The sequence below is a fragment of the Crinia signifera genome, chromosome 2 (assembly GCF_055691185.1).
Source record: "Crinia signifera chromosome 2, ASM5569118v1, whole genome shotgun sequence".
Classification (NCBI taxonomy): domain Eukaryota; kingdom Metazoa; phylum Chordata; class Amphibia; order Anura; family Myobatrachidae; genus Crinia; species Crinia signifera.
Window position 1 is genome coordinate 281,142,727 of NC_139218.1, and position 288,358 is coordinate 281,431,084.

Below are 288,358 nucleotides of genomic sequence, written 5' to 3' on the forward strand. Positions count from 1 at the left end.
GCTACGCTCGCCACGCTTCGGGCTCGGTGGCTCGCTACGCTCGCCACAGGTTTATATCCAACTCCATGCCCACTTGGATAGTAGGGGTATGAAAAGGACCCCTTTTTCCCATTGAATTCCATGTTAAAATGGACTCAGTCCATTTTAACATTGATTCCTATGGAAAAATCGGGTCATCGCATCGCATCGCATCCGATGGTCGCATGCGATGCGATGCGATGTCCCGATCCGACCCGATTTTAAAATCGGACGCCCGGATAACTCACAAGTACCTTTATTTGTGCATAAAACAAGGTTTAAAAACATGAAACAAAGTTTGTGTACTATCTCAGTAACTGAATTTAAATGCCAAGAAATCATTTTCTTACACATATATATAGTGCCAGTTACATATCCTGTCCCTCAGTAGTGCTGTTACAGATGTCCCTCAGTAGTGCTTTTAGGGTACCACCGCCCAGCATTTTTTTGTCAACACCCATGTATACGCCCAGGTTAACACCCAGTTTGATCCAAATTTGTAACCGCACCCTTCACTACGCCCATATTGCCCAAGTGTGCTTGGAGACAGCTTTGTGCCTGTTGAGTCTCGTGCGAGCGCAGATGTCAGCCTTTGCACATGCGCATAGCGTACACTACGCAGGTGCAGTAGGCTAAGTTACGCACTTCAAGTGTATTTGTATCTAAGCGAGTCAACCAGAATAACCCCCTATAATCAGGAATGTTTTTTGTTTTTCCTGCGGTGGCCAATGTCTGGGCATGCAGGTTGAAAAACTGGGGTATACGGTAATCTGTTTCTGCAATGTGTTCCTTGCAGCGAGGCAACAAATGCTTTGTTCTTACAATATCTATAGGGGGTGGGGATGCATTCTTATCTGTTCACACATTTACTTCCAACACTTTATTAGGGGTTTAATTATTATAAGAAGTGAAATAATGAACAATATACTGGTAAAATCACACCCTGATTCAAGTACACTTGGAGAGTTTGGAGAATGATTGGCAGACAAACAGAATTCCAGCACCTGTACACACATTGTTTTTTCGCTTCGTACAAACATTTGAGGAGTTAGTGGTGATCCTCATTTCAATTGTGCCGCAGCAAGAATTAAGACTGCGCTATTTTCTATGTTTCGTTTTAAGCCCACGTTAGCAGGTCATCTTTCCAGTCTTCCAGAATTATTTCTCCGTAGAAATATAGTGCCAAATGTAACAGGATGTGAGACTCCTGAATCCACTTTAAAAAAAACTGGGAAAACTCTCCCAAAATCTCTCACTTTCTGATTTTCATAATCATTTCATTTGGCCCCTAAAGTTTGACGGCAGATATGAACTACTTGGGCAGTCTAGTATGCCCTAAACAAAATCACACTCTAGGGTGGTTGTTGTTTTTTTTGTCTGGAGCCAATTAAGGGGGGAGAAATTAAACAATGAAACAAAACAACCAATACATCTCCAAATTCCAGGTGACATCAGTAGCTTTCTCATCAGTTATTTCATTTTTCAAGGTAAGCTTTCACAACCAGTACAATGTTATAGCAACAAATTGGCAGCGGTATGTCCTGACACAGCAGTTAGCAAGTTCCCGGAAGGTACCGATGTTTGTGTAAGAGCCCTCACTTCACCACTAGAGAATATCTGCAATAAAACCTACTGACTACATTGTCTGCAGGAAACTGTAGCCCTGGCTTATCTTATTTCCTTGCACATCCTGAATGTAGGGTCCATACATTTCTGGGAAATAAACTGTGGAACAGATTTTTAAAGGGACTGTGCACTAATCAGTGTACATAATAATGTATTCTTGTCACGATTCTCTTACATGCAGCCAAGGGCGTAACTACCATAGGTACAGGGGATGCAGCTGCTATGGGGCCCAGAGCTGAAAGGGGCCCACTTTGCCTGTCAAAGTATCATGTGCTGTATACATTTTTCAGCATTAGGTGATAAACTTTGGCTATGGGGCCCACATGTATCTAGTTCATACTTGCCTACATTTGAAAACTAGTTTCAGGGAGATTATAGTTGGTAATAGAATTTTGCACAGTGCCCCATTGAGGGGGCGTGTCATGCTTCACCCAAAGGGCGTGTCTAGTTCCATATATGGAGAGATTGTGAAAAGATATTGTGAACGTGGCACCTAGAAGCGTGGGTGTGTACTGCTACATCTGAGAGGAATCTTGTAAAATTACTTCTATCCAAATGTAGATGAGCCCCAAAGCAGTTAGTAAAGTGGTGGGAAATGACGCTGATGATTCAATGTAAATGTATCTGTCTCTCATTCCTTGTTTCCCCAAAAATGTAACAGTGGAATGTGGGCTAGGTGAAATGAGGGAGATTGCTAGACAAATGAGGGATAGAGGGAGATTGCTGCTATTTCAGGGAGTCTCCTGCAGAATGCAGGAGGGTAGGCAACTATGATCTAGTTACGCCACTGCATGCAGCTAATCTTGGAAAGAGCAGCTTTGGTATTTCGCAATGACAAAACTTTCTATCTGTAAATAAAAATCAATTTATGAAATTAAACATTGAGGTTGGCTCATGCGCAGTGACATTAAACTCCTATGTTATTTAAACAATGCTTAATGGGGTCACCACTTAAGGTCAGTCTTAAATTACAGTATGTGATCATGAGGAACAGGTGATCAAATCTTGGAGAATATATATCAAAACTTTAGGGGTGAACACATGCGGCGATTACAGCCCTATTTCTAGGTGATTTGACTAGATTGCTTAGAAATGAACAAGGGATTGCTCTGTGTGTATGTCCCCCAGCGACGGCGATGCGCGTTCCCAAGCGTTGCTATCACCTGACTAGTTTTTATACTGCATGCAGTATACATCTAGTAGTAACCAGTGTTCTCTCTATTGCGAACACCGGCCATGACAGATCGCTCAGCACACAGCGCTAGTGTGTCTGGTTGGTGATTTCCTCTCTCCACTTTTATCTCTCTCCAAGATTTTAGAAATCTCCCCACCAAAAGCAGCATTGACTTAGGGTACAAAATGTTGTCTATCTTTAGTTAAACACATTTTTATATCTGAGTATCTGATGTCCATAATGATTTGTGGTGATAGACATGCTCTTTGGGCAGAGTGTGACACACACCCTCAATGTTGGGGCAGCACCCCCTCTTTATGTAGTGCATCCTACTGTAATAGTTTTGATTAAATTTTTTAAAAGTAGGCGAGTATGTAGTAATATGGCCAATATATTAAGTAATCAGTGGCATAGCTTGGTTTGGGGCGCCCCCCCCCCCCCCCCGCCGTTAATGGGCCCGCCCCCCCCCCCCCCCCCCCTCGCCACAGGCTTACCTGTCTGCGAGTCCCGGCTCCCCTCCTGGTTTCAATTCATTCTTTGCAGACGGACCATGATAAAATGGCCGCCCCAATACAGCAGACAGTTTCAGAGAACAGTCTGCTTTATGGGGCGGCCATTTTATCGTGGTCCGTCTCCATAGAGTTGATTGAAGCCAGTAGGGGAGCCGGGACGCGCAGACAGGTAAGCCTGCGGGGGATGGGGGGCGGGGGCATTACTATAGCACCGAAGCCCCCCGGCGCCCCCACATGCACAGCGCCCCCGCGACTGCGGTGCTATAGTTACGCCACTGTAAGTAATATTAATTTAGATTTGGCCAGCCATGCAAACATTGAGGTATTCCTACCTATCTGAGGGCTGCTGAGCTTCTCCACTGTGCATGCCTGATCCTGATGTGGTGTAATATTGGAGAATCATTCAAAGCTGTGAGGGGTTGGGATCATTGGGTTCACCACAGGAAGGTCGACACACTCAAAAGGTCAACATGGCTTTAGTTCGACAGGGTCATTAGGTCGACATTGAAAGGTCGAGAATCAAAGGTCCACGTGGGTTTTTCCACTTTTATTTATCCCGAATGTCAACACAGTCGGCATGGACACCGTATCAGTGTACCGCGGCCCCCTCGTATGGCTTGCTGATCAATTTGTAATAACAGAAATGTTAACAAATCATAAATGCGATTAGAATCTCTACGTGAACTAAGGAAATATATCTATCAAGACCCGCAATTGTTCTTCTGCAGGGGTGAATTTATGGGTCGGCCACCCTAGGCACATATTTAGCTGCCCCTGACCATCACATCACTTCCCTCTTCATTTTGGGCTCAATGCAGATGCCGCAACACCCCCTAGCAGCCGCAACCTCAACCCACTAACACCTCCAGGACCTCAATTTTCTGCAATTATACTACTCCTATCAGTTGCAGAATAAATATAAAAGCAATAAGTCATAATAACATAAAAAAGGAATCACCTGGCCTCAATAGCCTGGTGTGCCGCCCCCAGCAAGTGCCGCCCCTAGGCATGTGCCACATGTGGCTAGTGGGAAATCCACCACTGCTTATCTGTACAGCAGCCTTTCCAAGTGTCAGTACACAATGTGTACTCTGTCCTTCTCATATGTAAACAGAGCACACAGGAGGTATTAGAAATCAGAGGCACATATTGTATAACAGGCACAAACACAGAGCATTTACAAAGTCCAGTACCCACACAGCCATGTCTGTGTTAGTGGAACTCCTTTCTTCCTGGTCATGTATTTTGCTAAAGAACCACACTGATGAGATGTAGCTATAGCTAAGGGACTGCACAGGTTTCTTTCCAGTGTTTTGTTCTCTGGGCAGGAATTTCCTAATTTCCCTTGCAAGCTGGAGCTTGAACTCTTGACTCTTTTTGTCTCATTAGCCGCCCAAAGGGGAATAAGAACATTTTATTCCGTAACATATGATCATGGCTGGAATGCTGTACCTGGTACTTCTTATATCTCTACCTGTCGCGCTCCTGCAGCGGGCAGATGATGGTAAGAATTGTGCTGCTTATGTGTGTGTATGTGATAGTGCACTGGACAGCTATGGAGCAGTGTGATGCACGGAAAAGAGACGGGGTGGGGGTGACACTGATCAGAGATCTGGAGAACAATTTGCAGTGTGTTGCTGCTGCATGGACAGCAGTGTATCGGGCATAAAACAAAAACAGCCTCCTGTAGAGAGTTTCACTAAAAGAGAAGGGAAATCTGAATTGTTGTGTATTATTGTGTAGTGCATAATGACTATGTGTATGGTCAGTTGTCTAGTAAAACAAGAAGCTGTTTGTGGTTACATATGACTCTCAACAAGTTAATAATGAGATTGCACTCTATATATGATTATAATACTACAGTGTAAATTATTATGAATATATTTGTATGGGAATAAATGGGTTAATTTTACTATTATACATTTTTTTCTATATACAATGGTTTGCTAGGTACAACCTTTAAAGAGTGTTTCTAGTAGCGTCACTGGGGTTTATTTACTAAGATGGGAGTTATATTGCAGATGAGATATTGCCCATAGCAACCATTCAGAATTTCCGTCTTATTTATTTAGCACTTTCTAGCAGATAATAGATAGAATCTGATTGAGTGCCCATAGCAACATCCCATCTTCAATAGAACTCCCATCTTAATAATTAATCCCCCCCTATCTGCAGAGCGCTGGGTGGATGCAAAAATCATCAGTCTAATCAATGTATGGGGCTTCTCACAGCGCTGAGGTCATGGGTTTATATCCCACCACGGCCCTATCTGTGCGGAGTTTGTAAATTCTCCCTGTGCTTGTGTGGGTTTCCTCCGGGTAATCCGGTTTCCTCCCACAATCCAAAAATATACTGGTAGGCTAATTGTCTCCCAACTAAATTAACCCCAGAATGTCTGTGTGTGCGTGTACATGTGGTAGGGAATATAGATTGTAAGCTCCACTGGGGCAGGGACTGATGTGAATGTTCAAATATTATCAGTAAAGCGCTGCGGAATATGTGTGCGCTATATAAGAAACTGTTAATAAATAAATAAATAAATAAATCAATTGTGACACATCATTAAGGGCTGGATAAAGGCTGTCAGCCAAGATGTAAAATGCTGCAGGATTGTTCTAGATACCTTCTATTAGCCATGTTATCTAGCAAGCATTCATACAGAGGATACAGGTTAGATATACAGTATATTTGTACAATAGAACCGCCATAGTGGGCATTTCCTTTAAAAATATAAATTAATTAAATTTATTTTTTTCAAAAGGGATGTTAACAATGTCATAGTTGCCTCCCCTCCTGCATTCTGCAGGAGACTCCCTGAAATAACAGCAATCTCCTTCTCTCCCTCATTAGTCTAGCAATCTCCCTCATTTCACCTAGCCCACATTACACTGTTACATTTTTGGGGAAAAAAGGAATGAGAGACAGATACATTTACAATGAATCCTCAGCACCATTTCCCGGCACTTTAGCAAGTATAGTAGTTCTTACTAACTGCTTTGGGAATCATCTACATTTGATTATAAGTAATTTTACAAGATTCATCTCATATGTAGCAGTACACACCCACGCTTCTAGGTGCCACATTCACAATCTCTCCATATATGGAGTTAGATCAAAAACCATGTGTTAATGGCGCTCGCTTTTGTAGGAAAGCCCTTCATTCCAAATTCCCAAAAATTTAAACCTTATTGGGGGCATCTACTGCAAACTGCAGAAACATTGAAAATACAGTAATATTACAGGATAATTCCATATAATCCCAAAAAATGTCATGTGGACTAAATGAAATGTGAATTTCACCCAAATTGAAGCCTATGAAGTTAATTAGGGAGGGAGGGGCAGTAACCACTACTCTGTATGCTTTTTAACGGGATGCAGTTAATATCCCGGCGGTCGGGATCCCGGCGTTCAGAATACCGACGTTCAGAATCCCGACGCCGGAATCCCGACCGCCGAAATACCGACATATTCTCCCTCCGTGGGTGTCCACGACACCCCTGGAGGGAGAATAAATTAGTGTGCCGAGCGTAGCGAGGCACCGGGCCCGCTGCGTGGCGAGCGCAGCGAGCCTGCAAGGGGGGGCGATCCACGTCCCCCCCTTGTCGGCATTTCGGCTGTCGGGATTCCGGCGTCGGGATTCTGAACGCCGGGATCCCGACCGCCGGGATTCAGTACTGAATCCTTTTTAACAGTCTGAGTGATATGATAAGAACTGCATAAACCCTAATGTCATTGGCGATCCAGGTGGATGTGTCAAATGGCACATCCATTATGAATGCAATATAACTTATTGTCTGTTAGTCTTGGGTGAGTTCTCCCAAACTGCCTATGGAGAAAACATACAGAACCTTCAGATTTAACCCTTTGAGCATACCTCCCAACTTTATGGCAGCCAGAGTTGGGACACTGGCACGCGCGTCAAAAATGTGGGGCATGGCTTGTACTTGCCACGCTTCCAAGAGGCCAGGTACTAGCGACCTGCAAGTATCCGCGATGGAGAAATCTTTGTACAGTACATATTTCTAGATCATTTAACAATTGATATACTATTTCTGGACAGTTTCACGTATATGATATACAAATTCTTTTAGCAGTCCAATGTACTACAACCTATGTTTGCTTTCTGTCTCAAAATAATGGCAATACAATATTTAAAGAGCTTCTCAAACAAAGATGTGTTGCTGTATTTAATATGGGTGGGTGCCGTGTATACTGACACTGGCTGGCTGCACATGTGCTTAGGAACGGCCTCTCCCCTATCCTGTGCTAGTTTGGTCTTCGTTTTTGTGACTTTCATTCCTATTGGACAGATGTCTTTTCCTATGACTGAGTCACTCCCCATCAAATGAGCATAATTTTTGAAAATGTTCTACAGTAGAATCTCTCTTTTCAATTTAAATTTGGCATAATAGATACTGCCATGGGTGTAAAGAAACCCCCCAAAGCTTAAGCAGCTACGTATACCATTTGATGTAATAGACAGTAGTTACATGCCCTCTAATGTAAGCAAGGGGAGCAGTCGTCGCCCCCCCCCCCCCAAAAAAAAACAACAACAATTGTTATTGTGTTTTTGAAGCACTGATCCTTAAACATTGCTGTTTTATTGTGTTCCTCTTGTGTTGAGAAAGTAAAATGCATTCCTGTAGTGTGTGTGTGTGTGTGTGTGTATATATATATATATATATAGATATATATATATATATATATATATATATCTATATATATAGATATATATATATCTATATATATATCTATATATATATATATATATATATATATATGCAAAAATGGGGGGTTATCGGAGTGTGCTAATCAGGGTACCAACTAGCCAATTTCCACATTTAGTCCATTCCACTGATGCGTTTATCAGTAATCTTAAAAACACACACAGTTCTTCCGTCCACTTTTCAAACAAGAAGATGACTCCAAGTCAGACAATAGTCACAAGAGACTTCGTCAGGGGTATGGCAAAACAGTTGTTGACCTCACACCAAGATTGAGTGTGGGTGAGTGTCTTCACACAATTAGTAAAAATCTAAGTGATTCAAGGACTAGGATTTGGGTTTTAGATTGTTTAGCAGTCGGTATGGGTGATCTTAGAAGCTCTATAAAGCATGGTGATAATAGTGGTTTGTTCATCCCACTTGAACCGTCTAATATAAGATCCACTCGGATACAAATATCTTCAATCCGAAGCGGAGCAATTCCAGTGAATAAAACTTTTGTAGGCTTGAGAACTGCTAACAGATAAATACTGTGGAGTGTTTCCCCAGTCCAAGTATCCAATCTCCTCTGTTAGCAGACAGTCTGCAACTCGCTCGCAAACGGAGCCTGCACATGCGCAGAAAAGCTTATGCACATGCGCAAATCCAAAACATCGCTCAAGGGGGAGCAAACTAATTAGAATAACCTCCAATATCTTTAATATAGTAATGCATATCATATAAAAAAAATATTTGAAAGAATATCACATGAAAAAATTACAAAGAATTACGCACACGCTGCATCATGAATTGCATTGCAGGAGATCTACAGAAGGAAATTTGTAGAGGGAAACTGAATTCCAAACGCTCTTATTTGATCGAAAAACAGTCCCACAAAAAAACAGTCACAAAAACAGTGCAGTCCCAGGTTCTCAGTGAGCCCTCTAGGGGATATGGTACCCAACCTATATATCCACTGGAAAAAAAAAGGAGATCGAATAACAAAAACAATAATGAGCACTAAATTAACATAAAACATGTTATGTGTGCGGTTAGTACAATCAAATGTGCATCAAACAAATAAAACTGGATACTTTCCTTCTATGTATCCAAAGAAGAGAGAGTTCTTCATTCTTTTTTTTTTTTTTAGGTAGGTGGTTCTCAATGTAAATTAAAAAACACAATGTGTAATACAGTTTATAATAAAATTATTAAAAAAAGGTCTCTATTATTTTTTTGTCTATCTGTGAAGAAGAGGGTGTACCCCACTTACACAAAGGTTATAAATAAAACATTTTTTTATACTGTGATTTTCCTTCACCCAGGATGTATTTCAGAAAAGCTTACCCTCACTCACATGAACATTGAATTAAATGCACAAAAAGGTTTCTTTTAGGTCCCCTCAAGTGTCACAGAAAGGATAGCATACCCCACTCATTATTAGACAGGATGTTACACTCCCATAAAGGTATCTTTATTCTTGAAGCACCAGGAAATAGATATTCTCAAAGCACGTGATGTGTCTCTATTTCAAATCTCTTTTTCTGGCACGTGAATAAGGCCACAAATTGGCATACCCACACTCCCATCCAAAGGAAAGAGGAAAACGCCTCCAAAGGTATCTTTTATCTTTAAAGCCCGTGAAGGTCTCACAATGAGAAGCGTACCACACTCACGATGTAGAAACTGGATATATACACATCAAGGTATCTTTAAATCCGACTTAGTGGTCATTTGCTGCTTAGCGAGCCCATAACGGTCATTCGCTGCTTAGCGAGCCCATAAACTGCTTAGCATGCGTACACCTCTCCTCGCATGCGGCCGAAGGGGAGAGATTTCATTCGATGGTCACCGACCATCGAATGATTTATCTCCCCTTCGGAAATAAAAGTCAGTCTAAACTGACTTTTATTTCCATCATAGTGCGCCGAAGACGGGGCGGTGCTGACTTTGTGTGACGTCCGCTGCTCGCTCCGTGCAGGAACGCCATACCTGCGTACTCAGGGGAATGCCTAGCGTTTTCATGGGGATGCACATAAAATGCTGGCCATACCCCTGGCCGCTCCCCTCCCTGCCCTACCAATGCGAACCCTCAGCGAGTGTAAAACATAGGGGGTTTGCGCATGCACATACACCCCCCCCCATCAGAACGGGGCCAAATGTGGCCCCTTCTGGACCATTACTTGACAATAATAAGAATGAAAATTAAAAATTAGAATAAAGATGTGGTGAAGTAAATTATGGAATAGGTAAAAGGACATTTTGAAGTTTCATTAAGATAGATATATTGTAAAGATAAAAACGAAGTAATGGAGCAGGAAAGTTGCTGCCATCCATAGTATTCAAATCTTTTTTTTTTCATATGTACTAAAGAAAGACAATATTACAATTTCTTATAATTACATGTGGCACAATCCTCATAAATGTCCTCCATTGTGTAGACAAATGACTTGCCTTAACTTAGAGTAACATTTATATACGCTTTTTAATTTTGTGTGTACTTAATCATAGAATAATACAATTGAGGAATGAAACCCATCTGTAAATGTAGAAGATAAAGCCTATCACGTGTATTCATCAAATGAATCCAGTACAATAAATAGGCTAACACAGCCCTTGGCGATGTGACACTGTACCAGGTCACCATGTGCTGTATCTGACATTAGCTATACAGTGCACTGGTTTCACCAGAACAGTGATAATAACATTGTTTCTGATTTACTTCATTCCCCCCCCCCCCCACAAGTGTTTGTGACTGAAGACAAGGCGCACAGCATTTTACAGAGATGGAGGCGTGCAAACTCACCTTTTGAAGAATTCAAGAAAGGGAACCTTGAAAGAGAGTGTGTTGAGGAACACTGCAGCCACGAGGAGGCTCGGGAAGTATTTGAGGATGATGAAAAAACTGTAAGCATCACTTTTATAAATGTACATAAACAAACATTCTACACCGATGGTAATCGCGAGTTGTGCCACGTGCAGTACGACTCAGGCGCATGCACAAAACTGCCCAGATATCGGCAAAGCATCCACCTCTGTCTGAATGAGGGCCAAAATGTGGGCAGGCGACATTGGCTTCAAATTAGTACCTCTATTTATTCTCTCCCATACCCCTTGATTAGACTTTTCATTTGAGTACCCCCTCCTCTCAATTTGAAATATCCACAGTACTTAGTGGAGTGGAAGTGAGTGGTATGCATATCCTTATGCGTGTCCTTATAAGAACAAGTAGCGGAGGACAGTGTGTCAGGAATTGTGTCCCTCTGTGTCTGGCCAATGGCTGTGTACTGTATCCGGGGTTTCCTCTAATGCCTGTAGGATTAAAGCTGCTGCTTCCTCCACCCATATAATCGTGGGGTAGATGATCGCTGCTGTCTGAGGGTAGTGCGGGTAGCTCCCAGGGGATTGCTGGTCCGGAAAAAGCACAAAGAGACATTGATATCGCTACAGACGGAACCAGAAGTGATGCAAAGAGGTTCGTCTCCATGGCAATGGGAGACTTCTTCCGCCATTACCAATATTATTTTCAAGTACCTCCAACCAGTCTGCAGTGTACCACCAGGTTGAGAAATGATGGTCTATGGTATCTAAGCAATATTTTTTATTGGCCCCCAAACTATAGACCAGATTTGTCAAGCTTCAAAAAGTGATAAAATAGAGAATGATAAACAACCAGCCAATCGGCTCCTACCTGTCATGTTAAAGGCTGGGTTAAAAAAAATGTCAGGTAGGAGCTGGTTGTTTATCACTCTCCACTTTAGCACTTTTTGAAGCTTGATACATCTGGCCAATTGTCTGTAATTGTTCCGTTAGCAACTTCTGCAGTTTATAATTAAGATGGAACTCTACACAATCTCTATCAGCTCATCTCCCCAAAACTAGTAGAACTGCAGTGGATTGTTACAGCCTGCAGGCATCTCTCCCAATCCATAGAGTGCATACTAGGCACTGGCTGGGGTAAATGGCTTCAAACTCAATGGGGGGGGGGGGGATCCAGGCAAGGCTGCCCCACACACTGGGTCCATCTCCAAGATTGCTATTGTGCAATAGAGCATTTTTTGTGGGTGGCTATTATGCTTATGTTAAACATATAATTATAGGTATTTTTCAAAATTCAGAGTCCTTTTTTGGTAATTACCAAATATCCTGCTTGCAGATAAAACCTTACCAGTGTTTTAAGTCAGACGTGACCTTTCTGACTTGAGGCAATATATCATTTTTAACTATCTGTTATTACATTTTAACATTTTTAAGAATGTTCATCTGTTGTAGCTATATGTGGAGGTAACTGTAACAAATATACATATAAAAATATTTGAGGTGACTGGTAACTTTCTTAAGAAAAATTGCAGAATTATATTTAGTTATAGTAAATCTGTATTGTATTATGTATGAATGTCTTTATAAAGCTGTAAAAAACACACATATACAGTATATAAACTTTTTTAACTGTTTTATTTTATAATTGTTTCTTTGACAGAGCGAATTCTGGAACAAATATGTTGGTAAGACAATAATGTAATATTTAAATTTTGTACTGAAAATATATATTTGAGAAAGGACACTTTTCCGCTGAATACACACTATAAGATTATCTGTCCACTCTTTCTGTTTGGAGCGAATATCTGATACAGCATTATCCAAAATGCTCAGAATTTGAATAATGGATTATTCCGTACATTGTAAAATTTTTATAAACAGTATGAATATGGTATATTTAGGCATCTTGCATTTATGTTGTATAAACATATCAAACACATGAAATACACACACATATATTTTATTTGCATAAAACAAGGTTTTAAAACATGAAGCAAAGTTTGTATTCTATCTCAGGCACTGAATTTGAATGCAAAGCAATCATGCTCTTGCACATATTTAGTGCCAGTTACATATCATGTCCTCAGTAGTGCTAGTTACAGATGTACACAGTAGATTTTTAGCAAAAAAATAGATAAATAGAAGTACATTTTGGAAACTATGGTTTTCAGAATAGTTTGGATAATGGATATTTGGATAAGGGATACTCTTATATTAATTCAGCTTTGACAGGGGTACATATATTTATATTTTATATTTCAAACATTACTGAGCAATCCTAAATCCAATGTGCATTTCGCCGGTATACCGGCTTCTTCAGGGCAAAAGCCCTGAAGAAGCTGGTGTACCTGCGAAATGCGGATTGGCGCGTGATTTGGGATTGCTCAGTAATGTTTGAAATATAAAATATAAATATATGTACCCCTGTCATGGCCGTATCAATATACGACTGCACCACACGTCCCTAACAGCACTCAGCTGAGAAGCCGCATGCTGAAGTAAGGGAGAGTGGAGTCAGCTTGTCCAGGCTGCACAAGGCTGAATAGATGCTGGAGGCAGTGTAAAACAGCACGCTGTCTAAAAAGGCACGATCATACATGCTTGACCTTTTGATTTTCAAAACACAAAGAATAAATATATGTACTTTTGCTACGCCCACATTAACATAAAACAGCATCACATGTCATTAACCAGCACAAGGCAGTGACACCACATGATATAGGGGAGAGTGAATAGCGTGTCCAGGCTACACAAGGTGGAATATAGATGCCGGTGCTAGTGTGACATAGCTCGCTGTCTATAAAGGCACCATAAGACACATTTGACCTCAATGCATACAATATAAGGGACTTAGAAACTAAACGGAAACATTCACATGGAATATATGACATAGAATAAACATGGGACATAAATAAAGAATGCGACAAAGAATAAATGAGTATATGACATGCCTTATAAGTATATAAAAACAGCGTTGGAGTATAAAAATACAACTAATAAAGTTAACTAATAAGGAACCATACAATAGGTCCTAACTTTCATATGGACACCAATAGAAATGCTGGGCATGGTGGAAGTGCTGCATAAGAACCCAATATAAGGGACAATATAATCCAACCACTGTATAGCGCAGCACCAACGGGAGAAATAACTTTTTAGCGACTCAATTACATATAAAGTCTTATCTAGGTTTGACTCCGTGCCAAGTAACTATATATACAATAACAAACTGGAATATATATAACATACATAAAAGAATTACAAAATACAGTATGACGGACATACTGTAGAGAGAAACTCTCCAATCAAGGATTAATATGAGATAATTAGCATCATAATACAGGCGAATGACTCCTGGGGTCTACCTATAAAATAGCACAGCAATTGGAGGGAGGGGGGCATTCGGATGGGGTCTTGGGAACAAACCAGAATCAGGGCCTTACTGCTGCCCAATTTGCCACAAGTATACATATATGTGCCATTTATCATTCTGTTAATGTTATACTTGGTGTACTATTACATCCGTATTAATGTATGATTTGTGTGTTTGCAGATGGTGACCAGTGTACACCTAATCCTTGTCAGAATGCTGGCTCATGCAAGGACGGGATTGGTGAATACACGTGTCTCTGTGGTGCTGGCTATGAAGGCAAAAAATGTGAATCACGTGAGTAATTGATTACTATAAGTGCTGCATATTATTATTTTTAAGTCTTATGGAGGTCACTGTAACTCTCTTTTCTTTATGTGGAGGTCACTGTGATGATGTCTGTGTCATATGGTGGCTACTGTGATGTGATCTGTACTAAATGTTGTCACTGATTATCTCTGTATCATATGGCGGCCACTGTGATGCTCTCTATCATATGGCGGCACTGCAGTGCTCTGTATTATGTGATGGCCACAAACTTTTTCTTATTATTACTCCACTATTAAGTGGTTGAAGGTAGGCTAGCTATGATCTCCATGGAGATAACAACAATGACACAGACCACACCCTATATTTAGATCACACTCACACATCACTAGTCACACTTCATGCAGAAGCACACAATAGGCCAGTGTTTTTCAACCACTGTGCCGTGGCTCACTAGTGTGCCTTGAGCTGTTCTCAATTGTGCCCCCAGATCTATAGATGCCCAAACCAGTTTACAGCCACCTTTTATTGGTCTCTTCTTTTCTTGTAAAGGGCCAATTAATTTTATTTTTGTTACCTGTGGTGACCATTGTGATTGGTTTTTTATATGGGGGCCAATAGGTTTTTTTTTTTTTTTCCTGTGGGGGCCAATGTGTTTTGCCCTGTAGGGATCTCCTTGTGTGCCTTATTTAGTGTGCTGCAGGGAAAAAAGGTTGAAAATCACTGCAATAGGCCCTCATACATTTCTGCTACTGGCCCAGCTGCACATTAATCTAGTATTGACCAGTGGCGTAACTATAGAGGGTGCAGGGGATGCAATTGCTATGGGGCCCGGGGCCCCAGCAGGCTATCCCCTGCACCCCCTTGGATCTTCTTCTTTTCACCAGTTTTCTTTTTAATGTTGCCGCGCTGCCTTATTGCACACAATTCAGAGGGGATGGGCAGCAGTGGAGCACAGAGATAGCATTACCTCCTGGCTCCGTCCAGGGAGTAGTGGAGCCCGGCGCTGCCAGAGAAGTAGTGGAGCCCGGCGGCACCCGGCAGCAGTGGAGCACAGAGCCAGGTAGCATTACCTCCTGGCTCCTTCCAGGGAGAAGTGGAGCCCGGCGCCGCCAGAGAAGTAGTGGAGCCCGGCGCCGCCAGAGAAGTAGTGGAGCCTGGCGGCACCCGGGCAGCAGCGCCGCACGGGACTCGGGAGTAGTAAGGTCAGGATGGCATGGCACTGCTCATGGACCTGTGCGTGGAGCTGGCGCCGCCCGGGGAGCATTAAAGGCCACGCCTTCAAGGGAGCAGTAAATCCTGGCACCGCCGCCGCCCAGGAACTTGGAAAGCAGTAAAGCATGCCTCACCTCAGAGTCACGGAGGGGAGCAGGGGACCGCGGTGCTGGGCAGCCGTACAGCCCAGCACAGAAGAGCAGCTGGTGAGTGAGTGCATTCGCAGATCTGCCACTGCCAGGGGGAATCCAGTCAAACTTTTTCAAACTCTCTCTCTCTACCTGACAACCTGTCTCTCCCTGACACTCTCACACTCTTAATCCTTTCTTCCTTTCTCCTGCTCACACTCCTCCCTTTCTCTTTTTCTACTCTCTGTTTCCCGGCACCCTTTATCTCTCACTCTGCCCCCCCCCATGAGTGGCAGTGACAATCGAGGGGGGGGGGGGGGGGGGCTTTCAGGATTTTGCTATGGGGCCCAGGAAGTTGTAGTTACGCCTCTGGTATTGACTACACTAATATGTTGTTTTCCAGCTATACGGAAAATGTGCAGCCTGAACAATGGTGGCTGTGACCAGTACTGTAAGGCGGCAGAGAGGGAGGTGATTTGTTCTTGTGCCCCTGACTACCAACTAGGAGATGATTTGAAATCCTGCATTGCAACTGGTAAGAAAGGACAATCATATTCACATGTGATAGAGGTATAGAGATAAGTCTTCCACCTTTCCTGTCTATTAAATGTAATCCACTAATATAATATCTACAGTGGTAACAACATGTCCTATATATCTATTAACCTTTTCTGCTTATGATGTCACTGTATGGGCCTGATTCAGACCAGCTCGCCAGGTAGCGTATGTTTGATGAGTGTATGTAGTGAGCGGGTAAGCGCCGCCTCGACAAATGCCCGCCTCCCTGCCGCCAGGGCCATCCGCATCCCCTCGGTAACATGCGAGGGGATGTATCTGAGAACACATCACCTCGCATATGGATGAAGGGGGGCAGAAATTATTTGATGGATGATCACCAACCATTTATTTATTTCACTCCCCTTAAGAAAAAAAAGTCGGTGAAGAATGACTTTTATTTCAGCCGAATATGGGGCGGGCACTGATGTCATGTGACATCAGCCGCCTGCCCCGGGCATGCCCCAGGCATGCATCAGCCCTGCTCCGGCCTGGTGTACACCCCTGCACATGTGCAGACCCCATGTAATTCAGCCCCTTCTGACTGGGTCTAAATTAGGCCCTTTGTCCTAAATAAAGATTATTTTCTTGTGCTTGATAAGACAAATACTAATATATTCTCCTATGTTTGCTAGAAGCAGAAGCAGGATTTATGCGATCAGTGAATGTGATCTGTGCTGCTCAGTTTCTTTACCCACATGTAGTGCGATCTGACTAGATCTTGCCTACAGTTGCGGATTATTAGATAGACTGCCTAGATAGACAGTTAGTAGGTCTACCCCAAAAGGTCGACATGCAATAGGTCTACAGGGTCCAAAGGTCGACAAGGTCAAATGTCAACATGAAAAAGGTAGACACATGAAATGGTAGACATGAGTTTTTGTTTTTTGTTAATGTCGCCAACTTTTGACATAAACCCCCAATTATTGGCGGGGCTAAAGTCCAAAATTCAAATAAGGAAACCACATCCACTGCCAGTGAATCCCTTCCAGTGGTGTTTGCCAGTGGTTTGGGTGGCAGTTGCTGTTTCTCCACTATCTGAATTTTGAAGTGCACTGCAGCCCACCTCTGGAGCCACCACTGGTCCCTAGCCATTCTTTATTTTCTTTCTAGAATAGGACCATCTCCTCAGTGTTTTCTCAAGCCAGCACTCAGAAAGTCAAAAAGTCAACAGGGTTAAAAGTCGAAATGAAAAAGGTAGACATGAATTTTTCACATATTTTTTTACATTATGTTGGCGTCTGTCAAAATGGACCCCCCAATTATTGTAACATTTCGCTCCTGTGCTTGGGGCATGGTGACTCCCTTCGCTTAGCACACTTTACCTTTCAAATTGTTGCCCAAGTAGATGTCAAAGTATGAAAAAGTCCCCCAAAAATGTGAAAAACACATGCTGACCATTCACCACGTCGAACTTTTCATCTCAACTTTTCAACCATGTCGACCTATTGCATGTCAATATTTTGGTGTTGAGTTGACCTATTCACAGTCTATCTAGACACTGTGGATCTATCAACCAGAACCAGCTCTTAGGTAATCAATAGCCTATCAGTGAATGAACCTCAAGATTTTCCCTTATACAATTGTTGAAGAGCGAAGGTTGCCCATTTTGAGAACAAACTTGTCCTGCGATCAGGTCAAAATGAGGCCCCTTGTTACCAGGCTGCAATGTGGCGACACAAATTACTTGAATAGTATTACCAGTTATTTATATAGCGCATCGATTTAAAGACAATATTTGGTCATTCGCATCATTCCCTGTCCCAGTGGAGGTTACAGTCTATATTCCGTAACATATGCACACACAGTGATACTCGGGTCTATGTTCAGCCTCTCATTAAGCTGCTGTGGCAAATTAGAAGCCGACAGTATAACCACCTTTACTTTTCAATAATCCATCCTGACATGATGGGGAAATTTTCTAAGAAGGCCGATCGGTGTACGATTTGGCCAGAGATACAGCTAATTTACAAAGCTGCCATATTCTACGGATTCGTATTTTCCAATGGCGAAGTCATTTGTATTTGGCTGCCCCTGACTATCAACAATTTACTGGCAGCCAAATACATATGACCCGCCAGCATCGGTCAGATCCATGTAATTCTTCTTTGTGTAAAAAATGAGCAATCCCCCAGGGGAGCTCCGCATCTGATGAAGCTACATAGAAGCCCATATTATGAATTTAACATGGGTTTCTATGGTGGGAACCGGCAATTTAGGCTGGCGCTCGTGGTCAGCCTGAGTTGCTGTGAGAAGGTATGGTATGCTGGCCTCACAGTTGGGATTCTGGTAGACAGTACGACGACATCTGAACCATGACTGTAAAATGCCAACAGTCGGGATTCTGACTGACAGGGGCCATTCTTCCTTGTGGGGGTCCATAACCATTTAGAATAGAACCTGTGACGAGCGTACCAAGCCTGCAAGAGGCTTCTTGCGCTCGCACCTTTATCGGAGTACCATCAGTTGTTATTCCGATGTCTGTACACTGTCTGGTGGAATCCTGACTGTTGGGTCCAATATATGCTGATCTGCATACATTCACAATTGCATCTATTATAGAAAGCCTCTCCCTTCCCTGTTCAGGTGCAGGTAAGTCTACATACTGTAGGCTTATTTGGTGCATCTGTTCTCTGGGCATGTTCACATCAATTTAATTTACTATGCTACTTCATGTTGTTAATAATATTACGATTTTAAATTTTGCAAAGGTTTTCATATTTTGATTTCAAAGCGTATGTGCATTAGACTTAATGCTGAGGTTTAGGTTTCACAAATAGGAATTAGGTTGGATATTTCCATTATTTGCATGACTGTTATTATTGTGATTTGAAAGATTCATTTTGCATAACCAATACATTGTAAATGTTGATTGTCTGATGCAGGGAAATATCCCTGTGGGAAGCGAGTTGGGTTCAAATCCAAGAGATCAATACCCGATGAAGTGGAAAATCCAACCAATGGTTCCCAGAAAATAAATATTACTGCAAATACTACTAATACTGCAGCACCGAATAACACTGACCAAGCAGAACGTGTGTATCCGGAACCTTCTGACAACAAACCTGATAATGAATATAACCCTGATGCAAGAGTTGTCGGGGGACAGGACTGCAAACATGGTGAATGTCCATGGCAGGTAAATATAACAATTTATTACTTTAATTATGTCAAACAGACATAAAAATACAGTATACAAGGGTGGTTCAATATAAAAAGGTAGCAAGACCTCTCACGTGTGTAATGTTCTCAATTTCATTCTAATTTCTCACCAGGCCAGATCTGGTAGACCACTGACTCCCCTTGTGGCCATTACACTGCACATGATATCAGTCATACTATGCCAACATTAGTTGTAAGGTGAAGGGGCTGGTGGAAACATGGTCAAGCATTGAGATGCTTAATTTTCTGAATCTAAAGTGCACAACAGCAGCTGACGTTCATCGCCAACTTGTGTAGGCGGGCGGTGACAGCACCATGTCGCAGAAACAGGTTTGGGTCTTGGCCGGAGAATGTGAAGGAAATGAGCTTTCAAGAAGTTTTCTTCAGCAGCATGAAGATACTATTCCCTCTATTCCCAGCAGGTTTTAATCAGTCATATCAGAGAATTATTCCAGCATCTACAGTCAGCCCAAAGCCAATTTATAGTGGGTGCTCTGTCATTGTTGTTATTGGTTCTGGAAAAGTCGAGGCAAACAGTTCTTCAGGAAGCCCATAATTGGAAAACATTAGGCCATTTAGGGTTCCTTGTACTCTAAAGACCCTGTCACACTCACTGTGATGGCCAGCAGTTCCGGAGATACTAGGAACATTGTGTTTTCTTGTGAGACCTGTGCAAAGAACAAGTAACAGTGGGTCAGCATTTGAACAACTTAAAATGCAACCTATTTTCATCATGACAGATTTAGTAAAATGGCACTTTACTCTTTATCTGGTCTTCCCTTTGCCCAAGTTCTGGCCAGGTTGCTCACAAAACACATTTCATGGAATTCCAACCAATATTGCGTCTGAAAAAGGCGCTCGGTTTGTTGGCCCATTTCTGGAAGGTGTTCTGCTCTTTGCCTGGAGTTTGTTAAGCTTTTCCTCCGTGTATCACCCGTAGACTGGCAAAGTGAATGTGTTACAGTCTGGAGTAATGCCTGAGGTGTTAGGTATCTAATTTCCATCAAAACTGGAAGCACATTTAATATTTAATCTGGGACATCCCCCCCCCCCTCCCCTTTATTGCTTACATACAGTAGATACCAACCTGAAAGTATGGTTTGTGACAATATTCAACTAGACACCATAGATATGTGGAAGACTGTAGCTCATTTCAAGACTGTTTGATGAAAATTCCATATATACTTTACTTATCAGTGTGCTTAACAATTGTAGGTGACAGAGTCTGGCTGCATGCTCAGAACAAGAAGCCTTCTGTCAGATTTGGGCAGAAATACATTGGTCTTCTCAAGTTTATTTTTAAATGGTGTAGTCCTGAGAGCTTTCAATTAACCTGACAACTTCTCTCTGGAATCCAGAGTTCCAATTGTCCTCCACTTAAGCCAGTGTTCTACTGTAATAAGTTATCAGTAATACTAAATGTTGCCTTTTCTATAAATCCCCATAGGCTGTCTTACTGAGTGAAGAAAATGTGCCTTTCTGTGGAGGAACAATCCTGTCCAAACAATTTATCCTCACTGCAGCACACTGCATGAATCAGACCAAATACTTTAAAGTTGTTGTAGGTAAGTAGTTCTGTCACCAGATATATGTATTCCACCATCCAACGTGATCAGTGACTGCATCAGTGTCCCTCGCATTTACATTGTATGTTGAAAACTAACCCAGGCTGCACAGCATAATCTTTTTAAACCTTTATTCTATGTTAGAAAAAGGGAACGTACTTTGAACTAGTGGAAACAGCAGTATATACCTCACAGCATACTAATGCTGGCATCCTATTAGCCCATATCATTTATTTTGCTGAAAAAACTTGCTGCTATCAGGAATTTAGCCCAATGGGCTATCCTATTACAGACCTTTTTTTTTTAAACACATAAGTTCCTGAACCCATGTGTTATCAAGGTCCTGAAGGGCTGTGTATCAGGGATTATGCTGCACATGCATGAAGCATGTGAAGGAATAATACCCAGTAAGTGCCAGCAGTAGGGGATCAGGATTCCGCAAATAGGATAGCCCCCTGTAGAACCTATTAGCACAGTTAAATTACCATTGCTAATAGGATATTTATTTATTATTTATTACCAGTTTCTTATATAGCGCATATATATTCCGCAGCGCTTTACAGAGAATATTTGAACATGCATATCAGTCCCTGCCCCAGTGGAGCTTACGATCTATATTCCCTACCACATATACACGCACACACAGACATTCTAGGCGTACATTTTGTTGGGAGCCAATTGACCCAAGAGCATATTTTTGGATTATGGGAGGAAACCGAAGAACCAGAGGAAACCCACACAAGTACGGGGAGAATATACAAACTCCGCACAGTTAGAGCCATAGGATATCCCCCTTACGCTTTCTTTTATTGGAAGGGGTTGTCACCCATTAGCTACTTTTACTTCCTATATGACTTTATCTATCTGGATTACATTTGTGGGTACTTGTGTATTATAGCGGCGCCCCCAATGTTGGTCGTACGATGTTTTTATCGCATCGCATGCCATACACCTGATGGCATGCGATGCAACGCAATTTTTGCCCCCTATATGATGAAAAATTGTATAAGCACCCTAAAGGCTGCTTTTAAGCACCCAAATGGGTGCTTACAATGTTAAATGCACCCCCACGCCACCCCCCCACTATAAACGTGAACCCGAAGCGTGGTGAGCGGACACCTTTACAGGTATCCGCGTCCCCTCGCGGGCTTCACAGGTATCCGCGTTCCCTCACGGGGCTTCGCTGCGCTCGCCACGCTTCGGGCTCGGTGGCTCGCTGCGCTCGTCACACTTTATATTCTCAATTCCACGCCGACGTGGATAGTGGGGGTATGAAAAGATTATAGGACGCGTAACGCCGCCCCTCGCGGGCTCGCTGCGCTCGCCACGCTTCGGGTTCACGTTTATAGTGGGGGGGTGGCGTGGGGGTGCATTTAACATTGTAATCACCCATTAGGGTGCTTATACAATTTTTAATCGCATCGCATTGTATGCCATATACAATGTCATACAATTTTAAAATTGTACTACATCGTGCGATATCGCATCACATGCCTTTTGGTACCCATTTGTGTTTTTACTAAAGCATTTACACCATCAGAACATTGTTTTACTAACCTTTCCTTGGTGGCAAGATATCTTTAACAGCATGCAATTGAATCAACATCCTTAAGCTTCTGTGACCTGTGACCCCTGCATTCAGGTAATTGTTGCCCAGCCAGAGTAAAATCCCGCTCTGTGCAAGCCTGCAAATTGCTTATCCGGGCTGACGAATAGCTTGCGAAAATGACATAGATCGGCAATTAGCAGCAAATTTATGCGCAAGATTCTCACCATCAAATGAGTCTGTGCGTAGCCCAGGACTTACACAACAGGTGTGATAGATACAGGCTGGCCGAGGCCAGAGCTGATGTTACATGAGTTCCCTTCAAACGCCTAGGCACACCTGCATTTTCCTTAACACTCCAGAATGTTCTGAATGTTCTCTCCCTGTGCGGGTGCGCATTCACACCTGCACCAGCGCCCACCCCCACAAATTAGGTGGGTTTCCCACAGGTGCATGACCATGCCCCATTCGGGTAACCACGCCCCCTCTGGCCCCTGTATTTTACTGGGACCCGGACAACCTGTCTGCGCCCCTTGATTCTATGTTACTATGAATTTTTTCGGGGGTATAGGCTGATTTCCCTATTTTCACCTGCATTTTCATTTGTAAACACATCACTGTTCTCTCGGTTTAGAGATTTTTGATACAATGTATCAAAAAAAAATTACTGTCCACCAATAGTTGTCGACCTTTTAACTGTAGACCTAGGCACTAGATCTAATATACCATAACCGACAATAGGTGAAACGGTTGGCAGAGTCAAAAGGTTGACAGTGACTAAGGTCGACCAGTTGAAAAGGAAGACGTGAAAATGGTTGACAAAAGGTAGGCACGTGGTTCTAAATTATATTTGGGGTTATGCACTGGGGAGGGTTAGCATTATCATTGTTGACCATGTTAATGCCAACCTTTTGACCAATTAACTGATGACCTTTTGACCCTATTAACCTTTTGACAATGTTGACCATTGGTTGTTGACCAAGTGGTGTTGATCTGGTAATCCATACCAAGAAAGATCCCAGTAATGCTAGGTCCTGTGTAAATCTGTCAACATCAGCTGAGTTTTTTTGCATTGTTTTATTATTGACAAAAATGCTTCTTAGAGGTGCTTCTTAGGGGTGCAGGGGGGATCACAGAGCACATATATACATGCATTTTATGTTGCATGTAATATATGTGCTGGATCGATCCCCTGGGGATTGCCATCGCTGATTGAATTGCGGCACCCAGCAATCAGCATAAACCAGTGCAGTGTTAAGGCCGCCACCCAGATTCCTATTGTCCAGGGGGTGGGCTTAACACTGGAATAGCTCATGCTGATTCCCTGGTAGCACTTTCAATCCCCGGTGGGTCAATCCAGCATATATATTACATCAATAATACTGTAACATGCATGCATATTTGTGCTCTGTGATTCCCCCCTGAACTCCTTGGTTTACACTGCAGCCGCCTCTGGTCTTAGTTATGACAGGTAGGAGCTGATTGGGCTGGTTGTTATCCCTCTCAATGTTATCACTTTTTGAAGCTTGATACATCTGACCGTTAGTCACACAGAATACAATTGTTGCATATAAAATTAATCAGCACAGTCTCCTTGTGCACTCAACAAAAAAAAGTTGCACAAAATGTGGAGGCTCACTCTCCCTAGGCAGACAATAGTTTTGCACTATATGGTGCATCTGTAAAAAATAGGTTAGTTTTGCACTATATGGTGCATCTGTAAAATATAGGTTCAGGAACTCTCTAGGAAGGAGAAGTGTGGGTGGAGCTTTTGTGAGGGTGGGGCTTCAAATAGTGTGTATAGATTTTTTTTTGTAAATGTCAACATTTAATTTATAATTTTTGATAAGGAACAATAATCTATCTAGAAAACTGGTGTTCCTTAAATTAAAATCGAAACCTTGATAAATTCTTCATCGTAATCTTTATTGAGATGGCATTGTAGGACATGACATGGCAGACTGTAAGAATGGCAGAGGGGGATAGAGGAGGACTCGCAAACGGGGGCACAGGAGGACTGGCAGAGGGGGATAATGGAGGACTGGCAGAGGGGGCACAAGAGGACTGGCAGAGGGGTGTACAAGGGGACTAGTAGAGGGGGGTACACTGGGGAACTGGAAGAGGGGTAAATTCATACAAATGATAAAAAAAGTCTGCCTGATAAATTGTGTTATGGTGACTTGAGTGACTATTTGCAGGTTACTCACATTTTGTTCTGCCAGCCTCTGTGTCAATTACTTGAGGCTGGCTGCTTGAGCATACAAGCCAGGGTAGGGTCTCTCTCTATGGGAAAACAGCGGATGGGTCATTTGTAAGGAGGAGATCCACCTGAACGATTGACACTTGTGGGTGGGCAGAAGTGGGACTGTGGCCATCTTCTGGCATTTAGCTGGCTGCTCAAGGTCCTGAGAAGCTTGTGTCAGGACCCTGAGCAGCCTGACAGATTCCGCAAAATGACCACTATCGGCTGCTTTCTGCATCGCAGCGCCAGTGTATAGAAAGGGAACACGGACCATTTACTAAGCATTACTAGAGGTTCCGGAATGCGGTTCCTGATGATGTCATTTTTCATCTGAACTTCAGGAAAGGCGTTCCGGACTGTTCAGGCTGAAAATTAGCCCTGTGTGTAAGCAATATTAGGGAGAGCATATATAATCCAATTTAAAAAAATAAACTAGCATGGTAAGCAACTTTTTGTTAACTGTCTAATCTCTCTAGCAAATGATTCATCAACTTTTCTATGCTTATAGGGCCAATAACTTTACTAATCTTGTATATATTTTCAGGAGAGTTGAATACACTAAAGAAGGACGGCACTGAATCAACACACAAGGTGGAAAGGATCATTGTACATCCTAAATTTGTTAAGCTAACCTATGATTTTGATATTGCCGTAATAAAGCTGAAAGAAGCTATAAACTTCACTGATAACATAATTCCGGCATGTCTTCCTGACCCTGATTTTGCGGAGCAGGTCCTAATGAAAGGCAACGACCCAGCACTGGTAAGCGGCTTTGGCCGAATTCATGAACGAGGAGTTCAAGCCACAAAGCTGCAGAAGCTCCAGGTCCCCTACATTAGTAGACAGACCTGCAAGGAATCCAGTAAAGCTACAATCACTGAAAACATGTTCTGTGCTGGCTTTGACGTGGAACTGAAAGACGCCTGTCAGGGAGACAGTGGAGGCCCACATGTCACCGAATATAAAGATGTCTTTTTCGTAACTGGAATTGTTAGCTGGGGAGAAGGTTGTGCACAAAAAGGCAAATACGGTGTTTACACAAAAGTATCCAACTTGCATAAATGGTTGAAAGGGGTATTGAAAAAAAACCAATAAATCCAGGAGATGTCGCCTACCATGTTGAGGCTGAGATTTATTTACATGCTATACCTATATACTCCACTAAACTAACACTTTAAGCAAAGGTAATTGCTCAACAAAGGCTACGTGGAGGTACAAACTATATAAAGGCTTACAATGGAGTCAAAGGAAAATATGATTGTGCACAGTATAACTGTGAAAGGGGTATGGGTCATAGGGTTGACACAACTAAGGTTGACATTCATTGGGTTGACCACTGAAGGTCGACATGGACTTAGGTTGACACCAGAAAAGGTCGACATGGGCTTAGGTGGACAGGGTCAGGTCAACACAAGCATTAGGTCGATAGTCAAAAGGTTGAGATGTTTTTTTCACGGTTCTTATCTAGAATGTCAACACAGTGGACATGGACACCATATCAGTGCACCATGGCTCGCTGCTCTCGCCATGCTTTGGGCACACTTTTATTCTCCCCCCACATCCTAGTGGATGAAATATCGCCTGATGGCACATGTCGGCTAAAAAAATTAAAAGAAAAGAAAAATCCATGTCGATCTTTTGAATGTCGACCTTGTCCATGTCGATCTTTTCAGGCATCAACCTAAGCCCATTTCGGGGTTCAGTGGTCGACACAATGCATGTTGACCTTAGGTGTGTTGACAGAACGACCATATACCCTGTGAAAGTATCAGCACAACTCGTTTGTCGTCTATTTAGCAGTTGACACGATATAAAATTATTGAGTGATAATTTGTGCATATTGTTCACACGTGTGATTATTATCACACCTCTGAATTAAACTGATTTAGTAACTACTGGCTATTTCATCAGTTGGCAGCAGTTAGCTCTTTAGCAGTGCTTGTAATCACGTTTAACTAAGCTTTCTTTTCTCATTAATAATGATGTCTGCTTTACTTCGTTTATAAGAAGAAAACATTCATGTCACATACTAATAGTGGCATATGTAAAGCATCAATAAAATGAACTTAATAAACACTCTCAAGTGCATTATTGTAATATGAAAGTATCCTGCTAGATTGATACTGTGACAAGTATCACATAAACTTGATGAAATTCCAAATGAAAATGGTTTATTTCTACACAGGTTTCACAGACAGGCAGAATTTCAGCAGTTCACAAGCAAATTAAAGGACATGCCACATGTCACAACAAGTCTTTTACAAACAGGGTGTGAGTTCCTTCAGAGACCAGTAAGTTCCAGGACCCCTAACACTAACCACTTTCAGGCCTATCACCTGGGCAGTTTGTCCAGCATCAGGAGCCTTGTCTCTGAAAGCATTTTAATACCAACTGACTACAATCAGGCTTGCTTTAGACTTCACCACACCTAATACCTGGCGTGGATTGAATGCAACCATGTCCTGCTGTTCTATATACATCAAAAAAACACTAAATAATTGAGTGTTGATCTATAATCAGTCCAAGATGCAGCTGTTTCTAATGGTATACCCTACCCTTAAATAGAATAGATAACCAAGAAAAAACAATGAAACTGTGCTTATTGGATTGTAAAAAAAAAAGAAAAGAAAGAATTTCTATACTTTAATTATTCATAAGACAATACAATTACTATTGGCCAGTGTAATAAAATTATATATCAATATAAAATCAGAAGAATTACTCAATCACACGTTTCTCCACCTATATATAATCTGCATCTTCCGCGCCTTCTGAGGAAGCCCCAGATTATGTATAGTAACATAGTAACATGTGGGGCAGATGTAGGCAGATGCATAACGGAGGCGACTCTACACAATTTTTGGCCAGAATAACGCCCAATATCCAGAGAGGACATCCTTGAAGGGGTTGTATCTTCAGAAAAAAACTCAAGGAAGATTAAAAGGACACTGATCCTGACTCCCCACAAAAAGTAGAGCTCCATTAAACTCAGGGGAATAAGCATCACCTGCTTATTATGCTTTACTAACAATACACACTAACGTTTAATATATGCAAATATTGATAGTCTTCTGCTATTTACTAACAGCTTTGAAAAGCACTGCTGGCACAGTGCTGTACCTGGAGAACTAACAAATCACTGTTGACTCCACTTTCAATTAACTCTAAATGGTGACTGATAAATCCATTAGAAAGTATAGCCACGGTAATTCCAGCAGGATGACTCTGGTCATATTGGATTCTACAAACTCATCTCTCCTTCCCCTTCACTGTGTACCTGAGCCGTTATCCAATCATACCTCACGGGCTGGCTCCTGATTGGCTTCCGGCCCGCGAGCTCTGATCGGCTGAAAGCCCAGTGACATAGTGAGCGAGGGGAAGGAGAGACGCGCAATACGCTCCCCTCCCCTGGGAAAGCAGCTGTGCCCACTGCCTGGAGAGGAGGAGGAAGGGAGGTGGCGGCGGCGTTGGGGGGAGCTGCTGGGCGCCCCAACTGTTTAACCCTGTCACATTACTTATATATATATATATATGTATATACACACATACACAACTATCATTGTCTATGTGTCTATAAAACCTAGACTACATAGTCGTTAAGCTGCAGTGGTATGTAGCTGAAATTTATATTGTTGCTATAAATCATCTGAGTCTCTTTGCTAAGTCAATTAACAGCAATGACTGTAGGGTGCCAGCATTGTGATAGTTTCTTCGTAGGCACCAGCATTGCAGATTTTGCTATAACATAGTTCTTGGGGATTAGCACAACTTAACATCCTGATTGCCCATCATGGGAAATTGAATATTGGGCCTAACTACAGACACTGTGAGACATATAACCACTGTATCCACCGGATTTTAAGCCAGATGCACTGCTGGGTGTATGTCTAAGTCGCACTGTGAATACTTCCTGCATCAAAGTCACAGGAATACTTTTTTAAGACATTTTGTAGATTGTGCGTCTTAGCACAGTCTCCAAAATGTCTTGAAAAGTATTGGATGTTCCTGACAGGGAGGTGGCTTTGCAAACACAGGGAGATGGTCAGAGGTGGAACTACCATTGGCGCAGCAGATGCATTGCGCCGAGGAACCCGAGGACTAATGGGCCCACTGCTGCCAAATTCTGCTGTGTATCATATTATTTTTGCACCTGGATAACAAGTTCCACCACTGGAGATGGTCAGGGAGTGACACGTGCAAGTTGCTATAGTGGTAGTCACCCTGGAGGACATACTATCACAGAGAATCTGCACATAGCATGGGACTGTTGCAAGTTTTGATGACTACTGATAATTGCATCTAAAGTGGGCATCCCAGGCCTTGCACACTCAGATGTACGCTTGTACACTATGGGAGGAGCTTGTACTAACATATAGCCTCAGACATGACTATGCAGGGCCGGCGCCACCACTAGGCAAATCTAGGCATTTGCCTAGGGCGCCGGCCACTGGAGGGCGGCATTTTGCCCCCCGTGCCGCCCGGGTACCTGTCCTGCGGCGCTGTGTATTTAAATCTGGCGGCGGAGGCAGCGGGGGTCCCTGCAGTCCATTAGAAATAACGAGCGATATCCGCCGGGCTATGTGGAAGCGCTTCTGTTGTGAAAACACTGGCAGCACGGCGCACGCTGATCTCAGCCAATCAGCGTGCTGCCAGTGTTTTCACAACAGAAGCGCTTCCGCATAGCCCGGCGGATAGCGCTCGTTATTTCTAATGGACTGCAGGGACCCCCCGCTGCCTCCGCCGCCAGATTTAAATACACAGCGCCGCAGGACAGGTACCCCCCTCCCCCGGCACCGGACAGCGCCGCAGGACAGGTACCCCCCTCCCCCGGCACCAGACAGCGCCGCAGGACAGGTACCCCCCCCCTCCCCCGGCACCGGGGCGCCCCCACCCCGACTCGCCTGGGGCGCTCCGGTGCCTTGCACCGGCCCTGTGACTATGGCAAAAGACTCTACAGAGGTGCCCCTTGGCGTGTGATCCAGAGTCTGCCTAAATGTTGGTAAATATGTTTCCCATGGTAGTAAAGCTCAAACATGTTGCAAGTATTTCTTCATAGAGGAAGAGGAACATAAGGTCATGGACGCATTAGCTAATGGGGTAAGGACAGGTACACAGAGCTAGATCACTAGAGCAAACAGTGACACAGAGTCATAGGGACTTTTTAGTCCCATATTCACATAGTGCAGGACATGTAAAGCTTGTTCTATGTATCATGGTAACTTAAAGCTTTTATTTTTGCTTTTGGTAGCAACCAGTCTTTTGTCATTTGTTTGATCTTTCTATGAAATAGAAAAAAAAAGGCCCGGTAGAGAATGATTTCCGGCAGCTCTGATTTTGTGTAATTCCCAACCAAAACAGCTGGGCAGAAATCTCTTCTAGCCACACAAAAAACTCCAGAGGCACTAGCAAACCCCTGTTCGAAGGCTCCGAGATTTGTGGAGCCCTAGGGGAGCTGCCTAGTAAGCCCATGTGTTAAGATGGCCCTGTATTAAGTAACATCACTGTTCAAACATTGTGACAAAACCCTTCTTAAGGCCTCCATGCACTAGTGCAATTTGGCCCTTTTCTACACGATTTCGACACATCGGGCCGATAAATCAGGTGAAAAGTGTGATATGGTATGTCATTTACTTATAATTCCGATGCGTGGTCATATGCACATCGGAACGGATCTAGAGATATTCACTGCTGCATCAAGGATACATTGTATAGTATAATGTGTAGCCTGGCCCAACAAGGTTCCAACTATTTTGGTCAGGCATATAATTACATCTGTGCAAAAATACCCACAAGGCAATGGACCCAACATGCCAACAAGGGACAATCCAAGGTGGCAGTGACTTTGTTATGGAGTGCAGTGTGGTCAGCTGGCTTGATTAGGATTCCCTGATACATCTGCAGACATCAGTGACTAGAAGATCCTATGTATGCCGTGCAGTCACTAATGCGGGAGCGGGGTCTTTCAACATGTCAATTCGCCACTGCAAAATTTCTAGCCACCAGATTATGTCTGGTGGTATAAAGTGGTCTGCACATGCAAGATGGCAATCAGCGTGCCATCGGGCAGGATTCCACCATCGGCAAATATTAAGTAATTGTGGGCCATTATTCAGGATAGATGGTGTACACAATGATTCATAAAACACGTGGCATTCACACCCAATGATGTTGCTACTGTAATCCAATTAAAAGGACCTACATGTTAACAGGTTTCTGTGGGGGGGTTTTGGCACAAGTGCACGCAGTAGAGACACACTGGTTGGGAAAGGTGCACACAGATGGTGGAGTGCAGAAGCTCCCCTACCAAAGTGCACCTCTGCAATCCACCACCAGTGTGCACATGGATGGGAGAGCCAAAGGTGCATATGGGGAAGAGAGGGTAGAGGTGCACAATGGAAAATGAGACTCACATGACAATATGTGACCAGTAGCATAAATGAGGAGGGCCAGAGGCACACTTGAGAAGACAAGTTCACATAGAAAACTTTAGACAAACAAAAATGGAAATACATTCAGACCATATGGAAGGGAGTAAATAGGTCCAGACACAGATTTTCCGTTCCCCAAGCCTAAACCTACCCCTGAACTTTGCCGCTCTGCAGTCTAATCCTCTAAGTCACAGGTTCTCAAACTCGATCCTCAGGACCCCACACAGTGCATGTTTCGCAGGTCCTACAGAATTGTAAGTGAAATAATTAGCTCCACCGGTGGATCTTTTAAAATGTGTCAATGAGTAATGAATGCATCTGTGCACCTGCCGGGTGACCTGGAAAATGTGAACTGTGTGAGGTCCTGAGGATCGAGTTTGAGAATCCCTGCTCTAACTGAATAACACTACCTCCCCGCACCCTAGCCATACCTTTCCTCACCCCTCCTGCCTAACCCTAAGTCCCCAACTAGTGCCTAAACCTAACCCCTCCTTCCTTCACCTGCCCCCAACCTGGCCCGCATATCGACTGATCAGGATGCCAGCTGTCGGCATTCCGGCCTATCCTTTCATAGTACTGGTGTTTTGAAGACAGTTGTGAAGCCGGAATCGGTATACTGAGCACCGGTATCTTGCAATCAGCATCCCATTTAACTGGGCCAGGTAGCCCTCTGAAAGCCTGTGGCCAGACATGTCACCTATGCCTCGAATAAATCTATCGCTGCCCGACTCTGAACAGACTGACTGCAAATCAAAAGTAGTTTACAGCCAGACTCATTGGTGTCCTGGTCAACCTGGGCTTCTAGCAACTGCAGGTCCTTTATTACTGTTCAATCAACTCAGTCTAGATGTTTTGACCTGTATCGGGACATACAATATATAGATATGAGGGTGGAGCTTCAGCTGGATGAAATGAAGTTGGTAGATAATATTTAACCTTTTTAACAGAGTTACAATGTTTGGTCAGGGTTAACATTGCACAACTGTTCATAGTTCCTATCATCAAGTTAAAATGTTGGCCCATTAATTAAAAAGGTAAAAGTTAATCCTAATTCTAAATAGATTTAGCTTGTTTCTGCATAAATTGTATGGGAACACAATTTAACAAAAGTAATTGTGTTGCGTCCATTGCCCAAATCCTTTACATTCAAAATCAGATCTTTTTATGTGGATAAGACCCTGAACTTTGAGCTTTACAAAAAAAAAAGAAAAGAACATTTTATTTACCAGCTCTCAGTACAGCGCTGATTTCCAGTTGAACAAGAAAACACAATGGCAAATCCTATGCAGACAACCAGCATTTTCTTCTTAATATTCCTTGTTCATCACGCAGACCAAACAGGTATGATTTCTTTGTAAGAAAGTTACCTTTATTTTTTTCAACATTTATTTGTAATAATGATTAGAAAAAAACTGAAACAAATGACAAAACTGTAGACAACAAGAAAAAAAATGCATTATTGGTAATTTAATATGTTCAGTATTTAGATTATATATTAAACAAATCATATTTATTGTTCTAAAAATCGTATTTCATTTTATTTTTAAATATTGTAGTTATTTTGCATGGATTACCTTTAAACACATTACCTCTAATAATCACAATATTACTGCATGTGTGATGGTAACTGATTGAAGATAATATTATACTACCACATTTTAGTAGACAGATAAAACATCCTAGTGTAATAGGTTTGCAGGTAGATAATCAAAAAGTTCCTGGTAGCATCAAAGCATTCTCTCAGATGTGGTGTGAAATGATATATACTTGAACTAAATTTAAAAAAATCACTTTGAAAATATTGTTTTGCTCATCGTTATCCATGTAAAGTCCCATACACACGGGGCAATGGGGAGCCGATGCTGAGTGATGTACTTAAGCATGGATCGCTCAGCACACATCGCTATGCACCCGCGATGTACAAGCATTGTGTGCTGAGCGAACCGTGCGGAGCAGCATTTTACCTATGATATTAGGCAAAATGCTGCGATCTTAACAGGATAGACAGTGCAAGCACTGCCTACCCAGCAGGCGATCGCCATCACTACTGTACACATGGAGGGATACTTTCTAAGCAATCTAGTCAGATAGTTTAGGAATTAGCTCCAAATTATTTATTTATTCAAATTTAGTGCATCATACTTTGTTGCGCTTTACAATTGGAAACAACAGTGATAAAAGAAACTAGATAGTAACAGATCAATATAGATTAACAATTACCAAAGCAGTTGACAAATGGGATATGTGACAATATGAACTATTTTACTATTAATTAAGGCCCCCATACACTATGCAACTTCTCCGAGGGGAGAAGTCGCATTCAATTCCCCCGGCAGCTTCTCTGGAGGCACGTATTCGATATGGTACTTGATACCTTTTTTTTTTACATGCGATAAATCGTCCCAGGGAAGCTGCAGGGGAGCAGGATAATTTGAAAAAACCTTCACAAATGAATGGGTGGCTCTCTCAGCCAACCAGCGTCTGCACATTCTTTTGTATTTTTCAAATCTCTTGCCCACCGCTCAGACCTGCAGATAGGTGTGTGCTAGCGGTTCAGTACTGCTGGCACACACCTCTGGACGGAATGAGACACGATACATCGTTGGTCCTAAAAAGCCACTGATCTTATCTTAGTTTCTGCAGGTCCGAACTCCGAATCTGACCCAATGCGCATGGGAACACCCCTCAGATCGGATGTCATACACATGCGATTTAAGCCAATTTCATCCAATTTCTCGTCCCGATCTACAGGAATGGGGCGAAATTGGGCTCAAATCGCATAGCGTAGCTTCCCAATTAATATTAGTCATTGTAAATATATATACAGTATATATAAAAACCTCCAATATATAGAACTGATGCTTCAAAGATTATAAAATATATATATATATATATATACAGTTGCAAGGGCTGCGGCACTCCACGGTCTATCAAAAAAGGCACAGGGACACACATATATTTATATATATATATATATATATATATATATATATATATATATAACATTTCTATAATATATATATATATATATATATTATACTGTATATATATATATATATATATGGTGCGAAGGACGTGGCACTCGCGGCGGCTTGAAAAAACACTCTTGAAGCGATATATATTACCAATCAACCGCTTCAAGAGTCTTTTTTCAAGCCGCCGCGAGTGCCACGTCCTTCGCACCATACATCATCCCCTTTTTTGACAGGGGCACCGGGCGCAGATATATCTGTTATTGGGAGTGCCGGGCCATTGCAGCTTTATATATATATATATATATATATATATATACAAATACAGGGGGCCCAGCACTCACTACAACAAACTAACATTCACCTTAACATTCAAATAATCAATTAAATAAATAATGGTTACCAATAATGACAGTTATATATATGTATGTATATGACCTATTGTTTGTCGGCTATTTTCACAAAACTCATGACAAAAATGTCTAGTGTAGTCCTAGCTTAATGCTATTTTCCTGAACAGTCTTCTTATCTGCTGAAAATGCTAACAAAATAATGCAGAGATCCAGGAGAGCCAACTTCATACACATAGAGGAATTGCGCAAAGGCAATTTAGAAAGAGAATGCTATGAAGAAATATGCACATATGAAGAAGCGAGAGAAACATTTGAAGATGAAGAGAAAACTGTGAGTTAATACAATTCATTTTTTTTTTATTATCCCTTGTTTCATATGTCTTTGTTATTGTAGTGGTAAAGTACATCATTAAACAATAAATAGAAAGAAATAATAACCTCATACTATACAGGATTTGCACTTATTTCTGTTACTAATAAATTGCCTAAGTGGAAAAGAAACTTGTGAGTGCAAGGGACCATATCTGGGGTATATCGTCATTATGGAATTGCAAAGTTTAGACTCTGTATGGAAGTTACTATATTGAAAACATCTCTAGGATTTTTGGAAAGTGGAATACTGTCAGACATATTCTGGTCAGGAACCACGCTTACCATTGCGCTGGGGCGTCCTGTGTTTCCTTCAGCCACGATCCATTCTCTGGTCCCCATTCGGCGTCCCACCCCAATTCCACGCTGGCCCATCACACCTGCGCCCAGCTGACAGGCTCAACAAATTGCACTGCTCGCTGACCTGAACTCTGACCTGTACACCTGATCCCTGGACCAAGGTGTACACAGGTACTTCCTGGTTCTGATTGCTGCTGCGGCTTACAGCCAATCACATCTGAGCAAAGGGGCTCCCAGCATTCCAAATTGCCTTGAACAACTGTTCTGTTCCCTCTGTGCTTATCTCCAGTATCAGAGTTCCTAGGCTTTAGGCTATCCTGTGCTCCAGCGTTATAGCCACCTGTGACCTGCAGTATTGCTGCTTGTTAACCCACCACCTGCCAGTTTGCCTCCTCCTCCCTCTCTGACTCCCAGGCCGTCGACAAGCATCTCTGGCTCCCAGGCAGTCAACATCCCTCTCTGGTTCCCAGGCCATCAACAAGCATCTCCAGTTCCTTGGCCATTGACACCCCTCTCCTGCTCCCAGGCCGTCAACATCCCCCTCTGGCTCCCTGGCCATCAACATCCCTCTCCGGCTCCCTGGCTGATGCCTCCTGTATGTAACCGGCAAATGCACTAGGGGTCCTTTATTGTGCATGAGACGCACTTGCTTGCACCCCCTTTTTGTGCGAGAGACACACGTGCTGCTGAACCACTAACCCCATCTCCCTGAAGTGGACACGGGCAGGGTTGCCGTACCCTGCCCCAACAATTACTGAGATGCAGAAGCATCTGAGACGCTCATGCGTCTAAGGCAGATGGAGCGCCTCTCCGCCGGCATCTGCAAGCGCAGGAGATCTGGCGGTTACCGGCGCTGTGTGAGAGGCGCTCACTATTCTTGCCGGGGACAGAGCTGCAGCTCGTGGGGACAGTACAGTGACTACGCTGCCTGACGCGGACACAACGCTGACTACGCAGGGCTGCCGCGGGGACACTACGCTGTCTACGCTAGGCAGCCATTGGGCTACGCTGACAATGTAGCTTAGCCTACTCTGAAAACTTAGCGTAGCCTGCCGCCGTGAAACTACACAAGTACCGGGATTTGTAATGGAAAAGGCACTATTGTAAACTAGGCATTGTTTGCTGCTTTCTTCTCCATCACCTCATCCCTCCACCCTCTTGGCCTTCAGTTTAATGTAATAATCCATTAATAGACATCTGAATCAAACACTCAAAACAAAATTAAACAAAACTCTGCAAATAAAGGGTGACAATACAGTGTTACCCAGATGGATTAAAATAAATGGATTAAATGGTGAGTACTAAAAATCCTAAAAATTTCATCCATGCTGGTAGACACTGATATGCCCTGAGGACATTCCAAAGCTGCCCCTGAGGTGAGTGTATATTCAGAAAAAGCTGTGAGCATAATGTGAAAAACAAACTGGGTGTACTAGATACAAACATGGAAAAATGAAAAGTTTAGAAAGTATGAACACTGTACAATGTAACAACTTTGGCAACCTGTTCTGCTGTGTACAGTAAGTGCTCATTGATCACGTAGAGTGAACCGCAATAACATCAGCCATTGAAGCCTTATCGAATGCATGTGACAACTAGATGGGAACCTTAAATTATCTGGTCACCAATTGTTGTCCTCTTTTGTGTATCAAAGACATGTATCTGTCTTCTGAAAAGGGGCTGTGCTGACCACATAGATCCATAGAGACTCAGGGGCAGATGTATTAAGCCTGGTGAAGAGATAAACTGGAGATAAAGTGGAAGGAGATAACGCACCAGCCAATCAGATCCCAACTGTCATATTTCAAACACAGCTGATTGGCTGGTGCGTTAACTCTTCCAAGTTATCTCCACTTTATCTCCAATTTATCTCTTCTCCAGGCTTAATACATCTGCCCGAATATCTTTACTGTAGCAATGATCGAATCCCAGAATAGGGAAATATCCAAAGTAACACGGAATATTGAAACAACCTTCACTGAATAAAGACCATGCAGCAGAAAAATATTGTCATCAGAGCAACCAGTGAAGCATGGGATTGGAGAAACCATGATGGGAAATTCTGATCATCAGGAATGCCAGACAATCGCCAGTATTCAATGCCTCAGATTCGCTGTAGGTTACAGCGAATCTGGCATTTATCCGGGCTAAAGGCGAATTTTTCCTCTGAAAAAATGATTCTCCCTATTCAATGGAGACAATTCGCTGCAGGTGAACAGCGAATGTCTGCCAATTCGCCGTGTGCGATTCGCCACAATTCGCCGGTGGTTTTCAATGGGGTGCTTAGTCAAATTGCCGAGAGTGTATTCAATGCTCAAATGGAGAACTGCTTTCTCCAGTGATTTTCGCCATGATTCACTGTTTTGCATTCGTCATCTTTTGAACTGGAATGTGATCTTTTAAAATAAAGGGGTTATTTTTTTAGGGTGTCAAAAAAAATCAGATTTTTTTTCTGTGAAGGGCATGCTATTTTAATTTCTGTGTTTGATGCACATGAATATATATTTCATTTTTTTTTAAACATTCGCCAGCAGGGGGCCGGGAGCTGCTCATTAATATTCATATATTCACTGCGCACTGGTCCCGATCATTTAATATGTAGGATCGGGACCAGTAAGTGCAGCGGCTCCATATCCCAGTCCCCTGCCAGCTCTCGGGGGGCTCTCCCTGTGTCCCTGCCAGCCCTCCTTCACTCCCACAGTGTCCGTAGCAGGCAGGGAGGCTTCGATCTCCCTGCCTGCCGCTGTCCCCTGGCTCCCTGCGGCACTCGCCGGGGGGGGGGGGGGGGTTAAAATTCACGCCAGGGGCAGTGAGCCCCTGTGGCGTTGCATAGGGGGTGAGGGAGGGCTGGCAGCAAATGCCCCAGCCCTCCGGAACTGGCGATTGTGCAGCAAATCCAAAACAGAATTCGCTGCACAGGACGAATTAAGTAATTGAATATCTGCCAATGAAAGTGAAAGAAGGAGGGCCAATGTGTGTCCAATAAAAGAAGAAATGTGAACTAGTTTGTTTCACACCACCAATATTAGTTTCACACAGATATTTACAAAATCCGTTCATACTATGTTTTTTTTTCTTTCATGGGATTAGGTCTGCTAAGCTCATTGGCTCAAATAAATAGACCTCGGCCAGGCATATAACTAATCGGCACCTGGGGAATGAGTCCTGATGAGTAATAATCATGGTTATTACAGTGCATGTACTGGTCAGATAGGGAAGACCTTGATGTGGTTGGTCATCTATGCAATAGTTCGGAACTAACATTGACTGCATTTAAGTAAAATGCAATTTGTATTGTAATTGGTGAGTGCTAAGCATGTATGAAATTTTCATCAAAATAGTGTGGTGGCCACATATGTTGGATTGTCATGGATTAAAGCCTGTTGTGTACGTGTGTGTAATATGTATCTTATATATAATTAATATGTATCTTACCTAAGGCAGGATTTAATGTAAAGTATTATTGACTACTTGTGTCTTATTCTACACAGTTCATATATAAACCGAGATAAAATATATGACCAAATATAACTTTATTTTTCCAGGGTCAGTTTTGGAGCACATATTATGGTAAGCCTTTCTGGATAAATTTGTTGTGCACAAATTGCATTAATTTGATTTGAGTAGAGGTGTATGACATGCACATGCAGAATACCCATCACTAGTGTAACCTCCCATTCCTAATGTTTCATGTACACCCACATACACAACACTACACAGTTACATATTGCACAAACCAATGTAAAACTCACTGGGAAGAAATGTGGTAAAACCCAGTTTTCAGAGTTTATACCGCATTTCCGAAATGTACTAAACCCCAACTGCCAGGACTCCGATGTGGAGGGTAACACCAGCAGAAGCCTATGGACTTCTTTCCTCAGCACTGTGTGAGGGATCCGACACTATCCCTGCCAGCATGCCCCGCGGCCACCAGTGTCACCCTGTACATGTGTAGTGACTCCCAAGTCACAGATCCGAAAGCCCAGATTCCGGAGCGCATCGCAAAGGGAAGCTCTTATCAAGAGAGGAACTAATCGCATATGTTAGTACATGTGTAATTAGTATGGGTGGTGGGATATACCACAAAGGGTTGGTATATCCAGCCCTTTTTATTTTTGCATCACTGAACACAATAATTATTCTTTTAAATTAAAGGTAAAAACAGGGCTTTTAGGAATCACCATATAAAAGAGCCATGTTGGGATGATAACAGATTACAGAAAAAAGGAATCAACCAGACAATTGTATAGCACATATACAGATCTGGAATAAGATCAGTGGCGTAACTACCGTAAGGCAGCCCCAGCTGCCGCTTGGGGGAGCAAGCGGCAGCGGGGTCTGTGTGGGCGCCAGCACCCGCTCGACGCACTGCCATGCTGCTGCTGCCCACTGGCTGAGCATTGGAGGCGAGTTAGCCGCATTGCTGGTACGGCCATGGCATAGATGACAAATCCCCCCCACTGATTCAATTGACTGTACACAGAGCCAGCTATTGGCTACTGTGTACAGGATGGGCGGGGGATGGACGTGCTAGGGTGGCCTGGGATGCATCGGAGCCAAGGGAAACAGCAGAGGGGAAACACGCTGGAGAGGAGCCCGGGGGGAAGGGGGCACCACAAACTTTTTGGCTGGGGGGAGCAAAATTTATAGCTACGCCACTGACTAAGGGGGTTATGCTGGTTGGTTTCCAAAATAACATTCCTTCTTTAATGGACAACACCATGTACACTGCAGGTGAGGCAGATGTGCAGAGTGGGTGAGTTATTTTGTTTCTGTGCAGAGTAAATACTGGCTGCTTTATTATTACACTACAATATAGATTTCAGTTTGAACACACCCCACCCAAATGTAACTCTCTCTGTACAGGTTACCTGCCTCACCTGCATTGAAGAAGAAGAATATTGTATTTGTCATTAAAAATACAGCAATGCATTGTCAACAAAAAAACATACAAGCACTTGCACATTAATAAGACAAAATTTTCCCATTTCGGTGTTGGTCATTCAGCATACGAACAGCATGTTTAGCATGCGCTTAGTACGTGCACGGACACTTCTGAACCATTTTTTCAACGGCAATATGTCAAAAACTGCATAGTTTGGATGACTTGGATCTACTAAAATACAGTCTCATATGTACAAGAACTCGGAGCTCCTGCCTGTGCACGCGCCACCATCTTGCCCAGTGCACACAGTGTTGTCCATTAAAGAAGGAATTTGCTTTTGAAAACCAACCAGAAGAACCCCTAAGTATGCTTATTCAACTGCCAATAGCAACTAAGCCAAATCAGAATTCTTATTATTATTATTATTATTATAGGGAAATCGTTTTGTTTAACCCCTTCCCGACAATTGACGTACATTTACGTCATGGTCGGGAAGTACTTCCCGACACATGGCGTAAATGTACGTCATGGCTTGTAACTGTCACCGCGTCTATAGACGCGGTGACAGTTTCAACATGTCTGCTGTCCCTGACAGCAGACATGTCCGTGCATGCCCAGGGGGGGCTGCGATGCCGCCCCCCCGTCGGCGATCGCTGTGATTGGCTGTTCAGTGTGAACAGCCATTCACAGCGTTTTCCTGTGTCACCGGCGAATAACGTTCGCCGGTGACACGGGATCGGAGGTGATTGGTGCTGTAAAGTACAGCACCAATCACCGCGGGGTGTAAGGGTGACACTGGTGTCACCCCACCTCACCCCGCCCGCCCCCAAAGGCCGTGATTGGTTCGTCGGGCCGACGGACCAATCACAGCCAAGGAGGGGGATTTAAACTAATGGTGACTGCACTGCAGACGCCATTCCGGTCTGGAATTGCGTGCAGTGCGGTCACCGTGCCTAGCTGCCGCAGTATACTGACCTGAACCTTGCCAAATACTTACCTGATCCTTGCAAATACCTTGCCTGATCACTGCTTCATCACTTGCAGTGCGCTGGATGCTTCCTGGATCCTGCTTGTAGTGGATGCTGGATCCTGTTACTTGTGACGTCCTGTGAACTTGTGCTGCTGCAGTGTAATAGCGTTAGATAGAGAGAGATAGAGAGATAAAGATAGAGAGAGATAGTGTCAGAGAGTGCTATATTTTGTGCTGCTGCAGTGTGATATAGTTATAGAGAGAGAGATAGAGAGAGATATAGAGAGAGAGATAGAGAGAGATAGAGAGGCCTAGTGACAGAGAGTGCTATATTTTGTGCTGCTGCAGTGTGATAGTTATAGATAGAGAGATAGAGAGAGATAGAGAGAGAGAGATAGAGATAGTGACAGATTGTGCTATATATTTTTTATATAACTGACTGCTGCCCCCCCTTTTGTGCTGATCAGTATAAATTAACTGATCAGCAACTTTTTGGGGGTGCAGGTTTTTTTTTATATATATATATATACCTGTCACTGCTGCTGCTGCAGTGTCATAGAGTGATAGATAGTGAGAGATAGAGAGATAGAGAGAGATAGTGACAGAGAGTGATAGAGAGTGCTAAATTTTGTGTCTGCTGCCCCCGCCTTTTGTGCTGATCACTATATCTGAGGTGATCAGCAACTTTTTGGGGGTGCAGAGGTTTTTTTTTTTTATATATACCTGTCAGTTGCTGCCAGTTGCACTGTCAGTTGCACCAAAGGTTGTGCACCTGCTGCCCCTCACTGGTAATCAGTGTCGCATCACTGATCACCTTTTTTTTTTTTGTGGGTGCTGTGGGGTCTTTTTTTAATTTTTTTTTTACACACACTGTGATTTTGTGGGTGTCCTGTGGCCACTGTGCGCTGATCAGTGACGTACATCACTGATCAGCTTTTTCGGCACAGGGTTGATCTATTTTTTTTTGATCAAATTCCTGTTGCCTTTGAGCGCTGTTCAGTGACGGACGTTACTGACCAACATCTGTGCTCAATTTTTGGCGCAGGACCTTTTTTTTTTTTTTTTTTAACCCCTTCAATTTTTTTATTTTTTTTAACCCCTTCAATTTTTTTTTTTAACCCCCTTTTTTTTAACCCCCCCTACACTATACCCGTGTTGAAACATTTCACTACCAGTAACACAAAAATAAAAATGGCATCCCAAATGTCATCCCAAATGTCATCCCAGTCATCCAGAAGAATGTATTCAGTGGAGGAGGCATATGCCATGCTTGCCTCTGACTCTGACACAGCCAGTGAGGCAAGCGGGGAATTTGAAGGATTCGTCTTAAGCACCTCTTCCTCCTCTGGTGATGAGGGACCCCCTCAAAGACGCCCCCGTAGAGCAGCTGAGACCCCCCCCCAATAATTGATCTCGTATGGACCCCACCACCAGACAATTTTGAGCCCCAGGTTCCTGAGTTTTTGGCCATGCCAGGAATCCAATTTGATTCTACAGGTCTCAGAGAAATTGACTTTTTCAAATTATTTTTCTCTGATGATTTTATAAATTTAATGGTGGACCAAACTAATTTATATGCCCAGCAGTTTATTGCTCAAAACCCCACATCATCATTTGCTAGGTGGACCCCTGTAGATGCAGTAGAGATGATGACGTTTTGGGGTCTGGTGTTTCATATGGGCATAGTAAAAAAGCCAGAAATTAGGCAATATTGGAGTACAGATGTTCTGTACAGCACCCCATTTTACCGTATGGCCATGCCCCGGGCTCGATTTGAGACGATCCTTAAATTTTTGCATTACAACGATAATGCACAGTGCCCACCCAGAGATGATCCCACCTTTGACCGGCTATTCAAAGTCAGGCCGTTGATCATTGATCATTTCAGTGCCAAATTTGAAGACATGTACATCCCAGACATGTACACCCCTCCACCCCCCCTTCCTGACTGACTCTCCCCCGGCCTCACTGACTCTTTCTGCCCCCTCCCCCCGCCACCATCACCACCACCACCACCCCAGGAAGATACAAGTTGGCGCCGCAAATGGCTGCCTAGGATCTGTGCACTCAGCCATATGTAACCCTGTGTCCCCTATGTGATAACTGTACTGTCTCTGCTTAAATTGCAATGTTTGTGCTCATACTGTTACTGCTACCTTCCACAGCTACTTCAGCGACCAGTGGCGCCGCTGATGGCTGCCTAGGTGCTGTGCTGATCGGCGGGCTGCGTTCCCCACATGTAATGTCTCAATGTAATGTATGTAATGCCCCCACCCCCCCTTTTTCATCCCTGCTGATGCTGCACTGTATATCCACAAAAAATTCCTAGTGTGCGCAAGCACACATGGCCAATAAAGTTGATTCTGATTCTGATAAATTCATTTGCATAGACGAGTCCCTTATACATTTTAAAGGAAGGGTTAAATTCCGCCAGTACCTTCCCAGTAAGAGGGCAAGGTATGGCATAAAAATGTATAAGCTGTGTGAAAGCACCTCAGGGTACACTCACAGGTTTAGGGTATATGAAGGGAAGGATTCAAGAATTGAACCGCCAGAATGCCCCCCCTCCCTCGTAGGTGTTAGTGGAAAAATTGTCTGGGATTTAGTGCACCCCTTCCTGGATAAAGGTTATCACCTCTATGTGGATAACTTTTACACTAGCATCCCCCTGTTTAAGGCCCTTGGTTCAAGAGGTACAGCAGCTTGCGGTACTGTGCGCAAGAACCAAAGAGGCCTCCCAAAAACGCACATTGCCCAAGTAATGAGAAGGGGTGAAAGCAGGGGAATATGCACCGAAAATATGTTGTTGGTCAAATATAAGGACAAGAGGGATGTCCTTATACTGACAACAATTCACGGAGACAGTACCACCTCCGTCCCTGTACGAGGTACCAGTACCCACACCTCAAAACCTAATTGTATCCTGGATTACAATAGGTACATGGGCGGAGTGGATCTTTCAGATCAGGTACTGAAGCCGTACAGTGCCCTGCGGAAAACAAAAATCTGGTACAAGAAGCTGGCCGTGTATATCATCCAGATGGCACTGTATAACGCTTACGTGCTATTCCGTTCTACCGGCCAGAGGGGGACATTTATGCACTTTCAAGAGGAAGTCATAAAGGGCCTAATATTTGGGAACCAGCAGGCAGAGGGCCCCAGTACTTCTAGTACTGGCCCCCGTATTGTACCAGGGCAGCATTTTCCTGATGAAATCCCCTCCACTGGAAAAAAGGTCAGGACACAAAAAAGGTGCAAAGTTTGCTATAAAAAGGGAATAAGAAAGCAAACTATTTTCCAGTGTGACACTTGCCCTGACAAACCCGGCCTATGTATAAAGGAGTGTTTTAAAATATACCACACATCTATGGATTATTAGGTTCATCATTTCACCGTGCTTCGGGGGTCTTGCTAATGCCACATAGCACCCACCATTCATTCCACCAGAATCTGAGCCGCAAAATCAAAAAATCACTCCTTCCCTTCTGAGTCCTGCCATGCACCCAACTGGTATTTTTTGGTCACATGTGAGGCATTGCCGTACTCGGGAGAAATTGGGGCACAGATTTTGGGGTGCTTTTTCTCCTTCATACCTTCTGAAAATGAAAAATTTTGAGCCAGAACTGCATTTTTGTGTAAAAAAATGTAATTTTTCATTTTCACTGCCCACTTGTATCAAAATTGGTGAAACCCCTGGGGGTTTGAAATGTACACTATACCCCTAGATGAATTCCCTGAGGGGTGTAGTTTGCAAAATGGGGTCACTTGTGGGGGGGTTCCACTGTATTGGTGCTTTGGGGGTCTTGCTAATGCGACATAGCACCCACCATCATTCCACCAGAATTTGTGCTGCAAAATCCAAATATCACTCCTTCCCTTCTGAGTCCTGCCACTTTTTGGTCACACATGAGGCATTGCCGTACTCGGGAGAAATTGGGGCACAGATTTTGGGGTGCTTTGTCTCCTTCATACCTTCTGAAAATGAAAAATTTTGAGCCAGAACTGCATTTTTGTGTAAAAAAATGTAATTTTTCATTTTCACTGCCCACTTGTATCAAAATTGGTGAAACCCCTGGGGGTTTGAAATGTACACTATACCCCTAGATGAATTCCCTGAGGGGTGTAGTTTGCAAAATGGGGTCACTTGTGGGGGGGTTCCACTGTATTGGTGCTTTGGGGGTCTTGCTAATGCGACATAGCACCCACCAACATTCCACCACCAAAAATCACTCCTTCCCTTCTGAGTCCTGCCATGCACCCAACTGGTATTTTTTGGTCACACATGAGGCATTGCCGTACTCAGGAGAAATTGGGGCACAGATTTTGGGGTGCTTTGTCTCCTTCATACCTTCTGAAAATGAAAAATTTTGAGCCAGAACTGCATTTTTGTGTAAAAAAATGTAATTTTTCATTTTCACTGCCCACTTGTATCAAAATTGGTGAAACCCCTGGGGGTTTGAAATGTACACTATACCCCTAGATGAATTCCCTGAGGGGTGTAGTTTGCAAAATGGGGTCACTTGTGGGGGGGTTCCACTGTATTGGTGCTTGGGGGGTCTTGCTAATGCGACATAGCACCCACCAAAATTCCACCAGAATCTGAGCTGCAAAATCCAAAAATCACTCCTTCCCTTCTGAGTCCTGCCATGCACCCAAATGGTATTTTTTGGTCACATGTGAGGCATTGCCGTACTCGGGAGAAATTGGGGCACAGATTTTGGGGTGCTTTGTCTCCTTCATTCCTTGTGAAAATGAAAAATTTTGAGCCAGAACTGCATTTTTGTGTAAAAAATGTAATTTTTCATTTGCACAGCCCAGTTGTATCAAAATTGGTGAAACCCCTGGGGGTTTGAAATGTACACTATACCCCTAGATGAATTCCCTGAGGGGTGTAGTTTGCAAAATGGGGTCACTTGTGGGGGGGTTCCACTGTATTGGTGCTTGGGGGGTCTTGCTAATGCGACATAGCACCCACCAAAATTCCACCAGAATCTGAGCTGCAAAATCCAAAAATCACTCCTTCCCTTCTGAGTCCTGCCATGCACCCAAATGGTATTTTTTGGTCACACGTGAGGCATTGCCGTACTCGGGAGAAATTGGGGCACAGATTTTGGGGTGCTTTTTCTCCTTCATACCTTCTGAAAATGAAAAGTTTTGAGCCAGAACTGCATTTTTGTGTAAAAAAATGTAATTTTTCATTTTCACTGCCCAGTTGTATCAAAATTGGTGAAACCCCTGGGGGTTTGAAATGTACACTATACCCCTAGATGAATTCCCTGAGGGGTGTAGTTTGCAAAATGGGGTCACTTGTGGGGGGGTTCCACTGTATTGGTGCTTTGGGGGTCTTGCTAATGCGACATAGCACCCACCAACATTCCACCACCAAAAATCACTCCTTCCCTTCTGAGTCCTGCCATGCACCCAACTGGTATTTTTTGGTCACATATGAGGCATTGCCATACTCGGGAGAAATTGGGGCACAGATTTTGGGGTGCTTTTTCTCCTTCATACCTTCTGAAAATGAAAAATTTTGAGCCAGAACTGCATTTTTGTGTAAAAAAATGTAATTTTTCATTTCACTGCCCACTTGTATCAAAATTGGTGAAACCCCTGGGGGTTTTAAATGTACACTATACCCCTAGATGAATTCCCTGAGGGGTGTAGTTTGCAAAATGGGGTCACTTGTGGGGGGGTTCCACTGTATTGGTGCTTGGGGGGTCTTGCTAATGCGACATAGCACCCACCAAAATTTCACCAGAATCTGAGCTGCAAAATCCAAAAATCACTCCTTCCCTTCTGAGTCCTGCCATGCACCCAAATGGTATTTTTTGGTCACATGTGAGGCATTGCCGTACTCGGGAGAAATTGGGGCACAGATTTTGGGGTGCTTTTTCTCCTTCATTCCTTGTGAAAATGAAAAATTTGGAGCCAGACCTGCATTTTTGTGTAAAAAAATGAATTTTTCATTTTCACTGCCCAGTTGTACCTGTGGGGGGGTTCCTAAATTTTAGCATTTTATGGTGCCTAGAAACCTACATGGTGCCTAAAAAATAATCTCATAAAAAGGAGGCTCCAAAATCAAGTAGGTGCTCCTTCTATTATGAAGCCTGTGGTTTGGTCAACGTGCACACTAGGGCCACATATAGGATATTTATGAAAACAAAAGAATTGGGGGAATCAATTTTTAGTCACATTTCTCTAGTAAAATGTACTGTGTTCCTTAGAAAAATGTATTAAAATTGCAAATCTGCAAAAAAAATGAAATTTAGAAATTTCACCTACACTTTGTTTTAATTCCTGTGAAACACCTAAAGGGTTAACAAACTTCCAAAATGCTGTTTTGAATACTGTGAGGGGTGCAGTTTTTGAAATAGTATCATTTATGGGGGTGTCTCACATACAAGTCCCTCAAAGTCACATCAGAACTGAACTGGTCCCTAAAAAAATCAGTGTTTGAAATTTTCTTGAAAAATTGAGAATTTGCTATTCATATTGTAAGCCTCCTAGTGTCCAAAAAAATTAAAAGGAAGTTGAAATAATGATGGAAACATAAAGTAGACATATGGTCTATGTTAGTTATTAACTATTTTGAGTGGTATGATTATTTGTCTCACAAGCAGAAAATTTAACATTTTGCAAATTGCTAAATTTTCCATTTTTTTACGACATTTTGGTATTTTTCACAAAAAAACACAGACTGTATCGACCCAAATTTACCACTAATTTGAAGTACAATGTGTCACGAAAAAACAATCTCAAAATCACTGGGATAAGTAAAAGCAAAAAAAAGTTATCCCCACTTAAGTGATACATGTCAGATTTGAAAAAAAGGGCTCTGTCAGGAACGCAAAAACTGGCTCTGTCAGGAAGGGGTTAAAAAATATTTTTGTTTAAGGTATTTTTATCTATGTTCTGATCACCCTATCGTACAGAGCAGATTCTAGCCAATATGGCTCCCAGTGTCATCAAAGTGTATCATGCATAACACCTTTTATATAAAGCTGAGGGTGGAAACTTTGCAACAAAGGCACAAAAAAAGGCATGGTCTTATGGGGTGTGGCCTCACAGGAAAGACTACCCTACACCATAATTTTGCATCCTTCAGAGAGAAAATGCTCTGTTCCTGGACTTCCCTGGTAATGTATGATTACCACCACCTGTGGAGAGCTAGTTAATTTATATGAAAGGTGTTTCACCACAGGTGATGGCAATTAGGGCCGCCAATAGGGAGGTGCTGTGGGTACAGCTGTCCCCGGCCCCGGCCTCTGGAAGGGCCCGGGCAGCTAATTTTGCCCACTGCAAACGGTGATGATGTCAGGATGGAATGAATGAAGCAAGAATCTACAAACTTATGTGGAAACATTACAGTGTTAAACCCAGTTCTACACAAAACAATGTTCATACATTAGGATTTTCTCCATGTGCAGGTGGAAGACAGTGTATGTCCAACCCATGTACGAACACTGCTGTGTGCACAGACACTATTCGCAGTTACACCTGCAGTTGTCCTAAAGGATACAAAGGGAACAAATGTCAATTTGGTAAGAAAAACATTTTTCCTTTGACATTGTAATCAATTAGATCAATGGATTTACCTATACATAAAAAATCTAGGTACTCTTTACCTAGAACGGCGCCCGCGATTAGAATCGCGGGCGTCGGGGGTAAAAAATCGCGGTCATCGCGGGTAAATCGCGGGTACATCAAAATCGTGTACCCGCGATGACCGCGATTTTCCCATAGGGAACAATGTTAAAAAGCCTGATTGACCGCGATTTTACTTTAAAATGCCTCAATGCCCGCGATTTTCACATAGGAATCAATGTTAAATGGGCTACAGAGCCCAAATAGGCAGAATTAACCCTTAAATATCACCCCAATTTTTGTACGCCACCCCACGATCCACGCCAACCCGAAGCGTGGCGAGCGCAGCGGTACGCGTCCTCCGACCTTTTCATGCCCTACTATCCACGTCGGCGTGGAGTTGAGAATAGAATAGTGTGGCGAGCCACCGAGCCCGAAGCGTGGCGAGCGCAGCGAGCCCCGCGAGGGGACGCGGATACCTTCACAGTTATACGCGTCCCCTCGCGGGCTTCACAGGTATCCGTGGCGAAAAGCGGACACCTGTGAAGCCCGCGAGGGGACGCGTTTACCTGTGAAGGTATCCGCGTCCGCTCGCCACGCTTCGGGCTCGGTGGCTCGCTACGCTCGCCACACTATTCTATTCTCAACTCCACGCCGACGTGGATAGTAGGGCATGAAAAGGTCGGAGGACGCGTACCGCCGCCCCTCGCGGGCTCGCAGCGCTCGCCACGCTTCGGGTTGGCGTGGATCGTGGGGTGGCGTACAAAAATTGGGGGGACATTTAAGGGTTAATTGTGCCTATTTGGGCTCTGTAGCCCATTTAACATTGATTCCTATGGGAAAATCGCGGGCATTGAGGCATTGAATGCAAAATCGCGGTCAATCAGGCTTTTTAACATTGTTCCCTATGGGAAAATCGCGGTGATCGCGGGCATCGCGTCGCGCCCGTTTATGTACTGCCCGCGATGCCGCGATCACCGCGATGGGCGCCGTTCTAGGTAAAGAGTACCAAAATCTACTTTGTGAAAATGTAAAAAAAATTGGTACTCTTTACCTAGAACGGCGCCCATCGCGGTGATCGCGACATCGCGGGCAGCACATAAACGGCCGCGACGCGATGCCCGCGATCACCGCGATTTTCCCATAGGGAACAATGTTAAAAAGTCAGATTGATCGCGATTTTGCATTCAGTGCCTCAATGCCCGCGATTTTACCATAGGAATCAATGTTAAATGGGCTACAGAGCCCAAATAGGCTCAATTAACCCTTAAATGTCACCCCAATTTTTTTACGCCACCCCACGATCCACGCCAACCCGAAGCGTGGCGAGCGCAGCGAGCCCGCGAGGGGCGGCGGTACGCGTCCTCCGACCTTTTCATGCCCTACTATCCACGTCGGCGTGGAGTTGAGAATAGAATAGTGTGGCGAGCGCAGCGAGCCACCGAGCCCGAAGCGTGGCGAGCGAAGCGTGGCGAGCGAAGCGTGGCGAGCGCAGCGAGCCCCGCGAGGGGACGCGGATACCTTCACAGTTATACGCGTCCCCTCGCGGACTTCACAGGTGTCCGTGGCGACGCGGACACCTGTGAAGCCCGCGAAGGGACGCGTTTACCTGTGAAGGTATCCGCGTCCCCTCGCGGGGCTCGCTGCGCTCGCCACGCTTCGGGCTCGGTGGCTCGCTGCGCTCGCCACACTATTCTATTCTCAACTCCACGCCGACGTGGATAGTAGGGCATGAAAAGGTCGGAGGACGCGTACCGCCGCCCCTCGCGGGCTCGCTGCGCTCGCCACGCTTCGGGTTGCCGTGGATCGTGGGGTGGCGTACAAAAATTGGGGGGACATTTAAGGGTTAATTGGGGCTATTTGGGCTCTGTAGCCCATTTAACATTGATTCCTATGGGAAAATCGCGGGCATTGAGGCATTTTACAGTAAAATCGCGGTCAATCAGGCTTTTTAACATTGTTCCCTATGGGAAAATCGCGGTAATCGCGGGTACCCGATTTTGATGTACCCGCGATTTACCCGCGATGCCCGCGATTTTTTACCCCCGACGCCCGCGATTCTGATCGCGGGCGCCGTTCTAGGTAAAGAGTACCAAAAAATTAAAATAAAAATAAAATATATATATATATATATATATATATATAACGAAGTTTGTGGGGGGTCCGGCACTCCTCCTTACAGTCCACTGGCCTCGGTGCCTTCCATACAACAATACAGTAGACAGTGTACCAAGGTACTCAGGCGGCACTCACAGGACTTGCAAACGGTCACAAAAAACTGCAGACTACACCGGCAGTTGCCGGTGTAGTCTGCAGTTTTTTGTGACCGTTTGCAAGTCCTGTGAGTGCCGCCTGAGTACCTTGGTACACTGTCTACTATATATATATATATATATATATATATATATATATACACACACAATATTATTCATGAGCAAGACCATGTGTAGATTATATAGCGGTAATGACATAGATGAGGTAAGTGAGCATATACTGTATGTGTAAAACAGGGATAGCCAACTCCAGGCCTCGAGAGCTACCAACAGGTTATGTTATCCAGACCATCTAGTAGGTGCACAGGTGAATTCATTAGTCAGTGACACATTTTAAACAATCCAGAGGTGGAGCTGATTATGTGCCATTCTGTGAGGAGACCTGAAAAACATTACCTGTTGGTAGCTCTCGAGGACGTGGGTTGGCTACCTCTGGTGTAAAAAATGGGATGTTTACATTTGCAATGTCAACACTGAATGTCTGCATTTGCAGAATGTCAACACAATGGTGTTATGTGAAATGTCCACATTCTGCATGGACTGGCAGCAAAAGTTTATACACTAGGTCAGTGGTTCCCAACTCTGGTCCTCAAGTACCCCCAACAGTGCATGTTTTGCAGGTTTCCACACAGAATCACAGGTGAGATAATTAGCTCCACCTGTGATCTTTTAAAATGTGCCTGAATAATGAGTGCATCTGCCGGGTGACCTGGAAAACATGCACTGTTGGGGGTACTTGAGGACCAGGGTTGGGAACCACTGCACTAGGTCATCCCCTGACCGCTAGACTAAAGCAGATGTCGCTGTAGTTACTGGACACAACATACCAAAAACATGCCAACTCATGATATCAGGCTCCTGAATCTGTAAAGGCCCCATAAACTATGCGATTTGGGCACGATTTCAGCCAATTTGAATGAATCGGGCTGTGAAATCGGCCCAAATCACACATGTAGACAACCCGTCCGACCCGATGTGCAACGGATCTTATGTGCAGCCCGGAGCCGGGCGGAGGGAGCAGGGGAGGGGCGGGACAGAGAACCAGGCAGGAGAAGATGCTGTGTCCCCCCTCCCTGGTCCCCTCGTCAGCATTTGCCACCTGCAGCTCCCCGGGAGTTGCATGCGATTTATCACATGCAAAACTCGACCTAGTCGCATGTTAGGACAAGTCGGACTAATGTATGGGGGCCTTTAGGATCCTGAATCTTTCGAACAGTTGTTGATGCTAAAAGAAAATATAATTTTGTTTGCATAATGCTTTTTTTGTTGCCTTATTAAATAAACCTATGCAGAAATCAAGGGAACAAGCACAATTTGTTTTACGAATTAACAATTTTAATCTGGAAAAATGTTGCACCTGTTAGACTTGTGCCTTTTTCAAAACACTCACCTCCACTTTTATTTGTTTTATTATTTATTTTCCTAGCAATGGAGGAATGCCACCTTGATGCAGATGATGGATGCCAGCATTTCTGTGAGCCTAGATATGGGCTAAACTTTTACACTTGCTCTTGTGCTACTGGCTACAAGCTTGGTGAAGATGAAAAGTCATGTCACCCAACGGGCAAGTTAAAACCAGTGACTCTTTTAAAACTTGAAGTTAAATGCCTTAGTTTGTGGGACAGTTATTTGTATAGATCAGGGGTAGACAACTCCAGTCCTCGAGAGCTACCAACAGTTAACATTTTCCAGGTCTCCTCACAGAACCACAAGTTAAGTTATTATCTCTACCTGTGGATCTTTTGTAATTTGGCAGTGAGTAAAGAGCGCACCTGCTAGGTGATCTGGAAAACATGAACTGTTGGTAGCTCTAGAGGACTGGAATTGGCACCCCTGGTATAGATTATGTGAGATGCAGTATGGATGGTGTAATGCAGGCATTCCCAACCACGGTCCTCAAGGCACACCAACAGTGCAGGTTTTAGTGATATCCAGTCTTGAGCACAGGTGACTTAATTAGTACCTGAGTGATTCTGATTAAACCATCTGTGCTGAAGCCTGGATATCACTAAAACCTGCACTGTTGGTGTGCCTTGAGGACCGTGGTTGGGAAAGCCTGGTGTAATGCATACTTGCCTACCTGACCCTCTCCATGAGGGAGAAAATGCTCTGTTCCTGGACTTCCCTGGTAATGTATGATTGCCATCATCTGTGGTGAAACGCCTTTCTTATCAACTATCTAGCTCATTACAGGTGATGGCAATCATACATTACCAAGGAAGTTCAGGAACAGAGCATTCCTACCTATCTGTGTGGAGTGTTTATATTCCCTCCATGCTTGCTTTAGTCTTTTTGTTTTAACGTTGTCTTCAGCAAGTGAAATGCATGTTTGTTATGGTTAATATCAGGTGACTGACTCAGCCAATGCAAAATATACTACTTCATTGTCTTATAGCAATCCTGGGTTCCTTTCTCTGTACTTTTTTTTGGTCATTGTCCATCTGTATTACCAAGTGCCATCCAAGGAAGCAGCAGTGATAGCAACTCCAACCACATCTGAATTAGCCCTGTAAAGCGTAACTCCTGTGGAGCGTTCTCCACTTGCTTGGGTGTATTCAAGGAGGGGGCCCCACACTCTCGCCACTTGGAATTCTGTGACATCCAGGAGCTGAGAGTGAGGTGGCCCAATTTCCCTTAAGGCCCATACACACTAGAACAGGGGTTCCCAATCTTTTTTTAATCAAGGCACCCCTAGAGTATCAGAATTTGTTCACGGCACCCCTAGGCCAATTTTTTTTTAAATTAAATTGTGTTTATATGCGATTCTTCGTGTCAGTTATGTGGTAAATGGCAGGGTTTGCTTCTGTTTGTACACATGTTATGACTGGCAGCCACCAGCACTGTTTTTTCTCATAAATAATTAACAATTAATAGTTTTAGTTGGTCCTGGACCACCAACCCAGGGCACCCCTGCAAGTGTCCTGAGGCACCCCAGGGAGCCACGGCACACAGTTTGGGAACCACTGCACTAGAAGATTATCTTTCCAATGTGGCTGGTTGGATTGAAAATCTGGACATTTTCTGGGAGCAAATGACAACTGACCATTTGCTCCTAAACATGGAAAATAGATGAAAATGGTAATTCAGGCAAATTGGTTGAATCTATTTATGCAGATGACTGCTTTTGTCCATTTTTCAACTTTTGGGAGCAAATGGTTGATTGTACTTTGTTCAAAATATTTCCAGATCTCATTCCAACCAACCAGATTGGAAATAATCTTCTAGTGTGTATGGGCCTTTAGGCTGCAGGAGTAGGAGAGGTTAGGGTTAGACCGCAAGAGGGGTAAGGTAAAATACCATGATGAGTCGGGATTCCTCTGTCTGTATTCTAACTGTTGGTATTTTTTGCCCAACCCCAATCATTTGCTCCCAAAAGTTGGAAAATGGACAAAAGTAGTGATCTGCATAAATGTATTTAACCATTTTGGCTGAATGACCATTTTTGTCTGTTTTCAATGTTTAGGAGCAAATAGTCAACTGATTTTTATTCCAACCAGCTAGATTGGAAAGATAATATTTTATTGTATATGGGCCTTAACCCCAACCCCGAGGCCAAGTACTTACCTTTGGGATCTGTCAAGAGTCTGACCACGGGGTTAATCTGGTTCAATCTCAAAGGCAAATTCCTTTTCAAATTGACAAAACCATGTGCACTGCAGGTGGGGCAGATATAACTTGTGCAGAGAAAATTCGATTTGGGTGAGTTATTTTGTTTGTGCAGAGAAAATATTGGCTGCTTTATTTTATCACTGTAATATAGATCTCACTTGGAAGTAAAACCCCACCCAAATCTAATTCTCTCTGCACATGGTTTTGTCCATTTTGGAAATCATTTGCCTTTGCGAGTGAACAGAATAAGGGCCACAGACTGCCCTAATCCTGCCTGCGTCCTGTCTTGTGTGCTTGTATACACTCCAGAACCAAGCATACACAATGAAAGTTGATACAGGTTTTACACATTTCAATAACATGTGCTCTGCACTCCAGACAGACTATGTGTGTAAAGTGCAGGATAATTGGATGCTTGATGTAAAAGTACTTTTTCTGATTATATCATTGTGTCACCGGCAGCCCAACAGTTTATTATTCTGCTGTCATTAAGTGAGGTTTATCCTATGAAATAATTTAAAGTAAACTCTAGTATTTTGGTAAATGCAACTGCTGCTTTAATACATCATACATTGTTGTACTGCACACAATTTGTGGCGTCTAACAACATATAATAATCTTCCACCAATAGATCCTTATGCATGTGGGCAAATAATGAAAGATGACACTAGTACACTGTCAAGTCTCCATGATGACCACAATCATACTTTCCCTTGGCAGGTAACTTTAATTATATATTTTGCAGAAAGCAATACAATATTATGGTTCATTATTTGTATAAAAATGATTGATCATTTCCATAAAGATATATTTATTTTCTATATACCAGTGATCACTTCAATATCTACATCTGTGCTTAAGAAAAATAAATGACACAAAGCAATTAACACAACCGTTAAGTTATTATGTTTATTAGTATATAGCCACATTTTAAATACTTTTTTGTACTTATGAATATCATATTTTCTTTCCTTTTTTAATAGTTCCCTGCATTGTTGTTAACATAAAGCTTATTTAATATAGTGCATCACTCTGTTTTTCCGGTACTTGTGTATTAGCCGGGTGCCCAATTAGCATATGTATGCAGGCATAGGCCCAACGGCTGCCTAGCGTAGTGACTCCACAGCAGCCTGGCTCTGTCCCCAGCGTCCATGCCAAGCCTAGTGAGCGCCTCTCACACAGCGCCGGTAACTGGCAGATCCCCTGCGCTGGCGGACGCCGATGGAGAGGGGATCATGCGGGCACCGGCGGATAGGCGCTCCATCTGTCTGAGACGCAGGTGCGTCTCAGTAATTATAAGCACGTGCGCCTCATTCATAAAGTGCATCCTATGCACAATAAAAGGGGATTTTTGTCCTTACCTGGAAAATCCTTATTTCTGAATCCTTTGGTGGACACTGGGACAGTGGGAAGGGGGCGGAGCCATGGCGACAGGCACCAAGTAGCTAACACTTTAGTGGTGCAGCCCAGGCCCCTCCTTCCCCACACTCCATCCTAGGTCAGTTTAGACTACCACCGGACTTAGGAGCACAGGAAAGGAGAGAATGAAAAAAAGAGAGATCTTGTATTACCATGAACAAGAGCATTCCCTAAAACCAACCCATCAGCCGATCAGGGGCGTCTGGGCGGGCGCCCAGTGTCCACCAAAGGATTCAGAAATAAGGATTTTCCAGGTAAGGACAAAAATCCCCTTATTTCCTTCATGCCATTGGTGGCCACTGGGACAGTGGGACGTCCCACCGCTGTCCCCTCACGGGAGGGAACGCTCCTGAGCTGCAGAAAGAACGCCACGGCCGAACGCAGAGTCGACCTCGGTGAAAGTATCAAACCTGTAGTGGCGTATAAAAGTGTGCATGGAAGACCATGTGGCTGCGCGGCACAGCTGTTCTGCGGAGACTCCTGAAGCCGCAGCCCACGATGATCCTACCGAGCGAGTGGAATGGGCCGTGAGCCCTGCTGGCGCCGGCCTATTCGCCAGAAGGTATGCTTGCTGAACCGTAAGCCGCAACCACCTGGCAATGGACTGTTTAGATGCGGGCCAACCCCGCTTCTGATGATCATAAAGAACAAACAAAGCTTCTGTTCTTCTAATCTCCCTGGTCCTATCCACATAGATGCGAAGGGCCCGAACCACATCGAGAGCCCCTCCACTTCTTGAATCCTGGAAAGCAGGAACCACGATTTCTTGGTTTAGGTGAAACCTGGAGACCACCTTTTGCAGGTAACCCAACCTGGTACGGAGGACTGCCCGATCTTGGTGTAAAACCAAAAACGGTGGCTTGCAAGATAGAGCGGACAAATCCGAGACCCGCCTAGCTGACGCAATTGCCAGAAGGAAACACACCTTCCATGAAAGCCAACGCAACTCCACTGACTCCAGAGGCTCAAACGGAGCCACCTGAAGAGCTCTCAGAACCAAAGGCAGATCCCACGGGACTACAGGACTCCGAAAGGGAGGAGTCACGTGCATGACCCCTTGGAGGAAAGTGCGAACCTCCGGTCTTGTCGCAATGCGCCTCTGAAACAGAACCGAGAGCGCCGAGACCTGAACCTTCAAAGTGGAATGTTGAAGGCCCAAATCCACTCCCGACTGTAAGAAGGCCAAAACCTTGGGCAACGAGAACCTCCTTGGATTCTTCTCGTGCTCTTCACACCAGCGAAAGAAAGAACTCCAGATTCTGTAGTAGACTTTTGCTGAGGACGGCTTCCTGGCCGCTATCATGGTTCTTATCACCGAATCTGAGAACCCCCTGTCTCTTAAGATCTCCCTCTCAAGAGCCAGGCCGTCAAATCGAGACGAGCTAGGTTGGGATGTTGACAGGGTCCCTGAGACAGAAGGTCTGGCCGGAGAGGTAACCGCCACTGAGGTTCCTCCGCCATGAGCCGGAGATCGGCGTACCAGGCCCTGCGTGGCCAGTTTGGGGCCACCAGGATTACCCTTACCCGTTCCCGCTTGAGTCTTCTTAGGAACCGAGGAAGAAGAGCCACTGGCGGGAAGGCGTACACCAGATCGAACGGCCAAGGTGCCGACAGAGCGTCGACCAGAAATGCGCCTGGATCCCGAGTCCTGGACCCGTAGCAAGGCAACTTGTGATTCCACCGGGATGCCAGGAGATCTATCTGAGGCCTCCCCCAACGGAGGGTTAGAGAGTGAAACACCTCTGGATGAAGAGACCATTCTCCGGAGTGGATCTCTTGGCGGCTCAGAAAGTCTGCTTCCCAGTTTTCGACGCCGGGAATGTACACTGCCGACAATGCCAAGAGGTGACGTTCTGCCCAACGAAGAATTGGCTGTACCTCCAGAAAAGCTGCTCTGCTCCGAGTTCCCCCCTGGTGATTGATGTATGCCACCGCCGTGGCGTTGTCTGTCTGTACCTTGACTGCACGAGAGCAAATCAGGGGGGCCGCCTGGAGAAGGGCTAAGTAGATCGCCCTGAGCTCTAGAATATTGATCGGCAACCCCGACTCCTGGTGGGACCAAACTCCCTGGTAGGATCGGTCCTCCACCACCGCTCCCCAGCCCCTGAGGCTGGCATCTGTCGTCAAGAGTACCCAGTCGGAGACTAGGAAGGGCCGTCCCATGGACAGGTGGCGTGGCTTGAGCCACCAGAGCAACGATAGTCGAACCTCCTGAGAGAGTACTATCTCCTGCCTCTTCAGAGCCTGTGGTGAACGGTTCCAATACTTGAGGATCTGGTGTTGCAACGGACGAGAGTGAAATTGGGCAAATTCCACCATCTCGAAGCACGAGACCATCTTGCCCAAAATCTTCATACCTAGATGAAGAGAGACTCTCCTGTGCTTGAGAAACCCTCGTAAGAGGGCCTGCAAGGCCAGCCGCTTCTTGTCTGGAAGATAGACCCTCTGGGCCTGGGAATCCAGACGCGCTCCCAGATGTATCATCTCCTGGGAGGGTTCCAGGCTGGACTTGCGCCAGTTCACTAGCCAACCGTGAGCCTGGAGCAGGTCCAGCGTAATGCCTAGATGTTGTAGGAGTAGTTCTCTGGACTGTCCCAAAATCAGAAGGTCGTCCAGATAAGGCAGAATCCGCACTCCCTGGAGGTGAAGGAAGGCTGCCATAACTCCCATCACCTTCGTAAAGACTCTTGGTGCTGTAGAGATTCCGAAGGGTAGAGCCCGAAATTGGACATGAAGATCCTTGGTTGCAAACCGGAGGTACTTGCGGTGATCCGGATGTATCGGAACATGCAGGTATGCATCTCTGATGTCCAGAGATACCATGAAATCCCCCGGCTCCATTGCCTGTATAATGGACCGGAGGGACTCCATGCGAAACCGCGGAATGTTCAAGTAACAATTGAGATCCTTGAGATTCAGGATTGGTCGGAATGAACCATCCGGCTTCCCGATCAGGAATAAATTGGAGTAATAGCCGTGGCCCCTCTGCTGAGGAGGAACCACTTCTATCACCCGAGACTGGAGAAGAGTCTGAACCGAGGCGCTGAGAGCCTCCGCCTTCAGAGGACAGGCCGGGCGGCCCGTGATAAAGAATCGGGTCGGCGGACGCCTGTTGAAGGAGAGATAGTATCCTTCCGACACGATACTCAAAATCCAATTGTCCGATGTCGTCTCCCTCCATCTGTTGGCAAAATGGAGGAGGCGAGCCCCCACCGGCAGGGAGTCGACCTGAGGGGTCCCCGAGTCATTGGGAGGCCTTCTCCGGGGCCTTAGGAGGCTGACGTTTGCCAGACTGGGACTGTCTGCTCCTACCAAACGACTCCCTCCTGGGAGGACGGCTTCTCGTTGAAGATTGTCCCCTCGGCTTTCCCTGCGGCCGAAAGGAACGAAAGGACTGCTTCGGCTTAGAGGGTGCCGACGGGAGGAAGGCTGTCTTGGAAGTGGCTACCGTAGTCACAATTTTGTCCAGCTCCGGACCGAAAAGCATATCGCCCACAAAAGGAAGGGCCTCCAGGGCCTTTTTGGATTCTGCATCCGCATTCCAAGTGCGGAGCCACAAGGCTCTTCTGGCTGCAACCGAAGACGCCGAGATCCTAGAGGCTAACGTAGCCGTGTCCAGGGCCGCCTCGCCCAAATATGTGGAGGCTTCTCTGATATGGTCCACCAGAGAAAGCAGCTCCGACCTGCGTATGCCTGACGAAATGTTCTCCGTCAACATATCTGCCCATTTGCCTACCGCCCTAGCCACCCAGGCCGAGGCCAAAGCTGGCCTATTAAGCGTACCCGCATGAGTAAAGATAGATTTAAAGACATGTTCCATCTTTCTATCCGTGGGGTCCTTTAGAGCCGCCACAGTGGGAATAGGCAAGGTAGTAGCCTTTACCAGCCGGGCTATGTGGGAATCCACCTGAGGCGGGCGTTCCCATTTCGTGCGCCCGTCTGCCGGAAAGGGATAAGAAGAAACCATCCTTTTAGAAATTGTAAATTTCTTATTAGGAGCAGACCAGGCCTTTGCCAGATCTCCTTCCAGCTGCGTTGAAGATGGGAACACAGCCGGATCCTTCTTCTTGCGCTTAAACGAGGGTGCCTCCTCCGCAGGGGGTTGGTCTGGCTCCTGTATGTTTAAGCAAGAGCGGACCGCCTTCACCAGCGCATCTACCCTGGACTGGGTCATAACCTCGTCCTGGGAAGTAGCCTCCTCGTCAGGGTCGTCCGGGTCATCCAGGTCAACAGGGTCATCTGTGTCCGCCTGGTTGTCCTCTGAAGTATCCGTCCCCGTAGAGTCAGCTCTCTGGGTGCGGGTTCTGGGGTTCTTGCGCTTGCTAGCGGCACCCAGCAGGTTCTGTAGAGAGGAGGAAACCTGAACCAGTCCCTGCACTGAGGAAGAAAGGCCCTGTACCCAAACAGGCTCAGGCACCAGCAACTGAGGCTGGGACTGCGTGAGCGGGGCCGGTTGAGCTGGTGGAAGAGTCGCCTGTGAAGGCTGACTCAGCACTGGTGGGGGCTGAGGGTGTGAACGGGAAGCGGCTAGCTGTTCAGCAAGGTCCCTCATGGCCGTCGTCAGGGCCTGCGCCCAACCCGGTTCGCCGGAATGGGATGCCTGTAACGGGGCCGAATCCACAGAGTCCCCACCATTACAGCGTGTACACACACCCCCATGGTCTGTCGAGGTGGAAGAAAAATTCTCCTTGCACCTAACACACTTAAAGGCCCTCAGGGCAGGAGCGTCCCCTGACCGCGAGGGTCCTGTGGACTTTGGGCCTGACTTAGAAGTCATGGCTATGCTCTATTACACTTCAATACAAGACAGAGTGAATAGAGAGATTTGCACAGAAAAAACCCCTATAAAGAGAGGGGTGTGAAAACACAGCACTGAACACCTCAAGGGTGCAGTGTCAATGTAATACAACCTGACCCGTCTGAAGACTGGGGAAGGAAGGGTGCCACAGTGTCCACACAAAAGCTGCTGCTCCTCTGCACCGATGTGTGACAGAGTCAAGCCTCCATTAGGACAGGACGCTGGCAGTCCCCGGCGGGAACTCATATAGAGGCTCCCTGCCGGGGATTGGGCGGGGAGGAGGTGAGGGACCTCCCCCCCCTCCTGGAACCTTGCCAGGGCTGATAAAAATATGGCGGCCCCCACCGCTACAATAATAGCCCTGGTGGTCTAGTGGCCTCGGTTCCCCCTGTGAGGACCGAGTGTCACTGCCAGGAAACCGCCGGGAGCGCACCCACCCCCGGCGGCTACGTGCGCTGGGTTCCCTCCCTCCGGCGTCTCCAGACGCCGCTGCGAGACCGAGCGTCTCGCGGTCACCGTTGCGGGACAGAGTCAAGCTTCCATCGGGAAGCGTCTCTGTCTCGCGTCTCATTGCGGTCACCGTTGCGGGACAGAGTCAAGCTTCCATCGGGAAGCGTCTCTGTCTCGCGTCTCCCCCAGCCGCGATACCGCTGCGTGCTGTGGGGAGGGAGGGGGGGAAGTGCGGCTTACCTGCTCCGTGGCGCACGGTCCCTCTGTGCTGGGACCCAGCCTGCAGGTCCGTGGCAGTTCACGACGAGCTGGCTCCGGAGCAGGTGAGCAGCCTGGGTGGTCCACCCGGCTTGCTCACCGCAAGTGTAAAAAAAAAAAAAAACTTTTTTTAAAAAACGCTGCAGAAAACTGCAGCAGCTACTAAAAAACGTGCCTGTGCTCCTAGGCACCAAGAAAAAACTGACCTAGGATGGAGTGTGGGGAAGGAGGGGCCTGGGCTGCACCACTAAAGTGTTAGCTACTTGGTGCCTGTCGCCATGGCTCCGCCCCCTTCCCACTGTCCCAGTGGCCACCAATGGCATGAAGGAAATAGGAGGCATTTTCAAACCCCCAGCAACCACGCCAGCCCGAAGCGTGGCGAGCAGACGTGTTGCGCGTCCTCCCTACCTGTTCATACCCCCACTATCCACGTCGGCGTAGAGTTGCTTTTAAAAAGTGTGGCGAAGGGACGCGGAACACATGTTAAGTAATCCCTGTCCGCTCGCCACACTTTTTAAAATCAACTCCATGCCGACGTGGATAGTGGGCGTATGAACAGGTTGGGAGGACGTGGAACACGTCCCCTCGCTGTGCTCGCCATGCTTCGGGCTGGCGTGGATACTGGGGGTTTGAAAATGCCTCCTTTATTGTGCATAGGACGCACTTTATGCATGAGGCGCACGTGCTGATTCTGACAGGGACGCTCGTGGGAACACTACGCTACTTCTGACTGACTAGGCTAACTATGCTGAACGTGGGAACACTACACTGATTCTGACAGCGCCGCTACACTAACTACGTACCGGGCGCCCGGCTAATACACAAGTACCGTTTTTCCTTCCTATTGTATTTGCTGTGGCCAACACAACGGCTTTCACAATTGTTCCTACTGTGCTCTAACACAATGGAATTGTCTTAAAACATATTTTATTTAAAGGTGCTGCTCTTAAACTCAGAGGGGACACCGTACTGCAGTGGGGTTATACTCTCTCAGTCTATGGTACTGACCACTGCAATATGCAGCCACCGGCACAGTTCTTCTTTTATCCTCCTAGGTAAGTGCTATACAGATCTCGTAGGCTGCTAAAAGTTTGGAGAGATTACATTCCTCTTCTAAAATAGACGAGTGTGGCTTTCCAAACTGCCCCGTTCCCAAAATTACCTTTATGGGTTGAATAACTCCACTAAGCTGACAAGACTGATTTATATTTCATAGGAAACAATAATACGAACACCACCCAAAAGATCCAGGTGGAAAGTCATCACGTGCACCCAAAGTATTCTATAGACACCAAAGAAAACAATATTGCTCTGCTTAAGCTCCAAGACAACATCACGTTTCACAGACATTCTCTGCCCATCTGCATTCCCCAGAAAGACTTTGCAGAGAATGTGCTTATGCCACGTGTGCCTGGTACAGTCAGCAGCTGGCGGATGCCCTCACAGAACACTAGTCTGGGAATGACGCCTATTCAGTTTTCCGTTACAGAGGCTGATAAAGGAACTTGTGAATATGCTTTAAATGTAACGCAAACTAACCGAATGTTCTGTGGACTATCAAAAACAAACATTGACTCTGTACTGGCTGATGGGAGCCATCTTGCCACTAAACACAACGGCACCTGGTTTTTGACTGGGATCATGGGATTATTAAATCCGGAATCAAGAAATCAAAATGTATTTTTATTTACTAAAATATCCAGATACCTGATGTGGTTGGTTGAGAACACCACTTAATATACCATTGTAAATGCTAGTCAACTGTAAATTATCATTGGTCAGCTTTATTTACCAAATAGTATATGTCTCAGTATCAGTCTGTTATTCACAGAACACTACTGTATATCCCAAAGTGCAGATATGCTATGGATTTGTAATGATTATCTCCATATATATATAATCTTTCATAAGTCTGAGTTGTTAATAAAATTGAATCAAACCATGTTTAATTCTGTACAGCAAAATAAGTCAGTCAACATTAATGAGAACTATATTTGTTGAAGATCTATTTCAAGCATAATCTATATATGTATGGGGTTGGGATCATTTGGTCTACAGCATGATGGTCGAGTCATTAGGTCGACATGGGAAAATGTCGACATGGTTCTAGGTCGAAAGGTCATTAGTTCGACAATGTCTAGGTCGATAGTCAAAAGGTCGACATGGGGTTTTCACTGGTTTTTGACCTGAATGTCAACACAGTCGACAGACACAGTTTAAAGTGCACCGGATCCGCTCGCAATGCGTCGGGCACACTATTTTATTCTCCCACCACGCCATAGTGGATGATCGGGCATGAAATACCTCCTGTCGGCACATGTCAGCTCGACACTGTCGAACTAATGACCTGTTGACCTAGAACCATGTCGACCTTTTCCTATGGCACCCTAGACCTATGTCGACCTAATGACTGTCTACCATCATGCTGTAGGCCAAATGACCGCATCCCATATGTAGTGTTGACATTGTGATAGATTTATCAAATGGAAAGAAATGGAGTCTAAACAAGAACTAGATTTACAGCAGGTGCAGAAAAATAACTTTATTTTGATGCGAATATGATGTGTAGTAAAAAAAAAAGCTAAAATGTACAATTTTGTAACAAAGAACTTGTTTCTTGGCAAAGGTATTTGTTACTGTAGCACTGATTTCCGCCAAAGATATGTCATTATTGAACCCGAAATGCATCCCACTGGCAGGCCAGAGAATTCTTCATCTTAAACAAGTTCTTAGCAGACTGTTGACAGTGGTGGAAAAGGGTTTTGTTTGCTCACCACAAGCTTTTGATGCTGATGTGAAATGTAACCTTTAATATGTCCCTAAGAAAAGAAAATACTTTCAGTCACATATCACTGCAGAACAATTATATAACAATAGTAAAATGATCAACTTCAAAATTTTACAATTTAAAACAGAATTAATGGAAACCAGCATGTTTAACCCTTTGAGTGCCAAGTGAATTTGTCAATATAGGTATGACATTTGTATTCATCATAATGACCTATAATGTTTACCTTATATAGGAAATATAATCTTTTTTTTATTTTTACACAACATTTTTATTTAAAATTTATATAACAAATGTGAGCAGCGCTGGCATTTTTAGCGGATATTTTGCACTCAAATGGTTACTAAAGACAGAATGTGACAAAATATTAACTCTATAATTCATGAAGGTTATTAGGGGCAGATTCAAGTACCTGTGGGTTGTGTCACATGTTTTTTCTACTAGGGACAGTGTTGTCTCAGGATTATTTAATTAAAGACCCGCTATCAGCACATGAGCAGCGCACAGATGTTTCATAGAACCTGACAGCATTAGAAATCTAAATAAACTCACCTTAAAACTAAGTCAACAAGATTTTTTTCTTTTTTTTTTTAAACAATTGTAGATTTAACATGGAGCTGTTAAATTAAAGGCTTCACAGCTCAGGATTATAAACTACATTTAAAAATGCATGTTGAATTACTAATCCCATTCTGTAATACTGGAAATAAAAAAAAAGGCATGTGTACCATGTAAATGAGATTAGCTATAATACAATGAACTTCATCGATATCCACATCTTCCACTTTCAAGAATTTTAGGGCAACCAAAAACGCATCCATAGACAGCTGATGTGTCCTTAGTAACAGACACCTGGAAAACAGAGAAGATAAAATAACAGAGATCACATGTATTGTACACATGCACACACAAGGGTTCATTTTTTTGGCAGAATCTAACGCACCTACTGTATCACTATATTTTTGGAGTATGGGAGGAAACTGAAGAGCCCAGAGGAAAAATAAGCTTATGTGGGGAGAGCCCTGCTGTGAGTGAGTATATATATATATATATATATATAATTTTTATTTATTTTGGGGGGGGGGGGGACGCAACTCACTCTTCTTCCCTATAACCCCCTTTACCCAAGCTCCGCTTCACTTAACCATAACCTAAAACTGGCAGGCAAGAAAAGGAACAGAGCACAACAGACATGCATTCCTGGGTTGCAAACCTATTCTGTCTCAGTAGGATATAGCTCTCACTATTGTCAAAACGATAGTTACCCAATATTACTAAGGTTGATCAATATTACAAGGTTAAAAGGGTGACTTTTCTTTGTCTGTATTGTAGACCATAGGCTCAAACTCGGTCCTCAGGACCCCAAGAACTTATGATTTCCAGTTCTCTTAAAAAAATCGCAAGTGAAATAATTAGCTCCACCTGTCATCTTTTAAAATGTGTCAGTGAGTAATGAGTGCACCTGCTTTGTGACCTGGAAAACATTAACTATTTGGGCACCTGAGGACCAAGTTTGAGAACCTATATTTTACATATATGCCAAATGTTAAATTATTCATTTTAAATACATGATTCTTTTAATTACAAAACATTTTCACACAATTCCACCAGAGTCAAAGGAATGGGTGGACGAATTGTAATGGCCACAGAACTGAGAGCAAGGTTGATTAAACATGTTACTGGTTCTAAGACCAGTATTTAAGAGGATGTTTTTCTGCTTTGGTTGCAAAGATGACCGTTCACAACCAAGGGACCAGTCCAGGAAATCGGTCTTCCAGCTGTCCTCCTCTGGAATATTGGTCGCAGATATACAGCAGGGTGCTCCTGTCATGACTTGGGAGAGGCGAGTGAAACCTTAATGGTTCAGATAAGCCACCACTCAGACATTATCGGCCTGGTCCCTGACTTTAGAGAACAGTGTCCTGGTGGTCAGGGGTAGCTGCTTTTACATTGTACATCAGTTCATTTTTGCACACATTTTTATTTTTTTATGGAAACCTGCTTACCATATCCTAGATGGTCTCCTTCCAAACTTGGTGCAATTCTGATTGCTAGATGAAGCTACAGACAGCTTGGAATAGGGGAAGTTTAATTACGGCTACCCTGAACTCCATGAGAAGACTAACTGCTAGCAAAGCAAAGCACAAGACAGGCGCAAAGTGAAACAGCATGTACTTACACTTTCTTAAATAGGTTCCTGTAAGTGATTATTCTTAGCTTCTCCAGAATCAAAAAGATGCCGCAGCGGATGAAGAAGGACTCGTGTTTAGCTAAAGCCTCAGAAAGAAGGAGCAGGTTTCCTTCACTGGGAAAACACATAGGCTGGTTACAATGGGTCTTTCTTATGCAGCTGGTACAATCAGTTACATCAATACAAACTTCTATTGAATTTGTGTTCATGCAAAATACAAGAATGTATACTGACAGAAGCACACAGAATAAAATATTTTTAGTAACTTATTTGTATTAAGACAATAACATAGGATGTGAATACTAATAAAAGCTGCCCCAGTTCATTTTAGTGGTCCCATGTTCCATTACTTCAGTATGACCATCCAGCAATATAACCGAGAGAAGAGATTCCTAACCGGGACCAAAACAGTCTGAGAATCAGCTTCTGCAGGTGCTGCCTTTATTTTTTCATTACTAATTTTACAACCTGATCAGTAATAACAGACATATGATATGACAAGATCTGTCATAATAAATTATACTGAGCTTAGTGTATTTTATTTGTAAAGGCAAGAACCGATAATCGTATCATTGGATTGGGCCAGTGACTTCTATACCACAACAATCTGTAATGCACAGTACCTGACAGCCTTTGTAACTTCTGCAAATTGCATCAAGTCATATTGTTTCAGCAGCTGAATAGTCGGCATGTGACCCTAAGCAGAGAGAGGAAACATGTAAGTGACAAGAGAGCACAGAGAACACACACACTCTACTACAGATATATCCTCATATACATTTGTTGCAATCCTGCCAAATATCCCCTCTCAGCACGGCAGGTCGCACAAGGCTCTGCTAGTGTGGGGAGTCTTCTTCACTAAAAACAGGTTGGAGTAAAAAACAAAAACAACAGAAACAACCCTTTCCTATTTATTTACAGTTTCTTATATAGCGCAGCATATTCCGTTGCGCTTTCCAATTTCTTTCTCTAGGTCATTGGTACATCACCTTAATATTCATTAACTTGGTCACAATTTCTTTCTATATCTCTTCCTCGCAGTCTTGAATCCAAAAACCTGTTCCCTTTGGATACTGTAGAAATTGTTTGCTGTAGTTTTGTTAAATTACTCTGATGACCTATATGATGTCATGAACATCAATTTTGCAATATTCTACAAAGGTCAGAATCCTATTAGAATAGAGATGCCTTTGTCATTATCTGGATTCTTCCTATATGACTGACGAAAGGAATGTTGTGATGTTCCAAAAGAACCTCTTCTGCTATCTTGTCAGCTTGGTTTATAGCTCTTGACATCCTTAAAGCTTGGTGCCTAGTAGCAGAGGGTAACGTAGCCAGTTTGCTTTTTAGAATGTGCATCCACAAACCACAACAGCAACCACAATGCTTTGTGTTCACTCTAGGATTTTTTTAGGGCAGGGTGCTGACCACTGGACAGGAATCTTATCCTCTAAATCAGTATGCATATTAGAGCTCCAAAGTCTGAGAGCCCTAGATGCTGAAAATATAGAAATACCCAATTTAAGGGCCACAGCAGAAGGAAAATGCAATTTCTTAAAGCAGTGGTTCCCAACCCTGGTCCTCAAGTACCCCCAACAGTGCACGTTTTCCAGGTCTCCACACATAATCACAAGTGACATAATTAGCTCCACCTGTGGATCTTTTAAAATGTGTCTGAATAATGAGTGCACCTGCTGGGTGACCTGGAAAACATGCACTTTTGGGGGTACTTGAGGACCAGGGTTGGGAACCACTGTCTTAAAGGAATTCTCCATTCTCAACATACTTTCTACCATAACTGGAAACTTCTATCTCATCTTCTAATAATTCACCAGAACAACACAGCACCTTTATAGTTAAAACCAGCCTGAGAAAAGAGGGAGGAGTGAGGTTATATCCCACCAGGTGGGCGGTCCCTAGTAAAACCAGACAAGGGAGGATATGGCTCCATGGGAATCGAAGAAAAACCTTCAAATTATACATGTACTCATTGTAGGGTACTTGGACGATAGGTCGATCCCATATGGTTGACATGATTTGAAAGGTCGAGATGTAAAAGGTCGACAGGTACACAAGGTTGACAGACTCAAATGGTCGGCAAATTTTTTTAAAAAAAAAGTAGTGTTCACCATTTCTTTGTGTCAACCTTTTCACATGTCGACTTTTTAAACCAGTCTACCTCTTCCACATCAACTATATGGGTCGACTTACTGACTGCCAACCTCATAAGGCTCGTCCCAGTGATCTATACCCTCACTGTAGACAATTAAACATACATCAGTGTAAATGCTGGCCCACTCACCAACAGCATCTTTACAGGCAGCAAGTATATGAGAATCATTCTTTTATTTTTCTGACAGGAATTGGGACAGTTCTTAAAAGCAAATGATAGGTATTCCTCAGCTGGGAAAAGAAAAACACAAGCACATTTACATGGACAAAGCTTTATACAATAATCCATTACAACTAGTAAACATTATCTAAAACTAGGAATACGATATGAATATATGCAGGTTAGCCAGAGTCTGTATCACCTCTAGAGGCCTGGTGTTCCGTGGCCGATGCTCACTAGTGACCATCACTGCTGTGCATGAGAAATCTATCTAGATAGGAATGCTGAATCCAAACATTTATTCCAAATGCAGTCAGTGTTTGCAGAACCCCACAGGGGCGAACCCTAGGGATGGATATCAACCCAACAGATGTCCCTAAAACATCATTACCTAGAGCTGGATGATTTTACCATTGATGGGGAAAGTGCAAATGCTTTTCAGCCACTGATGGTGGGTGTGGGGGGTAAAGGTGATGTGCTTTTATTTTCATACCAATGGCACTGCACTGAAGCTTACATACTTACTCCAAGCAAATTACTTACTTAATAAACTAATCAGTACATTCTGTGTGCTGTATTGAGTAACTGCAGCTGCAGACTGCAGACATACAAGCTGTTAGTCTGTTAAAATTGATGTTAGCAGCTGGTTTATAAGGACCGTCTTTGCTTGCAACAGCCATCCACCGCAAACTGACTCCAGATTAGTTGCTGCTGAGTTCAACACGCATTGCATAGCACCTGACGCTAGAAGATTTTTAGACAACCTGGAGTGACAAGAGGGGCTGTTTGGCATAACTCTACAAACAACATCTTGGGGCATCAATGGGAGACTTTGGGGGGTATTCAATCTCCGGCGAGCACCTCCCATCGGGGAGATGCCCGCCGGGCCCTATTCAATGCTGTCTTCCCCGACAGCATTGAGCAGGGTATCTCGGCAGAACGAGCCCGACATTACTAGCTGTCGGGCTCGTTCTGCCGAGAACAGCCGGCAAGTGACGAGCTGCCGGCTGCAGCTCTCCTCTTCCCGGCCGCAACTCGCGGCCACGCCCCCTTTTCGCTCCCCGGCAGGCGGGACATTGAATCCCGTCTGCGTTTTCTCGGTCGAGCTGACCGAGAACGGGACTGGGTCACGGCGGTCGAGCTGACATTGAATACCCCCCTTTATGTTCGCTCCTGCACTGATGATTGGTACCCAAGGAAGAGCAAAGCTATTGTAACAGTTTCTTAGGCCGGGGATTGAGGTGATTGTGACAGAAATGGTACAGAATAATCCAAATGCACCAGAGCCAGTAATAATCATACAGTTTGCCATGACAGGACAACATTATGCATGCACATATTTTACAATGTATTATATGTGTTTGGATATATGTTTTTAATTCAACGGATTTGTAGTTAGCTGCATTTTGTGTTTTTCTCTTGGCTTCTTGGTGCCACTTTATATAGGAGCAAACTAGTACCATCCAATACACTGTACGAAAAAGGCCACAGTTGCGTGAAATAGATGCAGACATCTTAAAACTACACATTTCAATAAAATATTTCTATATTATATACCTTTCTTGAAATCACTGTCAAACATGGCTTTGCGTCCCACATAGTATTTGTAAGTGACCCTTTGGGACATTGCGTAGTCATCTTTAAAATTGGAGCTATCGATAGCTCGGATTAAAGGTTTGCATAAGTGAAGTTTGCTGATCTGTAAGTGAGAAGCAGAGGAACGGGTTTATGAAGTGGACTGTAAAGGAGGAAGGAATTTCACTCAACCATAGAATCAGGACAGAAACTTGTACAAACTTAGAAAATAGAATAGACATGCAATAGCATAGGATCTGCATGCAATAAAAAAATATATATATTCATAATATGGTGAAAGCTAATATTGTATTATTTTAACATTATGCATTAAAAATGTGTTGTAATGAAAAAGGGGTATTACATTGTCAAAGCTTAAAAATGATACCAGAATTTTTAAAAAGTGTCAAAACAATATGAAAGCATACCTTAAAATAAATCTTAAAAAGCTGATTGACGAGAAACAGCATCCCCCACTTTTTGGAGTCATCGAAGGCAGCACGGCTGTTATTAAAAAGCAAAAAGTTATAAAGTATCCAATCCAAACCTAAATAGCTAACAGAACATGTTGTGCTACTAATTTCTACATTTGTAGAATTTGTTAAAAAATGGAATTGTAAAAGTATTCCACAGAAGAGAGGAAATGGTTTATTGATTTGTTTCAGTAAATCCCTCTCCAGCTACTGTATATTGCAGAATGTGGCACTTAATCAGCCGTCTCGTCCTTACATTTAAAATGCTGAGATCCTCTGGTGCATGGTGGGACTTTGGCTCAGATAAGGGTATATAACTCCCTAACAAGGGGCCTTATTCAGCATGGATCACTAATGGGAGTATTTGCAGTGGACTGTGCAGATGGGGGAAAAAAAATACAGCTTGCTAATTTGCGAGAGAGTTGCTAATCGCAATCCACTCACAAATCCATATGCAATTTCCTGAAGATTCAAAGAGACTTTGACGCCTATGAAAATGTGAGTAGGTCTAAGGCCTCCACTAATCTGTGATGGACAGTAAATGGTCAGCGCTGACATTACAGACCCTCCTCAGAAAGGCCTGGACACGCCTGCACCTTTCCCGTCAAATGCCGGCTTCTTGCACAATCGCAGTCGATTGATAATCACTGGATTCATAAATTTTCTAATTAGCAATCCAGGCAGATTAAGGCCCAAAGAATTTATCAAGACACAGATATACTCACGTATCACTTGCACACACTCTGAAGCAGCTCATTAGTAGCTCAGCAGCTTTCTCTAACATATCTCCAATTTTCCCTTTTCCTTTTTTAACCAGCTGAAGATCTGCCTAAATAAATGAAAACGTATAAGATTTAAAACAACTCTATCCTACTGTTTTATCAGCTGACTTCTTTTCAGATTCTGTCCTAAGCTTCTAGGAGGATCTTTAATCAGCCACGGTAATTTACCATGGCTAACAGACTCCCCTGGGGAAAGTCCATAGTTCCTGATGCCGTTAGACATTGGCGATTTTCTTTTCACTTGCCTGAGGCAGGTGGGGCGGCATATGGGAAAATGTCTGTTCAAAAAAAGGCGGTATAATTAAAAAGCGCAATGCAAAACATTGGGCAAAAATCACAATACCACCCTGTTTTTGTCACAGTGCTTATGGATCTAAATAAACTACACCATGAAATGGAGTATAGCAGTAGTATTTTAACATCTATAACAAAGCTACATACTGTATATTATATAATACAAAATTTGGGCCCTAGAACTAAAAGAGTTGTCTATAACATTTCTCTCTGTGTGGAAAATATGTCTGTTCTAATTTCCAAAGTAGTACAACTAATATGGGACACCCATTAAACTAAAAACAATACCCTGCAGGCTTCTTTATAGACAGATTGATCCAATATGGTTTTCATAAAAGATCTGTACAGACAGGATAGACAGAATAAGCCTCAAGGTCAGAGTCAAGTGTGTGACTGTCTGAATGAATGTATTACTACGTTTACACCACATAGGTTTTTCTCATTTACTTTTGAATTTTTTTTTTATATCCATTCCGTGTCAAATCAACAGGGAGCACAACCATATAATGGGGGTTATACAGACCTGATCGCTGCTGTGCAAATCCATACAGCGACCGATTATTGAAAGACTATGGATCATAGCATGCATGTGTGAGGTTAAACAGCGACAAAGTTCACTGATTACTCTATTCGCAAGTTGATAGAACGGAAAGTCAAAAATGTAGTCTGGCGACGAATGGGACCGCTCATGACCGTCGCTATGGGCTGTACATACAGATCGCTTAGAAATAAGGATAAACAGTACTAAAGGCCCCATGTGTATGGGCCTTTAGCGCTGTCCCAGCATATTGATGCACCTGTCACAACATAGAGGAAACACCCATCTTGGCAACTGAACCAATATCAAGGATATTGCAGGAAACAGGATATCACTGATGCTGAAGTGCTCAATGGTGCCTAGTGATCGTCTGCATTCTACTAAATATTGGTACCGCCAATCACACATTTACCACCACAGGATGCAGATGATGGGTAAACTATGGCAATGTCAAAATATGCAAACTTTACTTACACTATTGGCAAAGTTCCGCAAATCCAGAGTAATTGTATACATAACTGGCAAGGCCCTGCAATAGGAGACAGAATTATTTTAATAATATTAATATACTAGTGATCAGCCTGTCAACAGAAAAAAACATATCAGTACTTCGGCATCTGTACGTGCCCGAACGGAGCAACAATTAACTTGCATCACCAGTGTGCACAACGTTTGCATTCTCCCCACATAGGTGAGGAGCAGTGTTAGCCTAGATTATATAGGATCGACATTACTGTACATGGAAAACTATAGCGCATTACTGCCGCTGCTGATGTCAATTTTCACAAGATCATTAAAAAATAAACGCAGTAGAATTTTGGCCAAGGCAATGGGGTTAATGATTGACAAAGAATTACCTAAATTGAAAATCTCTAGTGTAGTTTTCTACTTACATGACAAATGTCAATAATGTGCTAAAGTGTGTTTCTAAAAAATCCGTTACATAAACCAAAAAAATAAAACTACTTCTGCCCTTATTCCAAAGTTCATGAGATACTAACCCCCAGTGGATTCAGTAAGGCATGTGCTTTGTAATGAAAAAAAGTTCAGTTTAATGTCCGCATATTTAGAGAAGGGTCAGTGTATATTTACATGGCATGTATTATACTTTATATTAACTGTAGGTAAGATAACAGTAAAGACGCTTTTCAACATTAATAATTATTAAAAGGCTGTATTGTGGTGTAAAATAATGCTTCTGAAATAACACACAAACAACACACTTCACTAAAAAAAAGCAAAGCATAATGTCTTTACACCTGTAGCAGCATGTGGCCACATTATGAGAGACAGATGTGTCCTTTCTCATTTTGCCTCCATATGTAATGAGTCGCAGCACATAGGGCGCATGACAGACGCCTGCTCCCATGTGACTCTGCCAGACTCAAGTGCATTTCCCCTGACAATGTGCTTCATACGCACTGCTAAAACATTGTTATGTAGCATTTTGCATGCAGATACAGTTGCAGCCACACACAGAATATAGCTGGTGCATCTTAAATCACACAAAGATGCGAATGAGATGCATTCTCAGAGAAAAAATGCAGGAAAAGAAAAGATTACGAGGAGGGGTGAATAGGAAGGCTGATTAATGTGACTGAAGCAATTAGAACACATCTGTACATGCTTCCCTAGAGAACACCATTCTCTGGCTCTGCAGAAACATACTGTGCTGTGCACAGCCACAAGGCCGATTACAGCATATTGACGGATTAAAAGGTTTGTTTGTTTGACCTTCCATTAGGACAGTGACAAACATCAGCTGGCTGTAGGAGAGTGACAAGGTGATACTCTAACAGAACTGCAGTGAAATGTTAAGGAAACATCTAAACTAAAGGGCTTAAAGCAGTTGCTTATAAACAGACAAAACAGCTTGTTGAAGAATAGTACGGCCGTGGATGACAATAAGAGCACTACAATGTTGTCCATGGGACCAAACCTAATATCTGCACACGGAACGAAAGACATCTCATAATGCATGTCTTAACTCTCATTGCTTTGTCACAGCCATCTGTAACAGTAAAAAATACACTGCAGATGAATCTTAACATCCAGATCTTTTAAAAGAAAGGAATGACATTACGGGGTAAATTTACAAAGATGGGAGTTTTATTGGTTGGTGCCCATAGGAACCAATCAGACCTATTTATTACTTCTAGAATGTGCTAAATAAATGTAATTAAAAGTAGTAGAATCTGATTGTTTGGCTCAGTTTCAATAGAACTCCCATCTTAGTCACCCCAACTCTATATATTAGGAGGTAGCATGGCAAGATCTAGCCTGTAGTTCAATGGCTGGCAAGCAGCACACTGCTGATAACAGCACTCTGATATAATAACACAGATCTACATGAATTACTAGTGAACAGTAAATCAACCTGATTATTTGTAGGCTATTTATATCCGGTGTGACCATAATCATACATACCAGTTTTCTTCTTTATGGGCCTGGAAAGTTTTCAGAAAAGATGTAAGACATGTCAAGGAGAACATACTATTTGGCGTAACAATGTAAATACAACATAGCACAAAATGCAAAAAATAAAGCTGGTCTATTTCATTCCAAACAAATTCTCTATAGAGCAGCCTGCGAGAACGGCAGGACACCTCTTCCAGTCTTTACCTAATGAACTTGCTATCTGTGCACAAATGTATAGTACTTGGAGATTAAATTATTACAAATCACTTAACTTGGTGCCATGGAAGGCAATTCCATTTAGCAGAAAGTTCTTTCAGCCGTAGTACCTTTGGGTGTACCAGCTACACACACCCACAGGTTATCTGAACTATCACTGCCGCAAGCACCCACCCCATATCCCCCAAACCCCCACCACACTGTATCAATCTTTATATATATATATATATATATATATATATATATATATATATATATTGTATGTACCTGTAAAACGTTACACTGCGTTTGTTTTAGGTGTATGTATTGTATATGCTTTAAGCACTTTGTATCAAATCTGTCAGTCATCATTACCGCACACATCATGGAGCGGAGCACAGCACTACCAACCAAATACAAATAAATCCATGTTCAGCATTGCCACATAAACACAGAAGCAGAGCACATCACTACCAATCGCTACAATCACTTTTGAAAAATACCCATAAGTACCCATCCTATGCTCATGGTAACCACTTCATTTACGTTTTCAAATATTTTACCCAAAACCACATTTAGCAGAACACTGACATCTTGGGAGAACACGGATTAAGCTAGCCTGTTACTAGTGCAGCAGTGGACACTTCTTACAAGCTAACTGCTAGGAGAAATATTTATGAACATAAATCATGGTCATTGTAGCTGGCTGGACGAACATGGCTTCAGCTTCATCAACATGCAATTCAGATCAATTTATTTAAAAACTCCCCTAGTGATTGGTAATCATTCGCAGCAGTGAGTTTCTGTAGCTCTGAACTTCCACAAGTCTACTTTTTGGTACAAGATTGTTATGGAGAAAATAACCTGCGCAGATATTGTTCTATTTAGCAGAATTGCCTTGCGCTGGGTTTTGAGATAATGGGTTAGAATAAATTCTTTAAACAAAATATTTTATTATAAACAAAATAGTATATCGTTTAATCTGCCTAATTTAACACACATAAAAATATTACACATTAACAGAGTGCCACCTAGTGGTAAACATATGAAAGCAGATAAAAAAAAATTATATATATATATATATATATATATATATATATATTAACTGATATTAATAAATAGTGGAGATTTAGTTCATGAATTGATCAATGCATTTAAGCCTGCAGCCCCCGGTACTTGTGAGTTATCCGGGCGCCCGATTTTAGATCGGGTACCATCGGATCGGATCGGATCGCGTCGCATCGCGTGTTAACCAAATGGCATGCGATGCGACGCAACGAGATCAGCACCCGATTTTAGCAGTGTACCCGATTTTAACATTGGAATCAATGTAAAATGGTCCCTGAGACCCGATTTTACATTAATTTCAATGTAAAAATGGCCAAAACCCACAAAAAGTGACAAAACTTAAATCCCATCCCCATTGTTAACGCCACTCCACTATTGACGCCAACCCGAAGCGTGGCGAGCGCAGCGAGCCCGCGAGGGGCGGCGGTACGCGTCCTCCGACCTTTTCATGCCCTACTATCCACTAGGGCGTGGAGTGAGAATAGAATAGTGTGGCGAGCGCAGCGAGCCACCGAGGACGCGGATACCTGTGAAGCCCGCGAAGGGACGCGCTTACCTGTGAAGGTATCCGCGGGGCTCGCTGCGGTCACCACGCTTCGGGCCTCGGTGGCTCGCAGCGCTCGCCACACTATTCTATTCTCACTCCACGCCCTAGTGGATAGTAGGGCATGAAAACGTCGGAGGATGCGGGCTCGCTGCGCTCGCCACGCTTCGGGTTCACGTTGATAGTGGCCTGGTTGTGAACATCCAATATCATTCATCAATATCATTCATATCTGACACATTAAGGACAACAGAATTTAAGGAATAACTGTAATTAGCATATATCAGAAATAAATTATAACAACAACACATAGCATACAATAATTAATAGGCGTAATTATTTTGCCAACAAACTTAGTGCATGTAGAATGCGGTTAAATGGGCTGTCACCCACCAGGCACTTTCGCCACACAAACTCTTGCATATAAGAGTCCAGGTGATGGCGGGCTGTGCCCCGCTGGCGTTTGTTCCGCCACTTTGCCCATCCCCATAGTCTTTCTATATTTTGGGTGTGTGCTCCAGTGTCCGGGTCCACAAAATTATATCTGTGATTGACTCTCAAGTGACTGTATCCAGCCCGCTCCAGTTCTGCGGTGTTGTATGCACGCCAGCAATCGCTTACAATTGTACTTCCAGCCTCAATCTGCTCCGCAATTGCAGTCATCAGGGTCGTCGCATCTCGCTTTTCCACTGGCAACATATAACAGTCCCCTGTTTCACGACACACTCCTCCAAAGACCCACTGCTGTGGGAGAACTCTGCCGACATTGGCTTGTCTCTTTGCGAAGAGCGACTCATCAATTTCAACAATTTTGCCTGGTCCACCAATCCGGCGTTGAGGCTGGGACATGAGGTCGCATTGACATGCCTCCCGCATCAATGCATTGTAAAAGATAGCGGTTTTATTACATATGTTCAAATGCTTGTAGCAAAAGTCTATAGATGTCAGTTCCTCACACCAGCAGAAAATAAAGCGGAGTATGGTCATAAATGGAAGCCTGCATCCGGGATAAAATAGTGAGGCCCACAGCTTTTGTTATAGCAGCGCCATTTCCGCTCTTTCACGGACAGGCGCATTGGGTGTCCATTTGGACAGGTAGCTGTGGATGGAAGCAGCCCATTGTCCTGCAATAATTTAACTGTATCCTCTTCAGTTTTGGGGAGGCTGAAGATACTGGCCGGCAAAGCCATACTGTGAAATAGGGTGTAAGGGGCAAAATGGGGCAATATCCAAATAAATTGAAAGCAAATTTTACAAATTTCACCTCACAAAAACTCTCAGACACACCAACACAGCAAATCACTTCTTTTCTCCTGTCAAAACTCCCTCAGAGTGAAATTGTGCCAGATGTGGCAGAGGGCGGGATTACAATTGGGCGGGAAGTGTTAAAATCGCGTCGCATCGCGTGGCATTGTATACCATACAATGCGACGCGATTACGACGCGATTTTGGATACAAGGAAATTTCAAGGGAAATCGCGTCGCATCGTACTCTTATTGTACTGACATTCAATTTCAACATCGGGCGCCCGGATAACTCACAAGTACCCAGCCCCCTTCACGGGAGTGAGTGCAGAGCCCCTACAATTTCTGTTTAAACAATGTGGTCACAAGCCATAGGGCACCCATATCCCCTCTCATTGTTGCCCGGAACCCGCCAGACGTCCCCTCCGGCACGCGCCTGCGGAGAGGGACTTCATTAAAATGAGATGTGCGTGCTGGGCAGCGGGTCCCTGCCAATCTGCACTTCAGGGAGACGGACCCATCTCTGCTTCAGGGAGACGGGCAGGGGTTAAGATGGGGGTCGGGCCAGCGGGGGTGACCGGCTCTGGCGGCGGAGAGATCCTTTGCCACGGGGCGCGCAAATTTCTTGTGTGCGCACGCCCCCCTGGCGGGAGCTGGTGGCTGGCGATAGTTTCGCCAGTCCCTGCAAAGATAAAGCACAGTCCATCTGTATATATGCACATACACACACACACACAATAGAAAATAGCACAGTTAACGGCCCAATAGAGCAGAGTGGTTTGAAGCAAGTAACATATGAACAGTAGTAGACACATGTATGATCACGCGTCCAGAATATGAAGAATTATTAATTTGTTTTAAATAAGGGTGCCCTGTAGTGTATAATCCATTTTAAATTAGTGTTGTCGCAGTTTAAGCAGTGTTGTGAAAGTTTTCACCATGTGCGAACAATTGTACAAAGTAATTATCAACTTTAAGGTGCCCACACATGGTACGTTTTGGGCTTGTGATGTGATGCACGCTCCCACGCACATCACAATCCAAAGTACAAAATGTATGTGTAGTATAAAATGCACGCTGTTGTAGTGTGTCGCATGCGCTTTGAACTAGATGCGATGCGATATAGTTTAAAACACATGGAGCAAATCGCACTGTGTCACACCTTAACACTTACACCAGGGCACAGGCAACACAGACATCTCAATGGTGGCCATTTTTAAGACTAAAGGACCATACATACTGGGCAATTTTGAGCTGAAAGCTGCTCAAACTTCGTGTTTTGAGTGGCTTTCAATTCAAAGCCGCCCAGTGTGCATGGCCCGGCGATGAGCGGTGATGCGCGCTCACATTTTATTCGCCAGGAAAGACGCTCATCTGCTGGTATTACCAGCAGATGAGCGGCTTTGAGGACAGCTTTGCATAGCGCTGCACTATGCAAAGCCGTCCTCTCCCCACTGACTGCGCCGGGCAGGGAGAAAGTCGCCCAGGGTGTATGCACTGAGCGGTCATCACTGTCCATACATGCTGGGCATAAATCGCCCAGTGTGTATTGACCTTATGCATTACCTTTTTTAAGACTAAGGGGTCAATCCTATTATTTGTGAAGGGTGCGATGTTCCATTCGGATGCCATTCCAATGCATTAAACCACCGGCAACAGCACCTGATTTAACCCAATTTTGCACCCTCTGCAGGCCCGAATTTGCTTAAAATTACTTGCAACCCTATGGAGCAGCAACCGCTTTTAGGCAAATTCCATCTGCAACAAAGTGCATCTGGTGCTGTGATGATTCGCAATCGCGAATCATCCGTGGCTAATAGGATTGACCCCTAAATGTAACGTCATATTTAATGTACTGCGACTGTATGCCCACTACCGATGACTGCACGCCTATGCCATCCATGGTTTTCCGGTCCTTGTCACACATTTACAAGCTTTGTTAGCAACTTGGATTGAGGGAGAAAAATTGTTTGGTACTTGTTTCCTAGCACGGCGCCACCGATTCCAATTGTATGCCATCCGGTCTGAAAAATCGGTCGGATCGCATGCGATTTTTACATTGGAACCAATGTTAAATGGTCCCTGAGACCCAATTTTACATTGGACCCAATGTTAAATGCCCCCAGACCCCATTTTTAATTGTATACCCACCCTGATGGGTAATGTGAAATGCCCACCCCCCCAATGTTAACGCCAAAATCAACGTAAACCCGAAGCGTGGGGAGCCCACGAGGGGCGGCGGTACGCGTCCTCCGACCTTTTCATACCCCCACTATCCACGTCGGCGTGGAGTTGATTTTAGATAGTGTGGCGAGCGCAGCGAGCCCGAAGCGTGGCGAGCCCCGCGAGGGGCCGTGCATTACTTCACACGTATTACGCGTCCGCTCGCCACGCTTCGGGCTCGGTGGCTCGCCACACTATATAAAATCAACTCCACGCCGACGTGGATAGTGGGAGTATGAAAAGGTCGGAGGACGCGTTCCGCCGCCCCTCGCGAGCTCGCCATGCTTCGGGTTGACGTTGATAGTGGCGTTACGTTAACAATGGGGGGCATTTGACATAATAATTAACCATTAGGGTGGATTTACAATTAAAAATCCGGTCTGGGGTGCATTTAACATTGGGTCCAATGTAAAATCGGGTCTCAGGGACCATTTTTACATTGGGTCCAATGTAAAAATCGGGTCGGTCCCGTCTCATTCCATTATAATGGCATGCGATGCGACCGATTTTTTAATTGTATTAAAAACGTCTTTAAAGCCCGAAAATCGGGTCGTTCGGGTCTGATCGGATCCCATCGCATACCTTAAGTTAAGATATGCAATGGGACCCGACGGGCGCCGTGCTAGAAAACAAGTACCATTTATTTAAAGAGGCATGTAGTTTTAATTATATTTCACATTTTTTTTTGGAGGCTTAATTTCCATACACACTGGGCGATTTTGCTTAGCGTGTATGGACAGCGATGATCGCATTCATCACTGGGGGGAAAGCCGCTCAATGCATACACACTGAGCGGCTTTCCCCCTGCCAGGCACCAACAGCAGGGGGAGGACGGCTTTGCATAGGGCAGAGCTATGCAAACGCGCCCTCAAAGACACTCATCTTTTGGTAATACCAGCAGATGAATTTTTTTCCTGGCAATGTTGCGGGAGCGCACGGCAGCGCTCATCGCTGGGGCATACACACTGGGCGACTTTGAGCCGAAAGCCGCTCAAACAGGCTGTTTTAAGTGAGTTTCAGCTCAAAGTCGCCCAGTGTGGATGGGCCTTAAATCTTTTGAATGTTGCTAATTAAACCCCAAATACTAAGTAAAAATTTAGCACATTTGAAAATACTAGAGAAGCAACATAACAAACCAGTTACTATTTAGCAAAAATATACATAGTTTACTCACATTTATATCTGCAGTAAAAATTGAAATGTAAAAAATAAAATGTTAAAGTTTAATAGTATTGTCCACGACAGGTTTACCAACAAGCTACTAAATAGGAATGGAACTTGAATTGCTTTCTATATATTACACCCTTCTAAGATTCCTTTGTTCGCTGTTAAATGTAATATACTTAGTACGTGTCTACGATATAAAAGGATATTGAACAAGAACAGTCTGACATTTGTATGCCTCCACAAAATCATGGTTGGAGACAGCATATGTGCACCTAGAAATAGAGGAAGTTTACAAAGATGTTATTGCAATCATAATGTACCATATTTATAAAGCTAAAGGTCATTGTGACAGTATTGTCACTGTCATTACTATTTAAGGAGACGTTCTCATGCCAGGCGCAGACTCTAAAGGCCCATACACACTAGGAGATTTTCATTTCAAAAGATTTAGCCAAAATCTCTGATAGATCTACCTTTTCCCAAAGCAGTGCATACACACAGCTATTTTCAGAAAGAGCAAGAGATTTTCAGGAGGCGAAAGACTTTGTTATAATGAAAGATTTTTAGCAGACTACTTACATAATGGACTATATCAACAGTCATGCTAGCAGCATGGGACGGGTGACAATATCGCTCAGTGTGTATGTGCTGTATGGGTCACCCTAGAGCTCCGACCATATCATTATTGATATAACTCCTGGAGGAAATTGTCTAGTGTGTATGTGGCTTTGGTGGTTAGCACTTTCACAACCTGCATTTCCTGGTTTCAAAAACTAAGGGGCAGATTTATTAAGTTCGGTGAAGTGATAAAGTGTCTGATTTTTATCACCGGCCAATCAGCTCATACCTGTGAAGTTACAGGCTTGGTTTGAAAAATGACAGGTAGAAGCTGATTGGCCGGAGATAAAAACCAGACACTTTATCACTTCACCGAGCTTAATAAATCTGCCCCATAATTCTTAAAAATTGCTGATCAACATTTGTACATTTACCATAAAAGTCCACCAAACTAACATTCCTGTCTTATTACAGTGCGAAGCTCATTTAGTAACCGGTGTCCATTGTAAATGAAGTTAACATTGGCTACCTGAGCTTTGAGGACATAACAAGTACACTAAGGTAATATAAATAGAATGATCTAATAACAAGCTGAGCTTAGCGCGCTACCTTAGGTGAGCTGCAAAGATCTCATCATATGGAGGCTCCAGCATCTGCTGACACTTTTCTTCTGGAGCAGATAGCTACAGCAAACAAGAAAATAAATGAATTTTCAGAGACCAGAAGTACATTTAGAATTACTATGTTTTACGTAATTTGTTACTAAATATGAAATAAAGATGGATTTAAAGGTGAGAACTAGAAATAACCATTCTTTCAACCATTTACTTTGATGCATCTAAAATGGTATAAACTTCCACAGGAAAGCAAGGCTTATGTATTGGCCTAGGTCGACATTGACAAAAGGTCAACATGAGTTTCATTTTTTGGGGAGTATATGTCGAAATCTGATGGCGTGGACAAATATTAGTGTACCACGTACGCTCGCCATGTTTTGGGCACACTATTATATTCTCCCTCTATGCCCACTTGGATCATGAAGTAAGAACAAGTCAGTTGAAAAAAAATAAAACCATAATACCGAAATTTTCTTGTGCCAACCATTAGCATGTTGACCTGTTGTTTGTGTCAACGTTTGCCAATGTCAACAAATAGTGATCGACCTATTGACTGTGACCTAGACACTGTTGGTTTATGTTACTGTGTATAGTCGTATGTTCCACAACTTGAACATAACTGTTCGTACAATTGATCCTAGTCCTAAACATTACAGAACCAAAGAAAAAGTGATGAGACCAGTGCCATACGAAACAGTACATAGAATGCCTAATGCAGGCATGTCCAAACTGTGGCCCTTCAGCTGTTGTGAAACTACAAGTCCCATCATGCCTTGCCACAGTTTTGCTATTAGGAAAAGCTAAAACTATGGCAAGACATGCTGGGATGTGTAGTTTCACAACAACTGGAGGGCCACAGTTTGGACATGCCTGGCCTAATGTAAGAAATACATTTTAACAAAAATCAAATAAGCACTTATACATTTGTATCTATATACACACACACACACACAGTGATGTACTGTACTGTAGTGTGTGTGTGTGTGTGTGTGTGTGTGTGTAGACTGTAATTTGTTGGTGCACTTAAGACCCCCATCCACTAGTGCGATATGGCCACTTTTTATACATAAATAGTGGCACATCGCATGGCATTTACCTGTGATTACGATGTGAGATGCGTTCTCATGCGCCTCGCTCCGCAGTCGCAGATCTCACTGGCTGCCAGAAATATTTGCTGAGAGACATCTCACTAGTGGATGGGGACCTTTACAGCTTATTGACATAAAGCTTCATTCCACCAGAAAAGTGATGAAATGAAAAGCTTTGGTACTTGTGTAGTTTCATGGCGCCGTGCGTCTGAGTCCGCTCACTACGCTCGCCACGCTATCTAAAATCAACTCCATGCCAACGTGGATAGTGGGGGTATGAACTATCCACGTTGGCATGGAGTTAAGTTACTTTATTTTAGATAGGTTGGCCAGCGTACCCAACCCGGAAGTAGCACGGCGCCCCGTGAAACTACACAAGAACCAAAGCTTTTGTCTCATGTATATTTGCATGCCTTAGCTATATCATAGAATAAAGCAAAGAAACTGAAAACAGAAACATAGAAACAGTACTATTTATTCTCCAAAGATATTCTAAAATGGCCTGGACAGATATGTTCGTACCCCTAAGAAAAGATCAGAAACAGATGGACTGATTATAGTGACATTTCAAACTTTCTTAAATTAACATCACACATCTTAAATATAACGGGTGCAGAGTTTGTATATTCTCCTCATGCTTGCATGGGTTTCCTTTGGGTATTCTGTGTTCCCTGAAAGAAAAAAGTACCGATACAGTCCTTTGGGCGCTCTCTGGGAGCGGTTCTTTTTCAAATTTTTCTGGACGATAAAACCCAAAAAATAAAAGACAAAGCACCACAATAGTGTAATACAATTTTTGAAAGATGAATATGGACAGAAATTCAATAAAAGTTGATTCTTGATAGGTGGACTCGTACCCTTCGCGTTGGTCTACTGTTTTAAGGTAGACATAAATCGCTTGTGAAGGAGCGTCCTGATTGCAGTACGATTTCACCCCTTTAAGACGATACTCCACTTGACTCCGTAATGCTCAAGGGAAAGGGAATAAACCACAATAGTGTAACACTGTTATGGTAAAGTAATCAAGATTCAGTACATATTCATCCTTACTGAGGAGACCCGTACCGTTTAAGTTGGTCTACTTTCTGAGGGTAGACATGAATCATTTATAGGGGAGCGGTCAGATCACCATTGGAACACTCCACTTGTTCACTCTGCTAGTAGCTCATGAAAGTAAAAGAAAGCTGGTATGGTGTAATACCGCTTTATTCACAAACATTTAAAAAAACATATACAACAGGGTATTAAACTCCAGACTCTCACCGAGTAGTATTGTCCACAATGAAAATGCAGACAATAAGGCAATAGATGTAAACCAGGCGTCCCTTTAGCTTTGGATAAAATATAATAATATTATTGAGGACACAGACAAACAGGAATCTCCTGTTTAATACCCTGTTGTATATGTTTTTTTAAATGTTTGTGAATAAAGCGGTATTACACCATACCAGCTTTCTTTTACTTTCATGAGCTACTAGCAGAGTGAACAAGTGGAGTGTTCCAATGGTGATCTGACCGCTCCCCTATAAATGATTCATGTCTACCCTCAGAAAGTAGACAAACTTAAACGGTACGGGTCTCCTCAGTAAGGATGAATATGTACTGAATCTTGATTACTTTACCATAACAGTGTTACACTATTGTGGTTTATTCCCTTTCCCTTGAGCATTACGGAGTCAAGTGGAGTATCGTCTTAAAGGGGTGAAATCGTACTGCAATCAGGACGCTCCTTCACAAGCGATTTATGTCTACCTTAAAACAGTAGACCAACGCGAAGGGTACGAGTCCACCTATCAAGAATCAACTTTTATTTAATTTCTGTCCATATTCATCTTTCAAAAATTGTATTACACTATTGTGGTGCTTTGTCTTTTATTTTTTGGGTTTTATCGTCCAGAAAAATTTGAAAAAGAACCGCTCCCAGAGAGCGCCCAAAGGACTGTATCGGTACTTTTTTCGGTACTTCTTTACTTCTACGGCACCAGCATGGCGCCGTGCTACTTCCGGCTTCTACGCTCGCCACAAACTATGTAAAATAAAGGAACTTCACGCCATGCCAACATGGATAGTTCATACCTCCACTATCCATGTTGGCATGGAGTTGATTTTAAATAGCGTGGCGAGCGTAGCGAGCGAAGCGAGCCCCGCAAGGGGACTCAGACGCACGGCGCCATGCTGGCGCCGTAAAAGTAAAGAAGTACCCTTTTTTCTTTCTGTGTATATATGTGGTGTGTTAGGTGAATCACACTATACGGTACAACCTAGGGCAGCTTACAAGCGCAGAGATTAGTCCAGAAAAAACCCTGTTTGCAATTCTGTGTTCCCTGCCTGGGGTGTCGCTGTCTGCTGTGGTGTTTACAACTGATGTGTCAGTGCTGATATACAAACCACGCTGTGCTAGAAGCACTACAGAAGACAGCGACACCCCTGGCAGGGAAGAGGAACTGCATGAGTTTTCAAAGATGGCGAGTGCTAGAATAAACACTAAATAACTGGTAACAAATAATAACTCTTCTAATCAGTCATTATTTAAATGGAATGTGTGTCATATTTTGAAGCGGTCATCAATGTTTTGACTCCTTTATTGTCCATTATCAAGGTCCTGACTTTTGCTGTTTTCAAGACAGGGATTGAGTGTCTGTGTCCGATAGAAGTCAATGTTATAAAAGTAACAGTGATATCTATGATGGGAACTGGCACTTCAGCCTGTCTGCAAACTTCCATAAAGCAAAGCACAAAGGTGACCTCTATTAACCTTGTGATTTCTTTCAATTACAGTAAGTTTGCGGTCAAACTGAAGTGCCGGTTCCCACTAAAGGAGTCAATGTTATTTTCAGAACATTGACTTCTATGGGATGCGGCTAACCAATTCCTGACAGGGCTCCTTTGGAGGAGATTCACAATGGAATGCCAGTCATTTATGCAGAGGCGCATATAGATTTTTTGCTAAATAGTGATACTTTATTGGAGGTCTTTCTTGTCTGTATATACATTGAGGAAAAAGCGAATGTGTCTGCATTAACACCTGCAAAGCCAGAGGGCTAAACTCTCTTATACCTGTAGTCTGGGGTTTGCAACATGAGGGTGTCGAAATGAAACCAGGTCCGAGAAACTGAAACCATTTTTTGATTCAATAGCCTCTGCCACCTGCAATACATAATACCAAGCAAGTCATTGCCAGCTTATAGCCAATTTTATGCTCATAAAGTACATTGCACAAAATAAATATTACAAGAATGATTAAGGCATGACAGATGCCCCAAGCTTCAAAAAGTGATAAAGTGGGGAGTGATTAACAACCAGCCAATCGACTCCTAACTGTCAAGTTACAGACTGGAATTGAAAAATGGCAGTTATGAGCCAATAGACTTGTTGTTTATCACTCTTCACTTTATCACTTTTTGAAGCTTGGTGCGTCTGGCCCTATATGAGGACTAAAAATTAATCACTATATTCAAGCAGGGATCTGTATTCAAATTGATTTGCATTTCTATGTAATAAGATTAAATAATAGATCAAGGTGTCTTCAATTTTCAGTCACATATGTTTATCCCTAATTATGTCAGCGAAAGGCAAAACCACCAATATTAGTTGACATGCTTGTGAAAAAGGCTTAATGTTTGGTCCTTGATCCCTTTTTTCCCTAACTTTTTTTCCCCTTTTTTCCCTAACTACGCTACTCATTCTCTCCCCCTACGGATGTCTCAGAATGCTGCCCAGGGAGAAAACAATTCTCAGTTGAACACTGTTGTTGAATCTTTGGGGAGGTCGGAAGGACTGTTTTGTGGGTGTCCAAACTTAATGGGTCCCTATTGGAGCAATTCAATTGCTCCCCAGCAAGCCCGCCCCCTGTAAGAGCGGCATGTGGTGTGCCCATTAGTTCTGGGTTTAGCCATTCGAAGTGACTAAGCCTGACCAATGTACTACTTTGCAATCAAACTTCCATTTGGGCACCCAAAGTGCCGATTTATCGCACATTACAGCTTGCCACCTCAGGAGGTTGCAAAATGAATTGTATCACAGTATATTGCCAGGTCGCTGACATCAGATGGGGGTGGGCGGAGAGGCAGCGCATCATCAGGGGTGGGGAGCTGACGCTGTCTCCAAGTGCTGCCTCCTCCATAGTTTGAACGGGATCCGGGTTGCTTGACCTGGGTTACCCATTCATACTGCACAGCAACCTGAGTCAGAAACGCTGCGTTGCTCGACCTGAAAATTTTGCTAGTGGCGCGTTCACACCACAGCTCAATCCTGGACGACACAGCAATAACTCTGATCCCGAGGTGTGGTCTGAAAGGGGTATAACTTTGCACCATGATAAATCCAATGTTACACTGCAGGTGCGTCAGATATAAAATCTGCAGAGAATTATATATGGGAGTGGCATTGTCCAAACTCATATATAATTTGTTTTGTAAAAATAAAGCGGCCCAGTAATTGTGGACAACATGCAGTGTGTTACAGATGTGTGTTAGAGCTTGTCTATGCGTGTGTTGCAGCTTGCATAGTTTGCAGGAGCAGTCTCATATTCTACTATGAAACTTTCAGTACGTAAATACATACTTGCTCCACTGGGACAAAGCAAGTAATTGACTTATTACATTTCCAGTGCCATAACACATAAATTACATACATATCTTTAATTCATAAAATTGGATTTATACATAAAGAAATTTAATTTATTGAAAACTATATTAACTTAAGTTTCCAGATAAACATCACAATACCTGTTGTAAATATTGATTGATGGTAATGTGTGCCATCTCTGCTCCTTATAGTAAGATCATGCAGATCCTAACATGGAAAAAAAATACAGATAACCCAGCATATTGATAAAATAGGAAAATGACAAGGAAAAACAACTGGACGAATATACCACTATAAGGGAATATAAAAAAGTGTTAAAAAACCTGGAATTTCCACCTGCATTGTTAAAAACATCTGTCCTAACCACACAGCATCTGCATATACTGGTCTCACATTTTTTGACCCATTATTATGCACTTACCCCTAAAATGACGTGTCGTTATTGGCCAAATTTAGCAATATTAAAACTAGTAAGTGTCTATTTTTTTTATTAGGTGGGCATCATAGGGGTTCTGAAGCAAGTGCTGATTATTTACCTTAAACAGCTATTTGCCCAAAGCTTTCACCTATTTAGAAGCAAGGTGAAAGAGGCCTGATTAAGGCCATTATTCAGGTTCACTCGCAAAGGCAAATTCCTTCTCAAATGGAAAAAAAACCATATGCACTGCAGGTGGGGCAGATGTTTCATGTGCAGAAATAATTAGATTTGGGTTGGGTTTTACTTCAAAGTGAGATCCATATTACTGTGTAAAAATAAAGCAGTCTGTATTTTCCCTGCACAGAAACAAAATAACTCACACAAATCTAATTCTCTCTGCACAAGTTACACCTGTCCCACCTGCAGTGCACATGGTTTTGTCCATTTGAGAAGGAATTTGCCTTTGCAAGTGATACCAGAATAAGGGCCTAAATCCTATTGAAAACTACCATGGTTTTTGAATAGGAATAAACCTATGGCCAGACGCATTACAGTTCACATTTTATGTCTATGGAGCTAACAGAATGTGTCCTAAAGCTTTAAATCAAATATTTTATAGCCATTGTTATTTAGTTTTAGATTATGTGCGGTTTATTTTCCCCTATTGAAAGATCGGTACTTGTTTCCTAGCACGGCCACAACGATCATGATCGTGGGCATCGTGAGGAAAAATCGGGGGCATCGCGGCCATCGCATGCACTAAAAAATCGGGTGCGATGGTACCGACGCGATGCCCGCGATTTCCCTATAGGGAACAATGGTAAATGCCTCAATTTACCCGCGATGCCCCCGATTTCCCATAGGAATCAATGTTAAATGGCTCAATTTACCCAAATCATCATAGGGAACAATGGTAAATGGGCCAGAAAACCCAAAAAACACAGCTGAACAGTGAAATTTCCCCCCAAAAGTAGTTTACGCCACCCCACGATCAACGCGAACCCGAAGCGTGGCGAGCGCAGCGAGCTCGCGAGGGGCGGCGGTACGCGTCCTCCGACCTTTTCATACCCCCACTATCCACGTCGGCGTGGAGTTGAGAATAGAATAGTGTGGCGAGCGCAGCGAGCCCCGCAAGGGGATGCGGATACCTGTGAAGCCCGCGAAGGGACGCGTTTACCTGTGAAGGTATCCGCGTCCCCTCGCTGCGCTCGCCACACTATTCTATTCTCAACTCCACGCCGACGTGGATAGTGGGGGTATGAAAAGGACGGAGGACGCGTACCGCTGCGCTCGCCACGCTTCGGGTTCGCGTTGATCGTGGGGTGGCGTCAACAACTTTTGTGGGGACATTTCACTGTTCAGGGGTGTTTTTTTGGGTTTTCTGGCCCATTTACCATTGTTCCCTATGATGATTTGGGTAAATTGAGCCATTTAACATTGATTCCTATGGGAAATCGGGGGCATCGCGGGTAAATTGAGGCATTTAACATTGTTCCCTATGGGGAAATCGGGGGCATCGCGTCTGGACCATTTAAGCCTTTTTTAGCCGCATACGACGCAATATTGACTTTTTTCAATGCATTTCAATGGGAAAATCGGGGGCATCGCGTCGGTCGCGTCGCAGACCACTAAAAATGACACCCGATGGCCGCGATTGTGGCCGTGCTAGGAAACAAGTACCGAAAGATCTTCACTTTTTACTGGGACACACTCCATTTTATTTTAAAATATAGAGTTATAATAACAAATTAACATTTTTATTCAAGTTGGAATGAACACCCTGATGTTTTGCAAAAGTAGGCACAATATCAATTTTCTTGTCAAACATTTCAGCTTCACATCCCCTCTCATATCTCTATTTTTTAATTCTTCTGGTAGTTTATTGTCTTGGCTGATTCATTTAATATGACACTTGTATATGGTGTGCAACAGAGTCTGCATACCAAAAAACAACATTGTAGAACTCAGTGTACAGCATTAGAGAATCAGTCGCACACAGATATACAAGTGTCATGTATAAAATAATCAGAGTCCGCTTCATTGGCCAGGTAGTAGTAGTAGTACGTTTATTTATAAGGCGCCACAAGGTGTCCGCACAGCCGTACATAGAAAAAAATAATAATTACAAGGTAACGTACAGGGTGTGTTGATAAAATACAGCATAAATAGGGGTATAGCTGGTAGAACTAAAATCAGCATCAGTTCTGAAGTAGGTGTCGAAATTGTTGAGGAGACTGAAGATGAAGTAGAGGAAGGGAAGAACAGGGCAGGAGCACTGGTGAGGTAAAGAGGTAGGGTGAGTACGTGAGGAAGGAGGGCCCTACTCATAAGAGTTAATAGACTAAATGGAGGTGGATGGACGAACGAAAAACAATAGGATAAGTAGGAACGGATGAGAACGGATGGAGGGGTAGGGTAGGCAGGATAGAAGGAGCAAAAGAGGTTAGGAGGAGGAAGGATAAGAATTAGATAGCTATGCAACATGCAGGGTAGGAACAAGTGAACAGTGATAGTACAGATGTCAGCACAGTCTGCCTGTGCATCCTAGTCACATTGCATTGCAACTAAAGCTGGGTACACCTTCATACAATCGTCAGGCCATTCTTCCGTTCTGGGTCGGACGGCCGTTCAATTGTATAGGTGTGTACGCTGTCCCGTACGAGCAATAAACTGCAAAAACGGTCATGTCCGTCCATACTCGGTCGGTCGAAGGTTCATTGCTGTTTAATTTTCATCCGACCGGCCAGGTCCATATCGCCCTGCCGGCTGACTACATCTAGACGCGCACCCCAGCTATTTGCCGGCTGACTACATCTTTTAACGTGGCACTACAAGTACCTGTGCAACAGGGGTGCACCATCATGCAATGACAATCGAGAGAGTGTGTACAGTGGTACAATCTTTTTCTTGCGACTGTTTGGATGGGAGTACATCGGACGTCGCAAGTAAAATTGTACAGGTGTGTACGCACGTATCGGCTGTTGTTTGACGACGGTCCAACGCCTCTACGGTCGGTCAAACGGTCGCAAGAAAACAGGGATTGTATAGATGTGTACCCAGCTTTAGACACACATTGCATTGGCAAAAGCGCAAAAAAAGAAATGCTAAAAGATTCTCATGCAGCATGGCACACCAAGAGGGTCTGTTTGGCATGACTGCAGCAATTTGCACTAACTTCCTACATAGTCAAAATCGATAACCGTATGTACACAGAAATTTTCAGCATAAAAACCTTGATGCTAGAAGAGTCTGACATGCTATGAAGGGCTGTGCACTGACTTAGCTGCCCAGTTCCCGATACCCAGCAGTGATCTAGCTACCTTTGATCAGTTTCCTATTTGTGACCAAGGCACTCGGTAGACCCTTTTCCCAGCACTGATCTAGCCACCCTGCTCCTAAATGCCACATTAGCAGCCAACAATGATTTACAATACGGCAGGGGAAATTAATCATGATAAAAATGTCTGATTTACCAATTCAGACCGCTTTGGACATAATCAGGGAATCTTGAATATTAAATATTTACTATTCCGGATTCCCTGGTCTGGTTGACAGGTGTCTGCAACATTGCAACAATAGATCTGTAATGTATGGGACCTTAACATGCCACAAAATTATGATTATGGGGGAGATATATCAAAGCTTAGAGATACAGTACCAATCAGGTTCTGTCATTTTTTTAAAACAACGGGGCAGATGTATTAAGCCTAGAGAATAGATAAAGTGGAAGGTGATACTGCAATACAGTTGGGAGTTGATTGGCTGGTGTGTTATCACCTTCCACTTTATCTCTTCACCAGGTTTAATATATCTGCCTCAAATGCCTCATACACCCGGATTGTACACCCGCGTCGTGTCGTAGGATAGAACCGGGGGGAAAGTTGCAGCCGGGTTATGCACTACGCCCGTGTACTCGGTGGCCACACTGTAAGTAGCAGCAGAATAACGCGCACTTACGCCGGCATTCACCTATTAGACATCAGGGCAGATCGGGCACCTCACCGTTTTCCTCCAAGACTCGTCGCACTGCACTGCGCATGCGCTAACATATCGCCGGCGACTACTGATGACGTAGAAGCAGCGGAGCCCGTGGTCACCCGCAGACGCATGCGCCAAACGCGCATCACGTCACTGGTAATGATTGCCTTGCGACGCGAGACTTCCTGGCGCATGCGCGGTCCCTGCATGGTGAGTTTCCGAGAGGTGCCAATACCAGGTCCCGGTGTTACCGGAAGAGACCTCCGTTGTCTGTAGTCATAACTGTCTGAGATAGCGGGACAGCTCCCCTCCGGCCTGCTCTGCTTATTAGTGCGCTCAGTTTCTACAGAGTGAGGCCTGCGGCGCAGCAGCCCCCGGCAGTGTGTCTCCCTAGCCTGCCACCGTGTTTACTATCCTGTACCCAGCAACACACCGGTGCTGATGTCATGATGTGGCCTGCCAGTGACACGGTTATGTAACATTGCTGCCAGGTACACGTTATGTAACCCTAGGGGGGGGCAGACTCGGGGATCCCTCTGTTGGAAGCAGGTGGCCCTTGTTATTGTATTGCCAGCACTCTCAGTAACCAGCTAACTTCAACTTCCACTATATATTACACACTGTATGTGCTGCTTCTGCCCTTCAGAGTAATGTAACTGTGTGGTTTAATGATAATAATTAGTCTTATCTTTATTTTCCAGGACAAGTGTTCTAGTTTCTTATATGATCTTTCTCCTCACTGTTTAATGCCTGAATGTAGGAAGGAGGCATAACAGTCATTTATGTACCTGTAATACATTTTGACAGACAAAAGTATTAAACTGTTTAGCACCGGTTTCCCAACACTGTTTCATTCCCCACGTTATGTCAGTCTACCCTGTAGTTGATACTTTCCCAGGGTGCCTTTTGTGCAGTATACTGGCAGTACTTTATGCCGTGACCGCCAGTGCTCAGTTTTTCATGCTCAAGTGATCAGAGACCTGTGTTATTCTGTACTTGTTATAGTCGTACTTTGACCAGGATTTAATATTAACTTTGTTAACACGTGTTCACCTTGCTGTGGCATAAATAGTTTTATGCACTCTAAAGTAAAGATTATACAGAGAGCCACAATGTGCTCCTCTTTGCATTTACCTGATGCCTTAGAACAATCTGCATAAATGATGGCACATTATTTGCTAGGTGCGTATCTTATGGTTTACAGTAGAGTACCTTTGGGATAATGTTCCATAGGTTTTCACTGTACAGCTATCAAAGTTTTGACTTTTTTTTTTTTCACACGGCATATTCGATTATGCACTTTTATTTGTATGCAAGCTGTTAATATGGAATGTTAATGTGTCCTGAATAATACCCGGGCGTGTTGGTGGTGTTATATGATTTAAATAAAATAGTTTTTGCAAAGAGCTTAAACATGAGTATGTGGTCCTGTGGTGGACAGCTGGCAGCCAGGCAGGTGCATTTGACAGATGGATACCATGCATGTATTTCCTCACTCTGTGTAGAAGTTTTTTCTATCGTTGTATGGCGCTGTCTTGCTGTCCATGTCACACTGTCCATGTGGACATTTAATTTTGGTGTTGTGATCATATAATGTGGTTATCTTATTGCATAAAGGGCATAATATGTATTCTGGTCTTGCTGACTGTTCTGTTATTTTTATGTGCTTTTAACTGGAAAAAAGTGCAGTGTACAATGTTATTGAGGCATAGACAGTGGTCGAAGTGGGGCGGTATACGGGGGTATGCCATACCGCCACTTTAATCTGAAGATAAAATCACTCAGCAGCGCATATTGTGCTTTTGTAATACCCCTGTACAACGGGGCAGTCTGGCAGGGGACGTTGATGGACAGGTGGGTGTCCGAAGGTGCGCACTATATTCACTCTTTACTTTTCCATACCCCCACTTCAAAATTTCCATACCCCCACTTCAAAATTTCCACTTCGACCACTGGGCATAGACATAAACACAACATGGCATATTCCTAGCAAAACACTTGATCTTAAGAATGATGAATAGATAGATACATGTTAAGACTTCATACACCAGTACTGTGGTTAAGAGCTACCAAAATACTGTAAGTGAGCTTCAGGGGCCTACACTAGATAAAGTAATTCTTCCTCCTACAACTCCACTTTCTCTAAATACATTTTCATGAAGTTCTTTATATGATCTAATTTCCTGTGTGTCTTCTCCACCTACAACTCTCATCCTCATTCTCCTTCAATCCCTTTCTTCCTCTATTTACTGCATTTTTATTTAGACACTGTCATCTCCAAAACTGAAACTGTCAGACTGGAAATAGATTCCTATTTGGCTCCTCCCTCCTCACCACACCCTTTCTCAGCCTTTATTTTTTTTTTTGTGCTTCCTTGTCTCAACCCCAGGGCATGAAGTCCAAGCTCACCCTCAAACCCATAGCTTCCCCTCTGCATCTGCCCTAATACTTGCTTCTATCTCACATAAATCTAAAACCTTTGCTTCTCTAATTGCTAAAATTATTTTGTCGTCAATGCTCAGTTTCTGGACTTTCCTTTCAATTTGAGATTGCTGTCATCTGTGGTGAAGCACCTTTCTTATCAATTAACCTGTTTAAAACAGGTGATGGTAATCATACATTAAGGGGGATGTCCAGAAACAGAGCATTGTGTCCCTCCTGGAGAGGGTCATGTTGGGAGGTATGCATTACCAAGCATGCCGGTGTACCACCCTACCCTCATTGCATCCCCGTCACCCCCTTTAATTTTCACTGCATTTGTTTGGCCCATGTGGTCACTCTGTGGGAAAGGGCTCCATGATGGCAATCATTATGAATAATAGTTATCTTATGACTGAATTACTATTATTAATATATTTATAGAAAATTGTTTAATTGTCTTGAGAGCAATATGTTAAGTATATTAAAGATGTAATATCAACTGTAAACTTCAGTTGAACATTTTTTTTCCCCGTAAATGATGGAAGGAGCATTAGCCGATTTTTCGCATTTCTGCACATGGAAAGATGCGATCACAGTTTGCTTGACCATGGGGTGTTAAGGGGCATGGTCCAGACCAGTGGTGTCAAACTTATGGCCCTCCAGCTGTTGTGGAACTACACCTCCCAGTATGCCATGCCACAGGTTTTATATAATGGATTTCTAAAACTGTGGCAGGGCATGCTGGGACATGTAGTTCCACAACAGCTGGAGGGCCACCACTGGTTTAGACAATTCAATGGCAACCATGAGCCTGCCTTATCTTTATTGCTTGTACTTTTTCCATGTTTTCAAACGATGCTGCCCGCATTCGGCTATCCTTGAAATGCTTTTTTTATTAGCATAACCTTTTTTGTATTATGTTACCCTTGTATTTTATGTGTTACTCATTAGACTGTTGTATTAGTACTCTCTCTGCATGATTTTGCAGTGCCCTATACATAAACGCTAATAATATGAGGGTGCAGTTATTTAATTTATGAATTGTTTTTTTCTTTTCAGACACCAAATGAGTGGTTAATGGTAATTACCTACTTGAAATTCTTCTCTTGCTGCTGCGTTGCACAGCCCTGCCATGGAGCAAGATGCTCAAAGGAAAGCAAACTTTTCAACCCTGGTTGGTCATACCAATGGACTAACTAAAACTTCAGCCCTGGCCTCTAAACCTGCGGCTTCAAGAAAACTGATCATCAAAAATTTTAAAGGTTGGTTTCTGCAACATTAAGGTGTTAAAAGTGCTTTAAAGTAACAATGGTCATATACACTGTGTCTTTATTGAGATGTGTTTTGAAAAAAATAAAATACAACATTTTATTGCATGTCACATCCTGCCGTTTGAAAGCCTGTATTCCCTGCTTACCCCTGTGATGGTTGAAGCACTTTGTAGGTAACTCCTGCTTGGCAGCATCAGACATCTTTTCCGAGGTGTGGGTCTGGAAGGATACAGCGCCTAATTTTTAGCTATGAAGAAGGTTTTCCCATTCATCTCCATGGGGTTTATTTTAATGTGTGTATGCATATTATGATACCGTGGCAGTTTTATGCAATGTAGATATATTGCAGATAATGCTGACATAGGATGACTGACCCTTTACATGAAATAAATGGTGAAGGTATGAAGAGACTAATGAAGTGCAATAATGGGTAAATGGCGCAGTCTGATGGACTTTGAACATGGAATGATTATAGGTGCTCGGAGCAGCGATGCTCGCCTTAGCAAAATGGTGGTACTGGTAAATTATCAACTGCCACCATTGAACAAAGTGTACACAGAGGCCCTTATTCAGATCTGATTGCAGTACAAATTTGTTTGGAAAATGGGCAAAACCATGTGCACTGCAGGTGGGGCAGATGTAACATGTGCAAAGAGAGTTACATCTGCCCCACCTGCAGTGCACATGGTTTTGCCCATTTTGAAAACAAATTTGTACTGCGATCAGATCACGTGGAGCGGAATAGAAAGTGGGAAGCGTGCTACACTCATTGCATCATGTAAAGTTTATCTTCCACAGAGATACAGATCAGTTACTTTATTAATTAAGAAACTGTTCCTGTTTCTAGCTGCAAATATCATATTGAAAAAATATGCACTCAAAATTATTTTTGAACTGGTTGGAAAAAGCTGGTTGGAAATTCTTTTAATGGTATACTTGCCTTTTTTTATTTGGGTATTAGGAAAAATACTTGGTGCTAAATTTACTTAGTGGCAGCTGTGTTTTGCATTGAATAGCATTTGTTTTATTATTTCCTGCTTAAACAATCCAAAAGTAGCAGCATTTGCCCTTAAACGACCACTGTACTCCTATAATAATGGGAAAAGGTATTAAGTATTTATCCTTAGTGTGTTTGTTCTGAGAAGGTAGAAAGGGCATAGTATTCATCAAGGTTAGAAGTATCAGGATATTTATTATAGTAGACTACAATAGACAGCTTGGTGTTTAATTAATGGGAAAAAAAAAGTATCGACCACCTGGAAAGATGCCTTTAATACTTTGCATTAGTAATAATGTATAACATATTCAGAAATACAGTCAGGTCCATAAATATTGGGACATCAACACAATTCTCATATTTTGGGCTCTATACTAGGGGCTCTATACTACACCACCACAATGACATTTGAAATGAACTGAGCAAGATGCGCTTTAACTGCAGACTTTCAGCTTCAATTCGGGGGTATTTACATCCAAATCAGGTGAACGGTGTAGGAATTACAACGGTTTCTATATGTGCTTGAAGCTGAACGTCTGCAGATAAAGCACATCTTCTTTGGTTCATTTCAAATACATTGTGGTGGTGGTGGTGGTGGTGTATAGAGCCCAAAATATGAGAATTGTCGATGTTTCAATATTTACAGAACTGACTGTATGTCAAATATCCACCCGGCAGCGGTTCTGGTAACTTCTGATTTAAAGATTCAAAGGGTGTTGATTTAATTGTTTGTTTGTTATTTAAGCCCAACGGAGCAATAATTGTTTTGCCGATCGGGCACGAGTACAGACAGACATTTTGATAGGAAATATCTGTCATTTAGCTCTTATATGGCCATGCTTGTTTTCTTGAAGAAGTAACCATTATCCTTTGCTCACTGACCCTTTAGCACTGGTCATTGATCTTGAAATAAAGGGCCTGATTCAGGTCTGAATGCTGGGCTGTGAATCTTCAGAGCCCAGTGATCAGGTAAACACTGCTGCCCCGCACACACTAATTCCCACCCCTGTGCATGGCTGCGAATTCGTGCAGCTGTGCACACAGGGAGAAATCCATTCACCATCGATTGACTTTCCCCCAGTTCACAGTGCCGAGCAAATCAGGACTGTGATGGCCGTGGAGGCCACTGATGATGTCAGTGGCCCTCCCTCCAAACGGCCCGGGAACTCCTGCGTTTTCTGGGGAAAACACAAAAACCACCGGTGGCACGCCCCCAACCAAATGCCCGCTGTCAATCATGAAGCCAGTGGTTACAGGCGTTTAGTGCTTACGATCGCCAAGAATTATCAGCCCTGTGATCAAGGCTGAATTGTTCCCAAGGTCTTAATATGGAGCAGAATGGGTCAGGTTCAGTTGGTCGTGGTTTGTATCGCATGGCCTTTTTTGGGGGGTAAAGTTCCTGGAGCTATTTAAAAGCCGATCTGTGAGCAGCCCCTGGATTTTTTTTATATTATTTTTGAAATGTGTTAATTACTTATATAACTTGATGCGCTGGTCAATTAACTTTTTAAAAATGCTCCAAATCCAAATGTGCCATTATTTAAAATCTAGCCAATTTATTACAAGTTAATTCTACATATAATGCTGTATGGGGTGTGGTATAGCTCTCAGACCACGTCTAGGTCATCAGTCATTACATACACACGGAAAAGGTTGACACGTGAAATGTCTACATGAGTTTTTGAAGATGTGTCAACAACTTATAAAGTGGACCCCCAATTAGTGTACCTCATAGCCTGACATGACTCGCCATGTAACGGACTAGTTCCCAATAAAAGTCCTCATTTATGGTAAAGTGATAACAAAAAAGTAAAACATTCCCAGAGAAATTCCATGTCGACCTATTGACGGTCCATCTAGACCTGGGGTAGCCAACCCTAGTCCTCGAGAGCTACCAACAGTGCATGTTTTGCAGGTCTCCTCACAGAATCACAAGTGAGCTAATTAGCTCCATCTGTGGATCTTTTAAGATGTGTCAGTGATTAATGAGTGCAGCAGCTAGGTTGTCAGGAAAATGTGAACTGTTGGTAGCTCTCGGGGGCTAGGGTTGGCTACCACTGATCTAGACATTGTCAGTCATCCAGATATGTATGTGACTGTGTATTTCCTTTTAGTCATGCTTTCTGCCTGTTTGACTGCAATATAGATTTTTCACATTACTAGAATTCTCAATACACAATAAATCCAAATAGATTAACTTGTCCTAAAATGTGCACATGTGTGGTGCCTTATAAATATTGGAGATAGCTGGTTGGGGCTCATGGGGCATACACACTGGGAGCTTTGAGCAAGAGATGTGCTCTGAGCGATGCAGTGTGGGAGATTTCCCACAGGCTTGATCTTTTTGCTTTGCATATGTGAGACGTTGTAATGACTGAATGCTGGTGGTTGCAGATAAACCGAAGCTGCCTGACAATTACACTCAGGATACGTGGCAGAAGCTCCATGAAGCTGTGAATGCAATAGAAAGCAGCACTTCCATAAAGTACAACTTGGAGGAACTCTACCAGGTATGAGAATTCACTTTATAGTATGATTAATGGACAAGAACCTGGCAAGTTGTCAGCATTCGCCAGCTGCTTTCTTTCATTGTTAGTATATGCTTTATTTTAGAATAGCCAGACCGTTCTGTGTGGGCTATATACGTACATAGTATGTGTGCTTACTATAGTCTAGTATCATTTCTACTTTTGGAGTCCGGTTTAAGTGCCCAGACTGCAATTTGTACAAAATAGTCCCATAAGGAATTTTTCATCTTTTTAGTTTACGGTTCATTTGTTGCACTGCTGTTATTTATATAGGCTATTTCATTAAAGCAAGTTCCGTTCTAATTTTTTGTTTTTTTCTAGGCTGTGGAAAACCTATGTTCTTATAAAGTCTCACATACACTGTATAAACAACTTCGCCAAGTATGTGAGGAGCATATGAAGGCTCAGATCCATCAGTTCAGAGAATATCCTTTACTTCATGGATGCATACCTATCTGTATGTAGCATGGTGTTGTGGGGATCTATGTTGCGTTAAGTTTCCATTGCACAGATTCAGATGTTTAACCCTTTCAGGTCCAACATCTGGTCAGGCTCAACAGCTCTAGTGCTAGTAGCAGATCCAACGGTGAGCCACTTTAAAATAAGAATATTAACATTGTTCAACATTCAGTGTAGACTATTAAAATAAAAAATAAAGTTACAATTAATTTAAACTTTTAAACCAGACTGTTTGAATTGCAAAATAATTTTGTAAATGCAAAGTGTAGAGCCCGATTTTGCTTATTATGAATTCTGTTTTGTGTGCCTCAGGCAAATTCACAGAATGCTGCAAATCACAGGCTATTACATTTACTACTTTGAGTTTATATCAGGGATAGCCAACTCCAGTCCTCGAGAGCTACCAACAGTTAACGTTTTGCAGGTCTCCTCACAGAATCACAAGTGAAGTAATTAGCTCCACCTGTGGATCTTTTAAAATGTGTCAGTCAGTAATTAGTGCACCTGTGTACCTGCTAGGTGATCTAGAAAACGTGAACTGTTGGTAGCTCTCAGGGACTGGAGTTGGCTACCACTGGTTTAAATGATTCGGTATGATCCTGCCCATCCTTTGAATTGGATGGGCAAGTTATTGGGTATTTTGATTCACTTCCCTTAGGCACTGACAGCATAATCCCCGATAAATAGCCACGGGACCCGTGAAAACCAATGGAATCGGCGTCTTCTTCCTGATCTCTTGTGTTATCACATAATCGCGGGTACATTTTCGGCCAATAGAAACATCCGAATAGGCCACAGGGCTAGTAGGATATCGCCCCAAGTATGATTGCTCGTTTGTACTTCACTGTATTTTTTCAAGACCCAAACATCTAACTCCGAACTCAGGACCAATATTAGAAATATTTGTTACCTTTATACTGTCCATTCACTTCGCATATGTAGGGTGACCATAGAAACACAGAATTTGACGGCAGATAAGAACCACTTGGCCCATCTAGTCTGACCACGTAAATATAACCCCAAAATACAACAATGTCTCCTGTATGTATGTTTCTACTCCTCATGTTGCATTTCCTTAACTTCTCTAATTTTGCACAGAATCTCTTGATAGTTTTTTGTTTTTAAAAAAGGTGAATTTGTGTTGGAAGGATCATTGTAGACAAATGGTAAGTTTATTAAGTCTATAATCAAACCTTTTTTTTTTTTTTTTTTAATAATACGTTATATGTTATTTTTCATCTCTTGTAATCACTATTTATTATAAGGGCTTTTTATTTTACATAATGTTATTACATATCTTAACACATTTAGGTTGTAAAATACTTTACCTTTATTTTGTATATGTACAGTGCAGGCATTGTAGTCCCAGTCATAAGGGCTCTGATTTCACAGCCCTCTCTATTATTGGTAGACCAAGTATGCTGTGTGAATGCGCGAGGTCCCCCTGCGATTGCTGGCTATTCACAAGATGATTTAAAGCCTGCCGGTGTTTGTAGGCGGCACTCCAGCATTTTCTGGAAGTGCCGCCAAAAACTGCTTGATATTTGCCATATAGCTGTGGGATGTTATAATTTCTGATACTCAGGAACCTTCTTAAATGTTAAAACCAGCAGAGTGAATAGGGGGCATGTGTTTAGCCCCTATGCTTTTTTTCCCCACAAAAAAGAGCTGATAGTTTAATATATAAATGATGGTCATTATCGGGATATCCTATTGGATCCTATTTTTAGGGGGTGATAACACATGGATTTAGGAAGGGTAACTTCATAGACCCATGTGTTCTCCTAGATCAGGGCTTGACAAATTTCTGTAAAATCTAGGTGCCAGGATGAAAATGTAGGAGCCAGATAAACCAATAACAGGGACAGTGCGCGCCAAAGGCGCGCCCCCCAAAAACAGCCATTACATATACCACGGGCCGTTATGACCATTACACCATACATCGTAATGCTCATTAGATATAATATCACATACCGTAATTACATATTATGCCACATAAGTTCTGCTTATAATTACATGCTCGTTGCTATGGGTTTCATGCTTGATGACAGGGGTTAACCTTCTCATTGCCAATGGGGTTAACATGCTGGGCCAGGGGTTAATATGCTTGTTGCTATGGGGTCATCATGGTCTACCAGGGGTTAACCTTGTCATTGCCAAGGGTAACCTGCTCATTGCCAATGGGGTAAACATGCTGTTGCTATGGGGTTACCATGTATTGCCAGGGGTTATCCAGCTTGTTGCCATGTCATAGTCTGACAGCAGCTGGGGGTTAGTCTGACAGCAGCTGTATAGGGCAGCACCTGCTGGGGACATGACAGGACTCTTACATACATGTAATACAGACACACATGCGGTGTACTTCCTGTGCCCCCCTGTGTATAGGACAACACCTGTTGGGAGACATGACAGGACACTTACATACATGTAATACAATCACACATGCAGTGTACATCCCATGCCCCCTGTGTGTAGGGCAGTACCAGCTGGACCTCCAGTCCATAGCTGTATGTCAGACGCTTGGGCCACAGACACGGGGCTGGCAGCACTTCCCTACAGCCTCTGCCTCAGTAAGGGGCCTGGCAGCCAGAGCCAGAATGTGGGGAGGGGGCGCGGACAGCCAGAGGCCTACACGTGAGCTGGGCATGGGGCACGGAGGAAGTGCCGGGCTCTGACTGCGGCAGCCGGGTACATATTGTGCATATCCACCCGGAGGAAGAGCTGCTGTTGCTTCTGTGTGTGGAGAGGCCGGGCTCTGACCGCGCCGGCAGCTGGGTACATGCCGGGTGAACCAGCCGGAGCCTGCAGCAGAACACAGTCTCTGCAATGGGAAACTGCCAACCTGTCAGAAGGGGAGAGAGCAGATGCCCCCCCCCCCCCCCCCACAAGAGTTGCTCCGCCGTAGGGCAGCTATTGCAAAACTCGCAACAGATCGCGAGCCCGGTCCGACAGCCAATCAGGGGTCAAGCTACCACTGCTGCTCCTAATTGGCTCCTACAGCAAACTCTGTTGGCTCGCGTTGCCGGCTGCTTGAATAGTTTTGAAATAGCTGCTGTTCTTGTCTAGTGTGCTCTTGTACAGCGAGGAGGGGGTTGACAACCACTCAGCCTGGCTCTCCCTGCAAGCGCCCCCGGCCATGACCACGACCAGATTCTGCTTCCCCCCCCCCGAAAAAATATCTGGTCGAAAGGAGGCAGAATCTGGTCCCGGGGTTTGTCGAGCCATGTCCTCGATCCATGAGCTGCTTCCATGTAGATAAAGGTTCACAACATCCTTATTACCAATATATACTGCATATATACCCTTACTTACACTATTCAGATTTCCTACCACACTTCAAAAATATATTGGTAGGTTAATTAAAATTGTATATTTCTAATTGTCGCCAGTATGTTAGGTTATATTATGGTACTTGCTGTATGAAGATCCTTTCTATTTGTGATTTCATTATTAACCTCAGTTTGATCCCAGACTATACTGTGTTGTGGAGGGAACTTATTTCTTTCCACCAAGAGAAACTGTTTGGATGAAACCTGCAAAATCAGTGGCGGTGGCTGTGGTTGGGGGCAGTATTGAATGAGGTGGTTCAACACCTTGACTAGGCTTGCTTAGTAGGTCTGCACTTAAGAACTTTTGACTGAACTTCTCTCTTAATTTCTTTAGATTATGATCCGAAGCATATTCTTATTTTTGGATAGAACCTATGTTCTACAGAACTCCATGCTTCCTTCCATATGGTAAGTGGCGGCATAACTTGTTTTAAATCACATATTAGTCTGTTTATTGCTGTACTTACAGTGAAACGGTGCATACTAGAACTCATGCCTGTCCTGAATCCCACAAGTTATTAGTTTTAGTTATTAGGTTTCCTCTTCCTACTTTTCATTGTCTTTATAAAGAGAGAGAGACTTTCACATAAAGCATTAAATAAAAGAAAAGTTAGATACTGGTGTACTATAGTTGGAAGTATATTTGTGATTTATTAATGCCAGTCCTTGGATGGAGAAAAAGTGGGCGGAGATTAAGTACCTGTTAATGAGCTCACAGCCTATGATCTGCCACATCACAGGCACGGTTAGAAAAATTAGCTGATTGGCTGGTATTAAATCTCTGCCCACTTTTTCACAACTTTGTGCTTATTTAAGGAGTGTGCCTGGAGAACTTGTAGTTTGTGAGGGTCTGCTCAGATCCATGGATATGCGTGGATGCTGGTTCTGTTTGTTACTTTTTGCCATTTGGTAAAATATGTATACAACCTCTCTTATTAGATGGATGCAGTTCATAATTAATATACCACAGCTTCACAAAATTGCAAGGTTCTTGAGAATAAAAACAACCGCATAGTGATTGCAACTACTAATTTTGTTGAATCTACATATTGTATACATCATGGATAACATCAGAACAAGTATAATGCACTACAGGAGCAACATAAACTAGTGAACTTTACAGTTGTAATCTTTAAAATTGGATTCTTTTTTTTTTTGGGGGGGGGGGGGGGGGGCTTATTTTGTTTCCTTTTACCTTTATCCTCTTATAACATTTTTTCATTAAACTGAGCAGTTGTTGAATATAGAGTGCCTTTTATTTATTTAGTGTAACCGTTCTGTAACGCTTTTGTGTTTATTCAGGGATATGGGCTTGGAGCTCTTTTGCAGTCATGTTATAAGTGACAGATTGGTTCAGATGAAGACAATTGATGGCATCCTCCTCCTTATTGAGAAAGAACGATCCGGAGAGGCTGTGGACAGAAGTCTTTTACGTAGTTTACTCGGCATGTTGTCTGATTTACAAGTAAGTGACATTTGCTGACAGTCTATCGTATCATAGCTTTTATTATCATTTTACTTACAAGAATTAGGGTTATACCTGGCCTTTTTTTGGCTCCCAGCAGAATGAAGGTTCTTATGCTGCTTTCACACCGCAAAACCTGCTTAGACCAGGTATTTAAAATGTTTTTTAAAACGGGTCAGAGCAAGTGTAACCCCTTTCACACCCCATCTAAATACCTGGTCTAAAGCAGGTTTGCGGTGTGAAAGCAGCACATGGAAGTGGTTAGTAAATGAAGGTTACTACAGAAGTCAGGCATGCGTTATATAATACATGTCACACCTGGGTATATATAATCTGGCTCCCCTGCTACAGGAATGGCTCCATTGGTCTGAGTGTCAGCTCTGCGGGTCAGCAAACAGTGACACCCGTAGTCCCGATCCTGGTCTCTCTAGTCCAGGTGGAAGCGAGGAGCACAGTAATCCCGTCTGTCCTCCTATTCCCATCCCCGCTGTCAGCAGCACATGTTTCCTCTGCTGTCTGTCCCCCAGCACTAACCACACGAACCGCGGCAGCCTCTCCTCATGTTTCCCAGGTTGGAAGCGCAGCCTGCGAACATCGTGTGCTCTGAGAATGCAGGTTCCGGAGCAGGCAGGAGGGAGGCGTATGGGCTGCTGTAAGGAGGTAATGTTACTCACTGCATACCTCGCTGCTTCTGGGCACACATCCCAGGAACCCATCCCCCGGTACCTGAGGCAGGGGCAGGGTACACTGAGCATTAGCTGGTGCCCTCTGAGCCAGCGCCGTGCATATTTAATGAGCCAGCCGCTCATTACATATGCGCATATGTAATGATTGGTCGGCTCATTAATATGCATGGCGCTGGGGACCAATAGTGCTCACTGCTGCCTAAGTAACGCTTCAGACCGCAAAAAAAAACGGGTCTGAAACGTGTAGGACCCTGCTATTATACCGTTTCCAAAAACCATTTTTTTGGAAACGGTATAATCACTCTGCACCTTTCAGACCGCACAGATTACTGTTTTAAAACGGTTTAAAATCGGCAAAATACCGCTTTTTTTGTGCGGTCTGAAAGGGTCATTATTAATCATTATTCCTTTCACCACCCCATACCTCCTTTCCCTGCCCTCAGTATTGCACATTATACCAGCCTCGTTCGTAACTCCCCCCCCCCCCCCCCCCCCGCATTGCACATACCTAGCTCCATACATACCCATCAGACAACAGTAATCAGTTGCTGAACAATCCAAAGCAGCAGTGGGGAAGCCACCGCAGCACACATTACTAACCTACCCCCAACAGCTCTATCTCCGCCTTAAGGCTGGTCAGGCAGCACTTTCCTCGCAACGCTTCAGTCTGGCCCACCCGGCAATGCATGTAACGTGGCCGAGAGTCACACTCCTCAGTGGCATCAACAGCCACATCACCACTGAGGCAGCCAGTGGTGATCCCTCCACTGTATAATACAAATGGTGGGCTAGTTGGTCCAGGGGACGCACCCCTCCTAGAAAATGGGGTCCCTGGTTTTGAATGTCAGGTAAAATACATACCATAGCGCATATTTGTGAATAAAGAATAGTACTTGGTTTAAAAGCAAGTTTGATTGAATAACTCCATTATATTCTGTAATATACAATCAGTCCCGTTATACAGCTAAGTGAAAAAAACTAAACTATTTTAACCTTATTGTATGAAATGACTAAAAAAATAACCCCCCCCCCAAATATCTGTTTTTGGTTGAGTGTAGATAATGAAATGTATTGTTAGACATAGAAGTTTGTAATACAAATTTGAGTTACTCTTTTCCGGCTTAATGTTACTGCTAATCTGAAGAATTCAGCTAAGAGAAAAATTATTTCACATTACACATTATTTCAAGGCTCTTCATTTTATTTGTCTTTAGTTTTTATTGTTGGACACACTGTTTGATATATGTTTCTGTATATTAAATGTACAATTTATTTTATATTTTTTGTTCAGGTTTACAAAGATTCATTTGAAGTGAGATTTTTGGAAGAAACAAATTGCTTGTATGCATCTGAAGGTCAGAGGCTAATGCAAGAGAGAGAGGTGAGCAGCGGTAATTCATTAATGGATAGCGTATTACACCGTTGCCTTTATGTAGTGACATATACTGGAAAATGATTTAGTAAACAACATGGAACTTATTTTGATAATATCAGAAGTGCATGTATGTAGGAAAGCTATTGTTTAAAAAAAAAAAAAAAACTGAATGCATGTTACTTTAAGGGTATTCGCAACTAGACTTATATTTGCCTTTGTTTCATTTCATTCCCGGCCATCACTCACATGACATCAGAAGTATTGTTGATATTGTTCCCCACATCAACTCCACTAGATCCCTTGCTTTCCTCATGGCTTTAGATAGGGAGAAAGTGTTTGCTCACTTTGGCTGTCCTTTCATGATGATTGGTCTTGGATGCATGTGATCTGGACGGGAATTTTCTCACTAGGATCATGGTGCTAGACCACAATCCCTTGGGCCTTCGTTAATGGGACCCTCTCCCATTGAGATCCCCAATGACACACTAGTCAAGGCTACCTGCTGCTTCTCTCACCCCCCTCATAGCTCTCACTATTGACCCACTGTAAGTTTTGACAAAATCCATATATCTACAGTGTAAACTCACCTTTTGCCTTTACCCATCATTTTATAATCGTCTTGAAATATAAATTGAATCGGGATAAGAGACCCTATGCTACTTTCATCTGGAAATAAAAGACAATTAGGCGCTGAGTGATTTTCTACAAACTATGATACCGTGAAGCCAATTCTGTATATAAAATAAATAATATATAAACATATTGCAGCAGATGTCTAGGCATGTCTGTGTTCAAATGCCTCTATTACTAAGCTTGTCTGGCCAGCAGCAGATTCCTTTGTACTACAATACACAAATGAAAAAAACTATATATACTGCGCTATATCTAATACATAGTGGCTTTTTTTACTTAATTGAAGCTATGCAAAACTGCTCCATGGACCATTAACAGTAAATATAAATTATTGGAATAAATTTGGTAGATTATTCATGGTATAGCCTTTTTGGGATCAAAGCCGATTGCTATATTAAAATAAGTGGAATCCAGTTTTACCTTCATAGTACATTTCCTTTCTCCATGTCTATCACATGCATTATTTTATATTCCATGAAACAAGGTTCAAATAAACTTAAGTTTTGTAAACATTTTTATATTTTATCTATCTACAGTTGTGCTCATAAGTTTACATACTGTAGCAGAATTTGTGCTTTTCTGGCCATTTGTCAGAGAATATGAATGATAGCTCACAAACTTTTCTTTCACTCATGGTTAGTGGTTGGGTGAAGCCATTTATTGTCAAACAACTCTTTTTTTAAATCATAATGATAACAGAAATTACCCAAATGACCCTGATCAAAAGATTACATACCCTGGAGATTTTGGCCTCATAACATGAACACAAGTTGACACAAGTGGGTTTGAATAACTCCCGTGTCCAAGACTTCTCTCGCGCTGCCCCCCTGCACTGGAACAACCTCCTGCCACCCATCAGGCTATCTGATTCCCTTACCTCCTTCAAGCGCTCCCTCAAAACCCACTTTTTTCGACTAGCCTATCCCTCCTCCTAACCTCTTTTGATCCTCCTATCCTGCCTCCGTTCCTACTTATCCTATTGTATTTCGTTCGTCCACCCACCTATTTTTAGTATGTTAACTCTTATGAGTAGGGTCCTCCTTCCTCACGTACTCACCCTACCTCATTACCTCACCTGTGCTCCTGTCCTGTTCTTCACTTCCTCTACTTCATCTTCAGTCTCCTCGACAATTTTGACACCTACTTCTGAACTGATGCTGATTTTAGTTCTACCAGCTATACCCCTATTTATACTGTATTTTTCAACACACCCAGTACGTTACCTTGTAATTTGTTTTTTTGTTTGCTATGTACGGCGCTGCGGACACTTTGCGGCGCCTTATAAATAAACGTACTACTACTGATTGGCATTCTGAATTGCTTGGATATCTTTTTATATCCCTTTCCTGTTTTATACAGTTACCTTTTCCCGCAGATTCTATGACAATTCTTTTGCTTTCCCCATGACTCAGAATCCAGACATGTCAGTGCAGCACTGGATGAAAGATGCAAGGGTCTTTCAGGAGACCATAAACTCACTGAACTTTTATACATACACCCACACACACCCACACACACACATTACAAGCAAACAGATCACAGGTGAGGATGGTTACCTTTAGTAGGCATTCAAACCTGTTTGTGTCAACTGGTGTGCATGTTATGAGGCCAAAATCTCCAGGGTATGTAAACTTTTGATCAGGCTCATTTGGGTAGTTTCTGTTGACATTATGATTTAAAAAGAGTAAACACAGTTGTTTGACAATAAATGGCTTCGCCCAACCGCTAATCATGAGTGAAAGAAACGTTTGTGAGTTATCATTCATTGTCTCTGACAAATGGCCAGAATATTGCAAATTCTGCTAGGGTATGTAAATTTATGAGCATAACTGTACATGTTTTTCAGGTGGCTACCTGTCTATACAAATGTGATTCTATTAAATTGATTTGAATTTATAAAATAATAATGTGTTGCAGCATTTTATTTAGACATGTATGCACCATAATATGCAGAGCAGTATCTATAGTTATTTTTTTGTATGTACTTTCTCTCAACTGCCATCAAACTACTCCTTTGGCAAATTTTCATTTTTCTAAGGTCAGCGGTGGATACTGGGATAGTCTGGTATTCCAGGGCTGGAGGACCAGGCACTAAGGAGATAAAATTTCTTTGGGACAGTGCAGCCCGTAACTCCACCCCCCCTAATACCTCTTCCTGTCCTCAGAGACCAGTTTTTTTCTTGGTGCTTTGAGGAACAGGGTGCCTTTTCTAAGAGTAGGGTTATTTAGCCCTAAGTTTTTATTTATTCCATTTTTCTTTCAGGCTGTCAGCGCAGTTACCTCAGTACTGCAGCTGACAGCCTCCACTTCTCCCGGGCCACTGGTGGACAGACCTCATGGCCGCTCACACCAGTCACCTTCCCGCACTTGAAGGGAGCCGCGGCTGGGGAGCAGGTTTAGGTAAGACGATTCCCCACCTGCAAGGGACTCATTACACGTGGTGGGGGGATGCCACCAGAGGCCTGGCAGCAGTACTCAGCTCATGCTGAGAAACCACTAGACTACCAGGGACATTGCATGCTCATTATACAAGGCTAAACAGCAGCTCTCTGTGGTTCCAGGAGAGGAGTGGGTTGGTGCCTTGTAACTCCGCCCCTCTTCCCTCGGCAATGGCTTGTCCGGAGTTCCCGCCGAGGGTGCTCCTCTCCTCCCCCCTCATCGTTGGTGGGGGCCATTTTACCTCACTCAGTTTCTGGCTATAACTAGGAGCAGAGCTCAGAAATCACCCTTCTTGTCCTTCACTGTCATCTCACTGGCCAGGTTTTAGTTCCTCACAGCACTTCTTGTGCCAGTGCAGGAAACAAAAGTTCTCTTTTCTGTGTGAAAGTTCTCTACTATATACTGTACTGTATTTCATTTGTTTATTATTTTCTTTTACTGTATTATTTTTATTGATGTGAGCATTCATATACCACATCCTCTGGTAAGGCTGACAGGGTAACAGTATTATCACTGGTTTGATTATTGTGCTGTGCTTTACTTGTTTTTTTTCTCACATACTAGTTAGTATTGAGAAATTATTGCAGACATTATTCAGCCACATAGGGTTATCAAACACTATGTCTGCAAAAGGTTCAGGGAAGGGAGCACGTAGACAGGTTAACGCTGCAGCACTGCATGCTTATATGTGCACAACATGCAATGAAAACTTTGCTAGTGCTGAGCAGGACCACACTGGCCTTTGTGAACGCTGCTCTGTACCAGGCCCTATTCCGCAGCACGCTGCAGATGTTCCCTGCAAACCGAACTGGGCTACTGCCTCAGCTTGCACTTCACACACTCCTGTTGCTCCCTCTGCTCCCCGGGTTCCCGCTCAATCAGCTCAACCTCCTTTGATACAGGGTTTGTCACATTCTGTCCAAGGCTTGATACAGGTCTCATCCTCTCTTCAAAACACTTAATCTGGCCCTAGCTCTCGCAGGCCAGTATGGTGTGAAGTACTACATCCCCTTCTAGGTGGCTCTACTTCTGAGGATTCCTCAGGTGGGGACCCAGATACTGCTGCCCCAGCCGAGGAGGAACCCACAGCTAATGAGGAACACATTTCTGAGGCCAGAGTGGGTAGTTTAATCAAAACTATCCAGCTCACTTTAAATATAAAGGAGCCAGACTCACAACCTCCTCCTGAGGCCCCAGTCTTTAAGCGCAAAAAGAAGGATCCAGCTGTTTTCCCAGATGTCTATTTCAGGAAGCATGGAAACATCTGAATAAAGAATTCCTGCTTTCAAAATGCATTCCCACTCTTTATCCTTTTTCAGAGGATCATAAAAAATGTGAAGATCCTCCTCAGGTGAATTCCCATGTGAGTAGATTAGTCTAGGCTACTGCCCTACCAATACCGGACGTCACGTCACTTAAAGATCCAGTGGATACAAAAATTAGATCCATTTACACTAACGCACGAGCAGCCATCTGCCCAGCTTATGCTATCAGTCACTAGGCTAGGCTGACACTATATCGGAGGGTCTGCAGTCTAGTACGTGTAGGGCAGATTTATTGTCCTTAGTGGACAATATAAAGAAAGCAGGTACTTCCCTTAATGAAGAGGTCCTATATGTAGGTATTTTTGCATCTAAGTTATCAGCTGTTGCAGTGGCAGCAAGGCGAGCCATGTGGTAGAAATCCTGGAAAGCAGATAATGACTCCAAGAAGTCTTTAGAAGCCCTATCCTTTTCTGGATCCGTACTTTTCGTTCCAGAATTGGACCAGATTTTTGCTTAAATTGCGGCTTCAAAATCAGCTTGCCTTCCTACAGTTGTTTCAAAGGCCAGGCAACAAGCCTTTCGGTTTTTTCGCCCCCCAACCCAAAGCAAGAACTGCAACCCCTTTGACAATTCATCATTCCTTTTAAAAACCTCAGAAATCCATGCCCAGGCAGAACTGGGTCGGCCGTCGTCAAGCTCCAAAAGCAGGTGGATAAACCTGCAACCTGATGCCATGACACAAATAATGGCTGTCTCGTGGGTAGGGTGCTGTCGTCTTCAATTTACAGAAGCTTGGCCAAACTCCACATTGGACTCATGGGTGTTTGATGTGATATCATATGGTTATTCCCTCACCTTTTGGTCCAGGTCCCCAACATGGTTCTTCAGAATGGGTCTCCCAGCAGACCCTTTCCGTGGCCCTTGAGACGGCCATCTCAACACTGTTGACATCTCGAGTGATAGTTCATGTTCCTCCAGCCCAGAGAGGAACAGGTTTCTACTCAAACCTATTTTTGGTCAGCTTATCATTCTGTCCAATTCTCAACATAGTGACAATCTATTCCTCCGGGTGCCGAAATTCAGGATGGAATCCCTCCGTACGATTTTGCAGTACCTTGAACCAGGAAATCTAATTGTGTCATTGGATATCCAATACTCATATCTCTACATACCCATAAAGACTTAACACCAACACTTCCTTTGGTTCGCGGTTGGGATTACAGTTGTTACACTGTTTGTAAGGTCTTCTCTCCTATCCCTATTCCTTGGCTTGTTAAGTTAAAAACTGGTCTCTGAGGACAAGATAGGGGTATTAGGGGGGCAGAGCTATGTGCTGCACTGTCCCAAAGATATTTAATCTCCTTAGTGCCTTTGAATAACCCAATATCCCAGCATCCACCTTGGCCTACGAAAAAAGGATTTTACAGGTAAGGTCCAAATATCCACTTTTTCAGTGGCATTGCGATAGAGTCCAAGTATCTTGGTGTATTCCAATACAGCGCTAACTATACTTCCCTTCTCTGCACTGTCAATTCTGACCTCCTTAGTTGGGACAATTTAATGCTACTTTGGCTAGGTAGAATTACCTCCATTAAAATGTATATTCTTTGAGATTTTTTTCATTTATTCCTATTTTTTCCTATATTTTCCCCCAAGACTTTAACACACTAAATAACCAACTCGCTGCTTTTATTTGGGCACACAAGGGACCAAGAGTTAAGCTGGGTACACTTTGAGTGAAATATTGGGTGTTCGATTTGAACGGCTAATATAATAACGAACCCTTCGGTGGGTGTGTATTACGAGCTGCAAACACGATGGGCGATATACCTTTAGATATATCTGTGCATCTGGCTGTTGATACATTTGCGGTGGTGAGCGGATGTCGCATTTGGGTATCAAATTATTTTTCACGCTAAGCTGGGTGTCCTGACTGACACATTGGGTGGCTGATCGGTAAGTGTGTTTACTTTGCTGCATCATTCGGAGGAAGTCTGGTCTGCTGACTTGTCAGTCAGATGTGTACCCATCGTCAGATTTGCACCCCTTCAACGCCCCAGCTGGGCTGGAGGCTAGGCAATGTATGCAATGGAGCTGGGAACCTGGGCATAGAGTTGAGCAGGACTAGCCTGTTCTTTACACAGCAGCTTAGGCTCCATCTCCCTGGTAAATCATCCCTTCAGCCATGGAGCCAGTTATAGTTTGGTGACCAAGGAGTGAGCATGCTGTTTTTTGCGCTGCTGAAGCAGTCTCAACTAGTTAATTTATTTTTACCCTGAGCATGCAGTGGAACAGCCCACTGACACTCACCCTGTTAAGGCTCCATTTTAGGAGGATGAGAGCCTAGCCATGGTTGGAATGCCGGGGAAAAGGTAGATCATCTTTGAGGCTCAGGGAGGCAGCCAGCAGTGGGAGCTAGGTCTTCTCTGCACTCCCTCAGGGTCATTTTTGTAATAGGGGGAACACATATTGCTTTAGTTAAGCCCACTACTCTTCCTATCCTAAATGCAGCCCTATATATAAGAAAATCAAATCTATTCTTAAATCCATTTTTGCCAATGCAGGTATGGCGCTCTGTTTAGCTTTGGCCTTTGCTTGAGTGGCTAAAGGTGCCCATACAGTGCTGCGACGTCACGCAGCAGTGTTCGGACATCCGATACCCTGCAAGCCACCGAGACCTTCCCGGCGGCAGGGTCGCATGCGATCCGTTGTGATGGATCGCATGCGTCCCTGCTTCCCGCCCACCTCACCGCCTGGATGGAGGTCCCAGAATGGGTGGTCGGACAGCCAGCAAGTCGGGTCCTATGCGCTCGGGACCACGCATTGGACCCGACTGCATATCAGGGAGAGGCGATTTGGTCCGTTTTAACGGGCCGATTGGTCACAATCGGCCGACATCGGACCAAATCGCCTCAGTGTATAGGCACCTTAAGCCTTAAGGGTGCTTGGTTAATTAACCTATCAGTATATTTTTGGATTGTGTGAGGAAACCGCAGTACCCAGAGTAAACCCACACAAGCACATAGTGAATATACAAACTCCGCACAGTTAGGGCCATGGTGGGAATCCAACCCATGACCTCAGCTTTGAGGCAGCAATGCTAACCATTAACACAGTCTGTGCTACCCTGCCAACTTTTGAGTCTAGCTTTGTTGAATCACTGTTGAAATTTGACTTTAACGATTTCATATGTGTGCTTTACTCTCACACAGTGCTGTCCTTTTCCAATTTCAAAACCCTTCACTTCTATCAGTCCTCCAACTCCAGTCACCTATTTGTTGCTTACAACACCCGCCTCTGCACTCTCTTACCATACATACCCTCCTTATTTGTTAACTATGACTTTGACTACCTCATATCCAAAATTGATTCCATTTGTCAGGACATAACCTCCTACCAGGTCCTCCTTGCCATACCTACAATTCCTTCCTATCGAACAACCTGCCCTCATGCCGTTCCCCATCTTTTCACATTATCTTGCTGACTTTGACTTTCTTCTCCCCAGTTTGTGACATGAAGTTATGGCCTTTAACCAATCTTACCCACCTTCCACTTTCTGCCTAGATCCTACTACCCCCCCCCCCCTTTATACTCCTTGTCTCCTTTTGCTTGCTATTACCTTACCTATATCTTCAACCTTTCTACATTCAAGCCCTTGGCTCTCCCGTTCCGAAGAAAATTTGCCCTTTACACTGATGCTCTCACAATTTAATGATTCTTCACTACTCCCATTTGTCTCCAAGCTCCTCATGCAGCTTGTCTTCAACCACTTTATTACCTTGCTTGCCTTTACTCCATACTGCACCAATTTCAGTCTGGCTTTCGTCCTTTCCACTGTACAGAGTCTGCTATTTCTAAAGTCAGTAATTACCTACTTAATGCTAAATCAAAGACCTATTACTCTTTGCTCATTCTCCTTGACCTGTTTCGACACTGGCCAAACTTCTCCTTCTGCAAATCCTTCATTTCCTTTATCTGTGTGACACAGCCTCCTCCTGACCATTTTTTCTCTGTCTCTGCTTATGGCTCAACATCTCAACCTCTTCCACTACCAGTTGGTGTTCCTGAAGGTTCTGTTCTTGGTCTCACTCTACTCACCTTCTCTACTTGCTCTATCTTTTAGCCGTTTTCTCCTGGCAGTCCCAGCACTTTTCTTAAACTTAACATGTCACAGCGTGAGCTGACTGTCTAGATTTATTCCCTATACATAGACATCCTGACCCTTTCTTCTGTCTCGGAGGTAACATTTTTTTCATGGTTTGTTTTTGTTTTGCTACTGTTAATGTGCAGTGTAATGCGTTGCTGACCCCATGAGGTACTATACAAGTATAAGTTACTAATGATATTGTAATTAATGTCTGCTGCAGCTTCACACAGAGGGGTTATCACCATGTGGCATGTGTGCAGTATCATTGTTATGTGTTTGTTTTTCATTTTAATTGCATTTGCATAATGTACTAAATCAAAAAATATACAATAGGTTCATGATGGTAAGTACATGAGATATTTGATTCCAGATGAGCTTTTGGTGAGTGGAAAGTTATTTTTAATGAGCTGTAGATGAATAATTATCTCTGTCCTCTAGCTCTAATATTAGTGGCTCGTTTAATACAATGTGCTTCTTAGATTCCAGAATACCTTCATCATGTCAACAGGCGCTTAGAAGAGGAAGCAGACAGAGTGATTACATATTTGGACAATGGGACACAGTAAGATATCACAAGTACCATCTCCATAATACATCCTTAGGTTAACATTGTGACAATAATGCGGAATTAGTTACGCATTTACTCAGATGTCCGTACGCCATTGCTTTGGGAACGCTAGTGCTATGCCATTATTCTCGGACTAGTGTTAATCCACCATTATAGAGATGACAAGATCCAGGGCGCTAGTTTTAGAAGGTTACATGTGGTTAACAGTCAATATATCCAGTATGGATAGATAAACCAAATGCTACTTAAACAGTAGAAAGACAATTACTTCCCTTCACAGACTGCATCTCTTTTTCACCAAGTCATGCAGGGTCAAAGATTGGGTGATACAGTTTATGGCATTGTTCTGGGAACCCATTATTTACTATTTATTTATACCATTATATACCAGCTATTTATATAGCCGCACACATTTTCCGCAGTGCTTTACAGAGAATAATTTTGACATTCACATCAGTCCCTGCCCCAGTGGTGCTTACAATCTATATTCACTACCTCATGTACACACACACCCACACACATTCTAGGGTTAATTTTGGTGGGAGCCAATTAACCTATCATTATGTTTTTGGATTGTGGGAGGAAACTGGAGTACCCAGAGGAAACCCATGCAAGCATAGTTAGGGTCATGATGGGAATCAAACCAATAACTTAAGTACTGTCAGGCAGTAATGCTAACATTACACTGCCCGTGCTGCCCCATGTGTCCGTACGTGATTATCCTGGGAACCACAGTGTCAGTACTGTAGTAGTAGTAGTAGTGAACTTGGGAGCCCAAGCATTGGTGTATTTTGATTTTGGGACTCCTAAATAGGGGGTTCCCAATAGAATATGTGTATATGATTATATTCAGAAAAAGATTCTTGGACCCCTGTTGTGCTCTCAACTCGCAGTTTGTATGCCTCTAATTAAAACAGTTTGGTACATACATTTTTTATGAAAGCATGCTATTTTTGTGAAGAACTTTTTTTAATAAAAAAGTTATTAACTGTAGTTAAACAAGTATTCTGTAAAATTTTAGGCTTCAGTTTATTATTATTATTTATAGTCTAAGCTAAAATGATCATAATTATTTGTAAGAAGTACTTCCGCCTCTTTCCTTATGTAAATACTTGGAGTGGTGAGCACCGAAGGTGGCTGCTTCTTTTGGGTTCTGAGCAACTTTATTACACTTTTTTTTACAAAACAAGTTCTCCTCCCCTCCCCTTTTTAGAACAGTTTAATACATAAACAGTGTAATAAGGAGTTCATAAGCAATAACCATATATTAGGATGTCAAAGATACAGGTCTCCGATGCAGCATGTTAGGTTTTATTCCTAATCTAGGTGCACTGTGTGGGACTGACCTACCAGATCCTCATGCAGAGACTATGGGGACCGCTGTTTCCTGCAGTCTTTGTGCAAAGTAGTAGATGCTGGGTGTCCTTGGTGGATGGGGAAGGTGCTTGCTATTTACATGTAAGCCGTGTGTGTCTGCCATTGCATTGAGAATTTACATAGAATTTGATGGCCAATAAGAAACACTTGGCCCATCTAGTCTTCCCATATACACGCAAACTTACACACTAGGGTTCATTTTTGTAAGGAGCCAATTAACCTACCAGTATATTTTTAATTATGGGAAAATGACAGAGAACCTGGACTAAACCCACGCTAGCAAAGGAAGAATATACAAACTTCACACAATTAGGGGCAGAGTGGGTAATAAACCCATGATCTCCGTGCTGAGGCAGTAATTACTGTTAGACCAATTACTGCCAATTACGTGGGAGCAAATGTCCTATGATGCATGTGATCGACAGTTATCTAACAGTTGTGTCATTCTCAGTGAGAAGGTGAATTCCAGCTGTTTGCCATTAATGGCTGATGATCATTTCAGTAATTCTGTGATGGGCTTCTGTGGTTTCTTGTGCTAGGAGCAGGTTTTCTTGGCACAGTGGGATGTGCCTGCTGCTCAGCCTGATGACTTCACTGCCGGGTTGGCCCCACACACATCTAGCTTTTCCCAAGGCACACAGGGCCAGGTTCAGAGATAACCACAGTGCTGACACGTACATAGCAATTGTTTGCAACTGTGCATAAATATCCAAATACTTGCACAGCTCATCCGTTACTGAGTGTGCCCACAGAAATGCTGCTCTGGCCGAGATCCACTGTATCAGATGTTGTAGAAAAGTTATGGCAGTTCCCCGGTGATTGGGCGATGGCTATTTATGCAAGCAAAAATGATTACTTTACTTGGTGTATTATGTGTGCGTCACGAGCATGTCACTGAAAGCTGTTGCGTACACAGAGGTACATAGGAGGCCATAGTCAGACATAGAAACTGTAACCCATTGGACTGGTGACTGTTTTGATGGTGCTACCAATGGTGGCATCTCACCAGTTAAAATTTGCCTGACCTTTTAGGTGGCAGTTAGTCACTAACTACATAGAACATGGTGCCTCATCCCAAGTGATAGCAGCAGTGGGACATATTGCCAGTCATTTCTGCTACAAGTTGTTCACCAAGTAGTAATAGATGGGTGGATTCAGCCAGCAGTAGTAGTACAGATGGCTCATCTTCTGTGCTATAGAGCATAATCCATACTAAACCCACCCAGCAAGGTGACAGATGAAACTGAAAACAGACTTCATTCATTGGATGTTGAGGTGCAGGGATTAATGCAGCTTTTAAGACGCAGTATAGTGGTGGAGTGAATCGGCATCTTTGGATGTCTTCCTTTCCTCACAGCCTAAAAATGAAATGTTTGATTTGGTTTCTTATTAAACACATTGCTTAATTGTAGCTTATTTTGTTCATGTACGTAATATTACATTGTTTATAAAAGTCTGGCTTCATACCGACCTATAGGACTTTTTACAAAAATCCATGAGTCAATGCACATAGGGCAGTATTCAATGGTAATATTCTCCGTGCACGGCGAGCATTTTTTTTTGCTCGCCGTGCACTCTCCGTGTTCCGGAGGGCTCGTTGCCTCTCCTGCTGCCACTATTCAATGTTTATAAGACTCGCCGCCACTCGCGGCGAGTCTTAACCCCTGCAGCGGACGAGCGTCCGCAGCAGGGAGCTGACAGGGACGTGGCATCCAGGGAGATTAAAGTCTCCCTGGATGCCACAGAACATATGTGAGGGTAGGGGGCCCCCCTGGGACCCAGGCAGCACAGGCTGCCCCCCTCTATAGCCAGCGGGGGACCCAGTATTCACTGTACCCGAACGTGCTTCGGGTGCAGTGAATATATGAATATCTAATGAGCGGCTCGAGCGCTCCGGCCCCCTGCTGGCTGCACTGTGTAAAAAAAAGAAAAAAAAAAAAATGTAAAAAAATATTTTTTTAAAAATTAAATATATATTCATGTGCTATAGGCACATGAATAAAAATAACATGGCCCTCCACAGAAAAAAAAACCTGATTTTTTTACACCAAAATTAAAAAAAACACCCTTTTAGTTTAAAAGTTCACATTCCTGCTCTCCATCAAAAGATGGAGAATTTCTTCACGGAGAGAGACGGCGAGAATCACTAAGAAAGACGGAGAATATTTCACATTGAATAGGGTGGCTCGCCTTTGGAGAAAAAAAACCTCTCTCCACGGCGAAAAAAGCACAAGTTCTCCACAAAAGACGGAGAACTTTTCTCATTGAATACTGCCCATAATAGGGTTGACCTCTTTGTTCCTAACATCAACAAGGGGAAATTGTTTGGTCATGAACTGCTGAAATCAATGTGGTCTTTAAGCGTTTTTAAATTTCAGAAGTGTTCCTTTGCCATACTCTGTGACAAGATAGTAATGTGCTCTGTCTTCTCACACAGTAAACCTCTGATAGCTTGTGTGGAAAAACAGCTACTGGGAGAGCACTTGGTGGCCATCTTGCAAAAAGGTAAATGCTGTTATGTCAATTTGAGTTCTTAATAATTATCTTCTAATTACAGTAATTCATGTATGAATTGTCATTTTTGAAGTATTTTTTATATCCTGTGACACTGGTGCCATGATTTATTATATGGAATGGCAGTTGTAGGCTAAGACATTACCCAAAAACTTTTAAGTTTTTGACCCCACTCTCCTTGACCTTACCCCAAACTGCCCCGTCATGTCACCCTGCGAATAAATCCTTTGCTAAGGTACCTGGGCATGTATAGTGTGCAACTGACACATGTGCAGTTTACCAGTAATCGTTTATCTCCGTAAACATTTCCATTATGTACAAATCAATCAGGCTGTTTATTCTTTGTAAAAGTTGTATATGGTTTTGTACACACAGGTCTAAAGAGTATGCTGAATGAGAACAGAATTCAAGACCTGACGCTTATGTATCAACTTTACAGTCGGGTCAGAGGTGGTCAGTCAATACTGCTACAGCATTGGGGCGAGTATATTAAAGTATGCTATGATTTCCTCATCATATCTGTACAGTTCCAATACCAGAGTGTATTCTCTCAATGGGGCAGAGAGAAAAAGTGATAAAGAGAGATACACCTCCAGCCCATCAGCTCCTTACTGACTTTTTTCAAACACAGCCTGTAACATGGCAGTTAGCAGGTGATTGGCTGGACATTTATCTCTCTTTATCACCTTTGCATTCATCTCAGGTTAAGGCTTAATACATTTGCCCCATTATTTCGCAATTTTGTTGGCAATGCTAGTTTCCAGCAGCTTACAAAGATGATTGTTGGTTCGGGTGATAAGCTGTAAATATGGTTACTGCTGCTTTGTAATAATAATAATAATAATATTATTATTTTACTTAAATAGCATCAGCATATAGGAAGAACTGTGCCTATTAATGGAATAAAACTGACATTGCAGATTACACCAATATATGCAGATTTTTATTACATTTCATGTCCTGCACTGATTTATGCAGATAAATGGAAGACCTATGTTTTAAGTAAAGTTTGGAAGAGATCCACCTTTTCAATTCAATATTTTTAATATTTTATTATTGTAATGTTGATATAATTTTTTATTGTACAGATTGAGTATTCTTATCCAAAATGCTCAGGACCACGAGCATTCCGGATAGGGGATTTTTACGGTTTTTGGATTATATATTTTTTAACATACTTACCTTGTCCCACGGCATCCCCCAATGTCCACAGCAGCCTTCAGGATCTTCTTTAGTGGTCCCAGGAGTGCATTGTGTGAGTTTGCACATGCGCCGGTGACTTCACCGGCGCGCCCACACACCTGCGTAATGCACTCCTGGGACCACTGAAGAAGCTTCTGAAGGTCGCCGTGGACATCGGGGACTAGGTAAGTATGATAAAAGGGGGGGGGGGGGTGTGAATCTGAAATATTCCGTCACTGTTGGATAAAGAATCCATTTTGTTCATATTAAATTGGTGTTTTGAGTTTTCTTCGTGTCAGTCAGCAATTTTATCATTTCACTTTTCGCACATTGCAGCTCGTGCTGAACGGAGCTACAGTTACTGTAGATCGCTCCATTCGGCCCCATCTGCTGGCTGCTTGTGTGCACTGACCTCTTCTTCCCGAGGGATTGTAGGCAAATGGCACAGGGGTGCTAGCAGGAAGCTTTAGAATACATCTGTCCCCAGAAGTTCCTTTTTAGAGGATTACGCAATGTGCTTTTGAGCTTTAGGATTTCATTTGTGTAGTTATCATATTAGTTCACTATTAGTATCTGTTTATGTCTCACCTTTTTTTACAGAGCTTTGGGAGTTCCATAGTGGTGAATCCAGAAAAGGACAAAGACATGGTACAGGAGTTGTTAGATTTCAAGGATAAAGTCGATCATATAATCTGTGTTTGCTTCCAAAAGAATGAAAAGTTTGTCAACACGATGAAGGAATCATTTGAAACCTTTATCAACAAGAGAACAAATAAGCCAGCAGAACTTATAGGTATCCAAGTTATTTTCTGGTATAGGGTCCATTACACTACACTATATAATATGCACATTACTGTGGAACCCATACATGCATATATTTCTTTGTGGTATAATGGTAGTTATGCATCTGGATTTGAAGGTTAATGACTTAACTATGTGTGTTTGGGGTTTGTCGGTTTTTTTCAAGTATTCTGGTTTCCTACCAAATGCTATAAAACATATTGATAGGTTAACTGGATTCTGGAAAAATACATACAATTGTGTGTGTATTCTTTAATTTGTTAGCTTCAACAGTGATTGATAACAAGTGGTGGCTGTAATAGATAAACAATAATGTAGCTGTATGCTTGCAAATCAAAGTTACACAAGTTCCCCTGTGATATACAAGGAATACACACTGATTATCTGGCCGATCTGACCAATATCAGCAAATTGTTTCCATAATTGTAGCAAGTATGCGCATGGCTGATCCAAAAATATTGGTGGGCATGCTGGATCGTCCAGCATGGATCCTGACACAATATTTTGTAAGCTGAATGTTGGACGCAATGGGCATATATGCCCTACCTCAGCCAACTGACTGACCTTTTTCCTGTTCGTTCACATGGGAAGGAACAGGGAAATGTCTCCTCCCCCGGGGTGAATGTGCTCAGAGTATGGCCATAATATCTGCAGTGTCCAATGCTGCCAGATAAAATGCCTGTTGATCAGACATACATTTTATGTGTATTTGTGTTCCCAGCGTTATAATAATAGCTGTACCCCTTGATTTACAATACTCATGTTCCACATGTTAATTGGTAACTATATAACTGATATAATGGTGAAATAATTAGCTCCACCTGTGATCTTTTTAAATGTGTCAGTGAATAATGAGTGCACCTGTGCACCTGCCGGGTGACCTGGAAACCGTCCTGAGGACAGAGGTTGAGAAACCACTGCTCTTGGCTAATACATTTTTACAGTTTAATGACCACTCTAAGGTGCAGATTTACATCTGACTCGGACAAACATTTAGCAGAATGAAGACTCACTTGATGGTGAATTTATTATAAAACTACATTTAGTTTGCCTCACAAAATATTTAACAATGTGTTCATATGTTTGGTTTATTTTTTCATTTATTTTCCTTTACAGCCAAATATGTTGATTCAAAGTTACGCTCTGGCAACAAAGAAGCCACTGATGAAGAGCTGGAGAGGTTCCTTGATAAAATTATGATCATTTTTAGATTCATCCATGGTATGTGGATTATGTCAAATAGAATAATAGTACAAGTACTACAAAGCAGTATTGATTTAATGAACTCCTAGTTTCTGCATGATCTTTATTTTGCTAAAATAATTTAAAACTTTGTATAGTATAATAGAGAAATAATAATAATTCCAGAGGAAATGATTCAACTGTGCACTCTCTAGTGGTGGTGTTGCAGCTAGCACAGTGGGTGTCAGTTCTGGCATGCATTAGACTGTTACGGAAGATTGTGCCTTCTTAAGAAGCCATTTTATGTGCAAGAAGGCACTACAGAGTATAGCAGATATACACTCTGAGGAGATATAAGCATCACAGAGCATGTGCAACTTTCTATTGCCACAGCCTTCCCATCTTTCAGCAGAAGAATGCTGCAAGTCACAAAGCATTCATCTCATTCCTCTAGCTTACAGCAATTACCCAGTACAGTAGCAGAAGAAAGGTGAAATAAATCTGGTTACAAGGAAATGCAAAATAATACTGCACTCCTGCAAATACTACTGAAGAATTCGCTTATTTAGCATGTCTTTATAGCAGCGTTTCTGTCATGGACTTGTATTCCTTGATTTAGGATTTCAGACTCCCAAGGACAGATATTTAGGGGCAGAGTCTAAAGGTGCCCATGCACGGTACAATATTTCCGTGCGTTTTGAACTAGATCGCAACACATGCGATTTGTGTGCGATGCCATACGAAGCTACTTCAAAAAGCACGTGGGAGCGCGCATGGCACCCTCGCACCACGTATGGGCACTATAAGCTAGCTGCATTTAGCAGAAAGATGTGGAAGTAGTCATTTAAATAATCCACCTTTAGCAAAAAGATGTGGAAGTAGTCATTTAAATAATCCACCTTTAGCAAACCTATCTACTGTACCACAGAAGGCTGCACCCTACTCATTCCCAACATAAGCTTTTATGGTTGTAGCCTGTTACTGAAATTTTTGAGGGTGGAATGTTTCTGCTTGATTGTCGGTGGTTGGCACTATGTGTCAGATTTGCTGTCTCTGTAGATTGAAGGAAAGTTATTGTCCAGGTGAGCAACAAAATGCAGTCTGCACAAATACAATTTACTACAGTCGTTGCTTGTTAGGCCATACAATGGTCACCATCCTTATCTACTTATCCACAGCTGCTCTGTTCTTAATAGACCAGGCAGCATCCAGCAGATGCCGTCTCGCTTTTTGTGTTCAGTTATAAAGAATCTCATACAGGGATGTCCGGTAATCCATGAGCAGTTGGTATTTAAAGGTGTCACCTGGGACTTTGAATGACTGGTAACAAAGACTAATAGCTTCCACTTGGCTGCATAGTAAGTGTACAGTACATACATGCGAGATACATTGTGAATTAGACTAGGGTCCATTATAGAAAATGTCTTCTGTTATTGAATTAAGTGACTTGTAGTCACATGTTCCTTTTACCCCAATAAATCCATGAATGACGTTGAATTGTTTAGTGCAAGTTATAGTAAAATAAAGTACATACTGTATATGGTAGTTACATCATATTTTTCTGTTTTATATGTTCAGGTTATTAGTAAAATATTATTAGTAAAATATTGCTTTTTTTTGCTTTCTTAATCTTTTACCTTTCTGTTTTATTATCCTTTTTAATTTATCCAATTATTATTTTATCCTACAGGCAAAGATGTGTTTGAGGCATTTTACAAGAAAGACCTTGCTAAAAGACTGCTGGTGGGGAAAAGTGCATCTGTGGATTCAGAGAAATCAATGTTGTCTAAACTTAAACATGGTATGAAGTGTTCCTTTCACCATTCTTTGATGTTATAAGAGAGATTATTTTGTATGTACTGTTATACATGTTTATATTGTTATATGAAAAGTTAGTAACTTCATTCATTGCTTTATCCAGTATTTATTTATCTGTTTATACCTTACTGTTTGTACTTTAAAGCAACATTTTAAATAAAAAAAAAAAAAAAAAAAACGGTTTCCAGGGGTGGCAGGGAACTGTAATTAAGCTTGCTTACCAGGCTCGGCTCTTCTCCCACATTTCCTCCACCTACTTCCCCACCTGGACCACCCCTTAGGGCAGTATTAAATACAACTTAAAAATACTCTTCAGACATGTCCCCCCCCCCCCCCCCCCCCCCCACAAAAAAAAAAAAAATTCCTTCTACACATCTGGGGTGAGATTTAATAGGATGAGAGATTTGGGAAGAAATCTCCAGTTTTTTTTAAGTGGCTATCCTTTACATGGCAAAACCAGTTTGATTTTGCAGTGTAAATGATTGCCGCTTTAAAAAAACTGGAGATTTCTTCCCAAATCTCTCACTTTCTGAATCTCTCATCCTATTAAATCTCACCCCTGAACTCTATACTACCCCCCACCTAACCTCACCTCACTCCTATATGGAACAATCCTGATTTTCCACCAGGTTTATATTCTACATGAAGTGATGGACAGCCATGTCCCTTAAATTCCATGCTGAATCTAGTTCACATGGATTCTGCTTTACCCTTTCAGCTTTCAAGTAAGACACTTTCTGAAACTGGGTACACACTGGACGAAGTGTACTTGTAAAATGGGCGTACACACCAAGCGATATGCACCAGGGACCGTGCGGTGAGGTAAATGGATGAGGTGTCCCTGGCAAGTACCAGAGTCAGATTTAAACACCATATATTAGCCATGGGGTACATGCCAGCATTAGACACATGTGCAGCAGTATATACTGCTGGAGATTCACTGAGTTTTAATAAGAGATGTGCAGAAAAGGTAGCCAGGCGAGGCACAGGCTCACCTGCCATAGACTTTTTACTTGAGCGTTTCGACTATAAAAATAATTCGAATTTTTTTTTTTTTTTTATAGATTCTTTGGTACTTATGTAGTATCTGGGCTGCCGATTTTTTGATTGTATGCCTTAAGTTAAGGCATACAATCAGATGCGATGCGATGCGATATCGCATCGCATCGCATCGCATCCGATATCGGATGCGATGACCCGATTTTTCCATAGGAATCAATGTTAAAATGATTCCTATGGAAAAATGGGTCCTTTTCATACCCCTACTATCCAAGTGGGCATGGAGTTGGATATAAACCTGTGGCGAGCGTAGCGAGCCACCGAGCCCGAAGCGTGGCGAGCGAAGCGAGCCCCGCGAGGGGACGGTATTCGTCCCCTCGCGGGGCTCGCTTCGCTCGCCACGCTTCGGGCTCGGTGGCTCGCTACGCTCGCCACAGGTTTATATCCAACTCCATGCCCACTTGGATAGTAGGGGTATGAAAAGGACCCATTTTTCCCATTGAATTCCATGTTAAAATGGACTCAGTCCATTTTAACATTGATTCCTATGGAAAAATCGGGTCATCGCATCGCATCGAATCGCATGGTCGCATGCGATGCGATGCGATCTCCCGATCCGACCCGATTTAGAAATCGGCAGCCCAGATACTACATAAGTACCGATTCTTTTTATAGATTCTTTGTATTGTTGACATACTTTCTCAAATCAAAACTCCGGCGTATATGCTAGTATGACAGAAAAGACCCCACCGCACGCCACGGATGTGCACGATGTGTCATTCTGATTCAGCTGGGAATGACATATTGGAAATTATTTGCAGGCTGCACTCCTTTTGTGAACTCTGGTACTATAGCTCTCCAAAATGTTTCTCACTGCATTGCCCACCTTGCTGGATACTCTATGGTCTCTGAGGGACTCTCGCTCATGTCTGATGGGCGTTATGCACAATGAATAACTGTAACAGATTCTATGAAGTCTTCATAATGCTATTTTATTTTTTTATAATTTTGCAGTGAAGTAGTATATACAACTACACTGCATTGGTTAGACCACACCTAGAATATGGAGTACAATTCTGGGCCCCACACTATAAAAAAGGACATCATAGAACTGGAAAAAATCCAAAGACGAGCAACAAAGCTAATTAAGGGAATGGAGAATTTAAGCTATGAGGACAGATTGAGCAAATATGGACTGTTTACGCTAGAGAAGAGACGTTTAAAGGGGGGACATGCTTAACATGTACAAATATATCAGGGGCTAATATAAGGAACTGTCAAGCACCCTTTTTTACTGCAAGGAAGGACTCTAGGACACGTGGGCACGAGTTTAGATTAGAAGAAAGAAGATTTTGTTCCCTCGGAAGGAAACACAATTTCACGGTCAGGGCAGCCAAACTATGGAACTCTCTTTCTGGTGAGGTGGTGTCAGCTGACACAATAAATACATTTAAAGTAAGGTTAAACAAACATTTATTTGTTAAAAACTTCCAGGGGTACAAATAACAATCATAATCTGTCTTTAAAAATATCAGAATACACTACATATAACAAGGGATAAGATAATAAAACCTAGGTTGAACTCGATGGATGCAAGTCTTTATTCAGTCTTATCTACTATGTAACTATGCAACAATGGTAAAACTTGTCACATGACACGTAGTGGGCAGGCAGGTTTGGAATTCCCCCCTGAGTTTTGCTTTGTATATTTTCGTAAACACCCCATTCCTACACCACCACCTTTGTGACTTGCTAAAGGTGCCTATACACGGTGTGATGGGATGTGCGCTCCCGCAGGCATCCCATCGCACAGCACATAAAGTCTGTGCAGCCCTTGCTTTTTGAACTAGGTCCCGATTGCATTGTATGTCGTATGCAAATCGCATGCAATGTGATCTAGTTCAAAACGGAGGGGTATATTGTATGGTGTATGGGCACCTTAAGAGCTGTTAATGTGTTTATATCAGCCATGTTTTATAATCACCAATTATGTTTATTTCACTTTGTTGAACAGACTGTAACAGACAACAATCCAATGTCATTTACGTTTCAAATTGTTTATGCTGTATTCTTAATATCGTAACGTTTTGGGCTATTACACAGCCCGTATACCTATATAATGTTATTTCATTTTTTTCTCTGTAGAGTGTGGTGCAGCATTTACCAGTAAATTGGAGGGCATGTTTAAAGATATGGAACTCTCTAAAGATGTGATGGTACAATTCAAGCAGGTATAGTTATATTTCCAATACAGTCATTTTATGTGAATATTAATGGATTTAGACATAAACCGCAACTACTCAAAATGACTAATTATTGCCTTGATTTTAGTGGTAAGGCAATTTATCATTCCCTGTGCACCCTATTGGGTTCTCTGGTACTTTTATGACAAATCTTTAATGCACAATTCAGACCAAATCTAAGACATTCTAGATATATTAAAGTAAAAAAATTATTGAACATATAGGTACCTTTTTAGTTTGCCATTCTTGCTTTTTGGATTTTTTTTTTTTTATGTTTGGAAGCTTTTAGATCTTAACAATAGCCCTATATTTGTGTATTTTGTGAATTCATAGACTTCATCTGGAAATTACTGATATTAACGGCGGGGGTGGACCGGCATCGGCATACACACCGATACCGCACACGAGGGGGGGGGGTGACTGTGGCAGAGGAGTGCCGGCCTTGCTGTCACTGTAGCATGTCTGTCATTAGCGATGACCTCCCTTATCCGGATATGCTGGATGAGGGAGGGGGTCATTAACGATGCACAGCATACACGCTGGACGATATTGTTCACAATATTGTTCAGGAAGCCCTTTCTGAAGGATATTGTGACTAATATTGTCTAGTGTGTATGGGCCTTTGGGGCAGATGTATCATAGCGGCGCGATAAGCGCCGCTATAATACTTCCTGCTTCGCCTCAATAGCGAGATGTATTAACATCTTGTCTGCCGAAGCGGGGGAGCGTTAACTCCCCCCTCCGGCGATGTCCCTTTCTGGAGATAGCATCCCGGCTCTATCATACATGGGGGAGAAGCATCTGCCCCAATAATCTTTTAGAGTGTGATATAAAGGCCCTTATTCTGATCGGTGCGGATATATCCGCGTGCGTTCGGCCCGCCAATGTTTTGTGTCTGCGCATGTGCAGAGGCGTCTCTGCGCATGTGCGAGCGGGGCGTACGGCCAAATCCCGCATGATATGTGAACACTCCGAACAGGGGGTGGAGAGGGGCGTGAAGGGCTATTTGGGCTCATTACCATATGCATACGCCCCGCGTTTCATGGGCGTTCCCATGCAAACGCTGGGCGTACGTATGGTAATGCGGCCGTGACGCACGTGTAGGGGGCGGACATATGACATCGCCGACCATCGAATGATGGGGGAGGTTCCCTTAGATGGAGGAGGCGTATTCCGAGAAAAATACACTTGCGGTCCGTTCGGCCAGCTTCTTACCGCGTACGGACGGAGTTGGCGATCCGTATGGAAGGCGGGGTTTCGCACGCACGGTCCTGGCCGCATAATCTGATCCGGCCACACCGAACAGAATAAGGGCCAAAGTTAGGTCCATATATACAGTATGTGGACACTGACATGATATTTGTCACTTTAACAATTTACCAAAACATATTTAAGTTAGTCTGTACTTTAAAAACATATTCATTGTCTATCTATCAGCTTTAATGTGAGGGTCCTCACATGTAATTTGGAGGAAGGGTTTAGGAATTACAGTTTAATATGTGGTCCCCTCTTTTTCAAGGGACCAAAAGTAATTGGATAATTGAGTCAAAAGCCACCTCATGGACAGATCCCTGCTATTCTTTTATATCTTTATATTAAGCAGGCAAGAGGTCTGTAATACCCCTTTCACACTTGCAAAAATATCCCGAGTTTTTGCACATGAGCGCGCATCAACCCGGGATTTAGTGCAGTGTGAAAGGGTCTTGGACGAATATCCTGTGTTCAGCATTCCGGGATCTCTACCCAGGTCCTGACCTGGGTAGAACCCGGAATCGAAATTGGATGCGATCAGTGTGAACGGGTATTCCGGGTCAGTGTGACCCAGATCCCGTTCACTGCAGTGAAAATGCCTCCCAGCGCTGCCTCGGCCAAGCGTCCACATGACGCCACCCACCCAACTTCATTCCAGGTCGGTTGGCCAGTGTGAAAGGGTACATTCCTGGGTAGTGTCCCGGGAAGCATCCAGGAACACATTCCTGGTGTGTGAATGTGAAAGGGGTATAATTGATTCCAGGTGTGGCATTTTTACATATAAAAGCTGTTGCTACAGTGTGTTACATCTTAAGAAACAAAGAAAGCACTGGTGACCCTGGCAATACAAAAACACCTGGACTCCTTCACCAAAGACAACAGTTGTGGGTGATCGCATGATTCCTTTTATTGTAAAGAAAAACCCTTCACAACATCCAGCCAAGTGAAGAACCCTCTCTAGGAGGTAGTGATATTATTATGCAATTCTATCATGAACTTCACGAGAGCAAAGACAAAGGGTTCACCATAAGGTGCAAACCGGTCATATTTCTCAAAAATAGAAAGGCCAAATTAGACTTTACCAAAGACATCTTAAAGAAAAAATTAATCTATCCCAGTTCTGGAACAGTATGCTTTGGGCAAATGGTGCTTAGGTCATCCTGTACCAGATTGATGGATAAAAAGTATGTAGAAGGCTAATGGTGTGTACACACGGTACAATCCAGCATACAATTTTGACTATATAGTCAAAATCGCATCGGGATCACATAGGTTTTTTACCTTGCGATCCAGATGCGCGGTACAGCACAAATAGAAACCCAGATAGACAGGGCAGCTATATAGTGCAGATCTGCACTATATAGTCAAAATCGCATGCATGTCGGGTGGCTTGCCGTGCAATTTGCATCCGGATCGAATAGCAAGCTTAATCGACCTTGTATACACACCATTAGAATGGCTCATGATCCGAAGCATACAATACCATCTCCTAAAACACGGGGGAAGGCAGTATGGTGGCATGTTACTGCATGGCCCCAATGACACTGGGTCATTATTGTGTGTTGATGATGTGACAAAAGCAGCAACATGAATTCTGTGTATAAAAATGTTTGCAATTCCCAAACACTTCATACAAAGTTTTTTGTTTAGCTGCTTGAATTAAAGCTGGAAATCTGCGCTTTAATTGTGTTTCCATTGTTTAATTTCAAATTGTTTGTGGTGTCTTAAAGAGCCAAAATTAGGAAAATTGTGTAAGTGTCCAAATATATATGGACCTAACTGTATATACATTTTTTCGTTTGTCTTCTCTCCTGTAAGCTATACATGTTGTTTTTACACTTAAAATTTTTATTACAAGGTTGTTGTTTTTTTGCGTTTCTTTAAAGATTTCAAGTAGTTTTCTGTTTTGAGATGGATATTATTTCCATCTTCTGTAACTTCTATTTGTATATGCTACTAATCTAGTGTGTCTCTGTAATTTACACAATGCTAAGATATATCTAATAACATTTTCTCTCGTTCTATAGTATATGCAAAATCACAGTGACCCAGGTAACATAGATCTGACAGTCAATATACTTACTATGGGATACTGGCCATCTTATACGCCCATGGAGGTCCACTTACCAGCAGAGGTAGGCAAATCAAATGTTTTTTTTTATTTTAAAGGATACAAAGTTTAAGTAAACACTGCATTCAAAATTTAGAGTTGAATTTCTCAAAGTTCTGGTAATATAGTTAATGTTATTTGTTTGTCAAATGTGGTTGAAAACCAATTTGGTGGTAGGATGGGACTTTTTCTATGGTATCCAGTCAGAATATCGATATCCGATATATGTCAGCTGATTCAGAATGTCAACATGGGTGTAAGGTCAATGGTTCAAAAAAATAAAACATTCAAATATTCTTTCTTCACGATTTGTATTCCTTAGGACATGGACTGGTGTACACCATTGCACCAAAACATTTTCCAAACAAACCAAATGTAAGGGGCACCGTTTGCTGAACTTTACGGTACTACTACTGCTAGTTCTTTCCCTGTTAGTTTATCTATCTATCTATCTATCTATCTACCCTTTTTCTATTCCAAAAGTTTTCTATTCCTGGCCATTATCAGTGATAATATATAAATACAGTCGATTTTCACCATGTATTTGTCAATATCAGGTAAAAGTTTGCTATCCCAGTTCAGTAAAATATCAGGCTATCCCAGTTCAGTTGCTGCAGCTTTTTGCCTTTCTAACTTTCTAGAGCGTCTAATCGAGCTTCTGCAGAGAGTCATTTCTGAAAGATTGTGTCCAATTGCATTTGTAATGGCTCCAGCAACAAATATTCTTCTGTCTGGAAGACTGACTCCATCCAAGGCTCTGACAACTTCTGGCGACGTGAATATATTTTTGCATTGTTTTGGTAGTAATGGAGAAGATCCAGCCCGTGTTGTCACTACAGATTGATAGAGCTAGCTACAACGTTTCAGCTGAATAAACATCTCTTTCTTCCTTATTTCACAGAGATATTAAGCTATTCTTCAAATTCATCTTTTAACATATTCTCTTGCAACTTGTCGTCATCTCCTTGATGAGTACTGTGCTTCTTAAGAATCAAATACTGTTTGTAAAGTTTTGAAAGTTTTCTAACACATGAATTATTCCACTGCATACAAATTCTCGCACAAAGCCAAATAGCCTCAACTGCTTCACACGTTCATCTGTAACTCACTGACATGCTTTTTCCCTCTTCTAAATGGTAAAACTGGGCCATTTGCAACATATTTGATCCTCAAGGAAGTATTTCTGTTGAGGAGATGGGCTTCCCAAGAAGCCAGGGTTTGGGGCCAGATCTGAAGCTTGATTTCGACTTAGTGGTTTATACATGTAAATAAGAAAAAATTGGGTAATGGGTCAACCATTTACCTACAAAGCTTGTTGCACATTAGACTGGACAAAAATCATCTATGTGGAGGATGATTTAAGCATTTTGTCAATGTTAAAGTGGAGCACTCAAATGGGTATAGAGTCTGAATGTTGACCATTACATGAGGTAGACAAGCAAAATGTCAGCCTTCACAAATATCATGATTAAAAATGACAATATATTCTTAATGTAGACATTTAAAATTAAAATTTGTTAATTTCAATGACCCTAACATTGACACCAGAATGATGACCTTTTTCTGTAATTATTTTTAGTGTTGGTCTAAAATATTAAAATAGTTACTGTATGTCGACATTCCATTGTCAACATTATGGACATTTCAACATACTCCTTGCAACCTGATGTCGTCCATGTTGACATTCTGAATGTCAACCATCTCGATGCTCACAGGTCTAGCACTCCCTCCAAGTGATGGCAGTCCAACTGTACAGAAGGGGTATTCCTGTAGAGCAGTGGTCTCCAACCTGTAGCTCGCGAGCTACCAGTAGCTCACGGTCATAGTTTGGGTAGCTCGCCTAGCTACAGTACTGCTGTCAGCTGGGATTAAGTGCCTGAAATCAGGACCTGAATCCAGGAGCCACCACAAGGCAGGAAGAGAGAACCCGGAAGCCACCGGCAGCTGCAGAGGGATCCAGTGTCATTGTCCCATAGCAGACTGGAGCCTGCTCCTGAGACCCACGAAGATGCACACCACCGGTAGCCACTGGTGGGAGACAGCAGAACAGCTGACACTCAGAGATAAGTGGGAAGTTAGTTGGGAGTCACTGCGAGATGGAGAGCGGATCGGTTGGAAGTTGGGACCACATGAGAAATCAGCAGATTTTTCTAAAAACATTTTTAGTAGCTCTTCAAGCGGTTTCATTTTTCTTGAGTAGCTCACTCCTCAAATAAGGTTGGCGACCACTGCTGTAGAGCTTTTAGTATACAGCTGTAGAGATTTGTTAATTAAGGTCCCAATAGGAAGGATCTAGCTGGCTCTACAGAAAAATCAATGTGTGGGGAACTATACATTTCCAGTGGCCGAGAATTGACCGGTGCATTTTCTGACTTGCTACTGCTTGGATTTAGGCAAGTGTCTCCTCCAGGATCTAACAAATAACAAAACCATTTCTTGTGATAGATCTGCGGACATCATTCTTCGTAGACAGGTGCCACTTTAAGGTGCAAGATCTCAGGACCCAGGTGCTTGTCATCAATCGTCCTTTTACTATATCTTTAGGCCGTGTCCTCCATTTATATGATCCCACATTTTTTATGCAAGGCCAAACTAGAAGGCCTTCTGGCTCAGGAACTCTTTGTATACTGTACCAATATGATTAACCAATCTGTTTATTTGCCTCAATATTTTCCCATCTTAAACCTGATTCAACTAATTCAGTTTGTGTATAGTTTATCTTGAGCTTAGAGATGGATGCCTCCAGTAAGGAAAATAGGTGGTGCATGCAGTTTTGAGGAAGCTAAACACAAATGCAGGGGGAAGTACCATGAGATCAAAAATAATTGACTATATCTAATTTTTCTTTGTTGATAATTAATTGCTCATCCTGTATAAAGGCCTCTTTATATGTAGAAAGAATCAATGAAAAATGTCATTTGGAAAATATAATGTTTGTGATCTATAAAAGGACAGACTTTACAGTTTTAAAGCAAAATAAGCAATAAGGTGGTGTTTAAAATATATTCCTACATTTTAATATAATTATCTTCTTCATTGGAAGACCATAGGTAGTACCTTTTTATAACCAGTTATACCATGTGCAAGTGACCTGATATATGTTTATAAAAATATACATAAATTCATATAAAATAGCTGTGTGCCCAACAGTCTCAGGTTCAATTCCTTACAAGCTGTAGTGGTGTGAAAATGCTTGCATTGGAACCCATCTCTCCCTGATCTGAGCCTGGACACTTGGAAACCAATATCTGCATGTGGGCAAGCTGCCTTACACCTAATTGCATCTACCCCTAAATGTATTGTTTGCATATTCCTTTCCAGAGAAGCCCATTATCCAGAGACCGGTTTAAGGGACATTGCATTTCATTGTTTTTATTGCATCTCTCTTTCCAGATGGTGAAGCTTCAGGAAATATTCAAGACTTTTTATTTAGGAAAACACAGCGGCAGAAGACTGCAGTGGCAATCCACACTGGGGCATTCTGTTTTGAAAGCTGAGTTTAAACAAGTAGGTTCTCTGTGCTACATTTTATTTATTGCCAATTATTTTATTATGACCGTATTTTATACATTTAGAACATTATACCCTGTTCTGTGACCCCCCTGCCACCTGTTGGACTGTTCTTCTTCATGCGGCTGATGTATTTTTAGCAGCTTCAGTTCCATATCTCTTTCCTGCCATTATATCACCTCTTTTTTTTTAAATGCAATGATTTTTATTGTTTTTTGGTATGTTATAATAAGAAAAAAATAAAACAAATAGCGAGCATAATGGTAGTGAATCGGCTGGGGTACATGAATAAGCATCAGTAGGAGATAACAATGCAGACAATAGAGAAGGGTGAATTCAAAACATATAAAGGTAAATATACTAAGAAGTGCTAACGGTATTAGGATTACCTAGAATAGTGCCACCTTAGCCACCCGAAGGCGCCATTCGGGCATAACCAAAGCGCCCAGGAGCATAGCACACAGTATTACATGTCATATTTATGGATATAGCCCTATGTTTCATATATCAGAGCTTAACTGGATATGCAAACAAGTGATACTCATGTAACCATCCATCAAGAGGTTAAATAAAACATACAGTAAGTAAGGAAAAATAAACTAAAACACCCCCAAAGTAAACCTTCCCTAAACCCCCCACCCTGTATAACCTATCCCCAACTCAGGTATACCTGGATCCCAAAACATCTACCCCTACACCACTATCTATACTAGTGGTATTTGTGTATTATCACAGCGCCCACGATATTAGGGTGCACAACATATTATCTCATGCCATACACCCGGTGCACTGCGATGCGATTTTAAATTGTATAAGCCCATTGTATAAGCCCCCTAATGGGGGTTTACAATGTTAAATGCACCCCCACGTCACCCCCACTATGAACGCCAACCCGAAGCGTGGCGAGCGGCTGCGGTACGCGTCCACCAACCTTTTCATACCCCCACTATCCACGTCGGCATGGAGTTGATTTTATATAGTGTGGCGAGCCACCGAGACCGAAGCGTGGCGAGCGCACGCAAATTACTTTACATGTATTCCACTTCCCCTCGCGGGGCTCGCTGCGCTCGCCACGGTTCGAGCTCGGTGGCTCGCTGCGCTCGCCACACTATGTAAAGTCAACTCCACGCCGAGGACGGAGGACGCGTACCACCGCCCCTCGCGGGCTCGCTGCGCTCGCCACGCTTCGGTTTGGCATTGATAATGGGGGTGCCGTACCACCGCCCCTCGCGGGCTCGCTGCGCTCGCCACGCTTCGGTTTGGCATTGATAGTGGGGGTGCCGTTGGGAGTGCTTTTAACATACTAAGCACCCATAACGTTTAATTATCTTATAGGGGGCACTTTTAACATTGAAAAACCCATTAGGGTGCTTATACAATTTTAAATCGCATTTAAAATTGTATAACATCGCCTGCCATCGCGTAACACAGCATCGCATACCATCGTATGCCTTATGCTCTGCGATGGGCGCCATGCTAGTACACAAGTACCATACTAGTTAACGTAACCCCTCCCACCCATAAGAAATGGGGGCAAAAGACTAATGGCCTAAGCTGGGTGGACCCCAGCTCTCCCACAATAGACAAATGAATAGAACCCTCAGTATTAAATAGTAGGTTTCATGTATATAAGAGTATATTTCCGTCTAGAATATTATATAACATATGTAAAGTATTATACAAGGATGGGAGCAAAACAATCATGATACAGAAATAGACTCGATATCATTCATCCTACCCTTACTCCTTCCCCTCTAATAAGATTAACATAATATGTGGCTGGCAAAATTCTTAACTAAGATCCCTTAGCTAAACAAGGCCCTATTCCCCCACAGTAGTCATATTTAAAGAAGCTTTATATATAAACATAAGAGACTTAATTATATAGTGAAAATACACTGTACATCACACTATAAAAATAAAAATAAGGTAAAAGAATAATAAAATACAAAGCAGGGTATGAGAGGCATTTTAAACTATAATTTATACCCCTTTCAGACATACGCGAAAATCCCGGGGTTTTTCACATAAACGCGCCCAAACCCGGGACTAGCGTATGTCTGAAAGGGTATACCCGGGATTTCACTCCCGGATACTGAGCACCTGCAATTGACCAGGGTTTTTCAGTTTTAAACATGTGATGTTGCTTTTTTTTGCTGCCAGGGCGTGTCCCATTTTAATGATGAATCATTTGAAATGCTTTAAAAGCCTGGCTTATGTGTGAAAGGGGTATACCCGGGTTTTTTCCAGATTTGAGGTGTAGTGTGAAAGGGGGTCTGTTACTAAAATCCCAGGAGTGACCTGGGTTGAAAATCCCGGGTAAACCTGGACAAAATCCTGGGTAGTAGGTCTAAAAGGGGTATTAATTAGGATCATTAATCCGGCCAAAACTCAAGTTCCTGAAATGCCAGAAGTGAACAATTGGCAGCCTAGTTCATTTGGAGAGAACCAGGAGAGTGTCCAGGATATAATCCAATATTTAAGGCACCACATAGCCAGCCTCAGAGGCCAGTAAGGGACATATGGCTGTACCGTAGCAGGAGTGAGGTATTCTGATAAGGAAAAATAAGGAGCCGCGTGTTTGGTTGAGATCCCAGGAAAGTATACATCCGGAGTGCGAGCATATGATGGAGCCGCAGGCATTGCAGAATCATCAAGTATAGGCAGGTGTAATTGACAAAAAAGGATATCCCCCTGGGGATCAGCAGTAGTATCATGGAGCCCATCTGTAGGAGCATTGGCCGAATGACTAGAAAGAGGCACGGCATCCATTGGTTTATCAGACATTTTGTCTATAAGCCTCTGCGCTGAGGCATATATAGCTTGGAGAAGCTCAATGACATTCATAGTTCCAGGGAAATGCACAGGGTGATAACGAAAACAAGCCCGTTGTTGTAAAGCGGCACAAAGATGAATGGCAGTGGCTAGCACACCACCAATCACTCAACAAACAGCAGCACAGAGACAGCGGATACAGGAGACAGCAGCAGATACACAGTTCCAGAGCTGCCGCACATCTAGCACGAAGACTCCAAACCACGGAGACTCAAAATGGCCGCCGCCACATCCCACGCACCAAGGCTCACCAGCCAGGGACGGAGCAGTAGAGTAGTCAGAGGGGAGCAGCGCAGCAGAGGTCAGAGCAGGCACCAGGGGAAGCCACCAGAGGAGCCTCGGGCGATCAGCAGGGTAAAGCACCCGACTAGAGACCAGAGACTGACTCCAGCACACCGCATTGAAGGATCCCGCCACAGAGCACACTGGGCAAGCGGTAAGAATAGACAGCAGACCAGGACTGGCAGACCAGTACAGGATATGCCAGGAAAGCTGTCCCACTTGTAGAACCAACTTAGCGAGGGTTCTATGTCCAAAAAACGGATAACAGGATATGTAGTGGGAGAGCATGCAGGCACGTCTCACTCCCAGCCGCTCAGGCCACGCCCCCCCCCCCCCTTATATCACCTTTTTTCTGATTTTAGTTTTTCAAATTTCTGCCATTTGTATGTTTTCATTCACCTTTAGTAATATGTGAAGCATAAATCACCAAAGTTAGGCTTCATCCTTTGCACTTATCCTGCAGTAATACAACTGTAACCAATAGCTATAGATTTCTGTGGGGCAGATATATAGGACTTGGAGATATGGGATGGGGTGGGGGTGTAGTGCTGTTAGCGCATGTTATGAGTACTGATAGTGCGTCCCCCCATATATTAATGTTGCGGTGTGTATATCCCTGTCACATGCTCAGTTTATAGATCTCGGGGCTCCTGCTTTGCCTAAGTAAATAGGCAAAGCAGAAAGCGCTATACCCGCACGATGTATGGTGTAATATATTACCCCTATGTCTTTTGTACAAACCATCTATATAGTATTTGCTTCCTGCCCTAATTTTACTGTTCTGGTGCTTCAGTCCCCAAGTCTGTATTTAGTCCATATAAAAAGAATAATGTTGTCCGTGCTTGGTAAGGTGTCTGAAATACACTTTCCAGATGTAAGGCGACAGCTATTGTTCTCCAAAAAAACTTGTAGTGTAGTCTTTGATGGCTATATCTATAACGGTGATAAACAGCTCTCTCTAGTGCAGGGCTGGGCAACAGCGGCCCTCCAGATGTTGATGAACTACACATCCCAACATGCCTTGCATCAGTTTCAGCATGGCCACATAGCAAAACTAATGCAAAGCATCCTGGGATGTGTAGTTCACTAACATCTGGAGGGCCGGTGTTGCCCAGCCCTGCTCTAGTGTATTACTTCATAGTCCATAAAATAAAAAATTTAGATATTCATATGTCTGTAGCAGGGTCTTTGTTACACTGTGGGTCTTATGTGGCCTTCCAAGGCATAGGACACCCGCAAACGTAAATCAAGTATGTGGGTATATATTAATGCATATACGTTCCCATAAGCATTAAATTCAGGAGTTTATTTAACATAAATACCACACATAAAATAAATAGAATAAAAATATAGCTTATATATAGCAGCAAATGTATTGGAGTAAAGTGCTGGTAGTGCACTAAATCAGAGATGTTAAGTGCTGTGAGTAAATCACTGTGTGCATCCTAATAAGGCATCTTTCTGCTGCCTGCCCGCTCTTGCCAACTTCTCCCTTGTTTCGCAATAAATGGTCATGTGATGCTGCATCTTGTTACTCAGAATTAGGCACTGCTTAATAAATGCCGGAGTGCTCACACAAGTTTCTCAAGTTGTGATGTCTAAAAATAAATAAATGCTAGAAGAGACCTTGAAGCCAGATACTGAATGCAGATACAGATATAACTGAATTGTTTTTGAAAACTTACCCCTATCTTACCACTTGTTACTGCTTTGTTATACTACACACTGTAATGGTAACAACTGTGGGAATAAGGAAAAAATGCAGTCCGGCTGCTGAGTACATTGATGAGGGACAGGTGGACCTGGGGCCACATGTGGCCCTTATGCTTCCACTTGCAGGGCCCAGCTTTATACTGCTTTTTTGCCATGGCTTATAATTCTTGTTTACAAGGCCAACATTGTGTAGTGTGTATGGGGGCTTAAGGGTTGTACCTGGAATATGTTATTATTTAGTATAATTGTGTCCTGCCAAGTCACCTTTGTGAATATAGTAGTTTTCCTCTGCATAAGCCTCATAAAGTGGGTATTTCATGTGACTGGAAGACCGACAACCTGTTTTGCCAACACATTACGAACATGTTATGTGTGGACAGCAATGATCCCCATAATCCTACAGATTTAGCCATTTTTCACATTGTCACAATGTGTGTTCCTGTGCTAAGCTGCGACTATTTTCACCAGAGCCGCAGACAGGGGGTGCTGTAGGTACAGCTGTCCCAGGCCCCAGCATCTGGAAGGGCCCGGGCACCTCATTTTACCCACAGCAACCCTCCGCTGTATGCTGCTTATGCTGCACTCAGTCCTCACTCAGGAGGTCCCGAAGCATAGGCTTCTTCAATGCAGGATGCCGGCAGCCAATTAAAAAGCTGCACCAGCTTTTGGGCCAATCAGAGCGGTACACAATCTCTCATTGGCTCATCAGCCGGAGCTGCATTTTAATTGGCTGCCGGCATCCTGCATTGAAGAAGCATGTGCTTCGGGACCTGCTGAGTGAGGACCGAGTCTGGCGGTAAGTTAAGAGGGGGGGGATATGGGAGCACACTGACAGCTCCCGTTGGGGGGAGAGGGGAGGGGGGCCCAGACTGGAAATCAGTCCCGGGCCCCAAAATTCCTAGTGGCAGCCCTGATTTTCACCCATTCATCACTCCATTCATTGCTATGGCCATGTGTGTGCATACAAACGTGCAACCATTCACTTCACTGAATTTAAAATTGTTCTATGCTATTACTTGGTATAATTAGCCTTGTGGGAGGCACTGGGGAGTATGATGGATGCCGTGTGTTGCAGCCTGCTATTATTTTCTTAGAGCATGGAGGATTAATACAATAAAATACTTTTGGGTGGACATCTCCAGTAACCATTCATACAGGATAGCCTAGTTCATCATCTTTTGTTTCCTAACTGATATACAGTTGATGGCGCTAGCAAGTGTTAATGTGTAAGCCTATCAAGAACGTGCTAGCAAGACATCTCTATGAAACTTTCTAAAGAAATAAACTTTCTAAAGGGTTATAGTATTAGAAGGAGCTACTTTAAAATACAATTTTAAGAAAGGTATCCATCTCTTCCGCACTTTACGACTGGCGCTCCCTCCTCAATGTTTAGCTGTACTCTCTACACATACATATTCATTGCTTATGTTACATTGTTTCGTTTATAGAAATTTTATTAATGAGAAGTCATGAATACAGAGAAAAAGCATTACAAGAAAACCTGCGAAGGTTTCATAATAAATAGAAAATTATATATATATATATGTGTGTGTGTGTGTGTGTGTGTGTGTGTATATATATATATATATATATATATATATATATATATATATATATATATATATGTGTGTGTGTGTGTGTGTGTACAATCAACAGCGAGATGTCATGAATACAGAGAAAAATCACAAGAAAACTTAAGTGGATTCAAAATAAAATTTACATTGTTTCATCTTTAAGCTTAAATACTCTACGTATTAATGTGCCTGTCACCATAACTATCAGCTTTTACCACAATGGCATTGTTCGATTCTGAATGTATCAAAGTATCTGATGTACCATATATTGTGCAGTGAATTTGGCGGCATATTATATCTGTACATCACATTATATATTATTTACCCAGCTAAAGTCTTGTGTGTTTGGTTTGTAAAGGTCCATACACACTGGGCAATTATGCCCAGCGTATATGGACAGCGATGACCGCTGTCATCGCTAGGGGGAAAGCTGCTCAGTGCATGCACACTGAGCGGCTTTGCCCCTGCCCAGTACCATCAGCAGGGGGCAGGCGGCTTTGCATAGCGCAGCGCTATGCAAAATTGTCCTCAGAGCCGGTAATACAAGCAGATGAACGGCTTTCTCAGCGATGATGATTGATGGGCCCATCACCGCTCATTGCCATTCCGTACACACTGGGCGGCTTTGAGCTGAAAGACGCTCAAAACACCAAGTTTGAGCAGCCCAAAGTGTATGGACCTTAACATTCAACGGAAGTTTGTATTTAGTTTTATTTTACACATAAAAAAAATCCTAGGGGTAGTTCACAGTTATCTACTGGCTGGGCAAATTTGTTTATTATGGCAATTTTCTGCAACCTCTTATCTGTATCACTCTGCTTTGTGCTCTCATCACTGATCCAGATGCACATAGATGGTAAATATGAAAAAGGGACATATTTCCTCTAAGCAAACACTATAGTACATTAATATACTGGCACCTTCCTGTTGTGCTGAAAAATACAGAATTACATTTTTGTACTTAATTAATAAGTTGGAAAATATCTAGCATTTTAGGGCTAGAATTGATTATAATTTTTCACCTCTATTATTAACTTTGGAATTTGGCATATGTTTTCTTTATGAACTCGATATAGGAGAAGAAGGAGCTTCAGGTATCATTGTTTCAAACACTGGTGCTACTTATGTTCAATGAGGGAGAAGAATTCAGTTTTGAAGAAATTAAAATGGCTACCGGAATAGGTGAGATCACTTTGCCTCATTGTGTTCTGACTGCATCTGTGTTCATTATGTGACTGTTCTGTGAAAGAGGTTTAACTTGAAGCAGACATCAGTATAAAAACTATTCTCTTACAAAGTTTTTTTTCCCCACGTATTTGCACTGTTGTTTTCAGTATAGATAACACGCTAAAGCTGGTTACACTTTTGTCTAATCTGATTTTGGTCACCTGTTGAGTCTCCTTCGTTTTTAAAACATGCTTAAAATCCAAGAGACCCAATAACCCTGCTTAGACCAGAGCTGACAACTGAACTCCAGTCCCGGCAGCTCACCGCACAATTTGCAGCAGCTAGCAGCCAGAGGGGTAACACCTGCAGTTGGGCGTGGTGGGGCAAGATCCAGGGACCAACCGTCAATTAGTAACTGACAGAGGGCGCAAGCATGACGGCAGGCTCTCTACAGCAGAGAGCGAATGTTGGTAGTGATGTCCATGGCCGTCTATACATGCAGGACAATGGAGGATATCGCGACGGAGAGCTATGTTGCAGAATGCAGCAGGGCCTCTTCAAATAAACACCCCCGTCGCTGTTGCCATCATCCCCAGCATTGACAAGTGTGTATTCACTTTTCAATGCAGACATCCTGCTGGTCCTCGAGTATGTTACGTGCTGGATGGTGGCCCTGCACCTGCGATCATGGGTCACTGCTTCCCACCTTAACGGTACTGTTACTTGACTCAGTAGATGGCAGCAGCCCAGAGACGATGGAAAAGGTGCTCCCTCCATGCCAGGAGTCGGGGGGAAGCTGACTCCATTGTCTCAAGCACTTCTGACCCTGCTTTTGGCCAATAAGAAATACACACTACTGCATAGTTCAGCAGTGGATGGAGGGTGTGGTGGGTCTCTATGCTGAAATGGCTGGGTCCCCGCAATTCATAAAAAATGAGTCCCTGGTGCTCCAAAGTGGGTTAAATACTCGCTATAGCGAGTATTTGCGAACCCTGAGGTCTGCACTAATATTGTATAAACAGTCTGGCCCAGTTGTCTGATCACCTTGGAATTGGATAAATGTATACCCAGCTTAATACTTCACCCCCTTTATACCGTCCCACCCCACCAGGAGCTCTTTTTAATGGCCTTAAGAGTAGATTTTTAGTTTTTTGTTTTTTCCTTATCCCTCACCTAATCAACCATATCAGCAGAACTGCGTGCTGATGGAGTGGGAAATTGGCCACATATATCAATATCCATTGAATAGGCAAACTTTTCCTTCAGCATGGCCACCTAAATCTGTTATACCATATTCCATTTCAAGGGTTAGGTGGCTACTAATAGAGTGAACATTTGGCCTCAACCTCCAAGATTTTGCAATGCAGGTGAGAATGTTGTGGATCAGGGAAGAGGCCTTTATCAAGGTCCAGGCTTTAAGCAAGAGGACAAGTAGACTGGTTTTGGGCGCCGTCCAGGTCCATCTAAATTAGGGGACTTGTCTTTGAAGAAGTGTGGCTTTAGTCTATCTTGAGTCATGGGATCTGGGGTATCGTTTTAAGAGGGTACGTCCTGGATTTGGTAGGTATCCCACCAATGCACTTATTTGGCACTTCTTTCCTAAGTGACAGGGTCAGGAGGGTTGTGTTAAAACCACATAGGTAGAAAAGTTCAAAATGTAGTCTATCCAGTCAGTCATAGGCACCATGGAGCGGGAAGAGTTTCCCACCTCTGTATATGCCCATCTGCGGGTCATATCACACACTCCTAAAATTTGCTTTAGGGATTTATTACAACCCAGATTTGGATCCTTCCATCTTGTCTTGACACAGCTCTGCAGGTGTCACAAAGTATGTATCACTCAAAGGCCTTTATTGTAAACAGGGATTATCACAGTCATTCCATATTTGGACAATAAGCTTATCAAGGCCAACTCTGAGTCGCATCTCAGGCAACACCTGCTCGTGTTGGTTTTATCCTAAATAGTCATGGATGAGTAATAATTTACCCAAAATCCATTCTGATTCCACCCAGAGAATTATATTTTCTCTTATTCAACAGTGGAGGCTTGTGGTTCGCCAAGTCCCAGCATGCGGGTGAGGCCTGCTGGGACTTGTAGTTCACCTATATAAAGCAATGTTTTTTATGGCTGATTTAACCCTATCAGGCCGGCGCCCACAGCCCTGGACAGGTGAAGCCTGGATGGGAGGGTGGGGGGGCTTTTTTAGGTGGTCCACACTCCCCCAGGTACCCTGTCCAAGGCTGACCAGTCACGATGAGCATGATACGGTTGATACACACTGTGCAATTTTGCCCAGCATCTATGGACAGTGATCACGGGGAAAATCACTGGGCTGAAAATCGTTCGCCCGTTTTTGTGATTTTCCCGGGGGTGGACGACTTTCCATAGCAGGACACTATGGAAAGCCGTCCACCCCATCGCTCCTCTGCTTGTAATACCAACCAGTGAATGGCTGGGCCAGCAATGATGCAGGAGCGGGTCATTAGTGCTCATCAATGCCCAGTACACACTGGGCGGCGTTTGAGCTAAAACAGCTCAAAAGACAAAACGGCTGCTTTCAGCTCAAAGTCCCCCAGTATGTATGGGCCTTTAGTCTGATTTTTGCTTCTGAATCTCCCTAGTTAGAGACCGTTTGACCAACACACTTTATTCTTGTGGTTTTACAGTATTGTGTGTTTCTTTTCCCTTTTCATGGTTTCTGATGTTAACGTTTTGAGACCGTAGTTTTACTTAAGGGAAGTGGTTTTTGTTATCTTATCACTTTTGTACAGAGCCAAGTATTTTAACCATCACTTTATTTAGGTTCTAAGGAGAGAACCACATTTTTTTGGCCATTTGCTCCTTTAATCTATAATGTAAGTTAGTCCTCTTATCTTTTTTTTACTGTACTCTGTCGATGACACTGGCCCTGTTATTAATCTTATGCCAAAAGAAAGAAGTACTGTATGTTATAAAATATGGTACAATATACCATTGCTGTGCTTATTACTGTATTACGGAGTGTGAATGTTATGCATTATCTTGTTGTGCAGAGGAGAACGAGCTGAAAAGGACTCTGCAGTCACTTGCCTGTGGGAAAGCCAGAGTGCTAAACAAATCCCCGAAGAGTAAGGATGTAGAGGATGGAGACAAGTTCAACTTTAACGCAGATTTTAAGCACAAGTTATATAGAATTAAAATCAACCAAATCCAGATGAAGGAAACGGTGAGGATTTTAAATTCCATTAATTTTAGTTTTTTATATTTTTTCTTTTTTATGTCCCTGATTTTTTGTGGGGAGAGTACAATGTATACTTTTTCATATACTGTATGACTGGATGTCTTTTTCTCAGGTGGAAGAGCAGGTCAATACAACAGAAAGGGTTTTCCAGGATAGACAGTACCAGATTGATGCAGCAATTGTTCGCATTATGAAAATGAGGAAAACTCTTACACACAACCTCCTGGTCTCAGAGCTTTACAATCAGCTGAAGTTCCCTGTGAAGGTAAGTAGAACTCTGTGCTCCTCCTATGCACCTGCTTCCACCGGTTCATATTATGTACACTGTGGGTTTGCTGATGCTACTTTCCCTAAGAAAACACAGAATCTCTGCTCAGCTCTCTTTTCATCTGTAGAAGAAAGCTCCTTGAAAATGTAGGTTTTTCAACACATACTGTAGTGTCATTCAATTTAGTTCATGCCATAACCAATGGCAGCTGCTTTAAGATCACTTTTGGAAAGTGTAAAATGTATTTATTGTCCTTGTCATAGCTCCCGTTCTCCTTTTCTTACTGATTTGCCCCTTCACTTGTTTAGAAGCCTTGCTTCAGTCTCATCTTTATCTTGGTTCCATCCAACACAAGATCTACTCCTTCTAGACTCCCAGCTCCCCAGAACTAAAATCGGTACTTGTGAGTTATCCGGGCGTCCGATTTTTAAATCGGGTCGGATCGGGAAAACATCGCATCGCATCGCATGCGACCATCGGATGCGATACGATGACCCGATTTTTCCATAGGAATCAATGTTAAAATGGACTGAGTCCATTTTAACATGGAATTCAATGGGAAAAAGGGTCCTTTTCATACCCCTACTATCCAAGTGGGCATGGAGTTGGATATAAACCTGTGGCGAGCGTAGCGAGCCACCGAGCCCGAAGCGTGGCGAGCGGACACGGAATACCGTCCCCTCGCGGGGCTCGCTTCGCTCGCCACGCTTCGGGCTCGGTGGCTCGCTACGCTCGCCACAGGTTTATATCCAACTCCATGCCCACTTGGATAGTAGGGGTATGAAAAGGACCCCTTTTTCCATAGGAATCATTTTAACATTGATTCCTATGGAAAAATCGGGTCATCGCATCCGATGGTCGCATGCGATGCGATTCGATGCGATGCGATATCGCATCGCATCGCATCTGATTGTATGCCTTAACTTAAGGCATACAATCAAAAAATCGGACGCCCGGATAACTCACAAGTACCCTAAAATCCTTTCTTCTACACTGTGTAAAGTGTAGAAACGCATGCTCTCCCTAACGTTCAAATCTTACCCTCCGCCAAGACCCCTTCTTGAAAATACCTTCCTTTCCACTGTTCCCCAATTCAGATGTTTAGTTGTCATTTTTTCTCCATCCAATATCTGTGCCATTGTCTTCTCTCTGTGATTGCTTTATTTTGTGTTTCCCTGATTTACCAGTCTCACTTATGAGTATCCTTAACACCACTGCCCCCCCTCCCAATAGCTCCTGTCTCAATCAAGTTTAACCTCCTCTCACTGACTTACAATGCCTTTTACTATTCCTCTCCTCCCTGCATCCCCTCTAGCCTCATTCCCACATACACACATGTATGTGTGCCAGCTCTGCCAGTGACTGCCTCACATATCCTCCCACACACTATACAGCTCTTACTTCACTCTCCCAGCCTTCAATCGTAGAATTAGAGCATATTTTATTTATTTATTTACAGTTTCTTATATAGCGCAGCAGATTCCGTTGCGCTTTACAATAGTAGACAGTGATAAAACAAACTGGGTAACCACAGACAGATTTGGGGGTTAGAGGGCCCTGCTGCAAGCTTACAATCTATCTTGACTTAAGCCTTCTTCCCCCTCCTCCTATTGCACATTGGTTGTTTGGAAAGTATGCTCTTGCACTCAAAACCCCCTCTCACTTTTGTGATAGTAACTATGTAATCTGCAGATTGTGTATATTTTCATATTTTTCTGGACTGGTGTAATAAATGTCCTGGCTGATCACCCATGTATTATGTAATTTTACTACATATGGCGCTATGCAACCCTTGTTGCACCTTTTATAAAGGATGATTACATGCACATTTGACTCACTTGGTATGTTTCATGTATGTCATTTGTCTTTTCCTTTCCAGCCTGGAGACCTGAAGAAAAGGATTGAATCTTTAATAGATAGAGACTACATGGAAAGGGACAAAGAAAACTCCAAGCAGTACCATTATCTGGCATGAGGAGCACGCCGGGGCTGTTGTAGTGCAATGAATGAATAGATAAAACATCCAGTGCTCATCTTATGTTTAATGTTACAGACCTGAGTAACACAGCAGTTGTACAACATCGTCGCATCATTGATAAACATTAGTAACATCAAAGTAGCTTTTTATGTAATTTTTTTTTCTTTTTTTTTTTTTGTTTGTATGTGTGAATGTTTAAAGTATGTTTTACTAGTTTTGGCATAAACATTTACATTTCCGATTCTCCTGTCTGCAGTGACATTTCTCCTTACTCTTATTTCCTTATTCTCCCGCATTCTTTTGGCTTATCTTGCACATAATCCCGCATCAACTAATACGCCCTTAATGCTGCAATATTTATTACTGGCTCAGAGGAGGATGGCAGTGCAGGAGATCTGTATTATGTCCTCTCAGAATTATAAACCAATGACTAAAATAAAAGCATACTCTTATCTGATGACTATATAATGTACAACAGTATAAACTGCATCTTGCTTGGTCTACACATTTAAGTTTAGAGGATTGCCAGCATAAGTACAGGGGAGTGCTGTTGGTGTTTGTTCCACATCCAATATTATTTGAAAACTATTTGTGCATTCAATGTCATTTACTCTTTAAAGTTTTAGTGGAATTGGCATGCTAGTTATTAACTAGCTAATGATTAGCTAGCTACTTTTCAGTTGCGTGATGGGTGGTATGTAAAGATGTGGTATCTGTTTTGTAACTGAAGCAGAACCTCCTGCACTGGTACAGTGACCGAATTACCGATGTTTGTTTCATACTGATGTCAAAACACTGCAAAATGAATCACCGGTGACTATTACAATGATACAGCTCTGCGGATACTTATGATTAAACAGGGTCACTTCAACTGCGCTGGGGCATTCTGGCTGCTCAATAAACAGGTCTCTTAACATTGCACATACAATGTAGTGAGCGTTGTTGCTGCCTTGAGGTGTTATTGACCTTAATTAATCATTCTTGTTGGAGCACTTTGTAGGGCTGTGGAAAGGAAAGCTTCATAACTAACAAGTTATTGCTGCCATTTTCAGAAAAGCTTTCAATATGCAATTTCTAACCGTAAATGACATTTGAATGAGGACATTTGTACACTGTAAACAATGTAAAAACGTATGGGTATTTGCATTTGCTAGTAAAACAATTTAAAGCACAAGTGCCCATTTGTGTTTTTTTTTGTTTGTGTTTTTATTTTTTTTAAATAGTAGGTAATTTAGGCTGTGTGCACACTTACCTGAACCATCTGCAGTATTTGCCAATCGGGTGTCCAAATCTGGTAAGCATACACACTTACCGTTCTACGCTGACATCACAACTGGGCACATGTTTGAATTTGCCCACTCGGTCACCGTAGGCCCTGCAGCAGGAGTACAGGTGGTCAGTGGACAGACCATACATATACAGCAGGGATAGGGAACCTTCGGCCCCTCCAGCTGTTGCTGAACGACACATCCTAGCATGCACTGCTACAGTTTTACTATTTGGCTGTGCTAAAACTGTAGCAAAGCATTCTGGGATGTGTAATTCAACTACAGCTGGAGGGCCAAAGGTTCCCCATCCCTGTTATACAGCCAGATGCACGGATATATCTGCAGATATGTTGGGCATTGGCTGTGCTGCTGGGCCAACGCAAATTGTAAATGATCTGTTGTTGCTTTGATAGAACTAATATATTGTCCAATGTGTGCCCAGCAATATACAAGTAGATTAAATCAATTGTTTAAGATACAAAATATCACAGTAGTGCAAATTTTGTTTTGCTTTGATATCCGTTATCCAGGTATGAAAGAAATGTCTTAATTTAGGCAATCATGCTAAAGCTTAAGACTGTTATGCCTAATAAAAGAGTCTAAATGAGCCTTCCACTGCCTGTTGGGTATCACAGGAAAGATTCAAGCCTTTTCCCCAGAGTGTCTGTATCTTGCAGCTGCCTTGCTCTTTAGGGGGTAGAGGTATGAAGCAGTGATAAGGGTGGAGAAATGATAGAGCCTGGTACTTTATCACCGGCCAATCCGCTTCTTACTGTCCTTTTTTAAATCCAGCCTGTAACTTAAGTCAGGAGCTGATTGGCAGGTGATAAAGTACACTTTATCACTTCTCCTCCCAGATCATTGCTTCATACTGTACATTTACCCCTAGGTTTCATGTGGTGCCTGTATAAGATAGGGGTGACCATTGCCAGTGATGTTGAATATACAGTTTTACAGTTTGAAAATAATACAAGTTCAACCTTTTCAACTGTTTTGATCAAGAGGGGTGGCAAGTCTTGTTAATCCTAAAAAATACAATTTTTTTTTTTCTATTTTAATTCAATTGTGTAATTTACTGTCTGTAGCTATATCGATCTGTTCAGATAAGAACGATATTCAAACATTTTTTAAACCTTAAGGAGGTGGCTATCATCACATTAGTAGAGAATAACCCTATCCTCTGCTTAAACAGTAGAAGTCATTTTTGACACCTGCACATTTCTGGGTCTAAAAATTTAATCAGACAAGACTTTGTATTGACCTTATAAATATAATTGTACAAAATGATGTCTTTATGACTTTTTAGGCTTGTCATAACTTATGATTTGTATGAGTCATGTGCCGATATGCTATTGAAAATCTTATGATTCCGTTTAGTAACACCCATGTGTTTAGCGAGGACAGGGGAAATATGCAGCTGCAGCAATGGTGTAATTCTTGTCCTATCTGCCATACCATAGAACAGACATTCCCAACCACGGTCCTCAAGGCACACCAACAGTGCAGGTTTTGTAGATATCCAGGCTTGAGCATAGGTGACTTAATTAGTACCTGAGTGATTCTGATTAAACCATCTGTGCTGAAGGCTGGATATCATAAAACCTGCACTGTTGATGTGCCTTGAGCACCGTGGTTGGGAATGCCTGCCATAGAACATTGGGTTTTTAACAGTGCTGTGTTGTTTTAACAGCTGGTTTCACAGAGTAGTAGTGGTCAGGTTACTAATGGTAACTGAAACCCAAAATGATTGAAAAAACTCGGAGAGCTTAGCAAAGTAAGTTTATCCTATCCCAGAAATCTAAGTCTCATATGCTACCATTTCAGGCATAAAAGATTTGTAAAACAGGTAAAAGTCTGTTTCCCGTGCCAGAACCACTAGTTTCATTGTCTTAAGGTACAGATGGAGCCCTCCTCATTTAGCCCTTTAATAGGATTAAGTGAGTAATGGGATTACTCTGCTAATCCCCTACTGTATTGTTCTATGTATTGTATTGCTGCTGAGAACAGTAGGATAGCCATGGTGTGAGCCAAGACCTAAGGAAGATAGTTGAGAGGGGCTCCATCTGTAGGGCTGGATATTTAAGCCCCCTCCCTATAATAATTTTCTTTTTTAGTTTTTGTGCTGACCTAAGATATATTTATCTATAGATTACTTTCTATGTGTTGCTGCCTATACATACTCTACATTGTCATCCTTTTCATAGTTGTTCTGCTGCAGGATTTTACATTACAATTTTCCCACACTGATGTCCCTGACATTTCTGGATATGCTGTAACTGTCCTAATATGTATACACGCTGGCCATTTCGATTGAACTGCTCATATATTGATGTACTATCGGCCAGTTTTACAAGCCATATATCTGAACGGCGTCATTCACATATCTAAATAATAATCATTGTTCTGCCGACCGCCCGTACACCCGCTGCTGGTGATTGACATAGCCATTATCTGTCAGTTGTCTTTATGGCTCAGTTTCCTTCCTTATTTCATTAACTGGTGCAAAACGTTTTTCATCTAGTACAGATTTAACTTTAGAGAACATTATGGTGCTAGGTCTGGTGAGTATGAAGGGTGTTTTAGCACTGCAATCAGTTTCTCAGCCAGAAAACTGCTTCAGAGAGAGTGGGCTGGTGCATTTTCTTGATGGAAGCTCTTTTTGTTTTTCTTTTCCATAATGTTTTTAGAATATTTATTGTAGTACTATTGATTCCCTGTTGTGCCTTCTGCAGAATAACACCCTTGATAAAAAAAGATGGCTTTGAGGTTTTATTGTCTTTGATGTGCTTTTGTTCATTCTTGGTGTTGATGGTGGTTTCCAGCGAATGGGCTGGCATTTTGTCTCAGGATTGTACTGTTACTGCTACAGTGATACATGTTTCATCAGATGTGAAATGTGAATGCACTTGTGTATGTTATAACATTTGATTTCACCGGTGATTGCAATTTCAGAGTCAGCAGGGGTGACCACAGATTGTTTTGTGTGAGCAGTCCCAACAGCGCAGGCCTATGAGGTCACACGCAACCACTCCAATTCACTGTGCGGCAAGGGGGCAGCCGGTACTGTGAGAGCATTTTGATGAAGCAGGCCCTATATCACTAGCGATCGTTCAGTCCTTCCTTAAAGTCAGTCCTGTGTGCACACATATCTGGGCTGACCGGCCTTCGTTCCATAAAGAAGTTTTGTGGAAATGTGTTGGGTGTTCCTGGGAGGTGCCTAGAAGTGAACACAAAAATGGTCTATTTCTTGGGCCTGTTAAAGGGATTGTCATATGTGTATCAATGCAACCAGCTACTTTTACAAACGTACAGCCACAGGAATGTGAGGTTATGAACAGACTCAGAAGCTGCACTTGCCATAGGGCTAGTGTAAGTGTTGATGGAGCGCAGCATATTTTGTTGTATTTTACAATTGGAAACAAGAGTGATAAAACAAACTGGTTAGTAACCGAGGTAAGAGGCCCCTTCTCGCAAGCTTACAATCTATAGGGATAATAGGAGCGATACATAAGGATAGTAATCTATAGCATAGCAGTCACACTAGATTGCAAGACCGTTCTGGAACATGATAATCTTGCCTTAAGAGGTGCATGGAAGGGCATTCCATAGGGCGGGTACTGCCTGACAAGTCCTGCAATTGTGAATGGGATCTAGTAATGAGTGTGGATGAGAGATGCAGAGCGGAGAGGTTGGATAGGGATATATTTTTAGATAATCAGAGATGTATGTTGGAGTAGTCAGGTTAATGCAGAGGTTCCCAAACTTTGTTTATTCACGGCATCCTATAGTATCAGAATTTTATCCAAGGCACACCTAGGCCAAAAGTTTCTTATTGAGATATTAAGAAAAAGAATCTAAATTAAATAAATTGTGTTTTAAATGTCATATTTAGGATTAATTATGAAGTGAGGGACAAGATCAGCTTCCACATATTTTTTTAACTGGAAGCCGCAAGTTTTTACTGCTTTTGCCTATTACATTGACCATAATTTATTTTGATTTGATCCTGGATCACCAACCTAAGGCACCCCTGCAAGGCTTCCAAGGCACCCCTGGGTGCCACGGCACACAGTTTGGGAACTACTGGGTTAATGTATGTGAGCAGTAGTATTTTATAATAAATGCGGTAGGAGAGATTGACAGAGCGGATCAGCAGACATACATCCAGCCAGGGAAATTAACTGCATTCAAAATGGATTGTAGTGATGAGTCTTTTGCAATAATGCGCATGATAATGGATTAGAGATTTTGCAGTGTCTTGTGTAAGATACGGTCGAATTTTGGATGTTTTTTAGATGCATGTAGCACGATTCAGAGACAGTTTGAATGTGAGAAATAAAGGACAGTTCAAATATGACATCTAGGCAGCGAGCTTGTGGAGTAGGATTTATTGTAGTGTTCTTAGCAGCAATACCGTTATCATGTTGGTAACTACTCTTGGCTGGTGGGAATATAATTATTCTGTTTTTTTTAACCCTTTCAGCTTCAACGCCTAGTCAGGCTCAACAGCCCTAGCGCTAGTAGCAGATCCAATGGCGAGCCACTTTAAAAATAACATAAGGATTGTTCAACATTCAATGTAGACCATTTTTTGAATAAAAAAAAAACTATTTAAATATTTAAACTAGACTGCGGGGGGAAAAAATTCGGACGGCAAAGGGTTAAATGTTTGAGGTGGCGAGTCAAGTTGTAGGAGTTAAGAAAGTGTGAGTTGAGTTTAGGCAAGTAGTTTGGAGAGGCATGGGAGCTGAGAGATGGGATGGTAGTTAGAGAGTTATTAAGTTTAGAATTCTTGGGGAGGAGGTTTAGAATTGGAGTAACAACTGCAGGTTTAAACAGTTTTTAGTTATGTTTGTGATAAGCACAGGAGACAGATTTACTGATTTGTGAGGGTGTAGTATCAGGAGTAGAGAGGTAGTAGACTAGGAGAATGAGAAGAGTGTTGATACTGATACCTTTGGGGTCAAATGAGAATGTGCCAAAGGGCTCTGGAAAGGAGATGAGCAAGTCTCTGGCTGAGGAAGAGCATACACTTCCTTCTTGGATTTTATAAATCTTGTCCTTAGCGAAGGAAGCAAATTCTTGTGCACTAATAGTAGCTATTGGGGAGGGTAAGGAAGGGTAAAAGTGCTCAATAATGGTCATTAAATTAGCTCACACGGGTAGATTTATTACACTTTGATCAGGGGAATATGCGCTATCCCCATGCGTTATGGCAGGGGATAGCGCTACCCCTGATCTATGACACCCGCGATGCAGGTGTTAAACAGGCTGCGGTGCGGGGCAGGATGGAGAGTGCAGCGACGTTAATTTAAAAAGAGCGCCTTACCTTATGTATGATCCGGCGATGTGGGGCTTCGTTCTTTATGGAGCCCCATCCCGGATCGTCATCTTCTGCTGGCGATGTTGATCTCCTGCTTTATAGTCTGTGCCGCTTGCTGGTCTCCGGCATCTTTAAATTCAAACTGCGCATACGCCGGGTACACAGCATCCCCGGCGAACATTAATCTGAAACCACCGGAGACCAACAAGCAACGCCTAACATGGAAAACTGTGCATGCGCCGGTTACATATTGTGAGAAAAAGTAACTGGCGCATTCCGGACGGGAGTGCAGGATATGTTATGGGAGGCAGCGTATCCCCGGCAGCAGGGGATAACGAAGGCCACTCTGTTTATACATTTGGGCAAATTTCAGGAGAGCTTCACCACGATAAAGTGGTGAAGCGAACCTGCGCCCATAAAGAATCTTATGGCCACATAATTCTACCCTCAATCAGGTATTCATTTGTTTTCCCAAAATGGTAAAAAAAAAGAAGATAAAGCAGCGCTGGTACTACAATGAAGGAATACACAAATTCATTTGTTTTCCACTAACAGGTTATACAAATTGCCAAACTTATTTAATTGCAATGCAATAAAAAAAATGCTTGTGTGTGATTTTGAGTAGAGCGACCTAGCCCTCATAGGCTGTCACTCAGACTGCAGCATTGGGGAACCTAAAGTGATCTTGCAATAAAATACCATATTACTCAGTGGCGCCCCTACGGGCTGTGAGGGATGGGGTGTTACTCCTTTGAGGGGTGAAACCAAAGTGCTGGCTCCTGCTTAGGGTGCTGCAGTGTAACATTATGTGCAGCTCCTGGCACTGCAGTTTGGCTTGTCCCCAGATGCAGCTCAGACGTCCGGACCTCCACAGTGGCAAAAACAGGTTTGGGCCGCTTACCCACACCCCCTATCCTGCACTCCTTTTGGCTATCATGAAGTTTATGCATCTCAGCATCGGGTGTACTTAAAGGTAGGGACACCCCTGGTACTACAAACAGCAGAGTAGTATCCAAGTGATAAGGTTTGTGTACTACTCACAATCAGGGCCTTAGAGTATTTTCTGCTAAACTATTGTGTGTGCATAGAATATAGAAATTTAAATGTGCCCCTCACAGTGTATTCCTCATAAGCAGTACTGATGCATAGATAAGGTAATGTCACCTCATGCATGTATTTGTCATCCATTGCTATGACCTGGGACCCAGCATCAGATCACCTGAGTCTACATTACAAAAAATCTATAATGACAATAACATCTAACCCATAAGCCATGGCAAGATCTGTATACAAGCACTTACTCATAGTCATATACAAGGGTGTAGTATAGCTCACAGACAATGTGTGGTCAACATGTACAAGGCCAACATGAGTTCACCTTTTTATGGTGTCCAAGTCAAACCCTGAGCATGTAAACCCCAATAAGTGTGCCAATTCGCTCGCCATTCTTCAGGCCGGGTGCCTCGCTCAATACACTTTAACGTTCTCATGTGGATGATAAACTGAGAAAAAGGTTTTCAGAATCTTTAATTTTTTTCATTCTTCAAATTCAATGTATTAATATACAGGCGCATATGGTGTATACAGAACAGTGGGGAACAAAAGGTATGGGGCAATACAAAATTCCAACCATGATATCATTTCTAATAAAAAATGGTCGTATACACTGAATAAAACTCTGATACTCATTTAGAAATACTATTATGTAAGTACCATAACTGTCTAAGGATAGGATTCAGTGCTACTTATGTACTGTAGGGGCCCATTTTTCATTAAATAAAAGCTATCTCCTGTATCTGATGCAATCCTTATATTCCCACATGCAGCCACAAATCCCATAGGTTTCTATGGGGCATACAATGCTGACAGATTTTCCAACCTCCAGAATGCGAGGCATTCTGCAAATTTGACACTGCAGCCACCTCCATCTGAAGATCCTGGTTTACCACTGTAGCCTATCAGCTACACATTGCAGATTGAGATGGCAGAGGGTACTCAGAAAACCCATTATTGTAATGGTCACCATGCATGTGATCCTTGGGATCACACACATGGTAGCCTGACAATTATGCAATTTGCATCATTTTAGACCCTCCCCCTCCCAAAGAGCCGCAAATTGCAGTGGGGTTTGGTGTGTGGTAGGCTTGCCCACCTTTTTGGGAGGCCAAGCGGATTTTTGGGAGACTCCCGGTTGTTTGAGGAAGGAAGACAAGTATATGTACAGTGTACTGCTGAGATGGAATAACAATAAATGGGGACAAGTGTGTGTGTGTGGTGGGCTTTCTGTTATGCAGGGGGGGGGGGGGTTTACATAGCAGCAAACAAAACAGACCTTTTATATACCAACTGTGAAGACCTATGGACAACCCAACCCTGATTTTCAATGAAATGACAATTATTTTTTGCCATCAATTCTATATTTATTAGACATGTAACTTCCCAAACTACTATGAGAAGGTTATTCTGATTGACTTACAAGGCTGCAAATTTCGTAGCCTTGCCAGTCCACCAGACACCGCACGAACAGCCGCCCACCCCCCCTTGCACTCTGCCATCCCCTGCATGGCTGCAAATGGATGTTTAGCGTATCAATCCGAATAGGGGCCTGAGTGCCAGCTGCGTATCGCTATAGATTGTGATAAACAGGTAAATCATTGTTTGATGTTTGCTTATGGTGGCATGAGCATAGGCTGAACTTTGCTCTGATGTAATGTACCATGACAACAAAACACAATGTGAATTCTACTCCATGCGCTTTAAGCAGCCACAGTTTATTATGTATTTGAGTCACAGGGCCTAATTCAGATCTGATTGCAGGGCAAATGTGTTCTCAAAACAGGCAAAACCATGTGCACTGCAGGTGGGGCAGATGTTAACACATGCAGAGATGTATATTTGGGTGGGATGTGTTCAAACTGAAATCTTTATTGCAGTGTAAAAATAAAGCAGCCAGTATTTACTCTGCACAGAAACAAAATAATTCAGACAAATCAAACTCTCTCTGCACATGTTACATCTGCCCCACCTGCAGTGCACATGATTTTTCGCATTTTTAGAACAAATTTGGGTACTTATGTAGTATCTGGGCTGCCGATTTTTTGATTGTATGCCTTAAGTTAAGGCATACAATCAGATGCGATGCGATGCGATATCGCATCGCATCGCATGCGACCATCGGATGCGATGACCCGATTTTTCCATAGGAATCAATGTTAAAATGGACTGAGTCCATTTTAACATGGAATTCAATGGGAAAAAGGGGTCCTTTTCATACCCCTACTATCCAAGTGGGCATGGAGTTGGATATAAACCTGTGGCGAGCGCAGCGAGCCACCGAGCCCGAAGCGTGGCGAGCGAAGCGAGCCCCGCGAGGGGACGGTATTCTGTGTCCCCTCGCGGGGCTCGCCACGCTTCGGGCTCGGTGGCTCGCTACGCTCGCCACAGGTTTATATCCAACTCCATGCCCACTTGGATAGTAGGGGTATGAAAAGGACCCCTTTTTCCCATTGAATTCCATGTTAAAATGGACTCAGTCCATTTTAACATTGATTCCTATGGAAAAATCGGGTCATCGCATCGCATCGCATCGCATCCGATGGTCGCATGCGATGCGATGCGATGTACCCGATTTAGAAATCGGCAGCCCAGATACTACATAAGTACCCAAATTTGTCCTGAGATCAGGTCTGAATTAGGCTCACAGAGTACAGCAGTGAAAGCAAAGTGACTAGTTTTAGAGAACAAAATGATGGGACAAACAGAATTGAAATCAACCAAGCTTTTCTTTCAAAATACATCTTTAAAAAATTAATCGCTTATGGACATACTGTATAAACAAAGACATTATACAGACTTTATGCATTGCTGCCATGTCCCTGCCACGCATACTTGCCTACTTTTGAAAAGAAAAAGTTTCAGGGAGGGGGTACTGCATGCAGTTGAGCTGGGGTGTCTAGCTCCGCCCAAAGGGGCGTGCCTAGCTCCACCTTCTTATTGCCACTCAGGGGTGTGTCCTGCAATTGTCCAAGACAAATAGAAAATCTATATAAACTGGTGTGGGATTGTGTGTCTGTATGTCCCCTGACGAAGGGGAGCACATTCTTGAAACATTTAATAAATTGGAGTATTTTTTCCCCCCGCCGTTTTACAAGTACCTTAGTGCCGCCTTTTTCTGTTGGCTACATGTCAGAGTTTCCCTATGAGGGCACTGGAGCAGGTTCATTAGGCTTTAAACCCTGATTACCAGACACAGCCCCCTTTCCACATATCACACCCAGTATACATGACCAGCGGACGGGTTGCGGATGGTCAGAAGACTGACCGTGTCATCCTGCTGAACAGAACACTGTCAGAGGCTGGGTAAGTATACTTACCATTTCCTCCTACCCCCCTAACTCTCCATTACTGCAGTTTCCCCCAAAGCCCTAAGTCACACCTAGTGCATAACCCTCCCCTTCTCCCCCACCCCCTGACCTCATGCTACAGCACCCACAGCATACTTACCATCAGGATACTGGATGTTGATATTCCGGCCGGGTTTCTTTGCTGGTGTCTGGATTCCGGCCCTGGTGTACAGGCTGACAGTCAGGATTCCCCACACAGCCTCATATAACATTATGCACAGACCCATATTACACACCAGAGCCCCCCTATTACACACCAGTAAACACAGCTCCATATACTGTACACAGTAACATCCATTCGCAGGGCAGGGGGAACCTCCCACATCTTTCAATGGTCGCCGACCATCAAAAGATGTGGAAGGTGCACGCATATAAAAATGACTTTCAAATCACTGAAATATTTGTGCACGCTGGGAAGGAAATGGGCGGGCAGCTGACATCCAGTGATGTCAGCTGCCCGCCTACCGCATCTGCGTCATGGCCTCATTAACATGAGAACACCCAGTGTTCTCATGGGAACCCCCATAAAATGCTGGGCATTCCCATATGCTAATCGGGCTGCCCGCCATCCCTCTCCGCCCTGCATCCAGTGATGTCAGCTGCCCGCCACCCGCAACTGCATCATGGCCTTATTAGCATGAGAGCACCCAGAGCTCTCAAGGGAACGCCCATGAAATGCTGGTCATTCCCATATGCTAATAGAGCCGCTCACCGCCCCTCTCCGCCCACTGTCCTGGGTGTGTACACCTGGCGAACAGTCTGTTTGCCATGGGTGCACGCACCCTGCGTATGCACATGCACAGAAATGCGCATGAACACAGCACTACCATCAGTCCCCATGCAAACACAGTGCGGTTGCAAAGTAACCAGAATAAGGCCCCAAATCCGGAAAATAGGGTGGATGGGGAACCAGTTCAAACCCCGATTTGTGTGCTTCTGCACAGAATGAGTTTTTATACATTTTTGTGGCAACTGCTAAACCGCTCACTTCCAACTGCTTCTACAAGTGGACAACCCTTCACTTTTGGCAGTAATTTGCCCTGGGGATGGGATTAGAAGTGTGGAACTTTCCAAGCGTCACATCACCAAAGGAGTTGTGTTGCCATCTCATAGAGATGTACCACACTTATCACATTAACCATGCATGCATTATTCTATTTGTGCAGTATTTTTCCTTGCATTATTGATGATTTAGAATTACAATTTATTGTCATATTATAGAAAATGTCAATAGTGATAAGACTCTATGCCTAAATAGAACACAGTACACCCGAGGGCAGGAAAATGACACATGTTCTATGAGAACTTAATAGGATGAATCAGTAGTTTCAACTAAACTGAGTTAAACTATGACATACTGTACGTAAAAAAAATTGAGAAATTAATTAGGATAGAATTGTCTAAAAAAATATGCAAATTGAATACAGTAAATATGTGAAAAAGTAAAATTAAAATTCAAATCCAATAACATTCCATACTGCCCCCAACAAATTTTTATTATTATTATTTTTTTTTCAAATACAGGTCGGGTCTCCCTTATCCGTGTATTCCGAAAACCGTGTTTTTTTCCAGGCTTTTTTTCATAATTACCTCATCCCCGATGTCCACGGCATCCCTTCAGGATCCTCTTCAGCAGCTTCTCCGGTCCCAGGTATGCATTATGTGAGTGTGCGGCCTGTGACGGCACCCCTGGGACCGGAGATGCCACTGAAGAGGATCCTGAAGGCCATCGGGCACCACCAGGGGACCAACTAAGTATGGGAAAAAAATTCCAAAATCCGGAAAAATCCCATATCCAAAATTCTCGGGGTCTCGATAAAAATGACATTTGAAAAAGAAAAAGCGACAATTGGTAAGAATTCAAACAGAGTCATACATATCATATAGATGAATGGTATAGAAAGTAGTTAGAATACATCTTCATCATCTATGCAGAAATGAGATACTTATATGAATGCTAAGGGGTAACCAACTAAGGATGAGATGGGAAAGGATATGAAGGGAAGGGGGTGTGGGTGTGTGTGTGTGGGGGGGGGGGGGCGGGTATAATCTCCTCTGGTATTAAGTATAGGAGTCTGTATAAAGTATTGGTATAAAAATGATACCTCATGTATATATGGTGAAAGCATATAAGATAATTATAATAAAAAAGTATATTAATCCAAGGTAGCATACAGGAGGTAACATGTTTTAAAATGATTGAATTGCATCAAAAGGGCCCCATCTCCTTTGGAAGGTAGCTTTATTAAGAGAAGAGTAATAGATATCATACCTATCAAATGCCATAGTATGTACTTATGTTTGGAAGTCCATAAATTGAGGATTCATTTTTTTTTTTTTTATATATGTTTATTAAGGATAATCAATGGAGTTACAGTCAGAGGTATACAGTTGTAACTGAACAGTTTGAGAAACATAGCTAATGCCTTATCTCAGATGAGACCACAATATAGAAATAGTAAAACAGACCTGTCAGGTATAGGACCCTGGTAATACCTCGGTATCCCCGTTGCAATGAGGTCTCGAGGCTTGGGTCATGCAAACTTCAGTTGAACAACTAATGGCTATTCAGCAAAACATTTCTTATCCTTTTTTTTCTAATTTTATTAGGTAAATGGTGGGGTAGAGAGATAGGGCGGAGGGGGGGGGGGGGGGCATATGTAGTTACTACCATCTAAACATTTCTAGGGTAAACAATTTTTAGGCTAACAATGCATTGTCTAAGTGATTAAATCGGGGTCTCAGGAATTTCCAGTAGCTTGTATCTTAGCTCTGTGGAGAGGGTGTTTAGGAATGGACCCCAAGTCGACAGGAATTTTGAGGTGGAAATGGGGGTGGAGTGTCTCTGGAGATCATATTTGTCGTAGTATAAATATTTCAGTAGCAATGACTCCACCTCCGACACCTTGGGAAAATGAGGTTTTATCCAAGCATTGAGAATAATCTTCTTGGCTACTGTGACAATAAGAGTAAGGATAGAAATAAGTCTGATGGAAGGGGAGGTATAGGCCATGGATCAAAATTGGCAAACAATAAAGGTAGGGGATCAAGGGTAGCGTTAAAATGAAAGTGGTGTCTAATATATGTTACTATCTTATTCCAGAACCTAGCCATGTGCCTGCAGGACCAAAAGTTATGAACCAGAGAGGCCTTTGGAGAGCGGCATTTCAGGCAGGAGCCATCTTCGTCTAGGACAAAGAAGCTGCGTTGGTGTTGTGACACATATGCCCTGTGAATGAATTTCATATGGACCTCTTGCAAAACAGAAGACTTTAATATTTTTAGAGTTTTATGGTGATATGTGAATATTTTGCTAGGATACGATAATAAAGTGATATCCTTTGCCCATGAGTCCGCCACTTGTTTCTGGTATTTGGCTCCTGGCTGGGCCACTATAGGATCATAAAACAATTTGGATTTGAACTTACCCTTTTGAAATTTGACCGCAGCTCCGGATATCAGCAGCATGGCAGGTTCATTGGGATTAAGTGGGGGAAGGGAACGGGTGAAGTGGCTGAGCTGGAGGAGTGGGAAGGAGGAAGATTGTGGTAAATTAAATTTCTGTTGTAGTTCGGGGATGGTGTATAGTCGTCCTCCTGGGTCAAACACCTGGGATATGCTTTTTAGTCCCTTGTGGAACAGTCTTCTGAAGCCTGTGCAGTCTAGGCCAGGGGGTAGCATGGGGTTGCCCCATAGGGGCATCCAAGGGGAGATCATGTGGGAGTAACCCAACGCTTTTGAGACAGACCACCACGCCGTGTGTATATCTATGAAAAGTTTATTTTGGGATATTTGCTTGGGTAGTTTTGTTTTCGGGGTATGCAGTAGGGCACTGGGGGAAAAGGGCGCGAGGAGTGCACAGTCGAGGGCATAGTCAGAGTAAGTCCCTAGTTCCGTCAGTCAGCCCAATGCAAATCTGCATAATAGGGTTTTAGAATAAAGTTTAAGATCGGGAATATTAAGACCGCCCAGAGCTTTAGGGAGGTGAAGTTTTTGAAGGGCTATTTTGGCGTTTTTCCCACTCCATAAGAATTTGGAGATTCTGGAGTTAATCTTTTTGACGTCAGAGTTTGATATTTTCATGGGGAGCATCTGAAGAACGTAAAGTAGTCTTGGGATTATGACTGACTTGATTACCTCCGCTCTTCCCAGCAGGGACTGTGGTAGACTCGCCCAGGCCTCCATGGAATTAGCCATGGATGTCGTCAAGGGGTCAAAGTTACTATAATATAGTCGTTCTAGTCGGTTCGGAATTTGTATTTGGTAATGTTTATTTTGTATCCTGAAAATTAGTTGAAGCGCTGAATAATTTCCAGGGCCTCGGGTAGGGAGTGTTCTGAGGAGGTAAGGAATAAAAGCATTTCGTCGGCAAAGAGCGAGACACGTAGGTCAACACTCCCGATCCGAATGCCACTGAACATGGGGGTTTGGCGTAAGGCGGTAGCCAAGGGCTCAAGAGCTAGGGCAAAGAGGAGGGGTGATAATGGACAGCCCCGTCTGGTACCCCTGGATATGGGAAATGGGTCTGAGAGTGTTCCATTACACATGATCCGGGAGGAGGAGTCACTATAAAGAGAATGTATCAGATTGATAAAAGTGTCAGGAATGTAGAATCTGTGTAGTGCAGGGGTGGGCAACCGGTCAGAGGTAAAGAGCCGAAAAATATCTGTAGTCAAGCTAAAGAGCCAACAACATGCGCGCGCCTTCGACGCGCGTGCCAAAAAAAGGGCATGGTCTATTTGGACCCCTTGGGTGGGTGTGATACACATATGCCTCCAATAGTGCAGTGCCATATATACATATGCCCCCAATAGTGCCAGATACACATATGCCCCCACGGTGCCAGGTATGCCTCCCACGGTGCTGGGTATGCCCCACGGTGCCATAAACTGCTATGCCCCCACAGTGCCAAAAAGCTGGTATGCCCCCACAGTGCCAAAAAGCTGGTATGCCCCCACAGTGCCACAAACTGCTATGCCCCCACAGTGCCACAACTGCTATGCCCCCAAAGTGCTACAAACTGCTATGCCCCCACAGTGCTAATTTCCCAGCAGCAGCACTCCCCGTTGTTGCTGCTGCTGCCGGGTGTGGAGAGGACAGTCTGGCGTCCCCCTGCAGTCCTGTCATGTCACTGAGGGGAGGAGAGCACAGCACACCGCGTGTCTCCTTCCCCCCCTCACTTCCCTGTGACTGGGCCGTTCACCAATCAAAGCTCGCGGGCCGGCTCCTGACTGGCTGCCATCCCGCGAGCTCTGATTGGCGGATGACCCAGTCACAAGGATGCACAGTGAGGGGTAGGAGAGATAAGCGATGCACGCTCTCCTCCCCTCAGAAGGAGAAGGGATTCGAGGAACCGGCAGCGGGTGATGGGGACAGACGGTGGGCGTCGGGCAGCAGTGGGAGCAGGAGCCGCACTTTAACAGGGGGAGAGCCACATACGGCTCTAGAGCCACAAGTTGGCCACCCCTGGTGTAGTGTGTCAAATAGGTGGTCCCAGAGAACCATGTCGAACGCCTTCTCCGCATCCAAAGAGAGAATCGCCAAAGAGGCGTCCGACATGGAGTGCTGAGAGTACTTTTCTAATATTTGTTACTGGGTTTCTTCCTGATATAAAACCAGTTTGGTCTGGGTGGATTAATGAGGGCATTAGTAATTTTAATCTTTCGGCTAGGATTTTGGTTAGGATTTTGTAGTCGATATCCAATAGGGATATGGGCCGATACGACCCAGGGTCTGTTAGGTCTCTACCCGCTTTTGGGAGGACCTTGATAGTGGCTAAATTGAAAGGGGGGGGGGGGGAAACAATTGAGAGCATGATTTGATTATACACATCTACTAGTATAGGGGAAATTTTGGGGGAGAGTAGCTTATAGTAGTCTGGAGTGAAGCCATCTGGTCCAGGGGCTTTTCCAGAATGTAGGCCTGTTATGGCTTTTTGAACTTCTTCTAAGGTGATTGGGCAAGAAAGAGTATCTGCCTCAGTGTGAGAAATTTGGGGGATGGGCAGACCTTCCCAGAATTGTCTGGCTTGGTCCTTGTCTGGTTGTGGGGCTGCATAAAGTGTGGAGTAAAAAGAGCATAGTGTTTTAGCAATTTGCGTATTTGAAGTGGTTATGGTGCCGTTAGGGCATTTTAGAGGGTGTACCGCCGAGGGGGCCTGATGTCCTTTGAGTAAATTAGTAAGTAGCTTACTGGATTTATTTCCGAACTTGTAGAAATGGGCATTCAAGGCAAATGTGTGGAAGGCTTCCGATTTAATAAATAGGCCCTCGAAAACTGATCGGGCTTGCTGGTACTCTAACTTGGAATTAGTGGAGGGTCCATTTTTGTACGATATATATTTGGCTGAGAGGTCAGCTTGGACAAAGTCCCGGGCGATGGATTTTTTTTGGAAGGAGGTGTGTGAGATTATTGCTCCTCTTACCGTGGCTTTAGAAGCCTGCCAGTAGAGGGATGGGTTCGTCGACGCAGTAGAGTGGTTATGGGAGTCATAGTCGTCCCAAGAGTCTTGTATAACTTTCTTTAGAGAGGGGGAAACCGGAAGGTGGGATGGGCATCTCCAGGATACAATTTTGAGCCATGTAACCGCATGGTCTGACAGGGCTATGGGTTCAATGAATGATGTCACCGCAAAGGATAATTGGAAGGTGGAGGTAAGGGGAGAGGATATGGATAATGTCTTGGGGGTATTGGGGGCGTATACATTAAATATAATGTATTGAGTTTGGGCCATGGTAATTTTACAAAGGGTGTATCTACCTTTTGGGTCTGGAAGCAAAGGTTCGTCTGATAGTGGGATCTGTCTCTTCGCGAGGATCACGACGCCCCTGGATTTGGAATTGAAGGAGGCTGATGAGAGAACCTGCCAGTTGAGCATCCGGAGCTTGGCCGTCTCGGGTTGTGTGAGATGGGTTTCCTGCAGGCACATAACATCGACATGCAATTTATTAATGTACCTGAGAATACGTTTCCTCTTCTGAGGCGAGTTTATACCGCCAACATTCCAACTAAGCACTGTCAAAGTAGACATGGATGAGGAGCTGGGGTGGGCGGGAGCAGACATTGTATAATAATTACATTCCTAGAAAATTGAATGGTTATCTTATCAACTTCATAACTGCATAGTAGTGGGGTTGTGGGGGGGGGGAGAAGGAGTGGGAAAGGGAATAACACAGTGTCAGTTAGACTTCCAGATAAGGGGACCGAGCAACCCTATCAAACATCGGGAAGCTCTGGTCAATAACAGGGGAAGCTGGAGAGGTGTGTGGAAGTCTAGTTGCACACACGCCATTTTAGGATAGTATGGCCGCCATTTTGGTTCGCAGAGTTGCGTAAATAAAGTTTCCATACCCGAGAATGCGTGACGATGTGGACCAGAAGAGTAGCCATACTATCACACATAAATTCATAAATACATACTGACACTAAGTAAAATGTAGTTAAAGGTTTAGAACGCCACACATAGCTTAGTTAGCCCTGCATACATCTGTCTGTATCATGTTTAGTATCGTTCCGTTCCGTTCATTATGCGCAGTATTCCGGTCATTGCGAAGATTTCGCAATATACACGGCCCGATAGTTATGGACATAATCCATATTCCAGAGACAGTTTCTGTTGAAAGTATGTAACAAAGGAATCTGGATGAAACTGGTTCTTATCACTGCTGACGCCGAAACCATCAAACAAAGGACTCTTAAAGTTCACTCCCCTGCACCTAGTCAAACCAGTTGTATCATCTTACCCCCAATCACAGTGGACCTGACATACGATCTCTGACCAATGGGAATGGCCTTTGACCTCCCCCTTCTGACCCTATAAGATAGGTGACCCAGGGCTGCCCGGTCACTTCGGCACATCTACCTTTCCCTGACTTTCCACCGGGCTATAGTTCATCCCTGAACGATAGCGAGCTCTGACCGGACTGCGCTTCGCATATTTGATGAGACGGTAACGGTTGCATTAACGGTATTTATCCTTAGTGTATTGTTGGCTGATTGTGTCTTGTATCTGTTTTTCTTCCCTTAGTAGAGCCTGTATAGTATATACATTGTTAGACTATTGTATAACTTGTTATACCTGTATTTTCTATTTCTGTAACCCCCTTTTGTCCATTAGGGACTTAAATACATCTTTTTGTGGAGTTCCTATCTCCTTACTTCTATACCGTGGTTGTGTCTGTTATTCGCATTTAGCGATAAAGGTTTATTACGGACTCTGTCCTTAAAAGGTATATTCGCAGATCAAAGTCAAAGTACTGCGAAAGAATCTCTTATTAAGGTATTGGTTCTTTGGTGTATAATACACGATAAAGGTACGCTACGCTGCGCTACGTTTTGTTCGCACGTAGCTAGGCATAAAGGGTACGCTGGTTACGGACTTAATACGTAACTAGTGCTTTTCACTTATTGTTTCTTTGGTCATATTAAATCGCCATTAACAGGTGCCTCCACCAGGGCGCTGGCTCCACAAACGTAACAAGCGGATAATAACAGCAGCTAACTATTGGCATAATTGGTAAACAGTAATAAGTACCACGCCCACCATAGGCATAAAGGGGTTTCGGTAAGGGGGGAGGAGGGGGGGGGAGGGTATATGATAGGGGAATGTAGGAGATAGCCTCTTATAGTGAGAATATCAGGTGACAACATAGAATTCCACTCTTGGGGTGTATTAGTTCGACTTGGGGGATCTTTCTGTGTCAGGTAATGAGTGTCCGTAGAGACGGGGGGGAGGCGAAGGAGTTGCAGAGAGTGGAGGTGGGGTGAGGGGGAATTGCAATGGGTGAACATGACTGAGGGCTCTTCGTTCTCGGGATATCGAGGAGGGGGGAGAAGGGGGTTGATCACACTGGGATCATGATGGGGGAAGAGGGTTGAACACTGGAACAGTCAGGGGTCGATCATATCACCCTTCAGAGTAGCTTGTATTAGGAGGGTTATCCAGCTGGATTCAGGAGGCTTCATCAGCCCAGGTGTGGGCCGGTCTGGATTCTTCTTCTACGTCTGTAAGGTAGGCTTCAGCATCTAAGTGGGAAGTGAAGTCTTTGAAGAAGTTGCCTTGTAAAATGCGTAACCTGGCCGGGTATAACATAGCAAATTTTACTCCATCTCTTATCAGCTTCGCACAGGTAGGGGCAAAGTCTCTCCGGGCTTTAGAAAGCTCCGCAGAGAAGTCCTGGAAGATTAGAATTTTGTGGTCTCGCCACGCGATGTACCTCTGTTTTCTGGATGCTGACCATATCAATTCCTTATGGAGAAAATGTAAGGGTTTGAAGATCACTGCACGTGGTTTAGCCCCATCTTGTGGCTTAGTGGAGCCCAGCCTGTGAGCCCTTTCTATGACTAGATCATCACATCTGTCTGTAATCTGAAGTAATTCAGGGAGTGTCACTCTAATAAAGTCAAATAGCTCTTGGCCCTGAACTTTCTCAGAGAGACCTATAATGCGCAGGTTACATCTGCGGGAGCGATTCTCCAAGTCTTGGACTTTATTGTGCAGATAGTTGAATGGCAGTTGCTGGAGAGTGGACCGGCGACAATGGAGAACCATTCACAGAGGTAGCAGAAAAGTAAACCCCCAGGGCCTACTTATGGGGGCCCAAAAAGGAAGTGGTGTGACTCAGTGCCCACCTGAGAAGATAGCCAGAACTGAGCCCCTGACAATGAGGGCAATCCCTGCCAGGCCGCTGGGTCCCTCCAGTAGGAACAGACATGCCCCTACCACTGCCAAGTGGCCTGGAGGGGCCCCCCACCTAACAGCTAGGCTGACAGAAAGATATGTGAGGCTCAGGACTCGCAAGAGGGGCCGCCGTGCTGGGGCCCTAGTTAAGTGGAGACGCAGAGGTCACAGATCTGCACTCCCAGCTATCCTACTCTCGAACACCCGATCCCTTGTAAACAAGATGGATGAGCTGTCCCTGCTCATAAATTATGCAAGATCAGGCACTGCTGGCTCATCTATCCTATGCTTTACTGAGACATGGCTAGATGAACTCATTGCCGACTCCTCGGTGATGCTGCCGGGCTACAGTCTCCTCAGGGCTGACCGCGACAAGGAGCTCACCGGAAAAACCAAGGGAGGAGGTATCTGCTTCTTCATAAATGAAGGGTGGTGCACCAATGTAAAAACTCTGAGTAAATCAAGCAGCCCTCAACTGGAGACACTCATCATTAAATGCAACCCATTCTACTCCCCCTGGGAATTTGCCTCAATAGTCCTGGTGGGGGTGTATATACCTCCCCAAGGAAATGCGAAAGAAGCCCAACTCCAACTGGCCACCAGGATAACAGACACAGAACTCAAACATCCGGAAGCACTGCTTATAGTGATGGGCGACTTCAACAGTGCCAACCTGTCCCAAGAGCTACCGAAGTACAGACAGCAAGTCAGATGCCACACCAGGGAAGGACGTACCTTAGACCACTGCTACACCACTATAAAGTCTACTTACTGGGCTATCCCCCGGGCAGCTCTGGGTCTCTCTGACCATTGCATAGTCCACCTTCTACCAACTTACACCCAGAAGCTAAGGTCAGCTAAACCAGTGGTCAGATCAGTCAAAAGCTGGACAAACGAGGCAAAAATGAAGCTTCAGGCCTGTCTCGAATGCACAGACTGGGGAGTCTTTGAATCCTCCGCTACAAACCTAGACGATCTGACCGACACAGTGACAGCTTACATCAGCTTCTGCGAGGACCTGTGCATGCCAATCAAAACAGCACGCACCTTCAACAACAACAAGCCATGGTTCAGCGGTCAACTCAGGAAGCTCCGTCGGGCAAAGGAAGAAGCCTATCGTAGTGGTGATATTGTCCTGTACAAACAGGCCAGGAACTCCCTAATCAAGCTGGCAAAAAAAAAGATTCTCAGACAAGCTGGCGAACAACCTGTCAACCAACGACCCCGCGACAGCTTGGAGAGGCATGCAAGCTATAACCAACTACAAGATCTCTCGAACCCCCTCCACCATGCACCAGAAACTAGTGAACGAGCTGAACGATTTCTACTGCAGGTTCGAGAAGGAAGCTACCTGCATCAGTCCTACCCCTGACCGGGGCAAAACGGCTTGCCCATCCTCCTTCCAAAACTGCCACCCACAGACTCTCCAGGTGGACCAAACAGAGGTAGAAGGAATGTTCAAGAGGGTCAACCCTTGGAAAGCTGGAGGCCCAGACAGAGTGTCTCCATCTGCCCTCAAGACCTGTGCAACACAGCTCGCCCCTATCTTTACCAGGATTTTCAACACTTCACTAGAAATGTGCAAGGTCCCCACCTGCTTCAAAGGCTCAATTATCGTCCCGGGTCCCAAGAGCTCAACTGCGAAAGACCTCAATGACTACAGGCCGATTGCACTAACATCGGTGGTCATGAAAGTGCTTGAACGTATGGTGCTGAACCACCTGAGAGTTTTTACAAATGCTCACCTCGACCCCCTGCAGTTTGCCTACCGAGCAAACAGAAGTGTCGAGGATGCAGTCAACCTAGGGCTGCACCACATTCTACAGCACCTGGACAGTCCAGGCACCTATGCAAGGATACTATTTGTTGATTTCAGCTCGGCATTCAACACTATCATCCCTCACATCCTGGAGCCAAAACTCTGTTCACTCGGAGTCCCAGAACCTACATGCTCCTGGATCACTGACTTCCTGACTGAAAGGAAACAGGCGGTAAAAGCAGGCGCATTCATTTCAAACACATGCACAATTAGCACCGGTGCCCCTCAAGGATGTGTCCTCTTCCCCCTGCTCTTCTCTCTCTACACAAACGACTGCACCTCAGCAGAACAGTCAGTAAAAATTATAAAATTTGCAGACGACACAACGGTTATCTGCCTAATCATGGATGGAAACGAGTCGGCATACAGACGGGAGGTGGATCGGCTAACTAAATGGTGTAGCGGAAACAACCTTGACCTCAACCCCCTCAAAACGGTGGAGATGGTGGTGGACTTCAGAAGGAAACCAAATGCCATGCACCCACTCATAATATCTGACAGAGTAGTGTTGAGGGTCGACTCCTTCAAATTCCTAGGAACAAAGATTTCCTGCGACCTCAAATGGGGTCCCAACATCATTACAACTGTCAAGAAGGCTCAGCAGCGGTTGTTCTTCCTGAGGCAACTCAAGAAATTCAACATCCCGCAGGAGCTGCTGCTCATCTTCTACACTGCCATAGTAGAGTCTGTCCTTTGCTTCTCGATCACAATCTGGTTCGGAGGAGCAAACGAGAATGACAGACGAAGGTTGCAAAGAGTGGTGAGGATGGCAGAAAAGATCATTGGGGCGGAGCTCCCCACTGTCCAAGAACTATACCTAGCCAGGGTCAATAAGCGTGCAGGAAAGATCTTGGCGGACAAGCTACACCCTGGCCACAACCTGTTCGAACCCCTTCCGTCAGGCAGATGTTTTAGGTCCATCCCAGCAAAGACGACAAGAACTACAAAAGGCTTCTTCCCAATAGCTGTCCACCAACTAAACCGTATTGAACATACCAAATACTAACTCGAACTTTTCTAGATACATGTGAAATGTATGTGATGTATGTTTATGCCTCTCTTCCTACGCCCTTTGTGTTCCCTGATTGATGCTGCACTGTTACCACAAAAAATTCTAAGCATACGCAAGTATACCTGGCCAATAAAGATGATTCTGATTCTGAGATATGAAATTTCCTTTTGGGCGTTTTGCACTGTGTCCTTCAACTCAGGAATGTCAGCAAAATTTGCTCCAACAGTCTGCTCTGTGGTCTGTACCCTCTGCTGCAGCTGGGAGATCTGCCTGTTGATGTCAGCTGTCTGCTCCTTCAGCAGGGGGCCTATAGCTGCTCCTATGGCAGTCACCATGTCCCCATAAGTGACTGGGGCTGTCAGCGGTGGCAGTGGGCCATCAGGGGATGGGTACTCACTGTTCTGGCTGTGCTGGTTGTCTGTGTCAGCCAAAGGGGAGCCGGGATTGCTATTGGTAGAGGAGTTTTTTGAAGCTGAGGAGGGTGAAGCAGGGAGAGCCTTCCGGGGTCTGGTGTCCGGCGCCATCTTGGATCCCGGAGTTAGCCGCTCCCTCTCTCTTTTCTGCAGGCTGGAGGTGCTTGGCATGGCATTTAAATAGCGCTTCATGCAGCGCGATGCTTGGGGTGAAGGTAGGAGGTGGTGGGCGGGCTTTGTGGGTCTTTGTAGCCGCGTTTATGACAGTGTGGGGCGCCCTGGCAGCGGAGCTCTCCTCTCCCACTACCGCTGCATTCGGGGGCGGAGCCGGAAGTCTCGAGGATTCATTTCTTAGCTGTGATAACTAATACCGCTTTCAGACTGCAAATGCCGGGTTGCACCCTGGAGTAAGACATCCCCAGAACGACACGGCATTTGCGGTCTGAAATCTCTGCGTCTGACTCGGCTTATTGCTGGGTTGGTGACTTCATGCGGGGTGGAGCTGAGTGGCGGCACGTCATCTGGGGGCTGGTGAGGAAGCAGTGCTTGGAGCTGACAGTGCTGCCTCCTCCATACTGTGAACGGGACCTGGGTCGCTTGACCCAGGCTACCTGTTCACACTGCACTTGACACGGGTCAGAGCCGTGTTCAACCCTGGTCATTACCAGGGTCGAACTCCCGTGTTGCTCGAACCGAGGTGGCCATTTCAGAGCTCACCTCGACCTGTGTTGGGGCCGCAAGGACGTGGCAATAACCCGGATCTAGAGTGCGGTCTGAAAACGGTATAATATGGTAAGGAAGGAATTATAAGTTTCTTTGCGCCAGTGAGATTTCAGACATCAAAAGTTTCAAATAAAAAGTAAGGGAAAGGGGTGTAGTAACACATTAGTTAAAAAAGTAGTGGTCACATAATGAATTATTTCATGCCAATATTTTCTGTGTTCACAGGTCCATAAGTTATAAAGAAGGGTGGCAGAGTAATATCTACATAAAGGGCATTTGCCTGAATCTTCTGAAATAAAATAGTGTCTCTTTCTTTGGGAAACATAGGCCCTATACAACAACTTTATATGAGTTTTCTGTAAAGAAGCTGAGTGGAGACATTTTTTTCTTGCTGTTTGAATAAAGTGTCATGTGTAAATAATAAAGGATATCTATTTCCCATCTTGCAGTCGATTGTGTCCATGTTTTTGGTAATGAGTTCTCTGTATAATATTCTTGTTTTAAATTTCTTTAAGATACATTTTTGAATAATATTGTGTAGAGCAGTGATGTCTAACCTTGACAATGCAGCTGTTGTTGAACTACACATCCCAGCATGCCCTGCTACAGATTTACTATTTGGCCATGCTAAAACTGATGCATGTGTAGTTCAAGAACAGCTAGAGTGTCAAGGTTAGCCATCACTGGTGTAGAGGATCTAGATGAGATTGAATAAGGGAAGTTTTTGGGATATATTAGATATAGTGATATAGTTGCATTATTGGGCAAATACTCAAGTTGGGTGTTTCAAATTTAAATTGTTGAAAAGATAATAATTTGCCTCCTGGGTCAAAAACTTGTGTGATAGCCTTGAGGCCTTTTGAGTAAAGGTGTCGGAAAGCCGGGTTGTCTACTCCTGGTGTAAACCTCGGGTTACCCCAAATAGAAATCCAATCTGATTTTATTGGGTTTCTATTTAGAGATTTACATATTGACGACCAGGCATCCTAATTATTTTTAAAGAATAAGTGGTTGAGAATATTTTTAGGGATATGTGATTTTGGGGAGTGTAGAAGAGCACCAGGAGAGTACGGATAAAACAAGGCACAATCTAGTTTGTATAATGAAAAGGAATTTAATTCTAGATGCCAGTCTAAAGCATACCTGGTCAGAAGGGTCCAAAAGTACAGACAGATTTGTCGCTTCTAGGCATTTGTAGTTTGGACATTGAAACCTGCGGTTTCTTGTATTTCCAAATTAATTTACTCCATACTTTGGTTACTATAGCAATATCAGTAGATGACCATTTAATAGGCAATAATTGCATAACATACATTAGCTTAGGAAATAAAATTGATCTCCTTACCTTAACTGTAAATAATAAAGACAGGGGCAAATCATACAACAGTTCAATTTATTTTTTGATAGAGGAAATAGTTGGGGAAAATTTTATTTCATCTAAATTTAAACTTTTATTGGGGATGTAAAGGTATTTGATATGCATAGCCTTAAGTTTTATGGATTTTCAATCATCATTGGAGGGGAATGTCGGGGGGTCACCTCGTAGATCCAATATATCAGATTTGTTCATTTTACATACTGAGAAACTGCTAAACTGTTTAATGATGTTAAAGGGATATTTGTATGGAGTGTTCAGGATAAGCTAAAAACAACAGCAAATCATCAGCATAGAGCGATAGACACATATTGTTATACCCAACTCAAATACCCTGATATAAAGGAGATATAACTATACTGTAGGTATAGGTTCCAGAGCAAGGGCGAATCAAAGTGGGGAAATGGGGCAACCCTGTCTTGTTCATCGTAGAATAGGGAAGGGTTCAGACATCAGTCCATTACAAATGATAGAGGATGAGGAATTGTAGAGAGTTTTCAACCAAGAAATAAATATGTCAGGAAAACCAAGGTGTAGCATGGTATCGTATAATGATCCTAATGTACCATGTCGAAGGCCTTTTCGTCATCTAAAGATAATAGTGCTCTTGTTGAGTTTGACATGGCACATTGGAAGTCGCAAACTACTGATAAAACTCTTCTAAAATATGTCACTGGGTTACTACCCATGTTAAAACCGGTTTGGTCTTGATGTACTATCGTAGGGACAGCTTGTTTGAGCCTGAGAGTATCTTCGTTAACATTTTATAATCAATGTTGAGAAGAAAAATTGGACGATAAGAGGCATGATCGGATACATTTCTACCTATTTTTGGGACTACTGGTATGTTTGCCGAGTTAAAATATGAAGGGATAAAACCTGTTTAAAGGATGGTATTGTAGACAGCTACCAGATTTGGGGCTATCTTTGTTGCTATCAACTTATAGTATTTATAGGTAAGACCGTCTGGGCTTGGGGATTTTCCTATTTTAAGGCTAGAAATAGTCTCTAGTAGTTATTTTATTGTTAAGATTATAATTAAAGACTCTCTGAATGATTCAGAGAGCCTTGGAAGTGGCAGATTGTCCCAAAAAGCAGTAGCCTGATGAGTAGCAAAAACAGGAGTGGAGTATAAAATTGTATAGAAGTTATGCAATACTCGAGCAATCTGCGGCATTGGAGGAAGTATGCTTATGATCATCTAATTTCAAAGGCTGAATTAAAGATGGAGTCATTTGTCCATTAAGTAGGTTTGATAACAGATTACTAGATTTGTTTCTAAATTATGGAACTTGAATTTTTTATTAAATGTATACCAGGATTCCATCTTCAAAAGTTGATTTTGCTTTAAAGTAAGAGATTTTAGAGGTAGTAAAAGGGTTTGTTTTATATCTTTGAAAAGTATCTGTTAAGACTGCAAGAAATTCCTGAGACAACTTCTTTTTGGGGGGAGGAGTGTGAGAGGATTTCACCTTGTATGGTGGCTTTCAAAGCCTGCCAATATAGTAATGGGTCAGAAAGTAATGTGTCAAGAGTTATTTTGATAGAAGGAGTCCCAGGCTTTCAGTATAGTGTCTTTAAGCATAGGCGAGGTAGCCAATGATGCTGGGCTTAACTCATGTGGTAAGAGAAAGTAATCTGTTCTATGTTTACTTTGTCTATCTTAGGAATAGAGTACTTGATAACATTATAAAATCTATTTTAGACAACGTGCCTTTAGAGGCAGATAAATATGTTGATAAGTCTATTAGGGGATGATTTTGGAAATTGTCTATCTAGCTGATGAAACTATTACATTTAAATAACAACTCAATAATATCGATATATGTCATGAGCCAGCAGTGGCTCATTCCTGTTACGTTATTCTGTCGGTTTGAATACCATGTTTGCTTGTGTGTGTTTTTAGCACTATGGAGCTGCAGCCTGACTCCTGAGTCCTCAAGGTGCAGTGCAGCTGTTGTTTAATTAAACCATTAGCTCTGGGCCTTGTGTGTCAGGCTGTTCACCTGTAGTAAATCTCCATGTTAAGGGAGCTTGTCAGCCTTGGCTATTCTGATTGAGAGTGTTTTCTTTATCTCCCATGCTGCCTTTCACCAATGTGCCGGTGATTCTCCTAGTGCAGCCTGTCCTAGTCTGTTTCCCCGTATTGGTGCAGTCTGTCTGAATCTGTTCTCTGACCATCAGCCATATTCCTCAGCCCTCCTGACCCTGCCTTGGTCCGGTGTTTCTTGTGCTTTCCATTCTTCAGAGGATTACATGTGCTGTTTTTTCCATCTACAGTATTTCTGCTTATCCCTGTTAAGAGTTTACCTGTGTGGAGTTATGTTCTCTCTTATTAGGGGTTTTGCCATCCAGCTCCACATGGGTTATATTGTGTATAATTAACATCTTCATGCATTGTTGCATTTATGCCATTAGCCAGGAGATACTGTGTTTACATTATGCTGTGTTTCTGTAGTTACAAGTGTGGGTGTGAGGAATTACTTATTTGCATAACATCTTCTTGCATGGTTGCCTTCCTGGGAGTTCAGAGGAGGATTGCTCCCATATTCTTCCACTCAACGCCATGGTGTTTCTAACCTATGTAGGGGTAACTTATTATAAAATTGTACGTTGGTCTGCAGGAGGATCCCTTCCCATGGATGACAGCTGTGCCACATTTTGTTGTGTTTCCCATTTCTATGGGTTTTAGTTAGTTTCCCTCTTGTCTGCTCTGGAGGTGTTGGGCACCTTGTTTCCTTGCAAAGTCCTGGTGGCACCGGGGTTGGGGTGAACCGAATTTACCCCTTTGAACGTGGCTATTATAGGTGAAGTCTTAGCTCTGCAGGTGCCTAGAACCTCTGGAGGGATTAACAGAGTTAGGGTTGGGATCGTGGCCTGTCCTACCCAGTAACCTCTTGTCTGGAATACCCTCAGAGATATAACAGTATATGCATCTAAGGAGACAATATAGAGATACGTTTACGGAAAAAGAGTTTGAAGTATACATAAGTATTGTTGAGATTTGTAAGATATTTGAAACAACAAGTATCATCATTGAGAGTCTGAAACAACGTTCAAGATCTCAAAAGGTAAATGGGATTTAACTAATATAGATAAACTTTGCGCTTTTGAGTTGTATGAAGCTGATGCCACAAATAACCATTTCAAAGCATTGAATTTAAGCGTTTCAGAAATGATGAAGTGTGTTTCTTGAAGGAGAATCATATTAACATGCAGTTTGTTAAGATACATAAGTATTTGTTTTCTCTTTTGGGGGGAGTTTATGCCGCCTATATTCCAACTACCAACCTTAAGTGATTGTGTGAAAGCTGTGTGTTGAAGCTTTAAATAATTCCTAGGATCACAGAGTTTATACAGTATATGCTAGAATAGCATATTTAATAGGATGAGAGATTCAGAAAGTGAGATATTTGGTAAGAAATCTCCAGTTTTTAGAGCGGCAATCATTTACACTGCAAAATCAAAACCTGGAGATTTCTTACAAAATCTCTCATCCTATTAAATTTCCCCCTAAGTACCTTTAGGTAGGAAACATATCGATAGCAAGGAGAAGATCAGGGAGAGGTATGCATAAAACAGTGGAGTAGTAAAGAGAGAAATGAAAACAGAACATAAACGAATATTACATTACTTCCGTTAGAAAACTCATAACCATCACAACTGGTAGTTGTGAAACCGAATCTAACTCCTGGGCCCTCCTGCCCAGCGATGATAGGTAAAAAATACACCTGTATAAACTCTGTTACAGTCATCAAAAGCATATATAACAAGGAAATAGTTTAAATGGAAGATAATAACATCACAAGGAATAGGAGTAATCTGGCCGTAAAAGGAGTCAAATTACATTGTTAGATAGTAGCAGTAAAACGCTTGAAGACTGCACCGAATCACTTAATCACAGTCGGCCATGTTATTATTAGACCAGGTGTCAGAGTCGGCTTCCAGTAGGTATGCGTCAGCATCTTAAGGGGAGAGTAAATCTTTAAAGGAAGATCTATTAAAAAATCCTGAGTCTATCCGGGTAACGCTAGGAAAACTTGTGATTAATATGTATCAGACATGTGCATATGGGTGAGAACACTTTACGAGCCTTAGATAAATCAGCCAGGACTTTATGGCCTTCCCAGGTGATATTTTTCAGCTTGCGGGAGGCCTCCCTAAATAACTCCTTATGCAGGTATTTAATATGATTTGATTTTTTTAAATCACAGCTCAGGGATTGGCTCCCTCCTGTGGCCTTTGTGGACCAAGCCTATGTGCACATTCAAGCACACATACCATTGCATCTGTCCTGGATATGTAGCAGGGCCGTCAAAGTGGATTTTATGAAATCATAAAGTTCCTGTCTGGCAGTACGTAGTTTGAGTCGGTGGAGGTCGGTGATAAAGGCTGCTGGTCAGGTACAGATGCCTGTTGCAGATCACAATCAGTGTGCAGAGCGTCCCGCTGTTGAGGAGAAGAGGCAGGGGTGAAGCTGCTCGCTCCAGCGTCCAGCACCATCTTGGAGTCCCTGTCCTGCTTCTTTCTTTCTCTCTTTTTGAGTGCAGCTCTTCAATCCTAGCATGGCGATGCAATATATGTCCATGCAACGGACAGTGTCAGCAGGGCTTTGGCGGCACAGGGAGTGGTGCATGGGTTATATTGTGTATAAAGCCAAGAAAGTCGGCTCCTGATTGGCCGCTAGGCGGCCAATAGAATTCAGTCTGAGGAGAGGCGCCGAATATGAAACATCTCAGCATCTCTCCTCAGCGCGATGCAGAGACAGCGGAGACAGCGGGGACCGGCGACAGCTTCAACATTACCTGGATTACGTCGGATCAAGAGAAGACTTCTTCAGCGCAGGACCAGGTGAGTAGGATTTCCTTCCACAGCTCCAACATGGATTTCTTCGGACCCGGACACCGCCATGGACCTGGAGGACGACACGGACCGTCGACATGGACCAGGAGGACGACGCAGACAGCCGACATGGACCTGGAGGACGACACAGGACATCAGGACCAGGGCTACCTACGGGATCAAGAAAGGTAAGTATCAGTATGTATGTAATGTGTGTATTAAACTTTTATTTTCATTGTGTGAGTGTGTTTATTGTACTATTTTTTTAACTGTGGAACTACAAGTGCCAGCGGGCCCTTTAATGCCCAGCTGGCTGGGACTAGTGGTTCTCCAAGTCCCAGCTTGCTGGGGAGGCTTGCTGGCACTTGTAGTGCCACAGTAAAAAACAATAGTTTCATCTTTTTTTTTACACCATAATCAGCTCGATGCCCACCGCCCAGGGGCATCGAGGACAGCACCAGGCTTCAGCCTGGTCAGGTAAGTCCTGGAGGGGGGGGGACCCCTTTATTGGGGGGGTCCCCACTCCCCCAGGGCCCCTGGCCAGGCTGACTGGTTGGTAGGGTTAATGCTTTGGCCGGGGGGACTTGCATAAAAAGTCTCCCCCCGGCTGTGGCATTACCCTGCTGGCTGGTTTTGCCTGGGGCTGGTTCTTAAAATACGGGGGACCCCTACTCATTTTGTCCCCCGTATTTTGGGAACCAGCCCCAGAGCAGGAGCCTGGGGCTGGTTGTTAAAAATCGGGGAACCCCTATTTGTCGGGTTCCCTGATTTTTAATTACCGGCTCCAGGCTCCGTCAGCCTGGTGCTGGTTTCGGCTGTGGGGGGGACCCCACGCCGTTTTTTTTTTCCATTTATTTTTATTTTTTTATTTTTTTTACACCTTGCAGCCTGCACGGATCTGACTGATCCGTGCAGACTGCTACAAATAATTTGTATTAGCGGCCGTATATACGGCCGCTAATACGAATTCCTACGACATCGGTGGGTTAAAAAGCAGTCGTATCTGACTGATTTGTAAATGACCCTCCGGAACACGACTTTGCATACGACTGAAACAGTCGTATGCAGTCGTGGGGAAAATACTAATACGAAAAACTCGGTTTTTCATATTAGTAAATTTCCCCCACTGTGTTTACATCATGCTGTGTTTCTGTAGTTACAAGTGTGGGTGTGAGGAATTACTTATTTGCATAACATCTTCTTGCATGGTTGCATTCCTGGGAGTTCAGAGGAGGATTGCTTCCATATTCTTCCACTCAACGCCATGGTGTTTCTAACCTATGTAGGGGTAACTTATTATAGCTTATAGTCTGTGGAGGTCGGTGATAAAGGCTGCTGGTCAGGTACAGATGCCTGTTGCAGATCACAATCAGTGTGCAGAGCGTCCCGCTGTTGAGGAGAAGAGGCAGGGGTGAAGCTGCTCGCTCCAGCGTCCAGCACCATCTTGGAGTCCCTGTCCTGCTTCTTTCTTTCTCTCTTTTTGAGTGCAGCTCTTCAATCCTAGCATGGCGATGCAATATATGTCCATGCAACGGACAGTGCCAGCAGGGCTTTGGCGGCACAGGGAGTGGTGCAGAGAGGTTTTTTAGCCTTATAAAAAGGTAGATGGGTGGCACGGGCAGCGAACGAGTCGTTCAGCAGCCGCTAATTATATTAAAGTAACAAACTGGCTGTAAATTCATTACTTATCTACAAATGCAGACCATTTCTTCTGAATGTCCTAAGTGTCAAACTCTGGCAAATGTGAATATGTGGAAGTTAATTAGCAGTTATTTATTTTAAATTAATATTGGTAAAAAGCCCCATACACATGGGGCAATGCTGCACACCTGTAGTAAAAAAAAGTTAAACTTTTATTATGTAAAAATAAAAAATAAAATATTATTTTCATTAGAAAAAAAAGGGCAGCTCCCCTGGTCTGATACGGCACACATGAGGGCACCAATGGAATTATATGGCACACTTGTGGGCGCCCCTGGACTGATACGGGACACATGGGGGCACCCCTGGAATTATACGGCACTCATTCGGGCACCCCAGGACTGATACAGGACACATGGGGGCACCAATGGAATTATAACCACACTTGTGGGCACCCCTGGACTGATACGGGACACATGGGGGCACCCATGGAATTATACGGCACACATGCGGGCACCACTGGAATTATATGCCATACATGCAGGCACCCCTGGAATTATATGCCACACATGTGGGCACCCTTGGAATTATATGGCATTATGTGGCACACTTACTGGCACCCCTGGTACGGGACACATGGGGGCACCCCTGGAATTATACAGCACACTTGCGGGCACCCCTGGACTGATACGGGACACATGGGGGCACCCCTGGAATTATACGGCACATATGCAGGCACCCCTGGAATTATATGGCACACATTGGTGCACCCCTGGACTGATACGGGACACAAAAAGGATCTAGGAGTCCAAATAGACAGCAAACTGGGATGTAGTGCCCATTGTAATGTAGCTACAAAAAAAGGGCCAACAAAATTCTGGCATGTATTAAGAGGGGAATGGAAACTAGGGACTCAAGGGTAATTATGCCACTGTATAAAGCATTGGTTAGACCTCACCTCGAGTATGGAGTGCAGTTCTGGGCCCCACACTATAAAAAGGACATCATAGAATTAGAAAAAATCCAAAGGCGAGCAACAAAGCTTATTAGGGGAATGGAGAATTTAAGCTACGGGGAGAAATTAAGCAATTTGGGACTATTTACATTGGAAAAGAGACGTTTAAGGGGGGACATGCTCAACATGTACAAGTATATCAAGGGCCAATATAAGGAACTGTCACACACCCTCTTTTCTACTAGAAAGGAATCTAGGACACAAGGGCATGAGTACAGATTATTAGAAGAAAAAAAGATTTCATTCAGCTAGTAGAAAGAATTTCTTTACGGTCAGAACAGTCAAACTCTGGAACTCTCTTCCCAGAGAGGTGGTAAAGGCTGGCTCATTAAATGCGTTCAAGGCAAAGTTGGACAAACATTTACTGGATAAAAACATCCATGGGTACAAATAAGAAATATAATCTGTCTGTAAAATATCAGAACCTACCAAATCAGCAATGGATATCTATACCAGGTTGAACTAGATGGACGCAAGTCTTTTTTCAGCCTTACCTACTGTGTAACTATGTAACATGGGGGCATCCATTGGATTTGTACGGCACACATGCAGGCACCCATTAGATGTCCCCCACAGCAGTCCCATATAGCAGCCCCCCTTAGTAGTGCCCCCATAATAGCACCCTTAGTGATGCCCCCTTAGTAGTAGTGGTACCTTCAGTCATCCCCCCTTAGTAAAGTTTCACAGTACATTAGTTCCCCCTTAGTAGATGTACCCTGCTGCTCAGCAGTTCCCCCTTGTTTGTCCCCCTCCTGCAGCCCCATAGCGTTCCACTCCGGTGTTTGTCCCCCTGCAGCCCCCATAGCCTCGGTGTTTGTCCCCCCAATGCAACCCCCATAGCAATAGTCCCCCTCCTGCTGCAGACAGCATGGACACACAACCGTGCTGTCTGACTATTACAAACTGAGTGAAGATGGTGCCGGAGCAGGGACTTAAATAGAGATCTGGTCTCGCGAGAATCCGACGCGGGATGATATTTTGAACTTGGAAAAATGGCGGGGACCCTCAAACTCCTTGGATCGGGCCTCGGATTAGGAAAATTCGGGGGGGGGGGGGGGGAGGTTCCGATCTCTAGGATCTGAACCAGCTCATTTCTAGTTTAAACCACAGTTTTTACTCTTTATTTAACCCTCCGTTGGGCTCACCTCTGGGACTCCCGGGTTCAGGCACAGTGCATCTGACAGGCACCTGTTATAAAATTATTATTAGCACCTAATTAACTCAATACTAATGCTTCTAAAGTGATCAGTGACCATTAGGATGTACAAAGAGAGAATATTCGTAATCTGATTAATAAAACCTCAATTTATTAAAGGGTGTACACATGGAGCGATCCTTCAAACCAATTTTGAGTACATAGTCAAAATTGCTTAGAAGCTTAGTAAAGATCGCTGTGAAGGTTAGACAAATCTCCCTATAATATCACTTAGGTAAAATAGAGTTGCCAGGCAAGGATATTTTGACTAGAACGCTGGCTGTCTACTCAAAATGGCTTGTATTAACTGCTGAGGGAGATATTCACTAGGCCTGGGGTAGCCAACCCTAGTCCTCGAGAGCTACCAACAATGCATCCATCTGTGGATCTTTTAAAATGTGTCAGTGATTAATGAGTGCAGCTGTGCAGCAGCTAGGTTGTCTGGAAAATGTGAACTGTTGGTAGCTCTCGAGGGCTAGGGTTGGCTACCACTGCACTAGGCGATCCGCAATTAAATAGCAACCCAGTATGTTAATTTAGTAGAGTCAAAATTGCCAATATACAAAATCACTTAGACAAAATATCTGGTGTATCTAGTCAAATCGTTTAGCCAAAGTCGCTCACTAGCAAAAATCGCTCCGTGTACCACCCTTTAGCTCAATACAAAAAACATGAAATACTGAAATTTAAGACCCACCACCACATAGGCACAGTAGTCAATCTCATTTGGAATCACTGTTGGAAAATTCAGCAGTAGAGATGCATTGGCACAGTGACATGCAAGGTTGGCAGACCATATTTGCATTAGGCAGGCAGATCGCATTTATAAATCGACATCCTTCTGTGACCCATTTCTGCAGTACAGATGATGCATTTACATCTTTTAGGAGGTGGAAGTGGGGGGGGGGGGGGGGGTTCTCTCGATCATCATTTGGGCGCAGTGTGCCACCCTACATATTTCCGCAAACTATAAACAACCTTTGTAATTTTTATCCATAAAATGAGCAATTGTGATGAAAATTAAAGGGAAATACAAAGCATCAAAAGTCAGATGAGATCATGAGCAATGGGCCTGAGAAGCCAGAAGGGTCACTACTGCACTCCACACAGGCGGTGGGAAAATTGACTAGGGGGATTTCGAACAGCACCTAGAGATATAGTAGGAAGGTACTACAAGGTTGCCTACCCTCCCGGATTGGCTGGGAGGATCAGGAAAATTGGGTCCCCCTCCCAGCCCCCCGAAAAGGTGGGCAATCCTTCCGGATCCTCCCACACCCTCCGCATCTCCCCGGCAGCTGGTCGGCGGCCTCGGTGAATTACCGTGATTCGCTGTGCGGGTTTTTTTTGCGGGGAGGGTGCGGGGCTAAATATGCAAATATCGCCATGTAGCCCCGCCTTTGAGGCCCCGCAAATCGGAGGATTTAAAGAGTAGGGGGCTGACGTCTCCATCAGGCCCCCGCCCCCTGAAGTGATGCTGTCAGTCTCCTCTCCGGGCTTCTCCCGGAGAGGAGAGTTTAAAAGTAAGCAAGTATGAGGTACTAGCAAGGATAGGCAACTGCGCCCGCTTGGGGCAGAGTGGGGAGCGAGAACAGCTTTGTGGCACCTGTCAGGCCATCTGCGCCTGACTGAGGGTTAAGCAGGCCAGCATAAACAACCAGACGGTGTAGAAATGTGAAATGACAGAATGGATAATGGGCCTTATTCTAGTTCACTCTTTTTGACATAATCCTTCTTAGATGAACAAAACCATGTGCACTGCAGGTGGGGCAGATGTTACTTGTGCAGAGAGAGTTAGATTTGGGTGGGGTTTTACTTCAAAGTGAGATCTACAATATATTGCAGTGTAAAAATAAAGCAGCCAGTATTTACCCTGCACAGAAACAAAATAACTCACCCAAATCGAATTCTACCTGCACCTGTTACATCCCCCCCCCCTGCAGTGCACATGGTTTTGTCCATCTAAGAAGGATTTTGTCAGAAAGAGTGAACTAGAATCAGTGCCAATGTTTTATAGAGTTAAGGTGCCCACACACTAGAACGATTTTTGGGCCGATATATCGTCCGATGTTTACCGATAATCGGCCGATTCTGGTCCGATGCGCGCTCCCGTGGATCTTTAGCTGAATCTTCTGATCTTACGTGCTGCACAAAAGATCAGAAGATTTAACATAAGATCCATAGGAACGCACACGGGATCTTAAGAAAAATCTTTGGTAAAGATGTGCGCTTGCCTGAAATCTTTTGTCCAGGACGGAAAAAAGATTTCAAGGCTAATGTAGGGTACACACCAGGACGACCCGCTCACGATGCACATCGTGAGCGGGTCGTCAGTGTCTCGTCCTACCCGCTCACGGTGACGCGGGGGGGCACGACCCGCTCACGATGTGCACCATGAGCGGGTCCGATCCGATGGCGACCCGCACCCGGCTGTATGGTCGTCATTCAGATTCTACCTGCAGCAGGTAGGATCTCAATAACGACCGACCGACCCTCGGGACCGGTCGGATCGGTATCGGTCCACACCAGGACAGAAAAGGGCCCAATCACCACACAATCTACATCCAATTGGTCGGAATTGGATCTAGATTGAGGGGATCGGGCCCTAGTCGTCCTGGTGTGTACCCAGCATAATTTATGCGCACATCTTACGATCGCAGATCTTTCTAGTGTGTGGGCACCTTTAGTTTCAGTTCAGTTAGAGCTAGTTTGGGGGTAGGGGCGGGGGATGACGATGACTGTGGAGGACACTAACTCAGACCTAAAGTGAGGCTTGGAGAGATGAGGAATTAAGCCTGGCTGTGGCCAGTCTAAAGCCCTGTACACACGGGGCGATTTAAGCCATTATCTCTGGCTAAATGGTTGATGAGTGACCATATGGCCAGTGTTTTTTTTGTGTTGTAGGAGATAAATTGCTAGAAGCGCGCTCCCACAGCCAGTGGTCCTGCAGCCAATGGTGGCTAAATTGTGATTAAGGCTAAAAATTGCTGGTCGCTGGTGCACAACGCACTGTGCACCAGCAACCTGCGATTTCTAGTCAAAATGAGGTAGAGACAGAATGAAGGTGCCCACACATGGTGTAATAATTGCATGCGTTTTGGTCTAGATCGCTTCACATGCAAATCTCATGCAATTTGCATGTGATTTGCGTGCAATGCGATCGGGACCTAATCCAAAAAGTAGGTGCAGCACATACTTTTTGTTCTGATGTGATGGGATGTGCGCGGGAGCGCCTTGAGACAGAATTGCTTGCAATTTTCAGCCAAAACCACTGGTCGCTGATGAAAACGATACACTAAGCAATATATTGCTGAGAGGTATTAAGCCAGTACACTGAACAATATTTTGTTGAGAGGTATTAAGTCAAAATTGCTCAGTGACCATATTGCAACATTTGTAAGTAATAGGGGATTGTGCCAAAACAACACATATAGGGCGGTATTCAATAAACCTGATTCGCCATGTTTTTATGGCGAATTTGTGCTGTTTGGTGAATTTTTGACTAAAACGGTGAATCACCCTATTCAATGACCAGATGGCGAATACATTTCAAGGTTTTTTTCGCCATGATTCACCGAGTAGCAATCGCTATCTTTTTATGGAGAAGTGGAATGTGAACTTTTAAAATAAAGTGTTTTGTTTTTTACATTTGGTGTCAAAAAATCAGGAATTTTATTCTGAGGAGGGGCATACTATTTTTATTCATGTGCTGTAAGCACATGAATATATATTTAATTTAAAAAAATATATATATATTTTTTTTTTTTTACACAGCAGCCAGCAGGGGGCGCCGGAGCCGAGCCGCTCATTAGATATTCATATATTCACTGCACCCGATCGTTACGATCGGGTGTAGTGAATATAGCGGTCCCCTGCTGGCACCCCCGGGGGGGCAGCCTGTGCTGCCTGGCACCCGGGGAGCCCACCTCCCCCCCACAAACGTTCTGGGGCAGGCAGAGAGACTTCCATCTCTCTGCCTGCCACCGTCCTCAGGCTCCCTGCGGCGTTCGCCACAGGAGCTCATATTCGCCAGTCAGGGGCAGCGAGCCCCTGACTCGTTGAATACCGGAGCCGGCGAGGCTCCGGAATGTGGCGAATGTGCAGCGAATCCTAAAAAGGATTTGCTGCACCTCGCAGGTATTCTCATTGAATACCGCCCATAATGTATTTATAATACAGCAACAAATACTTCCTTCTACAAAACAATAAATTAGTTAAGGGGCATACACACGGAGCGATTTTATGCTCTTTTCTAAGCGATCTGACTAGATTGCTTAGAAATTAAGCACAGATTGCTTCATGTTTATGCTCCTGAACAATGGTGATGCGTGGTCCTGCATGTCTCTATCGCCTGCTAAATCAATGCATGCAGTTAACATCTAGTAAATTGTTTAGCAAGTGACTGCAAATCTCTCTGTGTGTACAGAATGAGTGATAATGATCGAGATCTACATAATCCTGAACCACTATCCTTTTTTTGCTTAAGTAAAATCTCTTAGAAAAATCGCTTAGCATACTTCCCTGCATGTGTATGGACTTTCTATGGGTGATCTAGACACTGGGAAATAGACTACCCTTAAATAGTTTTGCAAAAACGCTTAGCACACATCTCAACATGTAATTAGCATTAGTGCAAGGCTAAGCGCTTCTGTAAGGAATGCTATAGACAATCATATAGTCCAGCTGCTAAAAATACAAGTTAAATGTGAAATATCACAAGTTGTTCAGTACACAGTTTAATTAAAGCAAGCACATAAGTAGTTTTTTTTTTAATAAATGCAAAAATTATTTTCCAATGTAATCTAGTGAAAACAACTCTTCTCTTACTGACATGTCATGTACATTAATATTATCATTCTACAGCAAGTTATATCAGTACCTTTGAGCAGTGGCTCCCAATGCTGATCCTCAAATACCCCAAACAGTGCATGTATTCCAGGTCTCTATACAGAATCACAAGTGACAAGGTTGGGTATTCTGGTCCACACGCAACGCTGCGAATTTCGTAGCGTTGCGTGTAGATTAAATGCTGCTCGCCGCTCGTAGGTCCGCCTGCCCCCCCCCGCATGCCGGGCTGCCTACATGGCCGCGAATGGATGTTCTGGAAAAACATGCATTCGCAGGCTGTGGGGCGACCCCCACATCATTCAATGGTCCCCAACCATCGAATGATGTGGAAGGTGCACGCATATCTCAGGTCGCTTAGATATGTGTGCACACTCGCAGGAACAGGGTGGACAGCTGACATCCGGTGATGTCAGCTGCCCGACCCCCGCGCCCACATCACGATTTGCGTGGGAACGCCCAGCATTTTCATGGACGAATCCCCCACCCGCCGCCCCACGCCCGCAGTCTTGGGGGTCTTTGCCCAGTGAACACTCTGTTCACCGTGGCCGCACGCACCAAGCGCATGCACATGCGCCGAAATGTGCGCATGGAGGACTGAATGCAATAGAATACCCCCATAATTAGCTCCACCTGTGGATCTTTTAAATTGAGTGCCCCTGTGCATCTGTCGGTTGACCTGGAAAACATGCACTGCTGGGGCTACTTGAGGACAAGGGTTGGGAACCACTGCCTAAAGGGGTGTACACATGGTGCGATTGCCTTGCTATTCAATTCCTGATTTTAATGGGATTGAATCTCATCGCATTCGCATTTGGACTATATAATACAGATCTGTACTATATAGTCTTGCCTGCACAGTCTATTTTTTTTTCTATTTCGATGGCGTAGGGCCACTGGGATCAAATCAAAATCGAATGCCTTATTCGATTTCGATTTGAAGCAAAATCGAATAGCAAAAATAGACCACATCGAACCACATGCACAAGAGTTAAGTAAAGGTGCGTACACACTGGACGATATATCGGAGCACCATTGGCCAGAGTGTACCATCGATATATCTGTGAACGGTGTTGTATCCGTGAATGGCTTAGATATATCAGCGTCGATATATCAGCACATCATGCTATGTGTACGGGCGATCCGCTGCCCATACAGCGGCGCCGGGAGATGTAGGTGATTGATGGCTCAGTGGGCAGGTGCATGCAAATGTGCACGCCCATTTGCGATGTCAGTCCGACGGATCGGGCAGTGGCCCTTATTCAGATCTGGTTGCAATACAAATTTGTTCTCAAAATGGGCAAAACCATGTGCACTGCAGGTGGGGCAGATGAAACATGTGCAGAGAGAGTTACATTTAGCTGGAGTGTGTTGAAACTGAAATCTTAATTGCAGTGTAAAAATAATGCAGACAGTATTTACCCTGCACAGAAACAATGAGAATAACTCACACAAATCTAACTCTCTATATACATGTTACATCTGCCTTACCTGCAGTGCACATGTTTTTTTTGTGTGGAGAACATGTTGCCCTATCTGTCTGTAGATATATCTGCAGCTCAATTGTTGTGCAGATATATCTACTAGTGTGCAACCAGCTTAAGAAAGGGTGTACACCGAGAAAGGTGCCTTATGTCATGTGACAGCATGAGAACGGAACCAAGCTGCGGGATTTAGAGCACAGTAAATTGGTTACAAACTGTTTTATAATAAGAGTTAAAGGTTATTAATTTTTAATTCCAGGATATATATATATAATACTGTTTACACCTCAATTTATATGAGCATTCTTAAATCATTTGAGCTCTATGGGAGGATGGGATGCCAGCACAGGAGCATTTCACCACTGGATTCCCCTTTTTTTGGGGGGGGGGGGGTCATACAGAGGGCCAACCACTAACTATTACCTGACTTTGGTGTGTCACACATGTTGAGTCTCTACTTGAGCCTTATGCCTCTGCTTCAGGTCGCATCTACTACCATACATGGTACAATTATTGTTTACAATTGGACTAGATCGCATCGCATAGGTTTTGCAATGCAATGAGATGAGATAAGATCTAGTACAAAAAGTATGTGCAGCACATACTTTTGTGCTCTGCGATGAGATGTGTTTGACGGGAGCATGCATCTCATCCAGGGCTATTTTTCAGCATGCTACAGCAGGAACTGAGGCCCTTATTCTAGTGCACTCTTTCTGAAAAATATTTCATAAGCCCCGTACACACGGAGGGAGACATATTGCTCAGCAATATATTGCTAGCAATATATTGCTGAGCAATATATTGCCCAGTGTCTCCTTTGCATCAGCGACCAGAGATGGTCGCTGATGAAAAGGAACCTCTGCTGGGGGAGCCGCAGAGGTAATTAGCTGGTCGATTACAATGGGGCAGAAAACGAGAGCGCGCACCCAGCGATTTATCGCTAGTGCGCACTCCAATCACTGGAAATATGATCGCCTGCGACCATATTCCCAGCGATTATAGCCCCTATCGCCCCCGTGTGTACACAGCATTAGATGGACAAAACCATGTGCACTGCAGGTGAGGCAGGTGTAAAACCCCACTTAAATCTAATTATCTCTGCACAAGTAACACCTGCCTCACCTGCAGTGCACATGGTTTTGTCCATCTTAGGGGGGGTACACACCAGAACGATTAGGGCTCAATTCCATCAATCTGGATCCAATTCCGACCGATTGGATGCAGATTGTATGTAGATTGGGCATGTTTAGGTCCAATTCCGATCCGATTCCAATCCGCGTCCCCGCTGTCGTTTGGTCGTTTTACAGATCCTACCTGCTGCAGTGAGGATCTGTAAAAGATCCATTCAACTAGATACAGACTCAGATCGGATTGGGATCAGATTGGATGCAGATCGTTAGCAGATTGTGTGCACCCAACAGATCGTGCGAGCATCACACAATCTGCTAACAATCTACTAACAATCAGGATCGTTCTGGTGTGTACCAGGCCTAAGAAATATTTTGTCAGAAAGAGTGCACTAGAATAATGGCCTCAGTTCCTGCTGGAGCCTGCTGAAAAATAGCCCTGATCTCATTGATTGTACCGTGTATGGGCACCTTATTACTCCTCATCTGACTGCAGTGTGTCATACATGTTGATTAATCTCTTACCTTGTAATTTTTATATTCAATTACAACTGTATTAGGACTGCCTGTTGTTATTAAATTTGGGCGCTGTGACTTATGTAAACATTATATATCACGTACCATTTTCCACTACTGTGTATATTCAAACATCCCAACATGACCCTCTCCAGGAGGGACAGAATGCTCTGTTCCTGGACTTCCCTCTTAATGTATGATTTCCATCACCTGTTGCACACAGGTTAATTTATACAAAAGCTGCTTCAACACAGGTAATGGCAATCATAAATTAAGGGAGAAGTCCAGAAACAGAGGAATGTGTCCCTCCTGGAGAGGGTCATGTTGGGAGGTATGTATATTTATAGTGTAGCCTCCCCTCTGCAAGACCAGCAGCTGCTGTTGGTAACCCAAACTCCAGAGCTACCAACAGTTCACGTTTTCCAGCTCACCACTCAGGTACACAGATGCACTCATTACTGACTAACACATTATAAAAGATCCACAGGTGGAGCAAAATACTTCACTTGTGATTCTGTGAGGAGACATGGAAAACGTTAACTGTTGGTAGCGCTCGAGGACTGGAATTGGCTACACCTGCCCTAGTAGCTGAGTGCTCACACCTATACTATATTCTTAAGCTTTTTGAGGCTTTTAGGGTCGAATTCAGAACTGATCACTGGCCTCCGACTTTAAGGTGACAGCAATCATAAATTTAGCCCAGGAGTAATTTGTACCTGATGGAAGGAGGGTATGGGATATGTAAGCACAAAATGGAAAGGGGGTGAACATCAAAGCTTTAATCCAGACAGACAGTCCAAGATCCTGAACTCTGCACTTCCCACTTGCATTACTGCAGTCACCTGTGTTTAAAATGCCCCTCTCATTAAATTAGTCAAATTCAGATCTTTACAGTGCAGTCTTAAATATCATCTGTAAGTAGGGTACAACATACCTCCCAACATGACCGTCTCCAGGAGGGACACAATGCTCTGTTGCTGGACTTCCCTCTTAATGTATGATTGCCATCACCTGTGTTGAAATAACTTTCTTTGCAATTACCCTGTTCAATAGAGATGAGGGCAATCATACATTAAGAGAAAAGTCCAGGATCAGAGCATTGTGCCCCTCCTGGAGAGGGTCATGTTGGGAGGTATGGTACAGCATACCCGCCAACATGACCCATTCCATTAGGTACAAAATGCTCTGCTCCTGGACTTCCTCTTAATGTATGATTGTCGTCACCTGTGTTGAAACACCTTTCTCACATACTTGCCTACCTGATCCTCTCCATGCGGGAGAAAATGCTCTGTTCCTGGGCTTCCCTGGTAATGTATGATTGCCATCACCTGTGGTGAAACACCTTTACCTAGCTCCCCACAGGTGATGGCAATCATACATTACCAGGGAAGTCCAGAAACAGAGCATTTTCTCCCACAAGGAGAGGGTCAGGTAGGCAAGTATGCTTTCTCATCAAGTCTCCTGAAAATCGGGTCCCCCTTCCGGCCCCCCGGAAGGGTGGGCAACCCTCCCGGAATCTGGGGGACCCCCCTGAGCCCCCCGAATCGCGGCATGTAAATGCCGCAATTCGCGGGTCTCAGAGGAGGGGGCGGGGCTAAAATGGCACAATTGTGTCATTTTAGCCCCACCCCCCCATAGAGATCAGTCATTTCTCCTATTTCCCGTAATGGGGGCAGGGCTTAATAATGTCACAGCCAAGCCCCGCCCCCCAATCGGGTAAGGAAAGTCTCCTCTCCGGGCTTCTCCCGGAGAGGAGCATTTATAAGTCGGCAACCCTGACCTATGGTGAGCCAGATGACATACCCTCCAACTGTACCGAATTTGCCGATGCAGTACCATTTTTTAACAGTCTGTACCGGCAAATTTAAGTTGTACCGAATGTACCGCATTTTATGACATTTCAGCAGTCAGACTCACATTGTGCGCTGCATATCAACTTCCTCCTGGCCCCGGCTCCCTGTGCTGCCTGGACCGACTGTGCTGCCGCCTGAGTTCTCCCCTCTCCTCCCCCTCACCCGTTCCCAAGAGTGCAAAGCGCTGGCCGGTGCCATGCGTCATTACGTCACGCGCCGGCACCGTGCACCCTGCGCCGTGCGCACTCATGGGAAAGGCTCAAATCTGCCTGAGTGAGGGGTGCGGTGGCGGACACTGTGGGTGACCTGTGTGTGCTGCCACCGCCCCCTCCCAGCGCTCTAATCCTGTGCCGCCGCCTGATTCAGCTATAGACACCTCTGCACGCTCAGGAGCAAAGTTACCGCTGGGTGACTTCTAGTCTATTAAAATGAATCATTCCTGGAACCATGGGCTTCTTACTGTGCTCACCAGTGCGTGACTGGATATGCTGATATTATATGGAGTGTCTAGAAAGTATAAGCTATGTAGGCCACAGATGATGCACAGGGCTGTAGGTGTATATGGGGAGGCGGTAGTGTGTGTCATAGCAGCATATGGGACATAGTTATATGACTGCTGTGTGAATTGTTTGCAGTGATGTATTATTGTGTGATGTGGGTCACAGGCTGCAGCTCTCTAGTCTACTAGAGTGTGACTGGCATGCCTTGCTGGGGCTTGTAGTCCCATGCCAGCTTGGAGCCACAGGAAAGGAGTCTTGGCCACGCCCCCTTTTCCAGTGGTTCACGCCCCCTTTCCAAATGTGTACCGAATTCTTCCCCTCAAATGTTGGAAGGTATGAGATGATTGATAAGAAAGGTGTTTCACCACAGGTGATGGCAATCATACATTACCAGGGAAGTCCAGGAACAGAGCATTTTCTCCCTCGTGTAGAGGGTTAGGTTAGGTAGGTAGGCAAGTATGATGTGTACCCAACATAATCTAATCCTGAAAGGGTTAATAAAGCTTCAAGAAAACGAGGACGCCTGTTAATAAACAAATATGACCATGTCTGTCTCCATGTGACGGCCATTTTGGGTAGGTTTATTACATATCCATTAATAGGTTTTGGTCTACGGGAAAATGTCCGCCTTCCACAGTGCTGTGCATATTTTCAGAACAACATAATCTAAACTCCAATCTCTTTTGTGCATAGGACCAGAGGCTCGTGATCTCGTGACGTAACTTCATATGACTTCTGCTCTGTGCGGAGTGTGAGAGCTTCCTCGTACCGGACCGTGTGCCCTCCCCGCTTCAGTAACCTCCCGCCAGCCGGGGTTTGTTGCTAGAGCTTTCCTCGACTGGTTGGCAGAATTCGGTGAGATGAAGAGCTCTGGGCAGGGGAGACTTGCGGAGGCCGCGGTGGGCTTGGCGCTGCTTCTTGGTAAGTGCCTGGTCATACAATTAGCTTGCTCCCGCTGCAATGGTCCCTGGTCCAGGTTGGTGAGGCAGGAGGTCCGGGCCGGGTCTGTTACCGTCACTACGCGGAGAGCTCCTGCGTCAGTCGGGCTGTGCCCTCCGCACTGGGCATAGGCAGTGGCATCCTCCTGTGGGTATACAGCAGACGTTATGACTTATGTACTGCGTTATACTGTAAGTAATATGAGATTTCACAAAACTGTGTTTACCCTACTGGGGGTATTATGTGTATAAGTGGCACGGTACTCTTTACCTAGTACGGCGCCCGTCGCGGGCATCGCGGGTACATTTATGTATGGCCGCGACGCGACCGACGCGATGCCCGCGATTTCCCATTGAAACCAATGTAAAACATGAAAATCGTGTCGGTCGCGTCGCGGCCGGCCATAAACGTACCCGCGATGCCCGCGACGCGATGCTCCCGATTTCCCATAGGAAGCAATGTTAAAAGCCGCGATGGACCCGATTTTAGTGTTAAATGCCTCAATCCACCCGATTTGCCCATAGGAATCAATGTTAAATGGGCCACAGAGCCCATTAACCCTTAAATGTCCCCCCAAATTTTTAACGCCACCCCACGATCCACGCCAACCCGAAGCGTGGCGAGCGCAGCGAGCCCGCGAGGGGCGGCGGTACGCGTCCTCCGACCTTTTCATGCCCTACTATCCACGTCGGCGTGGTGTGAGAATATAATAGTGTGGCGAGCGCAGCGAGCCCCGCGAGGGGACGCGGATACCTTCACAGTTATACGCGTCCCCTCGCGGGCTTCACAGGTGTCCGTGGCGACCCGGACACCTGTGAAGCCCGCGAAGGGTCGCGTCTACCTGTGAAGGTATCCGCGTCCCCTCGCTGCGCTCGCCACGCTTCGGGCTCGGTGGCTCGCTGCGCTCGCCACACTATTCTATTCTCACACCACGCCGACGTGGATAGTAGGGCATGAAAAGGTCGGAGGACGCGTACCGCCGCCCCTCGCGGGCTCGCTGCGCTCGCCACGCTTCGGGTTGGCGTGGATCGTGGGGTGGCGTCAAAAATTGGGGGGGACATTTAAGGGTTAATTGGGCCTAATTCAGGGTTAATATGGCCAAATCGGGTCAATTGAGCCATTTAACAGTGAAATCGCGGTCAATCAGCCTTTTTAACATTGTTCCCTATGGGAAAATCGCGGTGATCGCGGTCATCGCGGGCATCGCGACCATCCAATTTTACCCGCGATGCCCGCGATGACCGCGATCACCGCGATTTTTACCCGCGATGACCACGATTTTGATCGTTGGCGCCCTTCTAGGTAAAGAGTACCAGTGGCACTACTGGAGTCAAAATGTGCATGCTGTGCTTCAGGTATGGTGCCTTGCTGTGTTCGCTTGCTAACTGGTTACTAAAGGCAAAATATATTTTTTTCATGTACAGTACTTCATGAGGAAGAATTTACTTACACATGAGTAAATGACACCAAAAATGGATACCTATCGAGACACACTATGGGGCCCATTTACTATTGGATTGCATATGCAATGCGATCTGGGTGGCATTTACTGACCAGGATCTCATTGCCATATGCGGTCCTGTCTTCTGAATGTATTGCCCTGCAGGTACAGGAGCTCTGAATAGAGCTCATCCCTGCGCTCTGCTTTGCCATGTTCCGGGATGGTGTGCACATGCATGGTTATCACTGACCTCACTGCCCAGCCACCTGAGCAGTCGGTAGCCTGTAGGCTACAATGGGCTACCACCATCTCAGAATGTCCGTATCCCCAGGAACCAATGCGATGCTGCCCAATGTTGATCCATCTGGCAGCATCCCATCACCCATAAGCGGCTGGCGGCAGTGCAGGAGGGATTGCAGCAGAGATCGGAGATTCTTGCTGCGGCCCCTCCTGATACATTGAGGTAATACTTAATTTTTGCGGCTAAGGGTGTTTTGGGGAATAAGCTGTATAAATGGTCATTTCGATAAAATAGTGTGTCCATCTTGGCTTTTCCTCACTTTGCTTTAATGAAAGTAGGTATGATTCATGCAGAAGGAGTTTGCATTGCGGAAGCAGACGTATGCTGGATAGATAAGATCGGGCTGAACTTCTCTGCTTTATGGACCATTTAGCTTCGCCATCTGTCCAATCTTTTTAAATAAACAGAAGTAAAGCTCAGCTGGGCATAAAGCAGAGAGGACAGACAGACAGAGCAGAAAGCAGTTGGTGGCTGCAGGTGAAAATACAGCTGCCTGTTGTCCACTGCTTGTGCCAAGCCTGAGCACCTGCAGAAAGTGAGTCATTAGGTGTGCTGCAGTCAGGCGGTAACAATTGTGCTGCCTCAAATGACTTTCCAGATCTACATGTATGTCCTAGGGGGCATGATCTGGGTGCTAACTATCGGCCTGCCATTGTGAGGAACATTCATATCAAAACATCACTTGGATTACTTGCTACGATTATTAGTTTGCTTCCTTGCTCATATCTATGTTTACCTGCCCAATCTAATAACTGTTGCGTAATGTTGGTAAAGCGTTGTTTCTCTTACGTGAGTTCACTTGAAAACCAGTTTACCTGGAGGCTTCATATCATCACATGGCAACATAATAGTTGAAACACAATTACGTCTTTGTCCTTTAAAGAAAAAAAAAAGCTACAATTAAGATGTTTGAATGCAAAGAATAACAATCCTTTTTTTTTTATTTTTTTTTTTTTTTTTTCAATTGTTTTTAAAGGAGTCTTTTATGTCTTTACGGAGCACATTTGTGACATTTAAAGCAGTGTTTCTCAAGTACCCCCAACAGTGCACATTTTCCAGGTTACCTGGCAGGTGCACTCATTATTCACTGACTATTTCACCTGTGATTCTGTGTAGAGATCTGTGAAAACCTTGAACTGATTGGGGGGGCACTGATGTTGAGAACCACTGACATAAAGGGTTCTCAGAGTAAATGAGTATAAAAAAAAAAAAATCCATTGGCCATAGCGTAAGTACATAGCATCTGTAAAACCTTTCACTTCTTTAAAAACACACGCACAATTTTTAAAGAAGATGTTGTATACAGCTCTCACTACTTGGATCTAGAAATACTATCTTGATTCAAGCTGAAGTGACCTACAGGTTTCAGACCAGTGTGACCGTTAATACATATGTGGGGAGTGCCTGTGTAATCAGCTGTGACATCTGTACTGGCCTGTTGTTGCTCTATGCCATGGGTCCTCAAACTGCGGCCCTTCAGATACTGGTAGGTTAATTGGCTCCAGACAACAAATAAACACCAATGTGTGTACATGCAGTGGGAATAGAGATTGAAAGCTCCATTGGGGGCAGGGACTGATATTCTTTGTAAAGTGCTGCGGAATATGAATGCACTATATAAATTTATAACAAAAGTGTGAATTTGTGTCTAAAACAGATATTTGTATCGGCTACTTTTCCCTCCACTTGCGACAGTTGCATAGCCCTATAGGTTTCTATATTGATGCGATGCTGTCAAATTTATTACACTCTGGAATGCAAAGTAGTAGCCCAGAGGTTCTCAAACTATTTTGCTCTGGGACCCCATCAGACAATAAAAATAATGACAGGACCCCAGCAAGTTAATGCAGAAGGTCATCACATCACATGTGTAGTCAGCAGGCAGCACATACATGGCAGCATTGTGGAGGCACACAGTGATGTGAGGAGTCTAAAATAACAGAAAATTCAACAGATTCTCCTTGAATAACTGACTGAGATGAGCAAAGTCATCAGCATGATGTCCGCAACAGGGAGTCACGACCTTATGGTGAGAAGGTCGGGACCCACTTTGGGGTCAGGACCCACAGTTTGAGAACTGCTGCAGTAGCCTATTGGCTACAGATTGCAAAAATCATTTGGACTGGTTTTCTCAAAGAAGCCTCCCCACCAATAGCACATGTACGTTCGAGGTCAGTGGGCCGTGTATTCTAAAGAACCCTGGTACCGAAGAAAACACATTACATGGACTGGCACCTTTCACAGTTCCTGGTTTTGCATGTGTTTCTTCATACATTCACGGCTTGTAATCACATCCTGCTAAGAGATTTTGGGTGCACCATTATATATATTTTTTTTACTGTGTATTTATGTAGGCTTCTCCTCTCCAATCCCTTTAGCAACAAGAACAAATGTAATATTCTGCAACACCAAATAATAAACTAAGTTATGAGACAAATTCAACAGAGACCATACATAGTGAGCGGTCTCTATATCTTAGGTATATTTATCACCATGCACATGATTTTAATATTTTACTGATTTTTTTCAGTTGGTAATAAAGTTTTATTATATTTTCCTGGGTCAATTCAGATACTGTACAAATGCATACACGAGAATAATCGCTCATCTGTAGTGCCTCCTATAGGAGTACTTTTTTATTCTGTGGCCTTCCGCAACAAGACAGAGTTTTGTTGCAGAACCAGGGATTCCTTAGCCTTCCTAATAAATGCAATGGTGATTCGTGGGAAGTTCTCTTAGCTGATATATTGGTAACCTCAGACTTTTTCCATAGAGAGTGTATCTTTGAGACCAATTGCTATCATGACATTCAGTGGCTATATCTAATGGCATGGCTCTTGCAGCAAAGACATTAAAGATTATTTTTCAGCTTCAGTAGCTCAGACAATGATCAAAACTAAGAAGAGAAAATATTGAAACAATTATAGTCTGGAAGAGTATCAAAGTATTATATTCATCTTATAACCTAGACACCTTATTTCTTGGTGGCAGGCCTTATGTTGGGTCTTACGGTGTGTACACACAGTGAGATCCCCTTGCTGTTAGACTTAATGCTGTGTACACACAGTGAGATTACCTTGCTATTCGACTTAAGATCTGAGAGCTATACAATCTTTGCTATCTCTGTACTTTTTACATGCAATTCATACAATCTGCATTAGATTTGCACTATATAGTCATTGCTGCCCTGTCTATCTGGGTTTCGAGTTGTGCTGTCACAGGAGCGCGCATCGGGATCGAAAGGTAAAAAAACGATCTGCATGCGATTTTGACTATATAGTCAAAATTTTTGTCCTATCTCACCGTGTGTACACAGCATTAGGTTTGGCTCCCTGAAAAGTACAAATAACAGCTTATTTGTTTTCAGAAAAGCTTGGGCATTGTTACAGAGGGAAAAAAAAAAACATTTTACAGGTAATATTACACAGTCACCATATTGGCATCCCACTGAGCCATGGCTCCTAATCTAGGAATACTGATACAAGGAAGATGGTAAAATCATTCCTCTAGTAATAGAGGTTGGCCAGCATGACGCCAAATTACAGCCAGATAGTTTATGCCGCCACTTGCTTTATTGTGGACCGATATATTTTTGAGAATACTGGAACAATTAAGGGGTATCCAGTTAGGTGCGGTGGAACATCAGGAGCAAAAGCGGGGAGTTCAATGATTTTTTTTCCCCTGTGTTTCATCCAATGCTTTTGTTAAGGTTATCTAATTAGATTTCCCATTTCCTAGATGAGGATATTAAATACATCTAAAATCCCAATCCCTAGTTGGGCCTTTAACATAATTTCCTCAGTCACCCTATGGATCACTGATCATCCCTGGTTGCGCAGCGGCAGAACTGCGTATCTGAGGAATGCAGATGCCATTCATATTTATTTAATAAGGCTTCTTGCTTAGAACAGAGCTATAGTTCTGCATGGACTATACCGTACTGAACTTCTGCGGCACAAATTAATACTAATACAATAAAGTTGTGGAAACATGCTCTTTCTGATGTTCACTTGTTTTAGTGATTTTAATATATATAATAATGCACATAAAGACTGTTTAATGTTTGTTTTCTATCATCTGTCACAGGTGTATTCCAGTCTGCTTGTGCTATTACATTTGAAGTGACTGACCAGAACAACACTTGCATATTGGCTGATCTTTCCATTAATTTCACAGTTGAATATAAAACTGCTGAGAAGCAGGTAAGGTATAATAGTCTACATGGTGGTTATTGTTTACATTGTATTCCTTCCAGGTTAGGTAGACACAGATTCAATACAGGTGCCCCAGACCTTTATGGAATGCAGCTCCTCATCTTCCCCCATGTCTTCTTGTCTCTAGCAAGGTTGATCAGGCAATTAGATTTTTTTTTTTTTTTTTTGTGGGTTTGGTCCTAGCAACTCAAGCAAACTAGGTAAGCCATAGACTGATGTAACAAACCAAGGCACACCAGTGCTCTGCCTCCAGTTTATGGGAATTTGTGGGGAGTGCCTGGGAATCCTCCGTAAATATTTTTGATAAACATAATTTTTTTTATTTTTAACTACATTAAGAATTTAGTATTTAAAAAATACACCCAAAACACTGTTTCATTGTGCGGAAATTTAATTTGGGGGTACTTATAGTACAGTAGTCGTAGAAGATCTATTGAAGATGATTCTACTTATTCATTTTTCACCATGTAGAAGATAATAGGATGTTACCCATAGCAATGAAATTCTATCTTCAATAGGACTCCCCACTTGGTATATTTAACCCTAAATCTTTCAGTGTATTTATTTGAGGAATAGAGTTGAGAATCTCCTTTTATTTTAGACGCTTAATAGAATAACTTGTAGCTGGAGCCGTCAAGACCTTTTATTTATGTTTTATAGCAAAATGATTTCTTTCAGTACTCTCGTCAAAAGTGACTTACAAGCATGTAATAAAACCTGTGGCGTAATAGTCAATATAAAATGCTTACTTTAAAAAAAAAAAAAAAAAACCCAAGCACTTACAAACAATAACAAAGAACAGCAGTGACATTGAATATTGTAATACAAATTAAATTCATATTGGATCGAATATAAATCCGTCAATCTAGCAATGGTCTAGTGTTCTAAGAATATAACAAGGCAAATCTTACACTTAAAGCTAGTCTGGTTGGCTGGTACGGCTCAGTGAGGGATTGAGCAATCCATGTTGGACATGTTGCGATGCAATGTGATGCTGGTTATTGTATGTACAGTATCCGTATCTGGACACAGGAGACCTTAACTTAAGGTATGCGATGGACGCGATTTTAGGGCTCTTTTTAGCCTTTTTCCCCGACAATTAAAATATTGCGTCCACCGCATGCCTTAGGTCGCATCGCATGTTAAGGCATGCGATGCGACCAATGCGATGTACGCGATTTTACATAGGGAACAATGTTAAATGGTCCAATGGACCTGATTTTTCATTGTATACCCACCCTTATGGGTATTTTACATGACAAATGCCCCCCCCCCTGTTGTTAACGCCAACCCGAAGCATGGCGAGCGCAGCGGTACGCGTCCTCTGACCTTTTCATGCCCCCACTATCCACGTCGGCGTGGAGTTAATTTTATATAGTGCAGCGAGCCACCGAGCCCGAAGCGTGGCGAGCGGACGCGTAATATCTGTGAAGTAATGCGCGTCCCCCCACGGGGCTCGCTGCGCTCGCCACACTTCAGGCTCGGTTGCTCGCTGCGCTTGCCACACTATATAAAATCTACTCCACGCCGACGTGGATAGTGGGGGTATGAAAAGGTCGGAGGACATTGGGGCCAATGTAAAATCGGGTCTCGGGGACCATTTTACATAGATTGCAATGTAAAAATCGCGTCCATCATGTCGATCGCATTGCATGCAATGCGATCAAAGTGATTTTTTTGGGGTCCCGATGGATACAATTTTTATCGCTGGTGCCGTGCTAGGAAACAAATCCATAAACTGTTAGCTGTCCATTAGTATAACATGACGTTCTCAGGCCTCTATAGTGGTTTTAAGAGTTTATAGACTGTTGTTAGATAAGGTGTAAAGCGAGAGATTCCACACTCCTGCAGCAATTATTCTGGGTAAAGGAAGAGTACACCTAAAAGGTTTATTATGGAAAAAAATGCTTCAACCTATATACAAAAGCATGGAAATGAATAAATCAACAATGCGGATGATGCTAAAATCCATTTTGAAAAGGACAGCTGTAGTAAAAAAATAGGAGCGGATTGGCTGGTGCATTTTCACTGGCCACTTTATCGATTTTCACCATGCTTAATAAATCTGCCCCAGAGTTCGAGAACTACTGATTTAAATCCTGTAGTTTGCGAGGTGGGGCCTTTAGCATATCTCACTGATGCTTGGTTTTTATTGAGATCTGGGGAATTTGTAGGTCTAATTCAGTGATGGCTAACCTTGACATGCCAGCTGTTGTTGAACTACATATCCCAGCATGCTCTGCTACAGTTTTTCTATTTGGCCATACTAAAAATTATGTAGGGCATGCTGGGATGTGTAGTTAAACAGCTGGAGTGTCAAAGTTAGCCATCACTGGTCTAATTGTTACCTTTTAACTCTGTTTAGAAATAGTTGCCAAACAAATATTGTGCAGCAATGCGCATTATCCTGCTGAGAGACGTTAGTATGTGTCAAAGTAACCTCTAGATCAGGCATTCCCAACATTGGTTCTCAAGGCATACAAATAGTCCAGGTTTTAGTGCTATCCATGCATAAGTACAAGTGACTTAATTAGTACCTCAGTTATTGAGTTATCAGTCTGTGCTGAAGCCTGGATATCATTAAAACCTAAAATATTGGTGAACCTTTGGGGCTGAGGTTGAGAATGCCTGCTCTATGTGAATGGCAGGGTTTCCCAGCAGGAAATTACTCTGCCTCTGCCAGCTTGCCATAGTGCATCCTGTTGCCAACTCTTAACTAGGTAAACAATGCACCCGGCCTTCACATGATGTAAATAAAATGATTAAAATAAATGATTAATCAGGCAAGCTACCACCTTCTATTGCTTCGTGATACAGTACTGCCACTTGTGTGCCTTGTAGCAGTGGTCCTGTCATACTCAAGAGTATTGACTATAAACATTAAATAACTAATACTGAGAAGATATTCTAAATATTTTAATCCTATCATAATCACTACTCTGGAGTACTGTACATTGGAGAATGACTGCCAACCTTATCTGATCAAAACTGTATATACTGCTGTACCTTTTGTATAATGCCCACATTTTTGTTTGTAAATCTTGCTCTAATACTAGCCAGTACCTCCGCAGCCATTTATCTCAGTCACTGCCTTGTAGGTCATTTCAACAGTGGACATGGTTCAAAGGGATGCGGTCAAAATCCGGAATGGGACAAAATCTCGACATATAGAATGTGCAGGTGAAACTGTCAACATGACTTTCCGTCCACAGGTCGCAAGGTCGACATGGGTTTTTTCACTGTTTTTTTGACCCGACATGTGCCGACAGGCGGTATTTCATGCCCTACCATCCACTAGGGCAGGCATGTCCAACGTTGGCCCTCCAGATGTTGTGAAACTACACATCCCAGCATGCTTAGCCACAGTTTTGCTATTAGAGAATGCTAAAACTATTGCAAAGCATGCTGGGATGTGTAGTTTCAAAACATCTGGCAGGCCAACGTTGGACATGCCTGCACTAGGGTGTGGTGGGAGAATAAAATAGTGTGCCAAGTGCAGCGAGGCACCGTGCCCGAAGCATCGCGAGCGATGCGAGGGGCTGCCGTTCACTTCCAACTGTGTCCATGTCGACATTCGGGTCAAAAAAACTGTGAAAAACCCATGGCGACCTGTCATCAGTCATGTTGACTGTTTCACCTGTACATTCTATATGTCGGGATTTTGTCCCTGTCGGGATTTCATACCGAATCCGGTTCAAAATGGCACTTTTTGACTGATCTGCAGCCAACACAACCCAATACGCAGCAAGCTGCATTGCTCTGAGTGTTCGCACACCTTTTTTCTTTTTGTCGTAACCAGCACTAAAAGCACTTTCATTTGATATTCTAATTGGCCTTTAGCTAGCCCCTCTCCCCCCCCCCCCCCTTCCCCACACCACACACATACTTGTTGTATACTAAGGTGTCACAGTTTTAGTGGCACTTCTCTGAGCCCTTACGGTTTACGCTGTGTACCCAGGACGGTACTGCTTACACTTTGTGGCGCTTTATTAAACCTCATCTAATAAAATTCCAGCCTGCTGAAAATTGGCAATGTACGTCACACACATTGGCAGATTCAAATGCAGTGGGTTTCGTTTTTGATTAGAGGTAAATAAATGGGACTAGCTATAGCACCCTGGTGTCACCTACCCCTGAGGATAATTTAACAATTGGAAGTTTACAGTTAGCTTAACTACTCACCTTCCAAAGCAGTGTTATCTCCTCCAGCGTCTGAAACCAAGTCTTTTGCAGCTCCCCATTCAGAAGGTGAAAGGGAGACCACCTGAAACCCTCGGTTATCTTCAGCGATTGATTGATACGTAATGAATAGAATTAAATTAAGTATCAAGAATATTAACTATCAATAACCACTTAACTGACTTTTTTTAAAGTTTCTTAAAACCGCCAGAGGGGTTATTTCTTCTACGATCCCCATGGCAGCCATACTTAGGGGATATTTCCCCTTTCCTCAGCTTAGACAGGGTGATTTTTTTCCACGTAGGCTCCACCCACCTCAGGTATATAGGCCTACTCCTCCCCTTCCTCTATGTCTTTTTTCCTGTCTCCTATTAGTTTAGACAGGGCAGGGTGTTATTTTTTGTTTTCAGGGCTCACCTAGCAGGGGGGAAGAAGAAGATGCAGGGAGACCTGTTTCAGCTCTACCCTGCACTTATGGAGATACGTATACGGCATATAGAAGAAGTCACCTGTCAGCGGCGATGTCTCCCCGTCTGTCAGGGTAAGGTCTGGGTCTGCAGGGCGGCGAGTCACATCCCCGCTCCAGCGGTCAGCTCGACACAAGCGTCTGACGCGTATCCTCTGTCTCACAGCACAGGGAGACAGCAGTACATGCCGGCAGCGTCACACGCCGGAGCGCGTGTACCGGAAGTGAGGTCTCCGTTATTGCGCCCAGAGGGCAGCTCAATGAGGGGCATTTTAACAGGTCTAGTGACCTGCGTTACAGAGTACTTCCGGGTATACAGCTGGGGATATAAATACGGCAGCCCATGCTGGTTTATTCAGTTGTTCACGGTCCCTGTATATACTGGAGTGTTTGCTGCTGCTGCACATCATGGATCCTTCCCCCCATAAGACTGATACTGCTCTAGCGAGGTGAGCCTGCAGATTGTTTTTTGTGCTTTAGGAAAATATTTTATTTTTCAGTTAGTAATAGATATATATATATATATATATATATATATATATTGCAGTGTGCCTTCTTCTCCAAGCAAGAAATGTTCTTCCAAGAAGAAGCATACTACAATCAATTGTGTCACCTGTGATAAAGTATTACCCAGTTCCTACAAAGGCAATAAATGTGGAGAATGTACTAAAATTCTGACACAAGACAATCAATCAGAAATGTTATCCCAGTTGATGGATTGGATGAAGAAATCCTTTGTGACTAAGGAGGAGCTTACTCAGTTACAGTCTGCTAAGAGGTCTAGGTCTCAAACAAGTTTAGATTATGATAATAGATCTGAAGATAAACAAGAGGAGGTCTATGTTTCTTCAGGTGAAGAATCTGGGGAAATTAAAGAGGAGAGCTCTTTTAATTTGGAGTTAGTTCAAAGCGTGTTAAAATACATACATAAAGCTATTGACTATAAGGAGCCTGATAAGCCTGTGGATAGTCAGGATATTCTGTTTGAAGACCGTACTAAGGCTGGCAGATTCTTTCCATTTCATCGGGTGATGAAGGAGCTGATTGCCAAAGAATGGTTGTCAGTAGATAGAAGATTGGGTAAGATACCCAGGATTGAAAAGATGTATCCATTTAAAGATGAGCAGTTATTAAGCTGGTGCGAAGTTCCTAAAGTAGATGCTGCGGTGGCGGAAGTTACCTCTAAGACCACGATTCCTTTAGAAGATGGTGCTTCCTTTAAGGATACCATGGAGAAAAGAATTGAGAATTCATTGAAGAAAACACACATGGCATCATCCATTTCTATGAGAGCAGGTATAGCAGTGGCGTCGTCAGCTAGAGCGCTCAGATTATGGAGTACTGAAATGCACAAAGATATAGAAGAGAAAATATCTAGGCAGTACTTGTTGAAAAATCTGGAGATTATGCAAAAGACTATACAATATATATGTGAAGCTTCTCTAGACATAGTTGCTTTCTCTGCTAAATCTGTGGGAGCAGGGGTAGTAGCCAGAAGAGCTCTCTGGTTGAAGAATTGGAGTGCGGATGCAAATTCAAAAAATCGATTAGCATCACTACCCTTCGAGGGAAATTTTTTGTTCGGGGCGAAATTGGATGCTATGATCCAAAGAATAACTGGAGGAAAATCTGTTCGCCTGCCCCAGGATAAGAAAAATAAATTTCCTATTCCTACTTCATCTAGACAGCAATTCAGAGACGCCAGAAGTTATCGACCGGGGCGACAGTATAATAGAAGAGGAGGTGCTCTGTCACGTAGTTCCTTTCGAGGTGCGAACAGAGAAAATCCAAGACAATGACTATCGTCAATCAGGCCAAGTGGGGGCGAGACTCTTAGAATTCGCAAGCATTTGGGAAGAGTCTATCCACGACAAGTGGGTGATCACAGTCGTGAAACAAGGTTATCGTTTATAATTCCAAAGTTATCAACCAGCAAACAAGTTTATGAAGTCTCGTCCTCCAGAGAACAGGATGGAGAGAGTAGCTCTAACAAAGATAGTGGACCAACTGATGCAATCAAGAGCAATAGAAGCTGTACCAAGAGCACATTGGAAGAAAGGGTTTTACTCAAATCTTTTCTTAGTAAAAAAGCACTCAGGCGATTTCAGATCTATCCTAGATCTAAGAAGACTAAATATGTATTTGAAGAAGACAAGATTCAAGATGGAAACTCTAACATCCATACTGGCAGGGATCAAGAAGAACGATTTCTTAGTCTCTCTGGACTTAAAAGACGCCTACTACCACGTACCCATATATCAGTCAGACCGAAGGTTCCTCAGATTCTACCTGTTGGGTCATCATTTTCAATTCAGATGTCTCCCCTTTGGCCTCACTTCGTCGCCCAGAGTGTTCACAAAGATGCTGATTGTCTTAGTGGCACAATTGAGACTAAAAGGAATACAGATATGGCCCTATTTGGACGATCTTTTGATTGCAGGAAGTTCTGTCGATCAGACAAGACGAAGTTTGTCAACAGTGATACACTACCTGGAGAAACACGGCTGGGTTATAAACATCAAGAAGAGTCAACTACAGCCATCACAGAAAATACAGTTCCTGGGAGTATTAATCGATACTGCTCAATTTCGAATCTCCTTGTCCAAAGAAAGGTGTGTAAAGATACAAACCTTGGCTGCAGAACTTCGACACAAGAAATCGATCAATCTAGGCCTAGGCCTTCAATTGTTGGGAATGATGACCTCGGCGATAGGAACAGTGCCTTGGGCACAATGGAACATGCGTCCCCTTCAGTGGAAGCTCCTGCCGTATGTAAGGTTGTCAAAGAACAACCAAGAAAGAATTATCTTGGGAAGGGAGGTAAAAGACTCCCTAAAATGGTGGACACAAGATCTAGAACTCAAGTCGACAGACCTTCATCTACCCCGGTTCATCAATCTTACTACAGATGCAAGCCTGGTGGGTTGGGGAGCGCATATTGCAGAACACAACATTCAAGGAAGGTGGTCTCAAGAAGAATCAGAGCTGACGTCAAACGTGAGAGAAGCCCTAGCAGTATGGCGAGCTATTTGTCAGTTCAAGTCCCTGATAGAAGGCAAGCATCTCAAGATCTTCTCGGACAATATATCGGTGGTAGCACACCTCAATCATCAAGGGGGTACGAGAAGCAGAGACTTGATGGACATTATGCAAAAGATAGTTCCTTGGGCGAGAAAGAACTTGATATCCCTCTCAGCACTGTATGTGCCAGGAAAGGAGAATATAGTGGCAGACTATCTAAGCAGGAAGGAAGTTCTACCTGGAGAATGGGCGCTGAAAACTTCAGTCTTTCAGAAGGTCATAAAGAGGTTTGGGAAGCCAGATATAGACCTTATGGCCTCTCATGTGAATCACAAGGTAGAGAGATTTTACTCAAGGTTCTATCTTCCAACAGCGACAGCAACAGATGCGTTCTCAGTCAAATGGGATTGTCAACTGGGCTATGTGTTCCCACCGGTTCAGATGATAGGTCGAGTACTGAAGAAGGTGCAGGAAGACGGAGTATCAGTAATAGCAATATTACCATTCTGGCCGAGAAGACCTTGGTTTCCTGCAATACTCAAACTAGCGATACGAGAATCTATGATCCTCCCAATATCTTCAGATCTCTTGAATCAGGGACCTTTACATCATCCCAATCCAGGGATATTCTGTCTCAGGGCTTGGAAGCTGAGAGGCAATTCCTGATGCAGAATGGCTTGTCTGAGCAAGTGGCGGATGTTCTATTGAAGGCCAGGAAAGAAGTTTCTTCTTTGGCCTATTATAGGGTGTGGCGTAGATTCCTGCTATGGAAGAATGACTCCACTCTCATTTCACAGACTGATACAGCTCGGATCCTACAGTTCCTGTATGAGGGGTTCCAGATGGGCCTAGCAGTCTCCACATTGAAGTGTCAGATATCAGCTTTGAGCGTATTGCTAGATCGCAAGTTGGCAAAAGAAGAGATAGTGATCAGATTCTGTAGGGCCATAAAGAAGATGCGGCCTCCCAGAAAATCTATGGTAGTACCTTGGGATCTCAACATTGTACTAAATGCCCTCATGCAAGCACCGTTTGAACCTTTGTCACATGCAGAGCTTAAATATCTGTCCTGGAAAGTCGTTTTCCTGGTAGCGATAACATCGGCCAGAAGGATTAGTGAAATCCAAGCTTTATGGGCAGAGGAACCTTACCTGAGTATGTTTCCAAATAAAGTGGTGTTAAGAACACATCCAGACTTTCTTCCAAAAGTTGTATCCAGATTCCATTTGAATCAAGAGATTATATTGCCAACATTCTATGATGATCCTGCTAATCCTGAGGAAGAAGAATTGCATTCTTTAGACTTAGTGCGAGCTATTTCGCTTTATCTTCTAAGAGTTGAAGAAATTAGAAAAACAAAACATTTGTTTGTTGTTACGGAAGGAACAAACAAAGGGTTCGTGCCTTCTAAACAAACCTTGGCAAGGTGGATTCGGAGTCTCATCATCTTTGCCTACGAACAAGAAGGAAGAACTGTTCCACAGATCGTAAAAGCACACTCGACAAGAGCGATGGCTGCCTCATGGGCTAGGAAGGCTCAAGCTTCCCTCGTCGACATCTGTCAAGCCGCAACCTGGTCGTCTGTGCATACTTTCACTAGGCATTATGCCTTACACATTCCTTCCGCCCACTTCGGGGGAAATGTACTGAAAAGTGCCTTAAATAAATAATATTGCATTGATATGGTCTCCCGCCCTTTTTTGCTTTGGTATGTCCCTAAGTATGGCTGCCATGGGGATCGTAGAAGAAAACATCGAATTATACTCACCGATAATTCCTTTTCTTCTTAGAGATCCCATGGCAGCCACAAAAAAGATCCCTCCCTATGTATTGGATGATTTATTTCCGAGTGAGTAGGAGACATTCAAAAGACATAGAGGAAGGGGAGGAGTAGGCCTATATACCTGAGGTGGGCGGAGCCTACGTGGAAAAAAATCACCCTGTCTAAGCTGAGGAAAGGGGAAATATCCCCTAAGTATGGCTGCCATGGGATCTCTAAGAAGAAAAGGAATTATCGGTGAGTATAATTCGATGTTTTACACTTCACCCAGTGGCTGCTAATATCTACTGCTGCGGAGTGGGGAACCTGCTTTGCTCACCAATCCAGTGGTTGAAGGCATAGCAGGCACTAGGTATGGGTGCAAAGAAATGGTCAGGCGCTTCTGAGAGTAACAACTGCAGGAAAATTCTGTTCCTGCATCTGTACATGCTGTGTATCTGGCTGGTCGTATAGTTTGTGACCAGATCAGATAACACTGGGTGCACACTGGTGTTCCCACTAAGCTTCTTTCACAGGACCCGCATCCTACCCATTTTTTAAACTTCTAAATACGCTCTGCCCCCCTCCATGCTGACATGCTGCTGAGTAATGTATTATCTGCGGCTGTCAGCTCTTCCAGCTTCCGCCACCGCTCTGACTCACCGCTGATCTCCTCTGCTTGGCGTGTCAGCGCGGCAGAGGGCAGCTGGAAGAGCTGACATACCGCGCTCAGCAGAGGAGATCAGCAAATTAGTAGATCAGTGATTACCCTGTGCTGCCAGGCAACACCTCCACCAGCCAGGTCATTCACCCAGCTGTACCGGGTACCTGACCATGCTTGCAGGGAGCTGAGGCAGAACATATAAGCTCAGCCCTATTCACACCCCAGGGAGTGAATGGTGTGCCTGCTCAGTGATGGGGGGGTGAATAATGTGACCTGCTTGGTGATGGGGGGGTGCCGAACTGCTCAGTAATGAGGGTGCCATGCTTGGTGTTTTTTATCGGGGGATGAATTATGTGCCCTAAAAAATATTAAGAGTAACCCTACAAGCTAGACAATTTTGGATCATGTCTGACTGCATGACCGAAGGAACAATATGTTTGCCAATGGTGTGATGATTCTCTAGCTTGAAAAACATGTAACATAGTGTGTGTGCCTTGCTTTAATGCTCTGCCTTGTTAGGGCAAACACCATGTGACCATGCCAAGTGGTTAAAGGAATACAGCCAAACAGTGTTCCCTCTAATACTAAAGGGGTGCCGTGGTGATTAATTTTACACTCTATTGATGGTTACTGACCATCAATCTTGGACAGCAATGCGCAGGAAAGTGTATTGCTGTCGCTATAGCCCATACACACACACACACACACACACACACACACACACACACACCAATGTAGGGGCATTTTCTAAGCGACTTTGCCAAACTAAGCAAAGTCGCTTAGAAAATGCCGTTAATATCGGCATGTGTGTAGGCCCTATACACACAAACTATTGACTTGTGGATTAATGCTATAGACTTTGATCATACATCATATAGTAATTAATGGATGGATATTTTTATTTATTTTCTTTCCCCAAGTGTAATTGGTGACCGCCAAGTAGTCAGTCACCTGGTCAGTATTAAGGTGCCCATACACGCACCGATTTCACAGTACTTTTTGTGCTAAATCGCATGGCAGTGCATGCGATGCGATCAAAAGACAGTACAAAAAGTATGTGCAGCACATATATAATGTACATATAGATTCAGTTCTCTTCATTGTAACCTGAGTGCTTCACATTTGCGTTAGGTTGTTTTCCCAGTTATGGTATACTCTTTGCTGGAGGCAGTGGCATACCGCTTATCAAGGCCAATTTTAGTGACACTGGAGATGATCTATTTTGTGAACTGTATTGGGTCTGGCTTTTGTGAACTGTAATAGTGGTTTCTGGATGCTCAGAGTAACATCTAGGCAGCTGTAGTCTCTGAACAGCTTCTGCTAATTGTCAGGCTCTTTCATAAACCTTTTGATGAGGGAGAATGGACCTGACATAACTGCACCAACTGAATGAAAGTGGAGTTCTAGAGTTCTCATGCAGAGCTGCAAACAGTGATTGGAATAATGGCGCATAAAAAAATAGAACAAAGATAAAAAGTGTGCTAATTATATTTTTTAGATAAGCCATATACTGTACAATTAATTTGAACTTAGCTGTCTGTATATTCATATTTCTTAACTTTTTTTTGTTTAAACAATCTGGCACTTGTGCTTAAAAGTTGTGTATATTCCAGGTTACAGCTTTGATTGCCTTACCTGAAAATGCAGCCACAGATTCAACAAGCACATGTGGCAAAGAGAACACAACCGCACCGCTTCTGGCCATCAAGTTTGGAAATGGCCACTTACTAAGCATACATTTCACCAAGTCTCAGACGCAGTATCAAGTTGATGAACTTGTGTTTACTTACAATCTTTCAGACACAGCTAGTTTTCCTAACGCAGTTGAAAATGGTGAGTTTCTGGGGATTTTATATATATATATATATATATATATATATATATATATATATTTTTTTTTTTAAACTCTTTATTTATGCAGTGGCAAACAATACAGCTGAATGAGACAGATATCTGAACAGTGCATTTACAGACAATTTGGTATAAACAAACAACATGGTATAATGCGTATAAATAAAATATACTGCCTTGAGTACCACTGTCTTTTTTTTTTTTTGTTTTAATGTCAGTTCAGCAAACAAACAGTAAAATAATAGCATTGGGGAAACACAGAAAAAGAAAGAACAGAGGGGGGAATAAAGAGAGGGGGCAGGACATTTAGCCCTGCATATGAAAGGGTATCTACTGTACAAGAACTAAGTTTATCAGAACAGCGAGCAACATGCAAGAGCCAGTAATCGCTCCTACCCAGGGAGTTGCCTCTGGTAATGAACATACCAGGGAGTCCAAATTGATCTGTATTTCCCCACTGAGTCATGTAGCAGAGCAGTGATATACTCCATGGAAGCTGCAAACCAAACCTTGTTGATAACGGCCTGAATGGAAGGGGCGGTAGGTTGTTTCCAGTTTGCCGCGATCAGCAATCTGGCGGAGTTGAGTACGTGGCCACATAGCTTGCTTTTAGGGTTTGAGGTCCCTGCAACTGGTCTGCAAAGTAGAGCCGACAAGGGATTTTTTGGGGTTTTATATTTTTTAAGTTGCCTTTTCTTAGAATATACATTTATACCCATGATTTTCTTTGCTTTTCAGGAACAAAAGTGGCATCATCAAAGAAAACGGCAATATCCGCTAATACCAACTATGTTTACAAGTGTATAAACCCGCACCTCATCACAATGGAAAATGTAACCGTAACATTTTATAATGTTTCATTGGAAGCCTATTTGAAAAGCAAAGCCTTCAGTTTAAACGGTATGGTTCTCTAGTTTTACTGAAACTTACCATCCTGTTAGGGGTGGTTCCAATTGTATGTGTTGGACACTGCCTTTCTGGAACAGCACATCATGGCCATCGGCATTGGAAGTCTTCTCTTGTACTCATTCAGTTTGGAGGGTATACTTGCAACTGCTTTAACTACCCAAAATGTGGGTAGCTGGGTATTATCCATTTTCCAGGTTTAGGATTTTTCTGATAACTCCCAACGGTCCTGATTCACCTCTTAAGAGTTTAGAGCTTGTATTCAAATGAGTGGATTTTCATCCAAAAGGAATGTCTGGTTGAGATTGGTTGGCTTTGTCTTCTCCCAAGATCCCCTTTAATTTTGTTCATATGTTCTATTTTTCTTGTAATGCAACATTTTGGATGCGTCACCTTCCATGGGTTTTCTTTCTGCCCTTGCACACCTTTTTAGTACTGGGAAAAACAAAATGTGACACAGAGCAGGTGGAGAAACCGGACTCATCAGTGGTAGCTTGTCCGATAGAGGACAAACCAAACAACTAGATCACAAGGCATGCTTTTTTTGGTTATTGACCATACAGACCAGTGCATTACTTCTTGTTACTTTGGTATGCCTGGAAAAAACTATTTATTACTAAATTGTTAAGGCAAGTTTGACTGCCAGTGACTATATTAGAACTAAAAGTAGAATTTTATTTTTGTATTTTGTGAAAAACATTCTTGTTCCTACAACTGCTCAAAGGAACAGCTGTTCTTAAATGTGCTGCACGACGAGCGATACTCTTGTGCCCCACAGATAACATCCCTTTATTATATTCCATGTAGCCACACTACAGAATACCACCCATCGGCAGCTCACGTGTACTATATTCCAGCTCCTCATTAACTCCACAGCTATTGACCTTTCATCTTTCCCATTCAATAATAAAAAAATATGCAAAAGTTTGTTGTTTTGGATAGTCTTATACAGAAATATTTTTACCAGGTAAAGGAAGCTTAATTAGCAAACAGTATACAGTGAAGAAATATCATAATAAAGATATAGGTGTGTGTATTAGATTTTCAGAGAACACACACAGCATGCTGGAGTTATGAACTCTGCACCATATACAACATTCCAATATTTGCAGAAAGGCTTAATGCTTTACAGGTAGCATCAGCATCCATTAAATGCACAAGGTAGACACGTGTGTAAAACAGTGACCAAGACTTGCCATAAAAAAACCTTGATTTAAAATTATCATTTTTTTAGTTAACTGGGAGACACATGTACACTGGGTAAAAGAGCCATACTATGGCCCTTATTCTGGTTGGTGCGGTCGAGCCGCATATGCGGCTCCGACCGCACCAGACGAATCCCCGCCCACCCTACGGATCGCCACGGCCGTCCGTACACGGACGGCTGGCGATCCGCATAAAAATGGTGGAGGCTACGCCTCCACCATGGTGGGAGCTGCCCCCTGCATTCGATGGTCGTCGACCATCGAAGGCAGGTCCGCACGCCGCGGCAGCTCCCGCAAGCTGAGACCACACGGACAATCGTCCGTGTGGTAGCTTGTATGGGGGCTGAAAGCTGACATCCGGCGACGTCAGCTTTCCGCCCCCATGAGTTGCGTCATGCCCTCATTAGCATGCGTACGCCCCGCGTTTGCATGGGAACGCCCATGAAACGCGGGGCGTATACATAGGGAAATGAGGGCATGAAGCCCCTCACTCCCCTATACGCCCCCTTTGCGGCGTAGTAACGTTATGTGCGGCGAATTCGCCTGCACATGCGCAGATTGACCTCTGCGCATGTGCAGACGGAAAACATCGGCGGTACGGCCGCACGCGGGCCGTACCGCGCGAATCAGAATAAGGGCCATTGTAGAGTGCATGGAGATAATATAAATACTCCAGGAACTAAAAGATGCACACATAAAGCAAAAGATGTGTACCGGAGTCCAATATATCTGCCAACTACATAAGCAAGTCAGGATACATGTTTTGGGGGGGTATTGTATTGCCTGTGATAATTTTGTGATAAATATGGGATTGGTGTTTTTTATTTATTTTTGATGATAATAATCTGATGATCTGGAAGAGTTATCCAGACACGTGTAATCCTGGCTCTGAGAGCTGCTTAAAGGGCATTCTGTGCGATAAGTGCTGTATATCGGGGATAATTAGATTCTGGCAAATATATTAATCGTGGTAATTTAACACAGTTAATCTTGAAAGATCTAACAATGCACATACAGTGCATGCTAAGAATACCTCTTTCACTACTAAATCCTGAGTCCAGTCTCTGAAGTGAACATGGGGTGATGGTCAGACCTGATCGCAAAGCGTTTTTGTGTGTGTGTGTGTGTGTGTGTGTGTGTGTGTGTAGCAAATGGATAAATGCATGTTGAACAGCAGGTCTCCCTTGAGACTGGCCTCTGTATACATGGCTGCTTTAAAATGTAACCTGGCTCATGCTTTTCACACTGCATCTTATCCAGGTTTGTCCCAGGAATGACCCTGGTCTCGCACCACACAAAGGTTGACCCTTTCACACCAAGCCAGGACCCGGGTTGCATGAGGGAACTTCCTGGGTTAGAGTCTTGGAGTGACTGATACTGAGAAATCAGTGGTCTTAGAATTTAAAAATGAACAAAATTTTCTGTGTTGGGTCATAGAGAATCTACACTGCTTTCTTGATGCTGCCATAATCTAATTTAGTGTAATTCTGTTACTGATTCATACCAATTTGTGGCCAGTCCAGGCCTTTACATTAGATTACTTTTTAAAGCCATTTGGCACACCAGGTTATGTTTCAACAATAGAATGTATGCATATGTTTTTAGCCCTTTATTATTTTTTTTTTATAGTTTCTTCATGCAATGAGGATGCTAAACCAACCTCACCACCACCTGTTCCACCGAGCACTGCTACACCAACCACTGCACCTGTAAACCCACCAGCACCAAAAACCGGGAATTATAGTGTTAATACTTCTGGGGTAGATTGCTTATTGGTCAATATGGGGTTGCAGCTTAATTTTACCTACACCAAAAAAGATGACAAGGTATGTATGTTGTTCTCTCAGTATGTTTTGTACTTGTTATAAAATGCATTTTACAGACTTAATCGCTGTTATAGTGTGGGCTTAACCCATTGTTAGGACTTATTCTAATTCATTGTACGGTCAGTCATTTTATTTTCCTACTTTTTCTTTCATACAGCAGGGGGCACTGGAGTTCATGACAATGGGTGTGGTTAGTGGGAGCTGGGCACTACTAAACTTAGAAAGTGTACTGTAGCCTCCGAGTGGGCGGACTGCCCCCCCCCACCCCCCTTGCTGATGAAAATGACACACTGCCGGGGGGAGTCGCTGGTCGGAGGAGCATGCTCAGCGGCCATATTACCAGCGATTTTTTTTTTTTTTTTTTTTTTTTTTGTGTGTACATCACTTGAGTGTTCTTCATAAGTCTCCCTTAGTGAATTCATTCAGATTACTGCCTCACAGGAGTATGGTCATGCAGTCGATTCCCACCGTGATCCTAGCTGTGCAGCGTCTGTGTTTTCTCCCTGTGCTTGCAAGTGTTTAACCCCTTTAGTGGTGGGTTTTGCTGGGGCAGGAGAAACCTACCACGGCAGGTTTGGTTTGTCCTTCCCCAGCAAAATCCACCACAGAGCTGTGGGTAAGAAGGATCCGTTCCAGTTATGGGCCTTGCCTTTTTGGATTTTGAACAGTAACCCACATGTTCACAAAAGTCGTCATGGCCGTGATGACTGATCTTTGGTGAAGGGGGATAAGGATTTTGACACCTCTTACCAACCCTCCTGCCTAGTGCCTGGATACTTTTCAGGAACATCTACACCTTTTTTATAGACACAATTGGCACAAATCCAGTCTCTCAGTCACTCTAAATGCTCTATCTCAGGCTTTCCCATCCACGGTCCTCAAGGCACACCAACAGTGCAGGATTTAGTGATATCCAGGCTTTAGCACAGATGGTTTAATCAGAATCCCTCAGATACTAATTAAGTCACCTGTGCTCAAGCCTGGATATCACTAAAACCTGCACTGTTGGTGTGCCTTGAGGACCATGGTTGGGAAAGCCTGCTCTATCAAAATGTCCTTTTGGACTCCAAATCTCAATCTTCCCATGGACAAATTTGTTTCCCATCACATTCTGGTCATTTCTTTAGCATAGTAAAGTCCTCCATCCGATTTATGTGTATTTTTGGCATACTGGTTTTTACTTGGTTATGGTTACCCAGTTACAATCCATACCCTGCAGCTGGAACTCTGGAGACCGTTCCTCCTGTGGTGACCTCAGTCTTTTTCCACCTGGACAGGGGTCGCCTATTTTGGATTCCTTTTTTTTTTTTTTACCTCGGATACAAGTGACTCATCAACACACCTTCCAAGGTTGGTGGTCTGCTTTAGAAGTGACCTTACCAATGAACATTCTGGAACTGTATGAAGAATCTGCTTCAAAACCGTGCCGTGATGGTGTAATTAGAAAACACAACAAACGTTGCAAAAGAAGTTGAAGCGACATGCGGAAAGTTAGCCGCATACTTTGGAGGCCGAATAATCCTTACCAACCCTCACAGCAGTGTACATCCTAGAGGTCCAGAATTGGGAGACTGACTTCCTTAGAAGGACATTCATTCGGGAGAGTGGTCATTCATTTGACCTGTGACTAGTCTGAATTTGGCCTGTTGTCTAAAAATGATCAATATATTTATCATCAGATGCTCACATGAAGTATGAACAACTAACTAAATTCAAGTGTAGAAAAACTGCATCCAAAATAGAGCAATGCTTCATCACCAAAATTACAACAATTTACTCCCATTCATTATTTAAAATGCTTATTGCCTATGGAAAAAATACTTCCTCTAAAAACGACTGGTCCTACACAAAATTGGAACGATATTTCCTGCTTGAAGATAATGATCTTCAACTCTCCACGCTGTGTGATGTGTCTCTCAAAATACTCTTTACTTTAGAGTGGAGCCGGTTTTCATATACATGATGGAAGCTTGGTTGAGCAACCCCAATTATTCTACTTGCAGTCTTTACCACTCTCTGGAGAGCTTTTACTCTCTGCAGCAGAGCAAGAGCCGAACCACCCTAAAATACCATAATTGAGAATACTCTCAATAATACAAGATTAGAACTTGACATATGTAATTTCCTTAGGAAAAACATATGGTGGTAAGCCTTTTTATAACGTATTTGTGTGCACAAGAATTTAAAGGACGTAATTGCTTCAAGACTAATGGGCAAAATATGTCCCTGTGGTATCTCCTAAAGTCCACTACCATTTCCTTGGTCTTATCCACCTTTAGGACCATGCAATTATCCCTACTCCAGGACTCCAGTCTGGACACTTCCAATCTATACTCTGACTTAATGAGAATAAGACCCACTATAGCAATATCATCTGCAAATGTTATAATTTTGAAGCGATTCAGAACTCGAAGAACAGTCATAGGTAAATAGAGAGTACAACAGAGGGCACAAAACCCACCCCTGAAGTACCCCCTGTGCTTAACAACAGTTCCCCAGATACTTGACTATTGTTACAACCTGCGGCCTGCCAAAAAAAATCTAGAATCCATCTGCAAATGCATTTACTCAAACCTAGGTTGGAAAGTTTACTCACGAATGATGTCGTAACTTCAGTATTAAAAGCCGAACTATAATCCAAGTACAAAATTTGTGCAATGGAGCCTTTTAACTCCAGATGCGCAAGAACTCTATGTAATAAAATCAGTGCTGCGTCATCTGTTGCTCAGTTTGCCTTTATAGACAAAATGAATGGGGTCCAAGCCAAGTGGGATGCATTTCTTGATATACTCCAGTACCAATCTTTCAAATTCTTTCATTATCAATGAAAAGCTATTGGATGTTCATTGTTTAAACTATAGGCCTTACCTTTTTTTTGGGACTGGGGCAATAATAGTTGATTTAAAACCTTTGGGCACAGGACACATACTAAGGGACAAATTAAAAATAATAGTGAAAATTCCAGCAAGCTGGGCTGCACACGCCTTTAAAACTAGGTGTGTACGCCAGCCAGGCTGAAAGTGACTCCCCCCGCCTCCCGCCTGACCTACTCACCGCCGTGGCCGTCTGTCCTCCTAGCGCATCCGTCCCAGCTGGCACATCCATCGGCATCTGCCCAGCCCCAGCACATGGCACTGCAGCCCGCTCGCCCCTCCCCCCCCCCCCCCCTCTCTCCAGCCGTGTTCAGCCCGTCCTGCTCCGCATGGAGCATATACTGGCCACCAATGCATATATTACTGGCACCAATGATACCTATAAGCCAGTAATATATACATTGCTGGCACAGGCCAGCAATATATATATTATTGGCACCAGGGGTTAAAGTGAGCCAGAACGGTACAGAACTGCGTTCCGTCTATTCCATTTTTTTTCTCGAATGGACAAAACCATGCTGCACTGCAGTTGGGGCAAATGTAACGTAACCTGTTAAGAGTTAGATTTGGTGGTGGTATATATATTCTCTGCCGTGTAAATATGTTCTGCTTTATTTTTACACTGCACTTTAGATGTCTGGTTGAACACACCCCACCCAAATGTAACTCTCTGCACAGGGTACATCTGCCCCACCTGCAGTGCAACATGGTTTTGTCCATATGAGAAATAATGTCTGAATTAGGCCCAATGTATGGAATCTCGCTGTGCATGGCCTGCTCCGTGTTATCTGTGGTTCACTAATCTGAATTGGCCAAACACTCTCACAGTGCCCAAAAGGACCTCCACTTCACAGTGGGTGTTGGTACCTGAATATAGTTAACACTGCTTGGGTATAGTGCACACTGAATGTTGTAGTATCAACACTGCTGATCGGGCTGCATGTCTGCCACTGGCCACTTTCATTTTGAATGTTAAGACTGTAATAATAGAAAATGTAAATTTTAAAATATTTCTCTTTTTTTTTTTTTTTCCTCCAGGTAGTCTCTTATGCATTTAATATTGATCCAAATGAAGTTGAACCCAATGGGACTTGTGCTAATAGTTCAGCAGTTTTGAAACTGTCAACAAAGACTGTGGTCCTTCTGTTCAACTTTACATTGGTAAGTGTAATACAGAATGAAGTGCAACCATTGAATATTTTTTTTTTTTTAACAACAGGAATGGTATTTGAACTTTCTTTATTTATGCATTTTAAAAATATGCACACTAATGTAAATATACTGCTTTCAGATATGTATCGGAAGCCAGTTTTATGGTTCCTTCCCTCCACCCTCTTGTTTTTCAGAACACTAGTACAAGCACGTTTTACCTTGGCGAGGTCTTTGTAAACACATCTCTTCCCGATGCAAAAGGTAAGCGTGTTTTGTTTTTTTAATCTAAGTAGAATGATAAATATTTTCATGTCACCCTAGACTTAAGAATTTTAAACAATGTGTGTATTCACAATAAATATAGTTCTCACACACACTACATGGACAAAAGTAATTGGCCATACCTGTTCTTGAATACAGGTGTTTCAATTAGTCCTTTGTCACAGGTGTATAGAATCAAGCCCCTAGCCATGCAGTCCCCATTTGCAAACTTTTGTGACACACAAGCTAGGTCTTTCTGAAGAGCTCAGTGACTTCAAGCGATGTGCTGTGATAAGATGCCACCTTTGCAATATGACTGTTCAAGAAATTCCGTCTGTGCTGCAAGTGATATTGGGGCAGATGTATGAAGAAGCCTCGTAGGCGAAACACGTGTACAGCCGCCCCCCACGTCACCCAGTGAACCAGCAGTAGGACTACTGACGATCGGCTTCCCCAGTCAACCAGCCGTGCACCCGGACAACCACGCCAGGCACCGATAGCGCGCTATCGCGGCCCTCAATTCCGGGACCCCTCAGCCGGCATCCTGCGCACGCAGAAGCTTTCCAGCAATTCGCCGCCGACAGAAGCCTCAACTCATCTGCCGGAGACCCAGCAGGTTCAGGTACCGGAGTAACGCCAGACCAGCGTCTGCGTTTTGCTCCGCTCCATATGACAAGATTTAACCCATGTCTGACTAACTGCTAGTAACTTTAAGTGATACGCTGCACCACTGACTACTATTCACTGTGATAGTTCGTGCTAATTATAGCTCCTAAGTGATACGCTGCACCGCTGACTACTATTCACTGTGACAGCGTTCATCCATCATACTGCGCTATATCAGCTCATCTGTGTTCCTCTCTATATATATGACTATTTCTTAAAACCAGCTCTGTAAATATACACAGCATCACCAGCTCTTAATATCTACAGGATATAATCTCTAAGAGTGCAGAGGAGTATTTGTCTAAGCAGTCATCAGCAGGAGTCATTAGAGGTTACACCACAGATATCTACTTTAAATCATAAGGGTACCTAGAACTCCCCTTTTTTTCAGCCGACAGGAGTATCAGGTTAATTAACCTGCATAACCCAAGCACGTGGTCAATAAGTACTATCTAAACTGTCTGCGTCATTTGATATATTCTATACCGTATTATCTCCGCTGGGCCGCCGTGCCACTCCAATTGCGGGCACTGTCATAATTTACTATTGTAAAGTATATCGGGTTCCATAAGCAGTTGACTGAAGCCGCTGTTTTGTGACCCAGTTCCCCACTTAGTATACCACCATACCTCACTGGTCTGCCCAACACCCTTCCGAACTTGGAAGCCAAGCAGTGAAGGGCCTGGACAGTAACCGGGTGGGTGACCCCTGGTGAAGTCCAGGTGTGGTATCATTTTTTGTGGGGTCCTGGTGTTACTATAATAGTGGCTTTGGAGCCGCCTACTGCTCGGTGTTCCTAATAAAAATAGCCATTTGAGCAAAAATTATAATTATATCTGTCCGACGTGGGGTAGCGAATCCCCCATATAAATATTTTCCGGGGATTGAACTCATTTTGCAGCCTACGATCACTCTGGTTTTTGTACCTGAGATGATGAAATGCAACAAATGATATACAAAAGTGTGATTTAAATTATCTTTATTATTATTTTTTCTCATTATACTGAGTATATAATCACACGACAAAACCTAACTAAATACAACGTAACATATTTTTTTCATTGCGCCACTTCTTTTTATTGAGTTCACTAATAAAAGCTAAGTTTTAAACTAATTCTACTACCCACCATCTAACACTAATTAACAACAAAAGAGTGCGCCCACAAAGCGTTTACTGCCTTTTGCTTTGTTTCTTTGCAAAGACAAAAAAAACCTCTTTTCAGGCAGATGTATTAAGCCTGGAGAAGAGATAAACTGGAGTTAAAGTGGAGATAACATGGAAGAGATAACACACCAGCCAATCAGCTGTGTTTGAAATATGATAGTTGGGATCTGATTGGCTGGTGCGTTATCTCCTTCCACTTAATCTCCAGTTTATCTCTTCACCAGGCTTAATACATCTGCCCCAATGTTAGAAAGTGGAAGCATTCAGGAACAAAAGCATCTTAGCCTTGAAGCAGAATAATGTGAAATTGAAGAGTGTGGTCAACAACTGCTAATGCGTATGCTGTGTAATGTTGCCAATGCTCTGCTGATTCCATAGCGGAAGAGTTCTGAAATTCCACTGGCATTATTTAAGTATATAAACTGTGCGGCAGGAGCTTAATGGCCGCAGAGCTGCATGGCAAGCATCACATCACCAATGCCAAGCGTCAGATGGAGTGGTGTAAAGCACACAGACGCCGGACTGTGGAGCAGTGGAAACATGTTCTGTTTGGCAGTTAGGTGGGGGAGTGTGGGTTTGGCAGATGCTGGGTGAACATTACCTGCCTGGCTGCGTTATGCCATCTTTGGCGTTTGGTGCAGGAAGGGCTTTTTTTTCAGGATTTGAACTAGACCCAGACCCCTTATCTCCAGTGAAAGGCAATCTTCATACCTCTGCATACAAGGAACTTTATGAACGACGCAGGTGTTGGCAAAATTGAGGGTTATGTTTGAACTTATTTGACATATCAATACATATTTAATTATATATATATATATATATTTATAACACGCACACACACACACACACACACACACACACACACACACACACACACACACGCGCGCGCACAGTCACTCAGGACTGATGGGAGCTGGTATTTATACTTGCTCAGGTACCTCCATGTGGGGGGTAATGAAACCTCCAGTATGTATAACAAGGAAAGAGGTGGCACTAAGACTCTTCAATGGTGAAAAAGTGGGACTGATTCATCTAAAGTCATCAACGTTTCGCCATGCCCCCAAAACGTTGATGAGTTTGGATTAAATTAGTCCCGCCTTTTCACCATTGAAGAGTCTCATACTAATCATATGACCCCAACACCACCATCTCTGGATTACAAATATGTTTGATACGGGACTGCATTACTAACAAAATGTATCAATTTATCTGGACCATATAGCTTGCCTAACAGCTAACTACATAAAGGATGGGCTGGTAAATTGGATTTTGGTGAACTAACCACATAAAACAAAGTAAAGTGTGTGCATTTGCCAGCTTATAATTGTTTTCAATCTAATTTTCAATGTGTAGTCATAGTGTGGGTGTGTGTGTGTGTGTGTTTTTTTATTTATACTGTGCAGCATTTGTGTATTTATTGTCTAATAATTAAATATGTATTGGTATAGCAAATCAAAATCAAACCTCACCTCACCCTCAGGGCTGGTACATGTATTTATTTTTGGTACTTTCAGGGCTGCAGTTACGTCATTTACATAGTGCTGTTTTGAGAATACCAATACAACACTATGCTGCCTGCGTAACTGCTTCTGGAGCCCTAAAACTACACAATGGTTAATATCCCCACTACCCACGTCATACCCCCAGTGTCCACGTGGGTGTGGAGTACGTTTTATAAAGTGCAGCGAGCCGCGGAGCCCTAAGCGTGGCGATAGGACGCTCGCCACACTTTATAAAATCAACTCCACGCCCACGTGGTCACTGGGGGTATGACGTGGATAGTGGGGATATGATTGTGTTAGTGTGAGAAATGTGTGTTGATAGTGTATGTGTGTACTGCAGTGCGTGATACTTGCCCTCAACGATTTCCCCGTCTCTCCCCTCCGCCGCCTGTGTCACGCTGAAGCTGCTGCTGGCGGCTGTCACTTTGCTGCTACGCCGCACCTGCCTGTCACTGGCCGGGAGCAGCGCCGCGCACACAGCCGGGAGGGGGGAAGATGAGCCCGGCGGCACACAGCTGGGAGTAGGGGGAGCCATACAGCGCCACGCACAAAGCTGGGAGCGGGGGGAGCCATTGTTTTGGTTCACATCGCCGGCTACACTGACAACGTAGCTTTGGCTACGTTGTCAGCGTAGCGTAGAGCTGCCGCCATGACACTAAGCAAGTACCCTATTTTTCTTGTCTGCATTCTAACGCAGGCATACTGGCAGCCACAAGGCTGCGACACCACAGAAGATGTTAGCTGACATAAGCCTAAAACTAGGCAGAATTGAAATGGTGTGGCGGAGATTAACTCCGCAATAGCTAACAGCCGCATTAAAAACTGAGGGACGGCGTGACCATTAAAAACCGCCGATTACTAGGGGGACTAAGAAGCGCAAGGAGAACTATTATTGAGGGTTGACAATAACCCTGAAAAGGCACACTAAAATCTACCTGGGTAATTTGAAAGCACTATAAAATAAAGTGCAAAAATCGCGAATAGGACTGAGCATTAATCAGTCACTATTAACTACATAGGAATTGCATAGTGTGTATCGAACAGAAGCAATATCTCCCTAGGCTAGCTGTGCAATCATACAAAGTGTATAATCACACAAAGGAATACATTAATTTCCTGTTAAAGAAGGTTACAAAAGTAACACCCCTTAGATACAGGGAAATTACTTTGTGATATTTGATACATAATAACAATAATACAATAAGAAAGAATAAGGTATACATATAGAGAAAATAATGGTGTGTACACACTTGTACAATGTGTATGAGATTTTGACTATATAGTCAAAATCTCATCTGGATCGCATGCAGATCGCACAGCTTTTAACCCTTCAGATCCTGATGCAATCCCATTGCGCGCTCCGGTATCGCAGCCAGAAAGTCTTGGCTGCATAGACTATATAGTGCAGATCTGCACTATATAGTCTAAATTGTATGCAGATAGTCTAAATTGTACAAGTGTGTACACACCATTAGTTTATTAAAAGCTCTCTGTATCTGCAGAAATCCACAACACAGGGACGTACTTCCTTGCAAATAAAGATTTAATAGACACAGTGGTCCTTTTCTTTTAAATACACTTATTCTTTCTTTTCTCACATCTGTTGAAAATGTTTTAATATTTCACCTTTTTATCTTTGAACTCATTAAAAGTTTTATATTTTATATTCATTGTATAGGATGTCCAGTGCACCCAACAGTACTTTTTCGTGTGTGTGTGAACTAATTTTCAAGTAAAGGGTAGCACCCCTGTATCACAATTAAAGGGCATTAATCCTAAATATGTGAAAAACAAGAGCAAGGGCAGTCCGGTAGATATTTATTTACTCTGGTGCGGGAATCCTCTCTGCAAGATACCATATTTTTGTCTTTGTTTATTAGATTTCTTGGGATTAAGCACCGTAGAGGACTAGCGTTTTTATTAAATCTTTGAGTGCTGGACATTTAAGCGCTAAACTATTTTATATTATGTTAGCAAAATTACCCTTCGAGCACAGGACTTGTCGTGCACATGCGCAGAATGGGTCTTGCGAGTTGCGAATTAGACCCATAGTTTGAGTTTTGTGTGGAAGCACTTTACTGGCCCGCACAGAGCCCTGATCTCAAACCCATTAAGCACCATTGGTATGAACAAAGATTTCAAGCCAAGCCTTCTTGGCCAACCTCAGTGTATGGCCTTCTAAATGCTCTACTGCGGTATGAATGAGCACAAGTTCCCTCAGAAACACTATAAAATCTTCCAAAAAGAGTAGAGGCTATTAAAGCTGCAAAAAGGCAACCAACCCCATATTAATATAAACCTATTTGAATATAACTTCACTACAGCTCATTTTGGTATGTATGTGTGTGTGTGTATATCTTGCTATCTATATCATTTTTATATTTGCAGATCCCACGTTTACTTTGAATCAAGGAAACCTATCTTACCTGCAGACAACAACACATAAGTCGTACAAATGCAACTCAAAGCAACACCTTCAGATTGCAAGCAACTTTGCCATTGATACCTATGACCTTCAACTTCAGGCCTTCGATATCAAGGGAAACACATTTGGCCCTGGTAAGAAGCAATAGTTTACTATGCCTTGCCTTAAGAAAACTTTTAATAACCTGTTCCCTTTTTTAGTTTATATAAAAACATTTGGGGTAGCTTTAAAAAGTATTTGTGTGTGTGTGTGTGTGTGTGTGTGTTTATATATACATTGACAAAAACCAAGTGTTCTTTCGGACATTCTGGCTTAAGATGCCCCCACACTAGAATGATTTTTTGGCTGATTTCCAGCCGATTTGTATCGCAGAATCGGCAGAGGAATCTTCTGATTTTACATGCTGCATGAAAGATCAGAAGATTTAGAAAAAGATTCACAGGAACGCACATCGGATCTTAAGATAAATTATGGTAAAGATGTGCGCTTGCCTGAAATCGTTTGTCCAGGAAGGAGAAATGATTTCAAGGTTAATTTATACACACCTCAGATCTTTCTAGGGTGTGGGAACTTTTACCCATACTAGAACTAACTCCCCTTTTTAACAACAGATTATTGGTCGCTTGAGTACTTAAATCTTGCAAATTTTGTCCAAACCCCATTCAGTTGTAATAAATGTAGAGATGAGCTGATCAGTGCCACTTTGTGGCTAAATTGTGCAATGCAAATGAGAAATGGCAAGTAATACACATCTGTGATGATTTTGCAATGGTTTTTCCACTTGTATATGATGAATAATTATTTAGAAATATTTAACACCAATTCTATTCCATAAATATTTGCATCATGTAACTGTTTCTCTCCTAGTTGTGGAATGTGCCGAGGATCAGAATGGCATGCTCGTACCCATTGTAGTTGGCGCTTGTCTCGCTGGACTTGTTTTAATTGTGCTGATCGCTTATCTTATTGGAAGAAAGAGAAGCCATGCCGGGTATCAAACCATATAACAGATGTGGAGCTCTCGTGCAGATTTACCACTAGCTCAACACAGAATTGCAGTGAGCCAATGTTTTGGATTAGGGAAATCTATTTGTGTGAGCATAATTTCTTGCATTTTAAGATATTCTGCGGTCTTAATGTGACTTGCCATTTACAAGCATACAATGACTATGCACTGAGGACCTGTTTCTGAAATTATGAGTCTCAATTTCTTTCTTTCGCTTAGGGTTGGGTTGTTTCAGAGTGGAAGATGATAAAGTGCTTTTACACACAAGGCATTCTTACTTACCAATGCACTATTTTATTTGCATAGGAATTCAGTAACTATCTTACTCCTCACGCTCAAAGGGAAAATGTTCTGTTCTAGTTACTAAGTACTGCAGATCATCCTGCACATGTGATTTAAAAACTGAAATGACTTACACCAATCTAAATGTAACAACTGTGTTTTTGTTTTGGGTTGCAGTAACTAATTTTTCTCATTTAGCTAGAGACAAACGTAAATGCTGTGCTCACGCAGGGCATTATCAATGCACTATTTCAATTCTTAGAAGTCATGTTTGCTGTTATGGAAGCTCTGCTTTTCCAGAGCGGTTACTTTTCTAAATAACAATGGGTGGTTATTTTTTTTTGTTCCCATTTTATTTTATTGTCTTTTTAGATTGAAGTTACACAGTTGGAAGATTCTCTGCATGTGTACAGTATAGATATGTATATGTGGGTTGCCTAGCTTGATGCCTGAATGGGGTTGTACACTTGAAAGAAATGTCTGCATTGTCTTAACAATAAAATATTTTGTTTTCTTTATGGTATGTGTCATTAGTGCGCTTTGTTCTATTAGAAGAAGTGTACCTTACAGCATTTTTAAGGGAGAGAGCCATATTCCTCTTACTGGTGGATGTTATGGGCACTGGTTTTTATTAAATGCTATTTCTTTCATCCATAGGGAACGCTGGAGTCTCTGAATACAATTGTGTATAGATGGGGGATTTAGGGGAGGTGGCACTTTAAATCTTAATTTGTGACTGGCCCCTCCACAGACCAGTTTTACAAATGTGCCCAGGAGAGCCGGTCACTTACTCTGGAGCTCCAGAGATTTAATTTTTACTTTCACTTTTGCAAGATACAACAGGCTGACCGTTAACCCTTGCCACTCTGTGGGAGCTGTCAGGGGGACCCAGCCCCAACTTCCAGTGCTGGAACCCATGTCCCTGGCTGCAGGGACATGAGTCCCTGGGTGTCTCGCATCACACAGTTCGCTGCGTAGATGGAGCCGCAGCAGCCCACCACTGTAGCAGGGATCCTGGGTCAAATGGCGGCTTTATACAGGCAGGGAGAGAAAAGGCACTTCATGAGTGCTATTTCTCCTCCGCAGTGTCCCACTCATCCCTACCATGGGGTTAAAATGAAATGCTGCTATACCACATGGTCTTATCCCCAGGGTTTATATGTTAGTCATATAATCACTATAACTGTGAATACTTGCCCTGCCATTGCCTGTGTGTGTATGTGTATATATATGTGTATGTATGTATGTATGTATGTATATATATATATGTGTGTGTGTGTGTGTGTGTGTGTGTGTGTGTGTGTGTGTGTGTATGTATGTATGTATGTATGTATGTATGTATGTATGTATGTATGTATGTATGTATGTATGTATGTATGTATGTATGTATGTATGTATATATATATATATATCTATCTATCTATCTATCTATCTATCTATCTATCAGAAGAATGACCCCACGTGCGCCCTTAGAATGTTACAAGCCGCTACTCTAAGACCCCCCCTGTTAGTGGGAGGTGGTGTTTGGAAATGGAAGAAATAGAGATATAGAGAGCGCTTTCAACCACCGAATATAAATTCTAACAATAGTTAGTCAAAATTGAAAACAGTACAAATCTTTATAAAACCAGTGTGCTTTTTATTGAATAATTTTTTTCAGAGTCACATCTGGGAATGGTGTCCTTTTCGGAAAAGCAAGTAACCCGACGCGTTTCGTCTTTAAAAAGACTTCATCAGGGGTTTAGTACTGCAGATTGTAAAAATGATAATGGTGGTACATTACATACTGATAATTCATATACAAAAATAAATATATTTAATACATACACATTCTGTAGAATTAATATTTGTTTAAAAAAAATTTTTTTTAATAAAACAGGTGGACTTGTGGGTCCTTAAACATGAATATAACTTAAGAGAACGAGCACAGAGAGACAAAAAATTGTGTAATTCTATAAGGAGAACTTTAGATGGAAAATGTGATGGAGGGTAAATAGAACGGTATGTAACATACCATGATGATATAAAAACGCTAGTATCCGCGTGTAATTCTTCAGATATGCGTATAACGTATATCCCTCCCTCGAAGGGGCTGACTTCAGAATCTGTAGAGTAACGTTCTGTCAATACTTTTATGTATGACACATTACATTAAGTAAGTTTAGAGAAAATAATAAGACGTACCCGAAGCAATTTGGCAGCGTATATACCAGCTGGTTTTGCTTCAATGATATATAAGTTGTGATGACCTCCCTCATAGGGGTAAAATTACGATATCTGGAGGGCAAAAGATCTTTTTGACATAACGGAATGTGGTTTGTAATCTATACATACATAGAGGGGGTTAAAAAAAGAGAAGAACCTACCAAAAAGGATTATTTCAAATAGACATAATGACGTGTGTTTCCTTTTAGGGATCTAATGGCTGTGGTAGCTTTCACTTCAGGTAGATGAATACCTGATAATTATGGGAGAATCAAGTCGTTAGTGATATTTACACCTTTTTTAAGCATAGAGATAGTCAAAGTTAAAATTAGAATGGTCCACATACCAGGATAGTCTCTTTGTGGGGACAAAGCAATCATGGAGGGTCCACAATGTTTTTGAAAAATGGTGGGCGGTATTCAAATAGATGTGGGAGGAACTATCACAAAATAAAGGGTTATCCACCTGTTGGACACAGTGTTTGGCCCGATCCAGCGATTTGGCCACCCAAAATCTGAAACAATGGGCAACAAATGTATGATGGCCTTAATGAATGTACCAATATCTATATGACTGTGGTGTATATTGAGACATATACATACCTACTCCTCCGATGGTAAAAAACACACGAATAAGGCAGAACAGAAAGTCCAATTTCTGTGGATAATTTAGATGGTGCCAAATTAGGTGAGGATAAGTATTAAATGGTCGGTCTCATTAAAGGAAACATGGCTCTGTCACTCCCTAATGTATATTAAAGTTAATTGGCCCTTTAAACAGATGATACTAAGGCTGTTACTACTAAGAACAGGTTGGAATAAACCACTAGTCATTACCAGGATTGGTATAATGACAATATCACAACAGTAAATCAGGCTGATAGGTTTTAAACATAAGTATGTATAAACAGTTTTCCCTTAATGGGGCATGATGTATGAATCCAATACATTTATTAGACAAAGTTAATACAAATGTGTCTATACATTGTTGCTTAACACAAATTCTAGCAATAAAAAAATGTATCTGTGATGAACATCGCTAACAGAATGGATTCAGTGCTAAAGATACATTTTTATGTATAAAGTAATATTTATACAAATGTGCCTGTACATTGTTACTTTGCATAAATAGTAGCAATCCCAAATGTATCAGTGGTACACATAACAATCGCTATCAAAATAGGTTCAATGCAAAAGGTATTTAACAATACTTCTTAAGTCATAGTGACTTTGGTCAAACAACACACCACCTCCTCTTACCTGGTCTGAATGTGTAGTACTGCAAATAGTCTGTCTGCCGATAATACAGTGGCTGGACAGGCTGCCTTTTAAGCCCAGGAGCCCTGACATCACTTCCGTGTGTCAGGAGAAGTGTGTTAAGTACAAAGATCATTTTAGGAGGGGACAACATTCTTCCAAACAATTTACATAATAGCTGGTGCCTACAGCCATTTAATATAAACATTTGTTAATGCAGGGGCTGCAGTATCAGCCCTGTCTTAACCTAATTAACCCGCGTGCGTTCCACTTGCGGGTCAGAACTGGCTTCCGGGAGGGACTGGCATTGGTCACTGGCGCGTGTAAACTTCCTGCTTTGGTGCGCTCCACTTGCGTGTCAGCGCAACCCACAGGAAGAGGGCTGATCTCCCTGTGTACGTCAGTGCATTGTCTGACAGATGTGCGTTCCACCTGCGTGTCACGCTCCGCTTGCGTGTCAGCGCGATCAACAGGAGGAAACTGAATGATTCAAAGATGTGGGCGCTTAACCCTGTAACCCTATGTATGTGTATATATATGTATATATATGTATATATATGTATATTTATATATTTTTTAACAGTGTGTGTGTGTGTGCCCCCTATGGCTTGTGACCACATATGGCTTGTAAACAGAAATTGTAGGGACCTGCAGAAAAGTGGGGTCCCGTGAAGTGGGCTGCAGGCTTAAATACATTGATCAATTCATGAACTAAATCTCCACTATTTATTAATATCAGTTAATTTAGTGAGTACAGAGCCCCTACAATTTCTATTTAAACAATGTGGTCACAAGCCGTAGGGCACCCCAAAATGAGGAAAGGTGAGTGCCGATGTTTAGTGTATATTGTTTGTTAGATACATTTTTTGGTACTTGTTTCCTAGCACGGCGGCCACAATCGCATTGATCTTGTGCCCTTAATAGTGGTATGCGATGGCCCCCGACGCGATGGACCCGATTTCCCATTGAAATGCATCGAAAAGTTAAAAAATCGCGTCGTATGCGGCTAAATAAGCATTAAATGGTCCCGACGCGATGCCCCTGATTTCCCATAGGGAACAATGTTAAATGGCTCAATTTACCCAAATCAACAGGGAACAATGTTAAATGGTCCAGAAACCCCCCAAAACACCCCTGAACAGTGAAAAGGCCCCCCAAAATTAGTTAACGCCACCACACGATCAACGTGAACCCGAAGCGCAGCGAGCCCGCGAGGGGCGGCGGTACGCGTCCTCCGACCTTTTCATACCCCCACTATCCACGTCGGCGTGGAGTTGAGAATAGAATAGTGTGGCGAGCGCACGTGGATACCTTCACAGGTAAACGCGTCCCCTCGCGGGCTTCACAGGTGTCCGCGTTGCCACGGACACCTGTGAAGCCCGCGAGGGGACGCGTATAACTGTGAAGGTATCCGCGTCCCCTCGCGGGGCTCGCTGCGCTCGCCACACTATTCTATTCTCAACTCCACGCCGACGTGGATAGTGGGGGTATGAAAAGGTCGGAGGACGCGTACCGCCGCCCCTCGCGGGCTCGCTGCGCTCGCCACGCTTCGGGTTCACGTTCATCGTGGGGTGGCGTTAACTAATTTTGGGGGGCCTTTTCACTGTTTAGGGGTGTTTTGGGGGGTTTCTGGACCATTTAACATTGTTCCCTGTTGATTTGGGTAAATTGAGCCATTTAACATTGTTCCCTATGGGAAATCGGGGGCATCGCATGCGATTTTTTTAGCACGCATGCGATGCGACCGATCAGATTTTTTACCTGCGATGCCCAAGATTAGAATCGGTGTGGCCGTGCTAGGAAACAAGTACCCATTTTTTAATTAGTCTTATTGTGGTCACATTCTCTCATGCACCGTGTTTTAACCTATACTGCATCGCTTATGATAACCAGTTCCCTAGATGATTAGTGACAGGTGTGTTGGTAACTGCTCACCTATAAAAGCACAGTCTGCTGTGAGCTTTAGCCTAGATAGCATGCCTGGAATCAAACATTAATGTCATAGCTATGTGTATTATAGCCATTTTGAGCAATTGTGTTAGGACCTTCAGAAAAGTGGGGTCCCGTGAAGGGGGCTGCAGGCTTAAATGCATTGATCAATTCATGAACTAAATCGCCACTATTTATTAAGATCAGTTAATGATTGGCCTTTTGCTTTGTTGATGGTAATAGCAAAGGGAACTGGAGCTGCTTGAATTCGGATGGTAAATCTTTGGAAATCATCGGTATGTGTGGAATCAGTACGTCTTCGCCCTGCGCCTACTTGCATCCTAAACTAGGTTATTGGAGAAAAAGATGAGGCCTTTAGAGGCCTGTTTTTCACTACCAGTGAATGAATGTACATACAACTCTATCGCGGACCCGAAGAAGCCCTCCGTATTAGGGGTCATGACCAGGATTAAACACAGCAGTGACTCGGGTTGCTAAGCAGTGTGAACGGGTATCCTGGGTCCTATTCATACTATGAAGGAGGCAGTGTTTGGAGACCGTGCCAGCTCTAAGCGCTGACACTTCCCGATGATACTATACCCCTGTCTGATGTTGGCTCTTGTGTCCCGATCTGGCATTTGCGGATTGAAGGGGGTATGGGTCCTTTTTTATGTTCAGTTATACCCCTTTCAGACATTAAATCCCAGGTTTTTTCAAATGCACACACATCAACCTGGGACTAGTGTATGGCTGAAAGTCTACCCGGGATTTCACTCCCGTATCCCAAGCACCTGCAATCGACCCAGGTCTCTAAAATACTGGGATCTAACCCAGGAGTAAAACCCTGGGTAGTTTGTCTGAAAGGGGTATTGGTGATTAGGTGCTAGATCAGATTGAATTTATGCTTGTTCTCATATATTCTGAAGTTTTCCTATCACACTAGACCAGCGGTTCTCAAACTGTGGGTCCTGACCTGCTCAGCATGGGGTCGTGACTCCATGTTGCCGACCATCAGGCTGATGACTTTTCTAATCTCAGTCAGTGATTCAAGGAGTCTGAAAATTCTGTTGAACTGTCTGTCACATAATTTTGTGCCTCCACAATGCTGCCATGCATGTGCTGTCTGCTGACTACACATGTGATGTGATGTGATGACATTCTGCAGTAACTTCCTGGGGTCCTGTAATTATTTTTGTCTGATGGGGTCCTAGAGCAAAATAGTTTGAGGACCCCTGCACTAGACCACCAATTTGTGGCATCCCATACATATATCCTGCAGTCCCCTGTTTGGGAACCATGTGATTGTTTTGTTTACAAAAAGGAGTGGAAGAGCAAGTTAGAGTACGCTACGCTCTGTGATTATGCCTGTAATGTGCTTAGACCGTTGTGCATGGCCAAACAAGTCTTTGATGGAAGAGTGCACCTACTGCTTCTATTGGTAAATGAAGCCTTCCAAACATGGTGGTTGTACTGCTTCACAAATGTGTTGAATCCTTGAAATATAGGTATCAATTCAGCTATATTTATATCTATTTTCTGTTTAACCTGACACCTGCAAGCACAGATAGCAGATTGGGTAATTAAGAATATAAACCAATCCTACATTAGTTCTATTTGATGATAGTTATTTGTAACTGCACCGTTTATCCAAGTGAATTACTATTTTTGTTTTTTCTTTGCATAAGAAAAATATAAATAAAAACTCCATTGTTTTAAAAAAAAAAAGAATATATTCCAAACAACTTTTTGGAGCAAGTTGGGCTCATGTCCATATAAAAGGTATTCTTGGACTGAAGGGACCCTCTTAATTTGGAAATAGATAAAAAGACGCATTGATTGCTGTAGTACAGAAATTACCTGATAAATAGGGCCTTAGCATTAACTCTCATGGTTAATGTACTCTCTCCAACTTCATAAAAGATCTCCAGCAAGTTTTATATGTTGGACAACTAGGAGAGCAAAGAATGCCTGATCCACCCAGCTTCTGTCAGAAAAGTAGATTTTTCTTTCCTGTATATGCCTCCATCCAATATATATGGTCTCCTTACATCACAAACCTGATTTTTTATTTTCTATTTTTGTATGCGTAGCTGTCTGTAATTATGAGACATCAGAATATACTGAAAGTATAACTATAGGTCATATTTTATGCCTCGCTATTTACAGAATATTCAAAGCTTGACTATAGTACTGCTATGATAAAGGACAAACTACCCTAACTTTAACCCCTTTAGTGGTAGTTAAACCCCTTTTCTGCGGCAACACGGCTTGTCATAAGCCGGCACCGCAGGCTGTAATAGAACAGCGCGCGTGTGCGTGTGTGTGTGTGTGTGTCCCCGGAGACACAGCGGGGGAGAGGGAGCCGGGCAGCGCTAAAACAAGCTGAGTTCAACTCAGCAGCGCTGCCCAGTGCTAAACACTGGGAACTCCGAGAATTTTCCAGGCTTGCCAGTCTAGGTATTAAGTCAAAGCCTGGAATATTCTCGGGATTAGCAGTGTAGGGGTTAATGTAAAGTAGGCAACATCAGTATTGTGGCTTTTTATGGTAATGAAAACTGCGTTAATTCAAGAAGCCAGGTGAGTCTGACCAGAAGAATAAATGATTGCACTAATGTTTAATTAATAAAGAAAACAGATCTATTTTCCTTATTATAACAATAAAAACCACATACAGTAAAATATACATGAATATACAGATGTATTTGCTATTATGCAATAAGTATACAATTGTGATCACACTAATAATCTTTGTATCACTCATATTTGAGAGGTGGATCAAGGATCTTAATAAAGTTGTATAAGGCAAGTGACTATTGACTTCCAAGATAGGTGTAATGTGTGTGTCATGTTTTGTGAAGCACCCGCTGGAGTGTAACGGAGGCTGGGTGCTTTGATGGAGGGCTGTTGCATGAACGACAGAAGGGAGTGAAGCAATCGGATAAAATAAAACCTTATTTAATAAAGATACTGCGATACAGGAAATGAAAGATGACACAATGATAAACTGTAGATTCTGATAAATAGTAAAGTCAATAATATACAATGCTTATTGAAGAGGTTTCGAGATGATTGATAAATTGAATGATTGCAAGATTGGGTGATTGGATGAAGGATTGGAAAGATGACGTCGAGATGAATCTGTGCTGAGTAGGATCGTAGCTGCAGGACCAGGGATGACCACAGAGAATATATTACCCCTTTGGGGAGTTAATCTTGTCCTATCCGTATATAGGCGGCAGCGGGTTCCGTGAGGATATGGTAGCAGTAAAACGATCAGCAGGAGATTGAAGAAGACTTCACCAGAAGTGCAAGGACTGTAGTGGGAACTACAGATAGCCAGGAGGGATTAATGATGTGTGCGGTTGGACATCATTGTACTGACTGCTGGTCTTGCCCGGCAAGTCAGTATTTGAAGGGTAAGCTGCATGATGATTGGCCGTGTATATGACCTCACTGAATGAGCAGTGCAGCATAGGCTGAAGGATCCCAAAAGATGGCTGCCGCCGGATGCGGCGACAGAAACCAGCCGACGGTGTTTGTGCGTGGAGGCCTGGCCTGATGCGGACCCATCATGGCGGCTCGTGCCTCACGCCGCCCAGACCCTGCATGGCATGAAACTGCACGCCACCACTGTCACCTGGTGGTGACAAGGCGACGGGACCCAGACAGCCAGCATGGTAATCAGCAGTGGAGGTGAGTGCCAGGGCAGGAGTTAACCTGTCAGAGGTCTGTGGGCTTGGGACAACACAGAGAGCTAGGGTAGCTGACCTGGTGGTCATGACAGTGTGGGTTAAGTCCACCCCACAATTTTCAAGAATACCCCCTTTCACACCAGAAAATGCAGGGACTTACCGGGGAATACAGTCCAGGGCTCACGCAGGGACATTCCCGGGTTGGCCCCTTTCACGCCGGCCTAGTCCCTACATTTTCAGGTGTTAGGGGGCAGCAGGCTCCAGACTGTGGGGGGGCAGCGGCTGCGTGGCACTTGTAGCGCTACTTGCCAGGAAGCGCTGCTGAATTAGAAAACATTTGGAAAAGACTGTCTGGACGCTTATTGACTGAGAGCGTCCGGTCACTCTTTGCAATATGTTTCAATATCTGCTGCCCGGTAATACACTTTTTCACATGCTGTCCCCACATTGCATGATTTACTGAGAATTGTTGGGTGGACTTAACCCACACATTACAATCTATCTTGGAAGTCAATTTGTTGATAGTCACTTGACTTATATTTGAGAGGTGGATCAAGGACCTTAATAAAGTTGTATGAGTGATACAAAGATTATTTAGTGTGATCACATAAATTGTATGCTTATCGCATAATAGGAAATACAACTGGTTGTTCCTGAATGTTAGGTGTTTTTTTAATTGGAAAATAAATCTGTATACTTTATTAATTCAACATTAGTGCAAGCGTTAATTCTTCCTGTCCGACTCATTTTTTATGGGAATGAAATTGCACTAATTCAAGAAAACAGGTATTTTTATACAGGCTTACTATATATGTGTGTGTTTAATTTGTTTAATTTCACAAGCAGGTAAAAACTGCTGCTATATTTGCTTAAGTATATTTTCTATAGTGTGTATGTTTATATACATTGCCGTATTATTAGTACTTGTATGCGAAAGTAAAAAAAACAACAGTATTGTCTAAAGCCGTGTACACACGGCTGCGATAGGGGCTGGGAATATGGTCGCTGGCGACCATATATTGCCAGTGATGAGTGTGTGCCCCAGCGATAAATTGCCGGGTGCGTGCTCCCGTTCTCAGTGCGCTCCTGTTTTCAGCCCCGTTCTAATCGCTGGTCTAATTGCTTAGTGTCTCCTTTTCATTATCGGTGCCACAGAGGTAACCAGCTGGTCGCAAGCTCCTGCGACCAGCTGGTTACCTCTGCAGCACAGCTGGCAGAGGTTCCCTTTCATCAGTGACCATCTCTGGTTGCTGATGAAAAGGAGACAATGAGTAATATATCTCCCCCGTGTGTACGCACCTTAACTTAGATATGGTGGGCCACACCTCATGCAAATATGGTATTTAAAACTGTCTGTCTTGCATAACCCTGCAAGCTAGGTATCTTGTAGGAACCAAAGTAATCTGTATGTGCTGTATGGAGAGCAAGAATATGCCATGTACTTTATACATAGTGGCTATTTTATAAAGTAGAGACAGAGTCAATTTATTAAACTTTGGACGGACAAAGTGGACAGACAAAAGTACCAACCAAGAAGCACCTAAATGTCATTTTTGAAACAGCCTGTGACATGACATGAGCAGATTGTACTTTATATATCAGTCTACTTTATCTTCATCCAAGGCTTTGTAACTAGACCCCTAAATATGTTGTATGCATGAAAAGCCTGTATTACCCCATAATAGTCTCATGGCAATAACCAGGGGCATATGTATTAAGTCTGGTGAAACGATGAAGTGGAAGGTGTTAACACACATCACATCTGTCCCTAATGAAGCTTTCAGCTTTATACCCTCCAACAGTCTAATGCAGGCATTCCCAACATTACCACACTAACTGCAGGTTTAGGATAGCCAGTCTCCAGCACAAATGGTTAAATCAAAGTGACTGAGGTACTAATAAAGTGCCTGTGCCCAAGCATGAAACTAAATCTGCACTGTTTGTGTGCCATGAGGACGGAGATTGGGAATGCACAATAGTTCCATTACCACCATAGATCACCTTGTGGCCAGCATTTTGCCCGCAGTTTACATTGGGCGGTATTCAATGAGCCTGATTCGCCATGTTTTTATGGTGAATTTGTGCTGTTTGGCGAATTTTTGACAAAAACGGTGAATCACCCTATTCAATGACCACATGGCGAATACATTTGAAGGTTTTTTTCGCCATGATTCACCAAGTAGCAATCGCTATCTTTTTATGGAGAAGTGGAATGTGAACTTTTAAAATAAAGTGTTTTGTTTTTTACATTTGGTGTCAAAAAATCAGGAATTTTATTCTAAAGTGGGGCATGCTATTTTTTTTTTTTTTTTTTTTACACAGCAGCCAGCAGGGGGCGCCGGAGCCGAGCATTACATATTCATATATTCACTGCACCCGATCGTTATGATCGGGTATAGTGAATATACGGTCCCCTACTGGCACCCCGGGGGGGGGGCAGCCTGTGCTGCCTGGCACCTGGGGAGCCCACCTCCCCCCCACAAACGTTCTGGGGCAGGCAGAGAGACTTCCATCTCTCTGCCTGCCACCGTCCTCAGGCTCCCTGCGGCATTCTCATTGAATACCGCCCATTGTGTCTGCAATTCATTCAGGTACAGCAGATCTAATGACAATGCAGCAACATCCTGCACACTCCTGTGTTTTTGGCCCTTGTAATGATGGTTGGTGCTATAAATACACTAGTAGGAAGGAGACTGCTTTGATTTTGAAATAAATCCACTTAAATATGTAGCCTCCTGTAATTCAGTGTTGCTTGCTGTGGTAGAATGAAAGTGCAGTGCTATACGTGTGTTTACAAACTCCCCCTGTCATAGGTCCACGCAGTCAAATCCTAACTATAGGCCTGATTCAAAGTTGATTGCAAGACCAAAATCTTTCTCAAATGGGCAAAACCATGTGCACTGCAGGTGGGGCAGATGTAACGTGCAGAGCCTGAGCTGTTGTGAAACTACACATCCCAGCATGCTCTGCCACAGTTTTAGCAAAATCTTAAAGTAATATTGTGACAGGACATGCAGTGAGGTGTAGATTCTCAAAAGCTGGAGAGCTACAGGTTGGCCAGGCTCTGCACTACATGTACATCGCTAACGATATCGTTCAAGGAGCATATTGTAAAGTATGTACCCATATTTAGATGTAATGGCAAATATATGTAATGTTTATGAATTGAAAGCATTTTTGAAATGTGAAATAAATGCCTGGAAAATGTATTGCACCACAAATTTATATTAATAAATATTTTAATACAATTACAGGTGTTTTAAACAGTAGTGTAGAGATTGTTATTTCTTCAAACAGAATTTATTTACCACAGATCACAGAAAAGTAAATTTATCAAGACTACAAATGTCTAAGTACAGTAGGGTTTACAGGCCTAAAAAAACAGTAGGTTCACAACCTATGATAAGTCAGTATTATCCGTTATTATTTTAAGCTGGTAAACACTGGGTGATATATAATTAATTATTGATATGGAGGATATTGTGTATATCGTCCAGTCAATATCATTAATGATGCACACAGACGTGGGTTGTTAATGACTCCCCACCTCTGACATCTGTACATGCGGCTCAAACTGACAATATCATCAGCACCTGTGGGTGATGTTACTGTGTGTACAGAACAATATTGCCCAGTGTGTGCGGTCAATATCATTCTCCCGTGGGGCCTAGAACGGCGGCCATGGGAATCACCCAGTGTGTACCTAGCTTTACAGCGATGAGTGCAACATTTATTGTATAACAACTTGTTGCACTCTAGCAGGCAAAAATTTATCAGTGCAATTATTACATTAAGGAATGTGTCAGTCATAACTGAGTCTTTCATTGTTCCTGAGTCAGTAACTGTGAGCGGTGTTTCTCTCTTAATTTTCCGATTGTGGTTTTTGATAAACTTCCTGGGTCAGTAAATATTTTCTGCAAAAGATGAAAAACAAACATGAATGTATTTATTCTATACATAGCACTTTATTAATTACCATCAGGAGGTATGGATGTAAACTAATAGACACTACTCCAAGTAGCAGATGTAGCTAATGTGCGATAAATAGCTGGAATATCTTAAACCGGGTACACACTCTGCTACTTTAGCCAACAATATGGACAATAATAATATTGTTATCAAAATGACCATGCATATTGTTTAGTGTTTACAAACTACATCGCTAATGATGTGCGCTAACAATCGCTTCTTATCATCTGAACATGCAGTAAAATCTGCCAAAATCGTCAGTGTTTGGTGGGGGTCCTGTAACGAACGATATTAACGATCGGTATTCATGCACTAGATTGTTCATCAGCACATTTGCCTTGTTTTTTTTAATATCAGTATGAAACATGCAAGGCCCCTTTCACACATCTGGTGGAGAAACCCCACACGGGCAAAAGCCGTGCCGTACACAGTAGTTAATAATGAACATGATTTTGTCCATTCACACGGGATGGCCATGGCATGGCCGCCTGGTTGCAGCCGGATGTCATCACTGGAAGGGACCGCTGCAGGGCTGTGGCCATCCCGGCCATTGTAAACTCCTGTGTACCGCACTTTTCCTGAACCAGCAGGCAAACAGTAGAACTAAAAAAAAACGTTTTCTAGGAGAGAACCAGAAAGCAAAGATTTGTGGTGGCTGCTCCTGGGGAACACCGCCGCCATCTTGCAGCAGAGGCAACCCGAAATATGGCAGCTCTGTGCCCAACATCGCAGCTAGGCTATGTAACCAGGGAGCTGGCAGTAATGTGCGAGCACTTTAGCAATGTGCCCAGAAAATGCAGGTGTGTCTAGGCCACTGCAGGGGAAGGCAGTGGCAACTGCATAACATCACACACACAGCCGCTGCGAACTGAAACATTGCGGCCATCTGCCTGGCTTTGCAGCTAGGCTTTGTAGCAAATGAGCTATTAGTCATGTGCCAGCACTTTAGGAAGTTTTGCAGGCCCAACGCTCGGGACGGCCTTGCCCTGTGCTGGGCAAAACTTTGCAAAACTGCAACCCGCTCTGAATAACCCCCTTAGTTTTGTCTTCAGAAAGTAAAAATTGAATCTGACATCGGGTGATGTCAGACGTTCTCGGTGCAGGTGGCCTCTAATCTAGGTCACCAGAGACAGACAGATTAGTGAGTGCTACAGAAGTCATTCGATAGTCAGTGACCATCGATTGATTTCAGGCCTGCACGATATGTTTATGCAAAACATCCATTCACAGTGCTGCAGGGACAATCAGCGTTAGGGTGGCATTACATGGCTCACAAAGCAGCGGACTAAAGCTGCATTGCGAATCAACCAGAATCAGGGCCATTGTGTGAAATGCTTTCAATATTTTTCTCTTCAGATCATTCTGTACAGAGTAACTTACATGCAGTGAATCAGAAGGTCTAATAAGGCAATTTTTAGAGAGTTCAAGTGTCAGCAGGGGGACCGCTTGAGGGAAGAAACTTTTGAGGCTTCTGGAAGATCTGACAGGAATGGCCCTGTAACATCTGCCAAGTCTTTGCTCTTGTGAGGTCTCTTCCTTATGGTATATTTGGATAATATCCCTACCTCCTGTTCTTCATTTGGCTAGATGTTGAAGTGTTTTTGGTACTTGTTTCCTAGCACGGCGCCCACGATTTTAATCTTGTTACATAGTTTAGATCGCATTGCATGCGACCAGAGCGCATTCGATGCAATCAAAACGATGATTTCATTGTACAATCACCCTGATGGGTGATTAATATGTTATATGCACCCTCATTGTTAACGCCACCGCCACTATCAACGCCAACCCGTACATATCATTTACATGGTCAAAAATGTCAACCCAAGCAATGAGTTGACATGGCAATGGTCGACACATGAAAAGGTCATCATGTTTTTTATTTTTACATTTTTTGGGTACTTTTTCCTACTTTACCACCCACATGGACAATGATTGGGAATAATAAAGTGTGCTGAGTAAAGCAGCATCTGGCCCGAAGCATGGGGATTCGTGCACCCAGGTGTTGATATAAAAAGGAGGAAAAAAAAATCATAAATCAACCATTTGATGTGTCAACATTTTCCATGCTGAACTTTGGCTTGTGCAGACCTTGTCCATGTCAATCTACTGACTGACTGTCGACCTAAACATGGTCTGTAAGCTATACCACACCCCCTGGATAGTGGCATAGGAGATCTTTGAAAATCTTTCCTGTCAATTCTACTTGAAACTTAAGATTGTGGTCTGCCTTGCAGTTTGAAATGCTCTGAAAATGTGACCATTTTAGCATCAATATAGAGCTGGTCTGAAGGATTCTTTAAATTTCCAAAATAAATTTCCTTGTTGCACCTAATTTTATAATGTTTGCCAAAGACTCTACCGGGCCTGTAGAGACTTCCCTATTGGAAATCATTTTTGGTACTTGTTTCCTAGCACGGCGCCCACTTTCTCTGTGTACGGTACCGTACTGAAATCGCATTGCATCGTATGCGACAATATAGTGACATGCAATGCGTGCGGTGCAATGCGATTTGAGTACCACTCCCATTCCCGCTCACTTTCTCACTGTTAATCCAGTCCCCTGTCACATCCTCACAGAAATCACGCTGAGGTGAAGTGTATTTGTGAGCTGGTGAATTATAGTTAGTGATTTCTTAATTTTTTCTGAAATGGCGGCTTCGCTGAATATGTTTTCATTGCCACAGATGGAGGCAATTGATTTCTTTCAGCATCATCATCTGCTACCGGTGGAGGCGAATTGCGCCAATGGACATATTATGCGGCTGAGCCTGAAGGAAGGCATGTGGCGGTGCCATGTTAAGGTTTGTCGCCTAAAGGTGAGCCTTAGAGCGGCACACTTTTTCCCTGGGTGCCGCTTAGCCTTCCTCACCTTGGTGAGTTTCATATACTCTTGGGCGCAGGAGCCGATATCGATAGAGTACTGTCAGCAACAGTTGGATAAAAAACTACAATAAGTGGATGCGGGAGGCTTGCTTGATAGACCTAAGGCACAGCCACAGCGCCATATCGGTGGGCCAGACCGCATAGTGGAGGTGGACGAAACCTTATTTGTGAGGAGACAAAGCAATGTAGGCCGGATGTTACCTCAGCAGTGTTTTTTTGGGGGAATATGCAGGGAAACAGGCCAGTGTTTCCTCACAAAAGGTGGCCACCCGTGATGCCAGCACGTTGATGACGGCTATAATCAACAACGTAGAGCCTAGATCTACAATATACACAGACTGCTGGACGGCATATAGCACAGATCAGCTGCAATTGGCAGGATATGAGTACACCCAGGTGAACCACCAGTACAATTTCATCGACCCATCAACAGGGGTCCATACACTGAACATCGAAAGAATGTGGGAACGCATGTAAATGGCGCAATAAATGCCATCGGGGCACCGCAAGGCACATGTTACAATCATACCTTGAGGAGTTTACGTGGCGAAAAACATTGGGTGGAGAGGACCCTTTTCATCGCATCCTGCATACCCTCACACTTCTCCCTAAGGACAATTTAATTATTTGTGGACGGATTACATGTTCTTAAATTATCTTTACGGTTTTAAATGCAATTGTTTGTATTATGTTATTTTATGGTTTATGAGTTAAGTAAATTATAGTTCTTAGTCAACATATGTCGTCATTACTGTGTCAGTTGTATGATTTTGCAGGGGTGAATGTGTTCCTAAAACACCCCCAGTATCAACGCCAACCTGAAGTGTAGCGGAAACGCACCCTCCGACCGGAACGTCACCCCAAAGCGTGGCAAGCGCAGCGGAAATGCCTCCTCTGACCTACCCCCAATATACACGTCGGCGTGGAGTAGATTTTATACAGCGCAGCGAGCCACCGAGCCCGAAGTGTGGCGAGCGGACGCGGAATACATGTAAAGTAATCCGCATGCACTCGCCACGCTTTGGGCTCGGTGGCTTGCTGCGCTCGCCACCCTATATATAATCAGCACCACCCCGACGTGGATAGTGGGGGTATGAAAAGGTCGGAGAACGCGTTTCGCCGCCGCTCGACACACTTCAGGGTGGCGTGGATACTGGGGGGTGACACAAAACAATGCCAGAGGTGCTTACAATTGTAAGCATCCAAAGAAGAAAAGAGGCTTCCTACAAGGGGACCTCTTGGGCTGACGATTTGTGGCTTATTCAGCTTTCAAGTTTTGTGTTTTTCTAGAGTGTCCCAAGAAAATGAATTAAAACGTAACTTTTATTGTTAATTTGGTACTTGTTTCCTAGCACGGCGCCCATCGGGTCCAATCGCATACCTTAACTGAAGGTATGCGATGGGACCCGACTTCGGGCTTTTTTTGAGGTTTCCCAACAAATGTAAAATCGGGTCCATCGCATGCTATTATAATGGAATGCGATGCGACCGTCCCGATTTTACATTAACATTGCATACAATGCTTACAAATTCCTATGTAAAATTGGGTCCATTGTATGCCATTATAATGGCATACAATGCGACCAATGCGATGGACCCAATTTTACATAGGAACCAATGTTAAATGGCCCCCCATACCCAATTTTTGATTGTATACCCATCCTGATGGGTAATTTGTATGTGAAATGCCCCCCCATTGTTAACTCCACCCCACGATAAATGCCAACTGAAGTGTGGCGAGCGCAGCGAGCCCGCGAGGGGCGGCGGTGCGCGTCCTCCGACCTTTTCATTACCCCACTATCCACGTCGGCGTGGAGTCGATTTTATATAGTGTGGCGAGCCACCGAGCCCGAAGCGTGGCGAGCGGATGCATAATACGTCTGAAGTAATGCGCGTGCGCTCGCCACACTATATAAAATCAACTCCACGCCGACGTGGACAGTGGGGGTATGAAAAGGTCGGAGGACGCGTACAGCCGCCCCTCGCGGGCTCGTTGCGCTCGCCACACTTCAGGTTCACGTTAATCGTGGTGTTAACAATGGGGGGGCATACAGTGAAAAATGGGGTCTGGGGGGCATTTAACATTGGGGCCAATGTAAAATCGGGTCTCAGGGACCATTTAACATTGGTTCCAATGTAAAAAAAATCGGGTTGGTCGGGTCAATGGCATTTCATGCAATTTGGTTGCATGCGATGCGATTGACCCGATTTTTGCAACCCGATTGCATACAATTAAAATCGGTGGCGCCGTGCTAGGAAACAAGTACCGTTAATTTATTAAGAACTGCGAAATATTAAAATTTATGTGAAAAAAAGTGCATTAAAGTGAACAAAAAATTTAAATAAATAGAGCTGTCCATCTTTAATGTGTGTTTATTTATCCTAGTCTAATGACTGGTAAACTGTGTGGCAGCGCTAACAGATTGTGAGTCTGTATTTTATGTGTCACTTCACTATTATGAGACTATTATTGTTACTGTATCTTTAAAGTTCTCTCAAAAAATTGTTACTGTATTTGTTATGTTGCAGTTATCATCTGCAATGATCTCTTTTGAGGTCTCAAGATACAAATGATTCCACTAACCCACAGCTATGATGTGGTAATAGGGATAATTCAGTTGGACTCAGTCGCGTGAAGTGAAAGGGATTTTTATGGTGTTTTACCCTTATTATATTAGCTGCTTCCTATGTGCTTGTTGGCCAAATCGTATTATAGTCTGATATATGCTTTCTGCTGTATTGTCAATATAGATGCTGTATTTAGCAATATAGATGTTATCAGTATGCTACTGAGAGCTGATGTCTATCACTCATGTACAGCTTATCAGAGACTAATATTACGATACAGGTTTACAAGTTATATGTAATTGTTTCCAATCAGTCATAAGGAGAGGCTGATCATGATTGTATTTATCAATGTCCGCTTTTTATATAGTAAAGTATGATGGTCCACTAGATTGGATGATTGGACACATCAGTATATTATTTTGCATGCAATCATGTATTCCAAAGTGTGCGGGAATCTGAATGGTTAGCTGTGCTATCCAGGCTGGCTGTATATTCGCCCAAGGATTCCACACAGTAAACCAATGTATTATCAGTGCACCTCCCACAAGTGTGATCACCTCACATAAATGGTGGATTTTAGATCGGGTATTCAAATATACATTCAGCACTCTCTAGAACATGAAGGGTATTATTGCAACTTGTTTGGGAGCAAATGCTGCAATGCAATAATAGTGTGATATTCGAGACTCGTTAGATTGAACAGCAAGGCATGGGTATTTTCACAGCAAACAGTTTCACAATCCTAAATAGTACAGGCTAAGTATTCATTGGCAATAAAGCCTAGGCGGGCCACGTGTTGGTGCCCGACAATTACACACAATAAACTTTATATCTATTGATAGCGCCCCATGAGAGCGGTGTCGCATCCCCCAGTATTATTTTAAGCTAATGCTATTGCACATTGTTCGGAAGGACAGGCTCTAGCAGGTCAGGCCGGTTACATGTATCATGTTCACCGCATCCCCCCTGCAGTTTCCTGACATACGTTTCGCATTGTGCTTATTGTGCCTGCCCCCCCCCCCCCACACACACACACACACACATCCCCCAACAATAACCCAGAACTCCCCCCTTCAAACGTAACCCCCACTTTTAGTGAATAACCTTACCCCACCCATCTAACGCGAAGACCCCTCTATGTGTCTAAACCTAACATTCTCCTGACCCTGGGCCTAACGCTAAAGACACCCCTGCATTACTTCCAATCATAATGCTGGCTGTCCTGATTCCAGCATTAGCACCCCTACCGATTTGGCGCTTTCAGCACTGGTGTTGTGACCAACGGTTGGGATTCTGGTGCCGGTATTCCAACCATCAGCATCCCTTTGCATTGCCCCATAGCTTAATTGCTCTTGATGTCTCTGGAGCTTCCACTGCTTAACCTGAAAGCTACACACGGATTGATTTTTTTGTTCTCCAACTCTTAACTATCCCTTACTTTAAAGAGTCCACAATTATTTATACTTAACTTGTTCAAATCTCTCAGAGTAATTAAAGTATTAGCAAAGGCCATATTTAACCATGTAAATAGACCTGAAATGAATTGTAAAGCCTCCTTGAAAAATCCCTAGTACATACAGTACAAATTAAGGTTTTTAATTTATCAACAGATTTTTATCAGTGAAAGCCATTTCCTTAAGCTGGGCTAAAAAATTATCAGTCAGATCATCTTCCAGATCTGGCTGGTGGGAATGAGAATCTGGTCATTAAAATAAACCATTTGCTCCCAAATATTTTAAAATGGGCAAAAACTTTTGTTCATACAAATCATGGATAGTAGAAGAAATATTTAGAGGTGGGTGGGGTCAGGCTGAGATCTGCAAAATGACCCAGCAATCAAATGCGGGGTAAAAGCCAGGATTTTCAGACATTTCTGTCTGAAATTGGTGTCAGTTTTTCCAGCCAAATAGGAACCAAGTTTTAATCCTTTACATATACAATACCTGCATGAAGAGGTGGCATTCTGTAACAAGCTGTCCTTTTGTTATTGCCTTGAATTTATCACAAACATCTGGAAAATTGTTGGCTTCCAATATGAACGCTTGGTACTGCTTTATTAGTGTTAAGGCCACACGAAAAATAACTTTTGATCCCTCGTAGAACAAACAGTCCCATATCCGCAATACAGTCTGAAATTTGAAAACAGGGTTATGTATAATACAGACAGAAAATAAAAGCCATAAAATGTAAAAGGATAAAAACATGATAAAATTCACAAACATTGTTAACATCAGAAAAACTCCTCGTTGCATTTTATCACACAAGGAGTATGTATGTTAAGTTTTTAACATACAGTATAGGCAGGCATATCAGCATGCCGTCATGGCCTTCATTTTCATGAATTAATGAAAATCGCCCCAAAGTGGCCATGAAAAGAAGAAATGAAGATAGATCTAGTAAAACGTATGTAACGTCCCAAATGCAATATTAATATACAGGTATGACACTTTCAAAAAGGTAACAGCAAAAAAAAAAAAAAAAAAAACATTTACGCCATATATGCTCATACTAGAATCAATTCAGGACACATAAATAACAAGGAGCCAGAAAGTCCCCCCCCCGAAGGTGCAACCAAATGGACTGCAATTCTGGATGTACAAGATGCATGGTGTGGACCTCGATTGCAATCCATCTAGTGGGACCTCACTGCAGTGGTGAAACCTTCATTTATTTTTGAGAGCCCGGCAGTGGCATCTTTCCATAATGTCAACTTATGGGGAGAACAGGTCAATTCCTGCAACATGTCTCCCAACTGCACCCTTCTCAGAGATCTGAGAAAATTGGGTAGAGGTTATATACAGCATCTGCACCCTTGTGTCAGACACTTTAGTGGGACAGTCCTCATTACCTTAGCAGCAAGAGCACACCCCATTTTGATCACACCACACCTACTTTTTGGCCACATAACTGTCCCTACTTTATAGATCTGCAAAAGGTCGACATTCAAAAGGTTGACATGGGGATTTTTGCTTTTTTTTGTCCCAAATGTTGACAGTCGACATGGACATTATATTTGTACCCGCTGCCCAGATCGGACCCCGCCACCCGCCGCTGGAAGCAAGCCAGCATGCCGGGTAAGTACCTTTCACATCGGCCTGTATACCGGGCTGGTCCCGGGAGCAACCCTGCTACCTAGCAGGGTTCACTTCCCGGTAAATTTTCCCAGGAATTTGGCCTGGGAACCTTGCACACGTGCACGCTAGTCATGGGTTGTTCCCGTGCAAACCCGGGAATTCAGGCTGGTGTGAAATGGGTATTAGTGGAGTTAGTGCTGCTCTTCCATTTGCTTTCTTAGCTGCAGAGAGAAAAAGTATGGAGATTATATTATAGTATATTGTCTTGTCTAAAGCAAGGAACAGATTACTTTGCAGATTTAAGATGCAAACTGTCTAAAACCAACTTCCCATACCTGAGAATCAGAGTTGAGCCTGAGCTACCAGATACCCCCAGAGAGATTTTCTAGAATATTTTTACTGGCATTATGCTGCCTATACGGAAAAAAATCTACCTTGGCAAAGTCTATCAAAGCACACCAGGTTGTGTGAATATCTTCTAATGTCGGGTGTCTTTTTTGCTTCACTTTTTCTGAAAATTTGACTTAAAGCCTAAACACACTAGTTGCTTTTGACCTCAAAGTAGCTAACTTTTGGTGTTTTGAGCTACTTTGAACTCCCAGTGTGTGTGACTGGGTGATTAGCGCAGAGCACTAATGCGAACTCCGGCATAATTGCCGGCCACTGTCTATCTGTTTTATCGGTCGAGCAAACCATTTTTCACAGTCTCCTACTGTGGAAATGGTTCACCGCCTGCGAAAAAGGTATACCTTTGAAAAAGCTGCCAAGTGCAGCGACACGCGTCAGACACTGCTGCTACCTGCCCTCCACTAACCCCATCTTGGATTGAAGTCCGGACCAGCCCACCAGGACCATCTATTGATCCCCACACATTTGGGACATTTGAATTCCTAAGGTGACCGCTCTCCAAGCACCATTTACATTGGGAAACAAAAGGTTATTTATTTCACCATCTACCAATATTGTGCCATCATTGGACCGACCACTTGGACTCTCTTGGGACATACCCTTGCACAAACCAGGGGCGGTAACTTATTTTTCATCAATATTCATTGCTGGGCATAATAGGAACGGACTCTCCATTATTGTTGCTAAAATATAGCAGGCTCATATATAACCATTGTCTTTATCTTTTAATTAATTTAAAAATTTTCATATCATGGTACTATACCCAACTGTGTAATTCTTAATTATTGCTTATTAAAATTATATGAAAAGATTATTAAATTACTTAGGAAATATTTTCTCAAAATCTACTGGCACTGCACACCTGTTTCTTTGTGTATTATATACAGTCTTAACTAACCTGTCTTTAGCGGCTGCTTAGAAATCACTCTTCCCAAGCGCCACCGGTTCCGCCCCCCAAGAAAAGGTCAGTCCATCTTTTCTACTTATATAAATAAGTCTATATTCAATTTTTTTTCATTATAACTAAGAAAGGAACACTATATTTACATAAGAAATTACAATGCTTCATTCAGAAATTATATAAATACAAAAAGTGTCACAGAACACAGGCCAAAACATGTTTTGAAAAATCTAAAAACATGAGAAAAAAAAAACTACTTAAATAATTAAGTGGCTTATTCTAGCAATGAGCATGGTAGGACAATACAGGTCGAGGCTTTAACTAAAGGTGCCCATACAAGTTACAATTATTGCATACAATATTGTATACAATGTCGCATCTCATCGATTTCCGGTTTTGCGATGAGATGAGATCTAGTACAAAAAGTATGTGCAGCACATACTTTTTGTACTAGATCTCATCTCATCGCAAAACGAGATGCGATATTGTATACAATAATTGTAAGGTGTATGGGCACCTTAATGAGAACTGAAGGTCCACATATCAACTCTTTCCTCACCTCCATCATGAGGTTATGACAAATAACTGTACATTATTTCCCCAGTGGAATAGCGATATTGGTCAAAATATCTTTCAGTGTGAATGCAACGAAGGACGAATGATGATGCGCGTAACCGCCAGTTGTTCATCAAGGTTGTTCGTCAACATGCAGCTCAATTTGGATATATTTCAAAAAAAGCCTATAGACTGTAGCTAGATTGTTCGTCTTTCGTCCAGGACACTGGGTTCCAGGGAAATTGGACCTCAATGTCTTTCAACAAAATTGGTAAAAAAAAAAAAAATAATTGTACAGTGTGTATTCACCTTTAATGTAATCAAAACCTGGTGTGTGTGATTGCTTATATACCTTATTCCTCACAATACATATTTCCTGGATACTCTCAAAAACCCACCAATCCAGCATACAGGCCAGGTACTTTCCTATGATTTGGTAACGCCCAACCTATTATAGAATTTGATACTTGTTTAGGTAAAGTCACACCTTGTGTCCAAACTGATGTCTGAATTACCTCCACAAATCATATATACTAGGTGATTCATTGCACCCTAGGGGCGCTCTTCTCACCGTCGTACGGGGCTCCGCCCACTTAACATGTGAACGCCTTTAGTGTGTGAAATCTGGTTTGTATTATATGGAGGATTACTTGTATTGGCACTATAGTTAGAAGTTGCATTTTTAAGATGAAAAGGGCATATGATTGTGAAGAGGGTGCAGGATATTTTGTTGGTATGAACAGTGCTTACAATGTAGCGTTGGTGGGGGAGGGGTGGGAGGGGCGGTTGTCGTGTTTTCGCAAGTGGATGGCGGGGTGCTGTGGGTGGTGGTGGAGGAGCGGGTGGGGTGGTGTTGTTTGTGTTGTAGTAAGGTGTGTTGTAGTATGGTGTGTGGCAGAGATGTGCAAGTGTGGCAGGGGGGTGCTTGTGGGTGGGCTAGTGTGAGGTGCGAGATAGTGTGGGTGGTGGAATTACACGTGGGGTGGTGGTCTGTGTGGGTGGTGTGTGTAGGTGTGGTGCGTTGGTGCACTGGTTGCGAAACATGCATTTGCGGGGTGCTGTGGGAAGTGTGTGGTGTGGTTGGGAGACCGATGGGTGTGTGGGTAATGCGGGAGGGGGATGGGCGGGTGCAGTGTTGCTGCTGCTTGTTGCACGGGTACTGTGGGATGGAGAGGGGCAGGAGCAGTGTTTTTGGTGGTTGTGGGGGTTCTGCGGGTGTTGGAGGGTGATGGTATAGGTAGGGGTGTGGTGGGTGTGTGAAGGTTGGGTGCAAGGGTGCTATGGGTGTGAAAAGGCATTAGTGGGTGGTGTATGTTGTGAAGTGGCGGATGGGGGGGATATTGTGTGTGGTGGTTGGCCATGTGGGTGGTGTGGGTTGGTTAGGTGTGGTGGTGCACCGTTTTAGTGCTGTGCATTTGCGGTGGTGGTGTGGGTGTAGTAGCAAGGGTAGTGTGATTGGGTGAGGCATGGGTGTGTCGGCAGTGTAGATGGGGGAAGGGCGGGGATGGTGTTGCCATGGGTGGGTGCATGGATACTTTGAGTTAAGGAATTTGGGGTGGAGGTGTGACGTGTGTTGGTGTATTCGTGCCATGAGGGGCAGGTGCAGTGCCATGAGGGGCAGGTGGATGGGGGGAGTGTAGTGTAGGTGTGGGAGGGGCGGTTGTCGTAGTTGTGCAAGTGGATGCGGGGTTGCTCTGGGTGCTGGAGGGGCCGGTGCGGTGGTGTTGCGTGCATGTTGTAGTGGTGTGGGTGGGTGGGGGAGGGTGCTTATTGGTGTGGGGAGCGGTGGTGGTGTAGTGGTGTAGTGTTGTGGTGGCTGTTTGTGGGGGGTCGAGGGGGGTTAAGAGGTTTGGGTGTTGGGGTGGTGAGGGTGAGTGCATTAGTAGTGTGGCTGGGGGAAGTGGGGTATGTGGGGTGGCTGCAGGTGGGTGACAGTGTACAGTGGTAGGGGTGGGTGTTCTGCTAGATAGTTAGGCCTGCGGGGAGGGGGATGTGTATACACTGTAGTTAGGCTTGCAGGGGTGTACTGTATAAATAGAGTTAGGCTTGCGGGGGTGAATAGGTAGAGTTAGGGGGTGTGTGTGGTTACTAACCTGGGCTTAAAAAGGAGGCGGGTTTTGGGGGACACGCCGGACCAATGAACTAATGCATTCTATGGGGACCTCCGCTTCCAGGTTCACTGCAGGCTGCTTCACCCTTCTGTTCATCTTTCTGCCACTGGGACCCGCATTTCTTCTGGTCCAGTGGCAGGCACCTTGCTTGTGTCCTCTTCTGCTACCTTTCATCAGGCCAGGCCGGCCTGACTCCTGTCATACATTCAGGGGCCGGGGTGCAGCAGAGAGCAGACACATGTGCGGGGAGGGAGAGACACTCTCTCAATCCCTCTGCCAGCCTGCACACACATACTGGCGCTGTGCCAGTTAAGTTTAAGATTGAAGGGGGGGGGGGCAGTTGGGGTTCCTCCAAGCATGAAGGAATAGACGCTGTGCCTATTAAGCAACGCAGAGGATGACAAAGGGGCGTGACCATGCGGGGGACATAATTTACATATGCACCACCTTCATTTGCATATGCCACACACCCTTTTCACCGCGAGGGTCCCGCTTCATACATTGAAGTTTGGAGGTACGTGGCTGTGCCTGTGCCTCCCCATCACTGCATAATGTGTGTGGGCTGTGGGGATGTGTGCACATGATGGGGAACTTTTTTGGCTCCCTGCAGCAGCTGAGCTATAGTGTTTGTGAGGACTGGAGTTTGTGACGGTGTGTATAACTCTGCCCATGACTCCGCCCAGCGTTATACACACAGTCACAGATTGACAGTTCTGGCTAAATATATAAGAGATACAGGCACAAATGAAAGGCCTTTGCCTACCCATCCTATAACTACACCAGGCATCAGATTTTTGAGTGTCATTTACATTCTAATAAAAAACCTACCAAATAACAAAACAGAATTCAGAGTATATGCCCTCAATGACCTTACATTTCCCCAAAAATGGTTCAAATATACAATTATCATTTAAGCGATAGCTGTATTACTAATGGAAGATATTCATCTGTACAATGCCATGACAGTCACACTCACCTCTACTGGTAGAACGTCAATAAACAAACATATAAACCATCGGGAAACCAGAAGCGTCCACATCACCCCATGCTTCTCCATTAAGCTTCCCACGGCTGGGATCTTCAGGTTTACCAGATCCCCTAGTACCTCCTGGTCAGTCTTAAGACCAAGCATTGCAGGGCTATAGTAGTCTATGGAAACAAAACAAAAATAAGTATTTTTAAATAGTGTTTCTTTGAATATTTTTTTCTGAATTAAGACATGACATGGTCTACAGATTTTCCACAGTGCCGTCAATGTAACTCATGTGATTTATTTCTACCTTCTAGTAAGCGAAAACAGATTACAAAGTGTACATTATCCTGTCAACATTGTCCAATTAAAGAAGCAGATACAAATATAATGTATCCAACAAAGTTTTTAATTTAACCTTCAGAAAAAAAAAAATGTTAGTAGTTTGTAAATCTACACTTAATAATGTTTGGATATTAGGAAATATAAGCAGACACAGAAAAATTAATACAAAAAAGTGTATCTTTTTAGACAGAAGGAGGCTAAGAAGGTAATCGGATGTGCAAAAGCACAGGCTAATTATAACTTTGTACAGACAATCCCACTAAGTTTATTTTTAACATTTGTATCTTCACTATGTTTACCAATTGTTGAGCACCACCTTCTCTTTGTGTGGTTTCGTATAGGATAAATAATTGCAGCATTGTGTCTTCTTCTTGAGGTTTACTTTTGAAATAATGTAGTCCTTGGGCATGGGCGGATTTAGGGGGGGGCATCCGGGCACGTACACCCCCCCCCCCTTCCCCCTGTAATTTCTGTTGTTTTTTTTCCCCCTGGGCCGCTCGCGTTAACAGGGACAGCTGCCGCCAGGAACAACTGTATGCGCAGAGAGCCGGGGCTGCCTGGCTGTATTCACCCAGTGCTGCACGTCTATTTGAAATCTTGCGCTGCTGCAGGGAGAGATTTCAAATAGCCAGAAGTCTGGGATGTGCAGCCCTGTGTGAATACACCCGGACAGCCCCCGGCACTCTGAGCATACAGTTCTTCCCGGAGGCGGTGGCGGCTGTCCCTGAACGCAAGCGGCCCGGAAAAAAAAAATATTTAGAAATGACAGGGGGCTCATGCCCCAGGCTCTCTGCCTGGCTGTCAGTGCAGACAGTTCTTCCCGGTGGAGGCGGCTGTCCCCCGTTACCGGGAGCATATGTTCACACATGACAACAAACATGTATTGTAACCCCCATGGCAACAAGCATGTAATCCCACATGGCAATAAACATGTAATCCCACATGGCAACAAGCATATAATCCCACTTGACAACAAGCATAGAACCCCTGGCAATGAGCATGTAATCCCACATGGCACAAACATAGAACCCCTGGCAACAAGCATGGAGGTAAGCAGCATTTATGTAGCATAATTTGTAATGGGCAATATGGTGTTAGGCATAATACGTAATGGACATTATGGTTTGTGGCTTAATGTATAATGGGAATTACGGTGTAGATTTGACGCGCGCCTTCGGATCGCAATGTCCCTGTTTGTGGAATTTATTGTGCATTTCGCCTCAATCCAATTAGCATTATGTGAATTTTGTCTCAATCAGTGTGATATTATGTGAATTTTGGCTCTCTCTGTGTGATATTATGTGAATTTGAACTCATTCCCTATAATTGGGTCTACTATTTTGTTACATAATGTGTAGAAGTGGTATACGGTGTGGTACACTACTCGAGGACACGCCCCCTTTCATGTGGCCACACCACCTTTTCCAAACAGCGTGTGCACGCACAACTGCATCCTTCATGTTTGATGCCAAGGTGGGCCTGTGTACTTTAAAGGCCAGGGCCTATTTATAAACCCATTCCCACCCTCTCTGCTCTCCTCCTCTATCTCTCTCCACTCTCTGAGCGAGCACACTGACACCACTATCACCCCCGCTCCACTATCATGGTGCCCCCCTGTCATTTTCTCCTGTATCCGCCCCTGGCCTTGGGTGGTTGTACACACTCTGCCTTCAGCATGTGGTGGAGCTCAAAAAAGAATCACACTGTGCTGTTTGCACAAGGCACACATTGGTTTATTTCAGCAGTTCTCAAACTGTGGGTCCTGACCCGAAAGTGGGTCCCGACCTTCACATCATGGGGTTGTGACTACACGATGCTGACCATCAGGCTGATGACTTTTCTAATCTCAGTGAGTGATTCAAGGAGTCTGAAAAATCTGTTGAATTGTCTGTTATTTTAGACTCCTCCCATCATATTGTGCCTCCGCAATGCAGCCATGCATGTGCTGTCTGCTGACTACATAGCATAGCTGCCTACCCTCCTGCATTCTGCAGGAGACTCCCTGAACTAAGAGCAATCTTCCTCACGTCACATAGCCCACATTACACGGTTACTTTTTTGGGGGAAAAAAAAGGAATGACCGTATAGTAGCTCTTACTAACTGCTTTGGGGATCATCTACATTTGGATATAAGTCATTTTACAAGATTCCTCTCAGATGTCCATAAGCTACAGTGATCAGATACACAAACCATTACAGCACCAGCCCTATTAAACACTATTTCATATGGAGGGTGCACATGCCTAACAGAGGCCCTTATTCAGATCTGATCGCAGTACAAATTTGTTCTCAAAATAGGCAAAACCATGTGCACTGCAGGTGGGGCAGATGTACCATGTATAGAGAGAGAGTTAGATTTCTGTGAGTTATTTTGTTTCTGTGCAGGGTAAATACTGGCTTCATTATTTTTACACTGCAATTTACATTTCAGTTTCAACACACCCCACCCAAATTTAACTCTGCACATGTTACATCTGCCCCACTTGTAGTGCACATGGTTTTGCCCATTTTGAGAACAAATTTGTACTGAGATCAGATCAGAATAATGGAGCCCACACACGCACCGATCCCGGCATGCGTTGTGGGCTTAACTAGCACACATAGCATCGCATCGTATGCCTTGTGCATACGATGCGATGCTATGCTAGAAAAAGCTAGTACAAAAAGTATGTGCAGCACATACTTTTTGTACTGTACGATGAGGTGCCGCGGGAGCGCGCACCCCATCGTACAGCATCGCACCGCCCGCATCGGTGCGTGTGTGGGCACCTTTAGAGCCAGAGTGCACACAAATACATGATTCCCATGCATACTCAAAGCATGCAGAAGCCAGATAGACACACAGTTACATCTTACAGTTACATTTACCAACCATTTATTGGAGTTAAAAACAAAGCTACAAAGCTGTTTGGACATTATTTACATTGGTCCTGCAGATTTCCACTTTAGATGAATAAAGAGCTTATTCTAAATAAAAATACTCTGCAAAGAAATTGGCTTTTATGGCTCTGGGCTTATCACTGATCAGCATGCGACCTTGCTCTCTGTTACTGCCAACAATAAGACCTTCACTCCCTATACTAATACTTGTAATCTACTTATTGCAATCTCCAGATCAGTAGTATCCAGAAATACAGTAGTAATCTTTAAATTCCTAATTTCCTGGTGCTTATTTCTTTCTTGTTAACAACATGCACATAGGGGGGGTCAAGAGTATACTGCAGCTTCTCCCTTCAGCAGCCCATATGACTGTGCTAAGAACCATGGCTAAGAGCAATAGATCTGACACTTACAGGCACCAAAGATCTAGTCATCTGAAACCATGCTGATAAATAGTTACCTCCCTGGTGACATCTCTGGTACTCCCCATCACATCTACATTGTACATTGTAATAAAGGATCTCATTGCAAGGGAAGTATGTACAATCTGGACACACTGATTAACCTACGGGCTGTCATTCACAGGTGTGGTTCAGAAATGAAGGGCGAGGTGTATATCCCTATTATCTCCATGATCACTTATAGAAAGGTCAATGTATAATGTGCCAACATCAAATTTGAGATTTATAAATATCAAAAGGATTAACACCATCAGAAAAAAGTGTGGATGCATTATATTCTTTCATCAAACTAATTGTGTGAATAATTACATGCACCAGTGCCACTATTGTGTTTGTAGTTGTTGCAATAACTGTTACAAAGTTAGTGGACCGTACTTATATATCCGATGACAGCTGCCACCTGTGTTCTCTGTATTCTTGGGATGTACAACGTGAACAGGTAATCTTTTGAATAGTAAATATGTTCCAGGTCACCTACAAAACAGTGATACCCATAAAGCCACTGTGTGTATTTGTGTAGTAATGGCATCTTCTGACCTCTAGAAACTCTGGCAACAGGGTAACTACACCTTATTATATCACAAGCATGTCCTGGTTCTACTATGGACTCACTTATCTCAACATGGCATCAGTAGTAGATAGAACATGTGTTTACGTGCTCCAATATAGGCTTCAATGACATTTAAACCAATGTTATTAAAATTAAACATAAGCTTTACTAGATCACATGTAAAAAGAAAGCCTAAAAGGTAGATTAAATATAAAATATGTAAAATTGTCTTTAGCCCATTCACCCTACTGTTGGATGATTGGACCAATAACAAAGTCAGGACTGCAGTCAGCCAAAATCCTGTGACATCACTGGACCTGTTCCTGTGTATACATATACCACAATTGCTGTAGACCAGGATGTGACTCTAATACAACTTCCACATTGCAAAGCTGGGTCTGACCCAGAATTCTGAATCCGGGTCTGACCCAGAATTCTGAATCCGGGTCCGATCCGGTCACACTAAACCCAGGTCACCCATTAGACACAGGTCATCCTGGGTTTAACCCTGGTTATATCCTGGGTTGAAATTCAGGGTGGTGCATTAACAACGTACCTCGACCTGGGTCGACCAGGCCACAACTGGTCGACCCAGGTTGAGGTGCGGTTTGTACTGGGCAACCCAGGTTTAGTGTGAAAGGGTCGGAGCCGGGATCAAAATTCTGGATAAGGGATTGATACCCCTTTTACACTCCCAATTTTATCCCGGGTTTTTGCACATTAACGAGCATCAACCCGGGATTTAGCTCAGTGTGAAAGGGTCTTGAAAGAACATTCCGGGATTTCTACCAAGGTCCTGACCTGGGTAGATTCCGGAATCGACACGGGATGCGGTCAGTGTGAATGGTCCCATAACCGGGATTGGGTATGTCAATGTCTAGTTTTACACACGCCATTTTAGGATAGTATGGCCGCCATTTTGGTTCGCAGAGTTGCGCAAATAAAGTATACATACCCGAGTCTGTGTGACAAAGTGGACCAGAAGCGCAGCCATACTATTACACATAAATTCATAATACCACATTTACACCAAATAAAATATAGTTAATTAAAGGTTTAGAGCACTACACATAGTTTAGTCAGCATTACATACTTCTGTCTGTATAATGTTTGGTACCGTTACGTTCCGTTTCCCATGCGCAGTATTCCGGTCATTGCGAATAATTCGCAATTCATACAGTCCGATAATTACGGACAAAATCCATATTCCCAAGATTTCTGTTAAAATGTGTGACAAAAAACCTAGTTACAACCGGTTCTTTCTGCTATTTACGACCCCTGACGACGATGCCAACACACAAAGGACTCCAAAGTTCACTCCCCCCCTGCACCTATTCAAACCAGTTGTATTACTTTGCCCCAATCACTGAGGACTGGACATTCGAACCCTGACCAATAGGAACGGCCTTTGACCTCCCCCTTCTGACCCTATAAGTTGGTTGACCCTGGGCGGCCTCGGTCACTTCGGCACCGCTTCTATCCCTTACCATTGACCGGGCTATAGTTCAATCTGAATATAGCGAGCTCCGACCGGACTGCGCTGCGCTATTTTCCCTGACGGTAACATTTGTATTCCCATTTTATGTAATGTGGCTGATTATGATTGTATCTGTTTCTGCATCTTTGTAAGTGTTTTAAAGTACTTATTATTGTTAGAGAATTGCATCACGTGTTACCCTGTGTTTTTCCTATTTCTGTAATCCCCTTTTGTCCATTAGGGACTAAATACACTATTTACGGAGTTTCTATCTCCTCACCTTTATACTGTGGTCTTGTCTATTATTCGCATCTAGCGATAAGGTGTATTACGGACATTGTCCTTATAAGTGTATTCGCAGATTAGAGACAAAGTACTGCGAAGGGATCTCCTATTAATGCATTGGTTCTTTCGTGTATAATACACGGTAAAGGTACGCTACGCTACGTTTTGTTCGCATGTAGCTAAGAATAAAGGGTACACAGGTTACGGACATAATACGTAACCTACGCTTTTCACTTATTGTTCTTTGATCATATAAATATCGACATTGATAATTGGGGGCTGGCGTCCGGCCGTTTCACACTCTGGAACTCGGTACCAAATGCGCGGCTTGACCTATACCAGCAAAAGGGTGGAAGTGATTATTTAACCATTGCTGGATAGGCCAGGTCCGCGGCGGTGCAGGGTTCGAGAGGTGCTAGCGTTTGAACTCGAAGTACAATAAGTGAAATCCAAGGAAACATTAAGCCACGTGTTGTAAAGTATATTTAAGTGTTTAGTAAACTGTACTTCTGCCTGCCACAAGTAGTTTAACGGGGTATAGTGTCTTGAGTTGCTTGTTCATTACAGTATATGTGCCACGTGCGATAAGGTTCGCACACGTGGAGACAAAGGCCTGTGTTTATTATAGTATATAGAGGATCCCTTCTGTGCAAAACTATAAAACTTTTATTGTTAGTTACTGCAGGGCCAGGGACTCCGCCACGTGGCGATAAGTTCTGGGCCTTTTACAGTAATGTGAAGCGTCTATTGTGTATTACGCAAGGTGCGCGCGCACGTGCTTACATTGGGAAATTTTCGCATCTTTGTACGTAATTTACGGATTAAGTGCGGGATTTATTTCGCATCTTTATACATAACTTTCGGACGAAGTTAAGGGATTTATTCCATATTTATGCGCAATTACTGCGTATAGCGAAACCCGAGCGCGACCTTGCAAATACACTATAGAACACGTGGGTGGCCGATTCATCGGCGGCCTGTGAACAGGTTTAACAAACGCACGTACACACGTGGCTGTTCACTGGCACTGCACATGCAGCACACATAGGAACCCAAAGGTGAACAGTATTAAATCACTAGCTTTATTTAAAACAGTATAGTAACATACAGTGGATAAAGCGGTGATTACTAAGAGAAAATAAGTTTTTCTTTTATTGTTCATTTTCCCAAAAACAAGCAACTCAAACATTATTTTAATAGATTCCTATAGCCATTAAAAGGGATTTATACCTGCATAAGTATCTAGTGAGAAACTACCAACCTGGGAAGATTTTCTGTACAGAAATATTTCAAGTTTAAGCGTAAGGCCAAGGTGTAACTAGCACCCAGTGTGAAACAATCACTGAGGTGAACGGGTGTGTGACGACACGACTCAAGCGTAGTAGCGCAGTCCGGTGTAGGACAGTCCGGTGTAGGACAAGGTGCACGTGACGACGTACCCATAGGAACTGCCCCTTCCGTGGACCTACCTATTTTGATCCACCGGGAGGGTACAAGAAGCTAAATCGGAACCCAGTGATCTGATCAGCTGCTTTAGAAATACCAGTTTTTGGGGATACAGGAAAAACAAGTTTTGTTGTGTCCTGGAAAAATTTGGCCGCACCTTGCAAGTTGACTAGCAGTTCTCTACTAGCCGAAAGACTTGGTGATTGAGTATTATTACCTCGTACCCTGCGCGCCTCACTTGATTGTGGGACCGTTGCAGGTCGCTGAGGAGGAGTGTTTTGGGAGCTACTCACAGATAAACGACCCACCGGTGTCTACTAGCTGTGAACGTTTATTCCTGTAACCATGGGTAATAACGGGTCACACAGGGATGCCATGCTAGTTAGGGAGAAATTACGCCGACCACAAGGATCGGCGGCATTCATAATGTGTTGGAGCACAGTGAACGAGCAGTTGTTTACCAAAAGAAATGAAAAAAAATTGACACAAGGCAGCAAGTTAGAATTTCCCAGTGCTGGTGGTTTCGATCCAGAAGTCTTATCAGCAGTTAGAGATCAGAGATGTTTGCTCTTGCCACTCGAGGAAAGAGTTGAACAGAATGAATGTCTAAAATTGTGGCAGAAGGAAAGTACAATCCAAAGGGAACATAGTTATCTGTCAGATGCAAGTATAATCAGCCACAGGAATACGAAGGTTTCCACTCCCCAATATGTAAAAAAGGGAACAATTCAAGTCCGAAGTGAAACCAAAAATAACCTGAAAATGAATAACTTGTGTACTGTTTTTACCCCCTATAAGCAAGATACAGATCCACAGGAGGGATTCCTGACATCAGCCATCCCTTGCAAAGCTAGCGGAAAGGAGAGAGAGGCTGAGACAGCCCAAGCTGCTGCTGCCATTCTGGTCGAGGAGATGGCTGATGCCAGGAACACAATTGGAGACACAGGTAAGTACACACAACACAGCACAGAGATAGTTATTCCTGGGATGTTGTCCAATGGTGCAGGGGGGGATACAAATCCACCCTCTGCACACAGTGGAACCTCCTTGTGGACGGGGAGACAGGGATGAGGTAATGCCTGTAAAGGATAGCGACATGCACAATACGTGGACACGATTGGAACGTCATTCAATCATCAAAAATTTCCCTGATCCCAGCAAAGATCTGGCAAAGTGTCAGAAATTTGTAAGGGAACGAGGAAATTCAGATGAGCCCACCAATAAGGATTGGCGATACATGTTGAGAGCTTGCCTCCCTCCACACATAGATGTCCCGAAATTCATTCGAGACAGTGGTCTGGAGGGCGATAAGATTTTAACTGAACAGGGCAACCAGGAAAATATACGCCTAATAAATATACAATTGGGTGTATATTTCCCAGCGACGGTTGAAAATACTCTGGGGTTCACCATCAAACAAAAAGATGGTGAGTCTGCCAGCGGATATTTCAGCCGTGCTTTGCAGGCGTTGCTAAAACACTCTGGTATCCCCGACCCCAGGGACAACAGACATCTTAAGGGGAGTGATTGTCTCTCTGCTGATACAAGGTCTTAGGGAAAATTATAGAACCAGCATAGAAACCATTCACCCCAACTGCAGACAGATGACAATACATACTTTAAAGAAATCTGCTGTTGATCTGGAAAAACGATTTATGACAGAAAGACAGACAAACGGCATGCAGAAACTGATAACAGCCGATAGTCACACTTTTAGTAAGGATCCAACCAATAACATACCACACCCAAGGCAAGACACGGTAAGACAAAAACAAACCGTATGTTTCAACTGTGGAAACAAAGGACACATAGCCAGACATTGCAGGGTAAGTAACCATAGGAAACCTAGCACATATGTAAGTAACTGGGAGACACAATGGGAGAAGACAGGTAGGTCTCAACACATAGCCATAGCCCCACCTAGTAGCCAACGCCGCCCTAAGCATGACACATATATGCAAACAGGGAGTAGGACACACATACACCCCACAACCAGGTAACGTAAGACAATATCTGAGGGAGGAGCCTCAGATATGGGTAAGTGAAATGGTTTAAATGAAAAAGTTTTTTTTTATCAAACCCGTTAACAACCTTCCCTCCTGATCTAGGTTGTGCCAAGCAATTAGCAGTTACAATTGGGGTAACAGGAAAAGTGCAGCATTACCCATTGATAAAACAAATAGAGATCATAATCGGGCCCTTGCATATCAAATGCTCTGTCTTATTGACTGCAGCGGCTACGATTGACCTTCAAATTACAGAACTACCTTGAAAAATAAGTTAGGTCTGCTGCTGGACTCCAGAGAATTCATAACTTAGAGACAACAGGACCAGTATGCACGAACTAGATGCAAAATCGTTAGATATACCCCCATGACTAATGCTGCACTGTACTGTTATAGATTTTTTTTAACCCATCTAAGGTAGCTAAAAACTACAGCACAAATACCGAGTTCCCTTTGAACTAAAGATGGGCAGGACACAGGATTAATGGCAACGATAGCTTCAATAGAAACCCAGTTAAAAACAGAAAGCATAGCGCCCCAAAGTACAGCTTCACCATTTGAAACCTGAGGTTGAGCTGGAAAAATACCCAGTGAAATAACAGGGTTCCCAAAAGAGAACTTTTAGCTAAATACCCCTAGACACAGCCCCATAGTCACAACCACACTGGGAAAGAGAAAGGAGGGAGGGCTTACAGATCAGAACAGGAGTTGAAAAGGGTAAGAACCAAATAGTTGAGAGCCAATTCCCCCATAGTGCCAAATCCTGGTGTCATCCAAATAAAAGAGAAATTTCCTGTTGAAATAAATGTACACATTACTGTCATTAATTTTTTCTACCCTTTTGAGTTTTTCTCTCTCTCTTTCTCCATTTTTTTTTTCTTCCCCATCTCTTCTGTTCCAGAAACTTTAGAGAGCCACAAAGCCCCTCCCCCGGGTCTTGCAGGATCGCACACCGTCCTTACAGCTCACAAATGGTTTGATACCAATACAATGGGTCAATGATCTATTGTTATGTCCTTTTCTCATCCACAACACCAGCAGATGGCGATAGACAACTTCTGGTGTATCCTCCTGAGGCAGGACATAACGTATCTCAGGACAGATTGTGGTTGTGCCTGAACAGGGGGGGGGGGGGGGGGGGGGGGGGGGGGGGGGGCGGGGAGGGGGAAATCTGGGACACCTTAGCAACCATAAACCCACAAATGCTAGAAAAATAGTTCGAAAGATCTGTCGCACTCCCAGCAGAGAAATACCTATTGTGAATATGCGGTACCCCATAAAGCGAGTAGTCACAAAATAAATATTTTTCAGTAAATTTTGAACAAAGTCCCAGTGACCTTAAGCATTGGTTACCCAGGGCAACCACAGCCACCATCTTGTGAAAAAGCAGTCCAAGTAGTGCACAAAGCATTCCCCTTCAACAGAGAATGAAAAGGGTTGTAAAATGCATTTACATATAAATAGGTGCAATCACAAAACCCATGTCTTCACAGACAGATGTGGAGAGTAAAGAAGGAGAAACAGGCCTGATTACAGCCTTTTGCCATGGGTATGACGGACACAAGAGACCATGTGATTTAGAAAATTAGACCTGCTGAGGGGGCGACAGATATAGTGACGTAAGAAACCTGGTGATGCCAGCCTGACCAATGTCGTACTGCAGTGTACAATTAAACCCAGTTACTCGAGCACTTCCTACTTGTCTACACAGTGTAGTTGCCATAGCACTACCGGTAAAAAAAACTGAGAATGTGGTGTTGGGGTGTGTTTTAACTGGTTATGCTCCTCATATAGTCTGGACACTCCTAAAAAACATGTGAAAAATATTCATCAGCCAAGTTCACTAAATGGGAACTTGCATTGATGAATTCTATAAATGTTACCAGTAAAATGGGTAATATTGTAAACCCAGCAACACTCTTACCAGGTGTGCCCTCCAAGGCACAAAGGGTGGATTGGTGCTGAGGTTGCTGGAATGGTGGAGTTTAGTGGGAGCCGAGACGAATATGATTGCATGACATATTTGAATCAGACCTTTGCAGCATGCCCCCGAAGGGTGGTAACAACCCATTGGAAGAGGAAATTCATTTTTTTTTTCCTCTCCCTCGTTCTTTCCACAACACTAAGAGGGGAAAATTGTACACTGGCTATACCGTAATAGATGGAAAAGGCATAGTAGAGGCTGAACCCATTGGACGTCTCACTCAGCAACAGCAGCCTCATTAGTAGTACTGCGGGCTGAGAGAAAAACAGCCAATATTCATGCCGACTCAAAGTACGTTTGTTGGAGTAATGCAGAAGATCTTAGGCCCTATGGCGCCTCAGAGATGTTTTGTTTCAGTAGCTGGCACTCCAGTGGTGCAAGCGTTGTAAGTTTAAAGGATTCCTGACAGCCACACAGCTGCCGGACAGAGCGGCTGTTATCAAGTGTAAAGTCCACACCTTCGATAAGGATTCAGTGTCACTTGATAATGAACATGCTTGGAAGGCAGCTGGGTGAGCCATGCGCTCTGTGGATAATGTTTGTGTTCCCCCTGTAAAAATCAGTGTATTCACATAGAAATACAAGATTTGTGTCCCCTGCAGGAGAAGCAGTCTGGAAGCCGAAGGGATGTGGACAGGAATAGAAAGATGGACAAGGAAAACCAGTGACTCTGAGAACATGCCAAACTGTCAGGGCAGAGATAGCCCATGGCCTGACTTGTCTTGACAGGGAAGGTATGTGGAAAATTAGTCCGAAATTACTGGTGTGCCCACAGACAGGTAAGACGACAGGGTCATGCCTTACTTGTCTGGGGAAAGAAACTGGAACGGCCGTTCCCACAGAGCCATCTCCGCATCCCTCCTCCAGCAGGATCCTCTGCAGGTAATAACAAATTGACTTTGTACAGTCCACTCTAGAAGCGTTTTAGTTATTTATTTACTTAATTTTTTATATATATGTGTTGATGTTTGTGCGTATAGATATGGCAGCCCAGAAGCACCCCTGAGTATGCAAGTATATATGAAAGATTTTAAGTCATGTGTAAACCTCTAGGGACTGATGGTACACCCCACAATCTCTTTTTGTAGTAGTAGAATCACTCTCAGAACTCCACCTCATTTGTCCCCATCGAAACATTGCTTGGCGGGCAGCCACACGTTATGGTAATCCCACAAGGAGATCCTAGACCACACCACGAAAAAAAAAATTATGCAAATGATGTATCCACACCTGGAAAACTGCAGCAAAAGGACTTTGTTGACACCTGTTGTGAACTGTCATAACCATGAACCAGGAGATGTTGTTGTTTCCCCTGCTTTGCCATATACAGGTTGCTTGATAGACCTTTGGAAAGAACCACCCCAAGTCTTGTTGACCAGCACTACCTCAATAACAAAGTCGCAGAGAGAGAGATTCGGGTACGTTCGTCCTACTGCCAAAAGACCAGAAACCCAGAAGGTCCTTACATTCGAGGGCGAAAGAAAGAAATCGCTAGAGGCACCATTTCGGGAGGACTGGAGAGCAGCTAAGGTCAAGCAACTGCACAAGCTACAAAAGGGACTGTGACACACCCCACTGGTAACAGGTTGGAAGGATCACTAACAAGTTTTTTTTTCCTTTCTCAGTTTTCTCCATTATTTTGGGTCCTATTCTTGTCTCCCCCCCACTATCCGTTCTTATCTTCAAAGTCAAGGATACTGCTTTCGCACTGCTGCCAGGTATTGGACAGACGATACAGAGTTCTGAGAGTGTGTTACCTGTCCCAGTTTAGGTCAAGGTAGAATCTATAAGCTTGACACGTTACCCAGGACCGGATGTTTGATAGTGATAATACCAGCATACTTTAAAGCATACCAAAATAAAAATAAAAAGAGAGACAACAAAGAGTTCAAGGGTCTGTTGTCACAAACAATGCCTACCAAAGGATGCCATATCTGAAAGACAATTGTATATAGTGTAACCTCCCCTATTTTTTTATTTTTATCCCAAGATTTGTACATTATCCTTCGTCACCCTGAGTAGATTGTTCGATAAATGTGGCCCATCATTTATCCATGATCCTGGATCGGCCAAAGAGCAGATGGTTTACTCCCCTTATATGTTTGACTCACTGATCCCAAATTTCTCTGTTAGGATTATGAATTTCTGTGTTTTAGGAAAAATGTTTGTACTGTGACAGTTTTATATTTACTGTCAAAGGGTGGACTGTCAATGTCTAGTTTTACACACGCCATTTTAGGATAGTATGGCCGCCATTTTGGTTCGCAGAGTTGCGCAAATAAAGTATACATACCCGAGTCTGTGTGACAAAGTGGACCAGAAGCGCAGCCATACTATTACACATAAATTCATAATACCACATTTACACCAAATAAAATATAGTTAATTAAAGGTTTAGAGCACTACACATAGTTTAGTCAGCATTACATACTTCTGTCTGTATAATGTTTGGTATCGTTACGTTCCGTTTCCCATGCGCAGTATTCCAGTCATTGCGAATAATTCGCAATTCATACGGTCCGATAATTACGGACAAAATCCATATTCCCAAGACTGTTTCTGTTAAAATGTGTGTGACAAAAAAAACCTAGTTACAACCGGTTCTTTCTGCTATTTACGACCCCTGACGACGATGCCAACACACAAAGGACTCCAAAGTTCACTCCCCCCCTGCACCTATTCAAACCAGTTGTATTACTTTTGCCCCAATCACTGAGGACTGGACATTCGAACCCTGACCAATAGGAACGGCCTTTGACCTCCCCCTTCTGACCCTATAAGTTAGGTGACCCTGGGCGGCCTCGGTCACTTCGGCACTGCTTCTATCCCTTACCATTGACCGGGCTATAGTTCAATCTGAATATAGCGAGCTCCGACCGGACTGCGCTGCGCTATTTTCCCTGACGGTAACATTTGTATTCCCATTTTATGTAATGTGGCTGATTATGATTGTATCTGTATCTTTGTAAGTGTTTTAAAGTACTTATTATTGTTAGAGAATTGCATCACGTGTTACCCTGTGTTTTTCCTATTTCTGTAATCCCCTTTTGTCCATTAGGGACTAAATACACTATTTACGGAGTTTCTATCTCCTCACCTTTATACTGTGGTCATGTCTATTATTCGCATCTAGCGATAAGGTGTATTACGGACATTGTCCTTATAAGTGTATTCGCAGATTAGAGACAAAGTACTGCGAAGGGATCTCCTATTAATGCATTGGTTCTTTCGTGTATAATACATGGTAAAGGTACGCTACGCTACGTTTTGTTCGCACGTAGCTAAGAATAAAGGGTACACAGGTTACGGACATAATACGTAACCTACGCTTTTCACTTATTGTTCTTTGATCATATAAATATCGACATTGATAGGTACACAGGACTTTAAAAAAGCTGCTGATTAGAGCTTTCTTGGGCTCACAAATGCTGATGTCATCTTTCAGTGCCCTGGAAAGCGAAAGTGAAGCCCTGGACAGCGCAGTTCAGAGCAGACAGGCATCATGGCTACCTGGACTGACCAAGAAGTGAGAGAGCTCCTGAGCATAAGGGGTGAGGAGGAGATAAAACGCCAAAACACTGGCACAGTAAAAGATGCAGTTGTTTATAAAAACATAGCAAAGCTGCTTGGAGCCAGAGGCATAACCCGGACACAACAGAAAGTTGTTAATAAATTGAAGACCCTGACAAAAGTTCATGAAGGTGCATGACAACAATCGTAAAAAGAGTGGGTCTGGCCGCAATGGGAATACTATGATATCTGCCCAATCGTCTTCGGGCACAGAGCTCTCTGCAATCCCGTGAGTCTGTCTTCCAGTTCACAGTACTTCCCTGCAGAAGCCAGTCAAGGTCCTGAAGATACACAGACAAGTGAAGTCTGCCAGTCATCACCCCTGCTAATTGAGGACACACCTGAGAGCAGTGATCATGGAACAGCCACACACCTGCCCACGCATACTGTATATATATAGCCCTGATGACAGCATATCCGACACCATTGAAGAGGGCATGGAAGCTGCGTCCAGTGACAGTGGGTTTCTGCAAAGTGCCGTCACCCCAACTTTGCAGAGAAACAGTAAGTTTATATTTTAAAGACACATAGCACACTATAGGGCTAAGTTAGGGGGGGGGGGGAGCATAGGGTTATCCCCAGCATGTCCAAATAGTGGTCCTCCAGCAGTTGTGGAACTACACATCCCAGCAGTTTTAGCATTACCGAATAGCAAAACTGTGGTAAGGCATGATGGGACTTGTAGTTTGGACATGCATGGTTTAGGCTATGGGAAGGGTGTTTAGCCACCACCTAGGGGAACTTTAGAGTTAGGGTACTACCTTGGAGGGGCAGGTTTTGGCTGTGGGGTTGAAGGGCTAGGGTTCGTGACAGGGTAAGGTGGGGGGGGGGATGGACACACATAATATACAGATCAATGTATAACCTGCAGTGATGTCGCAGAGTTAAGCAGTGTGTAGGTAGATTAATGCCACAGACACGTTTGCCAACGCTGCTATTTTTATGTATGGTCATTTTCAATTTATATCTTATGTTTACAGTTTACAACGTTCCACCTAGAAGGAAGAAACTGAACAAAGCAGAGCAAGTAGCTAGAGCCATGACAAGTGCCCTTGCTGAAGATCTCAGGGAAATGGACAATGCTATGTCCACACAGGAGAATGCAAGGCTAGACAAGTTTATAGAGGCCGAGCGGCAAATGCAGGACTCATTTCTTTCTCAAATCCTGTCAATGCAGGAAAGCATTAATCGAGAGGCTCATGAGCGTTATAGGGAATTACAGCAAATAGACATGGAGTTCTTGGAACATTTGTTCAATACTCCAAAAGCTCCAAGCCAACACCACAGCTCACAATACCCTGAGCCAGGATATTCCACATATAATCATGGACCATACTTTGGTTCAAGCACTGCTGCAAATGATCAAACCTCAGAGTTTTCTGTTTTTCGCAATTTGCCTTAAAGCTATAGGCACATTTATTGTCTGTTTTTTGTTTTGCACTAGGCACCACTAGCTTTCAATCGTTTACCACAGTGTTTAAGCACCACTAGTGCATTTTGTTTTGCACTTAAAGTGGGGGCGGTTGGGATGGGGGTGGTACGGGTGGATGAGGGCGAAATACAAAGGCGATAGACCAAATAAAAAAAAACTTAAACACACTTGTGATCACTTTTTTATTAAAATGACCATTTCATATGGTATTTGCAGTGATTTCCCGGGATCAGTTTGAATGGGGCTCTCCTGGGTGGATCCCAGGTCTGAGTGCAGTGTGAAAGGGTACATTCCCGGGTAGTGTCCCGGGAACACATTCCCGGGTATTACCCGGCTCTACGAGTGTGAAAGGGGTATAAGGCGCCTACTCCGAGACAACCCCTTCCCCATTTCAATATGGCTCACCATTGCATTTTTCATTCTATTTGGAAAGTAGCACAGTAGACATATCCAGTTAAGTGCAAGCCTACCATTATATTAAGGTATGTCATTTAGCTTGGTAATACACATACAACACAACATACTGATTTTAATTTGCAAGTTACTGCAAAAAATAATCTAAAAGACTTATAAATATATTTATAAACAGTGTCCCCACAATCTTTTTCAGAAAAGAAAGGAGAATTACTGTATACGTTTTTATAAATTGTTAAAAACAAACTAACCTTGAATGAGAGAATGACATGATAAGCACACTCTTTCTGCACACAGAACACATGGATATGCTGACATTTAAAAAGTAGCTCTTCGGGAAAAAACACATTTTAGAATAGATTATTATTTCCTATCAACTGACCTTTTCTGTGATTGATGGATCTGGTGTAACTGAATTCTGGCCAAACAGCAAAGTTTCACTTTAGCATTCAATATTAGATCCAAAAATGACTCTGGCCTATAGAAAAATCCATCAAGTGGCATGATCTATATTGCAAACATTTCCGTATTATGTATATAATTTAATACTGCATTTTCTGGTGTGTTCCTAGCATGGAAGTGCTGTGAGGTCAATGACTGGAGAGGCACTAGCTAATAATCCCCCCCCCCCCAAAAAAAAAACACAACACAGGTCACCCTGCCATCACAGTAACCACCCCTTTTGCACAGCCCAGCATCTTATATTTGGGAGCTCTTGAATGCTCCTCCCCCACTGGCAGACTGCCAGCCTCATATAAGGCAGCCAGAGGAGGCGGGGTGATGATCCAGGAAGCTATGACTGGCTTGCAGCAGCTATGTTGATTCTCAAAAATGACATTGAGGTGCCATTTTTTAAATGGGAACTGCTGCTGAACTCTGCAGAATGCCTTCAAAGCTTCTCCTGGTTTACTGAACTGGCTTTTTCTGCCTGTGACTTGGCTCAACCCCATCCGATTTCAGACACTTTATTAGGGTCAGCGAGACACAGAGCTGTTGCGGTCTCCCACCCACATTTGGCTGCACGGTCATGGCATAAATGAATAGAATAATACAAAGCAGATATTTATGAGACAGAATCGATTACAAATATATTTCTATTATTTTAATTATTATGACAGGTGCGACTGTTTGTCCCTGGTTGCTAGTTGATAACCTGGTTTAGTGTCAGCATTATGGGTTGTATCTAATACAGGATTCATATATTGAAAAAAAAAACCAATTAGTTGTAATTATATTTCAATATATGATAAATAAAGGTAGTCTATTGAAGAAAATAAATGTCATATTTATGGTTTACAGCAGCAATTCATATGCAGATACAGCCCTATTTGCGCACAGGATATAGGCATATCATTTTAATCAGCATAAGCAGCTGGAGTGTCCTATTTGCATCAATTTATAAATTAGATGCATTTCATGGTTAAAGTCACACAAAAAGTCAACGTTTGGCGCTACATAGCCACACCATGTTATGGAAGTGACTTCAAGGGCTGTTTAACTTGCAGGGAGGCTAGATGTAGGTAGTCACCTCTGTAAATAAAAAGACCTGCACTGTGCCTCCTTCACTGTTGACCTATATACACACATCTCATACATACACACACACACACACATACATACATACATACATACATACATATATATATATACATATATATATATATATATATATATATATATATATATATATATATATATATATAAAAATGTGGTGTGTACGTTGTGAATCCCAAGTCAGGCCAGTTTCATTACAGTATATGCGATATGTGATTCGGACACCAGCAAGAGAGCTTCTGGGGAGCCAAAGGGACCTGGTAAACAGGTGGAAATACCACAGCACTCATTTTATTTACACATTAGGGCCCTCGCTCATGTTGTTCCTACCAATCATTATGGAAGTTTTTAAGCAGAAGCCTCCAGCCATAACAGGTTCCTGCTCTAATAAGACGACAGTGCAGTTCCCAGACAAAAGTGGAGAATCCCTTTCTTAAATCAAATTAAAACAAAAAGCAACCACTGTCAATTAAGACTATAAAACATACTGTACTTGCTGTCTCCAAAGTCTACTGAAAGAAATTATTAAGATTCAATCCATTCTCTCTTTGCCCTTTTCAATGGTGGGAAGTATAAAGAATTTAGGCTGGAGTAATGTTTTGTTTCAACATTAGATTTGCAGCTTGTTCTGCCACAAATGGAGAACCAAAAAAAAAACAAAGACCGGCTGACGGTAGTTCCAATTCTCCACTCACTGATTTCAGGACTGAACCGGCAGTCAGTGTGGTCAACAACTGTTTCATAATATTCAAACACTCTGTAGTTGCCTTAACTAGCGAGCATTACTCAGCCATTCAGGACTATGGTAGTGCTGGTACTCCAGTAACCAAACAGTGAAAATCCCCGGCGCTGTCCACTCCCGTATATTCTTGAATGTTGAATATCTGTGTGAATTCTCTTTGTTTATCCACTGGTGGGAAGTGAAAATAAAATGATTAATTCTCACCGTTCACCTTCCGGATTCTTTCTACCTGACAGAATAGGTGGATAAAGGCTACACTAAGGAATGGAATCCCTTAGGGCAGGCATGTCCAAACTTTGGCCCTCCATCTGTTGTGAAACTACACATCCCAGCATGCCTTGCCACAGTTTTAGCATTCCCTAATAGCAAAAACTGTGGCAAGGCATGCTGGGATGTGTCATTTCACAACAGCTGGAGGGCCACAGTTTGGACATGTCTGCCTTAGGGTAACACTTCCCAAATGTTTCTGCCCTGCCTGTCTCAAAATGTTTCTTTATGGTTCAATGAGTTTATACCACCTATACTGTCAGATAGAAGGTGAACTGTGAGAATTATCATTTGATTTTCTTTTCACTTCCCATCGACTGATAAACAAAAAGACTTCACACAAAGATATTAAACATTAAAGAATGTATGGGAGTGGACAGCGCCGGGGATTTTGTTTGTTTATAGTGTTGAAGGGGTGGTATCCCTTAGTAAATATACCGGCTGCAGCCCTGAGGCGCAGGAGCTAGTATTTACTTGGTATTGTTCTCCAGTAACCTGTTCCTATGAACTATTGTTGATCAGAGGTGCATATTAATTAAAATTTTGCATTATGACAAATATTACCATGTCATTGGTGAGAAAGTAAAATGGTCGTTATATGTTGAAATCCCAGAATTTCCACTAACACAATTAAAACCACATTTTAAGCCCCGTTAACCATCATACTAGGGGCAAGCTCATCACTCCGGCAGCTGCTGACTCGCACCAGCCTCTCCCAGCGCAAAATATATTTGCCGCTGCTGAGTTCTCTAAACTTTGAATAGAAGACTGCAACATGCGTCTGTGACAGTACTTGAAAAGCGGGAACGTCCCTCTTAAATTGCGTTGATTATTAGGTATTAAAATCAAAGAATACACAGAAAAAAAGTGTACACAAACTGAATATTTTTGTCTGTATGCAAACTTGAGCACATTATTATGAACAGACTGTCCCCAATGCAGTCGGTTTGGGTTATGGTACAGACAAATGTCTATGTCGACAGTCCCTAAGTTGACCACTAATGGTCAATACAAAGAATGGTCGACATGAACATGGTTGAGATTGAAAAGGTTGACAAGTTTTTCATGCTTTTGGTGTCTATGTTGACATAGACACTGTATAAGTATACCGCTGCGCTCACCAAGCTTCGAGCACGTATTCTCGCTGCGCTTGGCACACTTTTAGAATCTAACTCTATGCCCACTTGGATTGTAAAGTATTAATCAAGTTGGTAAAAAAAAAAAACACACATGAAAAACTTGTGTCGACCATGTTCATGTTGTCCTTTAGTTTGTATCGTTTTTGGTGTATTTACACATTTTATTTATTTATTAGCAGTTTCTTATATATTACATAAGTCACCCAAGAACATTACACAAGTCACCCAAATGCTTGCTCTGAGCAACTCTACACCACAGAGGTGAGCAGTGAAGGGATGGCACATTCCTACAGAGCCCAACACTCACTCGAATGCCAGAATAATGTTACACGGCTTCATTCAAGCTGGCAAATTTCCAGCTGAACACTGAAAGGAACAAAAGGCAGCCAAAGGGGAAAGGAAATAATAGAATCTGTCTGAGAAACATTAATATGCAGAGAAGCATGTGAAAGCTGCCTCTGTATTGAAATACATGTTTCAGTGCAATAAAGGGAAGGGTATAGTTGCTATGTAAAGTAATAACCCCTGTGGCCTTTGCCATTTTATTTAGATCATGGAATCAAAGATGGTTTTAATCTGTAATTCTTAATAATCATCAGAACAATGTATTCTAATAGTAAAAGCATTTGCTTAAATAATTAAAAATATAGAATTACATAGACATTCAGTACCATGAAGATTGGTGGGTGTGCAAACATCGATGAACTAAACAAATGCATTTAACAAAAAAAAAAAAAAAAACTTTTAGTGAGCCCAAGGCACACATACTGTATAATCATATGAAAATTACACAGAAATAATCATGCTAAAAACATATATACAAAACATTTATATAAAAACAACTAGAACACAAATCATACTTTTTAAAATCTGCTTCTATTTAATAAAATGATGCCTTTAATGGAGTATATTTCTGTGGCCTCATGGAAACTTCTTTACATCAAATTCACAAATACTCTTGTACATCATTAAAAGGAAATTCAAAATTGAATGCCGTAAATTTTAACCACCCCCCAAAAAAAAAAAAAAATTTGGCACTTCAAATCTGATTTTTCCATGGTAAAATTGAGTGCCATTGTGCAAAAATCAGACACGGCACATATATTGGGTAGTTGTTTCTCCTGCCTCCGGGAATGTGAAAAGAAAACCCAGATAGTGCCTACTATTGATGATAACTGAATTATCCCCTGACGGATCATTTAGCCACAGTAAGCCAACTCAATTCCCCTGCTAAAAATGATGATTTTTAGATAAACTATCTTCATTTAATGTACTATTAAAAATGTCTACTTTTTTTTACATTGGGTACAAATATTATTAAACATACCAGGCAAAATGTGTCCAATGAGGGCATCTAGCAGCCAGAAGGCTTTCTCTTCATCTTTAGTAACAAGAATCAAGTATCCAGTGATAAAATTCATACCCTGCAATGACAGATTTCAATCCAGTTACATAAGCAGCTGATTTTCACCTCCCCAAAAAAGCATTTATTATGGTTCACATATCACACATTCCAGCTCTGTCTCCCTTGTTCCTAGCCTTACCACATAGCACAGTAATAAAATAATTTTTCAGACTTATCAAAACATTGTTACCAGTACTGTTCCAATGAGAATCCACTCCCAGCTAAGAGTAAATATATTTTACTACTGGGCTCAGACCCTACTTGCCTGCTGCACTTGCACAGCTAGGGAAAAGCACAGTCAAGTAATACAGCAACTGGGAGATTGGAGTAATTAAAGAATGATTTGTAAAGAATATTAATCTTACGGCTATAATCTATTATTAGTGCAGTGGTTAAAGTCTAGTTGGGGGTAGACCAGAAAAAGGAATTTCCACACATTCATAATTTACAAATAAATTACTTATTAAGAAAAAGAAATAAAGCTGTAAGTGCCAAATCACATTTTTACTGCACATGAGAGAGCAGGGATTTGAAGGGTTAAAATGTTAACCACGACCACCAAGTTTATTTGAATGTTGTAAATTAAAGTTTAGGATTTTTCAGGCAATTTCTCTTTCTGCCGTTTGGAATCTAAGGATTTCCCTTAAATGTTTATAAAAGACATGTATAAACTGCCCAGAGGGAGAGGATAAAGGGTGTGGCGTTTAGTAGGGAGCATGTTGCCACTCACCCAGTGAGGATGCCTGGGAGCTTGTAGACCAGTTAACAAGTTGTTACATTCCTACCTCTTGCCAAACACAGAAAAGCAAGAATGTGCTAGAGCAACAATATCAACCTTGCCACTGGGGGTTACCAAGCCCCTTACACACTAGGCGCTCCTGGTCGCAGCTGATGTAGTTAACATTATCGGCCACAGATGTTGAATCGAGTCTACACACTGAGCTATATCAGTAAAAGTCACTGGGACCTGCTGAACATGCGGGCCATTGGCTATACAACCAAAATCAACCTACATGTTAAGTAGATGGGAGGGGTCGTTAACAATATTGAGTGTATACACTATATCATTTAAAAGATAATCTCGCAGAAGGCCCTTTTTCTCAGTAATATCGATATATGGAGCTTAACAGTATTCATCAGAGGTTAACATGGCTGAGTGTCATCTTTATTACACAGTTCTGTTCAGAACTTAACAGTAAATACAGCTTTCTGATTTCTTTGCGCATGTCTCAGCTGCATGGCTAACACAATTGTTCATATTGTTAACAATGAAACACTACTTTTCAGCATTACTGCCTCACAGCCAGCAGCGTAACTATAGCACCGCAGCCCCCGCCACCGCGCAGGGGGGGGGGGCGGCGGCGCTGTGCATGTGAGGGCGCCGGGGGCTGCGGTGCTATAGTTACACCCCCCTTAATCCCCCGCAGACTTACCTATCTCGCTGGTCCCGGCAGCTCCGTTCTTCTGCTGAGGACCACCACAAAATGGCCGCCCCCATATAGCACACTTATCTGAAACAGTCTGCTGTATGGGGGCGGCCATTTTGTGGTGGGGAAGGGGGTTGCATGGGCGGCGGGGCGGGTGCCTGGTGGGGCGGGGGGTGCCCCCCCCCCAACGGCGGGTGGGGGCGCCCAAAACTTAGCTACGCCACTGCTCACAGCACTGAGGTCATGGGTTCAATTCCCACTATGGCCCTAACTGTGCAGTTTGTATATTCTCCCAGTGCTTGTGTGGGTTTCCCCCCACATTTCAAAAATATACTGATTGGTTAATGGTCTCCCATCAGTTTGCGACCCAACATCAGTGTCTGGCCTCATAAATGCTCTACAGCAGGACTGGCCAACATGTGACTCTCTAGCTGTTGTAAAATACATATCCCAGAATGACTTGCCAGTTTTAGTATATCCTAATAGAAAAAAAAGGTAGTAGTGCAAGCTGGGATGTGTAGTTTTACAACAGCTTAAGAACCACAGGTTGCCCAGGCCTGCACTACAGAATTAATGGGTACAAATGCCCACAGAAACACTCTAAAATCTTGTGGTAAGCCTTCCAAGAAGAGCGGAAGCGGTTATAGCCGTTAAAGGGGGACCAACTCCATATAACCGTATATGTATTTGAAATCCATGGCATTACAGTCCTTGTTGGAGTAATGGTCAGGCGCCTGAATACATTTGTCTATACAGTTTGTGTGTGAGGGGATGGGGGGGAGGGAGAGGGAGAATTATTTTGTTTTTAAATTGTATTGAGTAAAGCACCACATACAATATCAATACATCATTACATGCACAAGAAACGAAGATTAAAAGGGTAGTTTATCCATCTTACTATTGAATAACATCCAAACAACATGTATTTACAATACGGAGTGTAAACATCAGCAAATATCAATGAATGTACATGCATATCAAATGGAGCGGGAAAGATTTTTGTAATGCTTGTGCAATAAATTGATAGCTGACAAAGACTATGGTGCATCTCTTCCCCAGAATACTGTCTGCATATTTCAGACGATGACCACTTTCATAGCTGTCCTTCACACTATTGAGCCAGACACATTCCAAGCTCAATTCCTGCTGCTTACCGCTATCAGTGTATGACAGATGAATCCTATCACTTAGGAAATACAATCTATTATGATTATTTACCAGAAAGAACAGCTTGCTCTGTGCACTGTATTGACAAAGGAAATAACTTCAGAAATAGTGACAGAAATGGATAAGCGGTCCTGCATCTTTGTAGATTGGCTGACATCAGGGTTATGTTAGGACTTCTCATCAACATGAACAGATGCTTTAGTTAAATAGGAGATTATTAGTCTAACCACACTTTTAATAAATTAAGGAAGATCGTTTTATTAACATATAATCCACTGTTGAACTGTCCGTGTGTGGCTGGATATATAATTAGGTTTTGTAATGGGATTTAGATTTCAATGCTTCATGCAGTTCTTCCCAGATACTTCATTGAGAAACTTTGCACGGTCTGATTCCCCTGTAGAGAAAAATGCAAACAAGCAATGCTTGCCAACTTTCCAGCTGTATCCATAGCGACCGAATGCTACTGGACGCTTGGGCAAAAAAAGAGCAGGATATTAATGGAGTGGGACTTTCAGCAGCTTCTAAGCATGCACCAGGCCAGCACTATTATTGTATCATAGGACAAGTAGTGGTTACCAGGTGTGTGCGAGGCTGATCATTTTCTTGGCATCAGGCAGTCTGTCTATGCAAAGCCACAAACTATACCATGCAAAACATACCCGATTTAGCAAAACAAAATACACAAAAACAAGACACTGAAGACACACACACACCCCATGAGGGATTCTCACAGTATAGCTAATGGCAGCAGCTATTTACTGAGCCAAATTAATATTTACTAGCATGCAACCTATCTGTTCAACAGAAACTAAGGACATCACAGATATAGAAAGCAGACACGCATTACAACTGTATGTCGATCGGTATTAATGGTAGGTTTTCCCACGTGAACAGTGCAAAACAATCCCATCCTTTGTTTGAAGCACCTTTTGTTTTTGGAAGCATTTCAAATTATATTAACAAATTACTTTCGCTTCCAGGATGGGGGGGGGGGGGGGGGGTACTGGAAGACACTATATATGAAGTATACTCCACAAAACCTACAAGATACTCTGTGAGTGACCTCTGTGGTACAACCTGCAATAGGGAATTTTGAGGTCTCCAGCCTGGTCCAGCAATAAACAGGTCTGTATGGGGTACAATACACAGCCAGTTAGCCATACCAGACAGCGGCAGATGACCGAGAACTGGCATCTTCTGACTAAAGGGCTTCCTTCTTAAATTATGCAACTACTAAGATATATAATATGGATGTGAATGACAAAGATATATAATATGGATGTGAATGACAAAGCAATACACAGTCTACACAAATAGTGATGAGCGGTTGGCAGTATCAGAGACCACCTTCAAATATAAAGTGACAATCACCTGACTGACCCACATCAAGAGAATTCTACTGAAATAAATACAAAATGGACTTGTGTGAAGAGCAACAAAGGGAACACACACCTGTTTTCCTCAAAATCTAAATAGTGTTAACCATCAGTAACATTTAGACACAAATCTTGCACAGGGATTATCAACCCTTTGCACTAAGGCCATAAGGTGGCCCTTAGAGGATCTTTACATTGGAACTTGTAGGGTCAGTTCCTCTCCTATGAGGCCATCCTCCACTCCTTCTCTCAAGCATCGCTCTATGACGATACCTTTTGGAACATAATACTAGTACTAAAAAAAGTGTGGCCGATATACCCATTAAAGCCTCGGCCTCTGGTTGGTGAGCTGCAGTAAGAGCTCCTCACAGTGGCATACCTGTACCAGACTCTGAGCATTTCTTCATCTGCAGTCTACAGATTACCAACTTAACCTGAGCAAACTACAGTAGGTTAAAACACCTTTTGTAACTAGCTATAATTTAGTAAATATTTCTAAGTGTTGTAATAATGGCAGCACTCCAACATTACAAGCTAATAAAGCTTCAAATGTCTGTCTCCAAAAAGAGAAAAAACCTAAGGTGTAGAACACTGTTGGCTGCCCCGAGTACTCTGAGCCTTTTGTATATCAACCACTGTCCTATAGATAATGAAGACCAGGATGGTCAGTGCTGAAAAATCCACTAGGCCCTCGAGCAGTTAGAATGGCATATGATCAGTGAGAGTTTTGATGAAAGCTGCAACTAGTTATGGCCTAACAATGATTTAGATTAGTTCAGTGTAATAATCTGGACCAAATTTTTTATTTATTTATTGTTTGTAATGCTGGGTACACACCAAGACAATCATGATCATGCGACGATCGTGAAACGATTTCCTTGAAATCGCACAATAGATTGGAGTACATGATCTGTACCCAGTCGAAGGGAGATTGACAAATCCTTACTGCAGCAGGTTACATCTCAATCCGACCCTATGACCAGTGGGGGCGTGCATCGGAATCGTACTGAAAACAGGTACAATTCTGCACCTTTTACATCCAATCGGTCATACGATACATCAAAATTGAGGGAAATGAGCACAGATCGTCCTGTGTGTACCCTGCATTAATTGTAAAAAACAAACACCAGAACTAATACATGTTCCATACAGCGATTAAAAATATATGCCCCATGTGTATGGCTGGCCCCCATTATTTTGATGATGCCAGATAAGGTGCGTACACATGGGGGCGATTATAGCAAATATCGCTGGAAATATGGTTGCTGAGCGACCATATTGCCAGTGATGGGAGTGTGCATCGGCGATAAATAACCAAGTGCGCGCTCCCGTTTTCTGGCCATAGTGATGGCTGGTCGCAGGAGCTTGCTCCTGCGACCAGCCGATTTCCACTGCCCGGCTCCCCTGGCAGTTTATTTTTCATCAGCGACCATCTCTGGTCGCTGATGCAAACGGGGCACCGGGCGATATATCGCTCAGCGATATATTGCCCCGTGTGTACAGGGCTTAAGTCTGGAGTGAGCAGTACAAGTAGCTTTTTATACTACTCATTTTAGACATGCGGATATTGCAAAGGCGGCCCACAGATGTTCCAGTGTATCCAGCCTCTCTGAAGATGGAGAACCTACATGAAAATGTAACTTCACTCTCTCTATACAGTGTATGTACAATTAAAGGCTCAGTGTATGTACAATTAGAGGCTATGGGAGTTATGTAATACAATAGGTTAAGAAATGATGCTAGTTTGGGCTAGTTCATTTCTAAATTTACAGCAGCAAGCCATTATCAATTTATCATGCCACTTATCATTTATGGCTTTTATCAACTTTTAAGGAAGATTCACTTCTCTGCAAGAAGACCATTCCAGAACGTCCTGTGCACCTCTATTCGGTTAGGAATGTCTTAGTTTTGGTGGTTGCTATTTAGGGGACGAGATACCCGGAACTTTCACCCATTGCATTGAATTTAATCCCCCCATCCCCCCGTTGGAGCTGATCTTGCTCAGCTAAAAAAAAAGAAGAAAAATTATTTTTCTACCAAACACAATGCTATAAACAAAGTTGCAGAAAGTGTCCAGACCTACCTGGCAATACCCCACAGCTTTATTGTGGTGTCCATAGGCCACTAAAACATTATGTAGTGTCTGCTGTAAACAAGGGCTTGCACTCTTACGAAACTTCACATTATCAGGAAACGTCCTGTTCAGATCTGCAAAACAGACATTCCAACTGTAGCATCATAGATCTCACAATGGACCAAAGTGAGGGGGAACGGGGTGGAACAGAGTCCCACCACCTCTAATGGTAAGGTGGAACATTCTCACCTCCACATTGGCCCTGCACAGTAATACTCACAGAAAAACATTGTAGTTTGCAGGGGGGTGCCAAAAACCCTACCACTGGCCCTGTCTCTGCCTAATGGGGGGAGGGGTGTAATTAGATGGCATAGAGAAAGGAGTTCCCCCACCTCTGCATGACCACTTTAAGCCCTGACCAAAGTGACTACAGCATAGCACAAGATCAAACTAATCACCTTTAAAATTGCAGTATAGTGACTAAGGAAGAGAACTAAGAAAGTGAAATGTCCTGCTGACCTCCCTCCAATCAGTAGGAAGGACAACCCTCAGCACTTTACAATCAGTCATTGATAAAGTAAGTAGTACAGTATGCAAACAGACAGCAGGGCTGGTAGCAGGAGACTCTAGAAGGATGAATACTGTAGAAGGGGATAATGTGGTATGTCCCATATACAGTAATGCTAAGTCATTCATGCTGCAGCAGTTCTGTTGTACATCTCTCATTTTTAATATACACAAATTACAATGCATGTATAGTTTTTACATTACAATAATTACGGATCAATTTACCTGTGGATAAGTTATACTATTTATATAACAAAGTATGGTACTCTTTACCTAGCACGGTGCCCATCGCGGTCATTGAATGCACTAAAAAAAAATCGGGTGCGACCGACGCGATGCCCGCGATTTCCCATAGGGACCAATGTTAAATTTCTCAATTGACCCGATTTTACTGTTCAATGCCTCAATTGACACGATTTTTCCATAGGAATCAATGTTAAATGGCCCACAGAGGCCAAATAGCCACCCTAAAGTGTGAAATGGCCCCCACAATTGTTAACGCCACCCCACGATCAACGTGAACCCGAAGCGTGGCGAGCACAGCGAGCCCGCGAGGGGCGGAGGTACGCGTCCTACGACCTTTTCATACCCCCACTATCCATGTCGGCGTGGAGTTGAGAATAGAATAGTGTGGCGAGCGGACGAGGATACCTGTGAAGCCCGCAAAGGGACGCGTTTACCTGTGAAGGTATCCACGTCCGCTCGCCACACTATTCTATTCTCAACTCCACGCCGACGTGGATAGTGGGGGTATGAAAAGGTCGTAGGACGCGTACCGCTGCGCTCGCCACGCTTCGGGTTGACGTTGATCGTGGGGTGGCGTTAACAATTGTGGGGGCCATTTCACACTTCAGGGTGGCTATTTGGCCTCTGTGGGCCATTTAACATTGATTCCTATGGAAAAATCGTGTCAATTGAGGCATTGAACAGTAAAATCGGGTCAATTGAGAAATTTAACATTGTTCCCTATGGGAAATCGCGGGCATCGCGTTGCACCCGATTTTAAGTGCATTCAATGGCCGCGATTTTTTTACCTACGATGCCCACGATCAAAATCGTGGGCGCCGTGCTAGGTAAAGAGTACCCAAAGTATCATAGGCAGTTTAGTGTTACCCAGTATCATCATTATGCCCTATCTGCAGTGTTTATAAATGTAGGACATTTGTACCCATTCATTTCAATCAGTGGAAGTTTTGTGTGAGCACTAGTATTTGTATATATGCTGTACTAGACTATGATCACGTGACCATGATAAGCAGTCTGGAGGTGCAAGCCACCACTTGTGTCAAAGGGATTAAAATCAATCTATCCTTCACTGAAGCTATATGAGGAACACTGCCACATAGTGCTACTGCCTTCTGGAGAAATTTAGATTTAGAAAACACATTTAGATGCTAAGGAGAGACTAACATTTCAAAGCCTGACAGTGGGCCAGATGCACCAAGCTTCAAAAGTGATAAAATGGAGAGTGATAAACAGCCAGCCAATCAGCTCCTACCTGCCATGTCACAGACTGTGTTTGAAAAATGGCAGGCAGGAGCTGATTGGCTGGCTGTTTATCACTCTCCATTTTATCACTTTTGAAGCTTAGTGCATCTGGCCCAAAAAGAGAAGAGTGAGGGGGCGTCAGGCTGGGGTATTAGAGGACCCTTAGTGGGGTACTCCATTAAACACGCTGGAGCAATCCATTTAGTGGGAATGCCCGATGTTGGACAGAACTTTGCAGCAAGTACAGGCAAAGTGGAACACAGGAAAAACCTATTGATTATGCAGTATATGCAGTGTCAATGCGTTTCCATGCCTGAAACAGATTTTTAGGTGTGGGAAGTAGGCTACTTAATTGAATAGCCTTTCCCTGCAGTCATTTTAGCAGGCAATTAGTCTTGGAGCTAACTGAATACCCCCAAGGAGTAACAAATAGACACACCCTCTGATACTGAATTTGGTAGGGGATAAAATTTGGCTATTTTGTTTAATTTATAGTCACTTTTTTGTTATAAAGAATATGTAATAAATACATTTCTACAGTATTGTACTTTCACTTTTTTTCCCCCATGAAAAGGAATAAGATTTTTTATGAAGAATATCTTGTGAACTTTACGAAAGGAAACTGCATCCAAAGGAAAGGTTATATTACCCACATTGGATGTGGAAGTCATTCTTCAGGAGAAAATACTTTTTTCTTGACCTTTGGGGGTTATTCAGACCTGATTGTTTGGCCTGCTACCAAATAAATCGTTGCCCTGCCAGAATGCAAGCCTGCGGAAATTAGCTGCAAATTCATTGGCAACTGCTAACCATCGAATGATCTTTTCCGCTGTGCATTCTGTGCGTAGCATACTCGTCCAATGCAATAAAAAAACAGGCGGATAGGGGCCGGAGCGGACGTTGCATTCCCTTCCTGAAAAGGGCCTCGGCATATCTGCATTTTCCCTGACACTCCCAGAAAACGGGCGTTTACCAACCAACACCAAAGCCCATCTTTCTGTCAATCAACTTACATACGGCTAACGGAGATTAAAAATAGATGCTATATTTTATCGCCATATGGCCTTGCCCATGCGTATTGCGAGCTGTACCTACACCCAGTCAATCGATTATCGCCCAGCCTGTGAATTCGCACTGTGCGATCATGTCTGATTAACCCCCTTTGTTTAAACATTTTATTGGGACACACTTTTGTTTTAAGCTTTGTGTATGTACATTTTGCTGGATGAAGGAAAAGGTAGACCCCAATATAACAGTTTACCTTTTCAGTAATTGCAATGAGGGAGGAGCGCAGAGGTAAAAACATATTTGTATAAATTTAGCATTCTGAAGAAATTAGTTTAGTTAACAAAACATGTCTGTACCCACTATTTGTAAGAGATTGGATTATTTTAAATAATTATGCAACAAAAGCAAATAGTATTTACCTTTTATATCCTACATAAGAGTTCTCGACTACTAGAACTTCATATAAAAAGGGTCACATCTCTTAAGTGGATGTGGTGAGGACCCCTACAGTCAGAATATAACAATGGGATGCCAACGCTCAGAATCCAGATAAATCCCAAAGGTAAGTATTGTGGTTAGGCACCAGCTGCGGGAGGGGATTGTTAGGGTTAAAATACTTACTAGGATCAGTCAGTGAGTTCTGGGATATTGATAAAAACCCAATTTTTATGTAGAAATGTCACAAGAAAAGGTCCAAAAGGGAAACAGAGTAAACAAAAGAACAGAACATAGATCTATAAACTGATATCAGTCCAAAAGCAGTAAAGGGGCCAATGTTTCAGATCTACAACATGGGACAATTAAATTGTGCCCTTTACAAGGGAGGATATTACCTGTGACAACTGCATCCACAAGCTTTGCATTCTTCTGTCCCTCCACTAATACACTGCGATAGTATCCTGGATTCAATTCCATTTGGGCTTGTGCTCCGCTCACCATCATCCACACATAAGAGCGATGTTCATTCGGAATTCCTTTCCTAATGTATCTCTTTACTGAAGAATAAAGCAGAAGTGCCGCATAAGGGGGTTGTCTATAAGATCACAAACACAGCAAGATGCAGCAAATGTGATAAAGCACCGCTGCTCCTCTGGTCACATTATGTACATCACAGGCAACAAAGAGCAGCTAAAAGTTTGGGTACTTGTGAGTTATCCGGGCTGCCGATTTTGTCCTTAAGTTTGGTTAACTTAAGGACACCCGACCGACGCGATGCCCACGATTTAGCTCCAAATCGGGGGCATCGCGTCGGTCGTGGCCGTTATAAGGGGCCGCGACGCGATGCCCCCGATTTCCCATAGACAGTAATGTTAAAAGACACGATATCGGGGGCATCGCGTCGGTCGTGGCCGTTATAAGGGGCCGCGACGCGATGCCCACGATTTCCCATAGACAGTAATGTTAAAAGACACGATGGACCCGATTTCCCATAGACAGTAATGTTAAAAGACGCGATGGACCCGATTTCCCATAGACAGCAATGTTAAAATAAAATTACAATGTGAAATTGGGCAATATGTTTTTAAAAAAAATGTTTCATGGCCCCCCACCACCGTTAACGCCACCCCGCTACTGACGCCAACCCGAAGCGTGGCGAGCGCAGCGAGCCCGCGCTACGCGTCCTCCGACCTTTTCATGCCCTACTATCCACTAGGGCGTGGAGTGAGAATAGAATAGTGTGGCGAGCGCAGTGAGCCCGAAGCGTGGCGAGCGCAGCGAGCCCCGCGAGGGGACGCGGACACCTGTGAAGCCCGCAAGGGCACGCGGATACCTGTGAAGGTGTCCGCGTGCGCTCGCCACGCTTCGGGCTCGGTGGCTCGCTGCGCTCGCCACACTATTCTATTCTCACTCCACGCCCTAGTGGATAGTAGGGCATGAAAAGGTCGGAGGACGCGTATCGCTGCGCTCGCCACGCTTCGGGTTGGCGTCAATAGCGGGGTGGCGTTAACGGTGGTGGGGGGCCATGAAACATTTTTTTTAAAAACATATTGGACAATTTCACATTGTAATTTTATTTTAACATTGCTGTCTATGGGAAATCGGGTCCATCGCGTCTTTTAACATTACTGTCTATGGGAAATCGTGTCGGAAATCGGGTCCATCGTGTCTTTTAACATTACTGTCTATGGGAAATCGTGGGCATCGCGCGTCGCGGCTCCTTATAACGGCCACGACCGACGCGATGAAAAAATCGGCAGCCCGGATAACTCACAAGTACCAAAGTTTGTATATTCTCCCCATACTTGCGTGGGTTTCCAGTGGGTACTCCGGTTTCCTCTTACAATCCAAAAATATACTGGTTGGTTAATTGGCTCCCAACAAATTAACCCTAGAATGTCTATGTATGTATGTGTGTGTGTGTGTGTGTGTGTGTGTGTGTACGTACATGTGGTAGGGAATATAGATTGTAAGCTCCGCTGGGTCAGGGACGGATGTGAATGTTCTCTGTAAAGTGCGGCGGAATATTTGAGCGCTATATAAATAACTGGAAATAAATATTAATAAAAGGCTGCGCGCCAAAGCAATGCACCTGGAAAGGTTTTCCCTTGGAATGAAATTTGATTTCCAATTTCACTTCAGGATCCATCAATATTAAACTTAATAATAAGAACTTACTTATTTGACTTCTGTTAATCAAAAGTCACAAGTGAAAATAGCATAGTTAACGTTTTAACCTGAACTGTAATACAAACATAATCTGAACTAAGCCATGCAAGACGGTCTAACAATTACTAATTACTTGAATGAGGTTTTGATTAACTTTTCTGTTGTAGATTTACTAGAAAGATTACATTGGTTGCCAGAATGAATGTGAAGATTTTTTGCATCAGCCCATAAACCATATTTACATTGGTTGCATTTGCTCTTGAGCAATAAGCCCAAATATTTTCAAATCAATGTACTAAGTGGATTAACACAAAGTCTTGGTCTCTAACAGAAGGTACTATTTTTATAATCTAAAACATCAGATTATTGTCCCTGAAAGGCCGTGAATATTAGCTGAAAGTGCCCAGGAACACCCTAGGCTTACCCTAGCACCACCTACCGATACAGCATAAAATGCCCCATACCAGTCTGTTGGTGTCAACTTAAAACTTATTTTTAAAGCACAGAGCTTTAGAATTGAAAACTTACATAGTAATATTAACAGTCAAAGATAATTCCTGAATCTCTGCCTATTGTGTAGCCTTAATCATACATAACATAAAGCAAGTAGCCTGCCTTCATCAAAATACCAGTTATTCAATTCTAAATTCAACTGAATGGCCCAGAAAATAGTCTCAATCTAATGGTAAAGAGATTACTAGTCCTCCAAAAAGAAGTTGAAAATGATTATTGACCACTAAAGAAAATATGGAGAGGACAGGGATTATC

General features: G+C 43.2%; 6 protein-coding genes across 11 annotated transcripts in view; 4 read left to right on the forward strand and 2 right to left on the reverse strand.

Annotated features, from left to right (window-relative positions):
* Positions 1-4,463: 4,463 nt before the first annotated feature.
* F10 (coagulation factor X) lies at positions 4,464-26,979 on the forward strand. Its single transcript, XM_083168704.1, has 8 exons — positions 4,464-4,834; positions 10,780-10,940; positions 12,514-12,538; positions 14,407-14,520; positions 16,237-16,368; positions 19,274-19,527; positions 20,998-21,115; positions 25,448-26,979. The coding sequence occupies exons 1-8, from the start codon at positions 4,759-4,761 to the stop codon at positions 25,996-25,998; spliced, it is 1,431 nt and encodes a 476-aa protein (XP_083024830.1). The 5' UTR covers positions 4,464-4,758; the 3' UTR covers positions 25,999-26,979.
* A 5,336-nt stretch (positions 26,980-32,315) lies between these two features.
* PROZ (protein Z, vitamin K dependent plasma glycoprotein) lies at positions 32,316-64,619 on the forward strand. Of its 2 annotated transcripts, XM_083168709.1 has the most exons (8): positions 32,318-32,672; positions 34,824-34,987; positions 38,871-38,895; positions 48,608-48,721; positions 52,464-52,601; positions 55,278-55,366; positions 62,509-62,626; positions 62,788-64,619. In XM_083168709.1, the coding sequence occupies exons 1-8, from the start codon at positions 32,603-32,605 to the stop codon at positions 63,306-63,308; spliced, it is 1,239 nt and encodes a 412-aa protein (XP_083024835.1). In that variant the 5' UTR covers positions 32,318-32,602; the 3' UTR covers positions 63,309-64,619. The 2 variants fall into 2 exon arrangements, with proteins under 2 accessions (XP_083024836.1, XP_083024835.1); XM_083168710.1 differs by lacking the exon at positions 48,608-48,721 and having other exon boundaries at positions 32,316-32,672.
* Positions 64,099-92,774, reverse strand: PCID2 (PCI domain containing 2). 3 transcript variants are annotated; one of them, XM_083168711.1, is made up of 15 exons: positions 92,630-92,774; positions 88,395-88,461; positions 86,725-86,814; positions 82,572-82,645; positions 81,609-81,676; positions 74,972-75,011; positions 73,019-73,073; positions 71,656-71,759; positions 70,886-70,961; positions 70,440-70,581; positions 68,853-68,953; positions 67,174-67,247; positions 66,539-66,664; positions 65,088-65,211; positions 64,099-64,390 (listed from the first exon to the last, which is right to left on the reverse strand). In XM_083168711.1, the coding sequence occupies exons 2-15, from the start codon at positions 88,428-88,430 to the stop codon at positions 64,301-64,303; spliced, it is 1,200 nt and encodes a 399-aa protein (XP_083024837.1). In that variant the 5' UTR covers positions 88,431-88,461; positions 92,630-92,774; the 3' UTR covers positions 64,099-64,300. The 3 variants fall into 3 exon arrangements, with proteins under 3 accessions (XP_083024837.1, XP_083024838.1, XP_083024839.1); XM_083168712.1 differs by having other exon boundaries at positions 92,642-92,761; XM_083168713.1 differs by having other exon boundaries at positions 92,675-92,699.
* Positions 92,723-149,432, forward strand: CUL4A (cullin 4A). 3 transcript variants are annotated; one of them, XM_083168705.1, is made up of 21 exons: positions 92,723-92,860; positions 96,131-96,333; positions 99,734-99,849; positions 100,189-100,292; positions 101,423-101,492; positions 103,990-104,063; positions 104,958-105,120; positions 107,098-107,187; positions 116,145-116,227; positions 120,048-120,115; positions 120,500-120,618; positions 121,907-122,099; positions 123,224-123,328; positions 124,980-125,090; positions 128,252-128,337; positions 131,628-131,735; positions 135,104-135,217; positions 142,701-142,806; positions 145,825-145,997; positions 146,125-146,277; positions 148,160-149,432. In XM_083168705.1, the coding sequence occupies exons 2-21, from the start codon at positions 96,204-96,206 to the stop codon at positions 148,253-148,255; spliced, it is 2,262 nt and encodes a 753-aa protein (XP_083024831.1). In that variant the 5' UTR covers positions 92,723-92,860; positions 96,131-96,203; the 3' UTR covers positions 148,256-149,432. The 3 variants fall into 3 exon arrangements, with proteins under 3 accessions (XP_083024831.1, XP_083024832.1, XP_083024833.1); XM_083168706.1 differs by lacking the exon at positions 92,723-92,860 and adding an exon at positions 92,874-93,141; XM_083168707.1 differs by lacking the exon at positions 92,723-92,860 and adding an exon at positions 93,702-93,832.
* A 44,501-nt stretch (positions 149,433-193,933) lies between these two features.
* Positions 193,934-227,910, forward strand: LAMP1 (lysosome associated membrane protein 1). The gene is made up of 9 exons (XM_083168714.1): positions 193,934-194,209; positions 200,056-200,171; positions 211,886-212,105; positions 212,862-213,023; positions 215,864-216,060; positions 219,972-220,094; positions 220,280-220,346; positions 226,068-226,238; positions 226,972-227,910. The coding sequence occupies exons 1-9, from the start codon at positions 194,149-194,151 to the stop codon at positions 227,109-227,111; spliced, it is 1,257 nt and encodes a 418-aa protein (XP_083024840.1). The 5' UTR covers positions 193,934-194,148; the 3' UTR covers positions 227,112-227,910.
* Positions 227,911-239,679: 11,769 nt separating this feature from the next.
* Positions 239,680-288,358, reverse strand: part of GRTP1 (growth hormone regulated TBC protein 1) — a 61,399-nt gene continuing 12,720 nt past the window's right edge. Inside the window, exons 4-9 of the mRNA XM_083168715.1 lie at positions 285,817-285,978; positions 281,930-282,054; positions 275,796-275,892; positions 253,923-254,095; positions 247,841-248,026; positions 239,680-240,388 (exon numbers count right to left, since the gene is read on the reverse strand). Coding sequence (XP_083024841.1) covers positions 240,296-240,388; positions 247,841-248,026; positions 253,923-254,095; positions 275,796-275,892; positions 281,930-282,054; positions 285,817-285,978 — 836 coding nt within the window. The 3' untranslated portion in view covers positions 239,680-240,295. The remainder of the gene's footprint in view (positions 240,389-247,840; positions 248,027-253,922; positions 254,096-275,795; positions 275,893-281,929; positions 282,055-285,816; positions 285,979-288,358) is intronic.

What these genes read in the sequence shown, in the direction of transcription:
- CUL4A (XM_083168705.1), top strand. Translation starts at nt 96,204, where the DNA reads ATGGAGCAAGATGCTCAAAGGAAAGCAAACTTTTCAACCCTGGTTGGT. An exon ending in GGCTAATGCAAGAGAGAGAG is followed by an intron (nt 107,188 to 116,144) that starts GTGAGCAGCGGT and finishes TGTGCTTCTTAG; the next exon opens with ATTCCAGAATACCTTCATCA. An exon ending in TGAAAGCTGAGTTTAAACAA is followed by an intron (nt 135,218 to 142,700) that starts GTAGGTTCTCTG and finishes AACTCGATATAG; the next exon opens with GAGAAGAAGGAGCTTCAGGT.
- F10 (XM_083168704.1), top strand. Translation starts at nt 4,759, where the DNA reads ATGATCATGGCTGGAATGCTGTACCTGGTACTTCTTATATCTCTACCT. An exon ending in CCTGCAGCGGGCAGATGATG is followed by an intron (nt 4,835 to 10,779) that starts GTAAGAATTGTG and finishes CCCCCCCACAAG; the next exon opens with TGTTTGTGACTGAAGACAAG. An exon ending in ATACTTTAAAGTTGTTGTAG is followed by an intron (nt 21,116 to 25,447) that starts GTAAGTAGTTCT and finishes ATATATTTTCAG; the next exon opens with GAGAGTTGAATACACTAAAG.
- PCID2 (XM_083168711.1), bottom strand. Translation starts at nt 88,430, where the DNA reads ATGGCACACATTACCATCAATCAATATTTACAACAG. An exon ending in TTGCAAACCCCAGACTACAG is followed by an intron (nt 82,646 to 86,724) that starts GTATAAGAGAGT and finishes TGTTTGCTGTAG; the next exon opens with CTATCTGCTCCAGAAGAAAA. An exon ending in AGAGTGTGTGCAAGTGATAC is followed by an intron (nt 70,962 to 71,655) that starts GTGAGTATATCT and finishes TTTTAATAACAG; the next exon opens with CCGTGCTGCCTTCGATGACT.
- LAMP1 (XM_083168714.1), top strand. Translation starts at nt 194,149, where the DNA reads ATGAAGAGCTCTGGGCAGGGGAGACTTGCGGAGGCCGCGGTGGGCTTG. An exon ending in CAAAGCCTTCAGTTTAAACG is followed by an intron (nt 213,024 to 215,863) that starts GTATGGTTCTCT and finishes TTTTTTTTATAG; the next exon opens with TTTCTTCATGCAATGAGGAT. An exon ending in GGGAAACACATTTGGCCCTG is followed by an intron (nt 226,239 to 226,971) that starts GTAAGAAGCAAT and finishes TTTCTCTCCTAG; the next exon opens with TTGTGGAATGTGCCGAGGAT.
- PROZ (XM_083168709.1), top strand. Translation starts at nt 32,603, where the DNA reads ATGGCAAATCCTATGCAGACAACCAGCATTTTCTTCTTAATATTCCTT. An exon ending in GTTTTGGAGCACATATTATG is followed by an intron (nt 38,896 to 48,607) that starts GTAAGCCTTTCT and finishes CTCCATGTGCAG; the next exon opens with GTGGAAGACAGTGTATGTCC. An exon ending in ATCATACTTTCCCTTGGCAG is followed by an intron (nt 55,367 to 62,508) that starts GTAACTTTAATT and finishes TTTTATTTAAAG; the next exon opens with GTGCTGCTCTTAAACTCAGA.